This window comes from Lontra canadensis, unplaced genomic scaffold (genome assembly GCF_010015895.1).
Source record: "Lontra canadensis isolate GAN:19392208 unplaced genomic scaffold, GSC_riverotter_1.0 scaffold118, whole genome shotgun sequence".
Classification (NCBI taxonomy): Eukaryota; Metazoa; Chordata; class Mammalia; order Carnivora; family Mustelidae; genus Lontra; species Lontra canadensis.
In genome coordinates this window covers 883,696-1,164,161 of record NW_022631112.1, presented here as the reverse complement: position 1 = coordinate 1,164,161, position 280,466 = coordinate 883,696, and the positions used below count along the sequence as shown (strand labels likewise).

Below are 280,466 nucleotides of genomic sequence, written 5' to 3'. Positions count from 1 at the left end.
CCAGTATTTCACCCGCGGGAACCCCTTCAAGCTGGCACTTATGTTCCCTTAGTTTTTCAGCACTTCCTTACTTTCTGATACAATAAGATGTTCCCAACTCATCTTGTCTTTTCCTGCCCCAGCCATGGAATTGACTGCTTCTCCAAGTAGCCCTTGTTCCTTTTACTTTCCTTGTACATTAATTCTAGGAAGAGTCATCCATATCCACCAGGAGTGACAAATTGGAAACAGAGTCAGTCCAATTGTTTAGTAGGAGACGAGGAGAGAAATCCCTATCTACTTAAACTTTTAAGAGTCCCTGGTTGTAGATGAATCTTCCGGTACTTCTCCAAGAAAACCTCAAGCATGCATACTTTCCTTATTCTCTCATTGGAAAAGTAAATGTGTTGTATGTCGATACAATCCCCTCTATTTCCTGTGACCTAACACTCTGAGAAGGTGCTCTAACATATCACAGGATTCCAGAGAAGTCAAACTCTACTTTTTCTAAGCAGCCAACATCTGACTTTCCAACTGTTACCAAACCTGGTCAGAGCACACTACCGGGTCAGACTACCCCATGCATGTCCCAGATGTTTCACTTTAGAAGGTGAGGACCTATCAGTCTCACCTCTTTATAGTGGTAGGCGGCTCATGTTTGGAGTTTGGTTTAATTCTGAATTAAATGAGAAAAGTGATTAAAAGGTTTTGAGCAGTAGAGTGAAATGGTCTGGCTACATTTTAGCAGGATCACTCTGACAACTGTATAGAGAATAGACTGAAGGGGATATGGTAGCTACTGGAAAACAGTCTCAATGGCTTCCTGTGTAATTGATGGAAGGCCACAGCTGTGTTTTAAGGCCCTGCTTTGCTCTGGCTGTTCTCAGCCAATGACTGAGCATAGCTGGGATACTATGGCAGGTCCCCTCCCAAGAATCACAGGACTCCTCCGACCCGATGACGTTGGTACAAGGACTTCTCTTAACTGCTTAACTCTAAACTCTTAACTCTTAACTGCTTAACTCTAAACGGCCTAAGACTGTTTCCCCAACCCCCAACCTTCCTTCTCGCCGTCTGAATCCAAACTTGCATCACAGTTTGACAGCTTTTTTAGCCTCTCCTAACTCCCTTCTCATTTTCTCCCACAAAGGGTTTCCCATGATAAATTTCTTGTACATTTAATCATGTCTTGTCATCTGTTTCTCAGAGGACAGATGGCAGAAGTCGAAGGCAGAAGTGGGGGGACCAGGGGCGCCTGGGTGGCTCAGTGGGTTAAAGCCTCTGCCTTCGGCTCAGGTCATGATCCCAGGGTCCTGGGATCGAGCCCCGCATCGGGCTCTCTGCTCTGCAGGGAACCTGTTTCTTCCCTTCTCTCTCTCTGCCTGCCTCTCTGCCTACTTGTGATTTCTCTCTCTGTCAAATAAATAAAGTCTTAAAAAAAAAAAAAAAAAAGAAGTGGGGGGACCAGTTAGGAGGCAATCACAGTAATCCAGGTGAGACATGATCGTGGCCTGCAGCAAAGTGGGGCCAGTTGAGGTGGAGGGAAGTGCTCAGATTTTATTTATGTTTTTTGTTTGTTTGTTTGTTTGAAGATGGAATTTACTAGAATTGCTGCTAGGATAGGGGGCAAGAGGAAGAGAGAGGTCAAGGATGACTGAACTGTTTTTGGCCTAAGCAATTGGACAAATGCGGTGGCCATTCTCTGACATGGTAAAGCCTAGGAGAAGACAGAGGTTGCTGAATGAGATCAGAAGCTCTGTTTTGAACATGTTAAGTTTGAGGTACTATTGGATTCCCAAGTGGAAATGTCACAGAGGTTATTGGTTTAATGAGTCTTCATGCAGAATAGAGGCATTGCCTGAATTTGGGAGTTAGCATATAGCTGGTATTGGGAGCTGAATGTGGAGCTGAATGTGATCACCAAAGAAAAGACTGTGATGGAAAAGTTCTAGCAACTGAGGCCTAGAGCATTCTAGATTTGGGCAATAAGGAGTATTCAGTAAAAGAGATAAAGAAGGAATATCACACAACTTCACAATTCTCAAAATGACCTGGTGAAATTAACTGGCAATCACCAATCTGGTCTCCTCCCACGTTGTTTTTCCTTATCCAGAATGTCACCTAAACGTAATCAATCTGTATGTGGTGTTTTGTTTTGTTTTTGTTTTTGTTTTTGTTTTGTATGTGGTCTTTTTGAGTCTGTCTTCTTTCACTAAGCATAATGTATTTGAGATTGAGCCACACTATTCTGTATAAGAGTAGTAGCTCCTTTTAGTTGCCGAATAGCATTTCTTTAATATAGATGCACTACAGTTCCTTTATTAAACACCAGCTGATGGACATTTGGTTTGTTCCCAGTCTTTTGAGATGATGAATAAAGTTACTACAAACATTTGAATGGTTTTTTGGTGAAGACAGTTTTTATTTACCTTGGGGAAAACACTTCTGAGTGGGATTGCTGGATCATATGGTAAGTACGTATATATTTACAAAAGATTGCCAAACTGTTTCAGGAAGTGTCTGTACCATCTTACATTTCCACCAGCAATGTTCCAGCTGCTTTTCATCCTCATCAGCACTGGGTATTATCAGGTGGTGTTGTTTTGCCATTCAGTAGGGTTTGCAGCCACATCCTATCATGGTTTCAATTTGCCTTTCCTTAATGACTAATGAGATGACACATCTTGGGACGCTTGGGTGGCTCAGTCAGTTAAGCACCTGCCTTCAACTCAGGTCTTGATCCCAGGGTCATGGAATCGAGTCCCACATCCGGCTCCTTGCTCGGTGGGAAATCTGCTTCTCCCTTTGCCTCTGCCTGCCACTGCCCCTTGCTTGTGCTGTCTCTCGGACAAATAAATTAAAAAAAAAAAAAAGAAAGAAATAGAGCATCTTTTTGTGCTTTTATTTGCCATCTGTTCATGCTCTTTATCAAGTGGCTGTTCAAATCTTTGGCACACTTTTTAAATTTTGTTTCTTCCTTACTGTTAAGTTTCAAGAGTTCTTTATGTAATCTGGATACAACTCTTCTGTCAGATATGTGATGTAAATATTTTCCTCCAGTTTGTGGCTTGTCTTTTTATTCCCTTAATGGTGTCTTCCAAAAAATAAAATCTTTTTAATTTTGATGAAGTCCAATGTATCAATATTTTCCTCTATGGATTAAATATGCTTTGGGCATCGTACCTAAAAGTTCTTTGCCTGATCCAAAGCAAAAGAAATTCTCCTTTGTTTTTTTCAAAAAGTTTTATAGTTTTATTTAGAAGTCTGTGATCCATTCTGAGTTAATTTTGTGTAAGGTGTAAGGTATGGGTTGAAATTTAGTTTTCTAATACCATATGCCGAAAAGCCTATCCTTTCTCCATCGATTTACCTTTGGTCAAAAATTGTATGAATTTATTTCTGGACCCTGTTTTGTTCCATTTGTTAGTATCAGACTGTCTTAATAAGTCTTAAAAATAGGTACTGTAAGACTTTCACCTTTGTTTTTCTTTTTCCATATAAATTTCAGAATTATCTCATCAATATCCTAAAAAAATCTGCTTATATTTTGATTATAATTGTCTTGAAACTATAGATCAATTTGGGGGTAGTTGACAGCTTCATACTTAATATGTCTAACACTGTCAGTGAGCTTTCTGCTATCACTCCCATAGTTGCATTTTCGTTCTTTCTCTATTTTTTTTTTTTTTTATTTGACAGAAAGAGCACAAGCAGGGGGAGCAGCAGGCAGAGGGAGAAGCAGGTTCCCTGCTGAGCAAGGAGCCCAATGTGGAACTTGATTCCACGACCCTGGGATCATGACCTGAGCCAAAGGCGGATGCTTAACTGACTGTGCCACCCAGGTGCCCTAAGGGATTTATTTTTAAGATTTTACTTTATTGGAGAAAATGTATTGGTATTGGTATTTCATGAACTCAGACTTAATTCATGATCGAGTATCTTACTAAAAAACCCTACACTTCGGCTTGTTGTTGAGTGATACTACAGCAATCGTTATTAACCCAATTTCCACACAGCTGAAGTTCAACAATAGTGTAAGGGAGATGGCTTGTCCTTTCTGATATGCAGATAGGACCGAATTACTTTACCATTACTTACATGACTAAGGTAGCCAAAGGAGAGATAATCACCACTTTTTTTTTCTGCTACTGTTGATTTGCTGTGTTTCAAACAAGTGATTTTTTTCCCATAGGGTATGGGTGTTTGTTTGTTTTTTTTACCTTATTTATTTATTATTTATTTCTTTAAATTAATCTCTACACTCAACATGGGGCTTGAATTCATGACCCCAAACTCACAACCCCAAGAGCAAGAGTTATGTGTTCTACCTACTGAGCCAGGCAGGTGCCCCTCAAACAAATGATTATGGTGTAAAACTAGAATGTTCTGATTTTTAATCTTTTAAAACCCTTTGTTTTCCTCATCTTATTAAGACTCGATTGGCAATGAAAGCAAAAATAAACAAAGGGGACCACATCAAACTGAAAAGCTTTTACACAGCAATGGAAACCATCAGCAAATTGAAAAGGCACCCTACAGAATGAGAAAAGATATTTGAAAATGATATATCTGATAAGGGGTTAATATCCAAAATATATAAAGAACTCATACAACTCAATGGCCAAAAACAAACCATCTGATTTTAAAATGGGCAAAATAGATAAACAAAATAAAATGGGGAGAGGATCCGAACAGACATTTTTCAAAAAAAAGGCATACAGATGGCCAATAGGTACATGAAAAGGTGTCAAACATCACTCATTATTAGGAAAATACAAATCCAAACCACAATGAGATTATCACCTCACAATTGTTAAAATGGTTATTATCAAAAAGACAAGGGGCGCCTGGATGGCCCAGTGGGTTAAAGCCTCTGCCTTCGGCTCAGGTCATGATCTCAGGGCCCTGGGATCGTGCTTCCTCCTCTCTCTCTCTGCCTGCATCTCTGCCTACTTGTGATCTCTGTCTGTCAAATAAATAAATAAAATCTTTAAAAAAAAAAGAGACAAGAAATAATAAGTTTTGGCAAGGATGTGGAGAAAAGGAAAGCTTTGTACATTATTGGTGGAAATGTCAATTAGTATAGCTACACTATGGAAAACAGTATGGAGGGTCCAAAAAGATAAAAAATGGAACTACCATATGATCCAGCAATTCCACTTCTTTATTTGAAGCAAACAAAAACACTAATTTGAAAAGATATCTGCAACCCCATGTACATTGTGGCATTATTTACAATAGCCAAGACATGAAAACAACCTAAGTGTCCAATGATGGATGAATAGATAAAGAAGATGTGATATATGTAAATATAAAAAATAGAATATATAAATGTATATATGTAAATGTAATATATAAATGTTTTATATAAATATATTATAGTATATAAATATGGCTAAATTTTATACATATATAAAATATATTATATATAACATATATTATGTATAATACAAAATATAAAATTTATAACACAAAATATAGATTATATAATATATGTACATATATTATATATTTATTTATTTATTTATTTATTTATTTATTTATAAAATTCAGCCACAAAAAAGAAGGAAATCCCGCCATTTGTGACAACATGAATGGACCGTGATGGCATATACTAAATGAAATAAGTCAGACACAGAGACAAATGCCATATCTCAAGGGTCAGAAGTACAAACATCCAATTACAAAATTTAAAAAGTAATGCTCTATCTGTACATTGACACACAATGAAACACACTTGGGAAATCCCATCATATTAAGATGGGATTGTACACTGTTGGTGGGAATGTAAATTGGTACAGTCACTATGGAAAAGAGTATGGAGGTTCCAAAAAAATTAGAAGTGGAACTACCATATGATGCAACAATTCCACTTCTGGGTATTGTGCAGAATTATATATATATATATGCATATATATATAATATTTATATTCATAGTTTATATATAAATATATAGAAACATTTATATCTTTTGTTGTGCAGAATCCATTGTTCATCTAGATCATTTAGGAATTGTTTGTGCATATATAGGCAGTGCCTTTCTATACAACTACTAAATGTCTGGATGAAAATGATTAACTATTAATCTATTGTCAGTTGGAAAGAATTGTAAACTATTTCTTCAGTTACAGTGGTGTAGTTGCACGAATTATTTTATTCTCTTAACAGGCCCCCTTTTGGACCAAGAAGAGACATTGTCAAGCAGTTGGCTAGGGCTATGGGCACATGCTATGATTAAGGGCACTAGGAAAGACAAATGAACCACATTGGGATTAAAACCATGATCTCATGGACAAGGAGTTCCAACTAACCAGCACAGAGATAATAAATATATACTTCTTGGAACTTTGCTCTTTTTCACAAGTGTTTTCTCTGTAGTCACTGAAGTATGGAGACATTTTATTCTCTCTAAACTTCCAGCAGAACTCTCCGTGCCAGGGATAGCACATTCCATCCTTCTGTGTACTATTACCAGTAAACAATGAAATGACCATCATAGAGTTGAAAGTATGTGTTGCCTCATAAAAGGAATTTAGAAGAGTCCTTGGATGAAAGGCAGAGTATAGTGGTAGTATTGTATTATTGTGCAGAATATTATTTCACCAAAGATTATGAGGCATACATATTTTACTGAGAGTCTTTTGCCAAATTCATGTCCTGAAAACATGGCATTTTAGGTAACATAAATTTATGGAGATTGTGGATTTTTCTCCCAGATAATGAATACATCTTTTATACAATTTTCAGGATTGAGGATAATAATGAAACTATGGAAGTTCTAAAATATTCTTTACTTTTATGCAATATCAAATTGTTTTCAGAGTTGGTAAAATCTCTTTTTAAAAATTATTTCCATTTCAAATGAATTGTTTGGTGAACAAGCTCCCATAAAAGGTGAGGAAACTGAATAAGAAGGGGAAACAGGGGGCCCCTGGGTGGCTCAGTTGGTTGAGTGGCTACCTTTGGCTCAGGTCATGATCCTGGAGTCCCAGGATTGAGTCCCGCATCGGGCTCCCTGCTCGGCAGGGAGTCTGCTTCTCCCTCTGACCCTTCTTATGTTCTTTCTCACAAGTAAATAAATGAAATCTTTAACTGGAAAAAAAAGGGGTGGGGGACAGGACACGAATCGATAATTTACCAAAATGTGGTTGGGTCACACTCTAGGTTACAAAGAACAGAAGTTCGTTCAGTCTTAAGGGAAAAGGGTACTGTAAGGGTATGTATGGTTTAAAATTATAAGTCATTTCATAACCTTGACAGTTCAAGGACTGGTTACACCAGAGTCCACATGGTCTTTCTTTCTCTGCTGGTGTCTCTCTTCGTCCTCCAACCTTTAAAGTAGGGTGCCTGTGATTGGATTACTTAATTCCTCAGTGGAGAGGCTATCTACAGGGTAGATTCTGACTTAGGTGCCCATCCCTGACAAAAGTGTTCAGCTTCTCTTAAAAGGCAATTGGAGGGGTGCCTGGGTGGATCAGTTCCTTGAGTGTTTTCTTCTGTTCAGGTCATGATCCCCGGGGGGGTGGGCGGGGAGGATTCCAGGGTCCTCCCTCTGCCTGCCTTCTCCCTGGTTGTGCTTTCCCTCTCGGTCAAATGAATAAATAAAATCTTTTTTAAAAAAGGCATTAGAGAGTGGGCGCCTGGGTGCCTCAGTGGGTTAAGCCTCTGCCTTCGGCTCAGGTCATGATCTCAGGGTCCTGGGATCGAGTCCCGCATCGGGCTCTCTGCTTGGCAGGGAGCCTGTTTCCTCCTCTCTCTTTCTGCCTGCCTCTCTGCTTACTTGTGATCTCGCTCTGTCAAATAAATAAATAAAATCTTAAAAAAAAAGGCATTAGAGACAGTATGAAGTCTATGCCATATTAGTTAGTATCAGCCCCCACTTTTTTTCTTGAAGGTTTTTATTTTTAAGTAATCTCTACACCCATCGTGGGACTAGAACCCACAACCCCAAGATCAAGAGTCTCAGGTTCTACCCACTGAGCCAGCCAGGAGCTCTTTGACCCCACATTTTTTTTTTTTTTAAGATTTTGTTTATTTATTTGACAGAGAGATAGAGATCACAAGTAGGCAGAGAGGCAGGCAGAGAGAGAGGAAGGGAAACAGGCTCCCTGCTGTGCAGAGAGCCCGATGTGGGGCTCAATCCCAGGACCCTGAGATCATGACCTGAGCCGAAGGCAGAGGCTTTCACCCACTGAGCCACCCAGGCACCCTGACCCCACATTTTTAAAAAACAGAAAAATAGCCTTTTACAGAAATCAAAACTGTATAGATCAAATGTTTTCTACAATGGGAAAAAAGTGTGCATATGATTAAATACAAAAAGGGACAATGTGAAATAAAAACTGTTTTTCAAAGTGGGGAGATTATAATTGGTTTTTTTCCCCCTTCTCGGTTTTTCCAATATTGTCGTTCTAGTTCTTGACTAACTTAGGGAAGTTTTTTCAATATTTAGAACAATGAATATAATTTAACAATGCTCAGATGGTTTTTAACTGATTATCTTTCTCTTTTTTTTTTCCTTTTCCTTTTAAAATCACTTTAAATGCCAACACTAGAGTCAGACTAAATTTAGGAAATGTGTAAGAGCTGTGTTTAATTAACAATTCAAGATGAGTCAATAGTCTTTCCCGTCTTTTTCATTATGTACATAGAGAATTCATTACCTGAAAGTATTATTGATACTTTTAAAAAATAAAATCTCTTATATTTGTGCCCTTCTCACACAAGTCTTTAAACTATTTGCCCGGGGTGCCTGGGTGGCTCAGATATATATATATATTTGGTATAACAAATACTTTTAGTAGACAGAGAAACACTTGCAGTGTTTCCATGAATCCCCCAGGTGGCAGACAAATACAATTTCCACTTGATTAAACTATTTGCCCGGGGTGCCTGGGTGGCTCAGATATATATATATATTTGGTATATAATCCCCCAGGTGGCAGACAAATACAATTTCCACTTGATTAAACTTACTTGGTAAGAATGTTACTTTCTTATTGCAAATCAGTTAGAAATATTAATCAAAATTCTAGAATGCAGGCCAAGTATACTTACCATACAATTATGGAACTAATTTCTTATAACTTACTTTAGAATTTTATCAGGAACATATAGATATCTATATATATACACACCAAATGTTTTATATATATATATAAATATATATATTTGGTATATATACCAAATGTTGTATATGTGTGTATGTGTGTGTATATACACATGCATACATATATATTTAAACACACATATATACACATACATATATGTAATTTTGGCCAATGAGGCAAAACCGAGATTGATTATATATGTATTTTGGATGTAAAGTGATGAAATGTTTCCAAAAGAAAAGAGTAATATGCTTTGTCAAATATTGCTGGTAGATCAAATAAGACTGATCACAGATTTAGGTAATTAGGAGTTCACAGGTGACCAGAAAAAGCTGTTCCGGGATGTTTTATGATTTTTATTGTTATCACGAGTATATTTTATCATTTATAATATTTTTCTAATCCATTACTGATGGAATATAGGGAACTCTTAATTTCTGTAAATTGATCTTCTATTTGACCACCTTACTGGATTTTGTTGTTATTTCTAATACTTTATCAATTGACTTACTTGTATTTTCTAGGTAGAAAAATCATACTGTTTGAAAATATTGACAGATCTCTCTCACTTTTCAACATTCATACTTCATTTGGCATTAACTGGGACCTCCAGTGCAGCCTTAAGCAGAAGTGAAAGTGACCATTGCTATAATTTAAAATGATCTGTTACAGATTTCTGGGAAATAGTCTTTATCAAACAGGGAAGTTTCCTTCTGTTCCTAGTTTTTAGAGATTCCCTTTTCTTTTTTCTTTTCTCTCTCTTTTTTTTTCACTTAAAAAAAGATTTTATTATTTATTTGTCAGAGAGGGGGAGAGAGAGAGATAAGCAAGGGGGGCAGCAGACAGGGAGAAGATTGATCTGAAAGGAAGGCAGACGCTTAACTGACTGAGCCACCCAGATGCCCCCCTTTTCTAACTGCTTTATGAACATCACAATATATAATTAGCATCTTACCATAAAATAAGGTAAATCTCGGGGCACCTGGCTCAGTGGGTTGAAGCCTCTGCCTTCGGTTCGGGTCATGGTCTCAGGGTCCTGGGATCAAGCCCCGCATCGGGCTCTCTGCTCAGTGGGGAGCCTGCTTCCTCCTTTCTCTGCATTTAGTTAGAAGCTGGTCATAGTGGGCCCACAAGAGACATGTAACACAGAAAGGATGACAACAATGGTACATGGAGAACATGCAAGTTTAGGAAGCAGGTGCATCTTCCTATTAACTTCAGGGAAAACATCAGGATTCAAGGCATAAGGCAAAACACAACATGTCGGTCACAGTGAGGAGGGTCAGTGCTGCCTGCCTGCAGACTATGACTGAATTACTTTTCCGTCAGCTTTTCCATCAGTTATCTCACCTCCTCCCCAAACCTTTCCATATTCTCTTCTCTCATCCTTGCAGGCGACTTTCCAAGTCTCTGAATCATGTCCCACCTATACCACAGGATGGGTTGCCTACTCGGAACTGCCTACAATTAACTCTAGGCACACACTATTTACCAGCCTCCCAAGGGAGGGCCAAGGACTCTCCTTTATTAGCAACTTGCTCCTTTTCATCCTTTTTTCCATTTTCCTGGCTGGCAGTTTCCATATTGATGTATTTCTACGGCTTGTTCATCTTTAGATGCCATTGCTTCCACACCTATCCTTGCAGAGTCCTCCTCGGAATTCTGGCTAAGAGTGTTTAGCGGTGACACTTAGCCCCACATACCTGCTCCCCTCCCTCTCTCCTCCTACTCTTTGGAGCCATCCCTGGCCCCCACGCCTTCTGAGACTTCCCTGTTCTTAAATCCTTAATGGTTGTGGAATTTTATCAAATACTTTTTAATAAATATCAAATAATTTTCTTTTTGGTGATTTTGAAAATATAGTCATTAACAGATTACCTAGTGTTAATCTATCCTTATGCCCATATCTAACTATCCTGCATTTGTATTTTCTTTTAAGCTCAGTGCTGTTTTCAACTTGCTAATTTGGACTTCTGATTCTTCCAGTTTTGTTCATGAATAAAATTGGCTTTAGAATTTGTTAGGAAGGGCCAAGCTTGCACAATCTGAGTATCAGAATTATTTTCAGCTCTAAAATGTTGTTAGGAGCCAATGAAAAGAATGAACTAAATAAATTCTAAAAAATGTTGAATAGGAGAGAGTCCAAGATAGTGGAAGAGTAGGAGACCTTAATTTTGTCTGGTTCCAGGGACTCCGCTAGATAGCTATCAAGCCATTCTGAACACCAGCAAACTCAACCAGAGATCGAAGAAAAGAATAGCTGCAGCTCTATGAACAGAAAAGCAACCACTTTCTGTAAGGTAGGAGGTGCAGAGAAGTGAATCCGAGGCAATATTTGGGAAGATAGGCTGTGGGGGGGAGGGATCCTGTCAGCCAGCTCCCACCAAGTGACAGAGCAGCAGAGCACAAAATCAGAACTTTTAGAAGTCTGCTCCGGTGAGGGACATCCCGAACTGAAAGCTGCTCAGGTGGCAAAGTGGGGAAGAATCTTAGGTGGGCTGTGTGGTCTCAGGACCCTTGGGGTCACAGGAAGACTGGGGATGCCTGAGCTGGCAGAGCTCCCAGGTACTGGAGCAGGGAAGCTGGCTGCGAAGAGTGAGCAGAGGAGTGGGCTGTCAGCTCGAGCTGCCATAAACCATGATCCCCAGCACCACCCAGGGACCCAACAAGTTGCAGATCTGGGGCGACTCCTCTTCCTCCCCCAGGAGGAGCGGCAGGGGAGCACACCACAGGAGTCTGCTGGGTTTGGAGACTTCAGAGGGGGCCATGTGCCAGAGATAGAAAGGCTTGGGCACAGGCCCAGTGAGCACACAGTGCAGCCAAAGACTGGCTGGAGACTGGCCGGAGACAAGGGAGACAGGACTGATTGACTGTTTTTCTCTGAGGGCACACTGAGGAGTAGGGCCCTGCTCTCTAGTCTCTGGGGCCAGAGATTGGGAGGCCGCCATTTCCATTCTCATCCACTAGAGTTGTGTGGAAAGCCTTCAGGGACCAAAAGCTACCGAGAGCAAACCTGAGCAGATTACTTAGCCAGGCCCCTGGCAAGGGTGATGCAATTCTGCCTCAGGCAAAGACATTTGAGAATCAAGGCAACAGGACCCTCCCCCAGAAGACCAACAAGAACATCCAGCCAAGGCTAAGTTTACTGATCAATAAGAACTACAAAACTCCAACACTAGGAGAATACAGCACATAGAATTCATGGCTTTTTTCCCCATGATTCTTTAATCTTTCAACTTTAATTTTTTAAATTTTCTTTATTTTTTAAAAATTTTTCTTCTTGGGGCACCTGGGTGGCTCAGTGGGTTGGGCCGCTGCCTTCGGCTCAGGTCATGATCTCAGGATCCTGGGATCGAGCCCCGCATCGGGCTCTCTGCTTGGCGGGGAGCCTGCTTCCTCCTCTCTCTCTGCCTGCCTCTCTGCCTGCTTGTGATCTCTGTCTGTCAAATAAATAAATAAAACCTTTAAAAAAATTTTTTTTCTTCTTTCCTTTCTTGACCAATTTCTTATCTTATCAATTTCTTTTAAAATCTTGAATTTTAATTCCTTTAATTTTCATTTTTACAGTCATATTCTATCCCTTCATTGTATTTATTTTTGTATATACATGAATTTTTCTTTCTTTAAAATTTTGGCATGCAGTTTCTTCCAACAGTTCAAAATGCACCCCAAATCTAGTATATGGCTCTGTTCTATTCACCCGCCTGGTCCCATTCGTCCCTCCCCCAACCCCCCAGTTTCATGTCTCTTCTGATTTGTTTAGTGTATGTTTCTCTGGGGTCGTTGTTATCCTTTTAGTATTTTGTTCTCTTGTTCACCTATTCTTCTCTGGAAAGAATGACAAGATGGAAAAACTTACCTCAAAAAAGAGGACAGGATGCAGTACTGACTGCCAGGGACCTGATCAATATGGATGTTAGTAAGGTGTCAGAAATAAAGTTCAGAATAATAATTATAAAGATACTAGCTGAGCTTGAAAAAAGCATAGAAGACACTAGAGAATCCCTTTCTGGAGAAATAAAAGAACTAAACTCTAACCAAGTCAAAATCAAAAAGACTACTAATGAGCTGCAATAAAAAATGGAGGCTCTAACTGCCAGAATAAATGAGGTAGAAGAGAGAATTCGTGATTTAGAAGACCAAATGATAGAGAAAGAAGCTGAGAAAAAGAGAGATAAACAACTACTGGATCACGAGGGGAGAATCTAAGAGATAAGTGATACCATAAAATGAAACAATATTAGAATAATTGGGATCCCAGAGTAAGAAGAAAAGGGGTTGGGGGCAGAAGGTATATTGGAGCAAATTATAATGGAGAACTCCCTAATTTGTGAAAAGAAACAGACATCAAAATCCAGGAAGCACAGAGAACCCCCCTCAAAATCCATAAAAATAGGTCAATACCCAGACATCTAATAGTAAAACTTAACAAATCTCAGAGACAAAGAGAAAATTCTGAAAGCAGTTCAAGATAAGAGGTCTGTAACCTACAATGGTAGAAACATTAGATCATCAGCAGACCTATCCACAGAGACCTGGCAGGCAAGAAAGGACTGGAATGATATAGTCAAGGTACTAAATTAGAAGAATATGCAGCCAGGAATACTTTACCCAGCGAGGCTGTCATTGAAAATAGAAGGCGAGATAAAAAGCTTCCAGGACAAACAGAAACTAAAAGAATTTGTGATCACCAAACCAGCCTAAGAAGCAATATTCAAACAGGTCCCTAAGCAAAGGGAAAGCCCAAAAGTAACTAGACCAGAAAGGAACAGAGATAATATACAGTAACAGTCACCTTACAGGCAATACAATGGCCCTAAATTCATATATTTCAGTAGTTACCCTGAATGTAAATGGGCTAAATGTCCCAATTAAAAGACACAGGGTATAAGATCAGATTAAAAAAAGCAGGACCCATTGATATGCTGTCTGCAAGAGACTCATTTTAGACCTAAAGACACCTCCAGATTTAAAATTGGGGGTGGAAAACAATTTACCATGCTAATGGACATCAAAAGAAAGTTGGGTGGCAATCTTTATATCACATAAATTAGATTTTAAGCCAAAGACAATAATAAGAGATGAGGAAGGACATTATATCATACTTAAAGAGTCTATCCAACAAGAAGATCTAACAACTATAAATATTTGTGCTCCTAACATGAGAACAGCCAATTAATAACAAAATCAAAGAAATGCATCGGCAATAATACAATAATAGTAGGGGACTTTAACACCCACCTCACTGCAATGGACAGATCATCTGAACAAAAAATCAACAAGGAAATAAGGGCTTTGAATGACACACTGGGCCAGATGGACATCACAGATATATTTAGAACATTCCATCCCAAAGCAAGAATACACATTCTTCTCGAGTGCACATGGGACATTCTCTAAAACAGATCACATCCTGAGTCACAAATCAGGTCTCAACTGGTACCAAAAGATTGGGCTCATTCCCTGCATATTTTCAGACCACTGTGCTTTGATACTGGAATCAGTCATAAGAAGAAAGTTGAAAGAACTCAAATACATGGAGGCTAAAGAGCATCCTACTAAAGAATGAATGGGTCAAACAGGAAATTAAGGAAGGATTTAAAAAGTTTATGGAAACAAATGAAAACGAAAACACAACTGTTCAAAATCTTTGGGATGTAGCAAAGATGGTCCTAAGAGGGAAATATATAGCACTCCAAGCCTTTCTCAAGAAATAAGAAAAGTCTCAAATACACAACCTAACCCTACACCTAAAGGAGCTGGAGAAAGAACAACAAAGAAAGCCTAAACCCAGCTGGAGAAGAGAGATAATAAAGATTAGGGCAGAAATCAATGAAATAGAAACCAAAAGAACATTAGAACAGATCAATGAAACTAGGAGTTTGTTCTTTGAAAGAATTGATAAGATTGATAAACCCCTGGCCAGACTTATCAAAAAGAAAAGAGAAAGGACCCACATAAATAAAATCATGAATGAAAGAGGAGCGATCACAACCAATATCAAAGAAATACAAACAATTATAAGAACATATTATGAGCAACTATAAGCCAACAAATTAGACAATCTGGAAGAAATGGATGCATTCTTAGAGACGTATAAACTACCAAAACTGAACCAGAAAGAAATAGAAAACCTGAACAGGACTTAACCAGTAAGGAAATTGAAGCAGTCATCAAAGATCTCCCAACAAACAAGGGCCCAGGGCCAGATGGCTTTCCAGGGGAATTCTACCAAACGTTTAAAGAAGAAATAATACTTATTCTTCTGAAACTCTCCCAAAAAATAGAAATGGAAAGAAAACTTCCAAACTCTTTTTATGAGGCCAGCATTACCTTGATCCCAAAACCAGAAAAAGATGTCACCAAAAAGAAGAATTACAGCCCAATATCCCTGAAGCACATGGATGCAAAAGTTCTCACCAAAATACTAGTCAATAAGATCTAACAGTACATTAAAAGGGTTATTCACCACGACCAAGTGGGATTTATTCCTGGACTGCAAGGTTGGTTAAACATCTGCAAATCAATCAATTTGATACAATACATTAATAAAAGAAAGGACAAGAACCATATGATACTCTCAATAGATGCTGAAAAAGCATTTGACAAAGTACAGCATCCTTTCTTCATCAAAACTCTTCATAATGTAAGCATAAAGTGTACATACCTCAATACCATCAAAGCCATCTATGAAAAACCCACAGCAAGTATCATTCTCAATGGGAAAAAACTGAGAGATTTCCCCTAAGGTCAGGAACATGGCAGGATGTCCACTATCACCACTGTTGTTCAACATAATACTAGAAGTCCTACTCTCAGCAATCAGACAACAAAAAGAAATAAAAGGCATCTGAATCGGCAAAGAAGTCAAGCTCTCATCTTTGCAGATATGATACTTTATGGGGAAAACCCAAAAGACTCCATTCCAAAACTGCTAGAACTCATGTAGGGATTCAGTAAAATGTCAGGATATAAAAACCAGTGCACAGAAATAAGTTGCCTTTCTGAACACCAACAATGAAACAGAAGAAAGGGAAATTAAAGAGTTGATCCTATTTACAAATGCACCCAAAACCATAAGATACCTAGGAATAAACCTAATGAAAGAGGCAAAGAATCTGTACTCAGAAACTATAGAACTCTTAGAAAGAAATTGAGGAAGATGCAAAGAGATGGAAAAACATTCCATGATAATGGATTGGAAGAATATTGTTAAAATGTCTATGCTACCTAGAGCAATCTACACATTCAATGTAATCCCTATCAAAATATCATAAACTTTTTTCACAGAACCAGAACAAATAATCCTAAAATTTGTATGGAACCAAGAAAGATCCTGAAGGTACTATGTCTTGCTATATGGGAGTGTGTAGAACTTTCGAGATATCCACAAGATTAAAATATATCATAATAATATTTGTCAGCTGTCACTCTCATTCTCTCATGTGTACAGGAGAATTTTCCAGAGGTTTCATGGCATGGGAACATATTGGATACAGAAGAAATATGAGAATCCAGCTGTTTCTATTAGACCGGATATTAAAGAGATTTGTAAAATACCACTATTCTAATTGTTTTTTGTTTGAGGAAATACAGTTGCTTTGTATAAACATAAGTTATATATGTTAACTTGCAATATTATCATTATTTTAAATTTATTTAATAAATAAATATTTTAACATTTTCTCAGTTTTAATTTCTGTATAGTTCTCAACAATGTTTTTGAGTTTACAATGATCTGAATAGGCATTTTCCACAATGAAGACATCCAGATGCTAACAGACAAATAAAAAGATGTTCAACATCACTCAGCATCCGGGAAATACAATTCAAAGACACGATGAGATACCACCTCACACCTGTCAGAATGGCTAATATTAACAACACAAGAAACGACAGATGTTGGCAAGGATGCAGAGAAAGGGGAACTCTCTGGCACTATTGGTGGGAATGCAAACTGGTGTAGCCACTCTGGAGTACAGTTTGGAAGTTCCTCAAAAAGTTAAAAATAGAGCTACCCTATGATCCAGCAATTGCACTATTAGGTATTTACCCAAAGGTTACAAAAGTGAGGTTTGAAGGGGTACATGCACCCTGATATTTGTAGCAGCATTATTAACAATAGTCAAACCATGGAGAGACCTCAACTGTCCATTGACTGATGGGACAGATGAATGGCTAAAGATGTAGTGTATGTATACATGATGGAATGTTACTCCTCCACGAACAAAAATGAAATCTTGCCATTTGTAAAGTCATGGATAGGGCAGAGTGTATTACACCAAGTGAATTAAGTCAGTCAGAGAAAGACAAATACCATAAGATCTTGCTCATATGTGGAATTTAAGTAAGAAAACAGATCAACATATGGGAAGCAGGAAAAGGAAAAAAGGAGAGAGGGAAACAACCATTAAAAGAGTCTTAATGATAGACAACAAACTGAGGGTTGATGGAGGGAGGTAGAGGGGGAGATAGGCTAGATGGGTGATGAGTATTAAAGAGCACACTTGTGATGAGCTCTGGATGTTGTATGTTAAGTGATGAACCACCGAATTCCACTCCAGAAACCAATATTACACTGTATGTTAACTAAAATTTAAATTAAAAAAAGAGTTTATAATGATCTTGAGACCAAAAAGTCTGAGGACCTCTGCTATAAAGAAACCTTAGACTTCCTTCATTAATGTGATTGATGGTAGCAATATTGTTATTAATATTTGGAAATATTCTCCTTATCTTTCTCAAAGATTTTAGTTCCTGTCTTTGTGGTTTCTCCCATCAGCACTACTTTTCATTCTTGTTAATTTCAGTTTACACGTAAACAAACTGTCCAACACCCACATTGTTCAATTTCTTGATTTCACCTCCACTGGTCTTGTCCTCCAACCTACCTCATCTGCTCTCTTCTATGGTCATAACCTTGATTTTGTCACTATCAATAAGTACAGATCCTCTGTGATGTCATTTTTCTACATTCCATTCTCTAATCTCTCCCTCCTATCTTTCCAGCTTATTCCTTCTAAAGATCTTTAATGCCACCATAGGTCCTCAAATCTTTGGTGTCCTCATTTCCCCTCCTTACCCAGTTTCAACTCCATCGTCAGTCATTACAAGTACTCCCATACATTTTGATTCCTGTTTCTCCCTTTTGTTTCTTTATGTTCATTTGACAAAACCACACCTCTGATTAAATGCAGCTGTCTTCCCCTAACCTACATATGTATTTGATTTGTGTGGCTGAACTGTGGCTGGAGCAAAACACAAAAGCTGGCTGGTCCATTTTAAATTCTTGACCAGACAGCTTAGATTTGCCCTATAGGTTGCCAGGCAATCTTACTATACGGCCCTAGTCAAGCCACCCTCACTCCTCCCATGTTACCTTTTCATGCCTTCTCCTTTCTTCTGAACCTCCAAATCCTCTCTTCTAAAACCTATTCTCAGCTGGTGATCATGCTTCCTACTTCACCAGAAAATGGAAGTGATTGCAAGGGAACTTCCCAAAACTCTCACCAACACACCTAACCATGTCTCAACAACCACACTCACATACTCAACTTTTCTATCTGTTGAGTTATTTATGCTTCTTCTATCTCAACACAATCCTTCCATGCACAGCATTCAAATTCCCTTCACCTCTCTTACCCCCACAACGCTCCCTTTTATCTCTTAGGTTTACTTGCTACTGTATCAGTCCCACCACTATACAATTTTGCTGTTAACTCTCCCACTATAACAAAAGATAAATATTACTCTTGGTATAAACTTCCAGTTATAAGATAAACAGCAGGGAAGTAATGTACAGCATGGCAACTACAGTTAACAATATTATATTGTATATTTGAAAGTTGCTAAGAGAGTAAATTTTAAAAGTTCTCATTGCAAGAAAAAAATTTGTAATTATGTGTTGATGGATGTTAACTAGGCTTATCGTGGTAATCATTTCACAATATAATACACGTAGCCATCATTATGTCATACGTCTAAAACTAATAGAATATAATATGTGAATTATATCTCAGTATATTTTTAAAAAAAGAAGCATCTGAAAGAAATATCCTTTTGGAGGGGCTTTAAAAGAAGGGGAAGTGGTTACTAATGGAATGGCAGTGAGGATAAAGAAAATGAAGCGGATAGAAGTAGTGTCTCATGGGGAGGCAGCCTGATGAGACAGCTGACAGAAATTGAGTTTTTAAAAAATTCTTATGGGTTCTTTTCTTCACAAGGCAGATTGTACAAACAAAGCAAGATACAGAGCATGGACCCTTTTCCCCCCAGTAAATTCTGTCTACTTACTAAAAGCTATCCATAGTAAACAAACAGAACAAAGGAAAATTTCTTTCTCGACTGATTGTTCTAGCAGCTACTGTTCTCCCTTCCCTTTCCTTGTTTTATTTTGCAGGAAAATCCCTTCAAAGGCTGCTCAATGATTCCTCTCTTCTGTCTTTCTTAACCTACTTCATCAGGTACTTGCCCCCATAACTCTTTCAAAACTGTTGTGGCCAAGGTCATCAATAATCTCTATATTGCTAAGTCCAGTGGAGAATTCCCAATCTTCATTTTACTTGACTTAGCACCTGGTTCATGGTTGACCACTTCCTTTTTTTTTTTTTTTTTTAAGATTTTATTTATTTGACAGACAGAGATTACAAGCAGGCAGAAAGGGAGGCAGAGAGAGAGGAAGGGAAGCAGGCTCCCTGCAGAGCAGAGAGCCCAATGCGGAGCTCGATCCCAGGACCCTGGGATTGTGACCCGAGCTGAAGTCAGAGGCTTTAACCCACTGAGCCACCCAGGTGCCCCTTTAACCTGCTTTCTAAGTAGGCTCAGTGAATAAGGGAAAACTCTTCATAAGAATGCTAGTAAATATGTAAAACTAATCATATAATTAGAAAATGATAATAAAATAACCTTAAATTAGCAAGTCATAAATTATCAGTTAGTGTAAGAACCATGAGGTGAATAATTGATGAAGAACCTGACATGTATGTGGTTCCAAAGAATTACTTTCTACTTGTAAGAAGACTGTGATAGAAAGAGACTGTCTCCACCTAATCCAGTATAAAGGTTTATGTTATTTAACAGATTTAACCACACCTGCAATGGGAAACTCATGGGATAACTTCATGAGGAAGCAAGGACACAAATGCATAGGTGGAACATGCATTCTAGAAGACAACTAACTGGGGCACCTGGGTGGATGAGTCAGTTGAGTGTCCAGCTCTTGGTTTCAGCTCAGATCATGACCTCATTGTCCTGGGATTTGAGCCTGGCATTGAGCTCCATGCTCAGTGGGAAGTCTACTTGAGGATTCTCTCACTCTCTCCCTTGCTCACAATTGCGCATGCTCTCTTTTAAATAAATAAATAAATCTTAAAAAAAAAAAAAAAAAGACAACTAACTGGCTTAGTCTCTTCAACAAATCAGTATTGTGATAAAAGGAACTGCCCTAAACTAAGAGATATAAGAAACAGAAAAACCAAACATAACATGTTGTCCTAAATAAGCTCTTGTTTTAGGTAAACCAAATGTGAAGAAGGTTTTGGGACAATTAGAAAATCTGAATATGTACTAGATATTAGAGGACATCAAGGAATTATTAATTTAATTAGATGTGGTAGTACTATGTTGGCTAGATAGGAAAATTTCCTTAATTTTTGAAAGATGCAAAACAGAGCATTGAGGGTAAAATATCATATCGCCACTAATTTATTTAAGACTACTCCTTCATTAAAAATTACTTTTTGAAAATGGAATTTGTATCCGGGACAAGATAAGATTGGACTCATGCTGCCTAATGTACACCAGAATAAACTCCAAATGGATCATAAATCTAAATGTAGGGTTGCCAATTAAGATACAGAGTTGCTACATTTGCTCCTTGGTACAGACTTTACAAAAAATTATTTGTTGTTTATATGAAATTCAAATTTAACTGATTGTGCTGTATTTTTATTTGCCAATTCTAGCAACATATCTCAGTGGAAAGAATGAAATCATAGGAATATTATAACCATGAGTGAATTTATTACCTGGGAATGGAGAAATCCCTTCTATCTTGGTCCCCAAATCCAGGACAATAGGATTGATGAATTCCAATACATAACAATTAAACTGATTTTTTTGCATAACAAAAAACCAAAAACAAACCAACAAACAAAAACCCCCACCCAACCTCCTGTCACCCCACCAAAAAAAAATCCTTAAAAGTACAATTAAAAGAAAAACAAGAAATGAAGATGAAATATTTGCAACCTATATAACACTCAAAGAGTGAACCTCTATAACATAGAGAGCACTTATTTGTTTTTTTAAAGATATTCATTTTTTTTTAAGATTTTATTTATTTATTTGACAGAGAAAGATCACACGTAGACAGAGAGGCAGGCAGAGAGAGAGAGAGGGAAGCAGGCTCCCTGCTGAGCAGAGAGCCCGATGCAGGACTCGATCCCAGGACCCTGAGATCATGACCTGAGCCGAAGGCAGAGGCTTAACCCACTGAGCCACCCAGGCGCCCCAAGATATTCATTTTTTTTAAGTTTTTTTTTTTTTTAAGATTTTATTTATTTATTTGTCAGAGAGAGAAGAGCGAGAGTGAGCACAGGCAGACAGAGTGGCAGGCAGAGGCAGAGGGAGAAGCAGGCTCCCTGCCCAGCAAGGAGCCCGATGTGGGACTCGATCCCAGGATACCGGGATCATGACCGGAGCTGAAGGCAGCGCTTTACCAACTGAGCCACCCAGGTGTCCCAGATTTTCATTTATTTATTTGACAGAGAGAGAGCACAAGCAGGGGAGAGGGAAAAGGAGTGGGAGAAGCAGATACCCTGCTGAGCAGAGCCTGGATCCCAGGGCCCTGGGATCATGACCTGAGCTGAAGGCAGATGCTTAACCAACTGAGCCACCCAGGTGCCCCCAGAGAGCATTTTAAAAAACCAAGACAATGAAGACCAAAAATAAAGAGAAAAAAGGGCAAAAACATGAACAGACAGTTCTGAGTAAGAGGAAATGACCCTCACACATATGAAAAGATTATAGTCTCACTTGTTAAGAAAAAAATAAAAAAGGAATGCGAATAAAACTGTACTGAGATAGCACTTCTTACTGATCAGATTGGCTAAAGTCCAAATTTGCAACACACTGTTGAGGAGCTATGGGAAAAATAATACAGGGACCTGGGAAGTGCAAAATGGCACAATTCCCGTGGAAGGGAGTTTGGTAAGATCTAATAAAATTAGATGTCTATTTACCCTTTGACTTAGCAATCTCGTTTTAGGAATGTACCCCTAAGATACATATCCAGAAATGTAAAAAAAAACATATGTACAAGATTATTTGCTGAAGCATTATTTGTAGAGCAAAAGAATGGGAACAACACAGATTTCCATCAATAAGGTTGGGTAAAGTTTATGGTAATCCACACAATGGAGTACTATTCAAATGTTAAATAAACAAAAAAGAATGATGAAAATCTTTACTGGTAAAGTAGGGAGTGAGCTCCACAACACACTAAGTAAAAAAAAGCAAGTGTATACTTGGAGACCTTTTGTATAAGAAAAAAGGCAAAATACATACCTGCTTATGTTTGCAATAAGAAACACTGGAAACTAATAAAAATGATTATCTATAGAGAATGGGAATGGGATTGGGTGGGTAGAGGGTCTAGAGACTGAAGTGAAACTCCTCTGAAAATAACTCTTTACATAGTTTTGATTCTTGAACCATGTGATGGGGTTTTTATACTTAAAAATAAAATTACAGATAAAAAGATCAAACATTAAAATTGAAACCAAATGAAACAGTTGAACCTAACTGTATGTCAAATTGCTCACATAAACTCAGAGAGACAAGAATTATTTCAAGTGACTTTGAAACCTGACCCTGACTGAACATCCTTAATATGACATAATGTAAGGACAAAAAGAATTTTAAAGAAGACTTAAACATCACTCAGAAAATGTATTGATATTGATATTTTAGTATTCGTATTTTAAACTAGAAACTTAATTTTTTGTTTTTTAGTGATCAACAATTTTATATATTACTCAGTGCTCATCAAGATAAGTATACTCTTAATCACCTTCACCTATTTCATCCATCCCACCACCCACCTCCCCTCTTGTAACCATGTGTTTGTTCTCTATAATTAAGAGTCTCTTTTTTAGGTTGTTCCTTTTTTCCTTTGTTCATTTGTTTTCTTTCCTAAATTCCACATATAAGTGAAATCATATGGTATTTGTTTTTCTCTACTGATTCATTTTGCTTAGCATTATGCTCTCTAGATCCATCCATGTTGTTGCAAATGGCCAGGTTTTTGTTCTTTTTTTATGGTTGAATACTATTCCATATTTTGTGTGTGTGTGTGTGTGTGTGTGTGTGTGTGTGTGTGTGTACCACATCTTCTTTATCCATTCATCTATTGAGGAACACTTCAGCTGCTTCCATAATTTGGCCATTGTAAATAATACTGCAATAAACATGAGGGTGTATATATCCTTTAGAATTAGTGTTTTCATAAATACCTAATAGTGGAATTACTAGATCATATCATAATTCTATTTTGAAATTTTTGAGGACCCTCCATACCATTTTCACAGGTGACTAGTTCAGTTTGCATTTCTACCAACAGTGCCTGAGGGTTCCTTTTTCTCTACATCCTTAACATCACTTGTTGTTTCCTGTGTTCTTGATTTTAGCCATTCTGACAGGTGTGAGGTGATATCTCATTGCAGTTTTGATTTCATTTCCTTGATGATAAGGGATGTTGAGCATCTTTTTGTGTGTCTGTTGGACATCTCTGTCTTCTTTGGAGAATTGCCTGTTCATGTCTTCTGCCCATTTTAAAATTGGATTATTTGGTTTTTTGTTGTTGAGTTATATAAGTTCTGTATATATTTTGGATACTAACCCTTTATCAGGAGGTTGTCTTTTAGTTTTATTGATAGTTTCCTTTGCTGTGCAGAAGCTTTTTATTTTGATGTAATCTAAAAACTTTTTAATATATTTTGTAAGGACCAAGAGTAAGAGAAATGAGATATAAATGTAGAATCAACACAGAAAAATTAAATTTGAATTGGAAATCAATAAATGAACTCATAATTTAAAAAATACATTTACTATCTCTGAACTCTGAAAAGGCCTAGAAACAATGGCACCCAGGAGCAAAGAACATCTATGGCTCACATTTTGTTTCTATTACCATTTCCAAAATAAAGGAACCAATGTACCTTGGAAAAATAACTGAGTCTAGGTCTGTGACAGGGAGGGTACAATTCTGTAACAGGGAAGTGAGTCTAAGATATTTTGTGCCAGTAAGTCAGGAAGTTTTCCAAAACTAATGGCAACATGTCAAAAAGACATGGGATCCAGTTACCCAGTATAAAGGGACTAGTACTGGCCCCAAAAGAATAATGATTACAATTGATTGAAATAACTTAAGTTTTAAAAAACTCATAAATCCACAATGATACTCAAAGAGAAAAATCCAGAAAAAAAATTCATTTTCTACTACTTGAAGGAGGTATTAAATCAAAACCTTTGCTTTGAAAATTTGTCATTAAAGGGAAAAAATTAAGCAATTACCCAATTTTTACATATTAATGAGGAAGACTACTTTTTCACAGAACTTTCTATTAATGTAGAAGGAATAATAGAATAAAAAAATTTTATTTAATCACCAAGTATTTCACTATTAATTCAAGAAAGATTTATTAGTAGATGACCAAACCATGGTGAAAATTTGTTGGGGAACAGGAAATTAGCATGTGTTAACACCTTACTCTGCAATTACCTGCTCCTTAACTACAAAGGGTGAAATGTACCTAAAGGAGACAACTGATAGTCACCACCCAAATAAGTGATCAAACTTAGCACCAAATTAGTAGTTTGATGTATCTCCTGACATAATACAAAATGAAGTACATAGCTATACCTGTGACATAGTCTTGACAAAGCAAAAATTTTTAAGATTTTCTTTATTTATTAGAAAGAGAGCACAGAAGAGAGTGAGAAGGAGAAGCAGACTCCCTGCTGAGCAGGGAGCCTGATATGGGACTTGAGGTGGGGCTGGATCGCAGAACGCCTAGATCATGGGGCTGGATCCCAGGACCCTGAGATCATGACCAGAGCCAAAGCAGCCACTTAACTGACTTAGCCACCCAGGTGCCCCTTCTTGCCAGAATGTTTAACCTGAATCTTATCATTCCTTTAGGGCATACTTTGGGATATATCCAGAATATGGGACATTCCTAGAGAAAACCAGTCAGGTCTCATAAAAAGCTCAAAAAATAAATGAGATGAGATGAGAAGACTATTTCTAGAATAAAAGCAACTGAAGAAATATAACTACTAAATGCAATGCTTGAAACTCTATTGGATCGTGATTTGTAAAAAAACCCAAAACCTCCAAAAAGACATTTTTGGGATACTTGGGAAAATTTGACTATAAACTGAATAGTAAATAATGTTAGGAAATAATTATCAATTTTCTTAGGTGTGATAATGATATTGTAGTTAAGAAGAAGAATGTCTCATTCTCAGAAGACATAAACTGACTTATTTTTGGATGAAGTGTCATGATGTTTGTATTTGCTTTCAAATTATTTTGCAAAAAGTGTACTATACATGTAAATACATACATATAAAGCAAACGTCAAAATGTTAGTCACTGGATCAAGGTGTTGGGGATATAGGCATTTATTGGATTATTCTTTGAACTTTTATCTCTTTGAAGTTTTTCATAAAAATATTAGGAAAAAACAGCATTTGAGTCCAACTTTGAAGAATAGAACATAAATGCTATTCTTTTGTGTGTTTGTGAATATTATTCTTAAAGATGTATTCTTGCAGTAATCAATCATAGACAAACTCAGAAAACAGATAAAAAGGAAAATTATGTGACACCTGATCTGGAGATAACTGCTTTTCATCTTTAAATATTTTAAGGTAGTGTGTGTGTGTGTGTGTGTGTGTCTCCTATATAATGTGCACTATTTTTGCATTCTTTTTCAGGTAACAATATCATGGATTATCTGTAATATATTTAATGTCCTCTATTGTTGGGTGGTGCAATAACCATTTACATCTTTGTGTTAACATACATCTATTATTCTTCATGTGTCTGATTACTTGGAAGGGTAAGAATTCAGGCTGTGGAAAGGGTGGTGGAAATACATAAGCAGAAGCAAGGAGACAGAAAAGAATAAGGTATGGGAAAAGTTTAGGTTTACTTTGGCATGTAGGCCACTATCCGAGAGGAGAATGAAAGCAGACACAGTATGACGAACTTTCCCTGGAAATTAGTTTGAGAAGAGACCTGTTCTCACTTAATCTTGGGCTATGCCACACATGCTCTGAGCGCTTTTACGTGCACACCTTATTTAGATTGCGGGTACTACTGTTATTCCTATCTATTGGCAAAGAAACTGCGGCATGGGCAAAGTTAAATTGCCCACGGTTACCGATCAAGTGAGAGACGTAGCCAGGATTCAAATGAATGGAGTCTGGCTTCAGAGTCTGACTGCTTTTACCTCCACTTTGCATACGAAGAATCATGGTGAGATGCTGAGCTTAAAACCCAGGATTTACAGACGTTAAAACCTTAGACACAATAGGAGGTAGTGGCAGTACATATTAATATGAGCTCGAACTGTTCCTCTTATCCCTAAGAAGCATAGAAAGCATTAGCTTATACCATAGAAAACCTCGATATATTCCCTATCTCCAAAATATAAAAGGCATTTAAACTTAGCATTGTCCTAAGACGGCCAGTTTGCCTGAACTAAACAGATTGGCAGTCAGGCTTCAACAGCGAAAAACCAGGTTCCACAGCTTGATAATTAAACTCCAAAAGGCGCGCGAGCCTCCAGGCTAAACAGTTTCCCGCCTCCCAGCCGGTTATAGCCAGCTCAGCAACAGCTCCCCTAGCCCAGGGTCGTGACATCAGCACAGGCTTTGGGCCCGCTGCTGGATTCTCTCTGCATCTGCGCGGCCGAGTAACTGGCGTGTTGCGATCTTAGCTCCGCCCACTGCCCCGGAAGTTAATGCAGAAGCCACACCTCTCTCCTCATCCGGCTGGGGCGCAGCCATTTTAATTCATATCTGAGTGGGCGGTGGCGTTTGGTGTTGGCGGTCTGGCTCCGCTGGGCAGGGGGTAACTTTACTGGTTTGGGGTGGTTTTTAGTTTAATTTCTCTTTTCTAGCTTCGCATCGCGGGCCAGTTCTCCCTTTCTAGTCAACTGAGGCCATGTCAGGAGACGGCGCCCCGGAGCAGGTGAGGAAAGAGAGTGGTGGGGCCTCGTGGCGACCTCTTCTCTTCAAGTCTGTGTTCGTCCGAGTACTCCAGCCATGTTCGCCTGAGGAAGAAATCGGGGTCTAATGGACCGGGAGAACCGGGTATAGGACAATGTGGGAATGGGGAGCAAGGGCTGACTGAGATCTGAAGTTATTTTTTGGCTTCTCTGCCTTAGGCGTTAATACGAACAAATATTTAACCTAGACAATAGCCAGGAAGCTGCTTCGTCCTGTTTAGTTAGGTTCATGGGACTGCTCCTGTGAGATACCTTCCTTTGATACCATTTTGATACTGGGGTGGTTAGGAATTGATTACTTTAACGTGTAGTCGCTGTTTTCGAAAAACTTGACTGTTTCCTCTGCCACCTCTCCGATATACCACGAAATAGGAAACCACTTTGAGAAATAATCGGAGATGAAACTTATCTGGAGAAATAGTCTCTTGCCAGTGCGAATGAAGAAGGAAGCAGTGTAGGAGAAGAGCATGGTTTTGCCGAGATTCAGGAATTGTGTGGCTTGCTTCTGCTTCCTTCTTTTTCTCTGTATTCTGTACGCAGTTCATTTTCGTTTTTAAAGCGACACAAATATTGCAGAATTTGATAAATCGGAAATGAGAAATTGGTTTTGGCCACTGTAAGTAAAAGCGTCTGCTTTAGTACTGGGTGTAAGTGACTTATAAATACTGTAAAAATCAGATATTTAGTAAAGTGATTTGTTTCTTTTGCACTTTGTTCAGAATTTGGGTAAATACTACCTTTTAGTTTGAAAGAGGAAACTGATACCTTATGAGAGATGTCATTCCATTTGTTTTTTCGATTTAAGTCCTGCTATGTTTAGGTAAATAGTTTTTAAAATGGAGGCTAGCTAGACCTGCAGAGCCTCAATTTCCTGAAATTTCCCGTTGCCGTGGTAACGAACTACACTTAGGTTTTTGTTTTTTAAATTCCCAGCTTAGAAGGTAGAGGCTGTTTTGGAGGTTGACAGAGATGAGGCAAAGTTGGAGTTCCTCTTGAATGGTCTGGGTGGCTGTAAATGTCATTATGTCGGGAAGGCTTGCTAAATTAAATTTTGTGTTTGCCTGTTGACTGATTTCAGTACTGAAATCCCGTTTACATTTTACATGCTGTCACAATGCCCCAAAATGCAAAGTCTCAAGTCTCAAAATTATTTTATCAAATCTGTTTATGTATACCTACCGTTTTTCTGAGATGGGCTCATGTTTTGTCACTTGAAAGCTGAGGAGTAGTGATGTCCTAAGATTTTATTGAAAGTTTCCAGAACTTGTTAATTCTTAAATTTATCTAAAATTATAAAGACACTGAAATGTCATCACCTTGAATATTTCAGAACTGTGGTGGTTTAAATGGGAGAGATGGTGGTGAAAATTTACAGGAAGAGAAATTAACCTAAAAGTTTTATCGTGCAAAGTTTAGTACATAGAGAAAAGTTGGAAGTGCAATGAATGCTAGCAATACAGTTCTTCACCTAGAATCAGCAGTTGTTAACCGTTTTTCCCTATCTCTGCTTACATACTTACTTGAAAGTAAGTTGACACATATTTCAGCCCCTTAAATTTCATCATTCTTTTATATAAGGACATTGATGCAGTTATATAACCATACCGTTTTCTCACCTAAGAAAATTAATAGTAATAACATATCATTTCTGAATCCCAGTTTCTGTTCACATTTCCCCAGTTATCCCCAAAATAGGATTCATTGGATTTTCTTTCTTTTTTCTTTATTTTCTTTTACTTTATTAGAATCTAATTTGGGTTTACATGCATCATTTTGTTGTATCTCTTGAACAGTCCCCCCACCCCCCTTTTCTCCTGGGGATATTGTTTGTCTGAAGAATCCTGGACAATTTTCTAGTAAAAACTTCTCATTTTCTGAGTTGATTTGATTTTTGTGTGTGTGGTATCATTTAACTTGTCCCTTTATCTTTTGTTATTTCCTGAAAACTTTGTGGTTGCTTAGGTCTAAACTGAGAGCTCTGATAATATTTGGCTTAAATATTTTGGGGTAGAATGGTATAATGTTACATCAAAAGGCACTTCATGCCAAGTGGTTAGGTTGTGCCACTGTTAGTGATGGTTAAGTTTGATTATTTGGGTAGGATGAGGACTCTGGGTTTCTTCATTGTGAAGGATTATTTTCTCCTTTGCAGTTAGTAATCTGTGGGCTGATTTTGTGTTCCTTTCAATAACCTTTTAACTAGTTATTTGTCAATTAATAATTCTTGAATAAATCAGTTATTACATTGGAGGTGGTGAATGGTGGTGTTCTAATTCTACTCGGTCTTTCTGACTGGCTTGTATTTTTCTGTGAAGAATTTTTTTCTTTCTCTTTTTTAAAAGATTTTATTTATTTTGGATAGAGAGGATTATTTTTCCTTTTGCAGTTAGTATTCTGTAGGTTGATGATGTGTTCCTCAATAACCTTTTAACTAATTGGTGACTGTTTAGGGGAAAGAGCACCTAAAATGAGCTGAAATGATAGACAAAAAGACTAAATACAACTGAAGAATCATTAAATGGGGCGTTCGCTTTGGAAAGATGCCAAAGGATGTTATGGACAAAGAATATGGCAAGATAGTTGTAGATTTCTTTTAGCCTCATAACATTGAAGCTCAAAAAAAAAAAAATTTGGTTGAACAAACCTGCTGGTATCTTTGTTATTCAAAAATACGGATGGTCATTACTTTCTTGGTACCGAATCTATAAATTTGTGCCCTCTGAAATGGGGAAATGATTGTAAACAAGCAGGATGGCTTGCTAAGATTTATTGTAGTTTTTTTTTTTTTTAACTCTTGTGAGGAAGTTCCATTTTTGCATAGAGAGCTATTTAATTTACCTTGGCATTTTTCATTAGTATTTTTTATTACTGTTTTTGTCAGTTCGGTGATGACAAAACTGTGTGCTTGTAGGTTCCTCTCTACTCCCTAATGAAAACACATCTGGTTCGTGTGTGGAATTATGGCTATATTTTTGTCTTGTGTGTGTGTCTCTGGATATATTATCTGTATATACATACACACATATGTTAGTGCTTGGTTCAGCTTTTGATCGTGTACTTTTTTAGCTCCATTTTACCTTGTGCAGTACCCCTACAGCATTTAGCTGTTGTCTGGAGTTCCTCCACTGGGTTTGTCCGTGAGTTGAAAGGACTGCCTAATTTATTCATCCTTGCATCTAGGAATCTAGGAAATTCTGTTTTGATACTTAAAGGTGTTCAGTAACTTAATGGATGAATTTTGCATTTAGGCTGTATGAGATACATTAGAAATTCCCATAGAATTTAATTTTGGGAGGACAGGTGCACAAATAAAAAAATAATTTGGGCATAAGAGTGGGGTTTTTTTTTTTAAAGTTTTGTTAGATAAGAAGAGGGAGAATAATGTGTTCAGCCAGGCCAATTCATATGAACCTTTAAATCCCTAAAATTGTTTCTGCACTCATCTTTTAGAAATAAGACTTCATTTTTTTTTTTAAGATTTTATTTATTTATTTGACAGAGAGAGATCACAAGTAAGCAGATAGGCAGGCAAAGAGAGAGAGGAGGAAGCAGACTCCCCACCAAGGAGAGAGCCCGATGCGGGGCTCGATCCCAGGACCCTGGGATCATGACCTGAGCCGAAGGCAGAGGCTTTAACCCTCTGAGCCACCCAGGTGCCCCTAAGACTTCATTTTTAAAACAACTTATAACCGACCTAGGATTAGGAAGGCCTATATTGTAAACAAAATGATCCTCACTTTGGAAAATTTGCATAACCTGAAGAAGCATAATTACCAGTAGTTCTTAATGAGGGGAACTTGGGGCCATAAATCATTGTTGTCTTTTGGTGAAAGATAAGTTTGGGATAATGTGGAAAATAATGAAAAATGTTCCCTGCTATATACTTACTAAGATGAAAGATGAACACATACAGTGTTGAAACAAAAATCCTGGTTTAAGGTTTTGTTGGGTAACCGTTACTACTTACTAGCAGTTAAAAGATAATGGTATTATCAAAACAGTTTTTTAAAAAATATTTATTTGAGAAAGTGCGTAAGAGAGAGCATGAGAGGGGAGAAGGTCAGAGGGAGAAGCAGACTCCCTGCGGAGCTGGGACACGATCCCAGGATCCCAGGACTCAGGGATCATGACTTGAGCCTAAGGCAGTCCCGTAACTGACTGAGCCACCCGAGCGCCTATCAAAAACAGTTTTAAACGCAAAGTGGAGGGGTCCCTGGGTAGCTCAGTTGGTTAAGTGTCTGCCTTCAGCTCAGTTCACGATCTCCAGGTCCTGCAATAGAGTACCATGTTAGGCTCCCAGCTTGATGAGGAGTCTGCTTCTCCCTCTGCTTTTCCCCCTGCTTGTGCTGCCTCTCTCTTTCTCTCTCAAATGAATAAATAAAATTTTTTTTTTTTTTTAAGATTTTATTTATTTACTTGACAGATCACAAGTAGGCAGAGAGGCGAGGAGGAAGCAGGCTCCCTACGGAGCAGAGAACCTGATGTGGAGCTTGATCCCAGGACCCTGGGATCATGACCTGAGCCGGAGGCTTTAACACTGAGCCACCCAGGGTCCCCTGAATAAATAAAATCTTTAAAAAAAAAAAAAAAGCCAAAGTGGATTGGGTAGGGGGTGGTAAGGGAGAGGGCCAGGTATATATATTAGATGATGTGTTATTTGGGCCCAATTAGTTTTATCAGTTTTTAACAATCTTTCTGTAATAGCCTTTCCTACTTTTCCTCCTCCTGTTGTGATACTCGGTATAACAGTTTGGGGCAGCCAAAATTGAGTTCATCTTTTTTGTTAGTATTTCAACCATGTAGAATACTCTAGTTGGCAATAGTTGTTCCTAAGAGAGACTGATCTGTGTTTATGTAAGTATTGGTTTTCCTTAGAAGTACAGTATAAAGGTGCTGTGTTAAGAGAGATTGCAAATTCCTTCAGCATTAAGAATTTAGGAATTTCAGGAATACAGCTTACATCCCAGATAGACTTTCCAGAATTTCAAAACCTGTGTTGAGGTCTTTGTACCTATTAAGTGGATAATTCCCAAAAACCCTTCATAGTTGTAAGCTTTTCTGCCATTGTCTCTAAATCTTTTCTCTGTAGATAAAGACCTGCCTGTGAATTTGAGTCTTTTTGTTTTGTTTTGCTGGGCAGTTGGTAATGGAGTGAGAATTGATGTAAAAATGGATTTGAGTTAGCAGATTTTTAGATTAATGGATAGTTTATAATCAGTAAATACTGAATAAAGCCGGAGGACAAAACTGTCCTGATGATTTGCTAATGTTTTATTTAGTTTATTTAGTGAATTAATATCTTGGCTACTTTTGGTCTAAAGCCACATTTTTTGAATTCTAAAGATTCAGATTTTTATTTGTAGTTGCAGCTGTTTGTTTCCTAGGGAATTAATAAGCAGATTTAATAAGCACATATGATAAGTATCATTATTTGGGCCAATAATCTTTAGCGTGTTTTTTCTTGAGTTTTGAATTGTTTACATGTTTGTAGATTTTTAGTCTCTGGAAGGGCTGAAGGGATGGTATGCAGAATACATAATCAGATTCATTTACCAAAAAAAAAAAAATGTGGTAGAGTTCTGTTGCACTGGTAAAGGAACACACATAGGACTAAACTGGCATTCAGTCCTGATGTCACTGGTCACGTAAACTGCTTTATTCTCTAGGCATACGAATCGTCTCTGTTACTACTTGCAGATAATCTTGCAAAGTGCCACTCTCGTCTATTTTTAATTTTGAATAAAGGTTAACTACCAAGGGAGACTAAAGACTTCACATAGATAGTGTAATTTATGCAGCTTTATTAATGTTTTAGGGAAAACATGGAATGACTTAGGTCTGATGTTACTTTATTTTTAAAGAAACAACTTATGGAAAATGTATGTAGAGAACAGATTAGTTAGTGTTTGTCCAAATGGAGTCTGTGGCCCATTGTATCATAATCACTTAAGTGTTTTTATACAACTATAGGTGCGTACATCTTAATTTCAGACTTATTATGACAGATTCTGTAGGTGAGACTTGAGAATCTTCATTTGAAACAAGTACCATGGGTAATTTTTATGTAAAATGTGCAAACCACAGAGGTTGAAGATATCTGAACCTTAAAAGTTGTTTTTGAATACATTCTTTATAAAATAAGTGGAGGAAAAACTGCAGATTATTTGAAGATGGTTAGGCTTTTGATAGTATTTTGTGGTTTTCCTTCCTGTAGTATATTTAGTCAGTCATTACCCTTAATAGTGGGAAATATTCATTACAAAACCATGTTAGAGACTCATCCTCTAGTTCTGTTCACCCTGGTCAAGAACTATTTATATAGATTTAAATCTTTTAATTTACCATCTTCTCCCCTATACTTTTGTTTATCCTTTGGATTAAATTTTCACTGATCTTTAATTTAGGTATGACCTCTAGCATCACACCCTCCCCATTTACCACAAAAATAGCTATATTTGGAGGAAAACTACCTTCTTTTTTTTTTTTTTTTTTCTGTGAAAGTTGCACTTCCCTGGTGGGGATGGGAAGAATAAATTTGATTATTTAATTCTTTCAATCATTAATCATTTTTGTCATTTCCCCCCCTCGCACCTGAGTTAACTCACCCCCTAATATTAGTTAAGCTGCCATATAGAAACTGGTATGCTGTTTCAGTAAAGTTTAACTTAGAGTTTTTTGGAGGCTACATGAACTATCCACAATTACATGAAAAGGCTATTAAAAGTGCTTTTCCGGGCGCCTGGGTGGCTCAGTGGGTTAAAGCCTCTACCTTTGGCTCAGGTCATGATCCCAGAGTCCTGGGATTGAGCCCCGCATTGGGCTCTCTGCTCAGCAGGGAGCCTGCTTCCTCCTGTCTCTGCTTCTCTGCCTACTTGTGATCTTTGTCTGTCAAATAAATAAATAAAGTCTTTTTAAAAAAAAGAAATAAAAGTGCTTTTCCTTTCCCATCTACATACATAGTCATATACTTCATAAACCTAGTTATATAGTCATACTTCATCCGTAACAATATACTGCAGTAGATGAAAAAACCGAAGCAGGTAATGTCTTCTATTCAGCCAGACATTTAAGTGTCACAAAAACATAAAACTGCCGTTGTGTTCACTAATTATTTTTTTGCTTTGGAAAATATTTTTAAATAAAGTTATTTTTAAATGAACTAAAATTTTTTTTCTCAATTTTACTATCTCATATGATAATATTAATAGATAAAGCCACATTTTAAAAAATTTTTGTTCGGTTCTTCAGTTTTTAAGACTGTAGAGTGATTCTTTTACAAAAAGTTTGAGAACCATTGAAATGGTGCGTAGTGTATGTGAGGCCCTTGTCAAATTCTGTTTTCTCTGGGCTGGCTTCATGTAACAAACAAAAGATTAATCAAAGAAAGTGAAAAAACCCACCTAATGGGAGGAACTTTTTTTTTTTTTTTTTTTTTTACTTATTTGATGACAGAGATCACAAGTAGGCAGAGAGGCAGGTAGAGGGTGGGGGGAACAGGCTCCCTGCTGAATAGAGAGCCAGAAGCGGGGCTCTATCCCAGGACCTTGAGACCACGACCTGAGCTACCCAGGCGCCCCTGGGAGAAACTTTTTATAAATCTGGTGACAAGGGACTTGTATCTGTAATACAAAAGACTCTTGCAATTCAGCAATGAAAAGATAACCCAATTAAAAATGGGCAAAGAATCTGAAAAGACATTTCTCCAAAGACAAATGGCATATAAGAACATTAAAAAAATGCTGAACTTCATTAACGATCAGAGCAATGTAAATCAAAACCATTTTATACCCAGTAGGATGATCAGAATCATCAAAAGACAAGTGTTGGTGAAGATCTGAAGAAATTGGAACCCTCTTAACACTGTTGCTTAGAATGTAAAATGGTTCAATCACTTTGGGAAACCGTCTGGCAGTTCCTCAGTGTTAAAAATAGAATTACTGGGGTCCTGGGATTGAGCCCCTTATCGGGCTCAGCAGGGAACCTCCTTCCCCCTTTCTCTGTCACTGCCTGCCTCTCTGCCTACTTGTGATCTCTGTCAAATAAATAAATAAAATCTTTAAAAAAAAAAAATCACTATATGACCTATCAGTTTCACCTGTAGGAAGGAGAGAGAGTGTGTGTGTGTGTGTGTGTGTGTGTGTGTGTGTGTAAAAAACACAAAATGAACTCCACTCAAAAACTGGGAAACGGGCGCCTGGGTGGCTCAGTGGGTTAAGCCGCTGCCTTCGGCTCAGGTCATGATCTCAGGGTCCTGGGATCGAGTCCCTCATTGGGCTCTCTGCTCAGCAGGGAGCCTGCTTCCCTCTCTCTCTCTCTGCCTGCCTCTCTGCCGACTTGTGATCTCTCTCTGTCAAATAAATAAAATCTTCAAAAAAAAAAAACAAAACTGGGAAACAATCCAAACGACCATCAGTAGTTAAATAAAATGTAGGATTTGTGGGATTATCCATATAGTGGAATTTTACTTGACATTAGAGAGGAAAATACTGATACATGATGAAACACAAACCTTAGAAACACGCAAAATAAAGCTAGAAACAATAACCTATTGTACGATACCATTTACATGGAATACCTGCACATTATGGAGACTGAAAGTAGTTTGGTGGTTGCCTAGGGCTAGGGCCTTGGGAAAGGTAATGGCTATTAGGATGGTTCTTGTTGGATGATAAGATGTTTTTAAAAAATTTACTGGGAATTGTATACTTTAAATAAGTGGCATGTATATGATTATGCCTTTAAAAAAGCCATTTTTTAAAAAGATTTTTATTTATTTGACAGATCACAAGTAGGCAGAGAGGCAGGCAGAGAGAGAGATTGGAGGAAGCAGGCTCCCCGCTGAGCAGAGAGCCGGACGTGGGGCTCTATCCCAGGACTCTGGGATCATGACCTGAGCTGAAGGCAGAGGCTTTAACCCATTGAGCCACCCAGGTGCCCCCAAAAAAGCCATTATTAAAAGGAAAATTTTAAAAGGTCAGCGTGTAATGGATTTACCCTTCCTTCATACTTTTAGCCAGTTTCACTTGTTACTATTCACAGAGAAAAAAATTAGTTGTCATGTTAGCAGTACCCTACTACTAGAAAAACAATTCATAGAACAGATGCTAGAGATAGGTACTAAGTAACATTGTGTCCCTGTACCCAAAAAAAGTACATCATCAATTCAAAATTTTTCTGGGTTTTGTACCCATTTGAAATAGTGTATATTGGTATGTATCTTTGTATACACCATACAGTTGTGTTATTTTTCTAGGTTTTAAAATTATGCAAATCAAAGACATTCCCAGAGTCCAGCTGATACCATTGGTAACACACGACTTGGGAACTAATCCAGCTTTTGTTCTGGTCATTTGATTTGGAGTTCCAACCTACTCCCCATTAACATTCCCTAAAGAATGATAATGGGATGATAGTTTATTCCAAAGACAAAAGCTGGATTTTTGTAGACTTTCTTCTTGAAATAAGTTTTGGGGATGTGTAACCATGGGACAGCTGTTCTTTGGCTATATATACTAAGCAGAGTTCCGACCTCATTCCATTTCAAATGAGTACTGGAAACTTGTCCTAAATTTTCTTAAACTGATCTATTCCTCTGATCCAGCAGTAGATTCAGGAAATAGTAATATAATTTCATTCCTTTTTTTTTTTTTTTTAAGATTTATTTATTTATTTATTTATTTATTTGACAGAGAGAGAAATCACGAGTAGGCAGAGAGGCAGGCAGAGAGAGACGGGGAAGCAGGCTCCCCGCCAAGCAGAGCCCATTGCGGGCTTCGATCCCAGACCCTGGGACCATGACCCGAGCTGAAGGCAGAGGCTCAACCCACTAGCCATCTAGGCACCCCTACTATTCCATTCTTCATGGAGGTCCAGTCCCCTTGTGGAATACTGGAAAACTGCTCAGATTTCCTTTGCCCTATAGAAATATGCCCAGGCAAGAGAGCAAAAGTGTTAATTAACGTTGTTGGCTACCCAACTGGTTCGTGATGATAAATGACTTTTTGTTGTAGGAATTAAATGTGGCCATAACTACCAGAGTATATTCTGGGCCGTTTTGGTTTGCTTTCTTGTTAATTAATGCACTTGATTGAGAATTATCTATGTAGTTCGTTTTACTAACATTTAACTACATCCTTGCTAAAGGAAAATAATTTAGGAGTGTAACAGATTTTAAAAAGAGCTGACCCATGGTTCTTTCAGATTCTAACTGGATTTTGGGTAGAATTATGTAATTTAATTATATTTCTTATTATGAAATGGGGTTATTATTTAACGAGTGATAAATGCGTTTTTTTAACATCTGCTCTCCAGCATCCTTTGCCTGGGTTCGTAGGTCCATTATAATCCCATCCCCCAGGTGTCTGGTTAGAATTTTAGGGGTTCTGTGAAGTTGGGTGGAGGAAAATATTTTTACTAATCTTTAACTGAAATTGAAACTTTCTATTATGAAAGTAGGCAAGAAACCACACTGGCAGTGTTAGCAATAACTAACTAGACATAAATATTCCAAATATTATTGTCTTCATCACTAGACTCATTATTAGATCCTGTTATTTAATATGTTAAGTATCTATTACTGTGTAAAGTTTTGTTTAAAAATATTTCAGTAATTATATTTCAATATAATTGGTTTCCTTTGAAGTCTCTCACAGTTCATTTTGTGTATTTAAGAACAGTATTCTGAGAGGGATACCTGGCTGGCCCCATCAAGAGCATGTGACTCTTGATCTTGGGATTGTGAGTTCAAGCCCAACATTGGATGTAGAGCCTACTTTAAAAAAAAAAAAAAGAAAGAAAGAAAAAGAAGATTTTTCTGAGAAAGAGCCCATAGGCTTCAGTAGACTATTGGAAAGTTCTGAGGCAAACAAGAAGGGTTAGGAAGCCCTTGGAGAGCTGTGGTTTTCACCTGAGGCTGCACATTAGAACCATCTAGGGAGTTTAAAAATGTATATAGTGATAAAAGAGTAAAAGTAGTGATGGTACACCTTGTTCCTAGAGATTCTCATTTAATTGATTACATAGTGGGGCTTGAGCATCTTTAATATCCCCTTAGCCCCAGGTGATTGTAATGTGCTGCCAGGGTTGACAGTCACTAAAGTAGTGGCATATTTAGCAAGGAGACATGTATACTTCTTGCTGTGATTTTGCTGGTTGAATATTAGACACTATCTTTTGAGTTTTCTCTCTCCTTTTACAGATTGTGGTATACGTTACCTAATTTGGTAGGTTAATTTTCACCAGGTGGATCTTGAGTGTATAAGACCTCACATCAAACTGCTTTGAAACACTAGTTGTTAGCATTGATTAAAGCAATTCAAGCATAGCTTAGCTCTTTTTTAGGTCCTGATTTAAAGTTCCTGTATCACACTTCTTATTTTATCATTAACATTTCATACTTGGTATCTTATAAACTAAGATCCTGGTTTTATTTTAAAATATTTTCTTAAGTTTGTTTTTTTAAGAAGTAAGTAAACTCTGTGAAAGGAGAATACTTTATTTTGTTGTATCCCAAAGTGTCCCTTCAAGAATGTGTGGCACATACTAGGCACTGAGCAAATATTTCTTGGGTGAATAAAAATTAAAACAGTAGAAGAGTATATACATTGTAAAGGGAGTGTTTCCATGAGTCTGTCTCTGTCTCTTCCCAGCTCATCTCCCAGTTTTTTTTTTTTTTTTTTTTACACCCAGTATTACGGAGATAGTTCCATGTTGCTATCTATAGACCTGCCTTGCTCTCTTCTTTTTTGTGACTACAAATTCCTCAGTTTATTTAGTCCGTTCTTTTATATGTGATTATTTTAATTATTTTTAGTTTTATGCAACAGCGAACAGCCGAGTAGTAGTTCTTCAGTATACACCTTTGTGCATGTGTACAGTGGAAGTTGCCAAAGGTGGAATTCAGGGTCAACGTTCATGTTAAATTTTGATCACATTACTATTTGCCCCTGCCAACAGTGTGAGAATGTCTTGCCAGTGTAACATTGATTATAAAACACTTTGGATCTCTGTCTTATGGCTTACATTTCTATTTCTTTTTCTATGAACTCTTCCAGTACATTGCCCATTTTGTGAGTTGCTGATCTTTTATTGACTGTATATGAATAAATTTAGTACTCTGCCAAATATGTTGGCTATTTTTTAGGTTTGTCTTTTGACTTTGATAATTTTTCATGCACAATTTAAACCGAATTAAGTGTACTCTCTTCAAAGGCTTCTGAAAAGCCTTAGATCCACTTCAGTATGTTTTCCTCTAGTTCTTTTTTTATTAGTGTTTAAATCTCTAACCCATGTGAAATTTACTTCAGTAGAAGGGGTTAAATAGGAATTCAACCTTATTTTGATAAAGTTGACTGTAGTTATTCTGATAGATGGTTATACAGTTATACTAACCCTGTGCTTTGAATAAGCCACTATTCTGTTTTGAAATAATCACCTTTATTTGTTCATTTTCCGTATATCATTCTCTTTTTCAACTGTCATGAACCAGTGATTCATGAACCATTACCACACCATTTTGCCATGTCATTTTGTGTTTTAATGTGTGGTTGGGACCAATAGTCCTCCTTTATTAAACTTATCCAGTTTTAGTTTCTTGAGCTAGCCTACTTATAGAGCTCTTATATATTAGTAAAATACGAGTTTCATACAAAAATTACCTTTTTTTAAAAAGATTTATTTATTTATTTGTCTGACAGAGATCACAAGTAGGTGGAGAGGCAGGCAGAGAGGAGGAAGCAGGCTCCCTGCTGAGCAGAGCACCCGATGCGATCCCAGTACGCTGGATCATGACCTGAGCCAAAGGCAGAGGCTTTAACCCACTGAGCCACCCAGGCACTCCTACGTTGGTCTTTTAAAACGTGTTTTTCTTTCTAAATAAAATGTGTACTTACCAGCGGTAGACACTAATTTATTCCAAAGAAGAGTGTACTACTTCCAGGTATATTTTTTTCCCTAAACCCACGACTAAAATTTCTTCCCATCTGGGGTTTTGACATTATTTTTCTTTTTTTCTTTTTTCTTTTTTTTTGGGGGGGGGTTATTTATTGATTTGATAGGGACAGTGAGAGAGGGAACACAGCAGGGGCAGTGGGACAGGGAGAAGCAGGCTTCCCCTGGGCGTGGGGCTTCATCCCAGGACCTGCCCCGCAGGATCATGACCTGAGGGAAAGGCAGACATGTTAACGACTCGGCCACCCAGGTGCCCCTTGACATTATGTTTCTATGAGTTGTTAATTGCCACTGAAAAAAATAAAGCTGTTAGGGGCAGTGTTTCCCTCTCTGCCTCCTCTTAAATATTATTCTGTATTGCCATATAGATTTCAAGAAGTCCTGTAAAAAGACAAAACACAACTTTAAAAATTAACATTTATCTGACTTAGTTGAATGTCACTTTTTTTTTCCTGGCACATAGTGGTATTCTTTTTTTTTTTTTTTTTTAAGATTTTATTTATTTATTTGACAGAGAGACAGCCAGAGAGTGAACACGAGCAAGGGAGTGGGAGAGGGAGAAGCAGGCTTCCCACTGAGCAGGGAGCCTTGTGGGGGAGCTCAATCTCAGGACCCTGGGATCATGACCTAAGCTGAAGACAGATGCTTAATGACTGAGCTACCCAGGTGGTATTCTGAACAACAATTTGAGTAGTACTTATATTTTTGTCTCAGGTGCTGGCTATTTTAGGCATTACTCTTTTTTTAAATTATATTTTTATAATAAAAATGAAACTGTCACCCACATGTGACCACTAAACATTTTAGTATGATCATATAATACTGCAAATTCCTTTTTAATAGTTTTAATGATGCTGTATGTACAATTTGTGAATCATGTTTTGAAAACCTTTACATCAAAATACAATTTCCATGTCATTTCATGCTTTTTCTTTTGTGGCTCAGGATGAATGTTCTATAGCAGTGTTTCTCAAAATTGGTCCAGGGACCTGGGAGGTTCCTAAGACTTTCAGAGGATCTGTGAGTTCATAGTTTCATAATAAATTTTAGATAATTATTTCTGCCCTTTCACTCTTAATCTCTTATGAGAGTTCAGTGGAATTTTTACATGATGTGATATCACAGCAGATTGAATGCAGAAGCAGACAGAAAAATCCAGCTACCTACCTTTAAAAAAAATCAGACACTGAACAGATTTGCAAATATATAAAATAGGATATTCTCACTGAATTTTTAAATTTATTTTGCATAAAAGCATTATGTTAACATGTAAATAATTTTTTATTGTACATGGATAAATATTTAACATTTTTGTCAGTTTTAATTTCTGATGTAGTAAATATTGAAGTAATCAGATAGACAAAAGCTCTTCGGCATACTCAGTAATTTTTAAGAGTATAAAGGGGGTCCTGAGACCACAGTGTTTGAGAATGGCTGCTTTATGTTTATGTAAAAGATGGGTTTGCTTAAATTTAATAATGGCTTTAAAAGTACGTGATCACTGAATTTTGTTTTTATGCAGGTGACTTATGACAGCATAGTATATATAGATTGTAGAAAATGCAGGCCTCTTTTGTAAAAGGACATTTTTATGCTTTGTATTGGGGACTGATAACTGTGCTTGGATTAAATTAGGCATGAAACTTTTAAAACAGTAACATCAGTTCCTTATTTTTCTTTCCTCCAGGCAGCTGAGTATGTCCCAGAGAAGGTGAAGAAAGCGGAAAAGAAATTAGAAGAGAATCCATATGACCTTGACGCTTGGAGCATTCTCATTCGAGAGGCACAGGTTTAGTGATATAGGATTACATTTCCTTCTCTATGGGTCCAATCACACTACTTGGTTCTGCAGTAAATAATATTTTCATAATCTTAACATTGTAAATGCTGTTTATTGGTTTTCAATTTTAGAATCAACCTATAGACAAAGCACGGAAGACTTATGAACGCCTTGTTGCCCAGTTCCCCAGTTCTGGCAGATTCTGGAAACTATACATTGAAGCAGAGGTTAATATTTTATTTTATTTTTTCTTATATAGCATCTGATGGGAATTGCAGCATACACTAGAGTGATAGAAAACAAGTTAGGAACATAGATGGCACAACTAGGACAAGGAGGATTTAAATGTCTCTTGCCTTTATTTTGTAAAATAGGTTTGAAGGAGTAATTAAAATGAATTTTTGAATTTTGGGTCTTTACAAGCTGATGATTGTTGCATTTTGGAATTGCAACAACATTAAAACAGTTTCAATGGTATTGGAGTGCTTTAGCCTTTTATTTACTTGTCATGTGTCAATTTATTGCCTCCTGTGTCATTTATTTAGAACGCATTTCTTTTTATTCCTACTTACAAACTAATATGAATGGTATTATGAGAAAATACAGAAATATTAACTTAGTTTCATAGGGTATATTGAGTGGTCAAATGAAACATGTTAGGTGAAAAATTATCTCAGGTTTTTGTGAAAATGCATGGTTTGTCAATAAATGTAAGCATTTCGGTAATTTGAAGGTAAGGTTTTTTAATAGGATAAAGTTTACATTACTCAGGAATAAGCTAATGTGATTCAAATATGTGTAATCATAATTTACCCAGTGATAACTTCTTTCTTTTTCTTGCTTTCTAACGGTCTTAAAATTTTACATCAGGCATGTTTATTTTAAAGAGTAAGGTCCTCATTCTTGATTATGATTAGAAGGGAAATGTTCATTTTTGACAACTGGAATTAGCAGTCAAGATGATAATAAAGCGTTAATGTATTGATACCAGTGGCACCAAGTAATCATCTTTCAGGTTATAATTTATTGGGATGGAAGGGGTGAGATGGGAGTGGTATCCACATTACAGTGAAAATTCTATCCATTTCTCTTTATAACTTATACTATGAAGTATTCTTATTTTGAATGTTAATTTTGTAATCTAAATTCTCAACATTATCAAATACACTGCAGCCTCATAACATTTTTCCATAATGACTAAAATTTGGTAATATATGGGTCTGTTTTGGACCTATTCAGAGCGTGTTAGTCACCAGTAGTACTAAACAGACTTCGCAACACAGTGCCACCTGTGATGTGCTTCTCATAATGGACCCAACCGACACCCAGTTTAAACTGAGGCTACAGTGTACTTACTCTATTTGTGCTGTAGTTTATAGTGTATTACTTTGGGAGTGGGAGGGAATTATTGGACAATAGCAGGAACATTGTGTGTGTGTGTGTGTGTGTGTGTGTGTTAAATTTTTGTGTGTGTGGTTGTGTATGTGGTGTGTGTGTTTGTATGTGTGAGAGATTGTACCTTACATGGAGTTTGGTTGTGGTTTTGGCCCAAGACCATATCCTTAAGGTTTCATCACTTACCCTTTGGGACCATTTCTTTCCTTAATATATTTAATCATCAGAGTAGACTGGCGTGGAATTCACCAGGTGAGTGAGTAGGCCTGTCTGAAGTATGCTGAACCCAGTGCTGCTTTGTAATACTCATTAAAGCAAGGAACCTGGATCACCTGTACTTGGTCTGCATTCCAGTTTGATTTCACAAACACATTAGCTTATATGCAAACTCATCAGAAATGAACATAATTGATACATAATAGTTTTTGTATAATGAAACAGTCCTTCCTTTAGTTTTAGAAATTTCTCAAATGTTCAGGTATTTATTCATGTATTTTATTATAGCATACGTTAAACTGAAATAGGCAGTTAGATACTCCATTCTGTGAGTATGAACACAGTATGTTTCTCCCATTTCCTAGCTAAAATACCAACTGCATTCTAAAAAATAATCCTAAGACCAGATGTTATTTCAGGGGGCTGAAATTGTCTACATAACAAGCTCATTCCATTTACTGTTTCAGAGCTACTAGCAGTTGCCCAATTTATTTAATTGGTAATATTTGCAGTTATTTCACACACATATACACAAATATGAATGTATGTATAAAACATATTTTTGAGAAAAATGGTGAAGAATATATATTAATGTGTGTTTTGTAAAGTTGACATTTTTGGTTTAGGAATTAAAATGTTAAATTGCTGATTCATAAATGCATATCATGAGCTGTGTTTTTCTCTTTCCTGATTTGCTCTTTATTTTTTTATTTTCACATTTTGTACTTTGTTTAGCCTGTAAGAGGCTAAAATTTTCTTTGGTCATAACACCCATTGTGGCCTTTAATGTTTCTGGAGACACATGACCTATTTATAAAACAGTAAAATCTGAAGTAATAAGAAATGTTTTCACATTAAAGGTAATACTAACAGTGTTTACATAACATCTTTGTATGCACTCTCAAGAAAATAAAGTTTTTTTAATACATTTGTTGTAACTCGGTACTTCGTGGCGGGAAAAATATGTTTCATTTATTTATGGTCAGCCAAACCACTGCATATGAGTCCTAATACATTTAGTTCTTTTCAAATGAAAATACATACATCACTGATAACAAGAGATAATTTTGCTTCTGCAAAGAAATTTGTAAATCTTCAGAACAAAGTAGCAAAAAGTGGTTTTTTGGGTTTTTTGCTTTTAAATTTGAAACCTCAGCATCAGTTGCAAATGAGAGTATAATATAAATAATTTTTAGTGAAGAAGCTAATGACACTAACCTGGTATTTTTCATATTTGCCAGTGTATCAGCTTTTCTCTTCAGTGGCATCTGCAGTACCTAGCTACTTGTGTAAAATTCAAAGGGTAGCTCATTACCTACTTTTAGTTTTTTTGCTAAAGCATAGAAATTGTTGGAGATAAAATTCTCTGTTGTCTAATGAAAGGACATTTAGGACCAACATCTATGTACTTATTATAATTACATAAATTCAGAATTAGGCCAGATTACTTTCGTGTTTCATATGTTAACTGTATAGAAACATCAGATATAAGTGGAATACCCAGTTAGAACATCAATGCTTTTTGGAGTAGTCAGAAGGGTTACTAAATTTCACAAAATTGAGAACATTTATGGTTTTGCCATATTCTTTTTGAAGTTCTTTTTTCCCCTTGTGGTTTCTGTAGCGTTTCATGTAGCTAGGTAATCAGTGTGACAACATGTAAGATACAATATTTTACTGGTAGAAGTAATTTGTTTTGAATTGGGCCACATTCATAAGAAATTTTTCTACAAAAGGGTGATGATTTTTATTCGTAGCTGGAGGAGAAATGAAGAAGGTAATGCTGTTGGTAATAGCAACAATGTATTTTGCTATCTGTGAAAGCTGTAATTCTTTAATAAAAGTATGTAGAGAATTGATTGCTTTTTATTTAAAAGATTTTAAAAACTGAATCCTTATAAAATGGGTTGTAAAGTATACCTTTCAGTTTTTCAAAATAACCTTTCTACTTGGGAAAAAAATGACTCTTAAAAATACCTTTCCTCTTGGAAAATGGAAGTGAACTCAGCATGGAACATGAGTGACCTAAATTGAAATAAACTTCTCCACTGTCAATACTGTTTTAATTCCTCTAAGTAGCAGTTCAAACTACTGTTATAATGTTTTGTATATCCTGAGCAATGTGATTTTTTAAATGCAGATAAAATTATTGCATTATCATATAGATTATAATTTCTTTTCTATACTTGAGCTTGCAATCTCTTTTAAAAAACCTGTACTCTTTTCTTATAGATCTGCTCTTTTCCTGTTTGTAATAAATGTTGGTCCATGTCTGTGTGATTATTCAGATTGTACTCTAAACCACAACGTGATCTTTAACTTTTAGTTTCTCAAATGCATGTATAAATGTAGTGTAGGGGTGTAAAAAAAAACAGGAATGATTTGCAAACACAGAACTGAGTAATCATATATCCGAAAGTGCTTTGAATAATTACATACTATTTTTAAAACAAAGAAGATATTTGTGTGTTTACTATTAAAAGTAGCAAACTTTTATTTCGGGTTTTATTGAACTACCTCGTCCATATTCCCTTCCATTATTGTAGCATAGATGTTTAGGTTTCTCACTGATACTAACTTGATCTATACATTTTTCTTTTCCCCTTGAGGCCTTTTCTCTTTACCCAGGCAGTGTATAATAAAACTACTTTGCAGAAAGATATAGTTAATTTAGATAATATTTCTTTTCTTAAAAATCTTACTTTCTGTTCTTTATCTTCTAGATAGTTTAGTGTCTTATGTGAAATGTAGTGATTTATTTTCAAGTAAAACCTTGTACTAATCAACCTACTTGCTTATATATTTCTATTTCTCCACTTCATAAAGCAAAATTACAATTTTTGCAGTCACTGATAAACATTGAAAATGCAGTGCTCCATCTTTTTTCCTCTGGAAAAGACTCAAATTTTTAACCCAACTTCTTTAGATTTTACTTTATTTTGTGTAATAAGATTTATGGTATATTCTGAAAATGGAAAAGGCATCTCTAACCAGATTTTAATAAAAAGCACACATACTTTAAAATTTATGGAACAAAAAAGGCTATTTGGTCAATGCAGTTGTAGTTTCCCTGTGGATAATGCTCTAGCCTAAATTTCTTGGGCATTTGTGGAATAACAATACTTAATATATAATACCTAATAGTGTTATTTTTTTTCAAGTGTGGGGCATCATACAAGATCTTAGGGGACTATTTTGGTATATGACCCACTTCCCCTATTCCAAGAGGTATTAATTAGAATTATGCTGCATCATGGCATCCATGAATAAACACACATAAGCCCTTTCTAATATTATAGAGTAAAATCTCCATAATTGGAAATAAAACTAATCCAAACAGAAAAGCCTTTTGAGGGTGCTCTGCATTTTTGGTTCTAACATGAGCATAAGGAAACCAGGTGGCAATTAATTGACTTTCTCTTAAAAAACAAGCAAAAAGACCTCTTGAAGTCAAAGGCTCAAATATTTTCTAATGGGTTTATTGTTTTTGTTTAGTTTGTGCTTTCAACTTGCAAACAGCTCTTCCTTTTTGAATGAGTCTGGTTCAAGGCACTTCCAAGAACTGAAGATTTCTAAAATATACTGGTGATGTCTATTAAAAAGCTGTATTTTGAAATGTGGACAAGAATGCATGTATTTGCTTGTAAATAATTAACTTTTTTAACTTTAATTTTTATTACTAAACAGTTGTGCTCTTAGCAACTTTGGAACAGAAAACAGTTGATGTAATGGCATAAATTGAAGTCTGTATAAATTTTTTCCCCCACATAGTCAGAATCCACAGCAATTTCAACAAAATTGTGAATATTTGCTTTGAATACAACTTGTTGAGAAACTAAACGACTTTTCTAAGGCTCAGGGAAGCATAACCTGGGGTAAGTTTTACCAACTTGTATGCTAGGAGACCCATGTAACCCCCTCACCCCACAAGGAAAAATTTTCAGTTTGGTAATACTAAGTGATCTAAATCAAAACAAAAATCTAATGTCAAAGGATTGAAATGTAGTTTTGAAATAATGCTTTGAAATGTATTAAGGCCAATAGAATGGTCCCAAAGCTTTTTTTAAGCTTTCTAATAACTTTTATTTATGTGATATAATGTGTTCAATTATGTCCTTTTTTTTAATATAAAATTTTAGTTTTAGCATATACAGATAATATTATTATTAGTGTTTACATATGTCTATATGGGGAATAGTCATTTTTTCTCTTCCAGTTGTGTGGAGACATAATTGGCATATAATACTGCATAAGTTTAAGGTATGCAACATAAAGGTTCAGTATATACATATATTGTAAAATGGTACCCACAATATTAATACCCATCACCTCACATCATACCAAGGGAAAGAATCTGGTAATGGGAACATTTTCTGTAACTTTTTCATGTTGAATTTTAAGAAAAAGAAAGTATTGACCCTTTTGCGATTATGATTTTCTTGAAAATTTTTTTATTCAACAAACTGAATATGCAAGTATTGGATATTTAAACCCCAAGAGAACATTAAGTTTAAATCCATAATTCATAGCTGGAAGATAAGATGAATTAGTTTAGCCAACTCATATGTGAGTGAAATAAATCAAGATATTATTACTCCTTAGAAGAAAAGTTTAGAAACTACAGTGCTATAAGATCACCTGGGAAACTTTTAAACCCTGCAGGTTTGGCAATTAGCATACCATTAATGCTGACTCAGTCTCCACAGGATGGCCAGGTGGAAACTCAGGTGTTCAGGCATCTAGTTTGGGGAATTGAGGCTTAAAAAGGCAGTAATTGAATCTTATTGCTGTGAGTGTGTTTCATACCTCACAGAATACTACCTGTATTTGAATTATAATGTGATTCATTAGTCTCCTGGCTTGCTCTTTTGACTAGACTGTGATAGATCACTCAATATATAATCAATCTAGAAGTAATCTTAGAAGTGTCTGTTGTGTACTTGGTAGTATTCCCGACAGTATGGGGACTATTTTTTTAGATCTGCAGGCAGGGTTGTGGTTGTTTATTAATGAACTTCGACAGTTTTGTAGTTGCTGACTTCTATTTGTGGGTTTGAAACCCAATTTTCTAACTCTGTAAACCTGTTGATTAAAACAGTATAATCATCTAAGTAAGAAACTCTTGAATCCCATTGTTCAGGGGGGACCACTTTAGTTGGAGAGTATGGCTTAAAATCACTGCAGGTTTTTTTTTGGTTTTTTTTTTTTTGTTTTTTTTTGATAAGTAACCCTTAACCCTTGAGAGTCTTTAAACAAGAACACCATCACATCTTACTATTTTCAGATTATTAGCCAATATCCATGCATTTAATTAGTACGTGACTCTTTATATATACTACTCACTCATTCTTTGGGGGGGTTGGAAAATGGAGTGTTCCAACAAAGAACTGGTCATTATTTCTAGCTATTTTTGTAGTAAGGTTTCTGAATTTTTCACCACACAGAGGAGTGTATTGTTTCTTAACCATTTTTAACTGTTTCCTTATTTAAAAAATTTTTTTTTCCCTCAGTGGCTTTTGGTAGCTTTTAAATCAAGTAAGACTTCTTTAAAAATAGTAATTTTATTCTTTTCAGTCTATAGCTGTCCTTAGGAGAGTTGGCTCTTTTCATCTTAAAATTGAGAATTTTTGCATCAATGATACTTGCAGAAGAGCTGAAGTAATACCTAAATTTCATTAAACTTTAATGTCAAAATCTCATTACCTTAACAAACTATCTCATGAAGTGTTAGACACTCAGGGAGCTTAAAAGTATTTGGGGAAGATTGTCAACAAAAAAAATGTTTCCTGTACTATCTGTACATTTATTTTAACTACTTCTACCATTTTTTAAACTATTATTTAACTCATTTAATAAGTGATTTCTTGGGGTTTTGTCGTTCTCTTAATTAGGATACGTTAGGTGAGAAAATGCATAAACATCACTTTAGATTATCATTTAGAGTGGAAGATTCAAATTGCATGCCAGTCACTGGGGATTTCGTGATTTAATCAGCTTTATTATGGGTTGAATAGTAAGAGCTTTGCTTTTATCGATTGTAAAATGCCATTTTGCTTTTTTAACTTGTTTTTTGAAAATACTTTAAACTTAGAGGAGAGTATAAGGACAATACAAGAACTCTTACACATACTTTGCCCTGATTGACCAGTTTTTAACATATGACATGCTTTATCAATCCTGTTTTTCCCTGAACCATAGGAGGTTGGGTTGCATACATCACAACCTTTAACACTTTAGTGTATTTTCTTTTCTCTCTCTTTTTTTTTTTAAGAGGCAGGAAGGGGCAGACGGAGAGGGAGAGAAAGAATCTCAAGGAGGCTCCATGCTGGGCCTGACATGACCTGAGCCAAAATCAAGAATTGGTTGCTTAACCCACCCAGGTGCCCCATTTTGGTGTATTTTCTAATAACAGATCTTCTCATATAGAAACATTTAAAAATTCTGGAACCCTATCATTAATCAAACTTTAATCTATAGTCCATGTTCTACTTTTATTATTGTTCTAATCATGCCCTTTATAGCAATTTCCTAGTAAGATTAGCATCTTCAAAGTTACTATATATAATTGTCATTCCTCTTTAGTCTCTTTTGATGTTGAACTGTTCTTCAACTTTAGCTTTGGTGTTTCCTCATCAGATTCAGGTTTTATACATTATAGCTGAGAAGCTGTAAATAATTGTGTGTCCTCACTATCTCATCCAGAGGCACATGATGTTCTTACTGGTGATGTCCGTGCTGACCATTTTCTCCATTGTATAGTTACTATTTCTCCTTTTGTCATTAATAAAATACTGGGGATATACTATGACTATAAAACTCCTGTTTCTCATTCAGCAACCACCCACTTCATTTTGAAATTTTAATCAATTTTGTCAGGAATCATTGATGTTCTCCTGACAGATTACCTAGTTTGTGTGTGTGTGTGTGTGTGTGTGTGTGTGTTTATTGTTGAGTGTAAGTAGGTACTCTATTCAATAGACTCAAACTTCGAGTTTATTTGAGAACTATTGGAGAGTACCAGCTTTTCTTTACTTGCTTCCACTTTTTTTTTTTTTTTTTAAATAGTAACTGGTTTTAGTTTTTAAAGATTTTGTTATTTGAGAAAGAGAGACATGAGCTGGGAGAGGGAGAAACAGGCTTCCCGCTAAGCGGGGAGCCTGGCCCTGAGCTGAAGGCAGACGCTTAACCAAGGCTTCCCTCCATGTTTTTTTCTTTTAAACAGTAGTTAGTGAGAAAAATGATGATTTACAGTATTTCAGTGGTTTATGATTGTAGCAAGTTTTCCAAATCTCATATCTCATACTCTATCAGTAATGCCTTTAAATTCTGTCATAAATCACATGGGGAAGATAACATTTGTTCCTCAACTCATAGGTTTATAAAAACTTAACTAGTTTTATGAGAATCACTGTAGGCCACAGAAAATTAGTATCTTACTGATTTATTAGTTAAATGGCAACTTCTTTCAAATAAGAATATATATATATATTTTAAATCATCAGGTCTTTGGCTTTAAAATAGGTTAGGAAGTGAGTTTAAAAAGTCTAGAAAAGAAAAGTTATCTAGATAAGTATTTCATTGTGTTTGCAAATGCTTTATTTTTAAAGTACTTACTTAAATAATTTCTTTGCTGCTTGAGGCACAAATTTGAAAGCTAACACTTTAAAGGAAATAATTTCTCTATTAGCAACTAAAGATTGCTTAAACCATAGAAGTGGTATTTTCCTAAAAGCTGGCTGTTTGATTGTAAATTTGAATTGGTGAGTTCACAGAATAGTGAGATTTACATTTAAAGAACAGATATTCCAAGTCAAAAGAACTTACATATAGGTGTCTGCAACACAGTCCTTTAATTGTGGGGGTGGTTATTTGCTTTGTGTCTCAACTGCAGTAGTACATTTATCCCTGATTATCTATTACTGCAACAGTGGCATTGTCAATTTTTGGTAGTGCAGAAAAGATGTTTGAAGAATTGGTCGTTTCTTGAAAGAAATGTGGGAGATTGTAGGTTATAAAGGGTAGTATGGAGAAATAGAAATGGCACAGAATTTGAAATCTGGTGACCTAGGATTTTGTACTTAAGCTCTTCCATTGTTTATTTATAAGAAGGTTCAGGTTATTTATTTATTTTGAAAGATTTTATTTATTTGACAGACAGAGATCACAAGTACGCTGAGAAGCAGGCAGAGAGCCGGATGCGGGCTCAATCCCAGGACCCTGGGATCATGACCTGAGCTGAAGGCAGAGGCTTTAACCCACTGAGCCATCCAGATGCCCCAGGTTATTTATTTTTAAGTAGGTATATTCCATGCCCAATGTGGGACTCAACCCCATGACTCAAAGATCAAGAGTTGACGGAACCAGCTGGGTATCCTCCCCTTTTCAGATTTTTATTATGAAAATTCTAAAAAAGAAAAACTGAAAGAATAACATGAATATTAAATACCTATAGACCTTCTACCTTGACTGGATGTTATGTTTAGGCATACAGGCTTTATCTTTTTCTGTTTATATAAAAAATATTTTACTGCATAACCACAATACCATTATCATACTGAAAAAGAACAGTAGTGTTCTAATACAAGTTAATATGCAGCTCATGTTTACATTTTTCAGCTGTCCCAGGTCTTGTTTTTTCTAAAATTCCCTGTTTCTGTGATAAGATTATTTGAATTTTCCCCTTACAGTGTTCCAATTTTTAAACTTTCTTTTTTTTTTCTTAAGTGAGAACATGCATGTGAACAGGGGGTGGGGAAACGGAGGGAGAGAGAGAGTCTCAAGCAGGCTCCGTGGTTATTGTGGAGTCAACTTGGGGCTTGTACTCACAACCCTTGAAATCATGACCTGATCTGAAACCAAGAGTCTGTTGCTTAACCGACTGAGCCACCCAGCTTCCCCGATAATGGTCTTTTTTCTCCTGTGCTTTGTGTTTAAGTTAAATTTACCACACAGTTTTTTCATTTCTCAGTTTCATCTCTTCCCTATCTGAATAGGAAAAACTAATGTGAATTCAAGTATTCGTTCCAATAATCTATATAAAAATGGAAAAGTCCCATTAACTCTTCTAGACAAAAGTTTTCTTTAGAAATGTAATGTTAGGAAGGTGGGAGTTTTTTATATTTTTACCAAGAGGCAACTTATTTTCTAAATTTAAATACATTTGCAATAACTTAAAGTTTTTGCGGTTCTTACCTAAAATATGCATGGAATTGAACTGGAGTTCTTAAATGTAAGCAAATGTTTTTTCATTTATATATTTATTGTAGATCTGTAAAACTACTTTTATGGAAAAAATCTGTGGACATTACCTAATGAAGATATTTTTGGAGGTGAAAGATTTTTCTAGAACAGATTTTTAGAAATAAAGAGTTCAAGTTACATTTTAAAAATTCATAGTTGATTTTCAGTTGTATCTTACTGTAGTGATTTTCCTTTATTCTGATTACTGGCCTCAATGGTAATAGCTCAAATTTATTGTTTTAATATATTCTGGCATTGTGTTTAGTACTTTATGTGGGATATTTGATTAACCACAGTTTACCTTTTGAGGTATGTGTGTATTACCCATCCTTTTTTTCCCAGATGACCAGCTTTTCTGAGATTTAGATTATTTAAACAACTTTGTTAGCATCAACAAAACTCATGTTTAAAGTGGGAAAGAGGTTTATAGTCAAGTGTTCTAATTCTTGGGTTTGAGCATCTAGTTCTTTGAAAAATAGATGATGTATAAGCCACTCAACAACCACATACATTTGTTAAAAGTGTCTTAGAAGTTGGCATGGTATAGTAACTTCCATGCAGCTTCATCTTACGGTTTGTAACATATTCTAAAATTCTACTTTGTTACTCTATGTATTTTTACCTTTCACAGTTTTAAAAAAGTTTAACCTTAGGTATTTTGATATAATTTCAGGTAACAAAGGAATTCTGAACACTAACAAATCTTACTAATTCTGGACTTTTAATTTGTAAGGACATGGTCTTTAAAACTGTATTCAACATTAATATGAGAATAGTACTTTTTACTTTCTACTTAATGAGCAGTGAGTTTTATTAGGATGGAATTTTCTTAAATCAAGACCAGAATTTAGGATTTAGTGAAGAATATTAGCTTTTGAGTATCTGCTTACTATACAGTTAACCTTTTCTTTCCATAGAAGTGTGGAAGTCTTGCAAAATAAGTCTTTCTGGTAGGATAGACTATTTTATTTGTGCGTGTGTGTGTGGGTTTTTTTGAAGGGAAAATCTTTAAAGTACTTGAAGTTATGGGGGAAAAAACCTCATGAAAAATTGAAGTCAGAGGGGCACAACATTTAGTGCTCTTTTTAAAAGTTACGAAACTTTTCCTTTTTAACTTTCTTTTTTAAAAAGGTTTTATTTGACAGAGACAGAGGGAACACAAGCAGGGGGAGTAGGAGAGGGAGAAGCAGGCTTCCCGGTGAGCAGGGAGCCGGATGCAGGGCTCAATCCCAGAACCCTGGGATCTTGACCGGAGCCCAAGGCAGATGCTTAATGACTGAGCCATCCACGGACTCCGAGAATCTAAACTTCTGTAGTTAATGGGAAAGTCATAGTTACTGAAACTGGGCCAATATTTCCAGTTATTGGTAACTTATAGTTTCTCTCCAGTCTACGTCACTGAATACTGTAATATCTTGTTTTTCATCTTCCTAATACTGCTCAATTGATCCTAAATAAATCTATGAAATGTAAAAATTCAAATTATTTGCCTATAAAATAATTTTGCAGTTTTAAATTTCTCATAATTGAAGAACGGTAGAAATTCACTTTAGTGTATACAGTGATGTTTATTCTAATCCTTTCTGAATAGGGAGAAAGGTATAACTGTAGCTTAACTTCTAGGAAATGATGTGCAGATTAAAATATGCAGAATTTTATTAGCAAACCCTTTGGCAAGTATTTTTATATGTGGGTTCTTTAAAAGTACCCTGAATCAGTGGACGTTTACTAGAATGAAAACTTAACAGATGTCTGTTGATGTATTTGCCTGGGTTATATTCATAAAAATTTCCCAAAGTCTTATACTCTTTTTCTGTAGTACAATTGACTATTGAATTTACAGATTCTCAGAAAGTCACTGGGCATATTTTCATAGGTTTTTATTCGGCTATCGACAAAATACATGAAAATATGTTACTTCAGGTCCTGCTTTCACTTCATGTATCAGGAGAAGATGGGGGAATTAACTTGCAAGTTAATTCTAGCATAAATAGATGCTAGACACCAAGATGCTATGAACATCTCAGTGAACAAGTTATAGTTTGTTGTAGAGAAACATGGCTGATAGGTGCTAAAATAGAGAAAACAATATGGGAGGTTGGTCCAGGAAATGTAGAACAGCAAGATTTCTAAACAGGCCCGAAATTTGTGAATCCCTGCAAAGGGAACCACTAGTGCTGAGGCCTCAACAGAGGCAAGAAAAAAAGATCATTGTTTTATTTGAGCAGTTGAAACAGCTTGATAGTTGGTAAGCTGAATTTCACTTCTAGTCCTTCCCACTATTTCAAACAGATGACCAGATGACTTACGACTATTACTTGAAGTATTTCTTAGTTACAAAAACATATGAGCTCTATAGTTAATAATTGCACCCAAGCTGTTAGAAAATAGAACTGGAGGAAAAAGCCTGAATATCTAAAACTTTAATGGCTAAAATAGTAAGGTGAATGTAATTTTGCTCTAGGAAAACAGCAAGTTGAGAGAACATAATTCTGGGTTCTTGTTTTAAGTCATGCCTACATAAATTTAGATGTTAACTGAGTGGAAGTTTCCTTTTCACTTTTCAAAGAAAGATACACGTTGGTTAGAAATCCTCTTCTGGTTTCATTAATTTTTACTTGGCATTTCAGACTTAAGAGAATTTAAGAAGCTATGAGACCTTTTATTCCCTGAAATAGTCTTCAGATAGCTTGAGGAAAATGTAACAATTGACCAAATGTTCTTTTGGGGGGAGAAAAAAACCTTTACAAAGGTAGAAACTAGTTATTTTTTTTATAGGTAGATAAAATCTGAGTGGTTGCTTTTTTTTTTTTTTTTTTTAAGATTTTGTTTGACAGACGGAGATCACAAGTAGGCAGAGAAGCAGGCAGAGAGAGGAGGAAGCAGGCTCGCTGCTGAGCAGAAAACCCGATGCGGGGCTCGATCCCAGGACCCTAGGATCATGACCTGAGCCGAAGGCAGAGGCTTTAACCCACTGAGCCACCCAGACACCCCTGAGCGGTTGCTTTAAACAATTTGGTTCCTAGAAAAGTTTTCACCATAAGTAAAAATGTTTTTACTAAATGCCAGTCCTAGGATAGCACATAACAGTGTCTAGCTTATTCAGTAACATAGAGTTTCTAGATTGACTTACGCACAGGAAAAAAGATTGCTCATTCATTTTATGAACTCTATTATGAAAGAAACTTGAGACTTTACTACCTCAGTTTGGTTAAACATGGAGTTTAATGTGCAAGTGTGCACTAAAAGGGACAGTTGAACCAAAGGGACATTTAACCAAGATTTTTAAATGCCACTTACACTTATTGAAACTTATTTTGAGGAAAACCCTGGAACTCATGTCCTGATGTCTTGTGAATATTTTTGGAATACATAGACTGGCTAAAATTAAGAAAAAAGCACAACAGCTGGTTTCCAAACATATTTTTGGTAAAGCTGTGCCAGTTTCTAAGTTTTCAAATTTTCATAAAGTCCAAAAATTATTAGGGTGGGAGTATTGTCTGCTTATAGCAGTATGTTAAGTTAATAAGGAGGGAAGCATTAATAATTATATTGATGTGATAATGATCTATATATATTTTTAAAGATATTATTTATTTATTAGAGAGCGAGAGAGGGAACACAAGTACAGGAAGTGGGAGAGGGAGAGGCAGGCTTCCCGCTAAGCAGGGAGCCCGATGTGGGGCTCAATCCTAGGACCTGGGATCATGACCCGAGCCAAAGGCAGCCGCTTAACAACTGAGCCACCCAGGCGCCCCATTTTAGAATGGTATTACATGAAACAGTGTTTTTATAACTGTAAGAGTAATTGAGGGTTATACTGCAACTTTGATCACTGAATTAGTGAGTTCTGGTTCTTGATTGGGTTTGGCTGCTTTCTAGAACCTTCAAAACCATTACAATAACCAGAGTTCTCTTCCAAGTGGAATTTGGTATAGCAATAATAAAATTCGTACATTTTAACTGAGTTCATATCTGTAAATTTTGTTTAAAACATCAGTTATTAGTCAAATGCAGATAGGTTGATTCGTTTTTAATTAGTCTATATGAGGGATAAATAGTGGGATACCAGATTCAGTATAAAATTTTGTGCTTGATAACTGTATGGTAGATAATTCACGTAGTAAAGTCTCTTCATCAGTCACACTGGCCTCTTTAAATGTTCTAGACATATTCCCAACTCCAGGCTTTTCTTTACAAATTAGCTCTGTTGTCTGCTCTAAAGATATAGCTGCTTAAGTAAATCTTTTGCTTTCTTCAAATCTGCAAGAAAAAGTGTTATCTTCACTGAGAGATATGCTATGGCTACTGAATGAAAACTTGTCACCCCATTCCCAACTCATCAAAACTCAAATCTTTTCTCTTATTTTTTTCACCTATAATACTGTGTTTATAATTTCTCTTTTGTACTCTGTTAGGTTTCAGGAACTGAGAATGATGCTTGACATACAGTGGTACTTTGTTGGATGAAAAATTGCAGTGGGAAGTAAAATTGAGATTATATTGTTTTACAACTTGAATTTCAATATTTTAAAAGATTTTATTTATTAGAGTGAGCACAAGTTTTGGGGGAAGGAGTAGAGAGAGAGGGAGAAGCAGACTCTCCTGAGCAGGGAGCCCAGTGTGGGTCCGATCCCAGGAGTCCGGGATCATGACCTGAGCTAAAGGCAGAGGCTTTAACCCACTGAACCACCCAGGTGTCCCTTGATTTTTAATTTCTAAGAATCAGAGTATGGTATCAATTTATGACAAAATGTATTCTTTTTTATAAAATTAAACATCTAATAGCTTTACTGTTAACAGGTTACAAAAGGTGTTCTTACAGTTTATCTAAGAATGCAAAGGAAATGTTTTTGTCTGATAGCCTGAGATGATTAGGTATCATAGATTAAGCTTTATTGCTATTTAGAATTATCTTGATGTATGACCCAGAAGTGTTTTTAAAGAATTACTCAATTTAAAGGGTATTACTAATTGACCTACCATTTTGAAGTAACTTAAAAAAATTGCTTGTGGTTCTGTAATAGTTGCAGATAAAACTTTAAAACTTGGTATAAAATAAATTCCTGGCAAGTAATAATAAAGTTTTGGCAGTATTATATTGGAGTGAAATTTCTGAGACATTTGTATGTGTATATATATGATTAAAACTTGAGTTTTCACATGTTGATTTATGAGATTTCACAGGTGGTTTTGTCAAATTAGTAAAGCGTAGACATTCTAACTCCCCACCCTCTTTCACAACTTTGACTAATATATATGTACACAATGCCAGCATCTGATTGATGGGTGGGAATTCTTTTTGCAAAAACTAAAATACTATATTAAAATATTAAATATTGAAATACATAAAGGCCTTTTTAATCCATAAACAACTTTATATAGATTTATTTTTAAAGACAAATAAATATAAAAGATTACCCTAGCTTTCATCTTAAAAAAAAAAAAAAAAGCTATAGAATTCTGTGTTAAATACTAGTTATCATTTTACTTTTTGTTCTTGTGATTTTCACCCAAGCTTCACTTACTTGGGCATAGCAAACGTTAAACTCAAATTGCTGGATTCATGAAGTGTTTCAGAGAACTGAATTACACTTAACTTGGGAATTCTGTAATATATGGTTTGTTTAATTCTATATATTTTTTTTAAACTTTGGGATTCAGTGTTTCGGTGAGCATTGGATTTTAAAGTTTTAAGTTACTTTTCAAGATAGTTTGTGTACAATTTTTTTCCGCAAGTTTTTTGAAAGCTAGATAGTATGAAACATATTGAAGATTTGGGTAGTATGGTGAACTTTGTTACTCAGATCAACTCTCACTGAAAGCAACTAGACTGCTGGACTGAATTTGATAAAAGCCTGATGGAAGAACTGGATAGTAAGGATTTGCCAGGCCAAAACTAACTGCAAAACAAACGCAGAAAAACAAAAATAGGAACACTGGGAGATAAGCGGAATACCTCAGTTGTTTTTACCCTGAGAGTCTTTGCCACACTGGGAGAATACAAGCTGCAACTGTTAATGCTTCCAAGGGCTCAGGCAACAAAAATCGGAGCCCAAGTCTGCTCAAGATATTCTTCCCCTTTAAAACTGTGTAGGTAATACTCAGGATGACAGTGAACCAGAAAAAACTCTGGGCTATCAGCCTAAGTTGAGGAGCCTGAGGATACTTACTGTGATCCTGACCAGAGTGGAATGGGGAAGTCCTGATACAGTACAGCAGAGTTGGCCTTTGAATGGATTTGTGGTTAAAATAAACAGTACTTGGGTGGTTCAAAAACAAAACAAAACCCCATTAATGTAGGGTGGACTCAGTCTGAGTTTAGGCTCTTAATAAACCAGGAAGTTTACTCAAACCCTTTCTGGAAGAATGTACTTTCATCACAAAAGCCATAAAAAAAAATCACAAATATTTTTCCAAGGAGAAGGGTTTCAATTATTAAAAACAGCATGTAAGGAAACCACATACAGCAGAAAAAGATCAGCAAAGACTTCAGTTAAATTAAGGTTGACTTGAGTTAAAACAGATTAGGCACATTGAAGAGAGACTTGAAGAAATCCAGATTAGAGTTTAAGAAACCATGAAATTAAAAATATGAAAGAGATTAAGAGCCACCAAGCATAGAGTGAAAATGTGTCTAATTGAAGTTTCAGAAGTAGAAGAGAGATTGGGCAGAAGCACAATTTGAAGAGCTAAATACTAATTTTCCAGAGTTCAGGATGCTCAATGGATCCCAAATAATATTAAAAAAAAGAAAAAATTTCCACATAGATACATGAAAATGCAACCATAGAAAACAAGACCAGAAAAATCACAGCAACAGCTATCTACAAAAAGACAAATGAGCAAAGGATTGGCAGGTTGATCAACAGCTTCCCAACAGCACCAATGCAAGCCAGAAGACATTGGAATTGGCACTTCAATTTGCTGAGAGAAAATAGATGTCAAAGCTCTATATCCAGGAAAAAAAATCTTTATGGAGATGAAAGAAATTCTAGGCAAGATTAATAAAACAACATCAGCATCGTCAAAGATACATACTTTTGGACATTTCCAATCATACAGAGAGTTTCCTCAAGCTTAAAAAAATACATGATAAGGAATTTTAAGTAAGTATCCATGAGGTTACCCTGAATATTTGTTTCCTTAATAAGTTTTCTCCCCCAAATTCATTCTGTTGTAATGAAAGTTCTCTTGAGTGGGCCTTTATTAGAATTGTAGTTAATATTTATTTTTAGTTTATTTTTTAAAAAGAAAGCAATTATGAATTTTATGTTTATCATATAAATTTGGTAAATCTTATTTGATTGCTTTAGTGCCAAAGCTTATAAAGTTTGTGTAGAACAGTGTAAGTGTTGACTTTCAGTCATATTTTTATCCATTTGTAATCATTTAAATAGTAGTTAAGTATTATTAATACCTGATAAAACACTCTAAATAATCTTGAATTATACCAGTATTTTATTTCATTAGTTAATACCATTTTTATGTTTGAAAATTATGAGTTAAATTTTTATGGTAATGCTTCTGTACTTTATCAGCTTGTGATAGATTTCTTTTTAAAATGCTTAAATTCTAATAAGTATTTGGAAGTTGAAAAAGTAATTCTTTGTCTTAAAATATATTGTTAGTTAAATAGTTAAACCGTATTATACATCTAATTTCTGCCTGGCTGGCTCAGTTGGTAGAGCATCCAACTCATGTTCTCAGGGTCATGAGTTCAAGCCCCATGTTGGGTGAAGGGCTTTACTTAATTAAAAATGAGTGAAATAGGGAGACTAATTTCTGTGTGCATAATACATATCCCATGTCTTTTGTACATTTTTAGAGTATTTGGAGGGTTTGTTTAGGGTTTTAAAGTACATCTATTTTGTAAAAATATGGTTCAAAAATCCAAGTTACTAACGAGGCCTACAGTGAAAGGTTTTTCATCTGCCTGTCCTTGAGCCACCCATCTTCTCAGTGAAATACGTTCAGCCTATGTTTTTCTCTTGTACTTTTACATGAATAATTGCCTCTTGTGTTTTGCACTTGCTTTTTTTTTTTAATTACTTAAAATGAATTTTAAAAGTGATTTTTTTTTAACAAGTGCTTTTTTTGCTTAACCCATCTTCTACTGAGGGATATTTAGGTTCTTCCCAGACTTGTTGTAATACGAACATTACTGCATTGAACGTTGAACATCTTTTTTTTTTTTTTTTAAGATTTTATTTATTTGACAGAGAGATCACAAGTAGGCAGTGAAGCAGGCAGAGGGAGAGGGGGAAGCAGGCTTTCTGCTGAGCAGAGGGCCCGATGTGGGGCTCGATCCCAGGACCCTGAGATCATGACCTGAGCCGAAGGCAGAGGCTTTAACCCACTGAGCCACCCAGGCACCCCCGTTGAATGTCTTTCTATATGTCATTTCCATTTGTGTGAATATTTTGTAGATTAAGTTTCTAGATGAGGAGTTGCTGGATCAAAGAGTGTGGGATTTTTTTGAATTTTCTATATCCAAATTCCCTTTCGCAGAGGTGGTAGCAATTTAAAATCCCATTGATAATCCTTGGAAAACTTCACTTCTTCACATCCTCTTAATGCAATATATTACTATACTTTAAAACTTTTGCCAGTATTTATAGGTAAATAATCTCTGTGTGGTTAATAGGCATTTCTCTTATGAATGAGATTGAGCATGTTTGCATGTTTAAAGACTTTGGATTTCTTTTTCTGAGCCCTGATACAATACCCTTACCACGTTTTTCTGTTTTGCTTTTTCTTATTTGCAGAAACATTATATGTTAGGGGAGTTAAGGGATTCTTCACAATTTGCTATTTAAAAGTTAAAGTAATTTTGACATAAAAGTTAAATAGTATATTTTCTTGATTGCTTATGTTTTTCTCAGGGACAAATTGGAAGAAATGATAAATGTGCTCTGAGATGAAAAGCCAATATTTTTCTTTGTTATTTTGGTGTTCTTGACTTGCTCTCAATACTTTTCTTTCAAATACATGTTTTGTGCTTAGCTTTTCATTTAGTTGATCAACCCTGTAATTTCCCATTTAAATCTTATGTTTACAAGTTATTTTTCTCACGTCTTGAGCTTTCTATGTTCTTGCAACTCAACATTAGAAAGACGTGAGAAAACTCAAATACCCGAATGTAATGGTAATAGTTTTAAATAGATTTTTTTTTGTTTTAATTGATTAATTTATTTGACGCAGAGAGAGCGAACATACAAGTAGGCAGAATAGTAGCTAGGGAGTTGAGAAAGGAGTCCGACGAGGGGTTCCATCCCAGGATCCTGAGATCATGACCTGAGCCGAAGGCAGACACTTAATGACTGAGCTACCCAGGTGCCCCTTTAAGAAGATTTTGTAAGAGTATACTTCTTTTGCTAGTTACTTGCTTTTTTCCCTTAAATTGATTTGACTATAAAATATTTGTGAAGAACAGTCTTGATTCACAGTATAAATTTTCTTGAGCTATTAATTAAAAACAAGCATCAAAACCATGAAGGCACTTTTAAGAATTATGGAAATCACTTTGAAGTGAATTTTATATTACATAGATTATATTTGTACTATTTAATGTAAAACTTTTTTAGTTGTTGATTTATTTAATATTAAACATTTTTAAATTAGTTTTCCCAATTGTTGAGGTAACTAAACACTTATAAAGTCTGGGTTTTCAAATGTAGCAATTTGGAAGTCCAACTCTACATTATTTTATGCCTTGTCTGTGTGCATTTTGTTGGATGAGGGCATGGGGGTGGGGCAGGAATGGTCCTGTCCCAGGCTTCTGTCCTCCCTTAGATTTAGGTAATGGTTAGAAAAGGGCTGTCAGCTCAGCTTCTTAGAGACTCTGAGCAGTAGGAAACTTATTTTCCTATTACTTCTTATGTGTCACAAACTTTGATAATCTGACAGCTGCACTAACCTGTCACGGAAAGCCCAGACAAAAACAGACCTGTGTTAGAATCCGCTGGGAAAAATGACCATCTGTTTATTAGATGACAGGAGCCTCCAGACTTCATTTATAAGCTAAAATATTATCTTGATCCAGAACTTCCTATTCAGCTTTTTTCCCCTTTCAGCTTTCTTTACATTTAAGTGAGCACAGTGGGGGTCTATTTTGTATAACAAGAATGCCACTATAATCCTTCTTTCTTGTCCCCTGAAACCTTAATGGCAGCGTTCCATGTAGAACTTGAGCTTAATTCTTTACTTTTGGTGGTATCACTTTGGGAAATGTCCTCACAAACATGTATTTGGAGGAGATAAAATGTAAAATATAAGCCAAACATTTCAAACTATATAAATTGCAGAAAAATAGGGCATACTTCCCTTAAGCCTTTATAGGCCTGCTTTGAGAAAGTCATTTAGGAACTTATGAAGTAAGGAAAAAAGTTTTAAAATTTAAGTACCTATTAGGTTATTTTATAAACATTTTGGAGATAATAAATACTTAAAATTTTAAAGTAGGACTTAACTCATAAAAATAGAAGCAGAATTTGAATTTTGGAACATATCCATCATAGAAGAAGAAGATTCAGGTCTCAATCTTATTTCTTTATAATTGGTTAGTTATGTCTACTTATTTAAACCTCACGTCAGAGCCCCAATTTCTCATCTTTCAGGTGGTTATTTGAAGCAGTGTTACACTGGAAATAAAAACTTTTAAGAGAATAAATGAAAAAATTGATTTGGGTATTTGCATGAAATTGTCTAAGCCATGTGAAAAATCAACTTTCAAAATCCATATTAGCATTTTAGTCAGTCCTTAATCTATTTTATAAAATTGTTATTCTAAATTGACTGACAGTATAATATTCTTTCTAAACCATTTTATGGAGGTTGGGTTTTTCAGATCAAGTTTTTTTTTTTTTTTTTTTTTTTTAGATTTTTATTTATTTATTTGACAGACAGAGATCACAGTAGGCAGAGAGGCAGGCACAGAGAGAGGAGGAAGCAGGCTCCCCGCTGAGCAGAGAGCCTGATGCGGGGCTCGATCCCAGGACCCTGGGACCATGACCTGAGCCGAAGGCAGAGGCTTTAACCCACTGAGCACCCAGGCGCCCCTTTCAGATCAAGTTTTAACAAGTTTTAACAAGAATTATAGAACTCATAGCTTTTTATAAAAGTTACACATTTACCTTTTTACAGTTCCATATTTAAGTTAGTATAATATTAATTCCATAAGTAACTTCAATTTAGCAACTGTTTATTGAATGTTCTATGTTGGGAACTATTCTAGGTGCTGCAAAATAAACTGGTGAAAGTCAGTGCCTTTGTGGGATTTTTTTAATGATGACTCATTTTCATATGAGCCAATGGAATACTGAAAAAATACAGTTCTTATAGCAGGCTTTCGTATACAGTTGTCACAAAAGCTAAATATGTAGGTGAATAAAAATTTTGGAATGAAATGGTTCAATTTTAAAGGTCAAGCATAATGAAGTGGCATCAAATAAATGGAAGTTAAGAGGAAAGAGATGAGAGGAATAGTGAATTTGTCATTATTTAAAAGGGAAAATAAAACATATTTTTCTTTCTTAAAAGGGTAACACAATACATGTTTGTTACAGAAAAGCTAGAAAAGTTTAAAGGGAAAAAATCGTATTGCTACTACCTTACTCCACTGTTGGCTTCTCTATGTGTACCTATGTGTAAAATCTTAAGACTTTTTATAACTTAGATTTTCTACATGTGTTACTTATACCAAATTGCTTTTAAGCCAAAGTAGTCCATTCTAGATAATGTTATGTAACCAGTCCTTTACTGTTGTACATTATATCGTTTTCCGTTTTTTTGCTTTATAAGAAACTTAACAAATACGATTTTGCCTTTACACATCTATTACAATTTCTTCAGATTGACTATTTAGAATTGCTATTTCACTATCAAAAGTTGCTGCCATGATCTTTCAAATGAGCCAGGTAAGGGCCTTTTAAATTGCTTCCAAATTTTAGTAATAATGGCCACTGTATAGTTTGCCCAGGAATAGAGAGGAAAAGATTAGATAAATGTACAAATTTGGTGGAAAAGATGATTGGGAGATTATTTGGTTAGCATATATTTAAATGCAATATAGAATTAGGTCATTTTAATAACTATGCATGTAGGATTGAGAAAGCTAGAATTGAGTCATACAAATGTTGATTTGGGCTTTTTTTTTTTTTAATGAGAAGGATATGAAGGGCAGAGCTGCAGAACTTAATTATAATTTCTGATCTAAAATTAAAAGTATTTGAATAGAAGCACTGATTTAAAAAATGTAATATTTTAGACTGAGGCATGCAGTGTAAGTTTTTTAGAAATGGGATTTTTTTTCTACGTTCATGAATCTGTTGATAAGGAAATTGAAGAGTAGGCAAGTTGCTCCAAAACTAGAGAAATGTAATCCACTAAATTTATTCCACTTTTTTATGGAAGCATAATCTTGTTTTCCAGAAATGATTTTAGGAAAGTCCAGATGATGTATTACCCATGATACTACATATCTAGTATCAACGTTATACTTGATTTAGCAATGTAAAAGCATATATAAAATGAATGGAAAAATGGAAATGAATGGAAAAAATTATGATGTCATTAAAAATTGGCAAACAAAATGGTATACTGTTATGAATTTATCAAAATGGGAAGGGAATTGATTAGTGAAACTAGAATGATTCACAGTAGAGGACTACGGCTTTTGTCCCATGATAATTATTAATTTTTTAAATAGCAATTCTCAATTTGTGAAATTGCATATGTAGTGAGAAATATATTAAGAGAAGAAAGAATTGTAAAGAGTTTTAAGTAAAAAGAGTTTTAAGTAAATGGTTTCCCACTTTTTTTTTCCACTTTTTTTTTTTTCTTTTTTTTTCCACTTTTAGAGGCACCTGACTTGGTCAGAAGAGTATGTGACTTGCTCTTGGGTCCTGAATTTGAGCCCCATGTTGGGTGTAGAGATTATTGGAAAAAAAAAATTCCACTCCACATGTTTTAAAAAAAGTTGTATAACTATACTCATGGAAGATTAACTCAGCAAATAAGTGGAGTAAGATACTTTCTAAGGTGATACATAAAGTTCTTGTAATAATGCTAGAGAAATTATATTACTGAATAGTATTTTTAAGTTAGCCTGGAGGGGTTTTCATTTTATTAAGAGTACAATTCATAAAAGTTGAAAACTAAGGTAGCATAGAAAACAGTATATAAATAGATTGGAAAGAAACTGTTAGACGTTTGAGGGAAGAAAATCAGTACTTCTGCTTAAGCATTACTTAGGGTGCATATTTTGGAATCGATACCGTTTTTGCGATCAGTAGCTTATAAAATTGGTTTATTGACATTCCTACTAGCTGAAAGATCTCAAATGATTGTACGTATTTCTCATTCTCAGTTTTAATGTACTGGGGTTTTGTGGGGGAAGGGTTAGAGCGAGAGTGAGTGGGGGAGGGACCAAGGGAGGGGACCGAGAGACAGAGACAGAGAATCTCAAGCAGGCTCCACACCCAGCATGGAGCGCAGGGCTCCGTCTCACAACCCTGAGATCATGACCTGAGCAGAAATCAAGAGTGGATGCTCAATTGCCTAAGCCACCCAGGTGCCCCTAATGTAAGAATTTCTGTCCCACAAGGCAGATTTGAGAGAATGATGGAGAGGTGGCATAATGGTGCTAGAGTAGCAAAACCAATTGAGCCCATTGATAATAAGTGATTTTTGATACTTAAGACCAAATTACTTTTCTCAAAAAGTAAAATATACTGCTCTATTTTTCTTACTCAAAATTTGAAGGATATTCTTTCAAAAATAATGTTTGGCATAATGTTGACAAAATATTTTTTCCCGGGAGCAAAGATTTTATAGACATTAAGTGAAAACAGGCTGTGTCTATAGATGTCAAGTGAGGATTGTTGACAAATGCCCTGTATTTGGGGCAAAATCAAATTTAGTTGAAGGGCGCCTGGGTGGCTCAGTGGGTTAAAGCCTCTGCCTTCAGCTCAGGTCATGATCCCATGGATCAATGGGATTGAGCCCCTCATCAGGCTCTCTGCTCCACGGGAAGCCTGCTTTCTCTCTCTGCCTCTCTGCCTGCTTGTGATCTCTCTCTGTCAAATAAATAAATAAAATCTTTAAAAAAAAAATTTAGTTGAAAGTTTTAGCTTTGGTGGTTTTGGTTGAAGTCAATTTTGCCTGATTTACCTATCACTTATTCAACTTTTTTAGCTTTGTAGGCCTGGCTAAGAATTTCAGAGCATTTAAAAATGAATCTAGAATAGAGATGTTTATAACCAGAGAAAAATACCAGTACATTACTCAGAAGAATTCACTGCCCCAAATCAACTATGATTTTCTCTCCAACTCTTTACTGCAGTAAAATTGTGTTATAGAAAATGTGTTATGGAAATATGTAACTGAAACAACTCTGAATTCTCCCAGTGATAACTGTGTGCATTTCTCCTTAGCTTATGTTTCTTGCACTCTAGAGTTAGAGGATAAGTAGAGGGTAAACATACCAAATGTGTGTGTATTTTTTAAATTCCACTTTTAAACTAGAATATTGAGGATATTTCTATTTAGTATTATAAATCTACATCATTGCTTTTGAATTTTATGTATATATGTATACCCCATTCCATTGGGTTTTTTTTAAAGATTTTATTTATTTATTTGACAGAGATCACAAGTAGGCAGAGAAGCAGGCAGAGAGAGAGGAGGAAGCAGGCTCCCTGCCGAGCAGAGATCCCGATGCGGGGCTCGATCCCAGAACCCTGGGATCATGACCTGAGCTAAAGGCAGAGGCTTTAACCCACTGAGCCACCCAGGCGCCCCACCCCATTCCATTGTTTAGACAAAGCATAATTTAGTCATTCTGCCTTTGGTCATTTAAGGTTCCAAATTTGTGTATTAGAAGCAGTCTTTTCAGTGAACACCCTCATACATAGATCTTGCTAAAGATCAATATAGAGCGTAGTCGTTAAGTGCTCAGTTGTGCAGTCATGGGCAATTACTGAACCTTCTCAGTTTTCTCATCTTTAAGTAATAAAAATAGTACTTTATTTACTTGAGTGGTATTTTAGGATTAAATGAGTTAATATGTCTATATACTCTTACTAGATTAGTGCTTAACATACATTAAATACCTAATAAATGCTGCTAATGTTAGCAGTATTTTGTATTGATTTCAACTTCCAACAAGTTTAATTCTTTCAACTTTTAATTTTAAATTTGTAATAGATAGGGGCGCCTGGGTGGCTCAGTGGGTTAAGCCACTGCCTTCGGCTCAGGTCATGATCTCAGGGTCCTGGGATCGAGTCCCGCATCGGGCTCTCTGCTCAGCGGGGAGCCTGCTTCCCTCTCTCTCTCTCTCTCTGCCTGCCTCTCTGTCTACCTGTGATCTCTCTCTGTCAAATCAATAAATAAAATATTTAAAAAAAAAATTTGTAATAGATAGCTATACATTTTATCACCACATCCACTGATCTTTTTTACTCCCACATTCCTTTTGACCTGTGGCATATCCTACCATTCACCAGTTCCCCTTCTTACAGTGCTCACTACTTAGATGGGATTTTGTCCTTTTTCTCTTATGTACTCGTTAGGCTTCTGTTCTTTTTCTCTGCTTTAGGGAATATACCTAATGTCTTAGGCATTATACACTCTGGTATATATACGTATGTTCTTTTAAAACAAATGACTAGAATACAAATTCCTTATCCCCAGTCTAATTTGAAAACAAATACCTTATCTCCTGACTAAGTTGTTTCTGGTCAGGTACCTTTGTATGGGCATCTCATATTAAATCTAATAAAAAGTAAACTTTACAACACCCACCATAACATTTTTTATTTTTATTCTCATGAAAAAATACTTCTGTTGCTCTTCCCTCTATATTACTGGTTTTCTCTTCCTGTTTCCCCTCCTCCAAATTCAGCCTACTTAAGGATGACAGCAACAGCCTCTTAGCTATTATTCTGTCAGCTAGTCCCTGCTTGCTTCATCCCATAGCATTAACACCGCCACAGTCTTCCTCACCTGCACCTCCCACCCTACTACTGATGAGCCATTGTTTCTGTTGCTTATTGGTGACATCCAATTTTTTGTGCATCAGATTTAAACTCTGCTTAGGCCTTTTGTAGCGGACCTCTACTACAGTTAGCCATGTTGCTTTCCTAGTACATGTTCTTTCTCCTGTGGATGTCTTCACTGTCCCACAGAAAATTCCACAAACTCGTGTCAATGATTTATACAAACCTTTTTTCTCATTAATGGCCTGGATTTCGCCTGCTTAGTGAAACTTTCCTTGCTAACTCCAATTTGCATAGAACTCATTTTCCTCTGAATTTTATAGGACATGGAACCTATACAAAATAATTTAAAGTTAGTCCTCTATTCTTTCCAGTAATTACTTTTATGTGTCCAAGTAGATTATAAGCTCCTTAATAGAGCTCAGTTTCCTGTTCTCATATCTACTTCATAAATTCTATGCACACACTGGATACTCTTTTTTTTTTTTTTTTTTTTTTTAATTTACTTGAGAGAGAACACGAGCAGGTGAGGGGAGAGGGAGAAGCAGGCTCCCTGCTGATCAGGGAGCCTGACAAAGGCAGGGCTGGAACCCAGGACTCTGGGATCATCACCTGAGTTGAAGGCTGATGCTTAGCCAATTGAGCCACCTAGGCGCCCCGAGGATACTTTTTAGTTCAGAAAAGTGGAAGGTCAATTAATACTTAATTCGGTTAGTATGAAGTATTGAAATGAATGTAAACTTAATCTAGAACTGAAGATAATCATATTTTTGCTTAGCATATTTCTTTTAAAGATTTTATTCATTTATTTGACAGAGCACACACAGCAGAGCTGCAGACAGAGGGAGAGGGAGAAGCAGGCCTGGATACAGGGCTTGATCCCAAAACTCTGGCATCATGACCTGAGCCGAAGGCAGGCGCTTAACTGACTGAGCAACCCAGGTGCCCCTGCTTAGCACATTTTAATTTCAATCCTAATGAGACTATAGCAGTGGTCTATACTTTCCACTCATGTTTAACATATTTCTGCAACACATTTTAAGTGCTTGGAGAACTGAAATTTATGGGACATAAACAGGTTTATCTAAATCTGTATATGTGTATGTTGGCATACATTTGTAACTACATTTAATAGAAAAGTTATGTTACAGAAATAATACCCTATAATATAGGAAACAATAGGAAGTATAGATGAACAAAAATTTAAAACTACCTAGTTTCTTTATTTACCTGGCTCCTTCACTAAAATAGAACTCCACAGGTTATAAAACTTAATCTACCACTCTCTCCAGTGCTAGAAAAGAGCCTGCCTCATAGACATGCCATTATTTGTTAAATAAAAATGAATTTATTTGAAGACAGTCCTTCGCTGATATTGGGACTGGGTGGTGGAAAGGAGAATGTTTTGCAGCTACTCCAACAACTTGAAAACTGTTGGTCTATTTTAAAATGTCATTCTTCAGTATTTCCCACATTCCTTAAAAACTACTTATATTCTGTAATCTTCCAAGACTTTTTCTCAGGATATAAGATTAGAGAGCAGTGGGAAAGAGTGAAGGATTGGAGGATAGGGTTTATAATTAGGATGCCATTTGCTTTCAACTTTAAGGTTTAGAGCCCCAAACTTTGGATAATTAAGACAAGCAGGATGAGGCAAATTCTGTAGCTCAAACTCAGTTTATATTGTCTTAAATTCCACAAAAGTACATGTGCTTTACTTTGGAAAAAGATGTGGGGAACAAATTAGGAATGCAGATTTATAATTAATTCATTTATTCATCCTTTATTATAAGCAACTGCCATGAAAATTCACTTGAGATGAGGCCTACCCCTGCCTCTGCTGGGTAACCCAGTTGTGTCTTAACACAAGCACTGGGGCGCTGGGCTGGCTCAGTTGGTAGAGCACGAGACTCCTGATTTCAGGTTGTAATTTTGAGACCCATGTTGAGTGTAGAGAAAAGTAAAATCTTAAAAAACCAAACCATAAGCACCGACTTTTCTTAATTGGTTACTATGTAAAAACCTAAAAAAAGTATGTAAAGATTTCCTTTTAGATTGTTTTGCTTATTCATAGTTACCCTGTTATTTGGGTTTATTTGTTAGATATGTTTTTGAACCATTTAAAATTAATTTTACAATTATTATTATAATTGACAATTTTGCAAATAATGTTTTTTTAAATATTCTGACGTTATGGGATCTCTTTTCTTTTCCCAAGGTATTAAAAAAAAATTTTATTCGACAAAATAGGTCAAAATGCTGTTGATATATATGGGTTTATTTGATAAGAAAAATGTTAGTTTTATAGGCTTTACACCAAACTTTTTTATAAAATGTTCAGTGAAATATGAAAAATTTTCCAACATCAGCCAGAAAAAACTAATTTAATTTTGAACAGCTAAATATTGGAGCTCCTTTAGATTTCCATATAAAAATGTTCCAGGTAAGGGCATAGTTAATCTAACCTGTTAAAAATGAATGTTACCACAGTTAGTCAAAGGCTTATTAAACTTTTTTCACTTCTGACCCAGTTTATATTTTGCAAAATTAAATAATCTGCTGTAAGTCATCATTGTGTCCAATAATTACCCAGAGAATAGTTTTAGTTCCAAAAGACAACATTCAATGAATGCTTGGGAAATAACTGTGGAAATTAAGAAACGACTGGAAATGGGAAGTGTTCAAAAGTGTCAGAGATAGATCTGTGTTTATTCAGTGTTATACTTGTTTTACCCTGCCCCAAATAACCAGTAACCCCAATAACCCCAAATTCAATTAAATTTAAAGTTTAATTAATCTTGATAGTATTCCACTTATCTCTCTCCCCCCTTTATAAAATAAAAATGACTCCTAGGAAGTTGACACCTAGAAAATTTTTATTCCTGGGACATCTGGGTGGCTCAGTTGGTTAAGTGTCTGCCTTTGGCTGGGGTCATGATCTGAAGGTCCTGGGATGGAATCCCACTTGAGGCTCCTTACTCAGTGGGGAGCCTGCTTCTCCCTTTGCCTGCCACTTTCCCTACCTTAGTGCGCTCTCTTGTCTCTGACCAACAAATAAATAAAATCTTTAAAAAAAAAATTTTTTTACTCGTGTCCCTCCACAGCAACTTTTCATGTATTGGTAAAATTCAAATGATTTATCAAAAAAAGTAATACTGTAATTATATGATAAACAGTAGGTATGTCAGAGGAATATGTATTAGAAATTATCCTTAATTTTTTCTTATAATAATGTTTTAAATTATAAAAATAATATAACCACATTAGAAATTTTGAAAAAAATCATCATTTCATCACACTGACACATAAGTTATTCATATTTTGGTATAAATCCATGCACTGTAAAACATCTTTGCATTAGGCTAACTTGGGATTCCTGTTAAAAAACATAAGTCCACACTTCCTTTTTTTTTTTTTTAAGAATATTTATTCATTTGAGAGAGCAAGAGCCCAAGCAGGGAGGAGGATCAGAGAGAGCGGGAGAAGCAGATTCCCCACTGGACAGGGAGCCCAATGGGGGGCTGGATTCCAGGACCCCGGGATCATGACCTGAATAGAAAGCAGACAACCAACTGAGCCACCCAGGCCCCAGAAGTTCACACTACTCAGGTGATTGCACATTAAAGTTTGAGAGTTGGAGACGAAAGGTAATTTTTTAAGAGCCCCTGTTAGTTTCATTTTAAAATTACATAAAGTTACTTTTATTATTTATTTTTAAGTAAACTTTACCCCCCAATGTGGCGCTCAGACTCATGACCCCAAGATCAAGAGTTCCATGCTCTACCAACTGAGCCAGCCAGGTGCTCCCCATAACATTACTTTTAATAGATAGGAGCAAGTTCTAGTGAGCTTTGTAAAATTATGTGTATGTATATAATGGGCTTATTAAATGGAGGCATTTCCCATTGGTTAATGACAGATGCAAGAGTCTCTGGTGTAAAATTTAAGGCAGTATCTAGAATTTACATTATTTTCTTTTTTCTTTCATTATTTTAAAAATTTAAACCAAGATTCTGTTACGAGGTAGATTCCTGTACAAGCCTATATAACTGCTAAATATTAAGAATATCTAACTTCTAGGTAAGATGTTTTTGTGCAAATACTAGTTCGTAACACCTAGGATAACAATGTTTTAGAGAACAAAAATGGACTAGTAAGCAGGTTGTTCACATGTTCTTGTGCTGGTTTTTCACCAATGTGGAATTTTTTACCAAAATGGAATTTGAATATGATCTGCAGCATAAGCTTTGCTTTTCTCTCAAATGGGGTCAATTATAACAACATTGCTTTTTTGGTTATTTGGTTTATATAGCTCTATTTAAAGAATATGTAATGGAAAGTTTATACCCCTTTAGATCACAGTTTTGTTAATTGGTATGATTTATACATCTGGAATATCTAGATGCTTTCTTTTCAATCCTTGGAAAGTGTCCATAGGACATGTTCTTAATCATTCCTGTTTTATAAGTGGGAACACTGATGCTGTGAGAAATTCAGTATTTGATACAAAGTGATGAAATTCTTTTCATTTTTATCACACTGCTTTACCAAAGCAGGTTGATACTTTTAAAATTTGAATGTTTAATAAGTAAGATTATAGCTGCTATGTATTAACATTATAGCCATCAGTATAGGCTCTAGAGAGGGGCTGTTGAATATTTATTGGTTGAATTAATAAATGATAATGAGCGACCAGGTATTCAAGACCAGAGAATTCTACAGTTTTTCTACAAACATATATTGAATGTAATACCAATTGAAACAATAAATAATGAATCCAAGATAGAGGACCAATTCATGTAGGAAAAAAAAAAAAAACCACCAGATTTTTTGGTTTATATTTCTTACACAAAAATAGATTTAACTTAAGTGCATAAATGAAATCATATATATAGTCTCTTTTTTCTTGTCTCTATTCTTCTTTCTACCCTTAGAACTCTGCCTGCTATAACTATTATCAATTTTGTGTGTATACCATATTATCTCCACGCTCATAAAATCATCTACAAATATAGATATGTACAAGTAGATTTATTTTTGATCATTGTTTTGTAAAAATGAATTCTACATGCATGTTTTAATCATTTTCCATTCTATAAAATCACAGGGAAACTCTCCCAAGTTACCTGTTACATATAGCTTTACTTCATTTTATATGGATATATAATAGTCCATGATATGGATGCACCATAATTTATTAAACCATTTCCCTCCTGTTGGACATTTACTTTGTTAACTGTTTCTGCTCCTGCGAAGTTAGCAGTAAATAACTGTGTATAACACCATTGTATCCTGCGTGCTTTTGTTTCTGTGGGGTGGATCTGAGAACAGAATGGCTAGGTCAAAAGTGTACTTTTTTATTTGAATAGATTTTGGCAAAGGCTTTTCATAAAGGTTATAACAATTCATATTTTCTTGAGCAGTGGATGAACTCCCTTTCCTCATACCACTTCAGTAATGTTAATACCCTTTTTAAGCTTTTACCATACTGATTGGTATAAAGTGATATCTATTATTTTGTTTTTCCCATTTTGGAAGTTTGTATGTATTGCCACATTATTTTTAATCATTTGCATTTTCTCTTCTGGGAATTGCCTATTCATATTCTTTGCCAGTTTTCTCTGTACGTGTTGGTTGTCCTGGCCAGTTGTGAGAACTGTATATAATTTGTCATCTGCATTTGGGAAACTGATCACTTGAACTTAACTTTGCTCCCACTTTGAACTCAGCCTGTTCACCTCCACTGAGTCAAGCAGGGGAATGCAAGGAAACCTCAGGTTTTATGGCAGCCTCAAAGAAGATGGCTGGTGGAGAACTTAGGGCAAAAAGTGAGAAACTGACCCATGAAATTATTTGGAATGCCTCAACTGCCTTTCTACTCCCAGAGGGATGTTGACATCAGCGTGGCTCCAAGAAACCAAAAAGGAGGAAAACCAGCAGGCTGAATCCTCCTCCGCTTGAGCAAAGATGTCTTTTCGGTTCTATGCCCAAGGACTGTGAACAGCCTATTTGCTGTCTACACCTGCTACATAGCTGTCATGGTAGAGAAAGGGTCAGCTACCCAGGTCTGCCAACACTGAGCTTCAGTGAATAGAAAAAAACAGCTACACCTCTAAGGATCCAGCAATAAGAAAGGAGAGCTAACTGAAACTGTTGGGACAGGCCCCTAACAAAGCAGAGGAATGACAATAACTTCAACAAAATACTATGAACACAGCAATATTGAAAGCGTAGTATTTAAAAAAATAAATAAATAAACCAAAACCCCATTATTTTTGAACTACTATAGCAATAAGTCAAATGGAAGAAAACGGTAACATGGAGACCTAAATTATTGGCCTGGAAAATATAGTGGAGGAAATAGTTTTAAACCTGGACCAAAATTCAAAGACAGGGTAAAAATAATAGATTTTGAGAATAGAACAACGAGATCTAGTGCATATAAAAGGAGTTCTAAAAGGAAAAAAAAAAAAAAAAACCCAAATGGAAAAAAGGCAGTAATTTAAAAAAAAAAATTCTGGAGCTGAAAGATACCTGTTTCTGTAACTTGAAAGGGCATGCTGAATTCCAGGCAGAATTTATGCTAATAGAATAATAAATGGCAATTACTATGTCCTCACTTTGCCCGGCAACGTTCTAATGGCTTCACAATAACTCAGAGTCCTTAATAATGGCCTTGCAAAATGGGCGCTATCATCCCCATTATTCAGATAAGGAAAAAAACGTTAAGTGGATAGTCTGTAAACCCACGAGGTCTGACTCCAAAGCCTGACTGAGCTGGCTCAAAGTGCAAAACTTAGGCATATTCTCTTAAAATTTATGAACTCTGAAGATCAAGAGGAAATCTTACAAGTTCTGAAGAGAAAGAGCAAGTCGCCAGCAAAAGAAAAAAAGTAAAATTTTCATCTGCATCACCTTAAGGCAGGAAAGAGAAAAGGACCACAAGCCAAGATGTCTCAAACCAATCAAATTACCCACCTGCCATCTGATGAAAATACTCAGAGAAAGGGATACCTAATAATATTTAACCTTGGTCTTTGCACATGTTACTCCTCCTACCTGGAATAACTCCTCCCTTTCTTTACTAGACTAACCCCTCATCCTTAACATCTTCATCTTTTCCAGGACATTTTTTGCACGTCCCCAAGTCTAAGTTTTATATTCCCCCTAAGTGTACCCATAAGCATCCCGTATTTCCCCCATTTTGGCACTACTTTTCCCCATAAAATTCTAAGTCCTCTGAGGACACAGACACTGTGCATGTTTTGTTCACTGTGGTAGCCACAGTTCCTACCACAGTGCCTAGAATATAGTAGGTTGACTGGGTGACTAAAATGTAATTGTAGTCAAAGTTAGCAAATCTTTTTGCTCCCATACTCAGATTGTCCTAGCTATTCAAGGAAAATAAAGCTGTAAGTAAAGTTTGTCTTTAGTAGATATATGAGGCTTTATTCAAGGATGCCTTGAATATATTTATGTATCTTCCTTGTGACTATAATTTTACAAAATCTGAAATAAAATTTCAACAAATAATTGTATGAAAAGCTGTGTAGACTCAGTTTATATAAGGCATATTTATAATGCATAATTATCCATGTCCTGCTCAAAATTCTCTTATTTGTTATTTTGTAAAGCAGAATTAGTTGGAAAGTGTAGGGATGAAGTTGCAAGATTAGTCAGACTCTGGCATGGTGTTTTAATACACTAGAAACAATAATGTTAATTCTGTATTTTTCTCTATTTCTCTTTAGATAAAAGCTAAAAATTATGACAAGGTTGAAAAGGTGAGTCCTCATAAACATATTTTCAATTTTATGCTGAAGTGTAACTTAGGACTTAACACACATAGGCAAATAAAGTAAAATCGTAACAATTGTTGAATCTAGGTAGTGATTATATAGGACTTCACTGTACTTATTCAACTTTTTTTGTATGCTTGAAAATGTTCATAATAAAAATTTTGGAAAAGAAAATATACTCCACTGGCAAAAGTCATCAGAATGATTTTGATTATCTAAACTGAAAATAGGAGGGATTTGTTAAATTTGCCATTTTTCTGTAAGAAGATAAATTCATGAAAAGAGCTGAATTTATTTTTTTAATATTCCATTTTGCCCATGTACATGTGGAATTTTTTAACAGTGAATTCTGATAATATTTTCTTGTATTTATAGCTATTCCAGAGATGCCTTATGAAGGTTTTGCACATTGATTTATGGAAGTGTTATCTTTCATATGTTCGAGAAACCAAGGGTAAACTGCCAAGTTACAAGTAAGTTAAAAAAAGATCTTAAGAAAACAAGTCCTCTCCAGGCACACAGTCAGTCCCACCTTCTCTTAACTCTGGAGCGACTTCAGAAATTCAGGGTTCTCTGAGAAGTCAGTAAAACTTGGAACAAGTGCTTCAAAGAAAGCCTTATCCTGGAGAATTGAATCACCTAAGCCCTTCTATTTCAAAACACTACATTTGCAACACCAAGTCACTTTGTTGGCAGGCTTGTTGTCAAACTCCACAGAAGGCATGTTACTACTTGTCATAGCACTGCTCTTGGCGGCTTACTGTGCAGTGCGCTGCCTACGTATTCAAAGTGCCTTTGACAGCTCTCTTGTAGCATAACGCCCCATGATGACTCACACCCACCTATCCATCCTCACGAAAACTCAGTAATGGGCTTTCTCAAATAGCTCATCTTCTGTATAACAAACAGGCAAGTTATTTCTGTAACTAGAATTCTATATTTCCTTTTTCTCATTATCTTTTATTATCTTATATTAAAGAGGAAGTTCTTTCTTCCTAAATTTTACTTCAGAGCTAATACATCTTCAGACATAACTTACCTCCTTAATCAGAGAACCAGATATTTCCACATTTGAATCTGCTACATGCAAGATTAGGCAGTTTAAAGGATATAAGGTTAAGTGAAACGTGGGCTTTATCTTTGATAAGCTCACAAACAGTAGGCAAAAGAACGTACATAAATTGGGGCACCTGGGTGGCTCAGTGGGTTAAAGCCTCTGCCTTCGGCTCAGGTCGTGATCTCAGGGTCCTGGGATCGAGCCCCGCATCGGGCTCTCTGCTCAGCAGGGAGACTGCTTCCTCCTCTCTGCCTGCCTCTCTGCCTACTTGTGATCTCTCTCTGTCAAATAAATAAAATCTTTAAAAAAAAAAAAAAGAAAGTACATAAATTAATGACATCGACAGACTAAACATAAAAGAACTGCTTTCTCTATGTACTTGCAAAGATATCTTTATATTTTTGCTTATACAGAGGTCCAAATGCTGTTTTGATCATATGATCAGAAGTTATAATTCTTTTTAAAGTTTTTATTTTTAAGTCATCTCTACATCCAGCATGGGTTTCAAACTCACAACCCCAAGATCAAGAGTCAATACTCTACCAACTGAGCCAGCCAGTCGGTGTTAGATATATTTTTTAGTTGTAGATAAATTTTAGACTTAGTTTTAGTTTTAGTTTTGTTTTAGTTGTAGATATATTTTAGTAACAAATACTTGTTTGTAAAAACACATGTCTTTCTGGGTGCCTGGCTGGCTCAGTCAGTAGAGCATATGACTCTTGATCTTAGGGTTATAAGTTTGAAACCCATGATGGGTGTAGAGATCACTTAAATATAAAATCTTTAAGAGGGTGGCTTGCTGGCTCAGTTGGTAGAGCATGTGACTTTGTTTTTTTTTAAGATTTTATTTATTTGGCAGAAAGAGAGAGAGAGACAGTGAGAGGGGGAATACAAGCAGGGGGAGTGGGAGAGGGAGAAGCAGGCTTCCTGCTGAACAGGGAGTCTGATGTGGGACTGGATCCCAGGATCCTGGGATCATGACCTGAGCCAAAGGCAAATGCTTAAGGACTAAGCCACCCAGGAGCCCCAAGCATGTGACTTTTGATCTTGGGGTCATGAGTTCAAGCTGCACGTTGGATGTAGAGATTGTTTAAAAATAAAATCTTAAAAAAATAACAAAATCTTAAAAATAAACATGTCTTTCACATTTTTTTCAGAGAAAAAATGGCTCAAGCATATGACTTTGCACTAGATAAAATTGGAATGGAAATTATGTCTTATCAGGTAGAGTTAAGTTATTTCCATATTTACACTTAATATACTGAAAATATCAAGAAAGATACTGACATTTTACTTTATTTCTTAGATTTGGGTGGATTACATCAATTTCTTAAAAGGCGTGTAAGTATTTTTATAGGTTTTTTTTTTTCCTTCCATGTGAACAGTTGCTTTAGCTACACTATAATTGTTGGCATTTTTCTATCCAATGCCAGGGAAGCTGTTGGGTCTTATGCAGAAAATCAGAGAATAACAGCTGTCCGAAGAGTTTATCAACGAGGTTGTGTTAATCCAATGATCAACATTGAACAACTCTGGAGAGACTATAACAAGTATGAAGAGGTAAATTAGCCAGAGTAGTTCATTATTATAACTAAGCCATTTTAAATTTTTATGTACTTGGATTTACGGATTCTAGCCTCTCTAGTATAAGGTACCTGGATATTGGTACTACACAGGTCTGTTTTTATATTGATTGTAATCAGAGAACTACTCCTAATGTTTTTGTAAGGTTTTGACAGTCTTCTAATATTACTGAATTATTTTTCAGAGAATACCCTGGGAGAAATTCTAATTCTTGCAAAACCACTTATATTCAATGCTAAACCATATCCACAATGTCATACATATACATTGTCAGTCATCGCTTATGAAATGGGACCTTATTAGAATTGTTTCCAGTAGGCATGTTTAGTTGCATTGCAAGTCTTTGATGTAGTTAAAGTGCTGTGATTTATCGGCTTGCAGTGGAGCTGCAGTCCAAGATCTTTGTCTCACTGGCATATTTTTTTTTTTTAAAGATTTTGTTTATTTATTTATTTGACAGACAGAGATTACAAGCAGGCAGAGAGGCAGGCTGAGAGAGGAGGAAGCAGGCTCCCTGCTGAGCAGAGAGCCCGATGCGGGGCTCGATCCCAAGACCCTGGGATCATGACCTGAGCCGAAGGCAGAGGCTTTAACCCACTGAGCCACCCAGGCGCCCCTCACTGGCATATTTTTAACTAGCTGAGCTAATCAGCTTATATATGGGAACATACATGCCAAATAAGCTGTATCGTTACAAGTTTCTCTCATATCTATTGTGATGAGGAAGAACTATGTAGGGTGTTGAAACTGTTCTCTTGGGGTGCCTGTGTGGCTCAGTCCTTTGGGCATCTGTCTTCAGCTCAGGTCATGATCGTAGGGTTCTGGGATTGAGTCCCGAATCAGCGCTCCCTGCTCAGCGAGCAGTCTACTTCTCCCTCTCCCTCTGCTCCTCCCCCTCACACATGCTCTCTCTCTTCTCTCTCAAATGAATAAGTAAAATCTTAAAAAAAAAAAAAAAAAGTTACACAGACCTAGTTAGAAAAGGGATTTTAAAGCAAAGTGCTGGCTATTCAATCTGATGAATCTGTATAGCATTTTTTTATTAATAGAATTTTATATGAAATAATAGACCCTTTCCAAATCATTCCTTATCTTTAGAAATTCCTGACGCATGGAGACTTACTACACCCTCCTAACAGATATAAGCAGATCCTCCTTGATCTCTGAAGCATGTAATGTGATTAACCTTTATTTTATTAACAAAATGTTTCAAAATATAGAGTTTAAAATGATTTAGTAAATGCACAAATTAACTGTATTGTACTAATTTTAAAACATACTTGATTTTAAAATAATACACATTTCTCTGTTTTCGTAGGGTATCAATATTCATTTAGCTAAAAAGATGATTGAAGATCGGAGTCGAGATTACATGAATGCTAGACGTGTAGCAAAGGTATGGAATTCCAACAGATCACTTCTTTTAATGAGTATGTTGTTTATACAAGAGCTTTCCCTGTTTAATGTTCCTCTTGGCATTTTCAATTATTAGCAGTCTTAACTAATGACAATTTCATCATCTGAGCAGATATATTTGAAATGAAATGCCTCTTTACACACATGTTAAAGGATAAAAATAGAACAAATCACATTTGGAAGAAACTTTTTAAAATACTTGACCAGGACATGGAGACAAGGTTCTACCTGCGATTGACGAAGAGTTCTGTGCTTTCCTCCTATCTGCTCATAAATACTTGAATACTGTACTACTTTGTGGTCTCATAGCTCTTAGGACCAGATTTTTGTCTTTTGTGCATACCTTTCCATTCATTGACACTATTAAGAGGAAGGGAAGATAGCCTAGTAATACAAACTATCGAAATTTTAAAAGACAGTTTCTCCAAAGAAGGCAGTAGTGATGCCACCAGATCATCAGTCATGTTGATCTGTCAACTCCTCTGTCCTGGAGAGTGACCTCCTAGATCACCTGTAGAAGGGGCCCAGAGGTGTTCTGTTCACTCAGGCCTGGGGACCTGTTCTTGGGTATGTCATCCTCTGTTATCTTTCTCTCTGTTCTTTAGTAGTTTTTAGATTATATTAACAAAGTTGTGTTTGGGGAAAATAGGCATTTTGAACAAAGTATTCCAAACTGATCAACTCCAGTCCTTATATCTGAGTTGTTCCGAGGCTCACCACAGAATTCTAAATGCTTGTTATCTAGGAATATGAGACAGTAATGAAAGGTTTGGACCGCAATGCTCCCTCAGTGCCTCCTCAGAATACTCCCCAAGAAGCCCAGCAGGTGGATATGTGGAAGAAATACATACAGTGGGAAAAGAGCAACCCTCTTCGTACAGAAGATCAGACGCTTATCACAAAAAGAGGTAACAGGATTAACCCTCCTAGGACTCTAATTACATATATGTTCAGCCACTGATAATTATCCCATAGGCTATTTTTTGCCTCCAGTCTTTTTTTTCTCTTATGTTCTTCAGATTCAATAAGTTCCATAGATCCTTCTCCATTCATGTTCACTGACCTTTGTTTTATCATATCCAATCTGCTGTTAGATCCATCCAGTGAAGTCTTCATTTCAGATACTATACTTTTCAGTTCTATATATTTCCATTCTAGAAATTTTGGAGAGTGCATGAGTGGCTCAGTAGGTTAAGCATCCAACCTTGATCTCAGCTAAGGTCTTAATCTCAGGGTCATGAGTTCAAACCCCCATTGGGCTCCACACCCAACATGGAGTCTACTTAAAAAAATATATTGCATTTTTTTATAGTTTCTTTTTTATAGTTTCCATTTCTCTGTTGAGATTCTGTGTTTATTAACACCTTTTTCTTTATATCCTTGAACATATTTATAAGAGTAGTTCTGAAGTTCTAGATGTCTGCCATCATGGAATTGGTTCCTTTATCTCTTGACTGTGGGTCACATCTTCCTATTTTTGTCAGAGTCTAGATGTTTAAAATTTTTCTTTTGGACATTATACAGATGTACAAATGATGTACAAGACTGGGTTCTCTCATCTTCCTCTGAAAAATATTGAGTTTTATTTTAGCAGGGAGTTAAATTATTGACAGATCACCTAGACCTTGTTAGGATGGGTCTGTTTTAGTTTTGCCTTTAATTTTATGGTAAATCTCTTTGTCCTGGGACAAAGTCTTTACTCCTTAAACGGAGTGGGAAGTTCAAGGTGTTTGTCCGGAACCTCTAACTTGATGGGACTCAAATTCTAAACTTGATCTCCATTATAGTGGGCAGCTGCTAAGAAACCTATTCAGCTCTTTTAGCCTTCCAGCTTTGCTTTCCACTTGAGCTCTTTGTATTCTTCTGTGTGTAAGTATATTTTAGAGGCCAACTAAGATTTGAGGGCATTTATTCTCAGATGTTCAGGCTCCATTCTCTGTGGCTCTCTCTTTGCTGGGGACTTTCCCCCTTAACTTTCTACCTATTCTCATAGCTCAGAATGCCATGTTACTTCCCTCAAGCCAGTAAGACTTCAGTATTTGACTTGAGATCTAGCTATCCCTGTACACACAGTAATGTGTCCCTGAGGGGAAAAGTCATATTAAATATGGATCTTGCCCTGTGTGGTTCTGATTTTTTAAGGGTTCAATGTTTTTTGGTTTCTGTCTTGGCCATAAGTTTCTTTTGATCAATCTCCCATACCTTGAAATAGTTTTTGGGTTTTGGGTTTGTTTTTTTTTTTTATTTTGGTTTATGATTTTTATTTTCAGGAGAGTTAGTCTGATAGAAACACCTCTGCTACTGTCAGAACTAGAATTTGGAACTTTAAACAACTCCTCAGTCTTGTCTTATTCTTATCTGTAAGCCTTTGCAGATAATTTCCTTTGTCTACACTATGTCCCCTATTCCTTTCTGAGCTCCACTTACTCTCTGATCTGACCAGATTCTTTCCCTTCCTCAGGTTTTGCTTTAGATGTCAGTTCCTTAGGGAAGCCTTTCTTGAGTCCCTAAACTATGCAGAGTTCTGTTGCTTCAGGTTCAAGAGTACACTGTACTTTTCCTCATCATAATAGTTATTATACTTTATAATTGTCTTCATGATATCTTCCCAATACAGGACAGACTTCTTGAGTATAGGAAGCCTTTTTTTTTTTTTTTTTTTTTTTTAAGATTTTATTTATTTGTTTGACAGAGAGAGAGCACAGCAGGGGGAGCAGCAGCCAGAGGGAGAGGAAGAAGCAGGCTCATCCAGCAGGGAGCCCAATACAGGGCTCGATTCCAGGACTCTGGGATCATGACCGGAGCCGAAGGCAGATGCCCAGTGATTGAGCCACCTAGGCACCCCTTGAGTATAAGAAGTCTTTGTCACTGATACATTCAGTATCTCTCACATTCCCTAGCATACAGTTTGTGCTCAATAAGTACTAATTTGATAAATGATGGATGACTGGATGGGGCTTAGGTAGATAATGGTGCCAGAAATCATTACAGCTTTTATTTCTAATTATTCATAATCGAGGGCTGTTTTAGCCTACTAAGTTAGTAATGATGCTTGTACTGATAGTTTCTTAAATAATATTTTTTTAATTAAATGTTGTGAATGTCTTCCCTAGTTATGTTTGCTTATGAACAGTGCCTGCTTGTACTTGGCCATCACCCTGATATTTGGTATGAAGCTGCCCAGTATCTTGAGCAGTCAAGTAAACTGCTTGCAGAAAAGGGGGTACGTATTCCTTTCCCCATCTTTGGCCTTTTCATAGTTTTAATAGAGCAATAATTTGCTAAAAATACAACACTGAATTTTGGTAATGAAGTATAGGTATTGAAAATGTTAACCTTACAATATAAAGCTTAGTGACATTGTTATATGTGGCTACCTTAGTCAGAATTAAAATATAGGAACTGTTTTTAATCTATTAAAATGAGCCATTTAGAATACTTGAATGATTCTTCTGTGTGTTAAGAAGTCTTTGGAATTTTTTTAGAATCCAGAAGTGCATATGTATCCATATGTATATATGTGAGTGTCTGTTTCATTCTCTTTCAGCTCTATGAAAATTACTGAAGAGTGAACTTTCTTTTTTTTTCTCCTAGGATATGAATAATGCCAAATTATTTAGTGATGAAGCTGCTAATATATATGAAAGAGCTATAAGCACTTTATTAAAGAAGAATATGCTTCTTTATTTTGCATATGCAGATTATGAAGAGGTCAGTAACAGTATTTAGAACTTTCTTATAATTGGATTTTTTACTGCAGGACTAAATTTTTTTCTGACTGCTTCTTTGCCAGGTATATTGCTTTTGGTAGAGATGATGCAAAATGAACAGTTATTAGTCCTCAGCTCATTACATATTTATTTCAAAGCAGGTGCCATTGTGGGGTACAGCCTCTAAATTCCTCAGAGCTCGAATCCGGCTTGTTTATGACTGTCTACTTATATCCGCTTCTTCTCTACCACCCTAGAGTCGCATGAAGTATGAGAAAGTTCACAGTATATATAACAGACTTCTGGCAATTGAGGATATTGACCCAACCTTGGTGAGTAACATTATGTCTCTTTACCACCTTTGCAGGCAGCTTTAACAAAAATTTTTACTTTATATACATTAAAACTCACTATTTTTTTGGTATAATTCCATGAATCTAGACCAGTAACATTGAGTCATGGGACCACCATCACAATTAAGATACAAAACACTTATATCACCTCACAGAAATTCCCTCAAGTGACCCCTTTATAGTCAATTACTGATCTCTTCTCTTCTTTCTTTTCTTATTTTCTTTAATTTATTTTTAAAGATTTTATTTATTTATTTGACAGAGAGAGAGAGAGAGAGACAGAGATCACAAATAGGCAGAGAGGCAGGCAGAGAGAGAGGGAAGCAGGCTCCCGGCTGAGCAGAGAGCGCAATGCAGGGCTCTGTCCTAGGATCCTGAGATCATGACCTGAGCCGAAGTCAGAAGAAGCTTAATCCACTGAGGCACTCTTATGTAGACTGCACACCCAGTGTGGGTCTTGGACTCACAGCCCTGAGATCAAGAGTCACATGCTTTACCAACTGAGCCAGCTAAGCACCCCCTCGGGTTTTTTTTTAATGCAGCCGTATGAAGCAGTGGTGCTTTCTCTTAATACCTTCCTCGTGATTATGGTTTAAAGCCATTTATGCCACATAATCGTTGCCTAATAAATATTTCTTTTTAAATAAGTGGAAACAAGAGAAGCCAACATTCTGGGAAGAAATTAGACAGGAACTCACTATATCCTGAATTCTGCTCCATAATAGTGGTTTTCAAAGCCCTGAGTTTCTGTAAGAATGCAATGAAGTTCTTTGATCCAGAGGGCAAGGGCACCGGTGGGTGTGCGCAGCTCTAGAGCCTCTTCCTGAAGTCAGATCTGTTCTGCTTTTTGGTTTATTTGTATTGGGATTCCACTGTTTTGATTGCTTGCATTTATTCATCATTTTAAAATTCATTTAGGGGGGTGCCTGGGTGGCTCAGTGGGTTAAAGCCTCTGCCTTTGGCTCAGGTCATGGTCCCGGGGTTCTGGTATCGAGCTTCGCATAGGTCTCTCTGCTTGGCAGGGAGCCTGCTTCCCCCCGGCCCCCTGTCTACTTGTGATCCCTGTCTCAAATAAATAAATAAAATATTTTTTAAAAAATTCATTTAGGGGAGTCTGGTTGGCTCAGTCATTGTCTTTCTGCCTTTGACTCAGTCATGATCCCAGGGTCCTCGGCTCAAGCCCTGCATCGGGCTCCCTACTCAGTGGGAAGCCTGCTTCTCCCTCATCCACTCCCTCTGCCTGTGTTCTCTCTCTCGCTGTGTCTCTCTCTGCCAAATAAATAAATAAAATTAAAATTAATAAATATAAATAAAATTCATTTAGTGAATTGTTCTGTGCTAGTTCTAAACTAGATTCCAGAAGTACAATGACAAATGAGAGAAAATCCCTCTCCTTAGGGAACTCCTAGTTCATTCATCCATACATACATCTATCATCCATACTCTGTCAAAACTGGGTAACATAGTTTGACATGAAAACTGGGCAAATCAGGACTCTACTCTTAGTCCAGAAACATTTGTTCATTGAACAAATATTATATATTTATCATGTATTGTGCACTCTGTGGTGCTTAGTATAAAATGACTCATTAATAGTTTATCAGTAAAGGTACATTATATGGTCTTTGGAAAAATAGTGTTAGTGGGCTTTTAAAGCAATAAACCAAGAAAATGTAAAGTTAAACATATACTATTAAACTTGCTTGTATTAGATTAAATCTTGAGTTTCTAGGTGTTGGCATTTATTAATGGAATGTTTTCTAATGGTTTTACTTTTATTACCTCCTTATAATTTAATTGCATACTCAGGAATTAGTAGTGATGATTATACAACCTCATGCATATACTAAAAACCATTGTGCACTCTAAAGGGTGCATTTTGTGGTATGTGAATTATGTATCAATTTTTAAAAATTTATTTCCATTAAAAAATTTAATTTGCATGCATCTTTAATACCAGAAAAAAATTGCTTAAAGAGAGCACTATTTATAAGCTTACTTTCTGATATCTTGGGTATTCAATACAGGAAACATACTAGTATAAGAATAAGGTGAGACTGTTTTGGATGCTACAGGGATCACATTCTGCCTAATCTGTAGAAAAGAAATTCCTTTTTTTTTTTTTTTGCATAGGTATATATCCAATATATGAAATTTGCAAGAAGAGCAGAAGGTATCAAATCTGGAAGAATGATATTTAAAAAAGCAAGAGAAGATACCAGAACCCGCCACCACGTCTATGTTACTGCAGCACTCATGGAGTATTACTGTAGTAAGGTAAGTGATGAAATAAAATAGAAAGGTAAAATAGTTTCTTTCCTCTGAGATACATTAAAAAAAAAAAGGTAGTCTTAGTTTCTGTCCTTAAGTTTTAATTGCTCTGTATCGTAAAGGAAGTCTAAGTGTATCTGTAAAATTATATGGAGCATCATCCAAATCCCCACTGTCTGCTAACTGATGCCTTATTAAACACCTTGGCTTTGAACGCAGCAGTTTTTACTTAATATGATTTTAATTTCCATTTTAATACTTTATGTAACTGGCTTAGGTGTCATAGTTTTAATATTGTTTTGAGTATCTTGTCTGACATTTCATAGAAATCAGTACATTCCTTTCTACTTCCAGGACAAATCTGTTGCCTTTAAGATTTTTGAGCTGGGTCTAAAGAAATATGGAGACATTCCAGAATATGTCTTGGCCTATATTGACTATCTTTCCCACCTGAATGGTAAGTCAGTTTTAGATCTATAATGGTTATGTAATTAATACTAAACCCTCAATATCATTCTCTGAAAATATGTTGCTGGGTTTCTTTTTTCTTAAATATATTATAATTCTGTCATCACAATGGAACCGGACACTTACTAGGCACCCAGGAAATATCTGTGGCCTAACAACCATAAATTTGTATTCGAGTAATGGTAGATGCTTTTGACTCTGCAGAATGGTCTTTAATACCTCATCAGTGAAGTCCCATCACTAGTAGGATAAAGCCACAAATTCAGACTTGGGAAAAAGAGTTGTTCATGCTCATCTCTTGTTTCCTGGGTCAGGGGTGGAGGAACAGACAACAAATATTTAGCCACCAAAACTCAAAGATGCCCAAGTAGTAAAGTGAAATGCTTGGAGGCTATTAGAGAAGAGATTTCAAAAAGAAACATTATGTTTATTACCATCTTTATTTCTCTACCCTGTTGTAACATTAAGATCCGACCTTATACCCAGCACAGGGCTGAGGGATTCATATAATGAATACATATGTATGTCTCATTTAGTCTAGTTACCCACAGTCCAGTACATGTAATTTCTTGACTAGAAATGATCTGGCGTAAAAGCTGGTTTAAGAAAGAAATGTACAGGGGCTCCTGGGTGGCTCAGTGGGTTAAAGCCTCTGCTTTCAGCTCGGGTCATGATCCCGAGGTCCTGGGATCAAGCCCTGCATCGGGCTCTCTGCTCAGCAGGGAGCCTGCTTTCCTTCCTCTCTCTCTGCCTGCCTCTCTGCCTACTTGTGATCTCTGTCTGTCAAATAAATTAATAAATAAATAAATAAATAAATAAATAAATAAATAAATAAGAAAAAGAAAGAAATGTATAATTATGTGCCATTTAAATGAGTTAGATATTACCGCTATCAATGCTTTGATATTTTTAAAATATATAGCATTCTTTATACCTATATAGTAAAAAAGAATAAAACTTGAAAACAATTTGGTATTTTAGCTGAGTGATTTTATACTCTGGAAAAGGACTTTAACTCCAAAAAATGAGACAGTGGAGCATTTAATTAAAAAGAAATTTTCTCTTATAGAATTGTTTGTTGGCTGCCTGGGTGACTCAGTAGACTAAGCATCTTCCTTTGGCTCAGGTCATGATCTCAGAGTCCTGGGACTGAGTCCCCCATTGGGCTACCTGCTCAGTGGGAGTTTGCTTCTTCCTCTGTTCCTCACTCTACTCATACTCTCTTTTTCTCTCACAAATAAAACCTTAAAAAAAAGAAAAACAAGATAAAAGGCAAGTGGGATACCTCACACAGATAACAGTTATAAATCGTCTGTCATAAATGCAATACATATAGGGGGGCCATACTACAGGTAAAAAAAGACCTGGCTTCTAGTTCTAGCTGTTACTCAGTAACAGTAAGCCAGATCAACTCAATCGTTTAAGATTTTATTTGTCAGAGTGTGCTCATAAGCATGGGGAGCGGTAGGCAGAGGGAGGCAGAGGCACAGGTTCCCCACTGCGCAAGGAGCCTGAGGCAGGACAGGATCCCAGGACCCTGGGATCATGACCTGAGCCAAAGGCAGCCACTTAATGGACTGAGACACCCAGGCATCTCCAACTCAATTGTTTTGAACCCCAGGTTAATTCATCTACAAAAACTGGGGAAATAGTTACCTTTTTGCAGAGGATTTTGTGAGAATTAAACGAGATGAATCATGTGTAAATACACCGTTGATTGCAAAATGTAATTTTTCAATGTTTAAAATCTTTTTTGTATCCTAGAGGACAATAATACCCGAGTTTTGTTTGAACGAGTCTTAACCTCTGGAAGCCTTCCTCCTGAGAAGTCTGGGTAAGCTGTTGGGAAAACTTGTTGGTTGGGTTCTGATGGCAGTTTTAATGCTTGAATTGTGATCTGTGGATGAATGTTTGTTTAGAAGTTTCAGAAGAAATTTCCCTTCTCTCTTGAAGCTTAATTTACAAATACCTGCCTGTTTTTGTTTTTGTTGTTTTTTTTTTTTTAAATATTTTATTTATTTATTTGACAGAGATCACAAGTAGACAGAGAGGCAGGCAGAGAGAGAGAGAGCGAGAGAGAGAGGGAAGCAGACTCCCTGCTGAGCAGAGAGCCCCATGCGGGACTCGATCCCAGGACCCTGAGATCATGACCTGAGCCGAAGGCAGCGGCTTAACCCACTGAGCCACCCAGGCGCCCTTTTTGTTTTTTTTTTAAAGATTTTATTTATTTATTGGACAGACAGAGATCACAAGTAGGCAGAGAGGCAGGCAGAGAGAGAGGAAGAAGCAGGCTCCCTGCTGAGCAGAGAGCCCGATGCGGGGCTCGATCCCAGAACCCTGGGATCATGACCGGAGCCGAAAGCAGAGGCTTTAACCCACTGAGCCTCCCAGGCGCCCCACAAATACCTGCCTGTTTAAGATATTTTTTAAGTGTTTAAATACTGAGTAGAATTGAGAGATGTGTTGGCCATTTATTATTAAATATTTTAATATTCTTCCTAGTTTACTATGCCCTAGAAATTGATATAAACAAATAAAGTTTCTGAAAATTTTACCTTGGGGCAAAAACTCTTACATATTGAAAGTTTGTTTGATATATTGCATTACCTGATTTATGCTTTTGACTGTCCGTTTTATCAAACAGGAATATGGTATAGTGGTACAGTGGAAATAATAAGGCTTTGGAGTCTTGGGTTCAAATTCCAGCTCAGCCGATGACCCCCTAGATACATTTCATAACCTTTCCAAACCTTAGCTCATCAAATAATAATGTCTGCCAACACGGGCTTTTTATAGTAGTCCCGCTTCTGGTATGCAGTAGGCTTCCGTGTGTTACTTGAGTACAAACGTGTTTAATGATATTTGAGTCTCAGAAAATTAATTCTGGCTGTCAACAACATTTCTGAGGTACAAATATGTCCCAAATAATCCATGTTAATGAGAAAACAAAAAGAAGCATGTTAGATTTTAGAATATATTTTTATTCATACATTGAGTGAAGACGGTATTCCACATAATAATTCATGCCACTAAACACAATGGTGAAGCCACATTACTCAGCAGAAACTGGAAGTCTGTATATGTTCCTTTTTCAGCTCTTCCACCAAGAGTTTACCCTCTTTAAGGTAAATGTGTCTCTTACCACAAGGGGATAGGAAGATGTGCTAAATAAATCTAAAAAAAAAAGCTTAAACACACAAATGTGCAGGATGAAGTGTTATCTATAACTTACTTTCAAGTACTTAAGCAAAAGCAAGGTGAAACCAATATGGCAAAATATTAACAATGATTAAATCTAGGTAATGATGATGGTCTATAGATATTTGGTATACTGTCCTTAAGTTTGGAAATCTTAATTAAAAAAAGAGCTTTTTCTAATTAAGAAAAGGGATGAGGGAACTTCAGGCTTTTTTTTTGTGAATGGACTCCCTATTCCAAACCTAGAATAATTAAGTACTGATTGAATTTATTACAGAGAAATCTGGGCCCGATTTCTAGCTTTTGAAAGTAACATTGGTGATCTAGCTAGCATACTCAAAGTGGAGAAAAGACGGTTTACAGCATTCAAAGAAGAGTATGAAGGCAAAGAAACAGCTTTACTGGTGGATAGATATAAGTTCATGGACTTATATCCTTGCTCGGCAAGTGAACTAAAAGCACTTGGTTATAAGGTATGTACTTGGGATCAAGAGATATGTAGTAGCCCTACTTGCCCCATGTTTTAGAATAGTTTATTTAAAGCAAATTCTGAACTAGAAATTAGTTTTAGAATAGATTTTCAGAAAACAGGGGAAAAGTTCAGGGCTTTTCCTTAAGTTTATGAAACGTTAAGTATCAAAAGTACTGAACAAAATAATAGAGTGAGGTTTAACAATTTCAGCCTTCCCCTGAAATCGCCAGTGCCCTGTATCTTTTGTCTGCTGGGCACATGAAGGTATTGTGGAAGGAAGAAAAAATGTCATTTTAGTTATTGTTTTTTCTAATAGTTCTTAAAATTGACGAACGTGTTTTGACAGATCTTAAGCCAAATGTAGCTTCTGTAGGTATAATGAAGAAACCTCACAACTTGTTAAAAGTCCATAAAGTTCCTGAGGGGATTTTTGTATTTTAACATAGTACTTCAGAGGGTTCTTGGGGAAATTAGCTTATCTGGGAATGGAACTCATCTATATAGACAACAGAATCATGAGAAATCTGACCCCTGAACCTGTTCAGGCTAAGATTAATGTTTATGCAGCTCCAGAAATAGCCCTTGCTGAGAAAAATATTGTTCTATTGTTTCTTGATTTTTCCTGTGTCATGAAAACAAAGACCAAGATGGAAGCCCAAAGGGAAGCTATAGCCACAGATCCTAGATTTGGGTCCCTTTAAGCCAACCAGCATTAGGATACTCTTGACCATCATTCTCCTCAGGAGTCTCTTCTGGCCTGTGTCTTGCTGGTTTGGTGTGTGAACCAGATTTAAATGGGGAAAATGACCCATAATTGAAGCTTCAGACTTTTTCATTGGTGGAAGCCCTAGTTCTGTGCCAGTCCCAGCTTCCTATTCTATAACTACTCTGACTGCTCAGGGATCAGGAAATTTAGCTTCTAGTTTAACTTCTCAATGAAAAGCAAAAGACCTTGAAGACCACCTATTAGCAAGGACTATTTCAACTTTGCCAAGATGAAAATGGAAATTAATAAAAATAGAGCTCTATTTCCAAGTTGAACTACTTCTTAAATATGAATTCTCCATCTTCTATTTCAATTTCAACTCTTTTTATTTGGGGGGAGAATGAAATATATTCCCATGTGTATAAAATGTGAGTGGGAAGAGAAAAAAAGCCATCCGCAATGGGCCTAATTATTGAGATTTGCCACCACGAGGTGGCATATGAGCAGATTCTGAGAAAGTGAGATGTTCTTCTACCTCTGTGATGGCAAAAGGGGCTCTGGACAGGCTGACTGACACCGGCGCCTGCAGCAGAGGAACCGCTCTGTTCCCTCTCAGTTCTCTTCCTGTGGTTTGAACCCACTTATTCTCAGTGTATCCTCAAGACTGTAGAGTTGCACAATTATATTCAAGTCCCTTTTTCAGGTTTAGGATTCTTCTGTTCTGCATTTTCAGGATGTCTCCCGTGCTAAGCTAGCAGCTATCATTCCAGACCCAGTGGTAGCTCCTTCTATAGTGCCTGTTCTGAAAGATGAAGTGGATAGAAAACCAGAATACCCTAAACCAGACACTCAGCAGATGATTCCATTTCAGCCACGACATTTAGCACGTAAGCCATGACTTTTAGACCCAGTACTGAGGCCTCTTTGTGTTGGTTCAGATCCAGAGGTGGGGGGGACTGATGTGACCTTTCCGTTGCAGGTTAATTATTAGACTCGGGGTCACTATGACAAGTGACTTGGCTGTAATCTTTGCCGCAAACTGAGTTAAGAATGTCCTTAAAAACAAAAATACCCTCAACGATTCAGATTCCAGTAACCAGTTTGGGCAGAAATGCTGCTCCCTACAAATTACCCGTACGACTGGACACTCACTCCAGCGATGCTGTCTGGTATTACTTACACTTACTAATGGGTAGTAGCGCCTCTCGATCCTATTTGAACAAGGCCCTTATGATTAAACATGCTGTTGAGTAACCAACTTTAAACGGGATTGCCGCACACATGACTTACGAGGCTTAGAAATTGGTCTTTGACAAAAACTGACCGACGTCCCACCCCTGGATTGTTTGCTTTTCTGCCTCCCAGCGGCTGTGGGGGTGAGAGGGCGCTCTCTCCTCCACTTTAGCTGGTCAGACATGTGAAGCACGAAAGGCAATTTAAAATGTTCAGAACAAAGCAACACAGACCTAGAACTCTCTATATAGATTACTTCTGATTTATTTTAGCCCTGTGTAGAAATCCTTCCATCCTGTGTGATTCCCCCTTCTCCTTGTGTCACAGCACCCGGCTTGCACCCTGTTCCTGGGGGCGTTTTCCCAGTGCCGCCTGCAGCCGTCGTTCTAATGAAACTTCTCCCTCCTCCCATCTGCTTCCAGGTTTGTTGACTATTATTTTCTTGATAACACTTGCTCTGTGGGTTATAATACTTGTGTGCTTTTTCTTGTCTTACGGAAAATGTAAAGTCGTGTGATTTTAACTTGTCAATTATTGGGGCTTAAAATTTATTTGTGTCAAAATAGGGTCCCTTTGTACAAGTGGATGAACTGATGGAGATCTTCCGAAGATGCAAGATCCCAAATAGTAAGTGGTGAAGGCTCCGCTTTAGGGCCGAATTTACTCCGTCTTCTAGGCAGGAGATCGTTATTCTCTGCCCCTGAAGTTTCCAAATCCAGCTAGCCATCTTGCTGTAATCAAACCCTCTTTGGTACAGAGACGCTCCTTCGCTCATCCTGTGATGAGTAAAACATCACAAAAGCGGGTCTTTTCTACTCATGGGAACCCGCACTAGGACACTGGGCTTCTGAAAGTCCTTGTAAGAGCCGCTTTTGTCCTTTCCTCTAATTATGTAGCATCACTACTGCCCTCCCTTGCTCTGCCAGGAGCAGGTTCTGACACCAACCGCAAATGTGTCAGGTGGCGCCTGGAGTCTCTCCCCAGAGCGGACTCTGCAGCGCCCCCAACAGGCCTTTCCGTGTGGTTTGCGCAGCTGTCGAGGAAGCCGTGCGGATCATTACGGGCGGCGCCCCGGAGCTGGCGGTGGAGGGGAACGGCCCCGTGGAGAGCAACGCCGTACTCACCAAAGCGGTCAAGAGGCCCAACGAAGACTCCGACGACGACGAAGAAAAGGGAGCCGTCGTTCCCCCCGTTCATGACATCTACAGAGCACGGCAGCAGAAGCGAATTCGGTGAGGCGGGCTCCAACCAGCCTCTGGAAGAAAACTCCAGGATTCCGTTTTTGCCTCTTAAGTCGTATGTTTAAAAGAGACAATGCTTTGTTACAAGGTTCTTGGAAACAAAGTTGTATTGTCATGGGTGCCTCTATCATATGGTTCTTGAGAAAAAACCAACCAACCTGTGTGAATTTTAGAATATGGAACAGATCTGTGCTCTAAGCAAAACTAGGTTTTCAAAAATGTGAGAACAGCACAAAATGGCAGAACCACATTTTGTTCCCTCTTCAAGGGTGTCTTGTATGTGCCGCTTGAAGATTTGTGAGTTTTCAACAGTTTTATTTTAAAAACTGGATGGCTTATGATTGTAAAGCATTTTATCACATTTTCTGAAAACAGTTCTGTTTGCTTATGTAGAGTCCTGCCTTATTGTTTGTTTTTATTTATGGCAGAATGTATGGAACCGGTTTTGTAGTTTAAAATTTTAAAACAATCCTTTAAAAAAATAAAAGGATCTCAAAAATGTCATGCCTCCTGCTGCTTCCATTCAGAATGTATTTAAAATAGCTACTTATTCAGCCAATACCTTTTAAAAATAAATGCCAGTACAAAGAAAAGTCATCTTGTATTTACTCTATGTACACTTACCTACTTGTCCTCTCCTGGCCTCAGTGCTAACTGTAAACAGAGGGATCTGATTTTAAGAGACAAATTAAACATTTTAGAAATCCTCAAATATGAATGTTCTTTCCCCCAGTCTGAGGCAGATATATTACCTTTCATGTCTCTTAAAAGCAATGTGTGGGAATTCCTTTCAACCACCCACTGTCTTGTTCTCACAAATGTATTTCAGAAGGTACTCCATGCTCAAGAACATGTTCTTCAGGAGCTACGCGCAGATAGCATTAAATTCTAAGTCCCAAGAATTCGGTTTCATGCTTTGTTAGCAACATTACCTCCTCTTGACTCATTTCTAGAAAAACTATTAGACACAGAACTAGTTGAGCCTAAGGGCTGTGATTCAGAATAAAAGCTAAAAGGAAGGGGGAAAAAAGGAAAAGTATTATACTTATAAAGAAACTTACAAATTGGGTATACAATTTAGAATTTGAATTCAAAAGTGATTAAATACATTTTAAAATCAGCTTCAAATACTTCTACAAAACTCTTGCTTTTAATGGAAAAGACGTTATCTTGAATCTTTTTCTTGCATACCTGTAGCCAGGTAATACATAATTCAAAGCATGTGTCTCCTGTATTTTTCCCATTAAGGCTAAAATTTTATCCTATAAACAAAGTCTGCTGGCTCTAATTCAGATTGTATTACCCTCGCAAGTATTGCTTTTAAGCTGTGTAGCTTCTTCTTAATATGGTTGTCATCAAAACAATCTGAAAGGCACAAGTAACTTCCCAGGAGTTAAAATACAGAGGTGCAGACTCTGTGAAGTGCTATCTTTGGGTCGTGATTCTGGGTTTTCTTTGTTTTGTTTCTAATTATTATTAACATATAACGTATTATTTCTTTCGGGGCAGAGGCCTGATTCATCAGTCTTACACAATTCACAGCGCTCACCTTAGCACATACCCTCCCCAGTGTCCGTCGCCCAGCTACTCTGGGCGGCGTTTTAAAGACAAATGGCTTCAAATGCCTGTAGTGTCTGCATGAACGACAAAACAAAGCTCTGTGAATGCCTGAAAAATGTGTTTTTTTTAGCATCGTAATAAAGAGAAAACACATGCGCTCCGACCTTGATGAAAAGTGCCACTGAGCAGCCATTGGGGCATTATGATTGTTCCTACTCCATTTATTTCTAAGATGTTTTTTCCCCTGAATGTCGTTTGATCTATAAACACAAAAAGGATTATTTGTTAGGAGAAACCATTTTCTAACGTTCTGCTATACATATATGAATGTTTGGATTTTAACATGATTCTGTGTATTTGATCATTCCCTTTGTAGACACAGTTGATCAAGCAGCATGGTGTTAGAAATCTGCACTTACTTTTGGAACTCTAACGTGCGGATGCTCGTACAGCCAGTCCCACTTGTCCAGGAACTCTCCTGTGTCCATAGTGCTAGACCCAGAAATTTCCGAAAGATAGCCATATTTTTTCTCCTTATAAAAGCAAAAGCAAGGACATTTTGTAGAGAATTCTAGAACCCAGTAAGATGAAAAGACTCTAAGTCCTTCCTGAGCAAAATCAGTCAAACTCTAGCTGCTAGCACTGAATTTCACATGAGAGGTTTTATCTGTGTTGCCTGCCACTCCTAGTAAAGTAAAAGGTAGTAGCTACTAAGTAAATGTAAAACTCAACAACCAAATTTGTACCATTAGAAAAGAATGAAAAGATATGCTTTTGTCAGCATATTAACCTATAACAATAATTATAAATTTATCTGGTAATTTTATAACCCTCTATTGGCCTGTGCTTAGCATGTAAAACCAAGAGTTCATTTACACGACAGTAAAAGCACAGTTACCATGTTCATAAATTTTTTTACAATATTTCAGTTCCCAAAGCAAACTTCCTTAATGTCGGTAGTCCTCTTACCTGACACTCAGCAAGTGAAGTTCTACTTACTATATTTTTAAGTGAAGTTCTATTTAATAAAAATTTCAGAAGTCCTGACAGATCATTTATATGAAGTAACAAAACTCCGGTACCATGTTCCTGATCTAAGTAAAATCTTACATATTCAACAAAAGGGTCAGCTTACCAAGCTTTGGGAATAAAAGCCAAGAAAAACAATTCATCCATTTTCTAAATTTTCCTCCCTGAACCCTGACCAGAGTTCTGCTTTGAGCACGACGAAGATAGTACTTCAGAAAGCGGAGGCGGCAGGAATGAAAACAATGGAAATGAAGGCGCTTTTTCAGTTTTGGGGTTGCTCTTTAAGTCAGAAGTTACTCTTAAACCATTCTTGGTGTTTAGTTCAGAAAAAAATGTAAAAATGGTGAAATGTGGCTAGTGCTACTAACATCAGACCCATCTGATTTCAAACCTAAACCAGGCCTACACATGAGTCCTAGTTCTTAGGTTCTGAAGGCAATAGAAACAGAAACCCTCAGCGGGGCTGGGAACAACTAAATCCTGCCTGTTTAGGTTCCAGACACTTACTTTCCAGGGCTCTAGCTCTTTCGGAAGGGATCAGTGAGCATTTGACAAATTAAAAGAGCTTATTGTGTTTACAGACTATCTCCTCCTCCATCCCATGAAGTTGTCTTGAGCACTACGAATGAAATAGTTCTAGAATACAAAATCCAATATTAAGACACAATTGCAAACATCATTGTGGTTCTTTATTTAGATTGTGTTTTCAATGAGATAAATGCCTTTAAATAGGAGTTTCACAGCCAATCATCTGCCATCCTTCATTTGTTCACTCATGCAATCGTTTAGTTCAAATAATACACAGGTGAGAGTGGGGAGGAATCGGTGGGTGGCGATGGAAGTAGGGAGAGGAGCAACGGGAAGACCAGCTTTAGAACAGAAGAGATGACGGAAGAAAAGCACAAATCCCAGGACAGAAGGAAACCCTTCTGTCCAGCCTGCAAAATGCACTCACTGAAGGGAAGCGAGACACAGACACAGGTACACCTACGTGGAGAGGGTTATATGCTCTCCTCGGTTGTTAACAAGGCAATTCATAGTCCTTTCCCTGTACAAAGCATTCTAATATCCATTCTCAAATGTAATCCTCACAGGAAGTGTGAGTCGTTTCCCCGTTTTACACATGAAAATACAGGAGCCCGAGGGACAATGACTGGCCCAATATCACACAACTAGTAAGAAGGCAACAGAGGAGGGACTCCAACCCAGACGGTCCCCTCAATCAGGAGCTTTGTGCACGATCCTACTGCAGTGTACTTAATCACTCCCCTGAGACACATCACAGAATGTCAGGACTGGAAAGCGTTTAATGATCAAGTCTATTCCTTTCATTTTACATGTGCTAGAAATAGGTCCTGATTTGCTCTAGTTAGTAGTATGTAACAGAAATGGGGTCAGAATCTGGTTTCCTGGCAGCTCCCAGTCTTTGCACTCTACCACCCGGCCTCAAAATGAAAATTAATGCAAACGTTCTACACAGAAACCAGAGCATGCCAAAAATCCCTGGACATCAAAGAGCAAATACCTCTTTCCTTTTTAACTCAGCAGGAAAGGTGGTCCACCAACACCTCTTGATTCCCGGGAATCATGCTGTTTTAGAGAAATGAACATAAGCATCTCCCCAAAAACAGAACTGCTAAATAACCCATCAATCGTCAGCCAGTATCTGCACGTTACAAGCCTGCTGTGTCAGACTTATTCATAACTTTTCTTCTGAGAAAAAAGCTCTTACACACCTGTTTACTGCGTTCAATCAGTAAGATATCCTTAGCTGAAGTATACTTTCAGTCAGGTTATATGGTTACATAAACAATCGCGTTGTACAGCTTGCTTTAAATGTAATGAGATTTTCAGGGGCGCCTGGGTGGTTCAGTGGGTTAAGCCTCTGCCTTCAGCTCAGGTCATGATTTCAGGGTCCTGGGATCGAGCCCTGCGTCGGGCTCTCTGCTCAGCAGGGAGCCTGCTTCCCCACCCCACACCCCGCCTGCCTCTCTATTTGTGATCTCTGTCAAATAAAATAAATAAATAAATCTTTAAAAAAATAAGTAAAATAAATGTGATGAGATTTTCAAAAAACACCTAGGCTGAGAATCCATTCACCCAACCAAGAGCTGACAAAGTAGCAGTTACTGCTCTAGACGTTCATGCATCCATGAGACCATCAGATCAACTGAACACAGCTGCGATGATGGACCGGACTCTCAAGGTGCTTGGTTCTATCCACAGTAAAGCACTACCGCCAAATAAACCCAGCACTTTCCTAAAACACGCTTGTTTCCATAAACCTGTTAGGTAGAAAATCACGTCAAATCCAATCAAAGTGCATTATATAGAACCAGTTCAATTCTGAAAGATAATTTCTGCTCCAAAGGATACGTATCTTGGAGGGAGAGCTGGGGGGGGGGGGGCATGGATTACAAGGAGATGCTCAACAAACATTTCCTGAGGGACCAAATGAAGTTTCCTGGCCCTTAGTGATAATCCTATGAGATTCCAGGAAGTAGCTCACTTATCTTCAAAGAACAACAAAATTCAATATGAATATTGTGATTCTGAATTTTGCCTCCCTCATTCTTGGCTTTGCCACCTGGAGAACTCTGCCAGTGGACACTGAGGTAGGGGTGGGGGCGTGTGGGGAGAGGAAAGTCTGTGCAGGTTCCTGTAAAATATGCATCAAGATTTCAAATGGTACAAACTTAACTCTGAATTTAGGAACCCATGGTAGGGGGCGGGAAATCTGGTAAAAAGCGAACCCTTAGAAAAGGCAGCAAAAAAAAGAACTGTAAAGATTTAGGAAGAATGACTACAGGAAGTGGTTATCCACCCCTTCACTCAAGGATGAAGGGTAAAGCTCCTCCCCTTCATCCTTGACTGAGGCAGGACAAGACCCCAAACACTCAGAGGCTGAGGCAGGCAAGAGAGTGAAAGAGGGCTAGGGGGGAGGGCTGCAACAGGCTGGAGGCTCAGTCAGTAGAGCATGTGACTCCTGAACCCCGGGTCGTGAGTTCAAGCCCCGTGTTGGGCATGGAGCCTACTTAAAGCGCGCTCGGGCTTCTAAGCCTGGGAGATGGGGGGCCCCCATGACCAATAAGCATGGCTGCCACAGAGCAACCTCAGCTCCAGAAACAATTCCAGAAGCGACCTCATTTGAAGACACACTATAAAAGACGTGATTTTGTCCTTTTAAAGCTCTACTTATTGAACTTCTAGTCACTTCCAATGAAACGAGGCAAGATTTGTCTTTGAGTATAAACTTTATAGGACTTCTGACCACATAACGTAGCATACTTTTCCGACTGCAAGTAGAAAACACTATTAGAACATAGTTTGTAGCACAGATTTGGAGAAATCACAGTCCCCCCGCCCCAGCACAAGCGTACCGTCTCCTGAAGCTCGGTACCACTCGGTAGTCACAAAGCGAACGTTCCTCTGGCGGGAGGCCACCATGCCTGCCTCCGGCCCCATCGCAGCCCCCACCACTTTGAGGGATTCCCTGCATTATTTTTCCTTGTCCTGTTCCCGGACTTGGAGTTCACACCCAACTTCACGGCTCTGCTTCTGATGGAGTGTCCCTGTCTAAAACACGCACGTACACACACTCACACGCACACACACCTTTTACTTTTTATTCTAACACAGTGGTTCACCTGTGAGAGCCCAGCCACCCTTTCAGCCACAGGATAGGTAGGTCAGGAATTCCAGTCACTGAAGTTCCTCAAAAAATACTGCTCCCAAACCAGGGATTTTCTAGGACTTCCTTTATCCCAGAAGTAAGTGAGCTTACACTATACTGTTTTAGCTGAAAACACTTTAAATCTATTTCTGAAATTCAAATCCAATCAATACATCTGTGTATTGTATCAGTGAATTTTTCAGTAAAAACTCCAGTGTCTTTTAAATTACACCAACATATATACGGTTTAAAAAAATATTTCCTCCTTAACTTTCAAAGCTTAAAAGTCAAAGAATTTCCTTTCTCTAGATCCCAGAAGTCATAACTGCTATCATCCAGGCTCAGAAATAATTTTGTATAAAAGAATAAGTTTTTTAAAATCAATTAACTCCCCTCTAGAACAAAAGGGCTCTGGAGCTCTGGCTACGCCAGGCAGGGAGAAAGCAATCAAAGGGGTACAGGGAGGCAATAAGCCTTGGTATAGCCCTTCCAACACAAAACAGCTGGGGGGGGGGGGTGGGGGGAGGGGGGGGGGGTGCCAGGGGGGGGGGGGGGGGAGTGAGGGTCGGTGCCAGGCAGGGGGGAAGAGTGAGGGTCGGTGCCAGGCAGGGGGCAAAGTCTCAACACGGTCATGGCTTGGTCTCTCATTCTCGGTGGCTGGCAGATCCTCTTGGGTGTCTGAAAGGAAAACTACCCAGATGGTGGAAGAGAGGCCCCAGCCCCCCGGGGAAAGACAAGGCAGCTGTAATCAGGACAGAGTCGGGTGCAGACACGCGGCTGTCAACCGTTTAAGAGCGGAGTGCCCCCTCAAACGTAAGAGAACAAGAAGCTTCTTGATTTGTAAACTTGCACTCATAAATACAAACCTTCAAACTGGAATACAGGGCCTTTTTCAACAACCCTTTTCAACAGTGATACACAGTATTCTTCCCTTTGGAATCAGGGCTCTTACACAGAAATGTACTAAATAGCCATTTTCCAAAGCAAGACAAGAGTCGAGAATAGGTATTCTGTATCGAGAGGCTAATACCGCCGCCGCCGGAGAGCGCAGGCGCGTCAGGATCGCACAAGGATCTTACTGAGGATGGCGTCGTAGTAGGGACTGAAGACCATCTTGTTATAGTTGACCAGGCGGACAAATTTAATAGCAACTTCCTCCAGCTCTTTCTGAACTGGACCCAATCCCCCAGGTACCGTGGGCAGTGGCTTCTGATGACCCGAGGCAAGGTAGCTTTCTAAGAAGATCAGGATTCGGGAATCTGTGACAGAAAAGAAGGCAGCTGGTTGCTTCTGGTTCAGGGTGACTTTGCAAACTTCTGATTATGCTTCAGTGTTTAGCTTAGACATCCCTTTTCCGGGGAAGTCCTCCCTGCCCACCCCGTGGACCAGGGGTGGACCAGAGCATGTGCACTTCCAACATTTCCCTTCCTGCTCTAGACCGTTAGGTAGAAGCACGCCCCCCCACCATCCCACACCCCCACACCCCACAGCACAAAGCCTGGCAGGAGACCCGGCCCCAGGAGAAGCTCAAAATCCATTCGGAAAGGAAGAATAAATGTATGAATCAATAAAAGGAGACTGCAGTGTTGACAGGCTGAGGAGAAAGACACCCGGAGACCACCGGGAGCCACTGCTGAAGAGCACCTAAGAAATGGGGCGGGAGGGAGGGGGGAGGTAAAGCAGGAATTACAAGTTCAAAAATGAAAAGAGGAAAAAAAGAAGATTCCAGCATCATGGGTCTGTGAGCTTTTCCCACCAAGCCCACACGTAAGCGGCATGAACTTCCCTCTGTAACGCCTCCAGGGGCAGGCCACGGAGCTGCGGGCATCTGCGAACTTGTACGACTCTGAGGAATGACACAGGCCGATGCTTTGTAAGCCCCTCCTCTCCGGGCCGCTTCTGCCTGTCCTCATCAGCCGAGAGAGCACCAAGCCACACTTCTCGCAGATTTTCTCAGAAAAGCAGCAGGGGCGTCTATATTCATCAGGTTCTTTCAAACCGCACGCCCTCCACTTGCCCTGCGGGACCCTTCCTGCTGCACATGGCCTTCGCCCTTCGGACCCCAGTACACAGTGACAGAGCAACTGCAGACCAGATGGGTCCCCTCACCCCTGTCCCCAAGTTAGTTTGGTTTTCTAAGGTTCTCAGAGCTTGAAGCCTCACGCAGAACTGGAGATGCTCACAGCATCCCGACCCCAGGACTGGTTTTTAGCCCCAGGTCTGCGATCAGCTGTTACTCAAGCCCAGCACGGCAGGACATGGAGCCACGGGTTAGCCCGCGCGCTGCTCACCGCCTTCCGTCCTCTCTACCGCGGTCACTAACACTAATCCTGATGGTCCTTCTCTCTGCAAGAGGCTCCTCCTGAGTGACCCACGGACGACACTGGGAGCGATGTAGGGCTGGGGTGAAGTGATTTGGAAAAAACTGTCGATTCCTGGAACTTCTTCTGTAAAATATTACTTAAGGATAGAAAGGAAGTCACCGAGTTAGGAGGAGACTCAGGTCACTGGTTCAGCCTCTGTCCAACCTGAAATCAGTAACCGCGGGTCATTCAGCTTTACCTTGAAGCCTGCTAACCATTCGCTGTTGCTCTGCTGCACGCCTATTCACTTTCATAAAGTAGCTAAAGAACGACTTCAAATTTAAGTTATACTAAAGAGAAATAGTTCTTAAAATTAGATGAAAAAAATGTTTTAGAGATTTATTTGAGAGAGCGAGTGAGCAAGTGCAAGGGTGGGGAAGGCAGAGGGAGAGGACAGACAGCATCTCAAGCACTCTTCCGTGTTGGGTGCGGGGCCCAACTCGGGGCTCGATCCCACAACCCTGAGATCATGACCTCAGCTGAAATCAAGAGTCTCACACTTAATAGACTGAGCCACCCAGACACCCCTAGATGAAAAAAATTTTTTTTAATTTTTAAGTAATCTCTTTACCCAACGTGGGGCTTGAACTCACAACCCCAAGATCAAGAGTCACATGCTCTGAGCCAGCCAGGCGCCCCCAAATTAGGAACACTGTATTCTTCGATCAACCAGTGAACAGAATTTTCCCTAGTGCTATGGCTGGGATGAGGAAGAGTAACAGCCAGCACAGAAAGCTATTTACCAGCAGCTCCTCTCTAGCGAGTACTTGCGAGGGGCTGGGTTATTCTGGTAAGTGCTTTATGCACCTAATGCCCTGTGGTCCTCCCAGCAACCGCACAGAGCTGTCGGTATCATCTTTTAGAGATGAGGAGCCTCAGGCATCGGGTCACCCGCTTGGGCCACAGCGCCGGTGCTCTTGAGGAAAAGCCCTGCTCTCCTCCCCTCTCACGGCACATCCCGAGCACGTCCGAGCACATCACAGCAGCGTGCCGAGGGCAGGGGCTTCCCCCACCCAGCGACAGTCTGCAACAGCAGCAGAGTGTCCCACTGCTGTACTCCGTTCTGACACAACGTGGAGGGAATGTCACAGCCCAGAGCCCAGGGGCTCAGTCCCAGGAGGCTACACCCCGCCCCCATTTCAGAAGCTAACCAACTGCAAGCAGTAGGTCCCCAGGAACCCCCCAGCTACAAACTGGAGGGTCCCATGACCTCCTCCCCTTTAGATATTGATTATTGGTTAGAACAGCTCACAGCACTCAGCGAAACATCTCTGTTTACTTGCTTATTACACAATAAAGGATTTGGATACACATGAAAACCAGAACAAAAAACACAGAGTCCTGAGGGCAGGCGCTTTTGTGGAGGTGGGGGTACACGGCCCTCCCATTATGTGCAGAACCCAGACGCTCCCCGAACCCTGTACTTCTGAGATGTTTATGGCAGCTTCATCATGGGCATTTCCAGAGCTTTTCTCCTCTCTTGGAGCGGGGTGGAGGAGGCTGAAAATTCCAGGCTTCTAATCCTGGCTTGGTCTTTCAGAGCCCACGCAGAGTTGCCTCATTAAAACAAAAGATACTCCTATCACCCAGGAAATTCCAAAGGATTTAAGAGTTCTATGTCAGGATCCAGGTCAAAGACCAGTCTTAGAACAAAAGATGCTCTTAGTGCTCTTATCACTTAGGAAACTACAAGAATTTTAGGAGCTCTGAGCTAGGAAGGGGGCGGGGGTGTGCAGAGACCAATACTTCTATTTTTTGTTACCTCACGTGCTGGAGCAGGGCTCTGAACAAACCCTGTGATTCCAAAGTCAGAGCCCTCAGAACAATGACAGCAGCCCCGTCACTTGTCCAGAACTCTGGGTTGCCCTCGCCGTGGTGATTACTCACTCCCTCCTCACTCATCAGCACTCATAAGCTACCAAAACCTTCTAGGTTTCTTCAGAGGGGCCGGTCCGCCAGCCCCTCCAAGGGCACATCCCTGCTGCCCGTCTTCCCCCCACAAACGTACCCATGATCCTGCGGATGGGGTCGTCAGGACTGGCGACGGCCTGGATCTGGCCCTTGAGCACGGCCTCCTTTTCCGTGGTGAAGGGGGTGAGCCCGCACAGGGCCAGGCAGCTGCTCACCTCCAGGCAGACCTTCTCCCCGATGGTAGTCAGGGCGTCCTTCAGATGAAAGGAGCTTGAGTACAGAAGAGAAGAGAGAAGGCAGGGAGGAGAGGGCCAGTAAGCAAAGTGCACATCCACCCAGCTCAGGCCAAGTAAGAGCCCGAGCCCTGGTAAGAGTCATGATCTGAGTCAGTGCATGGACTGTCATGTTCAAAGAGAAAGTCGAGGACTCTCTTCCCTGCCCTCAGCCTTCCAGGCTGTGGAAACCTGACTCAGGAGTCCCTCTCTCTCTCTACTAGAAAGAACATTGGGAAGGAAAGGGCTCAGACTATACCAGCGCTAACAACCCCAAACCCAACTTCTTGCTAGCATCTGTGTGCTGAAACAATCCTGCAACTGCCTTACGAGTACCCTGAATCCCGCTGGGGTAACACGCAAGAACCCAGAGTCAGGGAGCTGTGGGACAGAACGGGAAGAGAAACTTTTCATTAGATATCCTTCTGTCCCTTTTGATTTGTGAAATATGGGAAGGTATTAACTACTTTAAAAGAATGAATAACACTGAAATCCCGAAGTTAAAAAAATGAGCACCTTGATTTTCCAGAGCCCTTGGGCTCTCCTGGAGTATCTGTGGGGAGTCCTCCTGCTGGTGGGTTTCCCGTGAGGCCTTTGTTCTGGGCCTAAACCCTCTGTACACCAGGAGTCATGGGCACAAATGAGTGAGCCCGGGGACTCACTGCTGGTACCAGCTCTGAGGGTACCAACCCAAAAGCCAGTGTGGACACCGCAGGGCTGGACCCCTGTATGGAAGCCCCACACAGGGCCCCTCATCGGAAGCTCTAAACAGTAGAGAACCAGGTCTGCTGGGAGGCGGGGAGGGACGGACGATGTGGGGGACAGACCTCAGTGACGTGCCAGGGCCTCAGCTCAGCAAACCCCTCCCGGCCTCAGCCGGCCTGTGCACGCACCCCTGACCACACCCAGCGCGGGCAAGCTCTGCGCGAACTCAGCAGGAAAAGGCCTCCGTTTTGTAAGGATGAGAACATGTGGGGACATCCTCCTCAAGGAATCCTCTGAACCGGGCCTGGCAGAGGCCGTATTTACTTCGAACCAGTAAAACATATCCTGTGGGCCGTGAACCACATGGACCTGACGGGCCATCTGGGCAGGAGCAGAAATTGCTTGTGGCCTGGCAACTTGGGGAGACGTCGCCCACTTCTTAGAGGACCTTTCCCAGGGCTGTGCCACCCAAACTCTTAGGGGGCCGTGAGAGCAATTCAGTGGGTAGCAAGCAGTATTTTTGTTTTTAATGTTATAAGAATTTGTACTAAGCATGGTTCGGGTCAAGTTTCACTTTGTGAAGTTTTTACTCCGGTTACAGTGTACTAGGTCACAGCAGAAAAATGAATTTCTTCTGGTGGGTCTTGCTCCTAAACATGTGAAAGCCACCCTCCTAGAGCCTCGTGGACCCCAGAACTGACACTAACGCTGTTCCTAGGAACCCGAATCAGTTCTGCTGGGGGGAAATAAAGACAGCAAGGTTTCCTCTCCAGTCCCAGAGGGCAGCCCCGGGGACCCCGCCGCCCCCAGCACCGGGAGACACCGCCACCGTCTGCTCTCTGCCACCGCTGCCTCCCAGCCGTCCCACAGGGGCCACTTACGGCAGATGTGTATCTGTTAGCAGAATCTTCACGATCATCTTGAGTTTCTCAGCAAAGTCGGCCTGGCTGGAGATTCCTGGGGCTGCCATGCTGAATGTGACCAGCAACACAGCTCCCAGGATGGTGAGGTGCTCCAGCTGCAGCTGGAGCTCTTGGAAGCGAGCCTGGTCCATCAAAACGGTCTGTAAGGGATGCGACAGAAATCATCCCTGAGCGGGAGATGCAAGCCAGCCAGCAGGGGGCGGTGGGGCCATAGCCCCACACGTGCCTCCACAGGTTCCCTCAGAATTTTCCAGTCCTTTGAGAGCTTAAGGGAGTCAGGCGTGAGTCATCCTTCCCCTCAGAGCTGCTTTCTCCCTAGGAAGGCTGCCCTAGAGCCCACTGAGAACCCGAGGCAGACCACCACTGAAACGCAGGATAACCTCACGCCAGCTTCTTCAGCGGCCTGAGCCCTGCACAGACCAGGGATTCTTGCCTCTCGGGAATGTCCTAAAGATGGAAGGCCATGGATCTAAAGTGGGCTGGCGGAGCCAACACTCAGTAACTAGGAGTTCTATCGTTAGACAGGAAAGAGTAATGAGATACGGGGCTAGGATGACCAACTCACCCTGGTTTGTCCCAGCTTTAAAACTGGAACTCCCAAGTCCTGTGACCTCTCTCCCCGCCAACACCAGTCCAGAGCAAACCAGGCAGTTAGGCACCCCAGCCAGAGCCCCGGAGGGAAGGAGGGGAGAAGCTGCTGGAAGGGAGAGCCTACGTGATTCACCTTGGTGTCCCCCTCACTATATAGCACAAAGGAGGCCCCCTCAGAGTTGGCAAGTGAATGAAGAAAACAAAAAAGAAACCGAAAGTAGAAAAAGGAGGAATGACAGAAAACAAACCAAAGCCACCCAGAAAGCAGTGACTGAGTTTCTCCGACTGCATCCCCCGTGGCAGACATCCATGCGTCCTACCAGGTCAAAGTGCCCTGCGTAGGATAAAGGAAAGAACACACTGGAAAGGCTGACGAGATATCCCTTCCGATGGGAGTTTCTACAGGTAACCCAAATAAATGTGAAGGGCCAGTTTTGCTATAAGAAACAGGCCCACCAAATCAAGACATTAACAATTTAGGGTCTTAGCCTAGAGCTCTTCTCAAGCACTGAAAACCATCTTTAAGATTCAGGATCCTGGGGGCACCCCGGTAGCTCAGTCATTAAGCATCTGCCTTCCTCTCAGGTCATGATTCTGGGGTCCCCCTGCTCAGCGGGGAGCCTGCATCTCCCTCTCCAGCTCCCCAGTGCTTGTGTGTTTGTGTTCCCTCTCTCGCTGTGTCTCTCTCTGTCAAATAAATAAATAAAATTTAAAAATCCTAAAGAGTCCGGATCCTCTGTTAAACAAAGATGCTTGCCCAGACTCAGCCTCTTCCCTGACTTCACCATGTTACACAGCAGCATCTGGCTTTGTGCAGGACTGGGGTTTAGGGTACAAAACATTTCCAATGATCAATCCTGCGGGTAGACATTGGTGTCCAACGAAAACAACATCTTCCCCACAGCAGTATTTTAAAAGAAATGTCAGTCTGCGAACGGCCCTCCAGGTGAGAACATGTCACCGTTCGGAAAGGGGCGTCCCCTACCCTCTCAATACCACACCCTCTTAAAGCCTCCTTTGGCAAGAAACAGGGAACTCAGAGGCAAGAGTGAAGCCGTGGGCGTACAGCGTCTTCAAAGGAAAAATAAGGAACTTAGAGGAGAAAGATTTAGAGAAGTAGCAGTTTCTGAGGCTAGAGATAAAAACCCCAAGTGTCCTCAAAAATGAGGCGGTCTCCACACCAAACCAGCAGGTTACAGACAAAAATGGGAGAAATCCCTTGTTTATCATCTTCTTAGTAAGAAGTACTTATTGTGAAAAACCTTTATGGTTGGTTTGTTTTTATCCTGCACATGGAATGGGAAGTAGTATTTTTTACATAAAACTGAAACGCAACATCACTGTTATGGGTTTAATCAAGTCATGTAAAAACAGGACAGCAGCTCAGCGGCACACACTGGAAGGCCCGTGTACCGCTGGGGGATGGGGAAGTGGTGCAGCTGCTTGGGGTGCAGGGGTGGGGGTAGACAGTTCTTGGGGAAAACTCAGTTCCTCTGAGTGTGAAACTTCAAGTCACCACGTGACCCAGCAATTCTCATCCTAGGTATTCACCCAAGAGTACTGCAAAGACATGCCCCCCTGCTAAAATGTGTACACAAACATTCAGGGCAGCACAGTTCACAGTAGCCAAAAAGTGGAAACGACCCAAACGTCTGTCAACTGATGAATGACTCAACAAAATGTGGGACATACGGTGGAGTGTTGTTCGGACTTAAAAAGAAAACGCTGACCCACACCACAACACGGGTGAAGCCTGAAGACAATCCACTGAGTGAAAGAAGCCAGACACAAAAGGACAAACACTGTAGGATTCCATTCATATGAGGCATCTGGAATTGTCAGATCCAGAGACACGAATTACAATGATGGTTGCCAGGGGCAAGGCGGAGGGAGGCAGGAGGTGTGTTTAAAGGTATTTAAAGAGTTTGAGGGACGCCTGGGTGGCTCAGTGGGTTAAGCCTCTGCCTTCGGCTCAGGTCATGATCCCAGGGTCCTGCGATCGAGTCCTGAATCGGGCTCTCTGCTCAGCTGGGAGCCTGCTTCCCCCCACCTCCCCGCTCTCTCTCTCTGCCTGCCTCTCTGCCTACTTGTGATCTCTGTCTGTCAAATAAATAAATAACATCTAAAAAAAAAAAAAAAAAAAGAGTTTGAATTTGTGAAGACGGGAAAGTTCTGGAGAGGACAGTGAGTAATGGTGGCCCAACCATAAGAACGTCCTTTACGCTCTGAACTGTACACATAATGATGGGAAATCTTGAGGCGCCTGGCTGGCTCAGTTGGTGGAGTGCACAGCCCCTGATCCAAGGGTTGTGAGTTCGAGCCCCACGCTGGGCGCAGAGCTTACTTAAAAAACTAAAAAGAAAAAAAAAAAAGACGGTATATTTTGTATTACGCATATTTTGCGGTTAAAAAATACAACTTCCAATCAAAAAATGAAGCACTCATACATATGACATGGATGAACACCATGCTCAGTCTAAGAAGCCGGACACAAAAGGCCGATAGTGCAGGATCCCATTTATACGAAATGTCCAGAAGCGGCAAATCCATAGAGACAGGAAATAGATTAGTGGTTGCCACTGGGGAGGGGAGTGGGGAAAGGGCACAGGGTCTCTTTTTAGGGTGATGAAAACGCTTTGGTCCTCTAACTGTAAATTGATGAAAACCCACCGAATTGTTCCGTTTAAAAGGGGACATTTTCAGGTAAGAGAACTGTATCATCGCAAAACTTATTTTTTCAAAGTTCTGCCCCACAGAAAGAAACGAGCAGTTAGACCGCTCTGCAGCACCTACTTCCGGGAAAGGTCTCCGCAGGTGGTCCCATCTCAGAAGCTTCAGGTATGCATAATTCTGGACAGCCACAGGATTTGGCGTGGGGCCATCCCCAGAGCCGGCCGCCCCTCCCCCAGCTGGCAGGGCACTTTGATACTTCTGATTCAGAAGGTCCTCTGCAGCTTCTTCCAGCCACTGGGTGACAAAGTCCAGGGAATCTGTGAAAAACAAGGCCACCCACATTACCATGACACTCAGGAGGGACACTTCTTGGAATGGCTTTAGGGAAGATCATCCTGAAGGTGTGGCACAATCATCCTGAAGGTGTGGTATATACAGAGTAATACAGAGTACAGACTTTGGAACCAAACAGAACTCGGTTTAAATCACAATATTGCCATTACCAGCTAAGGATGATCAGATTCCTCCTACAAAGAGATGGACACCACCACCTGGTAGGCAGTTCCGAGGATTAACAAGATAGTGAATACAAAGCACACAGCCAGGCCTGGCCACCTACAGCCGTCCGGAAAACGATGGCCCTCACCCCCACCCCGACCACCGCAGGAGACAAGGCAGAGGCTCTGAGGACTCCAGCTCAGGTAGATGCAAAAATTCTTGCCCAGACACAGGAGGAGACACAGGCGAGAGTCTCCCAGTATAAAGTATCCTCCGCATTGAAAATGAGGCCTTTTCCTTGTCTGGATCTGAGTCTCCCATCAAGCTCGTTTGCCTTCAACCTCATGGGAGGGGAGCCGTGCCGCCCCTAGGACGCGGCTTCTGTGGCATCCGGAGCACCACTGGGAGGATCGCGAGTGTCTTTCATCTGCCCCCGGGTGCTCCCTCCTTTTCTAAGCTGAGAAATGCACCAGGGATTCTGAGGGGGCACAAGAGAAAGACGAGGTTTTTATCCACACGACGGGAGAAGAAAATCCCTCTGACAGCTCCTGGAACACGCAGGAAGCACCGGTGTAAACGCACGAGCAGCGCAGAGGTCCTGGTGGGCAGCCATGCTGTCCCTTTAGCCTTCTGCAGGCGGCACGCTCTGTAGTCCCCCAGCTTGGCCATGTGAGGAGGCAGGGGGCGTCTGACCGGCACAGGGGCCACAGCAGCAGCTCCTCTCTGGGCCTTTGGCTGCTGGCACCGGACTCGCACACTAAGGCTCTTTGGCCTGGAAAACTGGCAGCCTGGATACCTCCTGAGGACAACTCTGGTGAGAAAATCAACCAGGCGGTCAATCCATTCTGGTCAAAAATTTCTCAAAATCGAAGTCCAGGGGCACCTGGGTGGCTCAGTGGGTTAAAGCCTCTGCCTTCAGCTCAGGTCATGATCCCAGGGTCCTGAGATGGAGCCCTGCATCAGGTTCTTTGCTCAGCAGGAAACCTGCTTTCCCTTCTCTCTCTGCCTGCCTCTCTGCCTACTTGTGACCTCGGTCTGTCAAATAAATAAAAGCTCTTAAAAAAAAAATCGATAGGGCACCTGGATGGCTCAGTGCATTAAGCCTCTGCTTTTGGCCCAGGCCATGGTTTCGGGGTCCTAGGATCGAGCCCTGCATCGGGCTCTCTGCTCAGCAGGGAGCCTGCTTCCCTCTGTCTCTGCCTGCCTCTCTGCCTATTGTGATCTCTCTGTGTCAAATAAATAAATAAAACCTTAAAAAAAAAATCGAGGTCCACATCCATAAACTGGAATTTAAAAAATAGTAAAATAGTGGCTCACGGCAGGAGGGTTATGCGAGGTAAGGCCCACGCCCCCAACCCACGCCTTGTGTATGTGCCGGGAACAGCAGCCGCTCTTCTCCCAGTACAGTTTCCTCTGCTCGCCGCTGTCCTGACCCCTTCTGGGCCTGCTCGGCCTTCTCTGTCTGCGTCGGGATGCGCACCTGCTCTGGCCAGCAACACAATCTAGCCAGAGACCACCATTTTCTTTCTTAACCACCCCAGTTAGTGGCTAAATGGAACTCATAATAAATTGGATCCAGGGGCGCTCAGTTGGGTACGCATCTGCCTTCAGCTCAGGTCATGATCTCAGGGTCCTGGGAATTAAGCCCCATGTCCGGCTCCCTGCTCAGCGGGGAGCCTGCTTCTCGCTCTGTTTGCCTCTGCCCCACCCCCCGGCAGTGCTCTCTCTCAAATAAATCTTTTTTTTTTTAAGCTTTTATATATTTATTTGACAGTGACAGAGAGAGAGAGAGCAAGAGTACAAGCAGGGGGAGTGGCAAGCAGAAGGAGAGAGGGATCATCAGGGATCATGACCTGAGCCAAAGGCTGACACTCAACTGACTGAGCCACCCAGGTGACCCTCAAATAAATAAAATCTTAAAATAAATAAATAAATTGGATCCAAAGACTGTAATTAACCAGGACTATCAGCTGTCGATGCAAAGAACCCCCCCAAAACCATCCTAGAAATGCAACACAGCTTTGCATGCTATAGTCCTACTGTACTCCTGCAGTCATCTGAGAGGTTTATGAAAATGAGACTTTTTCTGGGTATAAAACCAGAAAGATTTTCTGCATATAGAACGGAGGCAAAGTAAGATTTCTTCCTGTACCTTTGAGAGAGGGGTAAGTGAATTAAACAGTCACAAGAAGTCTGTCATGTTTTAAAAATTAAGGCCAAGCATACGATTTACCCCAAACTGATGTTTTCATTAAAAACCTAATTTAGGACTTCTTGGTTCTTTTAAATTTCTTTTCTTATATTCTACTTCTGTTTCTCTTGTTTGTCCATTGTCAAGTCCAAAGTCTGGTACTTTTCGATCTTGAAATCAGAACACTCCCATACAAAATTTGAGTTTTATTTGGCAAAGAGTGTCGTTGTGCAACCAGCTATGGCCCTGAAATGGAGAAAGAGTGCAGGAGCCACAAAGCATTGGACATACTTGGCTGCTTCTCCAAAAGCTGTTGAAACTTCTTCCTTTCGTATTCCACGGACTGCTGCATGAGATGCGGCCTAATGCTAGTGATGGCAAAGTTTGCCATGTCCACTTTCATAAGGTCCAGCACGGAAAAAATTGCCCTGAAAGAAAAGGAAGAAAAGCATTTAGAACTGGGCACGTGTCAAGGAAGCACTGTCTTGGAGGAAAGAAGGCAGCAGATTTGAGAGAGGCTTTTCTTCTCAAAAAGGGCAGCAAGTAGATCAAGAAAAACAAATTTAGCGGGGACGCCTGGCTGGCTCAGCCGGTAGAGCATGCGACTTTTGACCCTGGGGTCGTGAATTTGAGCTCCACATGGGGCAAAAAGATTATTTAATAAAAAATAAACATAAGGGGCACCTGGGTGGCTCAGTGGGTTAAGCCGCTGCCTTCGGCTCAGGTCATGATCTCAGGGTGCTGGGATTGAGCCCCGCATCAGACTCTCTGCTCAGCAGGGAGCCTGCTTCCTCCTCTCTCTCTGCCTGCCTCTCTGCCTGCTTGTGATCTCTCTCTGTCAAATAAATAAATAAAATCTTTAAAATAAATAAATAAATAAACAAACATAAAATAAGAAAAATTTAGAAAACACAAAAATTTAAGTAACAGATTAAAAAGACTAAGGTTTTTTTTTAAAGATTTTATTTATTTATTTGACAGACAGAGATCACAAGTAGGCAGAGCAACAGGCAGAGAGAGAGGGGGAAGCAGGCTCCCTGCTGAGCAGGAGAGCCTGATGTGGGGCTCGATCCCAGGACCCTGGGATCATGACCTGAGCCGAAGGCAGAGGCTTAACCCACTGAGCCACCCAGGCGCCCCTAAAAAGACTAAGTTTTTAAGCTGCCTTCTGTCCCCACTCCTCCACAGCCTACCTCCAAGCAAACACAGCTCCCTCACTGCCTGTCTAGGCTGGAACTCGATCCTTGGCACTGGGTCAGCCCTCCTGGAGGCACAGAGGAAGGACAGCCAGGACCCAAGGTCAAGGGCAGACACGGGACCACCCAGTCTTCACTGTCACACAGGCTAATTCACTTTCCCAGCAAAGAAAGAATAAGAACTCTCTCCTCTCTCTCCCCAGGATCTTCGTTTCAAGGCCTGCTTTCCGTTCTAGTTTTGCAGCAGAACTGTGAGCTCGCACTCTGAATGTACCAGATGAGCAGACCTGACCCGACGCTCAGGACGCCTCGAATCCTGCCTGTCAGGTACCATACCTCTCTCTCCAGAGGCTGGGAGCTGCTAAGGGACCTATTTGCTGAAGGTTGGCTGAGAACCCAAGGTACAGGCTTGGGTGTGGCCCCACATGGAAGGAAGAACAGGGTCAAATGTCCTCTGAGTCCCCCTGATGCCCTCTGGGACTGACCTAACACTGTATGATACAATGACCTTATGTGTGGGTGTTTATTATGGAAAAGACACACAGTCTGAGAACGATTTGTGGACTTTCCCCTGCCATCCTGTCCACCTCCCAAGTACATGGGACAGCCCCCTTTCTCCAGGGCACATTCTGCCTCTCCTCTGAGCACTCCTTAGCATTCCCTAAATCAACCTACTGCAGACCAGTGACGGCTGGAAACTGCCCACTGGCAGCCACTGACGAGTAGCCCACGAACTCGTTTGTGCTCCCAATGTGTTTTCAAAGACCTCCATTTCCAGCCTCTCCTGAGAAATGAGAAGATCTGACAACGTGGGCCCACATTCAGCTGCCTCCCTTTCAACAGTGTACGGACTCCCATTTTTGCCGGGCTCCCCGGGCCTTCTCTGTCTCAGTAGGAATTTGAGTTTAGGTTGAGTTTGCTGCAAGTTATTTCCCCAGAGGACTCACTTCCTAGGAACTCCTCACTTGGCCTTATTAGAAGCTCTTTCTGACTATTCTAACATTTAGCACTAGGCCCACTGCTTGAGAGATGTTCAGTAAGAGCTTGTTGCATGAATAAACACATCCATTTTTAGTTTTTTGTTAAGATTTTTTTTAAGAAATATTTTTATTATTTGAGAGAGAGACGGAGAGGTGGGGAGAGAGAGAGAGAGAAAACGAACGGGGTGAGGGGCAGAGGGAAAAGCATACTCCCCGATAAGCAGGAAGCCGGACAGAGCTTGATCCTGGAACCCCAGGACCATGACCTGAGCCAAAGGCAGACGCCCAACCGAGTCACCCAGGAGCCCCAACAAGATTTTTATTTTTAGGGGTGCCTGGGTGGCTCAGTGGGTTAAGCCTCTGCCTTCAGCTCGGGTCATAATCCCAGGGTCCTGGGATCGAGCCCTACATCGGGCTCCCTGCTCAGCAGTGAGCCTGCTTCCCCCTCTCTCTCTGCCTGCCTCTCTGCCTACTTGTGATCTCTGTCTGTCAAATAAATAAATAAAACCTTTAAAAAAAATTTTATTTTTAAGTAATCTCCACACCCAGTGTGGGGCTTGAATTCATGACTCGGAGATTAAGAGTCACACACTCTACGGAATGAACCAGCCAGGTGCCCCTTTTTGGGAGGTGTTTCAATGCTTTCTAAACCCTAAGGTAACTTCACAATGCAGAGCATTTTTATACAAACCACTTATATAAGGATATCAAGAAAGCTGAAAATAAGGGCACCTGGGTGGTTCAGTCGGTTAAGTGTCTGCCTTTAGCTCAGGTGCTGGTCCCAGGGTCCTGGGATCAAGCCCCACATCCAGGCTATCTGCTCAACAGGGAACCTGCTTCTTCCTCTCCCTCTGCCCCTCTCCCCACACCCACACCGCTTATGCTCACGCTCTCTCTCTCAAATAAAATCTTAAAAAAAAAAAAGCTGAAAATAAAAGGAACTTTTGGAAAGCAACTTGGTAACAAGCAGGGAGAATCTTAAAACTGTTCCTATCCTCTGACACAGGAATCCTATTTAAGAACTTAGGGGCGCCTGGGTGGCTCAGTCGGTTAAGCATCTGCCTTTGGCTCAGGTCATGATCCCAGGGTCCTGCTCACAACTGAGCCCTGCATCCGGCTCCCTGCTCAGCGGGGAGTCTGCTTCTCCTTCTCCCTCTGCTGCTCCCCATGCTTGTGCTCTCACACCCTAAAGAACTTATAGTTAGGAAATAATCTAAAATATAGAAAAAAGCTTTATGTGCAAGGATAGGATTAAACAGTAATTATATGTACTCTAATTGTCCATCTTCATAGGGTAATAGTTAGCCATATCTATGCAAATAAATATTTTGCAGCCTTTGCAAATACTTGTGGGAGTTTTAAGACATAATCTACATTGGTTTTACAAAAGGAATCCTGTGGTGTTGGAACTGCCCAGGACCTTGAATGCAGTGGTGGATACACAAACTTACACAGGGATAAAATTATATAAAAATTAATATACAGACACAAACGCATTCAAGTAAAACTGGAAATCTACGTGAGGTCCCTGGATTGTACTCATCTCAACAGTCTAGTTGTGATGCCCTGCAGTTCTGCGGAAGGTCAGCTTCGGGGGACGCTGGATGAAGTGTCCTGTATTATTTCTTACAACTCCACACGAATACACAATTATCTCAATGACACTTTCAATTTAAAAAAAAAGTGAAATAGGATATGTTTGTTTGTCTATTTATCTAAGATTTCATTTATTTATTTGAGAGAGAGAGAGGCAGCAAGAGAGGGAACACAAGCTGGGGGAGTGGGAGAGGAAGAAGCAGGCTTCCCTTGGAAGAAGGAGCCCAGTTTGGGGCTCAATCCCAGGACTCTGGGATCATGACCTGAGCTGAAGGCAGACACTTGACGACTGAGCCACCCAGGCGCCCCTAATTAGGGTGTAAGGTTTATAGAAAAAGTTAGGCCCGCATGCCCACCAGGAGGACTTCTTAGAGTTAGCTGAACATTTGGGCTCACGAGGTCTGGCATCATCTAGGCACTCAGATGGCCAAGAAGGCAGCAGCACGCAGGTTACAGTAACAGCTGAGAGAAGACAGACGTTTGGGGGCTGCCCGGCTAACATATTTATGTATATATTTGTGTTAATAGAGTTTGTAATAATTCTACGGCATGGCTTCTAGTGTCTCCATTAGGGACATGAGCTGTTAAAAAAGCTACTCCCCTAAAGGACTTCCAAAGTGTGGTGTCCCAGTCACTACGTATAGTTCATTATCATTACTTTCCGTCCAGACGCAATGTACCAGAGTCACTTTCCCCACAAGCAACACGGCAGGGTAGCCTTTTGATGCAGAACACCTTTATCTGTTTACAGGAAAAACAGAGCTAAGCAGTTGGCCAAAAGTCAAATTCTCACGCAGCATCATGTCAATTGTTTGTCAATAATAGTATCAGAAAAATTATATAAATCCGGAGTGTCTCAGTTGGTACAGCATGCAACTCTTGATCTCAGGGTCAGGCATAAAAGCTTTAGGTGTGGAGCCTACTTTAAAAAAAATTATATAGGGGCACCTGGGTGGCTCAGTGGGTTAAAGCCTCTCAGGTCATGATCTCAGGGTCCTGGGATCGAGCCCTGTATGGGGCTCTCTGCTCAGCGGGGAGCCTGCTTCCTCCTCTCTCTCTGCCTGCCTCTCTGCCTATTTGTGATCTCTGTCAAATAAATAAATTAAAATCTTTTTAAAAAATTATATAAATTTGATCATGATTATATATATTTAAAAATAAACACCCGAGCATCTGAGAGGCTCAGTTGGTTAAGCGTCTGCCTTCAGCTCAGGTCATGATCCCGGGGTGGTCCTGGGATAGAGTCCCGCATCAGGCTCCCTGCTCAGCAGGGAGCATGCTTCTCCCTCTGCCTCTCTCTGTCTCTCTCATGAATAAAATAAACCAAAAAAAAAAAAAATCTTTAAAAATAAACATCCAAAAAACCAAAGGAAGTTAATATGAATTATATGTCAGTTAATAGAATTATATTCATGTTAAATTTCTTCAATATCTTGGTTTTGTTTTTAAGATTTTTATTTTTTAAGATTTTATTTATTTAGCACAGAGAAAGCGTGCACACGAGCAGGCCGCTTGAGTAGAGAGCCCAATGTGGGGCTCAATCCCAGGACCCTGGGATCCTAACCTGAGCAAAAGGGAGATACTCAACCAACCAAGCCACCAACATGCCCCTTGCTTATGATTTTATTTTTAAGTAATCTCTACACCCAATGTGAGGTTGGAACTCACAACCTAGAGATCAAGAGTCACACACTCTAGTGACTGAACCAGCAAGATGACCCTCTTTTTTAATTATATAGAAGAATGTCCACATTTTTGGGAGACACCTACTCAAAGGTTTAAGGGTAAAATGTCACAACGTCTGGAGGCACCTGGGTGGCTCAGTTGTTTAAGGCATCTGACTTGATTTCCGCTCAGGTCATGATCTCAGTGTCATGACTGAGCCCCACAACAGGCTCCAAGCTATCTCCCCACCACATTCCCTCTCTTTCAAATATGTAAATATTTAAGACAAACAAACAAAAACCCTAGGAGATCTGTGTAAAGGATACATGAGTATTAACCACATGGTTTCTTCTCTCTTTTTTTTTTTTAAACTTTTTTGTACGTTTGGAATTTTTCAAAATAAAGCATTGAGGGAGAAAACAAAAAAAATATCAACATGATTAACAGTGATTTTGCCTCTAGATGGTAAAATTATGGATGATTTTTTTTCTTCTTTCTACTTTTCTATATTTTACAAAATGTTTGTTTTTTAATTTTTTAAAAAATTCACATGTATCGGGGTGCCTGGGTGGCTCAGTGGGTTAAGCCGCTGCCTTCGGCTCAGGTCATGATCTCAGGGTCCTGGGATCGAGTCCCACATCGGGCTCTCTGCTCAGCAGGGAGCCTGCTTCCCTCTCTCTCTCTCTCTGCCTGCCTCTCTGTCTACTTGTGATTTCTCTCTGTCAAATAAATTAAAAAAAAAAAAATTCACATGTATCTACACTTGAATTCTAAATTTGAAAACAGGCTCTGATTGAGCCCTGTGTCCACGCTCAGCATGAAGTCTATTTGAGACTCTCTCCCTCTGCCCCTCCCCCCACTCCAAGATGAATAAATCTAAAAAGAAAAGTAAAAGAGAAAAGGCTCTGTATTTTAAGCACACTGAAGGGGATTAACATGATTCCTATACCTGAAAAGGGGCACTATTTCCTTAATGTCCTTTAGTTTCTTGACTTCCTCATCTCGAGCAGGGGCACAGAGGGTCCCCATCATACCAATAATGAATTCTGCCAGCTTGGAAATGTCTAAGGCCCCATTCTCTGCTTCTTGCTTTATCAGATCCAGATCCAAGACTTCTGTTATCTGGTTTCTCAGTCTAGTGTGACCAGGCAGCAAGAAAGATAAGAGAGTCTACAAAAGAGCACAGCTAAGTTAAATCAAAGTTTCTTAGTCAGACATCATTTTTTATTATATGCAAAGGAACTCACAATGACCCAAATAAGGGCTTATCAGTTGTTACTGTAATACAATTGTTACTGTGATACATATTTTAACCTTTTATTTAATCATGGATAGAAAACATGTTTACAAATCATTTATTTATTTTTAAAATAGGCTCTATGCCCAACATGAGGCTCAAACTCACAAACTTGAGATCAAGAGTTGCGTGCCCTACTGACTGAGCCAGCCGGTGCCCTGTTTGCAAATCATTTAGACTCGTTATTTAATCTTCCATTTAAGGTTTATGTAGCAGTCCCTCAGATAAAAGATAAACTGTTAAAAGTGAGAAAAAACATAATTAATGTGAGCCTCTGAGCCAACATAGATGTCAATTTCCACCAATATATTTCTTTGATACCACTGCTAAAGGTATTTGCAAAAGAATTAACTTCTACATAATGCCTTCTCTATCCCATGGACTGAATCATTTTTTTGGCCATTATAAATTGAACACATCCACACTTATTAATTTTTATTTACAAACCACCTATATTGTAAAATAACTTTTGTTTTCTTTAAATAATTCTTTCTAAAAATATGAACCTTCAGGGGCACCTGGTTTGCTCAGTCAGTTAAGCGTCTAAGTCTTGGTTTCAGCTCAGATCATGAATTCAGGGTCATCGGGTTGTGAGATCGAGCCCCATGTTGGGCTCCTTGCTCAGCGCAGTGTCTGCTCGATTCTGCCCTCCCTCTCACCCTGCTCCCACGTGTGCTCTCTTGCTCTCAATCTTTAAATATTAAAAAAATACATACACACAGACAAATACAACTTCATTTACAAAAGTAAAGCCTTCAAGTTATCATGGCTTGTTTCAAATTTTTAAAAGCACATTGAGCCAAAAATAGTCTTAATCCACATTTCAACAAGTACAAGTTTTAACTTATCCTTCAATTTCTTTCGAGTCTTTTGGTGCAGAAACACAGAGAAGCTGACTACTCCAAACAGACCAAAAAAGCACTTGGCTCTTTGCCTCACCTCTTTGATTTCCCCAACAAGTTTGATGGCATGGTCGTATGTGGGGGGGTCTTCGCTTAGCTGGACACTCAAGCAATCCCAAAAAGCTTTATGTACAATCTCCTTCACTCTCTTCTCCAAACTGGAATCAAATGGGAAAAAAAATAAGCAAATAAAATATTTGAGCCTCAAATCACTTCCAAAAGCACAAATTCTACAAGTTGAGGGTGAGAAATTTTAAAAATTATTTGGATGGGGCGCCTGGGTGGCTCAGTGGGTTAAAGCCTCTGCCTTCGGCTCAGGTCATGATCTCAGAGTCCTGGGATCGAGCCCCACATCGGGCTCTCTGCTCAGCAGGGAGCCTGCTTCCTCCTCTCTCTCTCTGCCTGTCTCTCTGCCTACTTGTGATCTCTGTCTGTCAAATAAATAAATAAAATCTTTAAAAAAAATTATTTGGATGAAGGAAAGATTTCCTGGATATACTTAAACCAAGCACATGCCTTATTTTAAGTTTAGTGATTTATTTCAATAAATAACTCATTGGACAGAATAACTTTCAACTCATTTGACAGATGACATTGGGCCAATTAATAGCACATAACAGTGCCATAGGCTAAAAAGCATATTGAAAAGTTCAGAGCTGTTTTAATTTTCCCGGAAAACACCAAGTTCCTTAAGATATTTATGATTAAGCAGTTTAAGATAACAACTCGGCACATATATAGGCTGAAGTACTTTATTTCCAGAAAATATCCTATTCCTATGTCATCTGTGTGATACTTGCTTAATTAGGTACCGAACTCTTACCACTAACATATAACATCTCATTAAAACCAGTATCTGGCGGCGCCTGGCTGGCTTGTCAGTAGAGCATAATCTCAGGGTTTGGAGTTTGAGCCCCATGTAGGGTGTAGAGATTACTTACAAATAAAATCTTAAAAAAAAACAAAGTCTTTATATTGTGAGAGCAAAACAAGTAGTTCTTCATTATTAATGTGAAAAAGTACTATCTTTGCAGAACACAGAAGAAAGGTCTATAAAGTCATAAAAGGCTCATGTGTGTGACACCATAGCTCGGCAACCCAGCAGCCATTCCTCCTCCAATGTTTATCACGACAATTGTACAGTTAAAATGGGCAATGATTTTTCTTTCTTATGACAATACATTCTAGAAGGTACACTTTACACTCAAGAGTTTTAGATTCAATATGATGTGTGCCAGGTGCTATGGACATAGAAAATAACGTACAGCCCTTGTCTTTGTAGATTACAATCTGGTGAAGAACACAGTAAACCAACAATTATAGTACAATGTGATAGTTTACAAGAAATGAATGAAACAATACAATGAAAACACAAGATAGGACAGCTAAGCCCTATGCAGTAGGGGAAAGCTGACATGAAGGTGTCCACAGATTTCCTAGACCTTTCATTTATGATCAGTGGTCCTGAGATCCATTTCCAAACACTAGTGATTCCAAGCACAGACATACTGAGGGATTTTTTTTTAGCAACAACATACAATAGGAAAAAATACATTTGAATATGCTGACATCAAGCGGAGAAGACCTTTCCAGAACTGGGAAATGGCAGAGTTCCTCTAAACAAGGTAACTCAGTAACCGCCTTACCTGTCTTCTGGTAATTCGACTGGTTTAATCCGAAAGTCTCCATTTACTACAATTTCATGGGCTAGAGCCATGTTAGTGACTCCTTTCGCTGTCTCTAGAAGTTCTTCTACTGTCACAAATCGAGGAGGACTAGCTGTAACAAAACCCAGTGTAAGAGATTTGCTTCTCTAGATTAAAATTTCCATTAAAGTGAGGAGAAGGCAGTGGTTCTGGTACCTGCTAATAATTTTGGTTATGCCTCTATTTATGAAAATACTCTGGCAATTTCAAACAATAGAACTTTACCTGTTTCTTTTTCTTTTTTTTTTTTAACCTAGAAACCTAAAAACAGAGACTACTTCCAACATTGAAAATAGCTGGTTTTTTACTTATGGCTGGTCAGTGAAAATGATTAAATTAAACTGAGACTTAGGTAAGATTTTTAAGTCACAGACTATCAAATTGTCCAAGAAGCAGAGGGGTGTTTTCTAATCTCTTTGCTTTTAGCCTATCCTAAATTTAAGAAAGGAGATCCCAGATCTAGGATTTCCTCATTTGTTCCCATCATAGGTTTACATTTTGTGCCACCACTAATATTGCGCCAGGAGTGAATTCCCCCAAATTAAAATTCAATCAAGTAGTTTAGCACATCAGGTGCTACTCAAAAAACTAAAGCTACTACCCTGTATGTGATACTAAAAATGTTTTGAAACCATAATTTGAAAAGCACTGACCTAGAACATAATTAAGAAGGTATATTAATTTTCTGTAATGGGGATAAGACCTAGGCTTAAAATGAGATAAATAATGTCACTGGTTTTCACAGGGTTTAGCAGTTATAAAGATCTTCTTAGGTTACTCAAAAATTATTTACCTTCCTCTTTTACTTTTTCCTTTTGCTCACCAAAAAAAAGGAACTAAATCTAAGAGCTGGTCATATCCTATCTGGTAAAAATCTTTATTTAGTCACATAAGGGGAAGTTGGGAATACTCAACAAAAAGTCTTTTCAACGTTTCCACAGAATAATAATAAAAATACTAAATAAATAAGTAAATAAATAAATCTTGCTTCATGAATATTAGCGAAGTATAATATCCAAAAATCAAAATCCAAAAATCAAAGCCCAGATAAAAATTTTCAATATTATTAAGATGTCAATTTCTCCCAAATTGATCTATTCATAAAATGCAATCCCAGTAAAAACCCCAGCAAGTTTTTTTGTTGAAAAAGCCAAACTCATTCTAAAATTTACATGGAGGGGCGCCTGGGTGGCTCAGTGGGTTAAAGCCTCTGCCTTCAGCTCAGGTCATGATCTCAGGGTCCTGGGATCGAGCCCCGCATCGGGCTCTCTGCTCAGCAGGAAGCCTGCTTTCTCCTCTCTCTCTCTGTCTACTTGTGATTTCTGTCTGTCAAATAAATAAATAAAATCTAAAAAAAAAAAAAAAATAAAAAATAAAAAAAAAAAATAAAATAAAATAAAATTTACATGGAAATGCACAGGACCTACAGAAATGAAAACTATAGTGGAAAAGAATAAAGTTGGAAGATTTACACTAACTGATCTCAAGAGTTACTTTAAAGCTACAACAATCAAGACAGTGTTTTTGATATGAAGATAAATCTACAGACCCAGTGAAGAGAAGAGAGAACCCAGAAACAGACTGATACACACACACATACATACATATACATGTAGTCAATGAGGCAAGACTAGTTTAGCTAAACAGTGCTGAACACTTGGTTCTCCGTATATACAAAAATGACCCTCAACCTTAACCGCACATGATAAGTAAAAAGGAACTCAAAATGGACCACAGACCTAAATATAAGAGCTAAAACTATAAAACTCCTAGGAGAAAAGATAGGTGAAATCTTTATCTTGAATTAGGTAAAATTTCTTAGAGTAAGATACAAAAAACTCAATATATTAAGAGAAAAAAATTGATAAAGGAATAAAACTTTTATTCTGTGAAAGACTCCTACAAAGAAAAGGAAAAAGCATATCAGGTAGGACAGAATCTATGCAAAACACACATGCGATAAAGGACTTGTATGCAGAATACAGAAAGAACTCTTACAACACAAAAACAGACGACAACCAGTAAAATATAGGCAAAAGATCTGAAGAGACATTGCTCCAAAGGAGATACACAAGTGGCCAGTAGGCCACAAAGAGCTATTCAACATCATTAATCATCAGTGTGAGATAACAGAAAATATGCACGTTGGTCTCTGCCCCTGGTTCCTGGCAGAAGACTCCTAAAATCCTTCTTACTTCCTAAGTGATAAGAACATGAGGAATATCTAGTTTTAATATTTGGTTTTCGACCCCCTCACTAACAGCAGGCTCCTAAAACCCTTGTTAATTCCGAAGCGATAAGCAGAAGGAACAGGTTTTATTCTTTCGAGGTGACTCTGAATGAGCTCGTGGACAGCTTCTGGTTGGGGGCTGGTCACCAGAGAGACCACGCCAGGATCAGAAGGCTGGAATTTTCAGTCCTATTCTCCAAAGAGGTTAGAAAGGCTGGAAATGGAGTTAATAATTAATTAGGCCTATACGAGGAAGCCTCTATAAAGTCCTAATAGCAGGGCGTTCCGAGATCTCCCAGGTTGTCCAACACATCCATACTAGAAAGGGTGATGCTCCCCAACTCCACAGAGACAGAAGCTCCAGCATGGAGGAAACGCCCAGACTTCACCCTAGGTAGCTCTTCATCTAGCTGCTCATCTGTATTTACCTTAATAAACCAGAGAACCGTGTCGCCCTGAGTTCTGTGAGCCACTCTAGCAAATCAACAGAATCCATGGAGGGGTCGGCGAAAGCTCCAAGCGATAGCCCACTGGTCAGAAGCACAGATGACAACCTAGGCTTGTGACTGGTGGCCAAAGAGGGACTGGGGGTGGGGGCAAGTATTCCTGTGGAACTAAGCCCTTCACCTGTAAGATCTGATGGTATCTGTGGGTAAACAGTGTCAGAATTCAGTTGCAGTGCAGGACATCCAGCTGGTGTGAAAATTGCTTGGTGGTGGCAGGGGAGGGGAACCCCACACATTTGATAATATACTCTGTGTGAGTAGTAAAAGAGACACCCAGGAGAAAAACCCAGGAGGAAGGACTGGGTTTTGCCCCAAGCAGGTAGAAAACTGTAGGTTTTTCCTTTTAGATTCAGGGAAATGCAATTTAAAACCACACTGAGATACCACTACACACCTACTGGAATGGCCAAAATGAAAGATGCTGATCACACCAAGTCCCCGACATAGATGTGGAGCATCTGGAACTCTCTCATACATAAACAATGGGAATGAAAAATGGTACCGCCACTTTGGAAAATTGGTTCTTGGTTTCTTATGAAGTAAAGCATACCCTGACCACATGACCCAGCAAACCCACTCCTAGGTCTTCACCCAAGAAAACTGAAAGCATATGGCCATGTGAAGACCTGTACTCAAATGTTAATAGCAGCATTCTTCCTAACAATCACAACCTAGAACTAATCCAAATGTCCATCAACGGCAGAATGGATAAATAGATTGTAACCATACACCAGAATACTACCCTGCGATAACAAAGGAATAAACTAATACATGCAAAGACACAAATGAATCCTAAAAGCATCATCTCAAGTTAACGAGTCAGATACAAAGACTATATACAGTATAATTCCATTTATTTGAAATCATAAAAAGGGCAACATTATAGTGACAGAAAGCAAGTAAGTGGTTGCCAAAGGCTGGAACTCATTATATGAGGCCAGCATTACTCTGACACCAAAACCAGACACTACAGGAAAAGAAAATTACAGGTCAACATCCCTGATGAACATAGATGCAAAGATCCTCGATAAAATATGGCAAACCAAATTCAACAGTACATTAAATGGGTCAAACGCTGTGATCAAATGGTAGGAAAGATTCACTGTCCAGGGACATGGGGATTTGGGGAGGTGATGAAAATGTTCTAGCAGCTCATAATTGTGGCAGCAGTGACACAACTGTAAATACGTTTGTCAAAACTCAAATACATACTTAAAATTCAACTTCATTATATATAAATTATACCTCAATGAAGTCAATTAAAAATTCAAAGGCACTGAGCAGGAATTTGCTGTATGCATACTGATTATTAAATTTATTCAAGCTAATATTTTCTCTTTCCATTTATCAGAAAATGGAACTTCCACTGTGGCATATCAACAGCAAGCATCAGAAATTATTAAATTCCAGGGGCACCTGGGTGGCTCAGTGGGTTAAGCCCCTGCCTTCGGCTGAGGTCATGATCCCAAGGTCCTGGGATTGAGCCCCACATCGGGCTCTCTGCTCAGCGGGGAGCCTGCTTCCGCCCCCGCCCCCCCGCCGCCTATCTCTCTGCCTACTTGTGATCTCTGTCAAATAAAGAAAGATCTTAAAAAAAAAATAAAAGATTTTATTTTTCTTAAGTAACCACTACACCCAATGTGGGGCTTAAACCCACAACCCCAAGATCAAGAGCCACACCAACTTAAAGAGACTCAGGATTGTCACCAAAGCTTCCAAGTTTTGTTTTAGCCCTGGTTTTGCAAAAATCTTCAAATATCTGATCTTAAACTTATAAAAAAAAACAAAACAAAACAGAAACACACCCAGTTTTCACAGTAAATTTGCCATTTTTCAACAATTTGGGGCATTTGGGTGATGAGAAATAGACACTGGTCTCATGGTACCTAGTCATGAAACACAATGGACACAGCATGTCAGGGAGAAATTCAATTCCCTCTAACCAAGACTCTTGAATGTGACCTTGAACAAGTCATTTAAACCTTCCAGGGCCAGAGGCGCCTGGCTGGTTCAGTCAGTTAAGCATCTGACTGTTGGCTTCCGCTCAGGTTGTGATCCCAGGGTCGTGGGGTCAAGCCCTGCAAGGAGGCCCACACTAGGTAGGGAGACCACTTGGGATTCTGTTTTTCCATCTCCCTCTGCTCCTAAATCTTTAAATCTTCCAGGGCCACTATTTACTAATATGCAAAAAAGAAGACAACCGAAGGAATGTTCTATGAAAGAGGAGACTTCCAAATTATAGGTTAGTGTGTTCACAGGGTTTTGGGCATACTTGGGACAAAATCATTTGTACCAAGTGCTGAGAACATCAGACACCAGTTTACAGGCACTGTCCAACTTAGGGACTACTTAAAATCAAACTTATTAATGAAGGGTACCTGATCAAAAGAGATAAGAGCTACAATTCTAAGATATGATCAGGATACGTTACAGATCTATACCCACAGGAATTGTTCACTGCATACTAATTACAGGGTTGACTGTTTTGTGTTTGCAAATTTTCAAATGGCAAATGTCACCTAAACTACTATAGAGTGAGTGCGGTGAAGCAAGGGTAAAGTTTATCCACAGAACTTAGTGCGCTGTGTAGAAATTGCTTGTTACTTTGTCTTCCTCACTAGACAGCAAGCTCCATGAGCAAAGAGACCGTGTGGACCTGCTGGCTCACTGCTGGGTTCCTGATACACAGCATGCACTTAATAAATACTGACTGAACACGGACACACCATAACTCAAAGTCTAGTCATGAGCTTTAAAAAATGTAAGAGGGGAGGGACCGTGGCTGGCTCAGTTGGAAGAGCCTGCAGCTTGATCTTGGGGTTGTGAGTTCGAGCCCCACAATGGGTGTGGAGATTACTGAAATAAACCAAAATGTAAGAATTTAGTACCATCCACTTATCTAAGGATGCCTGGGATACACTAATTAAATTCACAGGGGCTCCTGGCTAGCTCAGTCAGTAGAGCACGCGATTCTCATCTCGGGATTGTAAATTCGAGCCCCATGTTGGATATAGGGATTACTTAAAAATAAAATCTTTAGGAGCATCTGGGTGGCACAGTCAGTTGAGTGTCTGACTCTTGGTTTCAGCTCAGGTCATGATCTCAGGATTGTGAGATCGAGTCCTGACTTGGGCTCTATGCTCAGCATGGGGTCTGCCTAAGACTCTCTCCCTCTCCCTCACCCCATCTGTCCCTTGCCCACATACACTTGTGTGCCTTTTTTCTCTCTCTCCCTCTAAAGATAAATAAATCTTCAAAAAAAATAAAAAAATAAATATTTTTAAAAATATAAGACCTTAGTGTCATCCCTTTATCTAAGGATGCCTGGGATCTACTAATTAAACTCACAAAGACCTGATTTAATAAACCAAAAAGCTAAATGGAAAATATTAACTGGAATAACAATTGATGCTTTTCATCTGAATACAGCATCTTTCACTGGCCAACAGGTGATGAAACACCAGCACAGAAGGTGCTTTGTGAGCAGAGAAGCATATGGAAGTAGAGAATCTCAGAGGGGACATTAAGTTACAGCTGACCGACCCTTCCTCTGAGGAGCTCTGTGTTTAAGGAACACATCATTGTTAGAATCAAATCACCACTTCAGATTAGGGCCAACCAATTCTCACAAGCCAGCCATTTTTTTCTTTTTCAATATTCTCTATCATTACTAAAGGTTCTGCACCCAAATTCCAACATGTGTGCGGGCAAGCAGTTGTCACACACCAGCCAGGGGTCCTACAATTCCATTCAATCCTGACACTATCTACCTGCAGGTAGCATCAGATCCCACAGGTTAGGGGCTGGGTTCTACAAACTGCTCCGGTTCCAAGTCCACAGTGTCACCTGTGCTATTATCAGAGGTTCCAATGACTCCCTCCTCTTGCTCGCTTAATTTGCTACAGCAGCTCACAGAACTGAGAAATGTGTCACTTAGCAGATCCTTGGTTTAGTATAAAAGGCTAGAACTCAGGAGCAGCCAGATGAAGAGATGGGTGGGGCAAGGGGGGAGGAGCGTCCGTGCTCAGAGCACCCCACTCTCCCAGCACCACCACGTGTTCACCAACCCAGAAGCTCCCCCAACACAGTCCTCTGGGGTTTTTAATAGAGGCTTCATTATATAGGCATACATTCAATCACTGGCCACTGGCAGGGCGCTCGGGTGGCTCAGTCGGTTAGTTAAGCGGCCAACTCTTGATTTCAGCTCAGGTCCTGATCTCAGGGTCCTAGGATCAAACCCCGGGTCTGGGTCCCTGTTGTCTCCTTGTCTGGTAGGGAATCTGCTGGAGGATTCTCTCTCCACCCCTCCCGCCACATGCCCAGGCTCCCGCTTTCTTCCTCTCTTAAATCTTTAAAAAAAAAAAAAAAAAAAAAATTGCTGGCCATTGACAACTGATTTAACTTCCAGCCCCTCTCCCCAGTCTGCAGGTTGGGGGATGAGACTGAAAGTTTCAACCCTTGGGACACCTGGGTGGCTCAGCTGGTTAAGCCACTGCCTTGGCTGGGATCATGATCCCAGCCACGTGGGATGGAGCTCCAAAAAAAAAAAAAAATCTTTAGAATTAAAAAAATAAAAAAGAAAAAGAAAGTTTCAACCCTTCAATTAATCATGACTGGGTCCCCCTAGGAACCAGCCCCCATCCTTGGGTGACCTAAATGCTTTCCAGAAGTCACCTCATTAACATAATAAAAGATACCTTTCCTGCGCTCATCACTTAGGAAATTCCAAAGGAGCTCTTTGCCAGGAACTGGCCAAAACCCAGAGTTTTCTTATTTTATAATTCACAATATCACAGTTACCAACAGCAATTCTGCCCTTAAAATACTACTCTATTATAATTTGCAAGGCTAAAGATTATCTTTTGGCTATTTACATTTTAATTTGTAGAATTCCAGAAGTGATTTTACAGTTACTATAAACTCAAATGTCTGCAGTTTCTTTCATATTTTATAAATTCTTATTTATGCTCTAGGTGATGAGTGAGGCTTCCTGATGTGGTCCCCAGACTATAGGGTCTGAGCTTTACACAGAGGCCCACGGCCCTGTGCCTACCTATTATTATAAGAAGAACAAGGAAGCCAGAACAATATTTTAGGGCACTGATTTTATATATCATTTTGGTATAGACTTCTAAACAAATTTAATGAAATCTTCCATGACTTTCTTCCTAAAAAAATGCATATGCACACAAATGTTGATATACTTTTCTGGCTGTTCCTATGACCCCTAAAAATCTTGGTTCCCAAAATAAGTACTCTTGTCTTAAGGACATAACTACATACAGTCTCAGATAATATAGTCTAATGTTGGCTAGACATTAATTTGGAGTCATGCCATTAGACTGACAGGATGCCAAAGCAAGGCCATCAATCAAAGAATGACTAAAGATTCATACCAATGATCCTCCTTTATCAGAAACTGTAGGTGATAAAACCATCATGTCAGCCATATACATCCCAATTACAGCAATCAGTCCTGGTATCTTTAATCGCAACAGATGACATGCCAGTAGTATTAACAATTAATATTTATTGAGCATTTACTAGGTGCCAAGCATTATTCTAAACGCTTTACATGAATTCATTTAATCTTTACAACTATCCTAAGAGATAAGTGTAATTTCCTCATTTTAAAAATTAGAAAACAGGGGCGCCTGGGTGGCTCAGTGGGTTAAGCCTCTCCTTAGCAGGAGCCTGCTCCCCCCACCCTCTCTGCCTGCCTCTCTGCCTACTTGTGATCTCTCTCTGCCAAATAAATAAATAAAATCTTGGGGCGCCTGAGTGGCTCAGTGGGTTACGCCTCTGCCTTCAACTTGGGTCATGATCTCAGGGTCCTGGGATCAAGCCCCACATTGGGCTCTCTGCTCAGAAGGGAGCCTGCTTCTCCCTCTGTCTCTCTGCCTGCCTCTCTACTTGTGATCTCTTTCTGTCAAATAAATAAAATCCTTGGGAGGAAAAAAAATAAATAAAATCTTTAAAAAAAGTTTTTTTTTTTAAATAAAAAAATGAAAATGAGAAAACAGGGATGCCTGGCTGTCTCACGTCAGTAAAGCATGGGACTCTTAATCTCAGGGTTATGAATTCAAACCCCTCATTGCGTATGGAGATTACATAAAAATAAAATCTTAAAAAATAAACAAAAACGAGACAACAGAAGCTTTCTAACTATACATATTAGAGACCAGTATGACCAAGGTCATATTTGCTTACAGTGAGGTCTTTGTACATTTTGGGTGCTAGAAGAACCTGATTTTTTTCTGCAAAAATAATTTTTTTCTGTAAGGTGTAACACATGCATGACAGTCTTATCAACAGCGAGTTTCCCTGAACCTACTGGTATTATCTATCAAAATTTACGTGATACTAAACCACAATAAAATGGGGCCCATAATGTTTGCTAATAAGAATATTATGTTGGGGGCGCCTGGGTGGCTCAGTGGGTTGAGCCGCTGCCTTCGGCTCGGGTCATGATCTCAGGGTCCTGGGATCGAGTCCCACATCGGGCTCTCTGCTCGGCGGGGAGCCTGCTTCCCTCTCTCTCTCTGCCTGCCTCTCTGTCTACTTGTGATCTCTGTCTGTCAAATAAATAAATAAAATCTTAAAAAAAAAAAAAAAAAGAATATTATGTTGAGGGGCACCTGTGTGGTTAAGCATCGGTTAAGCATCTGCCTTCGGCTCAGGTCCTGATCTCAGGGTCCTGGGACTGAGCCCTGTGTTGGGCTCCCTGCCCATCGGGAAGTCTGCTTCTCCCTCTCCCTTGGTAACCTCCCCACCCCTGCTCCATGGGCGCATGCATGCGAGTGCGCACGAGCTCTCTCTCTCTCTCTCAAATAAATAAAATCAAAAAAGGAAAAGAAAAAAAGAATACTTTGTTGAGGGGTGCCTAGCTGGACCAGTCAGTAAAGCATGCCACTCTTGTTCTCCAGGTCGTAAGATCAAGCCCCACACTGGGCATAAACCTTAATTTAAAAAAAGAAAGAAAGAAAAGAGTATTGTGTGGACTAATAAATTACCTGGGAAGGACTTTGATCATTTTAAAAGAAACACACCTGAAACCCCAAAAATGTTCACATTTCTTTCAAATATGAAGAACTACTGATCACCTCCACTTTAAAGAGATAACATCAGCACTGACATTCTTAGACTATGACACTCCCTCTTAAAACTTTTCATTTTTGGACTCACATCAAAAAGCTTAAGTATTCTTAATAAAAGACATGAGTTGGGGCGACTGCTGGGAATACTTGTGGAAATTACCACCTTTTCATCCGTGAGGCCGGCTCCTTGCCAGGGATCTGAAATGACTTCACCGACCATTCAGCAAACTGAATCCCTTCAGCCTCGTGGGAACGAAGCCCCCAGGCAATGAAGTTAGGGTGTGGTGACCTCACTCACATTCAAAACCTATTTCTTTTTTAACCTGCACAAGCACAGTCCTGGCTGGAACCTGCCTCAGGCTTTTCAGACGCTTTTTTAAATTAGAGCTACAATTTGCACTCCACCCTCTTTCTCAGAGCACTTCAGAGAAAGTGGAATGCCACAGACACCACAGGAAGACAGGAATATTCCGGACAGGATCCTAAAATTTTAATTTCTCAAGCAATTGAAAACCCACAAGTGGGGGCGCCTGGGTGGCTCCGTAAAGCATCTGCCTTCCAGCTCAGGTCATGATCTATGGGTCCTGGGATGGGCCCGCAGGGCTCTCTGCTCAGTCTGCTCCACTCTCTCTCTCTCTCTCTCTCTCTTGCTCTTTGCCTCCCCACCGGGCATTTTCTCTAATAAATAAATAAAATTTTTTAAAAAACCAGAAAAAAAGAGGGGCGCCTGGGTGGCTCAGTGGGTTGGGTCGTGGTCTCGGGGTCCTGGGATCGAGTCCCTCATCGGGCTCTCTGCTCAGCAAGGAGCCTGCTTCCCTCTCTCTCTCTGCCTGCCTCTCTGCCTACTTGTGATCTCTCTGTCAAATAAATAAATAAAATCTTAAAAAAAAAAAAAACAGTAAAAAAGAAAACCCACAAGTGACTAGGCTGCCAGTTGAGAAACTTGCTATTCTTAAATATTATAACTTACTAGTTATCTGCAATGTTATATTATTAGAACCCAGGTCAGGGTCACAAGTACAAGGAAGCCAAATCAAAATATCATCTCAAAACAGGATAATAGGGTTTCTACCCAAAGGCAAATTTGCTTACAGTGAGGTCTTTGCACTCTTTGGGTGCTGGGAGAGCCCGACTTTACTGTTTTCTGTAGAGCGGCATCAGAACCTTTCACAGCATCTTCAAGGTCTTGCTCAGAATCATTCGATTTTGATTTTCCTGCTTCATTTATATTGGGCTTGTCAGGGTTTTCGGACATTCTCAATTAAGTTTAATTCACTTTCCTAGGAAAGAAAAAAAAAAAGTGAACCAAATGTTCTGGCTCTGTCACTAGCTAGTAGTACGGCTCTGGGCAAATCATTTATTCTCTTTGGATTTCAATTTTCTCACCTGTGAAAATGAATGGGCTTGTGAAGCTCTTACCCAGCTATCATATTCTACCTCAGTGATTAAATAGACAGCTCTAAAATGACGCTTGTGGTTTACCAAATTTATGGACCTGTACCTCAGATACAGAGTGACAAGTTTGAATATTTTTGTCCCACACTCCTAAGTACCATGTCAAAAGAAAACAGGACAGACTTTACATTGTTGGAAGATAATACTACCAAGCGCCCGCTTCTATTTTAATCAAAGAGTGATTCAATTCGTCACTACTTTCATTCCTGAGAGCTGATATGAAAAGTCTTTGGAAACCATGCTTTAACCTTTGCTTCCATACACTGACTGGGCTGATAAGCCGCTTCCCTGATTCTGTTGTGTGGATGACTAGAGATGACACATAGAAGGTAGAATCTCACAAGGCATGTAAGAATATGCGGGGCAAATATTTTTATTAACTTCTTGTCAGTGAGCAGGAAAAGATCGTAAGGAGGAAGTTGCAAACAACCACAATGTATGGGGTTGGGTGGGGTTTTAATTTTTTAAGTTGCTGGTTAGAACAGCAATAATATTTAGCACAATGGTTTCGGCCAGTTTAAAAAAAAAAAAAAGAAAAAAGAAAGGCCTGAAATCATAACCTCTTTTTACTGTAGAAGTTTTGTCAAGTTTTTCCTTCCCAAGGTTTTTCCCTGGAGTTCTCTCTTCCTAAGGTGTTTCTAATTAAGGGAGAAGACAATGTTTCTGCATTCACAAAACTGCAAATAATTAGAATTTGTACCATCAGCACTTGGAGATCACAAAACATTTTCATAAACACTAATTAGTCTTTATTATACACCTGGATGGTAATCCAAGGATCAAAAGAAATGTTGACTGCTTCCAAAAGGTCTGGCAGACTCTCTTCTGCACATTAAACAGAGAAGAATCACTTGATATAATTATCTGAAATTTCAGATCCCTCCATTAAATAAAATGAAGTTACTGGAATTGACATTTTCAGGCCTGCATTTTTTCCCCCAGGCCTGTATTATTAATATGAAGGTTGCTTAAATGCAGTTCCCCTTACCTTCTAACATCCCACTCCAGACACCCATCTCCTCTGTCCTAAATCCTATTAGGCTCTGGATATGCTCCAAACCAAAAGATAACATTGCCAGCATATTCTATGAGAAAGGACAAACACACACACTTCTAATTTTATCCTCTTCACATGCTGAGAATGAGCTCAGAAAAGATGAAGTAACTCCTACTGAGCAGTGAGGAGGAAGGCATGCTTTTCTCCAACGCTCAGTTTAGTAAACTAACCCCATCCTTTTAAGATTCAGCTCAAGTCCTACTCCTCCCAGGACACTTCCCAGCAATGTCTGCACCTTTCCCTGAACTCCTGTTGGGCTAGTTACTGAACATCTGGCATGCATCCTTGCCTTAAATCCAATTCAAAATATACTTATTTAGGGGCCCCTGGGTGGCTCAGTCGTTAAGCATCTGCCTTCGGCTCAGATCATGATGCCAGGGTCCTGGGATCGAGCCCCAAGTCCAGCTGACTCTGGCTCTGTGCTCGGCAGGAAGCCTGGTGCTCCCTTTCCCACTCCCCCAGCTTGTGTTCCCTCTCTTGCTGTGTCTCTGTCAAATAAATAAATAAAATCTTTTAAAAAATTCTGTATCTTAATCTATATCTATCTATCTATCTATACTTATTTAAATAGGCCTGGAGAGGGAAACATGCTCACTAGGAAACAGGCTGAAGCTTAAGTCTTGGTGGCATGAAGAAATCACTAAGGGAACACAGCAGACGGAGACAAGAATTCTGCCTGGTGGAAGGCTGGGATAACCTTCCCGAAAAAGGTGACATTTGAGCTGTTCTTTTGAAAAGAGAGGATTTCACCCAATTAAAAAATGACTAGAGTGAGAGAGGAGGTGGAGAGGGAGAGCATTTCACTCAGAGGGCAAATGTGAAGGCACAAGAAAATGAGCAGGAGAACTAGTGGCACGTGATGAAGAGGGAAAGATGGGTTGGGGCGAGCCTGTAAAACTGCTAGTTTTATTTAAAACACACACACACACACACACACACACACAACTCTTCACCTAGATTTTTAACTTCTTCGTGCCCAGCACCAACCACATTTCCCAATCCGCTCCATCCGTTGTAAGCCTATCTTCCAAACAGAAGCCCGTTAAGTATTTGTTGACAGCTGTGTCATCTCTGTGATGTCAGCGTGTGTGGGAAGGATGGGCGTTGGTCTCAGACGTACCTGGGTTCCAATTTTGGCTCTTTACTAGCTGGGGAACTTCAGTTTCCTCCTCTGTAAAATGCAGCTACCTACTTCTTCGATTTGGGGGACGATGAGACGACAGAATGTGCATAACAGCAGCTGGCACACCACAGGCTTCCCACAAATGGTAGCTGTAATTACTGGGCTACAGGAAGCACCGACTGCTTACAGCGTGCTCATTCATTCAACAATCACCAACTCCGGCTCCGCCCGAAAAGGGAACCGGGGTAGGAGGCTCCTCGCACTGGCCCGAAAGACCTTCCATCCGAGCTACACGCTCGGCCCAGGGCGCCCCAAGACACTCCCCAGCAGATAGGGTCTCTCCGCAAAGGAAAGGCGCTCTGTCCACCGACGCCGGGACCCGCTCCCTCTGGCCCCCAGTGCCACTCACTCTCGGCGCCCGGATTCCGTTGTAAACAACTGTTCGGGCCGGCGAGGGAGTGGCGGGCCGGCTGCAAGCGAGGGAAGAGGGGCGCGCTAGGAGCATGGCCTCGAGGGGCGGGACAAAGGCCGCTCTACGCCGCACCCCGCCGCCGCCCCTGCTTCTCCCTTGTCTCCACCCGACAGCACGGGACCCGACCGGCGCGAGCGGGGCGAAGAAATGCCCGGGAATGCCACCTGGCGCCTCCCGCGCGGGCCCCGCAGGGCTGCCAGCCTCTGCGTCCCCTTCCCTCACCTGCCGCGGAGTTCTCCTCCCTCCTGCCGCTCGGGCGGGGAATGAGACGGCCGCCGGCGCCGCGGCGGAGGCGCGGAGCGATGCGCGGCGAGCACGGGACGCTTCAGCCTCTGCCCTTCCGAGGCTGCATCCCTCGCCCCGCTGCAGGCGGTCCTCCGAGCCAGGCTCGGTGGGTAGCGGCCAGTGTGGCCGCTCCTCAAGCGTCGGGAAGGAGGAGGCAGCTCTTTCGCCGGGAGGCGCCCGCCCCTCGTAGGGCGGCGCCATGTTTTGGTACGGAAAAGCGGGAGGCGCGGTCGCGTGCGGGCTGAGGGGGCTCGGTGGGCGGGGGCTCGAGCCGGGAGGCGCCATGTTTCCGTACGGAGATGCGAGAGGTAGGCTCCGAGTCGGCCGACGGGGCTCAAGCGGGCGGTGGCTCGGAGACAGGTCGTGCCCGCCCCACGCAGGGCGGCGCCATGTTTTCGTACGGAAAGGTGGGCGCCGCCACTGAGAGTGTGAGGCGGGAGAGGAACACGTGGTAGAACTGGCGCGGAGTCTGCCCAATGAAAGAAAAAGGCCGCTTATTCGCAACCTCTTTCAAAGCCTTCCCTGCCCGGGTTTTCAAACATCAATATTATCCTCATATTTTGTAGCTGCACGTAGATTATTATTCTGCCTCATTTGGGCTGTTTTAAAAAAAAGCCATGCCAACCGCTTGGATAGCCCAGGCTCACTAACGGCACAGATTGATTTTGGTTTGGGGGTCCTCTCATTTATCTAAGTGGTTGCTACACGTTGTCGATAGAGCCAGACTTCAGCCCGAAGAGACGCGAGGCAAGGGGACGGATGGTTCCCATGTGGGTTCAGCTCCGTGTAGGTAACATAAACAACAGTGAGCACTTGGTGCATTTTATGAACTGTTTTCTAGAAAAAAAATATCGTGCTAAGACAAGCCCATTTGGAGCCTCATCTCACTCATCACAGGTAGTGGGGGCCGTGATTATCTGGGCACTGGACTGGAGGCTGCTCAAAAAATAAACAAAACAACAACAACAACAACAAAAAAACCCCCACGTTTTTCTTACCTTTTAGCGGCACGATAGCAAACTACGTGAACAGAGATCGTTTTTGTACCTAAAATTAAAAAATAAAAGCTATGTGATTCTTAACTGTTCATTTGTAAAGATGCTATAAGACTGAGCATAAGTCATGCATGCCTTAATTAAACAAAATGAAGGTAATAATCGAGTCTCCTACCTGTAGCTTATAAAACTTGTTAAATTTAAATATCTAGAAAAGCAAGATGATGTGAAATTAGTGCTTTCAAACACTACTAAATAGATAACATGTGGGCAGTTATTCCTAAAGTATTGAAGGCTGAGGACAGCACACCTTCAAGTCATTCACGAACTAGAACATTAGGTATTTTTTCTTAAATACACATGCACGTTAAAGTCCTCAGATGAGGATTCACTTTAGGAGAGAAAAAACCAAACCCCTTAAGATACTCAACTAACTGGAATAAAGATTCATCAAGAAAACATTAAGCTCTCATTGCAGAGTCCAGACTAATATACCATAGGGTCTCTGGACTAGTGTTCTCCACCCTGACTACTCCCTAAAATAGTCTGGGGTGTGAGCCTTCTCAAAGGATCATCTAAAACTCTGCAGGTGATGCCAGAGGAAAACTGTTAAGCTTTCTAGCTGATTCGAATGTGCAGCCCGGCAAGAACCACCTCCCCAGAGATCCACCCTCCCTCCCCCGCCAACCACATCCACACCCCTAGAGAGAGTCCACTACCTTCCTTGAAGGATTAATATAAACAATTTTCACTTGTGCAGGGGATGTTGTTACAATATCAAAACCATTGATTCGACTTGTGATGGTTACTTGTTATCTTTTGATATATTTGGAATTGTTTCCTTTGAATATGAAAAACATTGACACCTTGTTTGATTTTTTTGGCTGCAAGCACTAGAAACTCAAAACTACTTCAAAATTAAGGAAGCTCACTGCAAGCCTACTTAGGGTTTGGAAGGAGAACGCCAGCAGCTGTTCAAGAGAGCCAGACTGATCATCTCCCTAAGACACACAGGATGGTTCCCATCACACCTCTGCTCCTTGCTGCCACCTCCTGCACTCCTCTGAGTCACAGATTGGTTTCTGTTTTCTTACTTGTTTCTCCCTCCTACTTTGGATTTTTCTACATAGAATTTCCTTGGCCAAGCTGATTTTTGTGCAAAATCAGTCATTTGCCTATAGGCAAGCTGTCCTTGGATCAGTGCTTAGCCCCAGTCTACCCAGCTAAGGTGATGGCAAGGCTCAGTCACTTAGCCATCAGGTGTCTAAGTGGGGCTGGGTCCCCAGTGGGATATCATAGAAGAGTGGATGAGGGCACACAGCAAGCAGCTGGCAGTTCTAGTGATACAGGAGGGGTGCCCCCACCCTTTAAAACTTTGACCATGCTTGCAGTAAACAGGACAAATTTTTCTTAAAACTTTATTCTACCCTTGCTTAGGAAGTTTGAGGTAAACTGTGATCTTGTTAGAATTTTCCATGAAATGATTGTTAGGATGCCACTGCTTCTAGGAACATGAATATAATCACTAGACAGTTCTGCTTCCCCTGAAGAAGTGTTAGTTTTGTTTGCCAAATAGTCATTCAATTATGTGCCAAGTAAAGGTTGCAAGTCAGTGTACACACGGTTGCTCTATATTAATGTATTGTCTCTAGATTATTCTCAACCCTGACTACCTCTTGGAAACTCCAGTGGGGTGGGGTGGACAGGAGGTGTTTTGTTTTGTTTTTAATTTATTTGACAGAGATCACAAGCAGGCAGAGAGGCAGACAAAGAGTGAGAGGGGAATCAGGCTCCCCGCCGAGCAGAGAGCCCAATGTGGGGCTCGATCCCAGGACTCTGGGATCATGACCTGAGCTGAAGGCAGAGGCTTTAACCCACTGAGCCACCCAGGCGCCCCAGGAGTTCTAAAAGGATCATCTGAGACTGTAGGGGTGAAGCCAGGGAAGAACTGTTAAGCTGTCCCCATGATTCGAGTGTGCAGCTGGGCAAGAACCACCTCCCCACTCTGAGTATGGTCTCCCCACACTTTCCGTAGTTTCTGCAAACTTCCTCACACTTAAATCATGAGCCAGCTTATCTTCTCTTTTTCACATAGGAAAGACAGGTGCCTTCCCTTGCCTATAAAAACAAAATGGAAAACAAGAAAACCTGACAGTTATTCCCTGCTTTATTAGGAGAACTGGGACCACAGACACACTGGAGAGTCCTCAACTTTCTCTCATTGGAAGAATAACAGTATCAGATGTTAAAAAATAAAAGACTGACATGCTAGCATTTTGGCGCATCTAAGTTTTCCCTACTTCTCTTTTAGGGTTTTAAGTAAGCTCTACACCCAACGTGAAGCTCGAATTCAGAGCCTGATACCAAGAGTCACACACTTTTAAGGTCTGAGCCAGCCAGGTGCCCCTCCCTACATCTCCTTAAAAGCCTCTGCCTTCGGCTCAGGTCATGATCTCAGGGTCCTGGGATTGAGCCCCGCATCAGGCTCTCTGCTTAGTGGGGAGCCTGCTTTCCCCCCCTCCTCTCTCTGCCTGTCTCCTGCCTACTTGTGATCTGTCAAATAAATAAAATCTTAAAAAAAAAAAAAAAGTCTAAGTAGAGGGTGCTGGTGGCTCAGTGGGTTAAAGCCTCTGCCTTCGGCTCAGGTCATGATCCCAGGGTTTTGGGATCAAGCCCCTCATCAGGGAGCCTGCTTCCTGCCTCTCTCTCTGCCTGTCAAATACATAAATAAAATCTTTAAAAAAAAAAAAAAGTCTAAGTAGAAAAATTCCGTTTCCTTTTGGTCTTTTGATTATAATAGGGATGAATGGTTTCAAATTATATTTCTTGTCTATTTATGAAATATATCTTGATAGTGCAGTTCCAAAATGATCATGACCTTGGATGAAAAGTTGAAGATTGGGACACCTGGGTGGCTCAGTGGGTTAAAGCCTCTGCCTTCGGCTCATGGTCTTGGGGTCATGGGATCGAGCCCTGCATCGGGCTCTCTGCTCAGCAGGGAGCCTGCTTCCCCCTTTCTCTCTGCCTGCCGCTCTGCCTACTTGTGATCTCTGTCTCAAATAAATAAATAAACTATAAAAAAAAAGTTGAAGATTTTCACCAGTTCACAGTAAGTACAGGATATGAGAAGAACATGATAAAAGATAGCATAGGCTTACAATTAGTAAAATCCAGACCGTGGAGAAACTCAAGAACTGACCAGTTTTATTTAATGAGAAAGGCAGAGAGAGAAGAGGAAGAGGAGGAGAAAGGAGGAGTTAAAAGAAGAACATACAAATTAAAAGAGACTTAAGGGCGCGCCTGGGTGGCTCAGTGGGTTAAAGCCTCTGCCTTTGGCTCAGGTCATGATCCCAGGGTCCTGGGATGGAGCCCCGCATCGGGCTCTCTGCTCCGTGGACAGCCTGCTTCTTCCTCTCTCTCTGCCTGCCTCTCTGCCTACTTGTGATCTCTGTCAAATAAATAAATAAAAAATGTTTAAAAAAAATAAAAAAGACTTAAGAAGCACATTAAGCAATTGCAACTTATGGACCTTAATGGATCCCTATTGGAATAAACTGTCAAAATCATTTGAGATCAGAAAATGTGACTACTGACTGCATATTTGATGGTACTAAGGAACTGTGGGTTTGTATGTACATAATGAGGATATTGGGGTTATTTTTTAAATGTCCTTATCTTTTAGCCATGCACTCTGAAATTTAATAGATGAAGTGATAGGATGTCTGAAGTCTGCTAGGGTGGGAGCAAGGAATGCGTGGGGATATAGATGAAATGAGACTGGCCATGAGTTGCCACTTGTTGAAACTGGAAAATGAGTACAAGTTATTCTATTATTCTATTCTCCCTCATTTTTATATATGCTTGAATTTTCCCACAATAAACTTTAAAAGATGTTGAAGTTTTTGAAATCATTAGGACAGTTCAATTTCTGACTTGTCTACTCTTTATGGTAATTAGCAAATTCACTTTATCATAGCTTGAGTCTCTATCTTGCACCTTTAAGGAGTACCTCTCAAGGTAAAAACCACACTCTTATTAACTTGTAATTACAGACTTCCTTACTATTTAATACTTTGTTAAGTAAACACTGCAATATCGTCTCATTAAATTCCTATGATGTTCTATAATAAAGTACTGGGCACAGTACTTACAAATCAGCTCACCTTAAAGAGGTCAATACTTAACAGCAATACACCATCTAATAGTTTCAGACACGGAAGGTTATACAAAACATGTTTTATTAAGTACAATTTCATATTTATAACATTTAAGATTACAAATGTGATTAGATATTTAGGATACATAATTTATTCTTAAAATATATAAGTTATTTACAGACATTAAAAACTCAGTCTCCAAAATACTCAGTAAAGATGTCTGGATGACACTTATAAAACTGACCTAGCAATTTTTTCTTTTCTTTGGCAGACAATTTTGAATCCTCATCAATAGTCTTTAGTAAATTCATTAGTTCATCCTTGGTTGTCTTCTGTGTATGGTCAGAATAATCACTTTGATCAATTCTCTGGCAATATATGTATCCTTTAAGATTAAGAGTAATAAGTTCAGTTAATCTATTCCTCAGATTTAAAAAAAAAAAACAATATTTTTACATTTATATTCTTATTCCCCAGTTTGTAAAATGCATTGAAGATGCTAAACACTGCTGAGTCTCTAACGGTGGTCAACTTACCTTTTTGACATAAGGATGCTCTCTGCTAAGTCTGGATAACTCTGAGGAGTTTCAAAGTCTAGTTGAAGTGCAACTACTTACAACAAAACACTAAACACTAGGAATTTACCTTTGGAAGATCATGAAAATTATATTTCTCAGATTACCTGTGTCTCTATTTGGATCTCTTCCTTTCTGAATGGCCATGAGTTTAACACTAACAATTTTATGTAGAGTTCCTGGAATCTTAACCAAAAAAAAAAAAAAGAGAGAGAGAGAGAGAGAGAGAGAGAGAGGACACAAGAGATTATTCAAATGATTTTAATCCAGTTATCTACTACATAAACTCAATTTAACTACTTTCAGAATTTTACCTTAAAAACATCTTTTTGATGGTCCATTAAAAAGAGTACAAGAAGATCAGTTTTGCCTTTGGATAAATTTTTATTGTCAACAATCGCTTTTGAGAATATCCTTTTCACAGCCATTCGGTTGTCACTCTATAAAAATAAAACCAAACATACCCAACAGAGTATTATTTAAAAGAATGAGTTTAATAGGGGCACCTGGGTGCCTCAGTGGGTTAAGCCTCTGCCTTCAGCTCAGATCTTGATCTCAGGGTCCTGGGATCGCATTGGGCTCTGTGCTCAGCAGGGAGCCTGCTTCCCCTCCACCCCCGCCCCTGCCTACTTGTGATCTCTCTCTCAAATAAATAAATAAATAAATAAAATGAGTTTAATAGAAGAGGCAATGTTGAATATTATTAGACACTACTCATTTCAGCATACTTGATGCCAATGTGAAATAATTTGACATGTGAGTCCTGTAAGTATTAAGACTACTCGAATACAATTCATATTTAGACAAAACACTTACTTCTTTCTGTAATTTAAATTCAGAAGGATGTGCTGCAACAGCCATGAAATACAGTAGTCTTCTAAATTCTTCTCTATTTTGGGAGTCCAGAAGCTTTAAGAAGAGCTGAGTGGCTTCTAATGCTATTTCAGTCTTCCCGTTCACTTCAGCCAAAGGAAAAAACTGCTTTTAATTTTGACCAAATAGGACTATCAAAGGGAACAAAATTCAAGGTAAAGCTGAAGCAAAACACTAAACTAACTCAAAACTATTTTCAAAAGCAAAACCAAATAAAACGACTAGGAATTATAATAAATGACCAATGCCAACCGTCAAGGCAGACTCCTAAATCCTTGAATAATCATTTTAGGATGTTAAATCAAGCTCTTGGCTTTGTAAATAAATCCCCAGCCTGCTTTTCATTAATCCAACACATTTCAAGGGTACACTATGTGTAAAGTAGTGATATATCCAACTCTACCTGAGAAAAATAGAAAGGAGTCTTTGAAACCCCCAATTTGTTTTCAACAAACCATGTGGAAGAGTCTGGCTCATTGGTAGCGGGGTAGAGTGTCTGCAACTTTGAAGACAATGAAGTGGGGGGAGTGGAGGTGGTGGTAGAGCCTTCTAAAGAAGAGAACTGCCACACTAGACCTATTAAACTTCCAGTGAATGAGGGCAGCTTTCTCCTGTGCCAACCAGAAGTTCCTGCATAACTGCAGAGCTTGCTAAAGCCTCCTTCCAAGTGAGCCCTAGAAGTTTTGGAATAAACATACTTTCCATGGATTAATCCAGATCCACTTTGAGCTTGAAGTAGTGCCATTTTGGTTCATTTGGAGGATAATTAACTTTTTCCTGTTTCCTCCAAAAGACAAATTCCAGTATCCAGTAAGATCTTACTTACCTAAGAGTTCTGCAATGCCATTATGAACATCAGATAAGTGATTTAACAGAGGTTCCCTACTACTGTAATGTTTCCCAATGGCATCAAACAGAAGTTCTTTCACTAAGTCTATCCTCTCTGGTTGCTCAGGAAAGTTTCTGCTTATGTCCACCACCATCTGGTCTGGAAGGTACTCTAAGCAGTCAGTTGCCGCAGAGAGCCATTCGTCTTCCCTATGGGGGAGAAGAGAATTATTTTTTAAAAAATTATCTGAATTATTTTAAAAAGCAAAGAATAACAAATATACACACCGTACCTAATGTACTACCTCTTTCAAGTCTGCCATGAGGATAAATTTCCATAGACTTAGATATAGATATGTGTAATTCTTTTTAAAATACAGCTAGATCATGTATCACAGACAAAAAGTTTGGCTTCATAGATCTTCCTTTTTCTTCTTGAAGAGGAAACAGAAGCTATCCACTACAAGACAAACTGAAAAGGATATCAAAATTCAAACTCTACTCTTAAAACGCCACCTGGGTAACCTCAGAAAAGCAGTGCCTTTCAAGAAACAGAATTCTAGAATAACTTCTAGTACTCAACTTGGTAATATGCACTATATATTTATATGTATTTTGTATACGGTTTTAAAAAAGAACAATCATGTGCTCTACTGCTAGCTCTACTGCTAGAATCAGGACAACGAATTCTGCCAGCACCCAGGGGCATTACTTCGGGCAGGTCATGTCAGCTTTCTGCACATCAGCTTCACCAAGGTCATTGTTAAGATGCAGTGAGATGATCTCTAAGGTCACTTCTAGCACAATTTCTAACTCTGTATTTAAAATGTAAGGTAATTATAAAATGTTTTCATATGTTGCTTCAGGTTGTAGAAATATGGGGCGCCTGGCTGGCTCAGTCGGTGGCTCATGCAACTCTTGATCTTGGAGTTGTGAGTTTAAGCCCCTTAACAGGTGTAGAGATTACTTAAAAATAAATCTTTAAAAACACTAGATTATAAAATAGGATTTAAATTATTTCTTTTTTTACAAGAATTATAGGTATGCGGGGCGCCTGGGAGGCTCAGTTAGTTAAGTGTTCTAGACTCTTGATTTCAGCTCAGGTCATGATCTCAGGGTCATGGGACTGAACTCCACCTCTGGCTCCATGCTGAGGGCGGAGCCTGCTTAAGATTCTCTCTGGCTGGGGCGCCTGGGTGGATCAGTGGGTTAAAGCCTCTGCCTTCGGCTCAGATCATGATCCCAGGGTCCTGGGATGGAGCCCCACACAGGGCTCTCTGCTCAGCGGGGAGCCTGCCTCCCCCCACCCAACCCCGCCTGCCTCTCTGCCTACTTGTGATCTCTGTCAAATCAATAAATAAATCTAATTTTAAAAATGAATATTAAAAAATGATGAAAATTACATCTGATTTTGTTCTTCAATTTCCCAAGTCCTGATAATTATCAACTAATGCTTATCTGATGCTGTGGACGGAAGAATGCAAAAGATTATCTGAAAACCACCATCTATGACTTTTCCTACAAACACTCTCAAATTATTGAGACAGATGTATTTCCACATACTGAGAGTCACTGTAAGCCTTGAGGATCCCTCGATCCAGATAGTTACTGCTGTTGACCAAGTCAGGTTGCCTCTTAGGCTGAGGAACTTTAGATACAACCTCTTGCTGTTTGAGTAAGGAGTCAAGAAGTGGAAGGTCTACAAGCTGCAGTAGACGTCCAATTGTTTCTTCTTGCCATACTTCATTAATAACTACACAGGAAAAATGACAAAGTAAAAAGTAACAATATTTACTAAATGCTCACCATGTTATTTGCTCAGGCAAGTCTAAGGTATACATTTGTGGCAAACGAAAAAAAAAAAGAAGAAAAGAGAAAAAGGAAAAAAGAAGAGGAAAAAGAAAGTCAATCTTATTTATGAAGTAGTTTCATAAAACAATTCAAGATTTGTTTAAAGTGTAGGAGAACAGACTTTGGACGACAGGAATTCTTTTCATTCTTTTACTGTAAAACCAATATGGCAGAGATAAGAGATCAAGTCATATAACATGTTAATAAGGACTTTGGAAGAAAGAATGATTCATTATTCCATCTGAAAACTGGTCTGAAACTATTGGCTCCAGATTATTCCACTCAGGGTTTCCACAACTGGGATGGGGGAGGGAAGGTAGAAATCGGTCATTAATCTACATTCCATTGCCACAGACAAGGAAGAACATAAGAGTTCTGTTTATGTTTTAATGTGATTTTCAAAATTTTATTTAACCTAATAAAATGTTAGAGAAAGAAATATCTGAGAGCATATTTTAAATAAATAAAAATCTGCACGCAAAACACTGCAGATTTGAACCTCTGCCAGCTGATAGGACAAAAGTCAGTGTTCAAGAGTTGCAACACTGATCTATTTGTTAAAGATAATAGACCTCTGTTAAAACTTAATATAAACAGCTTTAATACACAGTGTACTCTTTCTTTGTGCTCTGAACATTTAAATTCTAATAAAGGTTAAGACTGAAAAGTTTTAAATAACTTATTTTATCTGAAGTTGGTCTTCTATTTCTTACTTGTATCATCTTTACTTACCTTGTGGAGACAAGGTTGCAGAGATGTTTACAGGAGGGGAGTTAGTAGGCTTTAAACTCAGATTTTCCCACAGATCCTCTAAACTTGCTGATTTGATATCAGATGACTTAAATAATGCATCTGAATACCTAAAATGAATTTATTTTTTAAATTTATTATTAAGCCCAGAGAAATACTTTACTATCAGAGAGTTGTTTCTACAAAGTTCATGCATTTCAGAGCAAAAACACAACAAATGCAAATTCTAAGAGTAGAATACAAAAATATCCACATTCTCTCTCAAGCCTAAATATACATACGCTAAATTTTCCTTTGAATATTCAAATTTAAGTAATTTGATGACTAAAATTTTGATCTCCAATTTTAAAACATAATCTAACTTTAACAGCTTACTGTTTTTAATCACTCGTCTCTATTTTGGGGGCATTTTTTGGTGGATAGGGCTCATCATTTTCCACATATAGGCCTATAATCCTTTATCCACAATTTTGAAACCCCAAAAGCTGTGAGAAATCTAAAGTTTATTCAGAACTCAGATGGTGACAAAACCTCTCCCGCCCGCATAGTCTTTGCTTATCCCAGTTAGTAAGACTATTTTGTTTACCGCAGAAATATTACTGCATTTGGTTACCAGATGCTCTCCCAGATCCATCGAGGAGGGCCATCTAATATATGGTCTATGTACAAAATTATCTTTTTAAAACCTCCAAAGTTCCAAATTTCTAAATGCACGTGCCTCCAATGGTTTCAGATAAAGAATGTGCACCTGCGTTTGGAAAGCAGTGATTTTGCCGTATCTTACCCTCACATTTCCATCCTATATAGAGAGGTAAATGTTATCATCTTTTAAATAGAGTGTTGAAAGTTAAGACATTAAGATATTTGAAACACTAAATACACTAAATTTGATACATGATACACTAAAAATAACTAAAAGTTGGTAACACTAAAACTCTTTGGGTCAGATCTGAATTAGAAGAGCTTCGGTTACATGGTCACCTCTACAAAGTTTTGCTGAAAGAAATAAAAGGGAAACGTTTTATTTCATGACAAATAACCAAGTTAACGTACTTATCACCAACACCCATTTCAAGCACTGGGCTCTACAGGTCTGTCCCCCAGTGTCCCTTGACATGATTCCTTCCCCCCCCAGTGGAGCTCACTGTACCCTCATCTGCAGACGGCAATGCTGCAGTAGTTTCCTAACTGGCTCTCCTCGTTAGGCTGTCCATATGGCTGCCAGGATGACCTTTCTAAGATACACTGTCATTTTCTGTAGTCTCCCCAGCATCTGTATGATTGACTGCAAAGTCCTTATGTCATATGAAATCCTCTGCATTCTGGGTCCCACGTACCTTTCATACTTCACATCTGCCATGTCCTGGATTCCAGTGATAACCCACTTGCCTCCCTTCCTCCCTTCTTCCCTCCCTCCCCTCTTCTGTTGTTCTTTGTGTATAAACCCTCTTACATGTTTTTACACTGTGATTGTGAATTGAAGCAGGAAAAAAAAAAAAAATCAAAATCTGTTGATTATTCTGCTAAATATAAAATATGAACAAGTAGGAATTCCTGGAGATACCAAATAGAAATTCACTGTATCCTGTCAAATATCCCCACATTAGCCCAGTTTACAGTTTCCAAAAGAATATAAAGCCGGTCAGCCTCTCGCTAAAAAGTAAATGAAAGCCTGCCAATATCCCCAGGACAGTCCAACATTTCATACGAACCTGGAAGGTGAATATAGTTTATTCTCGTTGCCCGACTGACTGTCTTGGCTAGGTACAGTTGTGAATCTATAAAGGCTGCAACTACTATCTTCAAATGTAGGTTTCTTGTCTTTGCCAAAGACTTTGGTTGGAACTGCTTCAAATACTTTGTAGTCCATAAGTGCCTGACACACTCTCACCACTTTGGCCCGAGGAATATCCACATCGCCGAAATATTTATTCTGAATTAGGTGAGAGAAAATGACGTCCACAGCCTCTGAACCAACGAAGCAGTCATTGTGTCTTTTTAAATGGTGTCTTCGCCTCTTCACTTCCACCTGTGTTTGCAGAGTGTTTATAATGCTGCTCCACACATAGGTGGCTCCGAACGGTTTCTGGGCCACACTGAAACCTGCAATGGGAAAAATGCAGAGTAGCCTTGTTCATTAATAATCAGGTCCAAGCAATCCTTAAGCAAAAAGTGGCAATTTCCGAAGTTGTTAATGAGGAACAGTTATGAGGTCAGCTTGTTGCCCAACTTTTCATCAGCAGCGCCTACTGTATGGTGAACACTGGTCTATGGGCTAAGATACATCGGTGAGCAAAACAAAGTCCCCCTTCTCACGGACTTCTACTTTGTGGGAAGATACAGACAATATGCGGATGTTGGACGAATGCTGGGGGTGGGGGTGGGGGACAGCAGTGGTAATAAAGCCTGGTGAGGAGGAGAGCACTATTTTGGAGGGGATGTCTGGAAAGATCTGACAAGGTGGTATGTGAGCAGAAGCCGGAGTACAACCAGGAAACAAGCTGTGCAGATATCTGGGGAAAGGGCAGAGGGAGCAGGAAGAACAAAGGCCCGAGAAGCGAGTGCGCTTGGCCAGGAGATGAGGAACAAGGCCAACATGGCCTGAGTGGGTAACCAAGGAGAGAAAAGTAGGAAGTGAGATCAGAGGGGAGTGGAAATGGTCTTTGGGGTGGGGGAGTGCAGATCAAGTAGGTCCTTGCGGCAGTTACGAATCATGTGGAAGGAACTCTATTAAGTGCCTCACATGTAGACCATTAGCAACGCTATGAGGCAGATATAATCTCTATTTGAGAGATGGAAAACAGATGCACAGAGGTTAAGTGTAACTTCCAAACATACCGTAAGAGGTGCTACTGGAATTTCGCTCATGGTCTGTATCATTTTAAAGCATTTATCGGTAAATAGGTAGATGGACAATTATACACACACACAAACACACACACACATACACACATGAGTTGGAATAAACTAATATTTTTAAAGCTTCCTATTATGCAGGCTTAGGAGTTAAGTACTTTGTGCAGGGAAGACTGCTTTCTGCCCAACAGGAGCTCGCAGCCTACCACAAAGAGGAAAAGCACAGAAACTGAGCAAGATTTTAGCAAAACAGAAAAGAAAGAAACCATGCTTTCAAAGAGTTATCACATTTTTCCGCATTGTAATAAATGGATATTTGGCAAAACTACAAAGAAAAGGAGAAACAATTAAGAGGAAAAAAATGAACCTTAGTTTTAATAAGCTGATGGAACAGAGTCTAGCTAATCATCAGCTCGTTGGCCAGCTGGCTGGCTTGCCTCTTTTTTTTTTTTTTTTTTTTTAAAGATTTTTTTTTTTTTTTTAAAGGGGAGATAACAAGTAGGCAGAGAGGCAGGTGGGGGGCGGGGGGGCTTGGGTGGGGGCAGGGAAGCAGGCTCCCTGCTGAGCAGAGAGCTTTCTATGCGGGGCTCTATCCCAGGACCCTGGGATCATGACCTGAGCAGAGGCCTTAACCCACTGAGCCACCTAGGCACCCTGGCTTGCTCTCTTTTTAAATAAACAGAGTATGCCTTTTTTTGTGTTATACCTTTCAGTGACCCTCGGAATACACAGTGGTTCTAATTTTTAAGCCCCCAGTTTTGTTAAGTGTATTACTTCCTATATTTTTAGGATACTCTGACAGAGAAGTTGAAAACTTATTACGTCCCTTAAGGTCATGTAAAAAGGAAAACTATGCATCAGTACAAATATAAGGAATAAGGGGAGCTATAACCAAAGAAACTGAAACTACTTCCTGCCTTTTTAGAGAAAATAGAATGTATGAGATGAAGGTAAAGTTGAGTTCCTGAAAGACATTAAAACTCCATTTAATGTGCTAGGGTCATAAATTTTAAGTAGGTCATTCAGTCTTTTATATTATAATAAAATAATCCCAGTGGGCCATCACACTGTATTCACTTACAGTGTCATTTCGTAGCTACTAGAAATTTTAACATCTTCACCATGAAAATTACTAACATACATGCAGGCATACACATAAAATCCTTTACTATTTGTATACTTCCCGTACCAAAAGTAGATGGATAATTTAACTATCTACCAATTATTATGTTGGTTTAATAATAAGCAAGACTGTTTTTAATATTTTAAAATTCAAGATACTTCATAATCCAGTAACAAAGAAGGCAGTAACTGATGCTAGTTTTCCAAATATCATGTGAACAGTTTTAAGGACTGAATTATGGAGAATCAATTAGATAAACCACACCGGTAAAAGAGATTTACTACCCGCACAGTATTTAATATCTACTGAACAGAGCCAGAATGGAGCATTTGATGAAATCTTAAAACCTGTCCAGCTCATTCCTGGTGTCTAGAACCCAGGAGTAGCTGCACTGTTTCCAGCCACAATAACTAAATAAAAAGAGTGTTCATAGTTAATATTCATTTTTTAAGATTTTATTTATTTGACACAGAGAGAGAGAGATCACAAGTAGGCAGAGAGGCAGGCAGAGAGAGAGAGGGAGAAGCAGGCTCCCCGCTGAGGAGAGAGCCCGATTGCAGGCTCAATCCCAGGACCATGAGATCGTGACCTGAGCCAAAAGCAGAGGCTTTAACCCCCTGAGCCACCCAGGTGCCCTCATAGTTAATATTCTTAACTTCTTAAAATACTAGAGATTATAGCTGAGATTGAAATGAACTTAATGTCTGCTCTTTAGACTTTCCAAATATTCATTGTTATTAATAACAACTCATGTTTGAGTACTTAAATATGACAAGCTCTGCCTTCTCTTATTGAATCCTGATAAACTTTCTCTGAAATAGTTGTTAATAATCTTATTTTGAGGAAATCGAGGCTCATGAGTTAAACCCAGTTTCACAGGTAGTAAATATATACTTTTCTAGTTCTCAAATGTAAATATATTAAATCACCAGAGGGTTTTAGCATCAACTTTTCACTAGGATTAAGTGAAAGAGCTTTAAGTGAGCCAATGAGATTAGAAGAAACAAAAAACTTTAAGATTTGTGAGCCCTCCCCACCTCCAAAAAAAAAAAAAAAAAAAGATTGTAAACCCTTAACAAAGCTATTTAAAACAGCAGCCGTGGGCGTCTGGGTGGCTTAGCTGGTTAAGCACCTGCCTTCGGCTCAGACCATGATCTCAAGGTCCTGGGATCAAGTCCAGCATCAGCCTCCCTTATCAGTGGGGAGTCTGCTTCTCCCTCTCCTTTTGCCCCTCCCCCAACTCATGCTCCCCCCCAATATATAAATAAAACCTTAAAAAAAAATCAGTCATTAAATAAACCAATAAATAAATAAATAAATGCCATAGCTGTTAGTCCTAAAATAAAGTAGGATATCATAAATTCTATAATACATACAAGCCACAGTACACAGGAGTAGGAGAGGAGAGGAAATTAAGATTCAAACTTGTAGAGATCAGAGGGCCTTTTAAGTAGCAGTGAAATAGACTTCTGGCTGGTAATGATATTAAATTTGAAACACCTCAGTCCTAAGAGCTGAGCTACAAGTAGATAAGTATAAAAATCCTAAAAATTAAGGCTGAGTCACTAATTAGAGATCAACAAGACAACAGAAGGGGGTAGGAGGGAGGGGAGACACAGCTTCAGTGACAAAGGCTAATCTTCAGAGGGGAAGTAAAAAGAATAAATTTCCGCATATTAACTTGCTGCTTAAATATGGGAAATCAGGAAGTTCTGCAGGTTGGATAACACAGTATAAAAGATTAAAGAACAGGTTAGAGCAGGATAGTAGGCACCTCTGAGCCACACAATGTTTCCAGAGTCCTCTAGGCAGGATACAATTCAGCCCTTTCAGGTCCCCTCTGTTCTCACTGACCATTAATTCCCAACATTGCATCCTGGGATATTTCCCCTTAAGCATCACCACCCACAGACCCAAAGCAGCTCATGTTCATACAGATACTTTAATACATAACATAACCTGCACTTGACAAGTACATGTGCCAAAACCCACACCAGGATAACCTGTTTTTTTAATGCTGACTTCACCAGTTGAACATAGATCCCCCGCATGCTGGTTTGAAACTTATTCATCATCATCGAAGAGCTGAAGTGAATATGGGTATAGCAGACCACGGCCCAGTGAGACAAATTACTGTGACTCTGAACAGGATTCAAGAGACCAGACGTAGACAAAGAGTGCTTTGTAAGTCTAGCATCAAATTTCAGCTTCAGCCTTGTGCCCAGCCCTCACTTGTATATGAGCTAGACATTTCTTTAAAAGTCATCACTATCTAATTACTAGTGATGCTCACCTTAAACCAGGTGCCCTAGTCGGTTAGGCGTCTGGCTCCGGATTTGGGCTCAGGTCATGAGCTCAGGGTTGAGAGAGGGAGCCCCACATGGGGCTCTGTGCTGGGCATGGAGCCTGCTTGAGATTCTCTCTCACCCTCTGCTCCTGCCCCAACCCACTCTCTCCCCTTTCTCTAAAATAAATAAATTAATAAAATCAGATTCAGCACTATCTGGGTCTTGATGCTTCCTGATTTCCTTTGGTCACAAATGTTCTAAAAGCATCATGATGAAAGGATCAAAGAGTCTAGAGATTAGCTGTGATGACCTTGGATAAGAGAATTAACCTCTATAGGCTGGTTTCTTCATTCACTGATAACAAGAGCTGAACACTGTGGTGTTTTTTTTTTAAAGATTTTATTTAGTTATTTATTTGACAGACAGAGATCACAAGTAGTCAGAGGCAGGCAGAGAGAGAGAGAAGAGGAAGCAGGCTCCCCGCTGAGCAGAGAGCCCGATGTGGGACTCGATCCCAGGACCCTGGGATCATGACCTGAGCCGAAGGCAGAGGCTTTAACCCACTGAGCCACCCAGGTGCCCCTGAACACTGTGTTTAAGGGTGGTTTCAGGTCTAAACATCTGATTATAGGATTTCAGAGACTGAAATTCTACCCATTTCCATTTAGATATGGACATTGAACACCACAGAAAATATGGTAAGAAATGAGGAATAGGAACAAATGTGACCTTATAAAAAGCTTGTTGGAAGGTGACCTAACAAGAGGCTCAGAAATTGTTTTAAATTAGATCTATAACATACTGTGCTCATAAGCCCTATATAAATCTAGGTTAGTTAACATTCATTTTTCAAGCACTCATCTTTATTTGCTTGAAAGCAATACTTATTTTTCAGAACCAAGACCTGTCCTTTGCATGTATTTGAAATCTATCCAAAAAAGTTTACCAACCATAAAAAAGTTAAATTTCTGATACTGAACTCTGATATATATGTGTAATACTAATAATATCTTCCCTTCTACAAATACACACTAAATACTCAAGTTATTGAAATAACTCCTTAAAAGATCAAGTCATAAGGCAGACATGTCAAGAAATTACAGTTATTCAGAAGTTACAAAGGGATAATCAGCTTCAGCTATGATCTGCAGAACACACTTCCCACAGCCCTGCTGGTGAAACCCACCTAAGGACAAAAACAATTCTATAGTCACTTCAAATTAGTAGGATTATTCGCCGGAGAAGATCATACACACATTACAAAAGTGGATCCCAGTGCAAGGTAAACACACAGAGAATTATGAAAAAAAAAAAATGCTACTTCTAAATGAACATGTAACAATCTCCTTTTCCTTCTTGGGCTTTAGAATGCCTCTACCCCACAGGAAAAAAAAATTCAGATAGCTCATGTTAGACAATTTTCACAAAACTTGGACAGCAAGCTAATGCCTTTTTTTTTTTTTTAAGATTTTATTTGTTTATTTGACAGATCACAAGTAGGCAGAGAGGCAGGCAGAGAGAGAGGGGGAAGCAGACTACCTGCTGAGCAGAGAGCCCAATGCGGGACTCGATCCCAGGACTCTGAGACCATGACCTGAGCCGAAGGCAGAGGCTTAACCCACTGAGCCACCCAGGCATCCCTAATGCCTTTTTTTCAAATGTCCTTACAGTTCGCAAAAGTTCAAATGATTTAATTGCCTTACAGACTGCCTATAGATTTGGTTATTCAACACTTGTGAGTGGTAGATGATTGCCAACTACTAAAAATTTTTAAAGGAGAGTTAATGCAGTGGTTCTTAGTGAATGATTCTATAGTCACCTAGATACCTGGCAATGTCTGGAGCCATTCTTGGTTGTCCCATGCTGAGGAAGGGGAAGTGCTGCTACTGGCACTTAGTGAGCAGATGGGCTAGGGACGCTGCTAAACACAGGCCAGCCCCCACAACAGAGAGAATGTCAATAGTGCCCACAGTTCAGAAAGTGTGGGTTAACCGAATAGTATTAGGACATGAAAACTTGTGTTAATGCAGCAGGCACAGCGCTCTTTTCTGTGGATACAAAGAGTAAGACCAAAGCATGAGTTCTGGAGTCCCAGATATCTGAGTTCTATTCTCGGCCCCATCTTTACTAATAATGCAATCCTGGCCAAAAAGCCTAACTTTTCTGTTGCAAAACAAGAGCTAGGTCCACTTCCCTCAGTTACCGTGAGGCTCACAGGAGACAATATACGCTAAGTGGCTACCATCAGTACCCAACAATGAACAGACGTGTAACTCCAAACAGAGCGGGAAACTGTCACAATTTGGAAGAGCCTAAAGACTCAATGTAATAGGATATCCCCACCTTTTTAAAAAGATTTTATTTATTTGACAGAGAGAGAGAGACAGCAAGAGAGGGAACACAGAGGGAGTGGGAGAGGGAGAATCGGGATCCCTGCTCTGCTCTGCAAAGAGCCTGATGTGCGGCTCCATCCCAGACCCTGGGATCATGACCTGAGCCAAAGGCAGATGCTTAACTGACTGAGCCACCCGGGAGCCCCTGTAATGTAATATCCTGAATGGGATCCTGGAACAGAAAAAGAACATTAGGCAAAAATTAATGAAATCTGAGTAAAGTATGGACTTCAGCTCATAAGTATGTGTTAACTTTGGTTCATTAATTGTGACAAATGTACTATACAAAGGTAAGATGTTAATAGTAAGGAAAAAAATGAGTAAAGGGCAGATGGGAACTCTATATACCAACTTCATGACTTTTCTGTAAATCTAAATCTATTCAAAATTCTAAAAGTTTATTTAAAAAGTAAAAAGCAAAGGGAAGGTATCTTACTTCTTCCCTCCTCTGAACTAAGGGGACAGTCTCTACCTTCAGAGTTTATCCTTTAACTATTCGTACCACCTGAGGATGTCAGGCTTTAAACAGAATTCAATACATAAAGGCTGCCAGCAGATTAAGACAAGATGTGTCACATACCAGAGGATTTAACTCTTCATCAGAAAATAATAAATAAATCCTAAGTCATTTAGTCATGAGCGTCTGCTTTCAGCTCCAGTTGTGATCCCAGGGTCCTGAGATAGGCCCCAAGTTGGTCTCCATGCTCAGCAGGAGGCCTGCTTCTCCCATTCCCTGTGCTCCTCCCATTCATGCTTGCTCTCTCACGCACTCTCTCTCATAAATTTTTTTTTTTAAATCCTAAGACATTTAGGATTAAAGACAATTTTTTTTAAAGATTTTATTTATTTGACAGAGATCACAAGTAGGCAGAGATGCAGGCAGAGAGAGAGGAGGAAGCAGGCTCCCCGCTGAGCAGAGAGCCCGATGTGGAGCTCGATCCCAGAACCCTGAGATGAGACCATGACCTGAGCCGAAGGCAGAGGCTTTAACCCACTGAGCCACCCGGCGCCCCTGATTAAAGAGAATTTTAAGATTTTTTTTTTTTTTTCCAAGAGGTTTTAAAACATTACTCACAGAACTGCCAAGACAAAAGAAAAGAACTAATCTACTGGACATTAACCAAAACCTTATGAAAAGAGATAAATGTAGAGAACTGAGAGTTGGGTGTTCAAATAAGCAGCTGTGACTGAGTGGGAAAAACCTGCTAGACACGGATGCCAATATGCAATGCTTTTACTGTATATTGGTTTTGGTAGTCCAAAGTTTGCTTTCCTCTTGTGTGGTATTAGAGATGTCAGGCTAAACCTGAGACTGCCTCTAAAAAGAAGGCTGCAAGTAGGTAAAGGATGTGAAAGAAATCTTTTCTAATAATAACAATTTTAAAACAGGCTAAGAGAAGTATCCACAAAAGTAGGCATTGGCCCCTACTTTAATTGAGACAGATTAATGAGACAGCATATGGGAAGTACTTTGAGCTCCCTGGAAAAGTGATACCAGGTGAATTCAAAGAATTAGGTTACAGTATGAAGGGATAACAGGATAACACACCACTTTCTTGTCTATACTGAAAGGCAAATATCTTCAAAGTATGTGTTCATGGCTAGCTTATAGCATTCATTTCTTCTACATAAATCAGGTTCCCCGGTCACTACAGCCCATTTAGGTGTGGAAAGAGTAACTATTCGGTAGAGAATGAAGAGTACAAAGCCGCTTGCAGCACACAGAGAGCCAGTCGCAAGGAACCAAGAAGCACAGGCTCCTATTACTGTGCTCCCTGGGACTGTGACAGGGAACTAAAGGGTGGAAGAGAGATTAACAAATGCTAACAGGTAGAGTTTCCAACACTAGCAAGCAAAACAAATGAGAAGAGGCAGTGGGCCCTTCTCTGCCCACTGCACCTGCCAGGCAGGAAACTGGTCTTTTCCTTGGGTTTAGATCTGCGTACCAGCACCTCAGCTCTTCCCTCAGAGAGTCACCTACTTAATTTTGAAGATACATACTCCCTTATGCCATCTAAGAACCTGTTCACAAATGCCCAAAGCTCAGAACTGGTATTTCAGCTGTTAGAGAAGACAGGGTGCTACGGTTCTAATCACTTAAAAGTTGGTAATGGCTTTCACTCAGAAAGTAAGCCTAAAGACTTCCCAAGACTGTTTCCAATTTTGAATTCTCAAATGATGAATGAATCCCTTGTCTTCACAATGTAAAACAAAGAGAAATTCTGAATGTAGCCATCATATGCTTATCTGATCCTTTAAATTGGTGGAGAAAAGGTCAATATCATGATTGTTCTTAGAAAAGTAGCTATCACAATTTATTGGCATTTTGAAGATTAAAAGGAGTATTAGTAATTGTAAGTCGACACAAGACTGGAACCATTGAGATGCACCCAAATGACCTGAGTCAAGTCACTGACTACTGTCATCTTGAGGAAGGAGTCAATTTCACTAGCAGGTATTTTCCAAAGGAAACGTTTTTTGCCGGATAGGGAAAGTACACCCCACACAGCAGATACAGAAAAGGGGAAAGTTGTATCTGCTCTAGAAAGAAAGAAAGAAAAAAAAAAAAAAAGTCTGTGTTGTGTGAATATCTTTACTGACTGAGTTGTAATATGCTAGGATCAGAATTTTAGAATTGGTTATCCCTTCCGTTCATTTGTTTGGACATTCAAAGAAAGCAAAAGGCTAAGCAAGCTGTCCCCAAAGATATGATTAAGCTGGTGGCAGAATTCACCAACGTCTCTCCTAATGTCACAAAACCATTAAAAAAAAAAGTTCAAAACTTCCATTCACTAAAATACTCCTTATCCAGAAAATTTAACGAATGAATACTTTTTATGCCAAGTTCCTTCCCATCGAACAAAAACCACTCATCACTCCCAGGAAGTCTGGAGAACAGAGTGGGCAAGAGAGGCGCTCGGTCCCTGGCCATATTGTGCGGCCGAGGTTCGTGCTTGAGACAGAAGGCAAAGAGCCATCGAGGTCCGGAGATACTCGCTAAGCGTAACGGCGTGGAGCCTGTCTGGAGACCGAGTGAGAGCGCCTGGCACGCAGCGGGCCACTGACGAGCGCGCGGCGAAGTTCAAGTTGGGGAACTAAGTAAAAAGCTGGGCTGTGAGGGCGGCGGGGTCTGCCGGCCGAAGCCCACCCGCCGGAGAGGGTTCTAATTCGCCGACACTGAGAGGTACCCGCCCGAGTGGTTACAGCTGCGCCGACCCGCTGGACCCGGCGGGTCCCGGTCCAGCGGGAGAGCCGCAGCCGAGCCCCTCTCCCCCCATCGCCCCCCAACCCGGGCCGGCCCGGGACCCCTTACACGCCCCGGACAGGGGTCCTCAGCACCTACCCGGAGGCCTCTGCGCCGGGCTATGGAGAGCCGACAGGTTCAGCGCCACCGCCTTCTCCCGCACCGTAGCCATGGCCGTGGCTGCCAGGTCGCCAGCACCACCGACTGCGGCACCGTAAAGTGGGCGCCCGCCGCTCCGCCGCCAGTTAACTGGCCCAGGACGGGGCGGGGCTGCCGTCAGGTCCCGCCCCCGCCCCGCCCCAGCCCGCCCAGGGCGCCGCGCGCCACGGGTCACGTGGCCGTTGAAGACGCGTGTAACCTGCCGCCCGAGGGCCAGGAAAAAGCGGCCTCCGCGGTCCTTGACTGCGCTACTCACTTGTGATGTGGGAGATAGCCAAGCAGGGAGCACTTCGGTGTGGGCCCCGTGACTGGCGCCGACACCTACACGACCCGCTTCCCACCGTTGCTCTGCGCCTCCTAAGCGCGGGCAGCAGTTAGCGCCCGGCAGGCCCAGCCCACCTGGGTGCAAACCGTGGCTTAACTGCTCTGGGCCTCAGGGCCCTCACCTGTGACGTGGGGTTTGTTTTGTTTTTTTCTTTTTAAGTGGGCTCCACACCCAGCTTGGACTCCCAGGGGGGCTTGAACTCAGGACTCTGTGATCAAGACCTGAGCTGAAACGGAGTCCTTAGCTTAAACGACTAAGTCTCACACACCCCCCTCCGGCGCCCTTGGAGTGGAGTTTGTTGTTGTTGGGGTTTTTTTGTTGTTGGTTTTTTGTTTTGTTTTGTTTTTTTAAGATTTTATTTGAGAGAGAGCAGGGCTTGGAGCAGAGGGAGATAATGTCGAGCAGATTCTGGGCTGGGTGCAGAGCCCATCCCGGGACCCCAAGTTCATGACCTGAGCAGAAACCAAGAGTCCGAAACTTAACCAGTTGAGCCATTGGGGTACCTCTAGTGTGGAGTTTTTTAAATGAAGATTATACAAGTTAATTCATGCTCAGAATTTTAGTAGCTTTTTCTAAAAGTTAATGCTTAAAATTATATCATCATGACAAATGCACAGAGTTTTTCACGCACCCCTCCCTGTGAAACAACAACAACAACAAATCTTTATCTGGCCCAGGAGAGCAATGTCTAGAGGTCATGGTTAGGAGGGCAGCTGGCTGGCCACAGGGCTGACTGCCAAGGAAATCGGTGCCGCCTCCAAAGTAACTCTGGGTCAGGAGGGTAAGGATAGAGTTTGCTACGCAGAGGGAGTGAAGGCTAGGAAAGACGGGAAGGGAGGGTTGTTAACGGGAATCTGAAGCTAGAGAATCCAGGGGTCTAGTGCTGGGGTACTTCTGAAAGGATAAATGATCTAAGGGACCAATAATTCAACCGCCAGATACTTGCCGAGTTTTTTTTTTTTTTTTTTCAAATTTGGGAATTTTGTAATGATTTTAAACCATTGGTACATATAATGTTTGGTTAAAAGGAGGATGCCCTCGTGATCAGATTGTAAATTAGAATGGCTTTTAGGTGGGAATTAATTAGCTTATTGGAAGAAGCTCCTACATGCGGCTCAAAGAATACAACACTAAAACTACAGACATGGTTGTTTCAAAGAATACAAACTTAAGAAGCTGTGACCCTAGAATCCCAGTTTAGTGTGTGGGACCCAGGCAATTGCTGTTTTAAGATTCAGAAAAGGTTGCCAGCTGGTTAGGCCTTTTTTTATATACTCTCTCCCCCTGGTGGTAGTAAAACCTGGTCTCACTTTGTTCAAGGAATTTCCTCTGTAATTTCTCAGTTGGTTCCTGCTTGCAGAGATAAGAAACAATATAGGACCAGTTTCAGGCATTCAACAGGCCAGTTAACAGTCTGTCCCAGGCTGCGTAACTAAATAAAAACACATGTTCATCCTCACTGCTTGGGAGAGAAAATAACTCATACCAAACTCTAAAAACAAGTCGTTTTTGTATTTTTTTTAAATATTTTATTTATTGAACAGAGATCACAAGTAGGCAGAGAGGCAGGCAGAGGTGGGGGCGGGGAGCAGGCTCCCTGAAGAGCAGAGAGCCCAATGCAGAGATCAATCCCAGAACCCAGGAATCATGACTGGAGCCAAAGCCAGAGGCTTAACCTACTGAGCCACCCAGGTGCCCTGTAAAAACAAGTCTTGACAGACACTAGTATTGGGTCTTTCGAAAAAGACAGGTGACCTTAATGACCATTTTGACAATTTATATAACATTTCAAATAATTTTTACCGCTTGTGCTGTATCTGTTTATCTCACCTGAAATGCTGTATTTCCTCTTTTTTACCTAACCACAGTCTAGGTAGCCTAACTGGAAGCCTAACTCAAAACCCACCTTCTCCGCTGGAGAGGTTGTACTCTGGTATATTCCCTCTCTGACCACCGATGATGCTCACCAAGTGCATTAGTATTTAGTGCACCCCCCCCAGCTTGTACAGATATTACCTAACGCTTTCAGCACACACATGCTGATTGCCTAACAAAACTGGAAAATTGTCCAGGGCAGAGAGCATATTTTAACCTTTGGGATTTCTTTTAGTACCTAATGTTAGGCATATAAAAGATATATTCTTATATTGAAACACAGAGTTAAAAAAAAATAACAGCTTTACAACCTAAGTGTCCATCAATAGATGAATGGATAGAGGAAGTGGTGTATACATATATATGGTATATATGCTTATTTAGAGAGAGAGTAAATATCACAGTCCAAAATAAAATTTTCTACTCATAATGGTTTCTACCGTTATGCATTTTTTGAAAATGCAGACTCCTGCTCCTACCCCACTTTTTGATTTCCTGTTTCTGGGATGATGTCCCTGACAATATCCATCATTTTTTAAATTACGGTAAAAATATACAAATCTTCACTGAATTTTTTAAAAAGATTTTATTTATTTATTTGAGAGAGAGAGCATGAGAGGGGAGAAGGTCAGAGGGAGAGGCAGGCTTCCCTGCTGAGCAGAGAGCCCGATGCGGGATTCCATCCCAGGACCCTGGGATCATGACCCGAGCTGAAGGCAGATGCCCAACCGACTGAGCCAACCAGGTGTCCCAGTGAACCACATTTTGAGAAATACTACTCCAAAATCTTAAAGTTTCCTTTTTCCTGATAGAACTTTGTTTTCATAGAATGTAAGTTCCAAGACCACAGAAATTTTTGTTTTTTCACTACTGTATCCTCAGCATTTAGTTCAGAATCTAGTTTGTAGGTAGCTCTCAACAATTTTTGTGAATGCTTGAAAAAAATTACAGATGCAATAATTACCAAGCAAAAACCCATCCTGAATGTATAATTTTCTCTCTATATAGATACTTGATATAATGGTATAACCTAAGGTTTTCCAAATTTTTATTTATTATTACTTTTTGAAGATTTTATCTTTAAGTAATCTCTACACCAAACATGGGGCTTGAACTCACAACCCTGAGATCAAGAGTCACATACTCTACCCACTGAGCCAGGAAGGTAACCCCTAAGTTTTGTTTTTTTTTAAAGAAGCATAAAATTTTAATGTAAGCTTCTGTACAATTTTACTTGGGTATTTAAATTATAGAAGATTGAGGAATAAATTAGTAGCCCTTCATGTAATTCCAAATACAAGACTTTTTAAGTTTTATTAGTTGAAAGCTATGGATGCTATGAAAGAATTAGAATAAACTATGTTTACCATAAGTATTTTGTAGAAATATTCCAGTTATCCACAGTCCACCTCCTTTGTTCTTTATATAGACCATAAATCAACAATGACCCTTCTCATGGAACAGTGAAATACACTAGACAGTTGTTTTATTCTTTCTGTTCTATACAAGTTTCCATTAATTAAAAGCTAATACATATCACAACTAATATTTAGAACACAATTGTGTTTCTAGCAAAGTCGTGTAACTACTTTCGGCTGGTAAACTACTAAATAGAGATAAACTATGACCATTATTGCCATGATTTTATTACGGCCCCAGAATTTGCCTTAGATCAACCATTTTCTCTCTCACAAATGGTGTTTCTTCTCCCCTCCTCCCTGCAAAATGGATGTAGCTTTATTTTTCTTCTAGCAGTAGAGTCTAAAAAATTACCACTTGGTATTTAAAGCTACAAAACTTTTTAGATTCATAAGCATTTAATTTCTCTATTTAAAAAGGAATTCAAGGGGCACCTGGGTGGTTCAGTCGTTAAGCGTCTACCTTTGGCTCAGGTCATGATCCTGGGATCCTGGGATGGAGGCGTGCATCAGGCTCCCTGCTTGACGGGAAGCCTGCTTCTCCCTCTCCCACTCCCCCTGCTTGTGTTCCCTCTCTTGCTGTGTCTCTCTCTGTCAAATAAATAAATAAAATCTTAAAAAAAAAAAAAAAGGAATTCAAGATACTCTTCATATATTACCTAAGGGTTAACATCATTCTAGAATAGCCTTTGCCCCTCAAACTTCTCTTCAAATGGTCTTTAAAATCCTAACACTAGGGGCACCTGGGTGGCTCAGTGGGTTAAAGCCTCTGACTTTGGCTCAGGTCATGATCCCAGGGTCCTGGGATTGAGCCCCGAATCGGGCTCTCTGATCAGCAGGGAGCCTGCTTCCTCTGTTTCTGACTGCCTCTCTGCCTACTTGTGATCTCCGTCTGTCAAATAGATAAATAAAATCTTTATAAATAAATAAATAAATAAAAATAAAATCCCAACACTAAAATGCTAAGAATAGCCTTTGCCGAGAGCCATAAACACAAAGCTAAGTACACAGAATGTTCCTTCTATCTCACTGGTTGTTATTCCTCTGTCTCCTTTCCTCTGATAGCTCTTCTTCCCCTTGCCTACTAATGTTCGAGTGTCCCAGGCCACTCTATCCTCTTCTCTGTTACTTACTCCCTTGTCCCTTGTCTAGTCTCATGTTCGTAAAAACCTCTTGAAGTCTTCCAAAACTGTATCTCTAAGTATTTCATATTTCCAGCCTCATATCTGCTGCCAGCTCTTCATCTCCTCTTGGATGTCCAGGAGACATCCCGCACTTAACATGTCCAAAACCAAACTCCAGGTCTTCCCCCTCTAAATCTGTTCCACACTGACTTTCTCCAGCTCAGCTAATGGCAGTGCCAACTCTCTAGTAGCTTAGGTCAAAAGTCTTGGAGTCATCCTTGACTTTTCTCTTTCTCTCACCCCCTGCATCTGATTCATGAGAAAACCTGTTGGTTCCATTTTCTAAATATATCCAGAATCTGACCATGTCCCACTATCTTCCTTCCTATTACTCTGGCCTGAATCTCTGTTGTCTCTTGCTTGGACTGCTGAAGTAGCTTCCTCATTGACCTTGCTTTTTTCTCTTTGTCCCCATCCTTCTCAGTCTTTTAACAAGGCTGCTAGAGTAGTCCTTGAACCGTAAATCAGATTATGCCACAGATTAAGCCTCTGCACACTCTACCTTTCCATCTTTCCTTTCCAGACACATTACCTTTCACCTGTTCCACGAACATATTAGGCACATGCCTGCCTTAGGACCTCTGCACAGCCACTCAGTGTGCCTGCTCTGCTCTGTCCCCAAATAAACACACGCTTACTTCTCTCCTGGTTTAAATGTCACTTTCTCAACAAGGACTTCCTTAACTATCCTATTTAAATACAACAGTCACAACGTTTCACGGCATACCTCAGCACTCCAGGTCTTTCTTAATCTGGTCTTTCTCTCTTTTCCATATTTCTTATTTCTTTCTAATACATACTGACTTTTTTTTTTTAAGATTTTATTTATTTTTTTGAGAGTGAACCAGTGAGAGATTGAGAGAGAGAGAGAGAGAGCAAGCCAGGGTGAGAGGCATAGCTGAGGAGGGACCCCAATGCAGGGCTCGATCCCAGGACCCTGGGATCACCATCCAAGCTGAAGGCAGATGCCCAACTCACTGAGCCACGGTGTCCCTCGTGGGTGTAAATTCACACGAACAGGTAGATAACTCAACACCCTGAGAGCTTCTTTCTTGTGTTTGAAGAAATCTCTGTATGAGGGCCAGCTTTCTAACTTTATATTTGGTCCAGTCCCCACTCCATATACATGGTGTGACTGTTCAATGACTTTCCTATTGCAACTTCCTCCTAGTGGGGAGAGACCACACCACCTGCTGGCTTCTGTTTAATATGAAGGTGCTTGCCCTGAGGCTTCCCAACTCCTGTGGCTCTGGAAGGCCTTTTAAATGTGGGGAGGGTGTTTCGATTGAACTGCTCCATTAAAGTCTTGTGACTCATCCTTTCTGCCCCTCTATCTTCCTTTGCATTAGAGGTTGAGAGTTGGAGTTGGCCCAGATCTTTATTTACTCACTGTATCAACATCCTGCTTTGTTTGGAAGAATGGTTGAATGTCATCTCTGGTGTTTTTCCTCAATCTCGTCTCATTCAACACTCTGCTTGAAGAATTTTTTTTTTAAGTTTGGAGCATTTGGATTATATCGACTTGTTGATGAAGATTTTCCCCGTTTTTAAGTTCCTCTGGCCTTTTCAGTTGCAGTTTGTCAAGAGCCAACTATAAATCAGTGCTTGGAAGTCCAGAGAGTATATAATTTAATAATTACCAGTGGGGTGTGTGAGAAATTTTCCATCTCTTTTGCACTTGGAAATAAGCTTGCTAAATGATTTCAGGGGATTTGGGGACTGCTGGAATAGATGACCAGTGAGGCTTCTCTTTAAGATTTAGATAAAAGGCAAAATCTTGTGCTGATTATAAACATACCTGAGAGCCCTTAAGTAGCACCCTCAATTGGTCACCATTTGCCTGCTTTTTTGGTTTCAGTTCCTTTTTTTCCCAAAACCAAAAGGCCGGGACAGCTGGGTTACTCAGTCCGTTGAATACCTGCCTTTGGCTCAGGTCATGATCGCAGGGTCCTGGGATAGAACCTGCTTCCGGCTCCCTGCTCAGTGGGGAGTTTGCTCCTCCTCCTCGTCCTCCCTGCTCATGGTCTTTCTTGCCATCTCTTTCTCTCTCAAATAAATAAAATATAAAAACAAATTAAAAACAAAACAAAACACAAGACCAAAAGGCACTACTCAGAATATCAATATACTAAAGATATCCAATACCATATTTCATTAGATCTTAATTACGGGATCAAATCACTTATCCATTTAAAAATATTTAGTGATAGGCGCGCCTGGGTGGCTCAGCGGGTTGAGCCGCTGGCTTCGGCTCAGGTCATGATCTCAGGGTCTGGGATCGAGCCCCGCATAGGACTCTCTGCTCAGTGGGGAGCCTGCTTCTTCCTCTCTCTCTGCCTGCCTCTCTGCCTACTTGTGATCTCTCTCTGTCAGATAAATAAATAAAATCTTAAAAAAAATAAAAATAAAAAATAAATAAAAATATTTAGTGATTTCTTACCATGTGCCAGCACCAGAGGTGGAAGCAAATTGGCTTGAAACTTATTGCAAATCTGTGGACCTTCTTTAAAAAAAAGGGGGTGGGGAGGAGAAAGAAGAGAAGGAGAAAGAGGGGGAGGAGGAGGAGAAGAATATAAAATTATAAATTCAAAATTAGGTACAGACTTCTGTTTCCAGGAAGATGGACTAGAAGTACATTTCCCTATTCCTCCTAGTAAGTGTAACCCAAACCCCTAGATACGATGTACAAAACAAACCAAGAAGACTCTGAAGGGTGTAGGAAAGGGACTGGCTAGGGTTCTCGGGACCCAAGAATGACATGGCAATGAGTTTTCTTTTTGCCTCAGAAATTCCAGACTTAGAGATGAAGGAGCCAGGATATGCCAATGAGCACAGACAAAAAAGCCCCCTCAGAAGCCTGCTCCCTCTAGCCAGAGAAGACTTGAAGGTAGGAGGACTTGTTTCTAGTCACGGCTTTGCCATTAACACTGTGTCTTGGTAAACACTCTCTCTTGCTTCCATTGTCAGCCAGCAGCTAAGTCCAGCATTTTGATTCCAAGTTGGGAGAGGAAAGGAGGTTTTTTTTTTTTTTTTTTTTAATTAAAGATTTTATTTACTTATTTGACACAGAGAGAGATAGCAAGAGAGCACCAGCAGGGGGAGTAGCAGGCAGAGGGAGAGGGAGAAGCAGGCTCCTTGCTGAGCAAGAAACCCTATCCCAGGACTCGGGGATCATGGTCTGGGCCAAAGACGGATGCTTAACTGACTGAGCCACCCAGGCGCCCTGAGGAGTTGTGTTTTAAGCAAAATTGACTTTTCTCTGCTTAGAATAGAAGTAATTGCACACTCCAGAACATATGCAACTTGAGAAATGTATAAAAGAAAAAACTCATCATCCAAAAGCAATCACTATTAACATTTGAGGCATTTAAAAAAAAATTTTTAACAATGCATATATATATTTGATGTTTTACTGTATATAAAATTTTGTATTTGCATATCTATGAGAAAAATCTGTTTTTAAAAAATACATCTAAAGGGGAGCCTAGGTTGCTCAGTTGGTTAAGCAGTTGACTCTTGGTTTCAGCTCAGGTCATGACTGCAGGGTCTTAGTATCCAGCCCCACCTCAGGTCCATCCTCAGTGGGAAGTCTGCTTATGGATTCGCTCTGCTCGGCCTCCTGCTCTGTTTCTCTCACTTAAATAAATAAGTAAATCTATCAAAACAAAACAAAACAGAGGGTGCCTGGGTGGCTCAGTTGGTTAACCATCTGCTTCGGCACAGGTCATGATCCCAGGGTCCCCCCTGCTTGTGCTCTCTTTCTCTCCCTCTCTAACAAATAAATAAATAAAATCTTTTTTTTTTTAATTAAAAAAAATTTTTTTAAACATTTCTTTTTTTTTTTAAATATTTTATTTATTTATTTGACAGAGAGAGAGAGAGAGAGAGATCACAATAGGCAGAGAGGTAGGCAGAGACAGAGAGGGAAGCAGGCTCCCTGCTGAGCAGAGAGCCTGATTTGGGGCTCAATCCCAGGACCCCAAGACCATGACTTGGGCCGAAGGCAGAGGCTCAACCTACTGAGCCACCCAGGAGTCCCTATAAGTAAAATCTTTAAAAAAAAAAAAAAATCCAGAAAGAGAAAAATGACTCGGTGTGTACTCTTGATCTCAGTGTTATGAATTTGAGCCCCACGTTGGGAGTAGAGATTACTTTTTTAAAAATCTTTAGAGGGATGCCTGGATGGCTCAGTTGGTTAAGGGGCTGCCTTTGGCTCGGGTCATGATCCCAGGGTCCTGGGATCAAGCTCTGCATCAGGCTCCCTGCTTGACGGAAAGTCTGCTTCTCCCTCTCCCACTTCCCCTGCTTGTGTTCCCTCTCTCGCTATGTCTCTCTGTCAAATAAATAAATAAAATCTTAAAAAAAAAATCTTTAAAAATAAAAAAATAAAAGGACCTAAGATGAATGCAAGTATCCAGAAGAAATAACTTCTATTTTCACTACTAGTTAATAAATCTTAGCCTATCTTCATCTTAATTTTTATTGCTGAGATTTTGTAAATCTCAAAAGCAAAGTAACTCATACAGAACGGGTACTTAGTAAATTAGGTAATGAATTATAAATACTGTTTTCCAGTTAGCCAAAAAATAATATTGTTTACAATGAATGGGATTTGAGAGCTAATGTCTTTATAGGCAGTGAATTAATAGTAAATTACACCCATTAAGCTAATCATCTACTTTCTTTAATAAAACACATATACACAGAGCATTTAGGGCAGGGACCATAAAGTAAACAATGAGTGGGATGTCAGGTGGTGACTTCAAAGTTCAGAAAAAGCAGTTCTAAATCCAACGAGGAAATCTTTCTTTTAAAGAACTGGTTACAATGTAGTTAGTAAATCACTCCCCTACAGAAACACTGTATAATAAAAACCCAAGCATGCCAATATTTGGAGTAAAGCTTAATTCCCAATAGAAGGAAGGGGGTTTTGCTGTTCTCTGATTTAGAAAAAACATACCCTGCTTCTATTAAGATTAATATTTATAAATACTACATATAATAATAAAAAAATGGAACATGAAGAGGAAGACTAAGGGACAACAAAAGGTAAAAAAATATATTCCCTAATTTTATACATATAATACTTTCAAAAAACCTAATCTGAATTTTAAAAATCATTTTTATTACATATGTTATATATGTGTATTTATGTATATATATATATATATAATTGTTTTTTAAAGATTTAATTTATTTATTTGACAGAGAGAAAGATCACTAGTAGGCAGAGAGGCAGGCAGAGAGAGGGGGAAGCAGGCTCCCTGCTGAGCAGAGAGCCCAATGTGGGGCTCGATCCCAGGACCCTGAGATCATGACCTGAGCCGAAGGCAGAGGCTCAACCCACTGAGCCACCCAGGTGCCCTACATATATAATGTTTTAAAGATTTTTTAAAAGATTTTATTTTTAGCAATCTCTATACCCAACATAGGGCTTGAACCCACAACACCGGGATCAAGAATCCCATGCTCTACTGACTTAGCCAGCCAGGCACCCCTATTATTTTAAGTATATTACAATTATATGTAATTATTATTTTATCACATGCAAACATGATAGAAAAACTCTTATACCAAATATAGACCTCTGAATTTTTTGCATAATATCATATACTTAAAAAATTTTAACAGCAGAGATTGACATCTGGCATGATAGTATGAGGATTCCATTGACTCATTCACCAATGAAACTGTAAAAATTATTTTCAAAAACAGCCATTTAGAAGCTCCAGGCTGGCCCAGTCAGTGGAACAGGCAATTCTTGATCTCAGGGTTGTAGGTTTGAGTGCCATGTTGGGTACAGAGATTATTTAAAAATAAAATCTTAAAAACAAACAAACATTGAAAGCCTCTAGAAATGGCCCTAAGTATAAACAAAACATGAAGAAATATCTATTTAAGAAAATGTGTGAAAACTGAGGAAGAAAGGCAAGAATCTTTATTATAGAATGAACCAAGACCAACCCCTCATTTTTCCTTAACTCAGCAAGGCAGAGACTGTAGGGTTTCTTATTCCCCCAGCTCCCAGTGGGAGGACTTTTTTTTCTGGGAGGAGCAGAACATCAGTATTCCTCATCCTTCCCCCAACCACTTGTTTTGAGGCTAAGTCCTGGGTGAGAGTATGGTTGAGAGGTAGGGACTCCCTTCTGCCCAGCTCCCACTCATGGAATAGAGGCTCTGCCTTGGGTGTGACATGCTGAGAATACTAAGACCTTATCATCCTTGCCCTGGCTCATAAAGTAATGGGTCCATGCCAAGAGAGGCAAGCCAAGAAGAGCCAGGGCTGCACTGCACGCCCTGCACCCCAACAACAAGCACTTGGTTCCTAGACTGGGCATGTTCTTCAGAGAGAAGTTTGTCTTCCTTGGCTTTAGAACACTTGCTCAGATATTTTGCCTGGTAGGAGAAGCAGATCATAAAAAAGATAACTACTAATCTTTTCCCAAAAAAACTGACGTCATTTGCAACAGAGCATGGAGACACTCAAGTCTAAGGCTACTCACAACCAAAGTACAGGTTACGGCGAAAAGGCAATTGGGAGGAGATCTACAACACAAGCTAAACTATAGGCTGGTTTTCGGAAGAGAAATGGATATGACAGCTGGGGTCAGAACAAAAAATCAAACACTGAATTCAGAAACTCTTCCTACAAGTGGGCCTTGACTGGAGTAATTTATAGACCAATTTATGTCTAGGCACAAATTGTTAAAAATAGAGCAATCAGCTGGAAATTAGTGAAGTTTAACAGCTGGGTGTGGTCTCAAGGAAAGAGAGGAAGACCGCTCTACCAAAACCACTGTCATTTCAGCATAATCATGGGCATACCCAAAACTGCACTTTTTCTGAGGAGCAACACCAGAGGCTTAATACTATGCAAGGGCGTAGTAAAGAGGGGAGACATCACTGAAATAATCCAGCCAGACCCTAAACAAATAAGCACATAACATGTCCTGGAAAGGGGTGAGGACCAATACTCAAGAGTTACCACAAGCTACAAAATATTGTCTGAAACATCCAGTTTCCAACAAAAACTATGATTAATGCAAAGAAACAGAATAGTATGACCATACCCCAGGAAAAAGCAGACAGCAGAACTTGTTTTGGAGAGTGAACAGATACCAGATTTATCAGAAAAAGGCATCAAAGAAGCTAGTATGAACATGTTTACAGAAATAAAGGAAGCCATAATTAAAGAAGTAAAGGTAGATATAATGACAATGTTCCTTTAAATATAAATGAAGATGTAGAAATCATTAAAAAAGTAGAAACTATGAAGTTGAAGAATAAAATGAATGAAATTTTTAAACTCATGAGAGGGGCTCAACAGTACCTTTGAACTGGCAGAAGAAGGAATAAGTAAACTTGAAGATAGGTCAATTAAAATTATACAAACTGAAGAACAAAGAGAACAAAAGGAATTAAGAGAAAGGATCCTCAGAGAAATGTGGGACACATTTCATACCAACATACATATTGGGAGTACCAGAAGAGAGGAGAGAGAAAAGAGCAGAGAAAAATATATGAAGAAATAATTGAGAAAAATTCTCAAATTTACTGAAAAACAACTATCAAAGCTAGACAAAGACATGACAAGAAAAAACATACTGCAGGCTAATATCTCTTGGGAGAATGGATGTGAAAAATCTCCAACAATGCACAAACAAACTGAATCCACTGACCTAAATAAAGAATTACAGGGGCACCGGGTGGCTGAATGGGTTCAGCATCTGACTCTTGATTTCGGCTCAGGTCTTGATCTCAAGGTCATGAGTTCAAGTCCAGCACTGGGCTCCACATTCAGTGTGGAGGATAGTCTTAAAAAAAAAAAAAAAAAAAAGAATCAACCACCATGACAAAGATTTACCTGAGAAATACAGTTGGTTTAATATATGAAAACCAATTAATGTAAGAAATCATAACAGAGTAAAAAAAACAAATCAAATGATCAATCTTAATAGAAGAAGCACTTGGTAAATTCCAAAACTACACTTTCATGATGAAAACCTCTCAACAAGGGGCACCTGGGTGGCTCAGTTGGTTAAGTGGCTGCCTTCAGCTCAGGTCATGGTCCCGGGGTCCTGGGATTGAGCCCCAGTGGTGCTCCCTGCTTAACGAGAACGAGGAGCCTCCTTCTCCTTCTCCTTCCTCTGCCCCCCTGCTTGTGTGCTCACTCTCTCTCATGCTCTCTCTCAAATAAATAAATAAAATCTTAAAACAAAAACAACAACAAAAAAAGAACAGCCTGAACAAGCTAGGAAAAGAAAGGACTTCTCGAGGCGCCTGGGTAGCTCAGTGGGTTAAAGCCTCTGCCTTCGGCTCAGGTCATGATCCCAGAGTCCTGGAATCAAGCCCCGCGTTGGGCTCTCTGCTCCGAGGGGAGCCTGCTTCCTCCCCTTTCTCTCTGCCTGCCTCTCTGCCTACTTGTGATCTGTCAAATAAATAAAAATATCTTTAAGAAAAAAAAAAAAGGACATCTGCAGAAACCCCACTGTTAACATCATACTTCATGGTGAAAAACCGATGCTTTCCGCTGAGATCAGAAACAAGACAAGGAAGTCTGCTTCTTTCCAACATTGTGTTAGGTGTTCTAATCAGAGCAATTGGGCAACAAAATGGAATATAAGCATCTAGATTGTAAAGAAACAAAACTGTCTCCATGCATGACATGATCTTGTGTATAGAAAAATCTCAAGGAACCCACGAAAAAGAAACTATTAGAACCAATAAGAAAGTTCAGCAAGTTTACAGGGTACAAACCAATATACAAAACTGGATTCAAGTTATCAGGTTATCTAGCTCTTGATAGTTTCTGTTCAAGGAATTTGTTCATTTGCTTGAAGTTATCAAATTTATTGGTATGAAGTTATTTATGATAATTACCTTATGATCTTATTTTTTTTAATTTTTAAAAATATTTTATTTATTTATTTGACACAGAGAGAGAAAACACAAGGAGGGGGAGCAGCAGAGGGAGTGGAGAAGTTGAGCAGGGAGCCCGATGTGGGGCTTAATCCTAGGTCATGACCTGAGCTGAAGGCAGACACTCAACCATCTGAGCCACCCAGGTGCCCCAATTTTTAACATTTTTAATTGAACTACAGTTGACATATATTAGTTTCAGGTGTACAACATTACGATTCAATAATTATATACATTATGAAACGCTCACCACAACAAGTGTAGTTACCTTCTCTCATTATACGAAGTTATTACATTACTATGGACTGTATTCCCTATGCTGTTTTATCCCTGATTTTATTTTATAACTGGAAGTTTGTATCTCTTAATCCTCTTCACCTATTTCGTCCATCTTCCCACCTACCTCTGGCTACCACTAGTTTATCTTCTGTATTTATGATTCTCTTTCTCTTTGTTGTTGTTTGCTCGTGGTTTTTAGATTCCACATTCATGTGAAATCATATGGTATTTGTTTTTCTCTGTCTGACTTATTTCACTTAGCATAATACATATTACATCCATCTATGCTATCACAAATGGCAAAATTTCATTTTTTATGGCAAAGTAAAATTTAATTATGTATATATACCACATGTGCTCTATCCATTCTTCTATTTTTTCAAAGATTTTATGTATGTATGTATGTATGTATGTATGTATGTATGTATTTGACAGAGAGAAAGCACAAGTGGGACGAGCAGGAGAGGGAGAAGCAGACTCCCTGCTGAGCAGGGAGCCCAATGTGGAGCTCAATCCTGGGACTCCAGGATCATGACCTGAGCCAAAGGCAGATGCTCAACTGACTGAGCCACCCTGGTGTCCCCATTCATCACCTGATGAACAGCTAGGTCACTTCCGTACCTTGGCTATTATAAATAGTGCTGCAATAAATTTAAGGATACATGTGTCTTTTCAAATTAGTGTGTTTTTTTTTTCCTTTTGGGTAAATATGCAGAAGAATTACTCATTCAGTACCTCTATTTTTAGTTTTTAAAGTAAATTCCATATTGTTTTTCAGAGTGGCTACACCAATTTACTTTCCTATCGACAGTGCACACAATGGATTCTGTTTTCTACAAATCTTCACCAGAGTTGTATTTTCTTGCTTTTTGTGTTCCTGGTTATTTTTGATTTGATGACAATGTGAATTTTACATTGTTGGGTGTTGGATATATTTTTTTAAAGATTTTATTTATTTATTTATTTATTTGACACAGAGAGAGAGAGAGATCACAAGCAGGCAGAGCATCAGTCAGAGAGAGAGGGGGAAGCAGGCTCCCCACTGAGCACAGAGCCCCATGCGGGGGCTTGATCCCAGGACCCTGAGACCATGACCTGAGCCGAAGGCAGAGGCTTAACCCACTGAGTCACCCAGGCACCCCTGGGTGTTGGATTTTTTAAAAGATTCCTCAATATATTTTTGGACTTTGTTCTAGGATTCAATTAAGTGACTTGGAAATAATTTAATCTTTTTCAAGCTAGCTTTAAGCTTTGTTAGATGGGTCCAGAACAGCCTTTAGTCTAGGTTCAATTCTGTTGCGCTAGTGAGCTAATTTTCTGAGAGCTCTGCTGGTGTTGTGTTAGGACGTCTCTCCAATCTGACTGGTGGGAACATGAAGCCTGTCAGTCCTTGTGTGAGCTCAGGGGGTTGTTCTACTGGACTTTCTGGTCCTTTTTTTTTGGCCTTGGTAGTTTCCTCCTACATGTGAGCTGGTCAGTATTAGTCGGAATCAGTACTTGTGGGAAACCTCTGCGTATCTCCAGAGTTCAATCCTCGTCAACTCTCTTCTCTCAGGTCTTCTACACTGCAAATTCCAGCTGCCTAGGCCTCTCCAAAGACTGAAGTTTGCCTCCTTAATTTAAGAAGACCTACAGGCTCCATTTGGATTTACTCTTCCTGCACTATGGCCTAGAAACTCTCTCCAGGCAGTAGCTGGAAGAATTGTAGGGCTCATCTCCCTGTCTCAGGATTACTGTCCTGTGCTATTATTTAATGTTTGAAAACCATTTTCACAATTTTGTTCTCCTTTTTAAGGCAGAAAGTTTCATCTAGTCCTTGTTACTCTACCATGTCTGAAAGTGGAAGTTGTCATTTTGGTCCTTATTCTCTCCCTTCCTTCCTTCCTTTCCTTCTTTCCTTCCTTTTCCCTTTCCTTTTCCTTCCTCCCTCCCTCCCTTCTTTCCTTTTCTTCCTTCCTTTTCCCTTTCCTTTTCCTTCCTCCCTCCCTCCCTTCTTTCCTTTTCTTCCTTCCTTTTCCTTTTTTCCCTTCCTTCCTTCTTTCCTACCTACCTACTTTCCTTCCTTAATTCCAGAATAATTAACATACACTGTCATATTAGTTTCAGGTGTGAATTTTGGTCTTCTAAGAGCAACAGACTGCATTTGAGGGTTTTCAAGGAGGCACATGATCAGTTTTTTTAAAATCACTGACTGCTGTGTGGAGAATGCATGGAAGGAAAAGCAAGACAGGAAGTGGGGAGACAGCAATTCATAGGTTACCGTATCCTGACAGTTGATCGTTTGGACCAAGAAAATGACAGTGAGACACATGGGAAAGATAAGGTTTATTTAGGAACTGACAGTATATTACTGTCTGTGTGAAGTTCAAAGTGGCAAGTCTTTGACCTCTATGATAAGGAAGTTTCATTGTGACCCTCTGAAGAGAGGGGTTGTATATAAACTATGTTCTTGCTTCTGGATTTTAAGCCAATCAGTGATGGCTATTTGTAAGGCAGGCTTTCACCTTGTCATAGCTGACCCGTCTGTTATTGTTATGGACTGAATGCTTTTGTCCCCTGCCCCCAATTCATATGTTGAAGCCCTAACCCTCAATGTGGTGTTATTTGGGACGAAATGTTTGAAAGGTAATTAGGGGTAAATGAGGTCAGAAGTGTGGGGTGCTCATGTTGGGATTACTGCCCTTATAAGACACCAGAGAACTTGCTCTGTCACATGAAGACACAGCAAGAAGGTAGCTATCTGCAAACTGGGAAGAGAGCCCTCACCATGAACTGACTTCTGGATCTTGATCTGGGACTTTTAGCATCCAGAACTGTGGGAAATAAATCTGTGTTGTTTAAACTCCCTAAGTCTATGGTAGCCCAAGAAAGCAAATAGAGTGGTGCTCAGCCACCAGTCAGTGATGACTTCTCCTGTTTCTCATTTGGAGGGCGCAGAGTTTGTTCATGAGCATGGGCATTCTTTAAAACAGCACATTTTCCCCTCGCAATGCTTTATGAATGGTGCTTTAATACATAATCTTTTTGATACTGAATTGTTTGCAAACTCCTGTGATAATGTTAATGCATTTGCATTAGCATCACCTGTAAAAAAAATCTTGACTTCCTGACTTATACTTAAGTCAAATAACCTTATCTCACAATTAGCTCAATGGAGAACTGGCATTGAAAGACCTTCTACGGATTGGCCCATTAACAGTTTTTAAGTCATTGATAAAAGAATAGGTAAACAAAGCTAATTTAAAAAATTCATTCTGAAGCCTAGTTCTTTCAGTTAAGCTGTTGCTAGTGTTTTGAATTCTCTTGCTTCACTGCTTAAAGACAGCTGCTCTCTGATGATAGCCCATTCACTTCCATCGATTAAATGGAAATTAAATATAAGAATTAGGAGAATGGACTTTGGTCTGTTGAGAAGCAAGCGCAGGAAGACCTAAGAGCATGACATGCAAAGGATGGGTATAATGAGATGTTTTGGATTTTATTTTTTAATGTGATCTCTACACCCAAAGCGAGCTCTAACTCACAAATCTGAGATCCAGAGTTGCATGCTCTTCTGACTGAGCCAGCCAGACGACCAAGAGATGTTTTCTTTTGAAGACAGAAAGAGAGAGCAAGGAATGGACCACTGACGATAATGGTTTTGAACTATTGACAGGTCGGTTTGAAAACACTCTAGACTGATTGCAAACGACCACTCATGTATGTATCACCTGTCTGTTAAACACACACCTGGGGGTGCCTGGGTGGCTCGATGGGTTAAGCCTCTGTTTTCAGTGCAGGTCATGATTGAGTCCTGCATCGGGCTCCCTCCTCAGCAGGGAGCCTGCTTCCCTCTCTCTCTCTCTCTGCCTGCCTCTCTGCCTAGTTGTGATCTGTCAAATAAATAAATTCTTTAAACAACAACAACAACACACACCTACTCGGTGCCTATTAGATAAAAGACTTCATGCTGTTGGAGTTAGAAAGATGAAGACGATGTACATATGACCTTAAGCACTCCACAACGGACTGCTGGTAGCAGACATATTTCTTTTCTTTTCTTTTTTTTTTAAGATTTTATTTATTTATTTGACAGAGATCAGAAGTAGGCAGAGAGGCAGGCAGAGAGAGAGGGGGAAGCAGGCTCTCTGCAGAGCAGAGAGCCCGATGCAGGGCTCGATCCCAGGACCCTGAGATCATGACCTGAGCCGAAGGCAGAGGCTTAACCCACTGAGCCACCCAGGAGCCCCAGCAGCAGACATGTTTCTAATTCATCTTTTTTTTTTTTTAAGATTTTATTTATTTATTTGACAGACAGAGATCACAAGTAGGCAGAGAGGCAGGCAGAGAGAGAGGGGGAAGCAGGCTCCCCGCGGAGCAGAGATCCCGATGCGGGGCTCGATCCTAGGACCCTGGGATCATGACCTGAGCCGCAGGCAGAGGCTTTAACCCACTGAGTCACCCAGGCGCCCCGTTTCTAATCAATCTTAACCTACTGTCACAAGGTAAACTAAGTGCAGTGATGGTGCATGTGTGTACAAATTACTAATTATTTTGATCTAAGTCTTGCAAGTTAGTAAAAACTTGGAAACAACGCAGTGAAACCATTCTTCCCCTTCTGCCATAACTCCCTACTACTGAAACAACTTTGCATTTCTCTCTACATTCCAGTCTCCCTGGAAGCAAAGAATATTAATAGCTTTAGAAGACTTTGTTTCTTACCTCACTCTCAGGATGAGAAACTAGATCCAGACTAGGCTTCACGTGACGGGCCTGAGGACAGAGCTAGTTTAGTGGCAAGTAGAAACGATATTCCTGAATACAAACTAAGTATTATGCCTTTTTCTTCATCCAGCTTTGTGTAAAATTCTTCCCAACCTTTGAGACTTGGCTTAATCATTATTACTACGTCAGGAAGCCCTGCCTGACACTCCCCAAGCAGACAAACTCTCCCTCTTCAGAGTATTTCGCTCACAATGAGTACTTTTTTTTTTTTTTATTAACATATAATGTATTATCAGCCCCAGGGGTACAGGTCTGTGAATTGTCACAGCAGCAGTGAGTACTTTTAACAGAAACATTCACTTACTTTTACCAGTACTTTGTTCCCTAATTATCCCAGCTGGAGTCTTGAGCCCAAAGGACAGAGGAATGGGAAATCATGGTCCCTGGGTTCTCTGCAGATGAGGACAAAAATGTGAAAAATCATGGCCACTACATTTCACTTTTTCATAAAATATCAGTAATTTTTCTGTTGTACAAACTCTTGGTGTTGTCACTTTCTTCCCATGCTGCAATTACATATTGCTCAAGTCCTTAACGCATTCATTGCAAAATCCAATGAATACTGTTCTGTTTTTACCTTTTTAATGATCTCTGTGCTTTCCTTACATACCCAGTTATTTGTTAAATATTTAATGAGATCAGATATTGTGCTGGATGCTGGGAATGCAACAGTAAGCAAAACCCACATACGCCCCATCATATAACAGCACTGGAAAGACCACCAAACAAACAACCTTAACAAAGTGTAGTAAACGCTACATTAGAGGAATTATAGGGCACATAATCTGGTTCAGAGGGTTATAAACCTCTTAAGTTAAACAGAAGTGATGTTGAAGTGAAATGTGGAGAATTGAGAGATGAAGGAAGCCTCGTTCAGCACGGGAAACATGAAGGACTGGAGGAAAGAAAAAACACACATTGGAGGAATTTGAAGATGTTCCTTAAGCTTGAGCCACAAATAGGGGAAAAAAAGGGCAGGAGAGTTAAGGAGGGACCGTCTCATTTCATAAAGTGCTTTTTTTTTTCTAAGATTTTATTTATTTATTTGACAGGCAGAGATCACAAGTAGGCAGAGAGGCAGGCAGAGAGAGGAAGGGAAGCAGGCTCCCTGCTGTGCAGAGAGTCTGATGCGGGGCTCGATCCCAGAACCCTGGGATCATGACCTGGGCCGAAGGCAGAGGCTTAACCCACTGAGCCACCCAGGCGCCCCTCATAAAGCGCTTTTAAACTGTGGTAAGAGTCCGGGTTAAAGGCAAAGAAAAGCCATGGTAAGATTGTGAAGAGCGAACAAGAGAAAGCTCATCTCCCTGAAATTTAGGAAAAACATTTCTACCATGTCCATTATTTTTTATTCCATATTTTAAGTGATTTTCACTGTTGCCTTTTCTAAGTATTGTAAAAGGAGCTAAATTAAAAGAAAATCTTTTTTTTTTTTTAAGATTTTATTTATTTATTTGACAGACAGAGATCACAAGTAGGCAGAGAGGCAGGCAGAGAGAGGAGTAAGCAGGCCCCCCGCTGAGCAGAGAGTCTGATGCGGGGCTCGATCCCAGAACCCTGGGATCATGACCTGGGCCGAAGGCAGAGGCTTTAACCCACTGAGCCACCCAGGCGCCCCTTAAAAGAAAATCTTTAGGGGCGTCTGCCTTCTGCCCAGGTGATGATCCCAGCGTCCTGGAATGAGCCCTCTGAGGGCTCCCTGCTGAGTGGGAAGCCTACTTCCCCTCTCCAGCTCCCCCTGCCTGTGTTCCCTCTCTCGCTGTCTCTGTCAAACAAATTAATAAAATCTTTAAAATAAATAAATCTTCATTTGATTTGGGTGAAAATTACCTCTCTATGTGTCACAGGTAAATTATATGTAAAACAGAAGTTATTGTGCAGAGCAATTTCTTGACTCCCGATTAACATCACAAAATAGATAAGGTTTAACAATAGACTAATAGGTAATTGTATCTTCCTTTTATTTGAAACCAGTCAGCTCTAAATTATTCATGAGGTCTTAAGAATAGATATATATATATATATACATAACCTAAAATGATCAATAATCCAGATGGTTTCTATTTCACTCTGGAATGTGACTTTATCTTCATTTAAACACAAGTGTCTCTGAAATCTAGGAATTTACTGAAAGCTGCACCAGATTGCTGGAGGGGAGGTGGGTGATGGGATGGGGTAACTGGGTGAAGGGCATTAAGAAGGGCACCCGGTGTAATGAGCACTGGGTGTTACATGAATCACTGAACTCTACCTCTGAAACTAATGATACACTATGTTAATTGATTGAATCTAAGTAAAATAACATTTTAAAAAAAGCGCCACACCACAGAAAATGGCCCATCCATAATACCTAATTTTATGATCCATCCTGGACTGGGAATTAAAAGCATATTCTACACCGATGTCAAGAGTTAAGAAAGTGGTTTCTACCTTTTTCTTTACACTTTCATATTTTTTGACTTTTTTTTTAACAGTAAGTATGTAGCTTTATTATTTTTCTGGCAATAAAAACATTTCCGTATGGAAAACAAAGAGAAGTATCCTCTTTCACATCTTCCTTGAGAAGTTCAGGTTAAATAATTGATTTTAGAGAGCTTCTCTGAGATACAAAACTCATTTTAAAAAAGAATAATAAAAAGAACCAGAAAGTAACAGGACATTAACAAAGCAGGGTAGAAGTGCTATCATTTAGGTTTGCAATATGGATAATTTTAATGACTCTTTTCTAAGATATTTGAATGACTATTTTCTAAAATGAACAGTTTTAGCAATGGATGGAAAATAAAACAGCAATGTTACAGATTTTTAAAATCTTTTTTGATAGAGATCATTGATTAGATTTAGTTCTGAACAATATAAAGTAAGTCAAGGAATGAAAATGCTTTTATAATAAAAACTAACTGGGGTGCTTGCCCGGCTCAGTTAGTGGAGCATGCAATTCTTGATCTCAGGTTGTAAATTCGAGCCCCATGCTGGGGTGTAGAGATTATGTTATTTATTTATTTTAAAAAAAAGATTTTATTAATTTGAGAGAGAGAGAGAAAGCAAGAGCAGGGGCACAGGCAGAGAGAGAGGGAGAGGAGACTCCCTGCCAAGCAGGGAGCCCGATGTGGGGCTTGATCCCAGGACCCCAGGATCATGACCTGAGCCCAAGGCAGATGCTTAATTTACTGAGCCACCCAGGCACCCTTAGAGATTACTTAAAAAAACTAATCAAAGCACAGCAAATATGCTGAATATATATTTACCTGAAATAAAGGTTTTAAATATCATATGAAGATAAAAGGTAGGATCTTATTATTCTGAAAATTAAGGAATCAGGATACACTGGTTTTTATCTACTCAATAGCTTATATAGACTTGTTCCTAATAACTTTGTTTAGGACTTTATAACACGCTGTTGTGTGAAGAATTTATAATGTGATGATGCTTTTGGATAACAGAATACCTCAGTTTTCAGTTCTTAAAAAAACAAAACAAAACCTCAAAACATTCTGATTTTGTTGTTTAAAAAATTGTTTTCATTTTAATGATCTGAGTTAGTAACAAACAAATATACAAAATTGTCTTTCACATTTCCATACATTGTATTATGGACCACTTAAAACTCTGGGCTACAAATGCAGGTTTCTTTGTATCCTTAACTTCAATTATTGTCACTTATAAATAAAGGTGATTTTCGAAAACATGCATTTGTGAACATAGATGCCAAAGTTGTACATGTAAGTTAATGCACAACCAATAGTGTACATTGTTCATTTGTGCAGTTAAGTGTCAAATGCAGTTGACACAGGTAGAAGCAGTTATCCTGGGACAGTTTACTCTATTTGAAAAGCATTTTAGAGAAGCAGATGGAACTACAGTTTAAAACAAAAGCTGTATTCTACAAATACAGTAAAAATTCACAATTTGCACATCCGAAGCAACTTTTGGGACCCAAAGCTGATTCAATAACATTGCTGCTATATTGGTTTTATATGGGTTTATCTCCAAAATCACACATTGGAAAACAGCTGTTTCAACAAAAATAAATATATATATTAAAAGGAAAGTGAGATTTTTTTTAAAAAGTGAGGAAAGCTCTGAAAAGAGTAATAAGGTATGAGTCACCTGTAATTTTCATTTTTCAGTTTTAGAAATTTAAAGAAATTTAGAAACTTAAGGTTATCTGAACATTTTCTAAGCTGTTTTAAATTAGGATTTTTCCATCTCACCAATGTTTTCTATTTGATAGTATAATAGAAAAATGGACGGTTTCTATTGTTGACTTACCATGATAATTCATAAGTCACGATAAATTTGTGACTTCATTAGAGGATCAAATAAGTGGAAACTGGGTTATCATGAAAATGAGAACAAGGAAGTCCCTTCTATAACTGTTGATCTGAACTAGAAATAAACACCAACACAAAGTGATTTTTTATATTAAATTATTTCCAGGTATTTGTAGGGAGGAAAGTCCAATCTTACATAAAAATGTTTTCCTGGATGGTGGCAATATGTGCTTTACCTCTTTAACTCTATCTACAACCTAAAATTATTTCTAGATATTAAATTTCAAACTCCCTGGCAAGGAATGTGAATACTAATCAGCTAGGTATTTATTCAACTTCATACAAAGAAAGGACTCATGAATGGACATTATAATAAGAGTTCCACTTTTTGCTAAGGTCCAAGATTGATGTCGTTGTCTATAATATATGATCAAATGAGAGAAGATGGTACAAAACAACTAGGTCTCTTGCAGGCAGTTATCAAAGACTTGGCCTCTGATTTTATGAAAACACTTGTTTTACTAAAATGAATACACTGCCAACATTTTGAGGGCAACTGCAGTTGAAAAGGAAATGGATTATTTTCTATAGGAAAGATAAGACCAACTTTAAGGAAATGTTCCCGTTTTCCACGGGCCTTACGAAGGAGACATGGCTAGTGATTTCAAACATGTATTTCAAGTGTTACCTAAATGCACGACGGCTTTTAAAAATGTTTAACCATCAGTGATTCAGGAAAGTAAGCTGGGGGAGTAAAGACATGTACGTATAACACTATATTAGGAGATATAGTTATCTACTCTGCACCTTGGAAATGAAAGAAACCAATTCTGTCCAGAGTCAGTATCAGAAAGAAATATGGCTGCTTCCTACTCTTCTCCACTTGGCGAAATCAATTTTATGATGCTCTCACTGCTGATACATCTCACTTGAGTTAGGCAAAATGGATCTAGGTTACTTTTGTTTTCAAAATAAACTAAACTTTCAGAAACGGAATATTTAACCATTGAAAGAAACTTCTATTATTACCTTGTCTAATGGCAGGTATGAAGATTGTTGGATTAAGGATTATTGCTTTTAAGAAGATAACCATTAGAAATAAATATGTAAGCTTAACTCAAATACTCATTTCCTACCCAATGCTACAATGTCTTATTCTCAAATCAAGTCACATATTATCTTTAATTTTTTGCCAGTTTACCAAGGTTTTAAGTATAAGAAGTTGGCCTGTTAACTCAAAATCAAGACAATAGCAATGTCCACATAAGCATGTCTTATTTGGGCAATGAGCAGGAACACTGCTTTCTTGAAAGGACTTAAGGCACTAAATGGTGGTAAAATAAACAAAAAGTATGATGATTAACAACTTCTTTAGAATCCTAAAAAAGGAGATCGTTTAAGAAGGACACTAGTAAATCTTTTTTTCTCAAACAAATAAGGCATCCTGTTGGCAAACACAAATAAAACAAAAGGTCATGTTGAACCTAATACATTCACTGTCTCAGCTAAACTACTGGAAACACTAGCTATCAAACTAAAGGAAGCTACAACAGCATGTATAAAGGTTGGAAAGGCACCAAAAGGAGAGTTCTACCACTTCCAGTTCTAAGTGTCAGGTAAGCTGTGTTTAACACTGCATGTAGCCTAATTATAAATTTTATTCTTCCAAATGTATAATGGTGGTTAATTTTGATTTTGACAAATTGGTTATTCAAGTACTAGTTTAGTAAGGAATTGATTTCCATGAATTAGAAAATGACTGCAGTGTCTAACACAACTCCACTTATAAAGCTACACTAATTCTAGTACTGAATGCATATTCTGGATAACACTGAAGCAAATCTGTATAAACAAAAATGGTTACCTTAAGATAGAATTCACAATAGAAATTCAATATATAACTAAATAAGATTTACTGAAAATAATGAAAAGTGTAGTACAGATACATCAAACATAATTATAACCACATTTTCCTTGTGAAAAATACAACTATTAGTGAAATAAAATGTACAATTGAAAATTTTTCCAAAGGAAAAAACAGTATAAAGGAAAATACTTTTCTTTGAGATAGGGAAAATAGTATGTCATTGTTTTTTTCATTACAATATAATTTGACACAAAAAGCAGTCCTAGAATTGCACCAATTCCACATCCAGTTTCCTGAACATGTTAAGAGTAAAAGGAGTTCGTAAAGCAGAATGCAGTTTCTGAATTTCATATTTTAAATTGAGGATATTCTCATACAAAATGTCACATCACACCAGATCTGTTTACATAATGTACAATACTTTCTGTTTTGTGGCCAGACATGAATATAAACATAGGCATTTGGTGCCACCTCTCTTTCGTTCTGGTGTTTAGTCAGAGTCAGGAAAAAAATAATCAAGTTACTTAAGTGTTATCTCTCTAGCAATAAAGAAAAAATTATATTTAGTGCATGCTTCATCATTTGTCAAAAAACATTTCTGAAAATAAAACTCAGTTACCCAATGGTTTACAAAATAGAAAAATCATTCATTAGGATAAAAATGTGGTGGGATTTTAGGTCCATTTCCAAAGGACTGACTTCCTGGGCAGCACCACTGTCCTTGAGCAGAGGTCATCAGTAAGTTCTATGAGCAAAGCAGGTGTGCCTGACATTCACTTATTGGGCACCCTACCCCCCCTTGGACCCCCCACCTCTGCCAGTTCATTAGTGCTATAACACAGACGGAACCTTTGTGGAAATGTTAGGAACATTTCTGCTGTACATGATTTAGAAGTTCTCCGAATTTTTCAAATAGGTCTTCCACCCATTTTACATTTTTCATACAAAGTTGAACAATTTCTTCCTGTCCTAAGTCTTCATTTCTTTTCTGCACAGAAGAAATCTAAAATAGAGAGAATTACCACATTAGCTTATACTTCTCACTTTATTAGCTCTTCATAAGGGTTTATGGTTTCTGTATCTTGAATGAAAAGGATTTTATGACTATACCTACAAATACTGATTAAAAAAAAATTTCATCCATGGAGAATGATTATTTTGAATAAATATGGGTGAAGTCTAATCCTGTCATTTCTAGCTGCATAAGGGCAAAGAGGAAGGCTAGAAAAAAAAAATGGTTCAAACTTTCTGAATTCCTTCCAGTTGTGTTAAAAGCTAAGCGATAGATTTTGGGGTCCTGCATTTCAAGGCATTGTAAAAATAGTCATCATATTTTGCACAACCATCTTTATTTTCTCCTTTGCTAGAGGTTAGATTTATGAACATCTTTCCACTGATTATCATCAAATGCTTCAAGTGTAGCCTCAATCCAACTTAACTCTCAGTTAAACAACTGGTAGTGCTGATCAAAAAAGTACAGTCTACAGCTGTTTAAGCTTTGAGGAAATCGATCATTATTTTCCAGTCACAAAATGGTATTGTTGTCATATATAAATCCTGAGCAACTTAAATTATGATACCTACAACTTACAATTAAATTTTAACTATCATTTCTTCCTCCCAACACACAAAAACCCCTTTCTCTCAGCAATGAGGTGGGACAAGGCCATTCCAGTGATAAGGAAGACGCCAGGATATCAAAGCAGTGACTGAAGTGAATTAAAGCAGGATCATTATGTATTATGAGTGAAGAAAATGAAATCAAGTCCCATTTATTATGGCAAAGTAAAGTAAGCAAAACAGCTTAAAAACATTACCATTTACAGCTTCTGTAAGAGCCTCAGATTACATGAGCACAACACATAACAGAGACACTCAGGAGAACATTTTTTATAAGACAATACAGACACATGTGTTTAACAGTTCTCTTTAAGACACTAAAAAGTACTACAGCTATAGTCTCCTTAAAGTTCAGAAAAATATTTCTTTTTTAAATAAATGAAAAAAAAATTACCTCATCTTTACATATCAGATAAACATGATATTTATAATGATGGAGTGAATGATACAAAGAATACAGCTGTATTTTCTCTGGATCAACAGCAAATTCCTATAAAAACAAAAGAGTTTATAGGCATATTTATTTCATGGAATATTTGAGCTCTGAATACTTTTACAAAAATGTTAGACCAGAAGCCTGAATGGAAATTTTAAAAATGAAATGACTGATACTGCTAGATATAGGCTTAAATATGGATAAGAGGCTTATTCAAAATAAGAATTTTTTTTTTTTCAAAATAAGAATTTAAATTGTATTTTAGAATCTTCACTCCTTTTTTCTGAATATAAACACAATATTTCAAAAAATTTAAACACAGAAAAATTTAAACAGTAGACATACAAGAGGACTTATAAAATAAAAGAATCCTATAATCTCTTGCTTCCGAGATAATAGTTTAAAGCATGATATATATCCTTCCATTTTCCCCGCATGTATAACATGTATTAATGACACCAATTTTCTAATAGGAAGGAAATCCTACTACACATATTGTTCTGCAACTTTATTTTTAATAACTTGTTTTTAACCTAACTAAAACTTGTGAATCTTTCTACTTATTACATATAACCCCTACCGCTATCAATTATATGAGGGCAGTGAATTTCCGCCACTTTTCACAGTTCTATTCCTATACTTAGAACAATATTTGGCACACAACAGGCACTCAAAATATTTTACTGAAAGAATGAACGAGGCTCTTTTTAAAAAGTACATAGTATTACATCATCCGGATGGCCCTTTATTTATCCAGTCTCCCACCGGTGGAGCTTAACTGGACTGCTCTTACAATTGCGTGAGCAAAAGCATACGTTTTTATGCATTTGTAAATGTGTTTCTACAGAGGATATTTTTGTTGTGAAATAGATATGCTGCTAAACTGATTTCTAAAAAGGCAATAATTTAGACAATGTTTGAGAATGAGTGAATTCCAATTTCAATAATTTTACAGATATGGAATACTGAATCTTATGAAATATGTGCACATTCACTTATCTGTATGCGTTTGTATCTAATGACAAAAAAAATATACAGAAAATGTAAGTACAGTCTTCAGGTAATTCCTTGCCTATTCATCTATTTTTAAAATCTGCAAGCACTGGGTGCCTGGGTGGCTCAGGTCATGACCCCAGGGACCTGGGATGGGAGTCCTGCATCTGGCTCCCTGCTTTGCAGGGAGTCTGCTTTTCCCTCTGGCCCTCCTCCCACTCATTCTCTCAATCTCTCTCAAATAAAATACATAAAATCTTTAAAAAAAAAAAAAAATCTGGGGCGCCTGGGTGGCTCAGTGGGTTAAGCCTCTGCCTTCAGCTCAGGTCATGGTCTCAGGGTCCTGGGATCGAGCCCCGCATCCGGCTCTCTGCTTAGCAGGGAGCCTGCTTCCCCCTCTCTCTCCGCCTGCCTCTCTGTTGACTTGTGATCTCTCTGTGTCTATCAAATAAATAAGTAAAAATCTGAAAAAAAAAATATATACTTAAAAAAAAAAAATCTGCAAGCACTAACTACATACAGATACTATGCTGGACACTGGAGAAAAACAAAATAAGACCAAGTCTCTGTTCCTTGAGCTAAAGCTGCTCTTTCCTGCCTGAAAAGACTTCGCAGTTAATAATAATATAGTAAAGAGGCGCCTGGGTGGCTCAGTGGGTTAAAGCCTCTGCCTTCGGCTCAGGTCATGATCCCAGGGTCCTGGGATCGAGCTCCGCATTGGAGCCTGCTTCTTCCCCTCCCCTCTCTCTGCCTGCCTCTCTGCCTACTTGTGATCTCTGTCAAATAAATAAATAAAATCTTAAAAAAAAAAAAGGTAACTTCTTAAAAAAAATAAAGTATTTGCTTGTTGCAATATTATATATTATTTTAAAAAAATAAAGTATTTGCTTGTTGCAATATTTTATATTATTTTTAAAAAGATTCTATTTATTTATTTGACAGGGAGAGATACAGCAAGAGAGGGAACACAAGCAGTGGGAATGGGAGAGGGAGAAGCAGGCTTCCTGCTGAGCAGGGAAGCCTGATGCGGGGCTCAATCCCAGGACCCTAGGATGATGACCTGAGCCCGCTTAACGACTGAGCCACCCAGGCGCCCTTTATTTTAAAGAGGAATTATATATATATATATATATATTTTTTTTTTAAATATTTTATTTATTTATTTGACAGAGATAACAGATCACAAGTAGGCAGAGAGGCAGGCAGAGAGAGAGAGGGAAGCAGGTTCTCTGCTGAGCAGAGAGCCTGATGCGGAACTCCATCCCAGGACCCTGGGATCATGACCTGAGCTGAAGGAGAGGCTTTAACCCACTGAGCCACCCAGGCGCCCCTAAAGAGGAATTATATTAACTGGAAAAGGTATAATTGTAACAATCCATACACACTTACTTGTGCAGATTTGGTGGTTGATTTAGAAGTCCTTAGAGTTTTCTTATTATAAGTTTTGCCGTTCATTTTGATTTTAGAGATAGTAGAACCCCCACTCTTTGCTTTAGAGTCTCGAGTAATTATCGTTAGTTCGGGAAAGCTTTCCAAAGCATTCTTTAAAATAAAGAAAAATAACTGACATCAGAAGAAAACTAACTTCCCACTATTCAACTTATTTAAAAAATACAGAAACATATACATACATTCATATATAGTACACACATGTATATAGATGGGGTATGGTAAATATACACAATATAGAAATACACGTGGGTATTAAACAGAGCCATAAATTCTTTGTAGTTCTTCCATCAAAATGTGGAATCTATTTCCTCGTCCCTTTAATCTGGATGAACCTTACCTTATGACCTGCTCTATGCCAATAGCGCATGGCCCTGTAGGGACTCCTTAACAAGCCAGGGAGTTCTAGAAATGCTCTCTGTGGCTTCAAAGTAGGAGAAAGAGGGACACAAGTTTCTTCAAAGCTCTACCAATTCAACCACTGTCAACACCCTGCCTCTTGGCCACACCCTGCTATAAAGAATGCATCTAATCCCAGATGAACGGGATCTCCCTGATGAGAACAGTGAAAATAAGCTGCATTACAATACTTCTCTGGCTTCACTACCTCTCTGATTCTTTTGACCTCAGTTGTATAAAAAGAATCTAAAACAGACTTTGACGTATTTTCTGGCCACAGTGACATGGTAGTTACTCACTGATGACTTAGTGGCCACAAAACCAAACCAATTCTAGGCCACTCTTTAAAAAGTCACTGGCATATTTTGTCCTTATCCATTTGGCAAATCATCTGGACATGGAAAACTACAAATAATAACTGAATGATATTTGTAGCTAAATTTAACTAGTTTAAGTATTGTTTTAAGGGCACCTGGCTGGCTCAACTGGGGACAGAGTTTACCTAAAAAAAAAAAAAAAGTTATTTTAAAAGATTAAACTGCGTTACTACTGTCATTTAATACTTTGACTCTTAAAGGGCTCAAGTGCTCACAGTATATTTATTATTCAGAATGAAGTCTCCATTTGATAAGATACACTGTTTTATAATCAGTTACAACCTTTAGGGCCAACTCTCTTCCAAACTATGAGTTCTCAAGCACCGTTTGTGACAAGACACTAAAGATGACTGGAACCACATGGATTTCAGAGGAAAACAGAACACGATTACCCTCAAAAGGCTTTAGGATTCCTTAAATTACTGAGTTCATGGGTAATGGTATTATTTCTAAAGAACATAAAATCTTTTAATCTTTTATAATCTACTATTGTAATATTTTATTATTTTAAATACTATGCATGTATCTTGGCTTTGAAATACAAATTGCTATAAATGAAAAGAATCAAAATCAATAACTGTAATTTCAAAATTAGAAATTTTTTTCTTTGAAAAGAAGAATATGAAAACTAATTTTTCAGTTTTTCATCATAAACTATTGCATAAGATTTAAATATCTACTGAATCTATTAAATTCCAAATGGGGCTTAATTTTAATACAAGTTATTAGAGAATCAGTTTAACATTTCTAAATGGTTAGTCAATGTGTGCCTGGCTAGCTTTGTCAGTGGAACATGTGACTTTTGGTCTTGGGGTTGTAAATTTGAGCTCCATGTTGGGTGTAGAGATTACTTAAAAATAAACAAAAAACAAAAACAAAAACAGAAAAACACTTTAAAAATAAAATGGGTAGCCAAAACTGGCCATTTTAAAGATTCAGTAAATTTTTAGAAAACACACATACAACAGTATTCTCTTCTCTGCAGAAAATACTGGACTAGGAGTCAGTAGACCAGATTCTTAGAATTGGGTTTCATACTACCTTTTGACTTTTTTTTCTCTGCAAGTGCATGTCAGTGAAGAATCTATTCAGGACTATTAGTAGTCTGGTGCCATCAAACTTTGATTTTTTTTTTTTTTTTTTTAAGTAATCTCTGTGCCCAGTGTGGGGCTCAAACTCACAACCCAAGACCAAGAGTCACATGGTCTATTGACAGAGCCAGCCAGGGCACCTCTGGTGTCATTTAATTTTGAACTTAATCTCAGAGCTTTAATTTCCACCTAGCTAAACTGAAGTCAATTTTTACTTTTATGTGGAGTTCAGATAAAACAGGGAACAAGAACAAGGTATACAAATTCCCCAAATGAGTTGAAAACTTATATCCACATAAAAACCTGCACACAAATGTTTATGTGGTAGCTTCTGATAACTGCCAAGTTAGGAAGCAACCAGGAAGTCCTTCAGTACATGAATTAACTGTGGTATAGTAAGGCCATGGAAGATTATTCACTGATAAAAAGAAATGAGCTGTCAAGCCATAAAAGACATGGTAGAAAAAATTCTTTTTTTTAAACAAGTGATTTTTTAGATCTTTATTTTTTATTGTTAGAAGTAAGCTCTATGCCCAACGTGGGGCTTGACTCACAACACTGAGATCAAGAAACACATGTTCTACTGATTGAGTCAGCCAGGTGCCCCAGAACCTCAAATTCTTGAGAGCTTATTTGCAGGTTCTAGCAGGGGAGCAGCTACTTGTATAGCCTTGATGGAAGAGCAGTCCTCTCCTCTATCGGGGAAGTTCGTCCTCTTTGACAGAGTGCGCAGCTTTGGGAGGGACACACACAGAGCGTTGAGGGGGGAAGGCGACACCGGCCTAGCCAGCCAGATCAGCCAAATCAACCCTGGCCATCAATGGGGTCACAGATGTGGCAGCCAGATCGCCCTCACATCCAGAACCTTAAATTCTTATTAGTATATGAAAGAAGCCAATCTGAAAAGGCTACATATAATATGGTTTTCAACTACAGGACATCCTGGAAAAGATAAAACTACAGCGATAGTAAAAAGATCGGTGGTTGCCAGAGGTTAGGTGGGGACGGAGGGAGGGATGAATAGAGCACAGACGATTTTCAGGGCAGTGAAACTAAAGCAGGACATTTCAATAGTCATTACACTTTTCTCCAGACCAACAGAATGTACAGCACCATGAGCGAGGCATGCAAACTATGGGCTTGAGGTTAGAAGGATGAGTCAATGTAGGTTTATCAGTTATGACAAATGTACCACTCGGTGGGACATGTTGATAATGGGGGCAGCTGTTCATGTGTGGTAGATGGGAACTCTCTGTACTTTCTGTTCAGTTTTGCTGTGAACCTAAAACTGCTATAAAAATAGTCTCTTGGTAAAAATAAAAAGCTATACAAATGTATTAAAAAAACTTCTCCCAAGGTAGATATGATCAAATGATTCCAAACGTTTTATGTTATACTTTCAATAAGAAAAGCTAGGAATTTTTTGACTATGAAGTAGCTTCTGTGATAAATTTTCTGTGTTTAGATTAGCTTCTTGTTGTTCTCTATTTCTGATAACACCAAAACCACTTTAGAGTTCCAATATATATCTGCCATTATGTTAAGATCAGTTTTTCCTCAGATACTGAGTAAGTCAGGCATGTAAGGGAATTTTGATAACTATACAAGGAAAGGCCAATTATAATTGTAGATGAAATATGAAAATTTTGAAAGGTTTAAAAGAAAAATAACTAAAATTTGGTAATTTAAAGGAAGTACTTTTGAAAGCATTTGGAAATTATGTAGAATGAATTCTAGATGAATATAAAGCCTAAAAAATGAATTTAAGCAGAGAAAAGCAAATGATTAACACTAAGAAAGGACTTAATAAAATAAAAAGATAAGCAAACCAGACTCGTAATGAATAAAAATCAAATTTTCATTGGGTGAAAAACTGAACAAAGATGAGAAGCACTTTCATAAATTTCCTGCCTATTACACTTAAGGCTTTGATTGTCAGGGAGTTTGCTAATAAATAATCTGAAGGAAATACCTTGAATGACTGATCCAAATGAAGATTCAAAAGAAGTCTCTTTCGGTTATCATTCAGCATGCTGTCTATTTTTTTCATATGAGGCAAAAGTAGCTCATCTAAAACAGGATAAAAGTTTAACAGGATAAATTACCAACACAAAAACTTGCTGAAAATTCAACTTTTCCTCAAAGTTATGACATCAAATTCACTGCTGTATATAAATATTACTTTTAAAATATTGGACATATAGCTTTCTGAACAAAAGCTAAGTTGAAAAAATAGGTCTGCAGTAGCCAAGCAAAGCAAGAAGCAGCATAGCAGGATGACAGGATCAGAAGCCCTGGGTTTTAGCCCTGTCTCTGCCACTAGAACTGACTGATGACAGCTAAGTGACCAGTAAGCACATTGCCTAATTTCTCTAGACCTCATTTATCATCCAAATAATAATCAGATTATAAAATACAGATTTGTCTGACATTATAAAATTTTATAAAATACTACATATGATATTCTTTTTATATTTTATATTATTTATAAAATATTTATATTTTATATTATATTTTGTTTGATACAGAGAGAGAGAGCTTGAGTGCATAAGCAGGGGGAGCAGCAGAGTGAGAGAGAGAAGCAGGCTCTCCACTGAGCAGGGAGCCCAATAAGGGGCTCAATCCCAGGACCCTGGGATCACGGCCTGAGCTGAAGGCAGACACTTAACCACCTGAGCCGTGCAGGCACACCCCAAATATGAAATTCTTAATTTAATTTTAGTTTGGGCCAAAGAAAAAGTACGGGAAGAAAAATGATCAAAATCCAGTTTCAAAAACACAAGAGCCAAATAGTTATTTCAGAAAAGAGGAGAATAAAAGTATGATAAAGATTCCTAACTAAAACTTTTCACTTTCTTTTTCTAAAGAAACTTTAGAAAAACTTTAAGCTCCTTTAAGAAAAGTATTTTCATCAGACTATTACTTTTGGTGCTGTATTAAATATTTTAGGTTATTCGATTATTTCTTAAATTTATCAGCATAATAATATACTTCATAACACTAATCACCTTTAATAACCTTTCTGAAAATATTCTGAAAATATAACCCTCAGAATCTGGTTACTAATTTTGTAGCTGAATAAAATGGTTTTTTGTATTTGGAATACAAACACAAGCACAGAAAGAACACTTTTAATTGAAGAACAAGTCCTTAGTGAGGAATGAGTTCTAAGATCACTATACCACACCTTGATAGTTACATCTTTCTAGTAGTGATTAAACCTTTTCAAAAACTGTAAGAATTTACATTTCACACAAAAAAGTTTTAAACATTTATGGCTTATTTTAAAAATAGAACAATTAATATCTTTCCCCCTTATAGCAAATGGAGAAAAATAAAAAAAAATGATAAGCAATAGAAAAAAAAATCAATTAAAATACAACTACTCCAGAATCAACAGTACTAAGATATGTATATTCTATGATGCAAGGAGTTTTGATTGAGTGAAAAAAACATTTAATGGCAAAAATGCCGACATGGGGAATTAAGTATTGGGTTTTAATTGTGATTATTCTACCATTAACTTGTTCTATAACTCTATGAAATATATTTAATCTCTTTGAACCTTAGTCTACAAAGTAAATGTTTTAGACTAGGTCATCTCTAACATCTCTTCTAGCTCTACATGATTTTAAAATGATTGACGTACAGATTACTGCCTCTGATTATATGGTCAAAAAAGTGATGGACCAGAAATTAGATCTTGGATTTTAATCATTTCTCGGCTACTTGGAAATTGTGGGCTCTTAAGCAAGTCACTTAACTTCTATGAGCCTCACTGTTGTCATCTACAAAATGGCTATGTGAATTGTTCTGGGATCAAACAGAACAATGTATATCAAAGTATGTGGAAATAATATTATTAGGCATTGTTGTTGAAGTATATTGTTATTGAAATATATTGTTAGTGGTTTTGTTACTATCTTTTGATCATACATGCACACAATTCATTTTGATAGAAGGATAATGGAAACTGGCTCATTAATCATTTCATTCCCTTTTTCCAGTTGTCCTTAGAGAATGCCATAGTAGCTGAGGGGTAAATGTTAAATACACGGGTTACCAGTTTATTTCAGATATTAATTTCATCTCTATTTTACTGTAAGAAAAAGTTACTAAAGGAAGAGTATAAATGAATAATATTAATGAATATAACATAATACATGGATTTCCTATTAATTGATTAGAAAATAATTATTGTGATGTAACTTTTACTAGACACCAATATAAAATTTTAATCCTTCTGCCACTATTATCCAGTTCATCGTTCCAATTCTTAGAAAACAGAATATATTGACATCCGGACCTTGCATGTAAGAGAGACCTGTAGTGAAGACTGGAGAGTAGTTATATAAAGCTGTTCAAGTACTGACAATTCATGAATTATAGAATTACTTTATAGAATCCATATCACCGATTTGTAAGCTGACAATGTACAGGCATCTATTATAAAATCCATATATTAAGTGCACAGCTCATAGACAAGAATAAAGAAGATCCAGGAAGTGCTACCAAGAAGGCACTACTTAGCAGACTGTACCATTGCTCTTCTCTAAGGCTTGCATTGTGTCAGGGTCCAAAGCAATGCTAACAAGCAATTCCATGTAGCTCTTAAAGGTTTCCTTCATTGCTCTTGTATTCAAAAAACGAGTGACAAAGGGAGCTGGAGGATCAAATTCTGGGAGAGTAAAAAAGACAAAATATTAAATACCCTTCCTGATAACTTTAAAAACACTTTTATTTATAACAAGAGCCTATAAACAGAAAAAACGTTGTAGATAAAATTTCTTCGAATTTCCAGTTCTGCCCATTTGGCTTTTAAAAACACCCCGGGGTAGAGATTCCCAAAGCTGGTTTGTACATCATAATCACTAGAGAGCTTTTAAAACCAGACCAAACCAAACCAAACCAGGAACCCAGACTGCTAGACTTAATAAAACAGAATCTTATTTTGGGGGGCGGGGGGATAGGTTGGTAGGGCATGGTAGCAGTAGTAATGAAGCTTAAATATACTTCTAAGGGTTTCCAGGGGACTCTGAAGCCCAAGAACAGCCCAGCATTTGTAAACATCAGCCCCGGAGGGACCGGTTTCTTCTTCCCTGGCCCCACCATAGACATCTGCCATCAGCTTGTGCTATTCGAAAACTCATGGTTTCCCTAGATTAAAGAGACCCTAAGACATCTAACAATTTATCTATAGCCATATTTTCTTTACTTCTACACTTAAATTATGTAGAATTCTGGCCTAGAGCCAAGGCTTACTCAAAATTAAAATAAATAAATAAATAAATAAATAAATAAAGATAGATATATATAAAATGGCCCATGCAGAGAGAAAATTTCACTGAAATTCAATGACAAAAACTGCAAGATTAGAAAAGTGTCAATTTTTACTTTCATTCAAACACATAACTTAAAAAAAAACAAAAAAACCACAGGTCCAAAATGGTGTCACTTAATTAAGGCCCCAAGTCAGTAAACCACCAAGACTTAGTAAACACCTAATCTGACTCTAGTTTTAAGACTCTAAAAATGTAACCTTTAACCAGTCAAGATGGGAATTTTCTGGTCAGCACTAAGAAATTTACTAATAGATCGCTTTCAATCCACTTTAGGAGGGTGACCTTGCCTAAAACAATGGATTCTTTGTTAATTTTTTTCTACTCTCTACTCTTTTTTCTTTTTTAAGATTTTATTTACTTATTTGACAAACAGAGATCACAAGTAGTAGGCAGAGAGAGGAAGGGAAGCAGGCTCCCTGCTGAGCAGAGCGCCCAATGCGGGGGCTCGATCCCAGGACCCTGGGATCATGACCTGAGCCAAAGGCAGAGGCTTTAACCCACTGAGCCACCCAGGTGCCCCTTTACTCTCTACTCTTAAAATTCCTTTTCTGTAGCCTTTTTGACCTCCCCTCTACTTGCTAGATGGGATGCTACCTGATCCATGAATTGAATAATAAAGCCAATTAATCTTTAAAATTTACTCAGTTGCAATTTTTATTATTAACAAACTATTATCATAGCCTTTAGTAGCAGTTCTTATAGTATGGTTTAAGGATCTTTTGGGGTTTCCTCTAAGATCCTGTTTCTGATTTCAAAACTGTTTTCATAAAAGTATAAAATGTTATTTATCTTTTAAACTCTGTTCATATTTCTAAAAATGATGGGTACAACTGCTGGTGCCTTAGTTAGCATGGATCGAGGCAGTGACACCAAACTGTACTAGTAGCCGTATACTCTGCCATCTCACTGCCATGCCTTTAAGGGGAGGGCGGGGAGCGAATTTCACTTAATAGTCCTTGGGGTGCCTGGCTGGCTCATTTGGTGGGGCATGCAACTCTTGAGGTTGAGGTTGTGAGTTTGACCCCATGTTGGGGAGAGATTACTTATAAAAAAAATTTAAAAATTAAAAAAAAAAGGGGGGGGGCTAGTTCTTGGTGAAGCAGTAAAAATTTTTATTTGTATTAAATCAGTACTATTAAGTAAATGTCTTAATATTCTGTGTGATGAAATCAGAGGTACATAAGCACTTCTGTTATGAACTATGATGGTTATCTCTAGGAAGAACATCTATGTAATTGTTTGAGTTACAAGATGAACTAGTCACTTTTCTCCCCATGGGATACCATTTTCATTTGAAAGGACAACTGACACACACACACACACACACACACACACACACACACACACACACTATGCCTATTCAGACTTGGGTATTTAGTAGACATGGTATTCTTTATTTTTCTTTTTAGATTTTATTTATTATTTGACAGAGAGAGGCACACAGTGAGAGAGGGAACACAAGCAGGGGGAATAGGAGAGGGAGAAGTAGGCTTCTCATGGAGCAGGGAGCCCAATGCAGGGCTTGATCCCTGAATCCTGGGATCATGACGCAAGCCGAAGGCAGATGCTTAATGACTGAGCCACCCAGGCACCCCCAGACATGGTATTCTTAAAAATTAATGAAGCAAACCTGTCATTCAACAAAAACAATTGACAGCATTTGCTGCCAATGAGAAAATTTGAGGTTTCAAATGAAAATCAGAATTTTGGAAAACATGTATCTACCACTATGAGGCTGACAACATCCCAATCAATACTTAAGGAGTTTACTGATGAGATCCGTGGTAGTATTAATGAGTGTTATTTTTCTGATGCTGTAAAAATGTATGACCTAAATGTTAGAGTTAAAATCATGAAACTCTTAGAAGAAAATATAGGGGTAAATCTTCATGACCTTGCATTTAGCGATGGATTCTAAATACGACACCAAAAGTCTAAGCAATAGAAGAAAAAAACCAGATAAATTTGGCTTCATTAGAATTTCAAATTTTTGTACACCAGTGGACATTATTAAAAATGAAATGTCAACCTACAGAACAGGATAAAATATAAAGAACTCCCACAACTCAAGAACAAAAGGAGAAATGACCCAATTTAAAAAATGGGCAAAAGATCTCAGATATTTATCCAAAGAAAATAAGGAAATGGCCAATAAGCACTTGAAAAGATGCTCAACATCATTAGTTGTTAGGGAAATACAAATCAAAATTTCAATATAACACTTTACACCTACTAGGATAGCTACAATAAACAACAACAACATACCAAAACCAAAATATAACAAGTATTGGTGAAGATGTGAAGAAATTGGAACCTCCTACATTGCTGGTGAGAATGTAAAACGGTGCAACCGCTTTGGGAAATCATTTGGTGGTTCCTCAAAAAGCTAAACATACAATTATTATATGATTCAGAAATTCTACTCCTAGATGTATTGAAAAAAAGATACAAACAGATATTTGTATGCCAATGTTCACTGCAGCATTATTTACAATAGCCAAAGGTGGAAACAACCCATGTCCATCAATAGATGAAAAGATAAACAAAGTGAACATACAAGGGATAAACTTACAATGTATTCAGCCATAAAAAGTAATAAGTAATAAATGTGAAATGTGAAAATGTGCTGTAACATGGATAAACCTTGAAAACATCATGTTAAGTGAAATAAGACAAGCATATTTATATGAGATATTTAGAGTAGGCAAATTCATGGAAACAGAAAACAGATTAAAGATTACCAGCAACTGGGGAAAAGGGTACGGGGAGTTATTGCTTAATGGTTACAAAGTTTCCATTTGGTGTGATGAAAATGTCCTGGAAATAGAGAGCTGTGATAGTTGCACAACAGTGTGAATATAATTAATGCTACTGAACCATACACTTAAAAATGGCTGTAACAGCAAATTTTATGTTATATATATTTTAGCACAATTTTTTAAAATGTGGGAAAGAGTGAAATAGAATAAGTACATTAATGAGCTAACAGATATTTTCACATGACCAATGGATAATGTTATAAAATCATTCATGGATTAAAGATACATTGAGGGGGTAAGACAAACCAATACATTTTAAAGTGACAAGCATGAAAAGTTGAAAAAGCTACTTCTTGTCAAGTTCATAAAATAAAAAACTTCTGAGTATCAAATAAAAATATCCATAATTGTCTGAAAATTAAAATATTTTAATTAAAATACTCCTCCCTTTCCCAACTACAAATCTACATAAAGCTGGGTTTTCTTCTTTCTTTCCTTCTTTTTTTTTTTTAAGACTTTATTTGTTTGAGATAGAGAATGTGAGAGAACATAAGCAGGGGGAGAGGCAGAGAGAGAGGAAGAAGCAGGCTCTCTGCTGAGCAGGGAGTCCGATGTGGGGCTCCATCCCAGGACCCCAGGATCATGACCTGAGCCAAAGGCAGATGCTTAACTGACTAAGCCACCCAGGTGCCCCAAGGCTGGGTTTTCTTTATATTCTTTACCCGAAATAATATATATGTAGAAGCAATATGAAAATGCTCCTCTTCTAACTAGTGTTATTTTAGGAAAATACAGTTGTTAAAAAATATTAATATGGAATGGGTTTATTTTAAATAAATATTTTACAAAGTTATTTTAATTGATATTTGGTAAACATCAATAGATAAAGCCTAAAAAAAAACCCCACAAGTGTTTTGGAATCTTTTTTTTTTTTTTTTAAAGATTTTATTTATTTATCTGACAGAGAGAGATCACAAGTAGGCAGAGAGGCAGGCAGAGAGAGAGAGAGGGAAGCAGGCTCCCTGCCGAGCAGAGAGCCCGATACGGACCCGATCCCAGGACCCTGAGACCATGACCCGAGCCGAAGGCAGCGGCTCAACCCACTGAGCCACCCAGGCGCCCCAGTGTTTTGGAATCTTCAATAAATCTGAAGACTATAAAAGTCTTGAAACAAACAATTTTGAAAACCACCAGCCTATAAATCTATGTTTATCATCAATATTTGACTTTTTAAACACTAAAAATGCTTACCTTCTACTGACACCTAGTGGCAACAACTCAAGTTACCAATAAAGAAAAACTCTTGAAACAAGTCATCTGAGGAAGCAGTACAGTGGTGTGCACATTCAGAACTCAAACCACTCCATTCTAAACAGTAGGCAGGAATGCTAACTGCAAAGATTACGTATATTGCCTTCTACACATACTCAAAGCACTAAATTTCATCTAGCCTATAGAAATGCTCTTTGGAAAAAAAAAAAAAGAAATGCTCTTTGGTATCTTCTTTATAAATTCTGATGTGCATACTTTCTAAGTAGCTTTTAAAAACAACACATTTCAAGAGGACTGTTGCCCTGAAGAAGACTTTTTGTTACGATTCGATTTCTATTCCAATAAGCTTTGAGATGAGCTCCCAAGCAATGACACTTGTAATGTCAGAGGCCAACCTGGCCATCAACCTCAGTAGCACCCCCAATGCCCAATTCATCATTCACGTCAGTCTGAATTTTTTTTTAAAGATTTTATTTATTTATTTGAAAGACAGAGATAACAAGTAGGGAGAAAGGCAGGCAGAGAGAGAGGGAAGCAGACTCCCTGCTGAGCAGAGAGCCCGACATGGGGCTCGATCCCAGGACCCCGAGATCATGACCTGAGCCGAAGGCAGAGGCTTTAACCCACTGAGCCACCCAGGCACCCCATCAGTCTGCATTTCTTATGCGTCCCCCTCTTCTACTCCTACTGCTACAACTAAGGTTCAGACTTTCAATTATACCTGAACTATGTAAGGTCTTGTAATTCAAATTCCAATTGCTCCCTACTTAAATCCCTCCAAGGGACTTCTGGGCTTGCAGGATCCCAGGCTTTTCAGCTTTAACTTGGCATATGTGGCCTTCCGTCATCCTTTCATCTTTTTCTGCCTACCTCCAACTTTACGCTCCAGAAGAAAAGTCACCAATTTTTTTCTGGAAGGGCCAGGAGCAAACATTCTAGGCTTTAATGGTCATATGCTCTCTGCAGCAATGATTCAAAATCTGCCACCTAGTAGAGAAGAAACTATCTCAACATATGTAAATGAATTCGTGTTTCAGTTAAATCTTTATTTACAAGAATAGAGTATTGGTCAGATTTGGCCCACTGGCCAGTTTGCCAACCTCTGCCCTAGACTGAACTGCTTTATCTTCCTTGCATATATTACACAAGTTTGATGGCTAATGGAATGTGTGCTGGTGTACTCTTGTGTTTTACAACTACCTCAAATTCAGTTTAGTTTTGTTCTTTTTTAAGATTCTATTTATTTATTTGAAAGAGAGCATGAGCAGGGGTAGGAGGAGAAGCAGACTCCCTTGCTAAGCAGGGAGACTGATGTGGGGCTCAATCCCAGGACCCTGGGATCATAACCTGAGCCGAAGGCAGACCTTTGACTGACTGAGCCACCCAGGTGCCCATCAGGTTCAAGTTTCTAATAAAGTAAATACAACTATTATCTACATCTATACCTACCTCTAGCCTACAAAAATGCTCCTTGGTATCTTCAACAGTTTTAAGAGTAAAAAAAGTGCTCTAAGATCAAAAAGTTTGGTAACTGCTAGACTCTTAATCTCACAAAACAAACTGAGGGGTGCTGGGTAGTGGAGTAGGGAGAGGGTGGTGGGGTTATGGACACTGGGGAAGGTATGTGCTATGTTGAGTGCTATGAAGTGTGTAAACCTGGCGATTCACAGACCTGTACCCCTGGGGATAATAATACATTATATGTTAATAAAAAATAAAAAAACTAAAAAAGAAAAAAATTAAAAACAAACAAAATGTTTGGTAACTGCTTATCTATTTCAACCTTTTCATTTTATAAAAGAGAAAACTAAGGCACAGATAGGGTACCTTGCTTAGTCAAGGGCAGCTGGTTGGCTAGGGGCAGATACAGAGCAGTATGCATGATATTATATAATTAGTAAACATATTCCATATATACCTAAGTATATATTATATATATATTTCTATACCCTATTAATTTGTTTCAGAGTAATAACTACATGCCCTATTAATTAATACCCTATTTATTACAGTATTAGAGTACTAGTTTCTTCTAGCATAAACATGGACTCAGAAGTTTAGAACGACAGGGGCGCCTGGGTGGCTCAGTGGGTTGAAGCTCTGCCTTCTGCTCGGGTCATGATCCCAGGGTCCTGGGATCGAGCCCCGTGTTGGGCTCTCTGCTTGGCGGGGAGCCTGCTTCCCCTCCTCTCTGTCTGCCTACTTGTGACCTCTGTCTGTCAAATAAGTAAATAAAATAAGAAGTTTAGAATGACAGGACTTAGTATAAACTAGTGATCGAATAATCCCCACCCCACCCAGAGAGGGGAGGTAACCGGCATTACTGTGGTTAGAACTCACAACAGTCTTTCAGTCCACTGCTTCTTCTACTTTACAAGGTTGTGTGTGTGGGCAAGCCGTGCTTTCAATTAGTGCTCAGGCAATTGTGTTTGTAGGCAGGTATACAGGTATGGATGTATTTATTTTTTGAATTTATTTTTATAAAAGCCTAACCCGAACTCAATTAGGTAGGTAAATCCCCCGAAAAACAGACCAGTTTTGAGTTGTGAGCATCACTGCTTCTCTCTGTTCATGCTGACAGTCTCTAGTTATGGAGGTATTCATTTCACGGAGAACTTACCCTCCTCATCACTACTACTAGAATGGATCTCAGGAGAGGAGTCAGACTGGGATGACGAAAACTCTTCTTTCCATTTCTTCCGTTTCTTTGGTGGTGGCTCAGCCTTTACTTTCAGCTGTTTAACTTTGGGTTTCACGGAAGGGGCTTTTGTAGTTGTAGTTTTTGGTGTTGGAGGATCGCAAGTTTTGTTGCTACTACTTGGTTTAGCCTGAACAGTTCTGCAATGTTACAGACACTTCATTAACACACTGAAATCTTGTCAGATTAAAATAAATGAGACCAAAAATGAGTAACACTAGTGAAGAAAAGTATATTTAATTACTAATACCTCCAAAGTGAAGTCCAAGTCCTATACATCGCCAACGATGACTCCCCCGCCAAATCCTCTTGAAATACATTCTAACCACTGACATTCAATATTCAGTTACTAAGGGACTATTAATTCAACTTCGATTTCTTTCTCTGCACTCCTTCTTTCCCTTTATGAACTCATTTCCCTGTGGACGAGGCCGTATAACCAGTGATCAAAGGCTTTGGGAAGTAATACAGGATACACCCTGGAGAGCCATATCCAGGCCCTGACCATCTGAAACCCTTAGGTGGAACCAGGATGTTTGGATGTGGAGACCCAACTACACTTGTCCTAGAGCCCCTCAAGATTTGCTGTATTAGTTCTGGAGAGTTGAATGGATAAAATCTCATCATAAAAATAAGGTACACTGCTTCCAGTAAGTTGGAATCTTAAGTAAGCCAGACCTTCCTAGCACTAGATTGAGACTGTCTAGGGTCATGACCCTCTTCCCATACAGATCACAGGAATGTGGCTAGGTCATCTGTCTTCCAGATTCATGTTCCAGATAACCCAGAATCACAATAATTAGTATATGATGATAATTCTATTGTATACTTGCTTAGTAGTGTGTAAGTCTTACAATTTTTTTTCTCAAATTTTTCATTTAAAACTGGACACTTCATCATTTTATGGATAAAAAGGGGGGGCTTCAAAAAAGGTTGTGCTACTCTAGATCACAAAGAGCTGGACTCAAATCTTTTGACTCATCCATTTTTTCCCCCACTATATTAGGGTGACACCAAGAGGACTCTGGGAAAGAAAAGAGTGCCCATCCCACCAAAGACAGTCATGAGCTTTATAGCCCCTCTCTCATTACACCAAAAGGAATCACTTATGACAGCAGACACTGAATTTTCAGACTTGTATATGATAAAAAAAATTCAGACTCTTTAATTGATGTAATTCTCTATATAAAACATTGCCAGGGTGCCTGGCTGGCTTGGTCAGAGGAGCGTGGGACTCTTGATCTCCGGGTCATGGGTTCAAGTCCCATACTGGGTATAGAGATTACTAAAAAGAAGATAAACTTAACAAATTACATTGCCAAAAATAAGTCTTCCAATAATTGGTACATAAATATATTACATACAAAAATAAATACCTGATAGTTTGTGAAGGCTTACTTCGTGGCTTTTTGGAACACACTCTGACATATTCCTTTTTGTTTGTGTTTTCAATGAACTTCACATATATCTTTTTGTATTTACTCTTTGCCTCTCCAAAATACCCAAGGTACTAAGGAAAGAAACACTCTGAATTACATACTTAAACATTCTGTACATAAAACTTTGTTGGCTTCACTATTACATTGCTATCCTCTAAGTTTTTCAAATGCAGCTCTGGCCAGGCTACTTTTCACCCTCAATAAAAATGACTTCAGGCTTATTCTTAACTGCAAACCCATACACAGAAGCAATCTCATTTGGCTAATTACCAGATGCTTACTTACTCGATGCTATTAAGTAACTACATTAAGTACATAAGAATCATTTCTGTAAGTCTTCTGGTAAAATCAGGATGTTTGACTGGCAGAATAATCAATATAATAACCTCTGAGTCCATATGAATTCTTCATAGACTAATAATAATTTAAAAAGCCAGGATTTATATACTGATATCAGACTATCAGAGTATCATATACCAAATTTTATGCTATTATCAGAAATGTTCAATATAAATTACATTTAAATTTAAATCATTCTGTATTTTCCCTAGGATCACGATGCTGTCAAAAAAACCAGGAAGACGAATATAAAGAAGCACTCTACTTACACTATTGGTAGCAGCAAATTCTCTTTGTCCATCTCGAATTTCAGGAACAAATTTCTGTAATAAAGCTTTTTGTACTTTCCAAATAGCTGGGGGTTCTTTTCCCGTCTTTAAAGCCTCCTGTAATATGCAGAATTAATTATATTTATATAAACTGACAACAAATTCTAGATTTATAGAATCTTAGAGCTGAAAGGAAAATTAAAAACTTATCTAGCTAAACTTTTGTTTTTTACCTACCTGAACTTTTGTAACAATTCTTACAAGCTTGCTATTCAGTCTCTGCTAAAATTCTTCCAGAAATAGGGAAGACACCAACATGACAGTAGCCAATTACTCTTTTGTGTAACTGTTGGAAAGTTTTCTAATGATAGTCATACATAAATTGACACAATTTTTAGAGTATGTATGTATTCAAAAAGACCAGAAACAAATATGCTAAAATATTAACAGTAGTTAATTGTGAATGGAAGGCATATAGATAATTTGAAGGTTATGTTCCTCATTTATACTTTTTAATGCCATTCCTCTCTGCCCCAATTAAAAAATCAAAAGCAAGCAAACAAAACCCCAAACGCCCCCCAAATAGGTTTCTGAAACCTATTTTTTTTTAATGGCTAAAGTTTTTCAGTATGAAATTTGACATTCTACCTATGATTCTACAATTTGCAATTATGAGAATATATCAATTCTATGTTTACATCATATTTCTCTTATCTTCTTTAAGCTATTAAGTGAAAAATTCATTTTCTCCAAACTCCTAACAATACAATGAGTTGGGAGCCTTGAACAAAATTAACATTTCAAAACGGCTCTAATTACTAGTACCTAAATGCAGTATAGTGACTAGTCAGAAATACCTAACACTCAGATAGAAGTCAAAATTATTTTAAACTGCTTTCTTTTTTAAAATATCTGCTAGTTTGATTTTATTATTTAATAATTATAACTTAGAATAACTATCAAAATATAACTTTTTGCAATTCAAGCTAGATCTTACTACTAAAGTCATTATGAAGGCTTATTACATAAGGACACACCCACTAAACTATGACCTTGAATATAGCTGTGAACATTCAAATCACCTTAAAAGTCTCTATGTCTTCTATCTTCACCACAAATTCATCACGCTCTCTGTACTGGCCTTCCCCTCCACTTTCTGTGTTTTCCTCATCTGTAAAACCTTCTATGGCAACAGTGTCCTGTCCTTTTGCAAACTGGTCTGAAGGAAGACCATCAAGTTTGCAGGGCTTTGGGGGTTCTGTAGAGTTTATATTTTCCAGGGTATTTACTGCAGATGAAGTAGAGCAGGGAGGTTCTTGCTTAACTGCACCCACAGTGGTGGAGGAAGTAGTAGAAGTACCAGTAGTATTGGCAGTCGGGCTAGTAGTTGCCACCCGCAGGGCTTCTGAAACTAGATCAAGCAAATGCAAATCAGTAATACAAATAAACATTCATTTGTTCTGAGTAAAATCTGAACAGTTTAAAAAGAAAGACTGGATTGCTTTTACCATCAAATTGAAACAATGAATACTACAATAAGAAATTAAAGAATGGCTGTTAATTTCCAAGAATCAAAGTGACGGAATTACATCTGGATGACAATCAGACTGAGCCTCCATCAAGCTACACTTTCCCCTAAGTCCATTAAGTAGCACAAAGATATTTTAAGTAGAGACACAAAAGTGATGCAAGATAATTAAGGTCAGCTGACCAAAGCTGTGAAGAATTCATAGAAGAAAAGCCAATCTGATGCAGGAAGGGAAAATAACACCCCAACATACTTTGAAAAAGCCTTAAGAGCTATAGAAATAAAAAGGATTATAAACTAATATGAAAAACTGTATGCTAACAAACAACTTAGATGACATGGACAAATTCCTAGAAAGATGAAAACCACTAAAAAAATCTCCAGAAGAAATAGAACATCTGAATAAACCAATAAGTACAGAGAATAAAAGCAATTAAAAAGTATTCCACAAAGATAAGCACGGGCCCACATGAGTTCATCAGTAGATTCCACCAAGAGTTAAATAAGAATGAATACTAATCCGTCATAAGCTTAAAAAAAATAGGAGTAAGCACTCATTTTATAGGACCAAATATTATTCCAATAGTTAAACCAGACAAAAACACCATGAAAAACCATAGGACCATTATCCTTCATGAATATAAACACAAAAATCTTCAAAAATATAAGCAAATCAAACAATATATAAAGAGAACTACACATCATGACCAAGTGGGTTTTATCCTAGAAATGCATACTTAAACAGCAATCAATCACCACGTTATGAAAAAAGACAAAAATCACAGTATCATCTTACTAGATGAAAAGAAAAAGCATTTGGCAAAATTCAACATCACGAATTTAAACACTTGTGATAAAAACACTCAACAAGCTAAAAACGGAACGGAACTTCTTCAACCTGATAAAGGGCGTCTATAAAAAAAAAACCCCTGACATCATACTTAAAGGTAAAAAACTAGATGTTTTCCCCTCAGAAAGATGTCTGAAGAAATAAAACAATATTTGCAGATGACATGATCTTGTACACAGAAAAGCCTAAGGAATCGCCTAAAAAAAACTACTAGAATTACTAAATTCAACAAGTTTTCAGGATACAAGATCAATATATAAAAATCAATTGTATTTTTTTTTTTTTTAAAGCAAGCTGTACACGCAACCTGGCTTGAACTTACAACGCCAGGATCAAGAGTCGCATGTTCTACCTACTGAGCCAGCCAGATGCCCCCAACTGCATTTCTATATACTTACAATGAACCATCCAGAAATTAATTTAGGGACACAATTCCATTAATAACAGAATCAAAAAGAAGAAAATATCTTAGAAAAGAAGTGCAAAACTTATATTCTGAAAACTACATTGTTGAAAGAGTTCTAGTGTTCAAAAGTCTTATTATCCAGGAGGAGAGTTAAGATTATTAACAGATTTTGAGAAGCAGAAAACACTGCAATTCCTATTATAACCAGGAAAAGAAGAGAAATATTTCATCAAAATAATCAGGAGTTGGGAGAATATATAAAGATAGGAATGAAACAAAACCAACCATGTATCAATGATTATTAAAACTGAGTGATACATAAATTGGTTTAATTATAAGAATCTTTTTGTCCATATTTGAAAATGCTCATAATAAAAAGCTAACCAAATATCTTTTTAAAAAGAATGTCTAACTTTCAAATTAGTAGAGGAAAAATGTATCAATATTGTACAATGACCTTTTCATGAAGCTTTAAAACAAGCCAAACAAAAGTACAGTGTTCAGGTATAGTATAGCATAGTAAAGTATAATATAATGTAGACATAGGGGTATTAAGAGGTATAAATTTCAGTTATAAAATAAGTAACAGAGACAAAAAGTACTGCAGAGGGAATATAGTCAATAATATTTTAACAAAGTCATACGGTGAATGATCAGGAAGTATATATTGTTGAATCAGTAAGTTGCACCCTGGAAACTAACATAACCTTGAATGTCAACTATACTTCAAAAAAAAAGTATAGATAGTGCTTAGGGATGTATATATGGGTGGTAAAATTATAAAAGAAAAGCAACTCAGATATGGTTAGTTCTAGAGGCTTTAAATTGGGTTAATTTAATATTCAACTTATTTTTGTACTTTCTTGTTCTCTAAGGAGTAGCATTTAACACTATAAATTTTCTTCTTTGTTCTACACTTTTGGAGCATCCCATTGGTTTTGAAATGTAAATTTTCCACTGTCCTTTCTAAGTGGCTTATCATTTCAGTTTTGGTTTCCTATTTAGAAGTTTTAAAAATAAAAACTTATTTTTATTTCTTTGTCCTTTTTTTTCTTTAACCTATTATCTTATAAAATTGCTCTGTTTTGGTGGTCAAGATATACAGCTTAAGTAATGTCTGCATTTTCACATTTTACGGGAATTTTATGTCTTTTTCTTACATGTTCTATATTTCTATATATGAGTGATAAGTCACAAGAAAAAAATATTCTGAAAGAAAGCAAGCAGAGATATGGAAAAATACACCAAAACAGTTAATAATAAAATTAGTATGGTAATATTAAAAACAAAAGTGGGAAATTAAATTAGTAAGAAGAGATTTTACAGAAAGGAAATTGAACTTAGTAAAATTTTATGTACCTAATCTTGTGGGTTCATAACATATCAAGTAAACAGTATTAGAAAAACAAACATATTTCGAAACTTTAACACACCTTTTTCAGGATCAACAGATCAAGCAATCTAAAAACAAATAAGGATAGGGAGGATTTTAAAAACTGTTTATTATTAATAATTTCAAATATACATAAAAGTAGAGAATACAAACCCTCAAATACCATAACCCAGCTATAACAACTACAAACATTTGGTATACTTTTATCTGTCCATCAACCCCTTTTATATTTGCTGGGATAGTTTAAGGCAAATTCTAGACCTGTCATTTACCTCCAACATACACATACACATTTTCTTATATAACCTAATGTCATTTATTATATTAAAGAAAAACCAAAGAGATACAAAGGATTTGAACAGCATTACCAAATAAAATCTGTTAGCACTTGGTATTCATGGAATATTTATACAAATTGGCCATTTACCAAAGCACTAAAAATTTTCATAGATTTCCAAAAGAGGCATTATTTAAGCATTCCCTTGACCAAAATACAGTAGGGTCATAAATTAGTAATAAAAGAATACCACTACCACCACCATCAAAACCAGAAACCTACCAGGAAACAGGCAAAACCCTACTTTTTCTTAATAACTCTTGAGTTAAAAAGGAAATCAAAACTGAAATGACAAACCATTTAGAAAGGACAGTAAGAGCATTACAAATTGAAACTAGAGGCATAGATAAAGCCCAGGTACAATGAAGGTAACTTATACTTTAATGCCATTCATTAAAAAGCAAGGATATATAAAAATAAACTTAAGTATTAAACTCAAGAAGCCAGAGAGAAAACATTAAATTGGACCTAGGAAGATAGAGAAAAAGAACTGATTAGAGAAATTAAGAAAAATTGAGTAAAAAAATGAAAATAGGAGTTAAAAAAGAAAAGTACACTGGTCCTTTGAAAAGAACCAAAGGCAAACTTTTCACAGAATGGTAAGGAAAAAGATTCAAACACATTTGGAGCAAGAAAGAGAACATAACTACAGAAAAAGGGGAGACTAAAAACTTAGAATGCTATGTACAACTTTTAACAACAGATTAAAAAATTTAAATGAAAGGGATGATTTTACTAGAAAATATACCTTTTAAAAAATTGATTCAGATAGATTAAACTACCTCAGGAAAAAACTGGAAAGTCCCAGATATATTCTTAGAAAGTTCTACTAAATCCCTATTTTATGTGGTAAACTTTTTCATAGCTTAGACAAATAAAGAAATTTTCCCAATTCAGTGTATAAAACCAGCATATTCCTGAATATAAACAAGATTAAGACAAAACCAAAACCAAAAAAACAACAGCAAAAGATCAAGACAAAAATCACTGTAAGCAATAATTTCATTCATGAATCTAGGTGTAAAAATCCCAAATAAAACAGTAGCAATTTAAATCTTGCAATGGATTAAAATAATTAATCATGACCAAGGAGAGTTCATGGTAGACTTTTCTTAGAAAGGTTCAACATTAAGAAGTCAAATAAAAGACTGGGGTGCCTGGGTGGTTCAATAGCTTAAGAGAGACTCTTGGTTTTGGCTCAGGTCCTTATCTCAGGGTTATGAGATCGTGCCCCTCCACGGACTCTGCGCTCCATGCAGAGTCGCTCCATGCAGAGCCGACTTGAGAGTCTCTCTCTCCCTCTGCCCCTCCCCAGCTTGCATGCAAGCTCTCTTTCTCTAAAATAAATACGTAAATTAAAAAAAAAAAATCAAATAATAGATTAATGTGGAAAAGCAGACTTATCAGAAGCTCAAAAAAGCATCTGACAAAATCCAGTATCCACTTTTGTTTTTAAAGATTTTATTTATTTATTTGACAGATAGAGATCACAAGTAGGCAGAGGCAGGCAGAGAGAGAGGAGGAAGCAGGCTCCCCGCTGAGCAGAGAGCCCGATGCGAGGCTCGATCCCAGGACCCTGGGATCATTACCTGAGCCGAAGGCAGAGGCTTTAACCCACTGAGCCACCCAGGCGCCCCTCCAATATCCACTTTTAATTAAAAAAAGTAAGAACCTCAAAACAGAAGGAAATTTTCTTAAAGATTATACAGTACTAGAAACTGACAACAAATACAGTTCATAGTCAAACACTGCATATTCTGTTTCGTACCAAGGAGGACATCAGGACGCATGCTCTCACTGCTACTATTAAGCAAAGGCTGAGGCGCCTGGGTGGCTCAGTGGGTTAAAGCAGAGGCTGAGCCCAACTAAAATAATCAGAAAAAAATAAGAGAGAGAGAGAGAGAGAGACAGAAAGAGAATGATAGGGTGCCTGGGTGGCTCAGTGGGTTAAGCCGCTGCCTTCGGCTCAGGTCATGATCTCAGGGTCCTGGGATCGAGTCCCGCATCGGGCTCTCTGCTCAGCAGGGAGCCTGCTTCCCTCTCTCTCTCTCTGCCTGCCTCTCTGTCTACTTGTGATCTCTCTCTGTCAAATCAATAAATAAAATCTTAAAAAAAAAAAAAAGAGAATGATAAAACTCCCATTATTTTTTTTTTAAGATTTTTATTGATTTATTTGACAGAGATCACAAATAGGCAGAGAGGCAGGTGGTGGGTGGGGAGCAGGCTCCCCGCTGAGCAGGGAGCCCAATGTGGGGCTCGATCCCAGGACCCTGAGATCATGACCTGAGCCAAAGGCAGAGGCTTAACCCACTGAGCCACCCAGGCCCCCCAAAACTCCCATTATTTTTACAAGCCATAAATGTCTACCTAAAAATGCAAGAAATGCAGGTGGAAACCTGTTAAAATAAAAACCCCCCAAAATGCCAAAACCAAAATGGAGATATAAAAATCAGTAATTGCCATACACCACCATCAGTAATTGCTAAGAAGACAATGTGGGGAAAACTGTAGTTAAAAAACTGCAGAAACGGGCGCCTGGGTGGCTCAGTGGGTTAAGCCGCTGCCTTTGGCTCAGGTCATGATCTCAGGGTCCTGGGATCGAGTCCCGCATCGGGCTCTCTGCTCAGCAGGGAGCCTGCTTCCCTCTCTCTCTCTCTCTGCCTGCCTCTCCATCTACATGTGATCTCTGTCTGTCAAATAAATAAATAAAATCTTTAAAAAAAAAAAAACTGCAGAAACTATAACATCTATGTAGAGAAAAATGATATAATATGAAAATACATAGTATAAGATCTGAATAAGTAAAAAACTAATATATTCTATAAGTGGATGAGAAGACAATCCTGTAAAGATAGATTTTCTCTTAAAATTAATGAATTCAATGTATCACAACAAAAATACCAAAACATTGAAGAGACTCCTACTTGCCCATTACAGGACAATTTGAGCATCAGAAATCACGACAGCAAATTGATAAAACAATGAATTTTTTAAAATTCATGGCTTCTGTGCCAAGCAAGATGAAGTAATAGAGCCTATTATCACCCATGTACTACAAATAAACACTCTGAACAAAATAAAAAATGCAACTACCTAAAGAGTCTGGAAAGTTAATAGAGCAGATAGATTGGAGAGGTAAGCACAAATTTAAATAGCAATCTTTATATGGAGATGTTTCTTCCTTCTTTCCTCTCTTATCACCCTTATCACCTAGTATTGACCAGAGGGTGACCCCTCATTTAGAACTACACAGGGCACAAACAACAAAAAAACTCCAAGAAAATCTGTTTTTCTAGACAGAAGAGTACAGAGAAGAGGCCCATTCAAGGTGAAGAATGTGGGGGGCAAATGCCATTTCTTTCTTCTCTCTTCTCTCTCCAAGACCTACCCCACCAGCAACCCAAGTCACAAAGCTGCAATGCCATGGCGGTGAACCAGACATCTTAAACCCTGACAAAATGCCTGCCTTTTTGGCATTCCAGAGGAACCTGGAAACAGGGCCACTATGGCATGAAGAGTTTATAAATAGTTACATAGTCAATTATATCTCAGTAAAGCTGGGGGAGGATCTCGGGGGACTCCTTATTTTTTTGTCTTCTATGGCTGTATACCTTAAGTCCCACTTGCAAAAATTGTATCAAAGCACCAGAAGCTAAAACTCCAAGAAAAATGCCAGCTTTCTAGCCAAATGCCTAAGGAAAGGGAACCCAGGGAGCTGGGTAGTATGGAAAATTCCCAGGGAGGAAAGAGCTGGAGAGCAGTATCTGCTAATTCTGTATACGAACACATACAAATCTCAGTTTCATGCTTAAACTGCACTTATACAGAGTAGATCCAAACTAGCATAACGAAGGGTTTGAGATCTAAACTTTTAACAAAGTCTACCCATCACCCAAGTTCCAGACTAACTGCTGAGACAGATCCAAAGCAGCAGAGCAAAGGCTTTGAAAACTGAACAATGGAATGACCACTCTAAAATGAGACAGAATTTGTAGTCTGACCGCTTGCTAAAACACCACAAATCAACATTCTCCAGAGGATTTTAATAGAACCCAGAGTCTCACAGTATAGTACTCAAAATGTCCAGGAATCAATTCAAAATTGCTCAATATACAAAGAACCAGAAAAAATGTGACCAATTCTTAAAGGGAAACCGGAGCCACTCTTAACATGACTCCGATGTTGGAATTATCAAGGTCTTGAAGCAGCTGTTGTAAATATGCTCCATGAAGTTGGGTCGACATACTTTTAAAATGAGTGGAAGTATGTAAATTCTCCGTAGAGAAAGAGAAACTAGAAAAAAGAACCAAAGACAAATTCTATAATTGAAAAAATACGTGAAATAAAAAATTCACTGAACAGGACCAATAACAGAACTGAGAAGGTTGAAAACCAATGAACATTAAGGTAAGCCAATAAAAGTTACACAATCTGAAGAACAGAGGGGTAAAGAAGATTGAAAAAAAAATGAACAGAACCTGAGGAACACTATCAAAAAGTTTTACATTTGTGTCACTGGAGTCCCATAAGGAGAGAAAGGTTGGTACAGAAAAAATAATGTCCCCAAACTTCAAACTTGGTAAAAGACATACATTTTACAGATTCAAGAAGCTCAGTGAACTCCAAACAGGATAAACTCTACTGAGATAAACAACTACATTGCTGAAAACCAAAGAAAAAGAAAAGCCTTGGAAAAGGAAAAGTTTTTTGGGCTGATGGGAAATGATACCAGAGGGAAACTTGGAACATCAGGAATAAAGGAACTATAACAGAAATTATAGAAACTTACGTAAATATAATAGGCTTTTTTCCTCCTAAGTTATTTAAAGTATATTTGACTATTGAAAGCAAAATCATTCCTTCTTTAGGGCTTTCAATATATGTAGATATAATATACAGGACAAATATGTTTAACATAAGGGCAAGGGTAAAGGGGCCTGTATGGTTGTTAGGCTTTGGCATTTTACTTGAAATCATAAAAATACTGATTTTAAGTGGATGGTAATCATTAGGTCAATTGCTAGAAGAATACAAAAAGATACAGTCAGAAAAGGTAGAGATAAATTTAAAAATGAAATACCTGAAGTTCAAATAATGTGTTTTAGAAAAATAGGAAAGAAAAGGGGGAAACCAGAAAACAATAAAATGGAAGATCTAGCTATATCAATAACTACACATTAAATGTAATTAAAACCAGCAGAATATATGTTCTTTTAAAGTACACATGGAACATTAATCAAGATCAAGCATATTCTGGGTCATAAAGCTAACCCTAACAAATGTAAGAGAACTGAAATTACACAAAGAAGAAATCAATTAAGGAAAGGTATCTGGAAAATACCCAAATATTTGAAAATATAATAGCTCATGGACCAAAGAGGAAATATCAGAGAGTACTGAAAGAAAATAAAAATAATAAATAATAAAAATAAATTTGTGGGACACAGCTGAGGAAGGGTTTAGAGAGAGCTTTATAACATTAAATGCTTATAGCAGAAAAGGGTCCCAAATTAACAAGTTAGGCTTCTACCACAAGAAACTAGAAAAATAGAGTGTAACAAACCTAAATCAAGCAGGAAAAAGGAAATAATAAGAACAGCAAAAATCAATGAAATTGCCAACAAAGGAGAAAAAGAATCAATAAAATCAACTAACGTCTATCCAGACTGACCACAATAGAGAAGACATAAATTATCAACATGAGGAAATGCTACCAACAACTCTATACCCATAAATTAAACAACTCAGATAAAACAGACCAATTTCTTCAAAGATACAAACTACCAAAACACAGTCAAGAAGAAACAGACAAGGTGAATAGTTCCATTATCAAAGAAACTGAATCCATAGCAAAAAACTTTCTGACAAAGAAAACTCCAGGTCCAGATGGTTTCACCAACAAATCCAATCAAACATCTCTGGGAAGAAATCGTACTACCTAATCTCTTGCAGAAAAGAGAAAAGAAAGGGATAGTCCCCAATTTATTTATGAGGTCAGCAATAACCAGACACCAAAATCTGACAAAGGCATTACAAAAGGAAAGCTACAGACCAATATCCACTGCAAAGATGGATGCAAAAAAATTAAAAAACTGAATTCATCAATGTATTAAAAAAAAAAGACAATATATCACAGCTGTTGCGGTTGATCCTGGGAATGCAAGGCCATGAATATTATTTGAAAATCAGTCAACGTAATTCACCATATTGAAAGACTAAATAAGAAAACTACACAATCATTTCAACAGATGAAGAAAAAGCATTTGGCAAAATTCAACCTCTGTTCATTTTAAAAACTGTAAGCAAACTAGGAAATGTAAAGAATTTCTTTAGTGTGATAAGAAATCTACAAAAAACCTACAGTTAAGATCATACTCAATGGCAAAAGGGTGATTTCTTTCCTCCAAAGATCAAGAACATGTTCAGGAAGTCAGCACTCAACACTTTCATAAACAACTGTATAGGAGTGTTAATTCCTGTGTTTTAAGATAGGAATGAAAAAGATGTAAGATTGGAAAAGAATAAAACTGTCCTTATTTGCAGATGATACAATTTCCTACATTAAAAAATTCTTAGAAATCTAAAAAAAGCCCCCTAGAATAAATGAATTGTACAGATTTGCAAGGTCAACACACCAAACAAACAAACAAAAACAAAACAACAACAAAAAACCAAAACAAAACAAAAACCCACAAACAACAACAACAACTGTGTTTTTATAATCTACCAATAAGTAATGGAATTTGAAAACTTTTAAAAGTGTAATTCACAATAAATAGCACCAAAAATATTTAGGATCTATTTCCCTAACTATAGACCATATGTAGGGTCTATTTGTCCCAAACTATAAAAGACAAAAGAAATCAAATATGTTCATGAATTATTAAAACTCAGTACATTGTGAACATTTCAGTTTTCCTCAAATTGCTACAGATTCAAGGAAATCAAAGTAATAATTCCAGCGGGATTTTTTTTTCTTTTTTGGTAAATACTGACAGCTGATTTGAAAATTTATATGGAAAAGGAAAGGAATTAGAATAGGCAAAACAATTCTGAAAAAGAACAAACTTGGAGGACTCACAACTACCCTGTCGCAAGACATACTGTAAAGCTACAGCAATTAAAAGTGTGGCATTTCTGAAAGCATAAACACAAAGTCCAAGTCTGAGAATCCAGAAACAAATTCATGCAAATATGGCCAACTGATTTTTGACAAAGATGCAAAGACAATAAAAGGAGAAAGGACTCTTTTCAACAAATGGTGCTGGAAAAGCTAGACTTCTACATGCCAAAAAATTAACTTCAACCCATACCTCACCTTACACAAAAATAAAATCAAAAGGGATCAAGAGCATGGGACTATTGATCTTGGGGTTGTGTGTTTGAGCCCCATGTTCGGTGCAGAGCTTACTTTAAAAAAGGGGGGTGGTGGAGATCATAGACCTAAATGTAAAATGCGAAAGTTAAAAACTTCTAGAAAACAACGGAACATTTTTGTAACCATGGGTTAGGCAAAGATTTCTCAGGACATAAACACAAATCAAAAAAGGAAAAATGGATAAATTAGACCTTGTGGCAATTAAAATTTAAATATGCCTTTCAGAGATATTTGAGGGCTGTGTTTAGAGGATATGAGCACCAATTCTGCCTGAGGTAACTTCCACAAAATGACGTTGAAGATGGTCTTCATAGATAACAGGGTCTGCTGGGCTGAAGAAAATTGAGAGGGCATTCTAGCTAGAGAAAAACCTGCCTAAAGACAAGTGTGAAGTCAGGCTTACAGGTCCCAGAAACAATGAGAAATTCAGTTGTTACAGAAGAGGAAAAGTGGAAAGAGTGGAACCAGAAAATAAAAAATGTAAAGGGAGAAGTTTTAAATATCATTTAATGTTTCCCCCCAGAAGCACTGAGTGTGGTGCAAAGGATTCTAACGAGAAGCAAGAGATGAGTTCTTCCACCGAAGGCAGCAGCGGGGATGGCAGCGAGAGAACTTCGAAGACCTAAGAGTAAGAACGGGGTTGACAGTAATGATTTTAACTACAGATGAAGCAGTAACACTTGTTGGGAAGAAAATAGTCTTAGATTCATATTTTAAAACAGAAATTACAAAAGCTTTGTTCTAAAAATAGAAGATTGGAATAGTATTTGCAAAGCGCCCTGCACTGGGGAAAGAGGAGTATAAAACCTTACCAGGATCAGCCACATCCATAACTTACACAAAAGAGCAAGGCAGGAATACAGACTCTACAACCACACAAACCCGAGTGCGGACTCCAGCTCCGTCACTTACTTGCTGTGTGGACCTGCACAGTTCACGTACTCTCGGCTCTCCCATCTATGTATTGGAGATAAAAGTGCATATCTCCTAACATTGCTACTGGGTCATTGCACAGAGGTCATGGCTATTTTACTGTCATAAATCTTTTCCTTTAGAACGTTCCTTAAAAGAGCTGACCTGAGGCAGTGCTTCTTTAAACAGTTCCTCCAAGTGTTCCCTTAACTACAGAGTAAAGTGAAACACGCACCCAAAGATTTGGAGACACAGTCGGGAGCCTACACAAAACTTAAAAATTTTATCTTAATTATACTCATGTGCATGCTATGCATAAGATAACCATGTTTAAAAGTAAAATGCTAATCTTCAGGTAAAACTGACATATCAAGAAAATATGCCAGGGTCCACAATACAATGCCTCACAACCATAAGCCACCATGAGAAGCCTCAGATTAGAGAAGGCTGGGTACGAACTATGTAACTTATGTGTCATGCGGTAGAAAGTAAAAAAAAAAAACAGAAGTTTTCAACCTAACACCTAAAGCTTTCCTATAGGGAAAGAGGATTTAAAAAAAATAAGTACCTGAAACACCCACCTACGCATTTTGTCCTGAAAATCTTACAGACCTGCTTCAAGGTAAGAAGGCTTCAAAACCCAGTCTATTAGCATAAAAACAGTGGAAATCCCTAATTATGAACCTAAAATTTAAAACTTTACCTGTTTTCTTCTTTTTGTCAGAAGTAGCATCCGTAGCTAAGGTAGTAGAGGCGTTTTTATAAATATCATGACTGCATGCTCCAGGATCTTCTTCATCAGAAGAAAAAGAAGATAAATGGTCCAAGTTTTTATGTTCATTATCAACTTTTTCCGATGGACTGTTACCCCCAGTTTCAGACACCAAAGATGTGGGTGTCGTAGAATAAGTCTTTGGAGGCGGTGGGGGACACAGTGTGCGAACAGTCTGGGTCCCTGGTCGCCTAGTCCTGTTGGGCATTCGGACGGCAAGAGTGGAAAACTGCTGCTTGGGCCCAGATTTCAGAAAATCTAAGAAAGAGGCAATGAATCCTGTTTTGACTTCTGGCTGTCTTTCCTCTACTTCTTTGATCTTCTGTCTCATTTTTTCTTGGTGCTGATAACCATCATGACAGCTTTCTGAGGAAGGAGGGGTGTAGGGCAAATACACATCTGTTCCCCTTGGATTTTGGCGTTTGCCCTGGGAGGTTCTTTTCGGCTGTTTCTGATTACTGTTGTCTTCCTCTTTCATTTGCCCCTTTCCGGGTTTTTTCTTCTGCAGGTGAAAATGCATCAAGTCTTGGTTTTCTTCTTCAATCTTGACACCGATGGGCTCCCCAGGTGGGGCTATGGCCAACAGTGCAAGTGCACTTCTGGCTGGGTTCACCGACCCAGCGCTGTCATCACCTGCTACGGTGAGCTCATTCTCTGATGCAGCACTCTCTCCACTTATACTCCTACTAGAAACAAACTCTTGGCTTCTGTTATTAGTTAACGTATTATCGACAGGAACTTCGCTATCCTCTTCGGATTCATGATTGGTAGCAGACTGTTTCTTGAATGAGCCAGAACTTTGCTCCTGGGCTTCATGACTTGGTCCGACCACTGGTGAAATTACCTTAGATGCTTTATTTTGAACAGTCTCAATATGCTGTTGATCGAGAGTCATTTTTGATTGGAGGGTGGGTACCGGTGAAAGGTTTACGGCGACCTGATTTCCATTTAAGGAAATATCATTTATATTCTGTGGCTTTCCTACCGCAGCTGTTACGGAGTTAAAATCCGAAGTCACATGCCCAACATCTAACGACGGCTGAAAATGAGATTTAGAATCACCATCTTCAACTGCTGGAATGGTTTCATTTGAAGTTGACTTGGAAAAATCAGAGGGAGTAACCCTGCAAGCTGCTGCTGTAGCTGCTAAGATATCATCTACATTTGATAAAATATTTCTCTCATCACTGAGAAGCATTGCCTCTGGGAAACATATTGATCCAAGAGAAACAAAATGATTCTTTGAATCATGTTGATTTGTTTCACTAAAATGGCCCTTTGTTGTTAGATGCTGTTGTAATGGTTTTGAAGACTCAGAGAGGTCCATTTTCATGATTTCAGAAGTCTGAGGATGGAGTTGCTGCTGAGAATGATCACCATTGCTCTGAATAATATGACCATCCATCTGAAGGAAAGGATGTACTATCTGTTGAGGACTCTGAACACGCTGTACTTGTAAAGATGCCTTTACTTGCCCTAAACCTGCCTGCAGGATTGACTGCTGAAGAATCTGTAGATCACAGGTAGAATCTAAAAGAACCTGTGTATTGGGAAGAGAAGCCTGATGGCCATGCCCTAAAGAATGATTTGGAATTTGAATCTGAGATGAAGCATTAATTATTTGATCATGTTGCTCCTGGACCTTGGCTTCATGTACCTTGTGTATAAGAGGATGTTGCTGGCTGAGGTCTTTAGCATTCAATCTTATTTGTGGAGTTTGCATTAAATTAGTTGCCTTCTTTATATCAAGGGCTGCTGCACTGACCTGGCCAATTTGTTGGGTAAGCTGTGTCACTGAACCAACCATGCTTTCTTCTTTTTTTGACCCTTGTAGGGCAATCCCAACAACCTGATCCTCAAGACGAGAATTACTTCGGATTACACTCTGAGAATATCTGTCCTCTGCCTTTGACACCTTGTAAGCGGATTCTTGAACATTAATTTCTCCATCAGATAGCCTTTGGGTCGATGACTCAAGAGATACTTGTGGCTGTAATACCTGTAACTCCTGCATTGGAAAATCCTCTTCTTGCTTTGAAGACGTATACACATTTGAGTCAAGTTTTCTTTCGGCATAAGACTTTGGATCAGGGGAAGGTATGTTGTTCTGTAATGTCTGACAGTGAGTGGAGGACGCAAAAGATGATGACTGGACAGCAGGCAAAAACTTTTGGGACTGGGGAGAGGATGACCCTTGAGTCTGAGCATTTTGGGAAGAGTGCATAGAAATATAATTCTGGGTTGGGCTAGAATCTGACAAATTTTGAGTCCGAGAGGTGGAAGAATAAGAAAGAGAAGGGGCTGTTAATGTTAGGGACTGCCCTGAAGCGTAGCTTTCTGAGGGACTAACAACTGACAACACTTGTGACTGAGATGAATAACTAACCTGTGTCTGGCTGACTGGTGACAAACCCTGAGAATGACTAGATGAGTAACTTTGAGACTGACTAACTGAAGATAGATCTCTCGTTTGAGCAGGGTAGTTCTCACTTGTAACTGAAGATAATACTTCCTGTTGATCAGAAGAATAGTTAAGGGTCTGATTTTCCGAAGTTATAGTCTGAGATGATCCAGAAAAAGTCAATGTCTTATATAAGGATGGCAACTTCTCCACTTTGTTGGACCTATAAACCTGTGAATGAACAATAGATGGCACACTGTGTGGCTGTCCTAAACCGTAATTCTGGGACTGACTGACTGATAAAAGGCTTGGTAGCTGTGCTGTAGAATAAATCTGTGCTTGGCCCGATATTACCGAACTCTGATTATGTAAAGGTTTGGAATAGCTTAATGTTTGCACAGGAGGAATTATACTTTGAGGTTTGGGGGTCTTAGTTGATGTTAGTGGTTGTTTTGTAGAACAGCTTTTTCCTTTCGTAGAAGGAGGAAACCCTGATGATGGAATTGCAGATGAGTAAGACTGAGGAAGTTCCACTGACACCTGGGAGGTCTTCTGCTGTAGTCCTCCATTGCTCACCTGAGTAGAATCTCCAATTGGGCTACAGGATAAGGATGACTGTCTGCTTGTTTCCTGAAAATTAACGACACTTGCATTTGATAGATAGCTATGTAAGGAATGCTGTGAACCAGTCAGTTGTGCCTGAATAGACTGGGTACCTGAAGGCCGCTGATGGTGTTTAATAACACTACATTCTCGAAGAAGAGCTCTTTCAATGGCAGCAGTAGAACTAGTAAAGAGAGCTGAGCTGTAGGCTTGAGGAGTTTGCTGGGCTCCCCCAAGTGCTGAAGGCAACAAACTAAATTGAGGTTGTAAAAGATGGGGTGCAGACTCTTGAGCTGAGCGATATGTTGAAGACTGAGGTGGTATGCTGTTACTTAACGCAGAACTGCCCAGGCGCTCAAATGCCAAAGCAGTTGGAACAGTTCCCTGGGAAGTCTTGATTTGTAGCAAAGGGTCATGAGGATTTAAAATTCCATTTGATGTAGTGTTAAAAGATGAATCCTGAAGCACCAAAGGTGAGGTGGTAGCAAAGTTCCTATTGCTGAAGGTGGTAGGATGCTGATAAGCAGAGAGGGCAGAGGGTGGAAGTGTTCCAGTGGTTGGCAAAGATCCAGTAACAAACAGCTCAGTTGCTGCTGAGGAATGCATACCTAGGAAGAGAAGACACAAAAAATTTTATGCAATTATAACACAAATACACACACACACACACACACACAGTCTTCACAGTAGAGACTTACATAATCCATTAAAGATTAGAGATTTTTTTAAAAATTTAATTTAATTTAATTTTTTATAAACATATATTTTTATCCCCAGGGGTACAGGTCTGTGAATCGCCAGGTTTACACACTTCACAGCACTCACCATAGCACATACCCTCCCCAATGTCCATAACCCCACCCCCCTCTCCCAACCCCCCCCAGCAACCCTCAGTTTGTTTTGTGAGATTAAGAGTCACTTATGGTTTGTCTCCCTCCCAATCCCATCTTGTTTCATTTACTCTTCTCCTACCACCTTAACCCCCCATGTTGCAAAAGATTAGAGATTTTAACACATTAAAATCTCTAAGACTATCTCTCTCTGTCAAATAAATAAATAAAATCTTTAAAAAAAATCTCTAAGACTGAAAACCCTGACAAATTAGTTCTGCATGTATATCTCAAATATTTTATTTCAAAAACAGCTAGTTTTCTATTTTTATTTTTATTTTTGAGAGAGAGAGAGAGAGTGTGTGTGTGTGTGTGCGCGCGCGTGAGAGAGAGAGAGGGGCGCACGGGGAGAGAATCTCTCTTTTTTTTTTTTAAGATTTATTTATTTTAGAGGCGCCTGGGTGGCTCAGTCATTAAGCATCTGCCTTAATGACTCAGGTCATGGTCCCAGGGTCCTGGGAACAACAAGCCCTGCTTCCAGCTCCCTGTTTCTCCCTCTCCCACTCCTCCTGCTTGAGTTCCCTCTCTTGCTCTCTCTCTCTCTCTCTCTCTCTCTGTCAAATAAATAAATAAATAAAACCTTAAAAAAAAAAAAAGGATTTATTTATTTGAGAGAGAGAAACCATGCAAGTGCAGGGGTGGGGGGCCAGAGGGAGAGAGCCCCAAACAGACTCTATCATAAGCATGGAATACAACGTGGGACTCAATCTCATGACCCTGAAATCATAACCTGAGCAGAAACCAAGAGTTGGTTGCTTAACTGACTGAGCCACCCACTTTGCTCAAAACAGGTAGCTTTCTTAAAGCAAAAACAAAATTACAAAGGTATTAGCAATTCCTATCTATAGTTGTGCTATAAATGAGTTTATATGTTAGATAAGGTCATCTGAAAATTAAGAAAACAATAAAAATGTACATAATCTCTAATGATTAATTTACCTTAAAATCTCAATGCAATAGCAATAGACAAGCTGAAATGTCCCTAATATTAAAATTAAAACCCAAACTGCTTGGGGCGCCTGGGTGGCTCAGTGGGTTAAGCCTCTGCCTTTGGCTCAGGTCATGATCTCAAAGGTCCTGGGATTGAGCCCTACATCGGGCTCCCTGCTCAGCGGGAAGCCTGCTTCCCCCTCCCTACATGTGATCTCTTTATGTCAAATAAATAAATAAAATCTTGAAAAAAAAACCCAACATCAAACAAACCCAAACTGCTTACATTTAACATGATAAATAAATCTAAAAATTAAGTGAGGTGAACACTGTGAAATTTCTTTTATCAAAATATATACATTTTGGGGGCCCCAGGTGGCTCAGTTGGTTAGGCGTCCAACTTGATTTTGGCTCAGGTTGTGATCTCGGGGTCGTGGAACTGAGCCTTGCGACGGGCTCCTTGATCAGAAGTAAGTCTGCTGGATATTCTCCCTTGCCCGCTTTCTCTGCCTCCCTCCTCGACTCCATACACTCTCTCTCTAATAAATAAAACTCTTAAATACACACACACACAGACACACACACACAAACTTAAAAATATCTTGGATTTCAAGTTTTGACTTCCTAGGAACAAAGTCCAATGATAACAGATGTACGCTTATCATAAAAGGCTGATCAGAAATTAGTTTTGTCAAGAAGAGATTTATTAACATTTCAGGAAAGCATTTTAGCCACATGTAGCAAAAGTTAACATTTACCCTTATGATCTAAAAGTTCTACTTCTAGAAATTTATTCTGTGGAAATAAGTGGACACAAAGATATTTGTACACACAAATACTCGTTATAGTTATTGTGTGTGCTAATATGTAGAAACCCATATGTCCATCAGCACAAGACTGATCAAATCAGGCATAACTGATTAATACTATTGCTACAAATACTGATTAAGTGGATATGTATATTTTAATATACAAAGATATCAAAGAAGAATAAATACCAACTGCTAACTCTTCTCTACAAAAGTGGAACTATTATAAGGAACTATCACCTTCCCTTTCGTAGGCCTTTTTATTGTTTACATGTTTTTTTAGTGAACTGTCATTAAAATCTTTTTATTTAGAAAAATAGGGGGAAAAAAGATTCTCTGGCCCTTTCAAAAAACTTCTTCTCTCACTTCTTCCCATTAAATGTCAAAAAAGTATTAGTACTATGATGACAGAAAATAATATAGTTAAGCTTCAAAGAATGAATAACATTTAAAATATATGTTTAAAATAATATTATCAGGGGGACACCTGGGTGGCTCAGTTGGTTAAGCGGTTGCCTTCAGCTCAGGTCATGATCCCAGCGTCCTGGGATGAGTCCCACATTGGGCTCCTTGCTCAGCAGGGAGCCTGCTTCTCCCTCTGCCTCTGCCTGCCATTCTGTCTGCCTGTGCTCACTCTCTCTCTGACAAATAAATAAAATCTTAAAAAAAAAATAATAATAATATTATCAGGACGCCTGGGTGGCTCAGTGGGTTAAAGCCTCTGCCTTCAGCTCAGGTCATGATCTCAGGATCCCGGGATCGAGCCCTGCATTGGGAATCTCTGCTCAGCGGGGAGCCTGCTTCCTCCTCTCTCTCTCTGCCTGCCTCTCTGCCTGCTTGTAATCTTGGTCTGTCAAATAAATAAAATCTTTAAAATAAAATAAAATGAAATAAAATAATATTATCATAGAAATTGGAGTAGAAAATCTAACTAAATATATATAATGTGCAATTATTCCAGGAAGCAAAAAATGAAACTACTTTGTTTTATAATATTCTCTTTTATGTCACACTAAAACATTAATGATCTCCTTGGAAGCAGGAAAAAACATTGCTAAAGCATACCAAAAAGCTCTATTAATGGAATTTATAACAATGATAAAGTATTATTTCCTCTCACTAAAACTTTAAAATAGATCCTCAAATATGCTATGATATTTCTCATTCTTTGAAAAAAGTAAAAACATATACAAATAATTTTTGGGGAGAAATATTTGAAAAATGGAATGTATATATAAACAGGGAAAATACATTAATATCGGCCTATAATGGCCTTTACTAAATAGTGACATTATCCGTTCAATTCTGGATAACTTTATGTAACTTTAATGATGAAATCAGTCCCAAGATTGTTTTTTACTATACTTCCTACTCAGCCTGAAGTCACAAAGATAAATGAATTTGTTCACCAAAAAACCAAAAAAGATGAACATGTGAGGTGATCGGTGTGTTCATTCAGATGGAGGCGGATTTCTTTCACAATGTAATGCATAGCAAATCACCACACTGCACACTTTAAACATCTTACAATTTTCTATGTCAATTAGACCTCAATAGAGCTGAAATGGAATAACAAAAGAAACTGAATGCTTGCTTCTAGTAAGTAGTCAAGTAACCACTTAAATGACCAGATAAGAACTTCATATCTAGGGTTTATATTTAATTATTACCTTCTTCAACTTGTTAGTTTTCATCAAGTGATAAACTGGAATTCTGTCCAATGTAAAACTGTGACAAATTCTAGGTTTTGAAGTTCACTTCTCAGCCACTATACAGTGACAAGGCCATCAGAAGTGTATTTTTATCAGTATTTCTTCTGGATTTAAAAATTCTGAAAACAAAGAATTACCTGTCTGCCAGGATGGAGCCCTGAATTGTGGTAAAAGAGTAGTTCCTGAAGAAGCAGCCTGAGCAGTTCGGGATTCAACAGCAGAGAGAAAATTCATCACTGAAGATTCTTTAGTGTTAGTGCTGGCACTGTTCACACTAGTATCAAATATTCCAGAAAGACCTACATTTGAAGATAAAACATATCATCAAGTAAAAATATATATTAATATCAAATTATTATTTATTTTAAAAAGAACTGCAGAAATCTGAGGCCAAAAGCTCCTTAACCCTAAACTGTTTTGAAATAGCAAACAGATACTAGTTTGACCAAGTACAGTCATAATTTAAAATCCACAGAGATCTATGAAAAAAGATCTCCCCACCAATTATATAGATACTCTCTATCAGTAAAAGACAAAGCTTTTGATTTCATTTTCATTTTCATTTTTCCCACGGCTCCATTATGTCCTGCTCACATTCCTAACCCAATATGTGAAAACTGATTTTTCTTCTTAATCACTAAAGGTAGCCAGATTCATTTTAGGAGAGCATTTTTACCAGTTGGCTGAGGTGTGGTAGCATATCCAGGAAGCTGATGAGGGGCCGCAAAAGTCTGTCTCTGAAGGAGATCTGCTTCAGAGTGTGAGGGATGTCCTTCTTCATAGCTTAAACTAAAGGATAACAAAAAATAAGTGACTGAAAACGCAGAGCTCGAACAACAGTATCAAAACATCTGTAGGAGAGCAATTATCAAAAGTAGTGGAAGACTTTGACTAAATTCCTGACCTACACATCAATAGAGCAAACAGAGTCTGACAACACTGTCAAAATGAGGAAAATATACTGACATATACTAGGAAGAGAAATGATGCATAGTATTTTCCTCAATTCAACTTTACTTCCTTTAACTGGGAGAGCAGTGACAGGGTATAGTGTGAAGAGCAGTATCGTGGAAAACAGGATAGCTGAGTTCATTGTCAGAGCTCTACCACAGGCTTCCGGTGTGATTTCAGTAAGAGATTTAATTAATGACAGACTAAATTTCTTATCTGTGTGAATGAAGGACAAGACAAGATAATCTCTTAAGTCCCTCTAATTCTAACATTCTATGGAGTATCAGATAACTTGAATTAATTGATAATTAAAATAACTCACCTAGAAAATTCAAAGTTGGACATTTTGAGAGTAATTTAAAACAAGATATTTTTTCTGCCCTTGATATTTACTTTGAATATTTTAAACCCAGAGAAAAATTGAAATAGTCTTACATCCATTACTTAAGTCTCAATAATCTTTTTTTTTTTTTAAGATTTTATTTATTTATTCGACAGACATAGATCACAAGTAGGCAGAGAGGCAGACAGAGAGAGAGGGAGGAAGCAGGCTCCCTGCCGAGCAGAGAGCCCGATGCGGGGCTCGATCCCAGGGCCTTGAGACCATGACCTGAGCCGAAGGCAGAGGCTTTAACCACTGAGCCACCCAGGCGCCCCAAGTCTCAATAATCTTAATTAACATTGTGTTATCTGTGTTTTATTTTTCTTTATAAACAGATATAAACACACACTTCTTTTTTATTAAACCACTTGAAAATAACTTGCAGATATGACACTGCATCTTTAAATACTTCAGCTATATCTCCTAGGAATTAAGCATTCTTCTATATAGCCAATAATCATTAATAGACATGAGGTCATATTCCAATTTCCTAATTGTTGCCAAAATGTGTGGGATTTTAAAGCTCCTTCTATGCAGAATCCAATAAAAATTCAAGAACTGCACTTGGTTATGTCTCTAAATTGAGAACAGTGCCTCTATTCCCAGGTCCCTTTTGTCTTGATTTCATGGCACAGACTTGTTGTTGTTGTTGAAGAATCCAAGTTAGTTGGATGTAGACTATCCCAAATTCTGGGTCTGTCTGACTGATTCTTCATTACAAGTACATGAGTGAGATTTTATACGTCTCATTGCACCCACCATGTGAGGATGCACACATCTGTCTGTCTCATGACTGGTGATGCTAAACTTGAAGGGGATAAGGCACATCTGTCAGATCGCTCCATGCTGTTATTCTTTATCCTTTGAAATGCAATTGTGAGGTGTTACTTTAAGACTGTAAATATCTTATGCCCAACAGCCAAAGGTTTCAGACATCATCTACTAATTATCACACTGGAGACTGGAAATGGTAGCTTTCTAATTACATCATTCTTTTAATATTTAAAAGGTAGTCTTCGTCTATAAAATAAGAATGAGCTTTCTCCCTCTTATCCCTCTCATATACATGATACATACACATACATTTTCATATTTTTCAAAAATGCATAGATCTTACACTTCATAAATATACCACTGTAGACTTGAAAACTGACATAGAGTTGACATATTAGTTTCAAGTATACAACACAATGTTTCAACAATTAAACACATTATGAAATGCCTACCATGACACATGTAGTTACCTTCTGTCACCATACAATGTTATTACAGTATTATTGACTATATTCCTTGCTAGGAACATTTATATACAAGTCTTCCATGGACGTATGTTTTCATTTATCTTAAGTTAAATATCTAGAAGTGGAATTACAGGGTCATAAAATAGGTGCATGTACCATTTTACATTACCATCAATAATGAATCAACATTTCATTTTTGCTTTACATCCTTCTTGTGACAAGTTTTCAGTCTTCCTTTTTAAAGAAGATTTATTCATTTATTTGAAAGAGAGAAAGAGATACTGAGTAGGAGGGCAGAGAGAGGGAGAATCTCAAGCTGACTCTGCGCTCAGCATGGGGCCCGACACAGGGTTCAATCCCACGACCCTGAGATCACGATCTGAGCCAACACCAAGAGTCAGCCACTTAACTGACTGCGCCACCCAGGTGCCCCATCAGTCTTTAATTTTAGTGATTCTTGGTAGATATAGTGGTATCTCATCGTGGTTTAATTTGCATGTTTTTATCTGCCAACAGGCTATTCTTTCAGCTCCTCTGGTGAAGTTTGCCAATTTTTTGCCTTAAAAAAAAAGCAGGTTTAGTTAGCTCTCCTATTGGATTGTAAGAGTTTTTCTTATATTCTGGATCCACATTTTTTGTCAGATATATGTACTGTGAATGTTTCCTTCCAATCTAGTGGGTTGCTTTTTTGTTTTTTAGTGTCTTCAAATAAAAAGCTTTCATCATCAAAAATAAAAAGCTTTTGGGGTGCCTGGGTGGCTCAGTGGATTGAGCCACTGCCTTTGGCTCAGGTCGTGGTCTTGGGGTCCTGGGATCGAGCCCCGCATCTGCCTCAGCATCCCTGCTGAGCAGAGAGCCTGCTTCCCCCTCTCTCTCTGCCTAACTCTCTGCCTACTTGTGATCTCTCTCTCTGTCAAATAAATAAATACAATCTTAAAAAAAAAAAGTTTTTATTGTGGTAAGAGCATTTAAGATGAGATCTCTCCACTTAACAAAGCATGGGATACATTACTGTGTCACAGGCAAGATGTCCTATAGCCTATCTCTAGAGCTTATTCATGTTAAATAACTGAAACTTTGTATCCTTTGAGCAATTCCCCATCTCCCCCTTCCCCTAGCCTCTGGACCACCATCCCGCTCTCTGCTTCTGAGTTTGACTAACAAGGTTTTAATTTTTGATCAACCTGATTATATTTTTTCCTATAAAGTCAGTACTTTTATTTATTTATTTATTTATTTATTTTTTAAAAAGATTTTATTTATTTATTTGACAGAGATCACAAGTAGGCAGAGAGGTGGGCCTAGAGAGAAGGAAGCAGGCTCCCAGCTGAGCAGAGAGCCTGATGTGGGGCTCGATCCCAGGACCCTGGGATCATGACCTGAGCTGAAGGCATAGGATTTAACCTACTGAGCCACCCAGGCACGCAAGATTCATTTTTTAAACTTCAAAAATTAAGGCATAATTTGTATACAATAAAATTCACTGTCTCTAGTTTGGCCAAGTATATAAACACTGCAAAAACTAAGGGAGAGAACAGTCCCATCATTACAAAAGATTCCCCCCATGCCCCTCGGTAGTGAACTCTTCCTACCATCTCCCAAGAATCTATTCTCTGTCCTTACAGTTTTGCCTTTTCCAAAATGTCAAATGAATATAATCATTTAATATGTAGCCTTTTGTGTTTGGCTACTTTCAATTAGCTTAATGTCTGAGATTCATCCATTTTTTATTTATATCAGTAATTTATTACATTTTATAGCTGAGCAGCATTCTGTTATATGGACGCATCAGAGGTTAGTGCTTGTTTTAAATCCATTAACAGTTTAAGGGTCTTTGGGTTCTTTCCTGTTTTTTAACAATTATGAATAAAGGTGCCATACACTTGTGCATAAGTTTCTGTATGAACACAAGGTTTCATTTCACTTGACTAAATATATGGGGGGATGGCTGAGTTACTTGGTAATGTTGAACTTTAGAGAAACTGCCTATTTTCCAAAGGGGCTATCCCTTTTGCATTCACCCAGTAATGCATGTGTGGTCTAGTGACTGCATCCTTACTGGCACTAAGTATTTCCAATTTGTAAGTTCTTTCTTTCCTTTTTAAAATTTTTAACCACTCTAATTAGTGTGCAGTGGTATCTCATTGTGTTTTTTTCCAACATTTATTTGAGGGGGGGGCAGAGACAGAGAGAGAGAGAATCCTAGGTAGACTCCATGCTGAATGCAGGGCTCCATGGCTCAATCTCACAACCCTGATATCATGATCTGAGCCAAAATCAAGAGTCAGCTGCTCAACGGGCTGTGCCCCCCAGGTGCCTCCTTCACTGTGGTTTTAATCTGGATTTCCTTAAGAAATAACAATGACGAGCATCGTTTGCTTATCTACCATGCAGAAATCTTCTTTGGTAACATACTCAAATCTTTTGCCTATTTTTTTGGGGGGGGGGGTATTAGTTTCCTTATTATTGAGTTTTAGGTTTTGCCTATATATTCTAGAATCAAATCTGTGTGAAATGTATGTTTTGCAAATATTTTCTCCCACTCTGTGGCTTTTATCCTTATAACAATGTAGTTAGGGGCACCTGGGTGGCTCAGTGGGTTAAAGCCTCTGCCTTTGGCTCAGGTCATGATCTCAGGGTCCTGGGATCGAGCCCCGCATTGGGCTCTCTGCTCAGTGGGGAGCCTGCTTCCCTTCCTCTCTCTCTGCCTACATGTGATCTCTGTCTGTTAAATAAATAAATAAAATCTTAAAAAAAAAAGTAGTTAGAAGAACAGAACCATTGTTTAAAAGATTTTATTTTTAAGTAACCTCTACACCTAACCCGGGACTCCAAGTTACAATCCCAAAATCAAAAGTCGCATGCTCCACTGACTGAGCCAGCCAGGCACCCCTATGAATTGTATTTTTGCTGTTGTTGGTGAGAGATCTTTGCCTACTCTAATAGCTCAAAGATTTTTCTCTTCCGATTCCTTCTGGAAGTTTTAGAGTATTACTTTTTCCATTTAGGTCTATGATTCATTTGGAATTAATTTTTTGTACATGGTGTCTGGTAAGGCTTGGGATTCATTTTTAAAAATCTGGGTATGCAATTGTCCCAGTACTATATTTTGAAAAAACGATTTTTTACCTATAAAATTGCCATGGCATCTTTTAAAAAAATCAACTAGCCATGTATTTGTGGTTCTCTTAACTACTTTGCTACATTAATATGTGTGTTCTTAGGCCAGTAACACACAGCCTGATAAATGACTCAATCAGGTTGTACAAAACTTCCAATTTTGTTCTTCAAAATTATTTTGGCTATGCTAACATTGCACTGAATCTATACATCAATTTAGGGAAAACTACCACTTTTAAAGTACTGAGTGTTCTAAATCCATGAGTATGTCTATTTATTTAGGTCTTTAATTTCTCTCAGCAGTCTTTGGTAAAGTTTAGTGCATTATTCTTGCTACTATTTTGTTAAATTTATCCCTAAGTTTCTCATTTTTCTTATTTTGTTCTAAATGTTATTTTAATTATAGCTTTATTGATATGTAATTCACATACCTTAAAGGTCATCCTTTTAAAGTGTACAGATCAGTGCATTTTTAGAATAGTCAGAGTTATGCAACCAGAACCATAACTTAATTTTAGAACATTCTCACTGCCTCAAAAATAAAACTGTACCCATTAATATCACTCTGCATAGCCCCCTCCATCCAGCCCCAGGCAATCACTAATCTACTTTCTGTCTCTGTATTTGCTGACTCAAAATATTTCACAAAAATTGAATCATATTATGTGGGCCTTTTGTGACTTTGTTCACTTAGTTTAACATTTGCAAGGTTCATCCATGTTACAAAATGGATATAACAGTACTTCATTCCATCTTATGGCTGCACAATATCCCACTGTATAGATATACATACATTTTGTTTAGCCATTTATAAGTTGATGGACATTTGGGTTGTTTCCACTGTTTGGTTATTACAAATTATGCCTCGAGAACATAAGTTAACAAGTTTTTCTGTGGATGTATGTTGTCTCTTGGGTAGATACCTAGGAGTGTAATTCTTTATCATATGACAACTCAAACTTGTTCAAAAATTTTAAGAATGGTCAACAAAATGTACCATTTTACATTCCCACAAGCAATGGTTAAGGGTTTCAATTTCCCAACAACTTTACTCATACTTCTTACAGCCTGTGTTTTCATTACAAACAGCCATCCTAGTAGGTATGAAATGGTACCTCATTTTGGCTTTGATTTGCATTTACCTAATGATGTTGAACATCTTTTTATTTTTTTAAGATTTATTTGTTTGTGGGGGTGCCTGGGTGGTTTAGTTGGTTAAGAATCTATCTTTGGCTCAGATCATGATCCCAAGGTCCTGCTATCATGTCCCCCATCAGCCTTCCTGCTCAGCAGGGAGCCTGCTTCTCCTCTCTGTCTGCCTGCCACTCCCTGCTTATATACTCTCTCTGTCAAATAAATACAATCTTAAAAAAAAAAAAAGATTTATTTAATTGAGAGAGAGAGAACATGCAAGGGACAGGAGGAGAAAATCCTCAAGCAGACCCCTGCCAAATAGGGAGCCCAATGGAGGGCTCAATACCATGACCCCGAGATCATGACCTGAGCGAAATAAACAGTTGGGACACCTGAACTGACTGAGTCACCCAGACACCCCCATTTTGAATTAATTGTACATAGTGTAAGGAAGGAGTCTAACTTTATTCTTTTGCTACTCATTTTGAATATAATTTGAAATTCTTTAATAAAAAACCAAATACCCAGATGTTGCTTTTAAAATATTCCTATCAGGCTCTCTGCTCAGCAGGAAGCCTGCTTCCTCCTCTCTCTCTGCTTGCTTCTCTACTTGTGATCTCTGTCTGTCAAAAAAAATAAATAAAATCTTTAAAAATATATATATTCCTACCATTTTATCTACTTTTCAAATAATCATAGCAATCATGCTTTATATTAAAACATTTTAGGGGTGCCTGTGTGGCTCAGGTGGGTTAAGCATCTGCCTTTGGCTCAGGTTGTGATCCAGGGGTCCTGGGATAGAGCCCTGTGTTGGGCTTTGGGCTCAGCAGGTAGTCTGCCTCTCCCTCTGCCCCTCCCCATTTGTGTGCTCTTTCTCTGAAACAAATAAAATCTTTTTAAAAGTTTAAAAAGTAAAACAATCCACACACATATATTTCCCTGTTCTGTCAGCTGACAGACCTTGAAATGAAGACTCTCCAGATGCCAAGAGCATACTTCTTTCCCAGATAAGGATTCCTAATACCATACTTCAAGAAAAAGGAAGCAGTGCTTCTTGAAGAAATAGGTCATTCTAGTACTGGGACAAGAAATATAGAAGAAATGAATCTGGAGCATCCTATAGTACCAGAAAGTAAGGAAGTGCTCAGGGGCGGCGGGGAGGGGGAAAGACAGACAGATGGGGGAAAACCCCTACATTTACAAGGACATGTCAAGGAGTAAAAAATAAATAAAGAAAGACATAAAAACAACAATGGCACGTCAAGGGGACAGAGAAGCCAACTGGAAGGGCTCCTAATGGCCAAAGCTGGAAAATTTTAACCCTTATAAAAATCTGATAGTCACTGGTTTGTTGACATTATAAAAAAAAATTTTTTTTAAAGTTAACTTTATGGTTTTGGGGGGTTTTGTTTGTTTGTTTGTTTGTTTAATACTAATCTCTATACCCAATATGGGGCCTAGAACTCACGACCACAAGATTAAGAGTCACTTGCTTGGGTGCCTGAGTAGCTCAGTCGGTTGAGTGTCCAAGTCCTGATTTTGGCTCAAGTCATGGCCTCAGGGTCCAGGATTGAGCCCAGTGGTGTACTCTGTGCCTTGGCAGGGAGTCGGCTTGTGGAGTCTCTCCCTTTGCCCCTCCCCCACTCATGTTCACACTCTCTCTCTCTCAAAAATGAATAATCTTAAAAAAAAAAAAATCACACACTCTTCCAACTGAGCCAGCCAGGTGCCATGACATTGTTTATGTTTTTAAACAAAAGCCAAATTTTTAAAGTTTATTTATTTTTTTAAAAAGATCTTATTTATTTATTTATTTGACAGAGAGAGAGCGAGACAGGGAGAAAGGGAACACAAGCAGGGGGAGTGGAAGAGGGAGAAGCAGGTGCCTCGCTGAGCAGGGAGCCTGACGCGGGGCTCAATCCCAGGAAGCCAGGACCATGACCTGAGCCAAAGGCAGAGCTCAATGACTGAGCCACCCAGGCACCCCAGATTTTTTAAGTTTAAAAAATTTTTTTTGAGATTTTTAAAGTAATCTCTATGCCTACTGTGGGGCTTGAATTCACGACTCCAATTCCAAGATCAAGAGTCACATGCTCTACTGACTCAACCAGCCAGAGCCCCACAAAAGCCAACTTAAAAAAAAAAGAAAAAAAAAATCATTCTGGAAAAAAAAAAATCAAAACATGGTCAACAAATTCCCATATTTGGGCCAATGTAAGATCTCCTTTGAATAAATGTTCATTTATTTAATATAGGACCTACCCTGCTCTAATCTATCCTAGCCCCCAAAGTCCTGGATGGGTGGTAGGGAGAAGGACAGAGAACTTATACTATCCCCATAACATACCCCAAAAATTACAGGAGCTAAAGGCCTAGAGAAGAGGAAGGAGCCAAGAGATAAGAGTCACAATTGTTTTAATCTTCATATTCCCAGCCTAGCATAAAACTGTAATCCTCTATCCCCTCTCCACACACTCAAAGTAGCGTAGATTCTATACTGAAGATAAGAAGGATCAGGATTTTGCAGGGGGTAGTATTATCTTCCTTCAGTTGCTGTCACTTAAATGCCAAATTAAAAAACGGATATTTTCCTAAAAATTAAAATGAACCAAAAGAATAATTATTCAGTTACTACCCTCTACCTTAAGTCTGAACATTTCCTCCCTAAGCTTCTTAATTTAATTTTTAATTTTTGTTTATTTTTTTTAAAGGGGGAGAGAGACAGAGAGAGGAGGGGGGGAAGAGGTAGAGGGAGAGACAATCTCAAGTAGGCTCCAGTCCCACGCAGGCCTCCATCTCATGACCCTGAGACCATGACCCAAGCCAAAATCAGGAGTCAGACGCTTAACTGACTAAGCCACCATGTGCCCCTACACTTCTTAATTTTAATCTAATATGTTTAGCAAAGAAAATTAAGGGTTTTTTTTTAAATTTTTTTAAATATTTTTATTTATTTATTTGACAGACAAAGATCAGAAGTAGGCAGAGAGGCAGGCAGAGAGAGAGGAGGAAGCAGGCTCCCCGCGAGCAGGGAGCCCGATGCGGAGCTCAATCCCAGGACCCCGGGATCATGACCTGAGCTGAAGGCAGAGGCCTTACTCCACTGAGCCACCCAGGTGCCCCAGAAAATTAAGTTTTAAGGCAAATGAGAAACCGGAGACAAAAAAATCTCACCGAAATTAGTTTGTGCAGTGATGGTATATGATCATAAGAAAAAAATTGTTTTTGAATATATTACTGAGAATAAGCTATCTTATGGTTTATATCCTGATAGTCATAACATACAAATCTACTCCTTGGGTAGCATACTCTATGTCCATGGTAGTTAAGAAACACATTCCAAGTTTTAAAATCAATTAGCAAAAGTTCCATGAAATATGTTAAATCCCAGGGAGACAAGCCAGTACTTGCATATAAGCAATAAGTTACTTAAGCACTGAATGAATGGTTTTGCCTTATGTAGTCCTATTTATTTTTTAAAGATTTATTTATTTACTTTAGAGAGAGGAGCATGGTGGGGAGGGGCAGAGGAAGAGGTGGAGAGTCTGCACTGAGCAGGGAGCCCAACACAGGACTCAATCCCAGGACCCTGAGATCAGCAGCTGAGCCAAACCAAGAGTCAGATGCTCAATGGACTGTACCACCAGGCACCCCCACCTTAAGTAGTCTTATTACTCTCTTATCTGTGTTAAAAGAATGTGGCCACTGAAGATAGAGAAATGCTGGTATAATAAAAAGAAAATTCTCTTTAAGCTTTAAAAATATGGTTTTAAACTTTTCATAGTTGAGAAACATAAAAACCCTGGATTGGAAGTTAGGAGGCCCCAATTTCAATTCTGATTCTGCAAACAACATTAGAAGACTTTCAGTAAAACATGTAATCTTGCAGAGTCTGCATTTTCCTATTTAGGAAGTGTAGTGTTCTTTGTATTAATTTATATTCTGAGTCAAGTTAAATATTTTTACCTCATCTATCATACAGTGTTCTTCAGCATAAAATCTGTTTTCAAAATTGAGTACAGAGATAAATCACATGGAGTTCATATAATTAACTTTGTCTGTGGAACTCTAGCACTCCTGTCCCACTCATATCTAATGTCAAGTATTTTATAAATACTTTATTTTAGCTAATCATAGTCTGAGAATTCAAAACAAAATCATGAAGCACAAGAATAATCAGCCCCTGAGTGGCTCAGTCGGTTAGGCATCTGACTCTTGATCTCAGCTCAGGTCTTGTCTTTTCTTTGAAAGAGAGAGAGAGCACGCATATGCGTGCAGAGGGGGTGGACAAGGATGTGGAGAAACTAGAACCCTCATATGTTGCTGGTGGGAATGTAAAATGGTGCTGCCACTTTGGAAAACAATTTAGCAGTTCTTCAAAATGTTAAACACAGAATTACCATAAAGACTCCACAATTCCACTACTAGGTATCTGCCCAAGGAAAATGAAACATATGTTCAAATACCTTTATGCAAATGTTCACAGCAGCATTATCTGCAAAAGCCAAAAAGTGAAAACAACCAAATATATACCAACTAGTGAATGGATAAACAATACGAGTCCATCTGTGCAGAGGAATATTACTCCGCTACAAGCACTTACAGCACTGATACACGCTACAACATGGATGATTCTCTGAAACATCATGCTTAGTCACAAAATCCAAACACAAAAGAACAGGCATTCTATTACTCCACTTAGATTAGATGGTGAGGATACTGTGGTGACGTAAATGTACTAAAAATCACTGTACACGATACAGGAGAATTTTATGGTGTGTAAATTAAATCTCAATAAAGCAGTTAATTTAAAAAAAAAGAGCTGGAAGAATCAAAGGCTCATCTCTAAGGAAGCCTTGGGCAACGCATAGCTTCTCTGAAACTTCATTTGCTCATCTGTAAATGAGCACAGGTAACTGCTACTCACTGTGTCACGCAGGCTCTTTAGGTCCACTAGAAGTGGGTTTTGCAGAACATCAGAAGGCAGAAGAGCCCAAGTATTATTTGTCCAATCTCTCCATCACACCATGATTCCAGCCAAGCCTCATCCCTCTACAGCCATAGCTTCTTCTGGGCTCCAATAACTTGGAAGCCCTACCCCTTCTCGGACCTGGATGTGGCTTCACACAGCTACGACTCATTTGAAGTCTCGTCATCCTTTTTTGGTTCCCTTAACCCTGCCCGCAGCTATAAAACTAAGCCTCTCGTTAAAATGAATCAAGTGAGTCGAAGGAACGAAATTGTGTTTCGAGCAGAGCCCTTAACTTATAATTAGTGTAAAGGAAGTACAATTGGTACTTTATACCAACAAGTTATTGTTAAAACAAGTATGACTTCTTGAGATAAGTAAATTTGTTTTAACTGTTCCATATGGCTTTAATGATCTTTACCAAAACAATCCTATTTTATACAAATGATAGACTAAATTTGGTTAAACAGGTGTTTTTCTTTTCACCAAGAAGATGAAATGAAGACTAGTATGGTATTTCCTGCCCAGTGGTGTGCTAGAGCATATTCAAAATCAGTCTATCAGTTCCAAACATTATTCACACAAAAAGAGACAGATTTTGGCATTTGTAACAGATGCCCAAGAAAAACGATGCCAAAGTCAAGGCTATGAAGAGTTTCCGTCTGTTGTTCTGTCAGGAAATAAATGAAATGTGATGGTGATGTGGCATATGCTTGGCTATGTTCATAACAAGAGACACCAAGGCCTGGGTTGGACACGATTCCAAAATTCCATTTCATCATTTTCCTTTTTTATTTCTGTCATCACCTGCATTACTGACCTTTCCTTTGAACAAAGACAAAATTTTCAGATCCAACTTTTCCCATCTCCAGTATTTTCCTGAAACATTTTTCTTTTAGAAGAAATACATCTGTATAGCTAGATGCAAAAGAATGAAACTGGACCACTTTCTTAGGTATTTTCTTACATAAAAATAAACTCAAATATATTAACAACCTAAATATTAAGACACGAAACAATAAAACTCCTGAAAGAAAACAAAGGCAGTAAACTTCTGGACATCAGCCTTAGCAATATTTTTCTGGATCTGTCTCCTTAGGTAATGGAAACAAAAGCAAAAATAAACAACTGGGACTATATCAAACTAGTAAGCTTTTGCACAGCAAAGGAAATGATCGACAAAACCAAAAGGCAACTTACTGACTTATAAGATACCGGCAAATGACATATCCAATAAGGGGTTAATACCCAAAACATATAAAGAACTCATAAACTCAACACCAAAACAAAACAAAACAAAACAAAACAGAGAACCTGAATAGACACTTTCCCAAAGAAGACATATTAATGGCCAACAGACATATGAAAAGATGTTCCACATCACTAATCATCAGGGAAATGCATACCAAAATCACAATGAGATTGTCACCTCACACCAGTCAAGGTGGCTAGAATTAAAAAGATAAGAAATAACCAATGCTGGCAAGGACGTGGAGAAAAGGGAACCCTCATGCACAGTATAGCCACTGTGGAAAACAGTACGGAGTTTCCTCAAGAAGTTAAAAATATTATACAATCTAGTAATGACAGATTCTAGTCTAATCTTGTAATGGCTATCTATGACAAGAAATATCATACAATATAGTAATTCTACTTCTGGGTATTTACCCAAAGAAAACTAAAACACTAATTCAAAGAGATATGCACCCCTATGTTTATTGCAGCGTTATTTACAAAAGTCAAGATATGGAAGTAACCTAAATGTCTATCCACAGATAAATGGAAAAAGATGTGGTATGTATATTTACACAAAATATTCAGCCATAAAAATGATATCTTCCCATTTGCAACAACATGGGTGGACCAAGAGGATATTATGCTAAGTGAAATAAGAGAAAGACAAATACCGTATTTTACTTATATGTGACATCTAAAAACAAACCAATCAAAAAACAGAAATAGGCCATAGAGAACTGGTAGCTGTCGATGGAGAGGGGGGGTTGGCAAAGGGGCAAAATAGGTGAAGGGGATTAAGAAGCACAAACTTCCACAGGCACTGAGTGGCTCAGCTGGTGAGACATTGGACTCTTGATGTGGGCTCAGGTCATGGTCTCAGGGTCCTGGGACTGAGCTCCGGAATGTGCTTGCGCTGGGTGTGGAGCCTGCTTGGGATTCTCTCTCCCACTCCCTCTGACCTGCCCCTCAAACACACACTCCTTCTCTCTCAAAAAATAAAATATATAAAACAAATAACTAAGTCTCAGGGATGACTGGAATAGCATAGGGAATATAGTCAGTAATACTGCAATAACTTTGTATAGGGACAGATGGTAACTACACTTGTCATGGTGAACATTTCATAAGGTACGTAAATGTCTAATCACTATGCTGTGCACCTGAAACACATATAATACTGTATGTCAAATACACTGGAATTAAACAATTTTTAAAAAGAAAACCAGGTGGAAAAAACCCCAAATACATCTGTCAAACCAAATTACTTTGTATTTCAAATTGTTGCAAGGTATTAACTATCTCTAATGTCCAGACATTAACATATTCATTTAAGAGGTAGACAAAAATGGTCATGTTGGGCCCTGAATGATTATATCTCATTTCAGGTTCTGAAGAAATTCTTAGAAATGAACAAGTAGACAGCTGATTATTTCTTACAACACACAGCACAGTTCAAATTTCTAGGATTTGAATGTATAGGTGCCATGAAATGTTTTTATTTTAGCTTCTTCATTATATCTTATTGTTTGTGGCCTAGTTCCCTTACCAAATTAAATTTCTTCCTTTTATGAGAAACTAGTACAGCTGAATTTTTACTGTATCACAATTTTGTTCACTATTAACATGGTCTAGGATTTCTGGCATTGGGTAAGTCAAGTCTGTCTAAAGATACACATTTATCAAAACAATTCACATTTTTTTTTGATGGACACTAAAGTAAGGTTTATTGTGTGATAGCAAAGTGATAGTACAAAGCTCCCAAGGAGGAAGGGGACCCGAAGGGGTTGCCCAACAATTCACATTTATGCACTAGGTTGCTACGCAAAAATTTATATACCTTTGATTTAATAGAAGAACCTAGTAACATTTTATAGAGTAGAGAAAAAGATTTTCAGTTGAGTCCAATTCCAAAGTTATAATATTCAGTTTGATATGCAATATACGGTTTTTTTCTTTCTCTACAAATTTTAATAAAAATTAACCAGAAATTTTCTAAAAGCTCAAAAGGTTTGTTATTTCTGTTTTCTTAAGGATATTTCCAGAAATTTGTAAGCCAACTAATCAAAGACTTATAAAACCACTACTATTTTATATCACTGTAATTGCATTATATTATTTATACTATCATAAAACTGACTTAAGATACCAAAGAAGGTAGAATGCTTAGCCTGCCTTAAAATATCCTACATATTATAGTTACGTTAAAAAAATTTTAAGTATATATATCTTTCAGAGACGTACTATGGTTGAAAGAGACACATAGTCTGAAATTTGCTTTGAAATACCACAAAATAAATACAAAGTAAGAAGAGAAAGTAGGTAGGGGTATATATGAAACAAGATTGACCATGTGTTGAAGTTTTTAAAGTTGGCTAATGAATATGTAGGGATCATTGTATCATTCTCTCTAAATGTGTTTGGTTGGAAATTTTCCTTAATAAAAATGTTATTGTCTGTAGTAGAGAAAATAAATTTCCAAGTGGCTAATTCACCTTCTGGATTTCTGGTTCACAAAAACGATTAATGCAAAGGAAGAAATTATAATAAACATTAAAGGAAAGGCATATACCATATTTTGAAACAACAGGTAAAAACAATTTTATAATTAACAAGCTTACTATCTTTTTTTTTTTTTTTTTTTTAAAGATTTTATTTTTTGGGTGCCTGGGTGGCTCAGTTGGTTAAACAACAGCCTTCGGTTCAGGTCATGATCCTGGAGTCCTGGGATCGAGTCCCACATCAGGCTCTGGACTGATCTCTCCCTTCTCATGCTCTCTCTCTCTTTCTCTCAAATAAATAAAATCTTAAAAAAAAAAAAAAGATTTTATTTATTTACTTATTTGACAGAGAAAGAGAGGAGGGAACATAAGCAGGAAGAGTGGGAGAGGGAGAAGCAGGCTTCCCGCTGAGCAGGGAGGCTGATGTAGGGCTGGATCCCAGGACCCTGGGATCATGGCCTAAGCCCAAGGCAAACACTCAATGATGGGGCCACCCAGGTACCCCCAAACTTATTATCTTAAAAATTTTTATAAACATGTCTATTAAGTGTGAATAATATTCATACTCACTTCAAAACACACTTTATGAGGATGATGCTAAGATGACCAGAAGGTGCACAACAAGTCAAGGTTAATTAGCTGATATACCAGATTAGCCTTTAATAGCACATTTCAAACCATCATCTCCTATGTATATTAAAACACAATTTATAAGTCTTAGAAGCAATTCATCATTAGCATGTTATAAAGGGTCAGACTGAACCCAAACTTGCTCTAGTTAAAAAAAAAAAAAAGGAATACAGAGATATTAACCAATGACAAAAGACACCATCTCTAGTTTTGTTTTTTGTATAGCCACAGTTCTACTTATACCCTATCCTTCCAAATTGTTCACACTTTTATTTTTGGCATTATTCTACTAGACCCTTTGTGGCTTTGGGCAAATCAAAGTTTGACTCAGTCTAATGTCTATTTATGTGAGAATACTATTAGTTGCTTTACCAGAGTAATAGTCATTTTCCAGTTTGCTCAGTATGAGAAATGTTTTAAAATGTTAAGCCATCTAATTTAAGCAGATCCACGCAAAAGTATTTTAGCTTATCCACATTTTTGTGTTTGTCATGCTTCACTGGGTTGGACAAATCGGGTCTCAAGTTATTTAAATAGGATCAGTGATCACACAGTAATGAGAATGATGAAGTCATATGAAAATTTCATTATTTTATGCTTAGTTATACCCTATAAATGCCTACAGGCCTATCAACATAGGACAAGCTACATGGTCTAAACCCCCAAGGAACCTTTAAACTTAAGAAGGCCAAATTTAGACTCTGAATATGAGATAACAAGTCAAAGCAGGATATATGCCAGCATTAAATATATTCTTTTTTAAAAAGATTAATTTATTTTAGAGAGAGGGAAACTGCATGTGCACAAGCTGGGGGAGGGACAGAGGGAGAGAATCTCAAGCAGACTCTCTGCTGAGCGCAAAGCTCAAAGCAGGACCAGATCTCACTACCCATGAGATCATGACCTGAGCCGAGATTTCATGAAGTACCCTGCTTCTTGCTATAAAATATCTCTTTTCCTTTCAAAAGATTACCGACTTCCAAGAGTTGGGTGTTTAACTGACTGAGGCACCCAGGTGCCCCAGAATTAAATAGTCTTTAGTAAATTATTATTTACATTAGTTATTATATGATGGATACATGGCAGAAAAAACCCAACTGCTCAAGGTAGACTGTCAAGAAACACCCAAGTTAGTGAAGATGGACCCACAATAAACAAGCACAGAGAAATATTTAGTATCAAGGACTGATGAGTGCTATGAAGAAACTTCAAGCAGGATATGAGGCTACAGTGATGGGGGAGGGCATATACCCTTTCCATTGAGGGTACTAAGGACAGACCTTTTTTTTTTTTTAATAATTTTTTAAAAAGATTTTATTTATTTATTTGACAGACAAGACCACAGGCAGGCAGAGAGAGAGAGGGGAGGCAGGCAGAGTGGGGGGCGAGGGGAAGCAGGCTCTCTGCTCCACCCCAGGACCCTGAGATCATGACATGAGCCAAAGGCAGAGGCTTAAACCACTGAGCCACCCAGGCACCCCTTAAGGACAGACCTTTCTAACAATGTGACATTTTGAACTGAATGAAATGACAGGAGAAAGCCATGCAGATTATCAGAGGGATTATCAGCTCCTAGCTGAGGAAACAGCCCAAAGACCCCAAGATAAGAGTGTTCCTACTGTAGCTGTCTAAGGAACAATGAAAAATGCGTGTTTCATTCAGAGATAAAAAACTCAGGGCAAGGGGGCATCTGTGGTCATGTTCTACAAAAAATGAAAGGAAAACAAGCCCATGTCCTCCCATTTACCTCTTCATATTATGCAATATGTCCACACATACTAGCATACGGCTAGCACACTGGTGAACAAACGCTTACTACTGACCAAGCGAAAAGCGTACTGATTGCAATTACAAAGGCCTAGACTGGAAAGGCCCACCTAGACGGGCCTGAGGAAAAGTTAGGAAGCTGATCGCAGCAGCCAGTCACATGAAGTTATCTAGCACACTGCTAAAATTGAAAACAGCAGTAGCAGCAACAAAGGATAAATATGGAACAAAGAATTAAGAGTTTTTTTTTGTAAGCAAGTTTAGCAAAGGAGTAGGCAATTTTTAAAAAACAAAACTGTAGTCTCATTTGAATTGGTGGCCCAAAAGCAAAACAAAAACACCCTTACTGAAGTACCCTGCTTCTCACTGTAAAATATTTCTTTTCAGAAGATTACCGCCTTCAAGTCCTTGTTCACATATCACTAGTTCAATTAGCCTGCCCCCTCAACCCACCTTCCATTCCTCCTTACCTTGTTTTCTTTTTCCCCTATCACCTCTAAATATACTAGATAATTTATAGTTATATTTACTACTTATCATCTGTCTCATTCCACATACCCCAGTGAAATTACAGGACAGGGATTTTGGTTTTATTCACTGATGTATCCAAAACTCCCGCGTATTTAATATATGAGAGATGCCTGGTAAACAAACATCTTGAAAATTCCCTTACCTTACCGTAACCATTCAATCTGATATAAACTCATATATCCAAACTTCTTCAAAAACTTCATGAAAGAATGTTGTAGGAAAATAATTCTAATTTTTGAAGTAATGAGAAAGTATAACCTAACATACATGTTAATTCCCAACCAAGAAACTCAACATTCTTCTTAAAAGTCTCCCATCACTAATGGCTCTGATTTCTTTTCATTTGTCAACTCTACTCAATTTTAAACTCCCACCCTTCTCAAAAGTTTTCCCTGAGAGCCGAATACCTCGTGATTAAGAGCACGTCTCTGAAGTCATACTTCATGGTTTAAATCCTGCCTCTGCCACTGACTAGCTGTGTGAACTTGAACAAGTTAACTGCTCTTTGCTTTAGTTTCTGTAAAATGGGCTAACAACAGTACCTATCTCACAGACTTGAGAATTAAACGAGGTAACCTAAGTATCAGAACATTGCCTGGCACATGGTACGTATTCAATAAATGCTAGTTATCACCAATAGCTAACTTCAGTTAGCTGAAGAGGTACTGTTAGCTATCTACTCTTCCTCCTCAGAAACCTTAATCTCTGAGATTCTACTATTGTCTTCTATACAAATATCTATTCAGACTCCCATATTCACCTTTCTGGTCTTGTCAAATGAGGATAAATACTTTATTTTTAAGCAGAGATAAGAATGTCAAGAAGGCAAGGATGATAAGATAACAGCATTAGCATCATATAGAAATGAAAATTACAGGCCTTTACCCCAAACCTTCTAATTCAGAAATTCTGGGTGTAGGCCCAGCAACCTATGTTTCAACAAGCCTTACAGGTGATCTGAAGGACTCTTAAATTGGACAACACTGATCTAGGGTAAGATCATGTCAGGGAAGGGAATTACCAGACCTGTTTCTGCCTTAGGACATTTGTACATGCTCTTTACTCAGATCTTAGGGAAATGCTAATTCCATAAGCAGAAACTTTTCTTATTTGCTTGCCTGATCTCCTATCCTACCCCAAGAATGTACACTGTACAAGAACAGACTTTGTCTTTTTTTTTTTTTAAGATTTTTTATTTATTTACTTGTCAGAGAGAGAGAGCATGCGCAGGCAGACAGAGTGGCAGGCAGAGGGAGAAGCAGGCTCCCTGCTGAGCAGGAAGCCTCGATGTGGGACTCAATCGCAGGATGCTGGGATCATGACCTGAGCCCAAGGGAGCCGCTTAACCCACTGAGCCACCCAGGCATTCCAGACTTTGTCTTTTTGTAAAAAAAGATTTATTTATTTGAGAGAGAGAGAGACAGAGATAATAACAAAGATATCGAGAGACAGCAAAAGTGGGGAGAAAAGGGAAAAGCAATCTCCCCACTGAGCAGGGAGCCCGATGCGGAGCTCAATACCAGAACCCTGGGATCATAACCTGAGCCGAAGGCAGAAGCTTAACCGACTGAGCCACCCAGGCGCTCCTAGATTTTGTCCTAATTGCCATTGAACTGCCAATGCCTAGAAGAAGTACATGGCATATCTGTTGACCAAAATGAATTAACATTTCTACTTTTCTTTACTGTACCATTCTTTTTCCAGTCCCCAGAATAAGGTCAATATTTCCCTTTTTCTTACCTTTTAACATGTACCCTTTCAACAATCTCAGCCAATTTTATCTTTAAGGTTTCTTACACCCATTTCACCCTTTCTATGCCAATATTACTACCAATCCCCTATTTCCTCTGTGAGGGTTAATCTTATGGTCAACTGGACTGGCCATAGGGTACCCAAATTAAACATTATTTCGGGTGTGCCTGTAAGACTATTTCAGGGTGAGATTAGCATTTGAATCAACGGACTCAGTAAAAGCAGAAGACCCTTCCCAAGGGTTGTTGGGTCACTCAACCACCAATGGCAAGGTAGACATGATTATTGCAATGGACAGCAGAGAAAAGCAGAAATCAGAACAGTATGAATCACACAGTCCTTAATGTTGATTACGGTGTTCCCTAAAAGTGAAATAGATAGGAAGCCTACCAAATTCTTAATCTGTATAAGCATAAAGTTTCTAGGTCAAGTGAACATAAGCCTAATTCAAATAATAAAAACAGCACTTAAGTCAATTCCCAGACTTGGGACAGAATACAGACTCAGAGCCCTTTGAATAAAGGGGAAGCCAGGTCCCCTTCACGGAGGACCACAGTACATTACTGAAAACGTACAGTGTTAATCTTTCTCCTTTCTCCCAGCCTTCCCCAAAGGGACCTATGTATGTATGGCCTTTTACCAGGGTAACTGTACATCAGAGAAAAGGAAACAATATCAGACCTTTCAGGAATTAATGGATATGGGCTATAACCTGACACTAATTTCAGGAGACCCAAAACATCACTGTAGCCCACCAGTCAAGGGTTGGGGCTTATGGACGTCAGGCTCAAGTCCATCTCGCAGTGGGTCTAGTGGGTCCGTGAACCTGTTCTCTAGTTATTTCCCTAGTTTGGGAATGCATAATTGGAATGACAAACTTAACAGATCAAAGAATCCCTACACTGATTCCCTGACCTGTAGAGTGAGGGTTATTATGGAGGGTAAGGCCAAGTGGATGCCATTAGAACTCCCTTTACTTCAAAAAATATTAAACCCCAAACAATACCAAATTCTTAGAAGGACTGCAGAGATTGGTGCCACCATCAAGGACTTGAAGGATGCAGGGGTGGTGCTTTCCACCATAGCCTCATTCATCTCTATTTGGCCTATGCAGGAGATGGGTTGGTCTCAGAAAATGACAGCAAATTACCATATATTTAACCGAGTAGTGAATCCGATTGTAGCTTCTGTAGCCAGGTATGGTTTCATTGCTTGAACAAACTATAACACAGTCCCCAGTACCTGGTATGCAGCTATGGATCTGGCAAATTCCTTTTTCTCCATACCCGCCCATAAGCAATTTGCTTTCAGCTGGCAAAGCCACCAATACACCTTTACTGTCTTACCTCAGCGTCATGTCAACTCTCCACGCCTAAGTCATAATTTAGTTCACAAAGATCTTGATCACCCTTCCCTTCCACAAGATATTACACAGGCCTATTACACTGATAAATATTAATGCTGATTGGACATTACGAGCAAGAACTAGCAACTACTCTAGACTTGGTAGAACATTTGCATATCACAGAGTGGGAAATAAATCAGACTAAAATTTAGGGGCATTCTACTTCAGTGAAATTCTAGGGGTCCAGTGGTATAGGATATGTTGAGCTATCCTTACTAAGGGGAAGGATAGATAAGTTGTTGTCTCTGGCCTTTGTACAACCAAGAAAGACACACGAGATGCACCTAGCGGGACTTTTTGGGGTTTGGAGACAACATATTCCCCACTTGGGTATGTTACTCTGACCTACATACCAAATAACCCAAAAAACTGTTAGTTCTGGGTGACAACAAAGGCTGTATAATACGTCCAGGCTGCTGTGCCAGCTTTTCTGCCACTGGGGCCATACGGTCCAAAGATCCACCAGTCCTTAAAGTGTCAATAACAGATAGGGATGATGTTTAACTACTCTCTTTTTGAAAAACCCACCCTGGGCCTCAATAGAAACTGAATGTTTAACCATGGGCCCCCAAGTTACCACGGGACTCAAGATACCCATCATCAACTGGCTGTTATCTGATCCAACAAGCTACAAAGATGGGCATGCACAGTAATACTCCATCATCAAACGGGAGTGGCATATACATGATGGGGCCCAACCAGGCCCTGAAGGCACAAGTTACATTAAGATATGGCCCAGGGGCACCTGGCTAGCTCAGTCCAAACAGCATGCTACTCTTGATCTCAGAGTTGTAGACTCAAGCCCCACGTTGTGTGCAGAGATCACTTAAAACTAAAATCTTAAAAAAAAAAAAAAAAAAAAAAAAAGTGGCCCAAATGCCTATGGTCCCCATTCCTGCTTCACTGCCTTTTTTCTCCCAACCTGTACCCTTACAAGTACCTTACAAGTACCCTTACAACCAGTTGAGAGAGGAAGAAAAGACTGGGACCTGGTTTACAAGTAGTCACGAAAGATCTGTAAGGACCACCTAACGTAGATAGCTGTAGCCCCAAAACCCCTTCCTGGGATATCTCCAAAGGACAGTGGTAAAGAGAAACCCTCCCAGTGAGCAGGACATCAAGCAGTGGACCTGGATGTCCATTTTGCTTAAAAAGACAAATGGCCAGAAGAGCAATTATATACTGATTCATGTGCCACAGCCAATGGTTTGGCTGGATGGCTGGGGGTCTGGTAGGAACATAACTGGAAAGTTGGTGACAAAGAAAGGTATGTGGATACATGTCTGAATGGGCCAAAAAACCGAAGATATTTGTTTTCAATGTGAATGCTTACCAAAGAGTGACCTCAGCAGAGGATGGATAGAATGGCCTGGTCTGTGGACAACAGAGAGCCTCCTTCCCCAGCTGCCCCTGGGCTAATGAACGAAGTGGCCGTGGTGGCAGAAATGGATGTCGTGCAGGGGCTCTGCAACATGCACTTTCCCACCCTAAGGCTGACTTGCTTATGGCCACTGCTGAGTACCCAATCTGCCAGCCACAGATACCAACACTGAGCCCCTGACTAGGGCACCATTTCCCGGGGTGATCAGACGGCTACCTGGTGATAGGCTGACTACACTGAACAGCTTCCCTGATGGAGGGAGCAACACTTTGTTCCTACTTGGGATAGTCTGGATATGGACTTCCCTGTTTTCAGTGATTCGGCCAAAACTATCATCTGTGGGCCAGCACCTGATCCACCATTATGGTATTCCAACGCAGCACTGCTTCTGGTCAAGGAATTCACTTCGCAGCAATAGAAGTGTAATAGCAGGCCCATTCTTATGGAATTCATTCGTCTTACCATGTTCCCCAACAACCTGAAGCAGCGGCTTGACAGAATGGTGGGATGGCCTTTTGAAGACTTTTTTTTTAGTACCAGGTAGGTGGCAATACCTTGAGGGCTAGGACAAGGTTCTCCAGAAGGTTGTATATGCTCTGAAGCAGCATCCGGTTGCCTGGGACGGTTTCTCTTATACCTAGGCTTCATGGGCCTGGGAATCAAGGGGTAGATTGGGACTGTCACCACTCATTAATATCCCTTATGAACCACTAGCCAAATTTTTACTTCCTGTTCCAGCGACTTTATGGTCTGCTGGCCTAGAAGTCTAAGGTCCAACAGGAGGACTGCTTCATTAGGAGACCAATAATGATTCTATTGGACTAGAAGTTAAGACTGCTATCTGGCTACTTTGAGCTCCTTATGCCACTGAACCAACAGGCAAAGAAGGATGTTACAGTGCTGGATTGGGTGAATGATCCCGACTATAGGGGGAAACTGAAATACTCCACAATAGAAATGAGGGTGAGTATGTCTGGAATACAGGGCATCCCTTAAGGTGACTCTCCAGTGTTACCATGCCCTGTCATTAAAGTCAACGGAAAACTACAACTAAATCCAAGCAGGACTAGTAATGGCACAGACCCTTCAGAAGTGAAGGTTGGGTCACACTAACGGGTAAAGAACCACAACCAGCTGTGATACTTGCTGAAGGCCCACAGAATGGGTAATGGAAGAGGCAGTTATAGTACCAGCTAAGAGCACGAAACCAGTTAAAGAAACAAGGACTGTAATTATCTTGAGTAATTCCTCCTTATTTTGCTTATTTTTTTGTATATCTGTGTTATGCAGACATCTGTATATATACAGATATATATTTGTTTTCTTTTCTCTTATTTCCTTATTATGTGACATAAGAGGTACCGATTTTCTAACACAGTACTTAAAGTATTGCTAATTTTACATCCCAATATTTAAGTTACGGAGTATCAAGGAGAAGAGTAAACATCACAGGACTTAATCCCCTCTCCTGGGGAAAGGATTGACATGTTCTCAGTTGTACACAGTTGTATCAGGTTAGAAGAAATTATGATCTTGTTATCTTTCTTTGGAGATTAAGTACAGTTTAAAGAGATGCCTATAGGTATAGGGGAACCTGGGTAGCGCAGTCAGTTGAGCATCCGACTCTTGGTTTCAGCTCAGGTCATGGTATTAGGGTTGTGAGATCGAGCCCCATGTGGGGTTCCATGCTCAGCAGAGTCTGCTTAAGAGTCTCTCTCCCTCTGGGGCACCTGGGTGGCTCAGATGGTTAGGCATCTGCCTTTGGCTCAGGTTGTGATCCCATGGTCCTAGGATCGAGCCCCACATCTGGCTCCCTGCTCGGGCAGGGAGTCTGCTTCTCCCTCTCTCTCCCCACTGTCCCCCCTGCTAGTGCTCTCTCGATCTCTCTGTCAGATAAATAAATAAAATCTTCAAAAAAAAAAAAAGAGTCTCTCTTCCTTTGCCCTCTCCCTAAAGTAAATAAATCTTCAAAAAAAAAAAAAGAAAAAAAAAAAGAGATGTCTATAGGTGTAAAGTTGATAATGGGTGGATGTCTCATGATTCATTTTATTGTCGCCTTCACTGGCCTCAGGATACCCAAATTAAGCACTATTTCTGCCTCCTTTTCCCCAAAAGGAATCCACCCCCTGTTCCCTACCTCACTGTTTGAGCTGGGACATCTCATTTTCTCCTGCCCTCTAATTTACATCATGGGCTTCCCTTGTTCTCAAGCTTTAGGACTCGGACTGAATTACACAACAGGCTTTCCTGGTCTCCAGACTGCAAAGAAACAGAGCATGGAACTTCTCAGCCTCCATAACTGTGCGAGCCAATTCCTCATAATAAATCATAGATAAATAGATAGATATCATAGTTATCATATATATATCTCCATCCATCCCCATAAAAAATCATGTATTTCTCTGGAGAACCTTGACTAATACAACCTCCCTTCTGTCTCATCTGATGAATTGCCTCTCATTTGGTGTCCTGTTCTTCCCTCTGCCAACTCTAATGCATTATGTACTTAACTGCCAAAATAATCTTAACACTTTTTTTTTTTTTTTTTTTGCTCATATCATCATCATTATCCTTCCCAAAAACCTTTCAAAGTTTCCTATTGAGATGCAGAGGCTACACTCTACCGCCTGTCATCAAAGTCCTCTAAAATCTAGCATTAAGACACCGTTGTAGAGTGTTACCCTGATGACCTCCCCAGTGAAACACACCTTTGTACAGTCTCTCCCCCATAACTCTGCACCGGGCCCAGGACTGCTCTGACCAGTACACTGTGGCAAAAGTGAGTCTATGCCAGTTCAAAAATCAGCCCTTAACTGGTCTAGCAGATTCCATTTCCTCCCTCTTTGTAACACCTGCTCTTGGAAGCTCCCTCTTCATGCTATTCCCTTATTCCACTCCTGCAGCACGGACAGTAATTCAGATCAGTTGTGTACAGTATTCCTGGCAAATGCTTCCATGAACTCCTTGAATTTTGTATAATTTTTTCTTCTAAGTTTCCAAAGCATTTTTGTAACTCTTAAAAAGAAACATAGTAGTACATTTAATTCATTTGCTGAATGTTTAACAGGCTCTTACAATGTGCCAGACATTGTTCTAAGTGCTGACAACAAAGCTAATATTCTATATGCTAGTCTCTATACTACAGAACATGGATACCATTCTAAACACTTTTCTGAACTATCTCATTTAATCCTCAAGAATTCTAAAAAGTATCCTCATTTAATACAAGGAACCTCAGGCACAGAGAGAATAAGAAACTTATTTAAGATCATACTGCAAGTGGAATCGAAATATAATCCCCAAAATTCTGACTTCAGAGTTTACACTATCAACCCCTACTCTACACTGCCTTCTACAGATGTGAACAAGACAGACAGGATCCCAGTTCTCATGGAACATGCATTCTATCGTGGCAGTGGGATGCGGAAAGAGTAGTGATAAAGAATACATATAAATCTACAAAATTACTTCAGAAAGTGATAATGCTATCAAGAAAATAATGCTTTATGATATGATGCACTGATGAGAAGTTACTATAGATAGGGCAGTCAGAGAAGGTTTTTGTAAGGCAGTAATATCTGGGAAAAGACCTGGAGGTCCACAAGAAGTGGCAAAGCAAAGGCCTGTGAAGACAATACCAAATAAAGAGAAGAGCCAGTGCAAAAGTCTTAGGACACAAATAATCTCAATCTTAGCATGTTTTAGGAACACACATAAAGTCTGTGTGGCTGAGGGATGGTAGGAGTGGAATGATGAGGTTGGAGAATAAGCTGAGGTTCAGATCACGTAAGGCCTTGTAGGCCATGATAAAGATTTTGGATTTTCCTCTGAGTAACACTGGAATGTTTTAAGCAGGGTAACGATATTACCTGATTTATATTTTGCAATGTTGACTGGCTGTCGCATATTTAATAAACTCCAGAAAGGCTAAAATAGAAGCAAGGAAAGCAAAAGGAGGCAACTGCAACAGTCCATGTGGGGAATTATGGATAGGGAGCTCAAACCAGCAGGATTTACTGAGGGGATGAATACTGGACAAAAGAAATGATCACAGATGGATGGTGCCAATCTTTGGGACTGCCCTACTAAGCAAATGGTGGTATTATTTACTGAGGTCAGGAAGGTTAAAGGTGGACCAGGTTGGGGAGATTAAGGTGATAATGTTTTGAACATATTATGTTTGAAATATCTAATATCCAACTGGAGATGAGAGGGAGGCAGCTAGGCAGATATAAATGTAAAGAGATCAATTTGAAAGTTGTTCATATAAATGGCAACTTCAGCTAGGATGGGTGAGGAGAGAAGGAAAAACCAAGAACTCCAAGCCCCTGGGCACTCCCACATTTAGAAGCAGAGAAGCAGTAAGCATTTACCCTGTCACCCCTCTGGATCACAAGTTCTTTGAAAGGCAGGATGGTGTCTTTTTCATTCTTTCAATCATCACTATGATGATTTCCACAGAATTTAGCTCAGGAACAGAAACTCAAAGATGCTCGGTACGTGCTAATGAACAACCGCACGTCATTTGGTTTCTCAAGCTTTCACTACAGAAATATAATACTTGAGGATAAAGGCAACCGTGTCTCACATATTATGGGCACTCAAATATTTGTTTAATGAATGGGGAAAAAAAAAAGGGGACAGGTTTTGCAGGATACATTTTTGTATTCATTGTTCCAGAGAGCACAGCAAGGAAAGGTAGAAAGCAAGCAGCAGCCTACATCTTCAAACCATTTTTTTTTTTTTTAAGATTTTGTTTATTTGAGAGACAGTGAGCGAGCCAGAGAGCACAAGTTGGAGGAGGGGCAGACAGAGTGGAAGAGGGAGAAGCAGGCTTCCCGCTGAGCAGAGAACCCAATGCGGGGCTTGATCCCAGGATCCTGGGATTATGACCTGAGCCAAAAGCAGACCCTTAACCGACTGAGCCACACAGGAGACCCATCTTCACATTTCTAATATCCATACCACTGCATAAAACAATGCGGGGCAGAGGGTTTACCTAGGTGGAGGTTAACAGCATGAATGAAAGTTTTAAGGTAGGAAGGGACTTAGAACAGCCCAACTATGGGAAGAATTAATTGAGGGAAGGAAAGGAAAGGTTCAAGATTATTTAGTTTGGAGCCTACTGCAGTGAAAAACCATGGTGGCTTGGGTCAGGGTGGAGCAGTAGAAACAAAGGAGTAGACAATTTCAAGATACACTTAAGAGATAAAAAAAAGCAGTAGGGCCTGGAGACTGAGCGAGCACACACAACTCCCAAGTTCTGACCTGAGCAACGAGATGGACAGAAGTGTGACTTACTGAGGCAGGCTTCCCTAGACAAGCAGAGGTGGAGCAGGTGTGGAGAGCATGAGCTCATCACTAAATGGCCGTTATATTCCCAAGTAAAATCTCAGAGAGGTTATGTAATTAGGTGATCAAAACATGTTCAGGCCTTAGACATATACATAGGCATCTCCAGAGATGATATTTAAAATCATAGGCATGGATGTAATTTTCCTTAGGAGAAAGCACAAGAAATTCTATCAATTCAAATCACTGGAAAAAATGAAAATATGTAGAGATCAGAAGAGTAAGAACTATTGAAGAACAGGGAAAAGCAGTGAGCCAGGAAGGTACAAGGAAAACCAGCAAAGTACACTGCTATGGAAGTGAAAGAAAGCACATTTCCATAGGGAAAAAATAGTCAAAGTCACAAGAATATTGAAATAAGGATACTGATGACACCTGGTCAGCCATAAAAGCTCATTGAACCTATAACATAGATTGTATTTTCAGACTATTTTACTATGAAATAGTGCAGTGCAGTAATTAAATATGCAGGCTCCAGATCCACAACATCCAGGTTTAAACCCTGGTTCCACTACTTACTAGCTAAATGGCTGTAAGTATACTAACTTGATTATACTTGTAATTAGTATATACTTAATGTCTCTGTGCCTTAGTTTCCTCATTCATAAAAGGCAAGCAAAAATAATACCTACCTCAAAGAATTGTTAACATTAAGTGTGTGTGCGTGTGCATATACTCATCAATTAAAATAGTGGCTAGCACAAATTAGTCCAGTAAACGATAGCTTTTATTACTCACAACACCGCTTCTATGGGAAGATATTTTCTGAACAAAAGAAGTTTGTTTGAAATAACTTTTCACTAATTTGAGACTGTCTCTATTCCCCATAAATTGTGATCTTACAAGGTCTTTTTCCAAAAGCCTTGAGGGAAACTAGACTTAAAACTCACTCAAAAAGGCCTTAATGTAGTAGCTGACCAGTTTGTTTTTGTTTTTCTAAGAGAGAGAACAAACCTGGGTTGGGGGCGATAGGCGGAGGGAGAGAATCTTAAACAGGCTACTCGCCCAGTTCGAGCCCGACTCAGGGCTCCATCTCATGATTCTGAGTTCATGACCTGAGCTGAAATCAGGAGTTGGAGGCTTAACTGACTGAGTCACCCAGGTGACCCAGTAGTTGACCAGTTTTAGAGAAGCTACTAATTTTTTTGTTGTTTTTTGGAGGGGTATCTACCCCACTCATTACACATTCATACTATGATCAGAAAGAACTTATCTATTAGAAAATTTGAAAAACTGGCATGGAAAAAATGGACTATTTCAAGTGACAAAGTTATAAAAACAGATAAAAATCTACTTCAAATAAAGTATTATTTAGTCACTTTTTGGTGCATAGTCAAATACAAACACATCTATCATCACTATGATGAAACAGCCTCTCGATGTTCTTTGCAAGATATAAATAACAGGTAGAGAAAAGGAAGATCTGCAGCTTCCTGACGATCATCTTATTTCCAAAAGTATGCAAAGGTATTAATAGTATCTCAGCCCCATCAAAAGTATTTCCAACTGCATGGTGATAGGCAAAGATATGCCCATTCAGTCCCTAAAATTAACTGAGAAGAACACAAATAAATGGAGATTTATGAGACCAATTTTTATCCCTGAATTTCCTGTTGATTTAACGAGTACTATTTCAGAAATATTCAGAAAACTCTATACGCCCTATGGTAAGATGCTGGGAGTTTCCCCTTAGCTCTTAATTTTTTAATTGTTAATACAACAGAAATACCTAATACCTGATGGAACTCTTATACCAAAAAAGTATTAATTTCAAAGTAATGAGAAATTGTTTGCCATGTTCTTTCCCCATCAACTAATGAAAATACTCCATTTCAGGACCAAGCAAAGACACAAAGTAGGGACATGTCAGTAACAACAGAATGTCATTACCATCTGTTAGCTTCTGAATAGGTTACTGGAAACAAGGTGACAGACAGGCTAATTCTTTATGGATAAGTATCCATATCACATCATCACAACTAGTACTCATTTGCACCTTCAAGAAGAAACTGCCACAAAGGGGAACAAAAACATTCAACTGATATATGAATTATGAAAAAGCTTTCTAAAATGTTATAAAAATATGAACGGGCTTCTAAAAATGCAGAATACTTAAAGATTTACAGGCCATATTTCAGATTCAGTATTTTCTATACAACTGAAATGAAAGAGGACATTTCACAATTTGAAGAATAAAATGAGGTACAGTTAAGAAGTGTGTGTAGCCCTGTACAGATGGCCTGATCCTAACACAAGATGTTAACAAAGCAAGTTGGTGGGGGAGGGGGAAAGCCTGCATTTTTGATGCTAAAATTTAGTTAACTCCACCCCCAAAATACATATTTTTTAAGGGGGGGGGGCTTAGCATTTAAGAATCAATAGCTTTCAAAAAACAGAAAATAAACCTCTTTTAGATTACGTGTTCCAAATGAATCTACTTACTGTTTTCAAATGTGTTTGGGAAGTCATTCTTTGTTACTTTGATAAATAACATTTGGAAAATATGACAAGCAGATTTTAGTTTCTTGCCTCAGAAGTATTCTGCTAAAAGAAATAACAAAAATAACTAAGTAGAATTTGTTCCATTTACCTAATAAAATACTTTTTATTTAAAACATTGAAAGTGCTGCACAAATACCTATCATTATCGTTCACTAAAGAGAAAGCAATTTTAATTTGTAAATTACCGCACTCAATGCAAAAGCTACTTGAAAAACAAATCAGCACCAAAAAAAAAATTAATAATGGGAAAAGTGCCAAACATCTTTCATAAAACTCCTTAAAATGTCTTAAGAGTATATAATACAAAGTTATGGCTATTTCTGAAAAGTTTCAGCAATTATTTAGCTCCAAATTGGCACATCGCATTCTTCTTTTTTTTTAACCACAGCTCTTTTAAACAAAGGATCTAAAATTTTCTGAGAAAGCTTATTTTCCTTTTCTTGAATCAATTTTTTCTCATTCTCTCTCAATCATCCCAAGGTATTAAGACAAAGACCAACTACTCTTCACACATTATTTTCCAAATCATAAAGGTGGAACTTTCACAAAAACAAAGAAGATAACCTAGAACACTGTAATGTATAAAGTTAAAAAAAAAAAAAAAGTTCACTTCTGTCGTGACAATAGTGAAGAAATCTGATGAGATCATAAAGCCACGAAGCTTCCTGTTGGTAGCTGAGGATGAAGTCATTAGCAACCCAGGATTCCCTGGTCCTTGTAATCAGAAGCTGCACCTACCAGATTCTGCATTGTTCGGCAGAGGTGGCTTTAAAACACCCCGCTCCCGAATCGTCCAAAGCAGACCACGCCTTCCAGTTATCATTCAAATGGACCATTTCACAGTGTGGCACTACTACACATTTCCCGCGAGCTTAAATATCTTGTAAGAGTCAACATTTTAGATTCCCTTGGTCATGATGGAGCAAAGATGAACTCTTGAACCCCGCGCTACATAATGAACCAGGGTTTCAGAAGCCGAGATGGAGAAGCATGCTTCTGTTCTTCAACCTTTACGGCCTTCACTGACCAACCCCCTCCAATATCTTCCCAATTCTTAGTCACCCCAAGACACAGAAGGCAAAAAAAGATTCCTTACTTCCTGCTGTTGTTAAAAGGGGAGGAAACCCAAGAGTAACTTTGAACGCGTGGAAGAGAAATAGCTTAATCTTGGCCACCACTGCAAACATATGTCACCCAGCTCCGTCGCAGCTTTCGCGCCCCTCCAGGCCCCCTCCCGGGCCCCACGCCCCAGGGGTTCTCCCGCAGCCCAGCCCTCCCGGGTCCCCCCCAATGCCAGGGACGCGGCTCGGCGCCTCTTCCTCTCGCGCCTCCCCCACCCTCACATTGCCGGGGTCCCCAAGACCACATTGTCCGTTCTAGTACAATGGAATGTCACTGCCCGGAACTCCTCAGGGGCCCCCCGTTCCCCCCCGAAGCCAATCCCCGGTCTCCCTGGTCACCCAGTTCAGGCACGAACCCAAACTTCACCATGTGAGAGAGCCCAAGACCCGCGAGGTGACGGAGACCCACGACTCCCGCCTAGCCCTCTCTTTTACTCACAGTCCCCTACCAGCCCTAAGCGCCAATCCTGCACTGGGCGCCCCCACCCACCCTAAGACCACCTCCTAGGAGTCATCATCCGCCTCTCCCAGCGCGGGCAAGGGCGAGAAGAGTGGAGGGCTCCCCGCCCGGCCCGGACCCCTGGGCGGCGCTGCACAGGGGCGAAGGCCCCAAACGCATCCCCGGCCTTTCCTGGCCCACGACGACCCCGCCGCCCACCCTCCCTACCTGGCCTTGAGGCTGGGGCTGCTGCCGCTGCTGCAGCTGCTGCTGGCGGCGGCGGTGGCCGCCGCGGCTCGGGGTTCGTAGGCCCAGGCGGGGGCGGGGGGTGGTGCGGCGGCGCTGGCGGTGGCGGGGGCGGCGGGGGGCGCGGGCGGCGGCGGCGGGTCCGCGAAGCCGGAGGTCGCGTAGTTCCTGTCCATCGTGGGGGTTGCGTAGGGAGGGCGGGCTGCAGTGGGGGCTCCTCTAGGGCCCTGTGTATGGGGGGCGGGAGGGGAGGGAGGGGGCGGGGGGAGGAAGAGGAGGAGGAGGCGGCGGCGGAGGGAGCTGCCCCCTCACATGGCCCCGGCGGGCGGACGGGCGGAGGGCGCGCTGGCCGGTCTCTGCCGGGGGAACCCAGGCCGCGGCGCGCGGCGAGGCCCCAGCCGGACGTCAGGGAAGCGGCGGCATCCGCGGCCGGGACTCACGGCGGCGGCGGCGGCCGCTTCGCCCCATGTTGGTGGATTTCCCAGGATGCACCTCCCGCCCCCCTCCGCCCCGCGGCCTCGCCCCGCCTCCCCTCGGCGCCCCGCGCTCGCGGCTCGCGGGCCAAGCGAGCGGCCCGCGAGGCCTCCGCAGCCGCCGGCCGCCCCTCTCAGGCCAGCGGGGCGGAGAAGGCTCGAGGCCTGCCCGTCCAGCCGGCTCCGGGAGTCCTGAGCGGCGCCCGCCGGCGGTAGCCAACGGGCCGCGGACTTCCCGCCCTCGGCTGCTCCAAGGGGAGCTGTCCACGCTCGCCGCGCCCCGCGTGGGAAGGGGCCGCGCCTGCAGTCCGCCCTGCGCGCGGGAGGGGACATTGAGCGGAAACCCAGCCTAGGTGCTGCAAAGGGGGAGGTTTGTCAGCGCTTTGCCTGGAGTTCGTTATTTGACCCTTCGAGTTATTTTGAGTGTCTCAAATACTCAGTTCCCACATCGCGATTTCTTTCTCTGAGCCCAGTCCCAAACCAGAAACAGCTGAGCGGGCTGTTTCACAGTTCCCTTTACTCCCTTCCTGCACAAAGCTTGCTGTGCTAGAGGACCCTTTTCCTGTTGTTAGGGGAGATTTATATTCAAAGATATTCAAATTCAAACGTATTATTTTCCAATCCTCGTTGAAAGGACCTTTCCCAGGAGCTTTTATTAACTGTCCCCACCCCCACCTTGGGAATTTTCTCATTCTGGATTTCAGAATCTACTATCCGAAGGTAAATACTGCCTCTTCATTGATTAATCCAGCTACCATCTGGATGACTTTAATTACAAGACATTTAAACTCACTATGCACACTTTGTGTTGGAGTTTTTCGTTTGAGACTTGGGACTTAAGCAGGACTTTACCCAAACATTTCCCGTGTGACCTCCACGCAGTTTGGCGGGGGTTAATTTAGTAATTATTTTGAGGATCTTCTGTTGTCTATCAGAGCTGCGTTTCTTCTATAGTCATGAGTAGCGAAACTTAGGGTTCATGGAAATCATCGTTTGGTCCGTAAGGCATAAAGTAAAAGTTAAACAGTAAAGTTTATATTTACTGACCATCCCCCTTAAAAAAATCAATACTGGTTTAACAGCTATTATGTGCTTAGCACAGAAATCTGCCCCTCAAGATAAGCTTAAAAAGGTTTAAACAAACCAGACAGGCATAGTAGAAGACCTAATAAATTTGATACACTATCCCTGATCACCATTTTAAAAGCCAGTTTAAATTTCGGTAATACCTGATACTGAATCTGCTATTCCGTACGAGATTATTTTTGTTCTGGGAGATTGTTTTCCTCCTGGCGCCAACATCCTTTTGTTCCTATTCCTTCCTTTTTGTAAGTCTTTCGGCACCTGTGATGCTTAAGAGTCTGGTCCCGGGGTGGGGAAGCGAGGAAGTAAGTAGTCGTTATTTACAAATGAATTCAAAAGTGTAGACACAAGTGATCTTGCCAATTTTATGCTAATTTCAGTATGCATTTACCCTGGATATCTTTGAAAAGTAGTTTTCCTTGGGGAAGGAATTTGCCAGATAATTTGAGATCCTGCAGAGAGAAGTAACGTAAATCTCCCTTGCAAACTTTATTTTTCTTACGGCAGACTGGAAATCTGTAATCTAAATAAAAGAAAGAAGTTTTCACTACTAACTATTACACTTGTGAGTATTTTAGTGAGTACTAAAGTTTGGTCTTTACAGAAAGTGTAGAAAGTGGAGTGTCAGGCTATAAATGTTTTATGGCCCTTGGTTGGAGTTACCCACAACTGGTACTCAGAGTGAGTTATGCAGGCAATACCAAACAAGTGGCAATAAAGCCTTTATAGTCCCTCACACCATAATGTAGTTTATTTATGTCACATAAATCAGAAAAGATATTAAGGGAAATTTTGGGTATTTAAAAAATAATATTACTCTGTCACCATGTGCGATGTTCCTTTGCCTGCTATTTCTCTCTCAGTTCTAAAATTGGGGACAAGTTTTTGAAAATCGATGACATCAAAGGCAGTTTGATTGCAAGATGAATTGAAATCTTACACTTTAAGAAGGAGTCTTTCCTTGTCCCCACCTCCATCACTTCCTTCTGAGTTTATTACCCAGGAGTTAGTAATGCCTCAGAATATATCCATGAACCGTCTCCGCACATTACCCGGCTTTCCTCCCATCCCATTAGAAAATCACCAAGTATTTCAACTGGTAGGAAGCTTGGAGTTAGCTGAGTAGTTCATCACCCTTATTTTGTTGAGGAAATGGAAGCCCAGTGTTCAGCAACTTGCTTTAAGGTGATGGAGTCTATCAGTTGGAGGAGGAATCGGTGGAACCCCATCTCCACTGAGGCAACCTTATTTGTTTGTTGGGAATGGCAGAATTTGGGCTTGCCTGACTGGAAATGTAGTCAGTAAGTTCATATACTCCAGTGTTACAAAGAGACCAGCTATTAATTGGAAAGATTCAAGAAGGTCAAATTTGGGGGGATGTTGGGTTTTTAAAAATTATTTATTTATTTATTTATTTGAGAGAGAGAGAGAGAGAGAGAGAGAGCATGCAAGCACATGGGGCAGAGGCAGAGAGAGAGGAAGCAGACTCCCTGCTAAGTAGACACAGGGCTCTATCCCAGGACCCTGGGATCATGACCTGAGCTTAAGCCAGACACCTAAATGACTGAGCCACCCAAGTGACCCCAAGTTTGTGGTTTTACTGAGAATATCAGGACTATGTTTGTGGGAAGTGGGTTGAGGAGGGGAGGGGGCTTAGTTAGTTTTCCATGTTTCCTTTTTCTTCTGGCATTGAGGAGAACTATAAGCCCCGTCTTTGCCAGGGCAGCCCTGATTTCAGTCCCTCAAGTCAGCATCAGAAATTAAAACATCAGAAATGCAGTTAAGTCCCACTATGATTTTTCTCTGTCTCAGGGGCTTGACCCTATCACAGTCATCTTTTACCAGTCCCTGTTGCCTGTCATTCCACCCAGGGAAATAGCTATGGAGTCAGAAGAGCCTGCTTCTTTGGAAGCCACAGCCTCACTCAGGTGTCACTGAAAGACGGTGATGAGGCACATTCCTCCCAGTGAGCAGAACTTCAAGAAGCATACTTGATCATCAAATTTTGTATGTGTAGAAAGTGGTCTGAGCTATGGATGTGGATGGACTCAGGTTCTGGTGAATGACTTAGCTGATCAGGAGTCTGGAAGAAAGAAGGTTGAATGATTGGAGACCAGGAGTTCTGGAGATGAAGAAAGATAGTGGTGCATCCTGATTATGAAGTCTTTCATTGAGTGTATCTTTTATCTCCTTGAATAGATTACGGGAAATTTAAACCTCCTTCTGCAGATGATAGCTTTCTCATCAGAGTAACCAATAAATAGGGACACCTGCCTGGCTGAGTCGGTAGAGCATGCGACTCTTGATTTCAGGGTTGTGAGTTTGAGCCCCACACTGGGTATAGAGATTAGTTAAAAATAAAATCTTAGGGGTGCCTGGGTGGCTCAGTTGGTTAAGCTAAAGGTAGCTTTAGCTCAGGTCATGATCTCAGGGTCTTAGGATCGAGCCCCACATCATCTGGCTCTCTGATCATCCAGGAGTTGGCTTCTCCCTCTCACTCTGCCGTACCCCACCCCCGGCTCATTCTCTCTCTCTCCCTCTCTCAAATAAATAAATAGAATTAAAAATTTTTTTTTTAAATCTTTAGAAAAAAGAATAACCAATAAATATCGAATATATATGTCCTAGGTTCTGTGCTTTGGGCTTTCCATGGATTGTCTCATTTAATCCTCAAAATATCCTTAACATGCAGATAATGGCTTTTATTATTTCCATTTTATAGGAAATTGAGGTGTAGTGAAGTTAAGTCCCCAAAGCATGCAAGCCCCTACAAATTGATGATGGTGCAAGAGAAGACCAGCTGTGTTTGACTCCAAAACTCAATAAGGTTGGTTAAAGAGCTCCTACCAGGTTTCTCCACTGAAGAGTTAACTCTATTTTCCTTTATAATTAATGCATATTTTGTGGGTACTTTAAGACCATGTAAATTCCTGAGGCATCATTTTTTCACCACTGATTTTAGCATCTGTATTAGTTTCCTGTGGCTGCTGCAACAAATTACCGCAAACTAAGTGGCTTAAAACAACAGAAATTCATTGCCTCACAATTAGAAATCAGAAATCAAGATATCTACAGGGCTGTGTGCTCCTTGGAAAGCCTCCAGCTTCTGGCCGTTTTCCTTGATTTGTGGTCACAGCACTCTAATCTCTGCCTCAGTCTTTAGAAGGCCTTCACTGTACATCTGTCTTCTTTTAGGTTTTTGGGTTTTGTTTTTTTGGCTTTTTTTTTTTTTTTAAGTAATCACTACATCCAGTGTGGGGCTTGAAGTGTGCCCTGGAGAGCAAGAGTCTCATGCTTTTCTGATTGAGCTAGCCAGGCACCATTTCTCTTATGTCTTTTATAAAAGCACCTGTCGTTGGATTGGTGGCCCGGTTGGGTAATCCAGGATGATGTCATCTCAAGATCCTTAATTATATCTATAAAGATGCTTTTATCAAATAAGGTCACATTCACTGGTTCTGAGGATTAGGACATGGACACATTTTTGAGAGGCCACCCATCAACTCACTGAGGCATCCACTAATTATTCTTGTTTGAAACAACTGTTATTATGGTTACCAAATAATTTTCCTAACTCCATAATTCATTCCTTTTCTTTTTTTAAAGATTTTATTTATCTATTTGACAGACAGAAATCACAAGTAGGTAGAGAGGCAGGCAGAGAGAGAGAGGGGGAAGCAAGCTCCCCGCTGAGCAGAGAGCCCGACGTGGGGCTTGATCCCAGAACCCTGAGATCATGACCTGAGCTGAAGGCAGAGGCTCTAACCCACTGAGCCACCGAGGCGCCCCTCCATAATTCATTCCTTAATCATTAGTTTCTATTCTTCTACTGGAAGGAATTTTCCCCCTATCTATCTATCTATCTATCTATCTATCTATCTATCTATCTATTTCAGTACAGACTCATGATTTCTTACTTTAGTCAGTGGATTTGTGCAGTAAAGGATTAACAAAGCAGGTCCATGCTGTCCAAACACTGTACAGAGCAAAGAAAGATTTGGCCTTTGCCAGGCTCCAGAGCAATAACTTTTAAGCACTTGGAAAATCCTCCTAAGATTATCTTTGTTTAGGGACGTGTAGGTGGCTCAGTTGAGTTAAGTGGCTGCCTTTGGCTCAGGTCATGATCTCAGGGTTCTGGGATCTAGTCACACAGCGGGCTTCTTGCTCCATGGGGAGCCTGCTTCTTCCTCTGTCTGCTGCCTCTGCTTGTGCTTTCTCTTTCTCTCTCTGACAAATAAATAAAATCTTAAAAAAATAAAAAGTATCTTCATTTACCTGAGGCCTTGGGCTGTATAAGATATGCTAATGATGTGACTTACAGTGGGGTCTTCAGACCACACAGTATTAGTTTGACCTCTGGAGGGACTGGAAAATTAAGGTCAGCCACCAGGGCAGTCAGCCATGCTTATGTGACCTGCTCTCAATAAAAACCCTGTACACCAAGGCTCAGATGAGCTTCCCTGGTTGGCAATACTTTACTGATTAATGCGCACAGGACTCCACTGGGCAGGACACTGCAAACTTGTACCTGGTCTCCCTTATACCCTGCACTAGGTGTCTTTTGCCATTGCTGATTTTAATCTGTATCCCTTCACTATAATAAACTCTAACCATAAGTATAACAACTTCCCTAACTTCTGAGTTCTTGTAATAAATCATTGAACATGAGGGTGCTCTTGGTGAAGTCATAACCTGTTACCATATTTATTTATTTATTTATTATTTTTTAAAGTGTTTCAGTGTCTTTTTTTAAAATTTTTTATCTTTTTATTAACATATAATGTATTATTAGCCCCAGGGGTACAGGTCTGTGAATCATCAGGTTTACACACCTCACAGCTCTCACCATAGCACATACCTTTCCCAGGGTCTGTAACCCAACCACCCTATCCCTATCCCTCTACCCCCGCAACCCTCAGTTTGTTTTGTGAGATTAAGATGTTACCATATTTATTTAAAACACAGGATTTGTAATCTCTTTCCATACTTATTTATTTTTCATATGAAGATGGTCTTGGGGGTCCTTGAACACATGATTAGAATCTATTACCATATTTATTTTTATAGTCAAGTAATCACATATTTGGCGCAATACCCAAACATTTAATTACCTTAGTATACTTCCTCACATTAAGGACCCATGAGAACATTTTAAGCTGGGAATGACATGATCAAAACCATGCAAAACACTCACTTTCCCTTCCTAATGTCCCACTCTGGTCTACATCTTCAGGCTAGATGGGACACTGGTGTACCAACACAAGAAGCACAGTCCCTTCACAGATTTACATGCAAACACACACCCGCTACCACCACCACCACCACCACCAACAACAACAACAAGAAAAGAAAAAACATTTCACTACTTAGGACCATCCCACTATCCTCCTTATTGTCCTAGTTGTTTGCAAATACAATTTGAGGCACCTACTTTCCAGGGGTTTTGCTGCTGAAGGACTGAATTTCAACCAACAGTGGTAGAGCATGTATTCTCAAGTCTCCAGATTCTTCAGCTAGAGCCTAAGCATGAAACACTAAAACACACTCTGCCTGAGCAGAAAACCACCTGCAAAACTGCTTTATACACTCTCTCTTCTCTTGTTACTTCTCTGTTCCTTTTGTCCCAAAGCCCTAGATATAGTGGTGGTAAAGGAAGCTTATTGGGAGTGGTTTAGACGTCACCAAATCATCATGCCTGTTAATGTTAGTATATAGATACTAACCACTAGCCGTTCATTACTTGGTATCAGGTTTAATTTTGTCATATGGAATTTTTCAGTTACTTAAAATTCAGATATGGTAGGCTCATATATCTTGTGGAAGTCCAAAGCCTCTCCCAAATTTCTGCGAATTCTGAGGAAACTTACAATCTCTTGCTCAACATGTCTTCAAGTTTCTTCTGCTTCCACTGACTGACTGCTCTGTTCAAGGTAAAAACTGAAAAAGTCTCTTCATGGTTACACTAGCACGTATGTGCACACACATGAATCCACTCATGGGAACATTTATGAAAGAAACAAAGTAAGAACTGGATTATTCATGATACCAATTTTACATTTCTGTTATTTATGTGTATGTACTCATTTTTCCACTGCTCACGTAATATGGCTGCTTGCTTACAACTTCAAAAACTCAGAGGAAGCATTGCTTATGACATGTTGTAGCAGACCCCTCTGGTGCCCACGTTGCATGTCCTGGTTCACTTCTGAGACAATTCTGACCTACCTAATGATCACAGCATCCTATCCCAAGACTACGTCATGTGTCTTTCTGAATTCTGCTTTGTATGACACCACTGGAGCTCTCTGGAGTGTAGAGAAGTTTGCACCTCCCCATTAGGAGAAACCCTTACTCAATAAAGAACGGAAGCCAATGGATAAGTCAACCTCCTGGCTTCCAGGTGGGCTCCATGGGAGGCATTTTGTGCCCTTCTCAGTGGTCTCATGGAAGGGAAGTTCTTGTTAACTAGTAACAGCAACTTTGATAATAAGGCCCTTTGGCTTGTTCTTCAGTCCAGTCTCTCTCTCTGCTCTGTCATTCTTCCTGCCTTCCGATTAACTACCTGCATTCAAATCATTGTCTCAGGTTCTGCTTTTGGGGAAACATGTCTTATACTACTATTTGATATAACTACTTAATGTTAGTGCTTTCAATTTTGATGTATGTCTTTTCATAAGTATCTGTCCCCAAGTCAAAGTAGTTATTGAATCTTCTCCTGTCAGGCTTGGGGACAAGGCAGAGTGAAGGAGTGTTGCAAAAAGTGCTAAAAGCTACATTCTAAAAGCATCTTCAGGTCAGAACTGGGACAAATAATCCCAAAGAGGTTATCAATATAAAGTTTGAAACAAGTGAGCTTAGGTCCTTTTTAAAAAACACTATAGTTCTTCCAGACAAAAGCTTATATGCCCCCTTTGTATATATTACTGATAAAAGTGGAATCCTGAGTCTTGCTGGCCCTCTATCTTGTTCCCCATGCCCAACTACCAACACATCTTATGAAACTCAGAGGACTCTAGGAAGATGGTTTCAAAACTCTGGGGCTAGACAAGTAGCTAGAGCCCAAGGAGAAAGCAAAAAAAGGACCCAAAAATAAGAGTTGCTGATATTGAAGAAATGGGAAGGTGGCCGTTAACTCTTGGCGCTAAAATTTTATCTGTAATAGTTTTCTCATTTTGTTCAAATTCCAATACTACATCATAGTCTACTATATTGAAATGCCATAATTCAACCAAGTCTTCGTCTGTTGTTGGACATTCATTTCCAATTTTTTAGTTTTAACACTACAATGAACAACTTCTAAAAATATGTAATCCCTTTGATGCTTTAAGGGACATTCCTAGAAGTGGACTTTCTTTGTTATGGTACACAAATGCTCCTCAATGCTCTTTCATGTCCTTCATGAATATTGTCAAATTATTTTCCAGAAAAAGTGTATCGATTTGTCTTCCACCCACAGTCCATGAGAACACTATGTTGTGTGTATCCACATCAGCATAAATTGATGGATCCCTTTAGACTCACCTTGTGAAAATAAGGTCACAGCAGCCACACTCGTGTGAATTGGTTTATAGTATTGAGGAGTTTCAAATCGCAACTGGGCCCTTTTCTCTTTACAGTTAGTTTTAGACCTAAGTCCCTTTGCCCCAAGCTCTACCTGAGGCTTCTTTGTGACCTTGGCATCCTCACCTTCTCTGCCATCTTGATTTAGAGATGCCTACCAACTACCAAATATTGCCTACCAATTTTTTCAGACACTTATCTATCAAAGTCAATAAAGTTCAATGGGTCTTCTCCAGCTGTCCTAATTTATAATGAATAAACAAAACAAAAACCTGAGATTAAGAGGAATTGTGGTTAAGAAACTTAACCTAATAGAAATAAAATAAGTGAGAGGGGCTGACATTATGAGAGTACCTATGAATGTCCTTGTAAACAAAAAAAAAACTAAAGAGGTACTCTTTGGAGAGACAGAACAGCATGGAGGTTAAGAGCTAGGCTTCTTTGATTCGAATACTGCTTCTGCTGCTTACTGTGTGACCTTGGATAAGCTACTTAACCTTTCTGGTTCTCAGTTCCCTCTTTATAAAACTGGATAATAATAGCTGCTTCACAGAAGTGTTGAGAAAATGAAATAATTTCATATATACTTAGAACAGTGCTAGGCACATAGTTTTGGGGTTTTCTTTAAACTTTTTTTTTTTTTTTTTTACATAAAGAAGGTCAAAGCCACCTGGTTGGCTCAGTGGGTTAAGCCTCTGCCTTCAGCTCAGGTCATGATCTCAGGGTCCTGGGATTGATCCCCACATTGGTCTCTCTGCTCAGCAGGGAGCCTGCTTACCCCCTTCCCCTCTCTCTCTCTGCCTGTCTCTCTGCCTGCTTGTGATCTATGTCTGTCAAATAAATAAATAAAAGCTTTAAAAAATTTTTTTAAAAAAGGTCAAAGTATGAAGAATACCTTTATATCATGCATTAACATTTCATAAATGTTGACATTTGCCACATTTTCTTTCACTCTCTCTTTTCTTGCACACCATTTTATCTAAACTTGCACTAGAGGTTTAGCTGGTGCAATAAGGTGAGGAAAATATAAAAAAGTAAGATTCTCTTTGTTTGGGAATGTCATGATTACATCATAGAAAATCCTATGGAATTTTCTGTAAAAAATATATAATTGAATTTGGCAAGATCACAAGATACAAGGTCAACAAATTTAAAAATTATATATCTATATAGTAACAATAAACAATTAGAAAATGAGATTTTTAAAAATTGAAACATAATTCACAACCATAGAATTCACCATTTTAAAGTATACAATTCGGTGGACTTTAGTATACTCATAAGATTGTGCAGCCATCACCACTATCTCATTCTAGAACATTTACAACCCTCCCCCCAAATCCCTCATATCCATCAGCACATATTCCCCAGTTCTTCTTTCCTCTAAATCCTGACAGCCAGTAATCTTCTCTCTGTCTCTATGGATTTGCCTATTCTGGACATTTCACATAAATGAAATCATATACTATGTGTGGCCTTTTTTTTGTTTAAAGTTTTTATTCATATTCTAGTTAGTTAACGTATAGGGTAATATTGGTTTCAGGAGGAGAATTTAGTGATTCATCACTAAATAACACCAGTGTTCATCAAAACAAGTGCCCTCCTTAGTGCCCATTACCCATTAGCCCATCTTCCGTCCACCTCCTTCCATCAACTCTGTTTGTTCTCTATAGTTAAGAGAACCTTATAGTTTGATTCCCTCTCTTTTTCCCCTTCCCCTATGTTTATCTATTTTATTTCTTAAATTCCACACAAGAGTGAAATCATATAGTATTTGTCTTTCTCTGAATGACTTATTTCACTTAGCATATTGCACTGTAGCTCCATCCATGTCTTTGCAAATGGCAAGATTTCATTCTTTTGATGGCTGAGTAATATTCCATTGTGTACCTATACCACATCTTCTTTATCCATTCATCAGTCAATGGACATTTGGACTCGTTCCATAATTTGGCTATTGTTAATAATGTTGCTATAAACATTGGGGTGCATGTGCCTCTTTGAGAACCAGTATCTTTGTATCCTTTGGATAAGTTCCTGGTAGTGCAATTGCTGGGTCATAGGGTAGTTCTATATTTGATTTTTTGAGGAACCTCCATACTGTTTCGAGAGTGGCTACACCTGCTATGGGTGGCCTTATTGTGTCTAACTTCTTCTACTTACCATAGCGTTTTCAAGGTTCATCCATGTTGCAGTATATATCCATATTTTGTGCCTTTTTGCCACTGAATAATATTCCACGCATGGACACACCAAATTTGTGTATTCACTCATAGGTTGATGGACATTTGGGTGTTTCCATTTTTTGATTATTATGAATAATGCTGCTATGAATATTTGTACACAATTTTTGTGTGAGTGTATATTTTTAATTCTCTTGTGTATATACCAAGGAATTGGAAATTAAATTTTTAAAATAACAGTTGGAATAGTATAAAAATACATGAACTACTTAAAGATGAATTTAACAAAATATATGCAACACTTATATACTGGGACCTATGAGCACTAAGAGAAATTTAAAAGGCTTCAGTATCTTGAAAAATATATTATGGACTGGAGGACTCACCATTGTTAAGAGGTCGATTCTCTTTAAACTTTTCTATCAATTAAATACAATCCCGTAAAATTCCTAGAAGATTTTGATTTAGAAGTTGACAAGCTGATTCTAAAATATATATGGAAATGTAAAGTACCTTGATTAGCCCAGATTATTCAGGGAAAGAATAAAGTTGGAGGACTTATACTACTTATTTTTAAGACTTACTACAAAGCTACATTGAACAAAACAGTATGGTATTGGCATTAGGATAGACAGAGACCAAAGGAACAGAACAGAGAACCCCAAATGCATCATCAATTGATTTTCAACAAAGTCTCCAAGATAATTTAGATTATTTGGTGGGGAAAAAGAAAGATAACCTTTTAAATAAATCCTGCTAAAATAACTGCATAATTCAATGCGGGGAGAAAAGGAATCTTGATCCTAATTTCATATATAAACAAAAATTAGACTTACATGTAAAAGCTGAAACTATAAAATGTCTACAAGAAAATACAGCAGGAAATCTTTACAATGGTGGGGCAGATAACAATTTCTTGGCAAGATACACACACACACACGCACACATGCATAACGAACATTAAAAGAAAAGCTATAATTGGACTCTTCTGCTCTTTGAAAGACACTGTTAAGAAAAATGAAAAGGCAAGCAATGACCTAGAAGAAAATATTTGTTACGCACATACCTGATAAAGGACTTACATCTGGTATATATAACGAACCCTTTAACTCAAAAGTAAGAAGATAAGCCAATTTAAAAAATGGCCAGAGATTTGAACAAATATTTAATAAAAGAAGTTACATGAATGGCTAATAAGCATATAACAAGTTACTCAATATCATCAGTCTTTAGGGAAAAGCAAATTAAAACTACAATGAAATACCACTACACACCCAACAGAGTGCGTGAAATTAAAGAACTGGTAATAGCAAGCATTAGAAAGGACATGGAGCCATTGGAACCATTCCATTGGTTTACACTCCTGCAGGGAGTATAAAATAGTTCCACCACTTTGATAAACAATTGGCAGTTTCTCATAAAGTTGAACACCCACCTGCCTATTACCAGCAATTCTACTCCTAGCTATTTACCTGAAAGAACTGAAAGTTTAAGGCTGCACCAAGACTCATATATGCATGTTCATAGTAGTTTTATTCACAAAGGCTTATCAGCAAGTGAATAAATAAATACAATGCAATGAAATACTATCCAGTAATAAATAGAAACAAACTACTAATATATGCAAAGATATTCTGCTGAATGAAAGAAATCGGACCCTAGAGAACACATGTCATATGATTTGATTTATGTAAAATTCTAGTATAGGTGAAACTGATCTTTAGTAACAGAAAGTAGATCAGAGGTAGCCTGTGGCTGGAGAGTTGGTAAAGGGACAGATGGGAAATTTCTGCAGTTGGGATGATTGTTGTGTTGGTGTCCACATTTGTTAAAATTTGTGGAACAGTTCACTGAAGATGGCTTCATTTTATGGCATGTAAATTATACACCAGTAAAGTTGTTATAAATGTAAAAAAAAAAAACAGAATAAAAGGACACTCTTAGAAACTGAAAACATGATGATCAAAAAAATTGGAACTTGGGGTGTCTGGCTGGCTCAGTCAGTAGAAAATGTGACTCGATCTCAGGGTCATGAGTTTGAGACCCACATTGGGAATAGAGGTTACATAGAAAAATAAAATCTTAAAAAAGTTAAGTGCGTTTGGGTGGTGCAGTCAGTTAAGTATCCAACTCTTGGCTTCAGCCAAGGTCCTGATCTCAGGGTTGTCGGATTGAGCTCCTTGTGGGGTTCCATGCTCAGCTGGAGTCTGTTTGAGATTCTCTTTCCCTTTCCCTCTGTCTGCCCTGCCCCACTCATTCTTTCTCAAATAAATAAATGTCTTAAAAAAAAAACTTTAAAAAGTTAAATTTAAGAGTTAAAAATTAAAGTATAGGGATATATGCAGAACGTAGAATAAATGGAGAAATAAATGGGAAAAAGTGGATCAATTCAGGAAGTCCAATATTCAACCATTAGGAATCACATAACAAGTAGAAGGAACAAGTAGAAGAAAGTCACCAAAAATTATACATGGAGATTTTCTGGATTTAGGGAGTGGGGGTGGGATACAGATCTCTATGTTGAAAGGAGGCATTAGATGCCATGAACAATGAATAAAAACTTACATCAAGCCTCAGAATTGTGAATTGGAGATCACCAGGGGTAAAAAAGGTTGAAAAGGCTCCAGAGGATGGAAACTAGACTTTAGGAGACAAGAACAAAAACAGGGACAAGAACAAAAAGAGGGATACCAATGTTATGGGCTGGATTGTATCCTCCCAAAAATTAGACGTTGAAGCCCTAACCCTCACTACCTAAGAATATGACTAGATTTGAAGATATGGTCTTAAAGAGGTAGTTAAGGAAACATGAGGGCAGGGTGGGCCTAATCTAATATGACTGGTGTCCTTCTAAGAAGAGGAGATTAGGACCCAGATATGAAGGGAAGGCCATACAAAAATGTGGAGAGAAGAGGGCCATCTACAAGTAGAGACGGAGGCCTCAGAAGAAATCAACTTGCTGATCTTGTTCTCAAGGCTTCTATCCTCCAGAATTGTAGGAAAACAAATTTTCATTGTTTAAGGGGAAAAAGAAGGTTCTATTGGAAATAAAAGGTCATATGCAAAAGAATTGAATCAGAATGCTATTAGAATTCCTTTTTCTTTCTTTCTTTTTTTTTTTTTTAAGATTTTATTTATTTATTTGACAGAGAGAGAGAGAGAGAGATCACTAGTAGGCAGAGAGGCAGGCAGAGAGGAGGAAGCAGGCTCCCCGCCGAGCAGAAAGCCGGATGCGGGGCTCAATCCCAGGACCCTGAGATCATGACCTGAGCCGAAGGCAGAGGCTTTAACCCACTGAGCCACCCAGGCGCCCCTCTTTTTCTTTTTTTTAGATTTTATTTTTAAGTTTTCTCTACACCCAATGTGGGGCTCAAACACATAACCCCGAGATCAAGAGTTCCATGCTCCATGGACTGAGCCAGCCAGACAGGCCAAGAAGGCTGGTAGAATTCTTAATGGCAATCAGATGCTGGAAGATATTAGAGCAAAATCTGCAATCTGCCAAGGAAAATGATTTTTAACCTAGAACACTACACACAGCCAAATTATAAATCAAATGTGAAAGGAAAGAAGACATTCAGAGGCATGCAAGGACTAGGGTTTGACCTACTCTTTTGAAGTTCCTTTTCCTTTGGGTATGCCTTGGTAGCTGAGGAATAGGACCAATTTCCTGAAATTATTCTCAATGTTATTATCTTTGATATAACCATTTTAACCTGTTCAAGACTAATTAATGCTAGGAATTATAGGAAAATGAACAAGATGAATGAAAATGGTAAATAATGAGACATTACAAAGTTTTCAAGAAACAATAACAATATTACTATTAGGTGTTAACCCACATTTATGTAACACTTTATAGTTGAAAGGCTTTTTTTTTTTTTTTAAGATAGTTGAAAGGCTTTTTAACATGCTCATATGAACTGAAAGATCGTAGCGAAAGTATTTGGCCTAGAAACTGGCGCATGATAGATGTTAATAGTACACAGACCCTAAGGTGATCCGCAACGATCCCTCACTTCTGGTAGTCACACTTTTGTAACTCTCCTCTCCCCTTGTGTGCTGGTGGAAATTGTGACTTTGTTCTAACCGATAGAAAGTAGCACAGGAAATGGGATATCACTGTTGGGTTGTGTTGCATGATGTAAAGCTTCGTTTTGCTAGCAGGCGCACACCAGAGATGTCTTTGCTGGCTTGATGAAGTGGCCGTGTTGATGAATCCTATGTACAGGGAGCTTCAGGCAGCTTCTAGAAACTGCAGGTAGCCTCTGGAGCTGAGGTTGGCCTTTTGCTTCTAGCTTATAAGGGCCTTCGGTCCTACAGAGGCAAGGAAATGAGTTCTGCCAACAACCTGAGTGAGCCTGAAAGTGGATTCTTCCACACTAAAGCCTGCAGAAGAGAACACAGCCTGCTCAATGCCCTGACTGCCATCTTGTCAGACCCAGAGAAGAGGACCTTGGTAAACTGTGCCTACACTCTTGAGTTACTGTGGGATAATAAATGTGTGTAGCTTGAAAGCACTAAATTCATGGCAATTTGTTATACAGCAAAAGAAAACTACTACAGCGTTCAACAAGTGTTAATGGGCTTGGAATGTAAATGAGGTTAAGGCTACTGTCTAATAGCCTTCTTTCTGACTGTCCTCTTGGTTCTGGACTTTTTAGCCCCTGCCCCACCTCCTCTGGTTTGGTGTAAGAAGTTCTGATTGGTCTTGCTTCTTGTCTTAGAATGATTTTCAATGTGTGATGTAGAGATCTGCTGATTTTCTTGCTCAACATCTATTGCCCTGGTATAGTAAGAGCATCAGTGTCTTTTGGGGAACTGTCTCTCCCTAACTTCCAGTCGTAATATGCTGCACTCTGGATCCAAGATGGGCACATGAATCAGGCCTGCTCATGAATTGGACCAGGAGAGGCCCTATGACCCACACTTGGCCGGTTAGAATCTGGGTTTTAATATGTGGGCTTTGGGTGACAGAGGATCTCTTCTCTGCAGTCATGGAGCAGGTATGATGTAAGCCTGTGGCTGTACCCTTCCCTTGATATGGAGAAAGTCTGTGTGCAGTAGCAAAGTGTTAACACAGACAAGCTTAGTTTAGAAGAACTTGAGATATCAAGTCCCTGAGCACTCTTCCTAGCCCCCCCCCCAGACTTCCCAGTTCTATAGGCCAAATTGAATCAAGTTTTTGTGACTTTCTTTTTTCTTCTTTTAAGTAAGTCAATGCCCAACGTAGGGCTCAAACTCACAACCTCATGATCAAGAGACTACATGCTACTAAGTCAGCCAGGTGCCCCAAATTTTTGTGACTTTCAACTAGAGGTCAGGCTTCTATCTTTTTTTTTTTTTTTTTAAGATTTTATTTATTTTTTTTGTCAGAGAGAGAGAGAGAGAGCGTGAGAGTGAGCACAGGCAGATAGAGTGGCAGGCAGAGGCAGAGCGAGAAGCAGGCTCCCTGCTGAGCAAGGAGCCCGTGTGGGACTCGATCCCAGGACTCTGGGATCATGACCTGAGCCGAAGGCAGCCGCTTAACCAACTGAGCCACCCAGGCGTCCCAGGCTTCTATCTTTTTAAAGACTTCATTTATTTGTGAGAAATAGAGAGAGAGAGTACAAGCGGAGTGGGGGCAGAGACAGACGGAGAGGGACAAGCAGACTCCCTACAGAACAGGGAGCCTGACAGGGCTCGAACTCAGGACCCTGGATCATGACCTGAGCCAAGGTCAGATACTTAACGAGCTAAGCCACCCAGGCGCCCCAGGCTTCTATCTTTTACACCTTCCTCCTAACCACTTTAACAGGAACCCCTACATCATTTCTTCCAGTCCCTGAGTGAGAAAAATACACATAGAGTCAGCAACGTAAGGTAGATAATACAGCACTAACTTTGTAAATGTGTCTCTAATCAACCTCACCTCCTAAACCTTTATGGTTTTAGTCCTCAAACTTCTTCTCCAGATTAGTGTCTCTGTTGGAAACCTAGTCACTGCACTGTTAGGACAGGTCCTTCCTTTGAATGATGCGGCTGCTCCAAGTGGTTTTTAAAATTTGTATCTGGGTTTCTTTCACAATCTTTTCACAGTAATCAAAATCTATGATATTTTTTCAAACCCCTTGAAATTTCACTTACAGGCTTTGCCTAGTAAAATATTACACAAAAATAACTACTAAACCAATTCTTTCCCTCCCCAAACCATTCATTTTTCGAGAGCATATAAAGAAGTATTTAAAAAAACTTTTATTTTTTTTTCTATTAATAAACTTTACTTTTTAGAGCAGTTTCATGTTCAGAGCAAAATCAATTGGAAAATAGAGAGAGTTCCCAATATCCTGTGTCCCCCTCCCATGAACGACATCCCCTACAACATCCCACACCACAGTGGTACATTTATTTTAATAGATGAACCTACACTGGCACATCATTATCACCCAAAGTCCATAGTTTACCTTACAGTTCACTCTTGGTGTCCAATTTATGGATGTGGACAAACATGCAATGAAATGTATCCATTAGAGTATCATACAGAGTAGTTTCACTGTCCTAAAAATGCCCTCTGCTCCAAATATTCACCCCCCATCCCTGACAACCACTGATCTTTTTACTATTCCTGTAGTCTTGCCTTTCCAGAATGTCATATAATTGGAATCGACAGCATGTAGACTTTTCAGATTGGCTTCTTTCCCTTAGTAACATGCATTGAAAGTTGGTAGTTCATTGCTTTTTTTAGCATTGAATAATATTCCATTATCTTAATGTACCATGGTTTATTCGCCTACTGAAGTACATCTTTGTTGCTTCCAAGTTTTGAAAGTTATAACTAAATCTGTCGTAAACATCTATGTGCAGGTTTTTTTTTTTTTTTTTAGATTTTATTTATTTGACACAGAGAGCAAGATCACAAGTAGGCAGAGAGGCAGGCAGAGAGAAAGAGCGGAGGAAGCAGGCTCCCCGCAGAGCAGAGAGCACAACGTGGGACTCGATCCCAGAACTCTGGGATCATGACCTGAGCCAAAGGCAGAGGCTTTAACCCACTGAGCCACCCAAGCGCCCCCTATGTGCAGGTTTTTGTGTGGATATAAGTTTTCAGCTCAATTGGGAATAGAATGACAGGATCAAATGGTAAGAATATTTAGTTTTGAAGAAACTGCCAACTGTTGGGGTGCCTGGGTGGTTCAGTGGGTTAAGCCTCTGCCTTCCCCGCTGGGGTCATGATCTCAGGGTCCTCGGATCGAGCCCCTCATCGGGCTCTCTGCTCAGCAGGGAGCCTGCTTCTCCCCACCACCCCCACCCTCTGCCTGCCCTCTGCCTACTTGTCATCTCTGTCTGTCAAATAAACAAATAAAATCTTTAAAAAAAAAAAAAAGATGGGGCGCCAGGTTGGCTCAGTGGGTTAAAGCCTCTGCCTTCGGCTCAGGTCATGATCTCAGGGTCCTGGCATCGAGTCCCGCAAGGCGCTCTCTGCTCAGCAGGGAGCCTGCCTCCTCCTCCTGTCTCTCTCTGCCTGCCTCTCTGCCTACCTGTGATCTGTCTGTCAAATTAAAAAAAAAAAAAATCTTAAAAAAAAAAAAAAGAAACTGCCAACTGTCTTTGAAAGTGTACCATCTTGTATTTCAACCAGCAATGAATGAAAGTTCCTGCTGCTCCACATCCACACCAACATTTAGTATTTGTGCTGTAGATTTTGACCATTCTAGCAGATGTGTAGGGGTAACTCGCTATTGACTTAATTTCCAGTTCTCTAATGACATATGATCTTGATCTCTTTATGTGTCCTCTATACATCTTCTTTGGTAAGGTATCTCTTTGAGTCTTTTGCCCATTTAGAAAATCTGATTGTTAGTCTGCTTATTGTTGAGTTTTAAGAGTTCTTTGTATAATTTGGACAAGTCTTTTTTTTTTCTTAAGGTTTTATTTATTTGAGAGAGAGATAGAGAGGGAGAGAGGGAGTGGGGCAAGGAGCAGAGGGAGACAGACAAGCAGACTCCACATTGAGTGAGGAGCCTAACCCAGGGCTGGATCCCATGACTCTGAGATCATGTCTTGAGCCAAAATCAAGAGTCACACATTTAACTGACTGAGCCAGCCAGAGGGCCCCTGGACAACAGTCCTTTATCAGATGTATCTTTTGCAAATATTTTCTCTTAGTAACTAGCTTGTTTTCTCATTCCCCTGATTAAAGTAATTTTAAGGAGTATAAATATTAACGCTTGTGTATAACTCAATTCAGTCCAAAACAACGTAAGGAGGTTTAAATGTTTAACATGAAGTGATATTTAATAATAACCAGAGTTTATTTATGTGTATGTTACTTAGAATTACTTTTTAAAAAGATTTTATTTTACTATTTTAAAAGGTTTTATTCATTTCTTTGTCAGAGAGAGAGAGAAAGAGAGTGAGTGAGTGAGCACAAGCAGGGGAGCAATGGGCAGAGAAGCAGGCTCCCTGCTGAACAAAGAGCCCAATAAGGGGACTTGATCTCAGGACCTTGTATGTATGTAAAAAGAATGTTTAATTGAAACAAGCAGGAGAGGGGCGCCTGGGTGGCTCAGTGAGTTAAGAGTCTGCCTTTAGCTCAGGTCGTGATCCCAGCATCCCGGGATTGAGCCCTACGTCAGGCTCCCTGCTCAATGGGGAGCCTGCTTCTCCCCCTCCTTCTACCTTTTCCCCCATTGGAACTCTTTCTCTCAAATAAATAAATAAATAAATAACATCTTTAATAAAAAAAAAAAGAAATAAGCAACAGATAGTTATTTAGTATAAACTTTATTCACATGTATAAAAGTATCTGTAATAAGAAATCCATTAAAACCAAAATATAATCAAGGCTGTAGGAAAATGTGCATTCAGAAAAATGGATTGCTTTTCCCAGATAATGAAAATACTGGAAATAGAAACCAAAAAAACAATAGAGCAAATCAATGAAACTAGGAGCTGGTTCTTTGAAAGAATTAATAAGATTGATAAACCCCTGGCCAGACTATCAAAAAGAAAAGAGAAAGGACCCAAATAAAATCATGAATGAAAGAGGAGAGATCACAACTAACACCAAAGAAATACAAACAATTATAAGAACATACTATGAGCAGCTCTATGCCAACAAATTTGACAATCTGGAAGAAATGGAAGCATTCCTAGAGACGTATAAACTACCACAACTGAACCAGGAAGAAATAGAAAACCTGAACAGACCCATAACCAGTAAGGAGATTGAAACAGTCATCAAAAATCTCCAAACAAACAAAAGCCCAGGGCCAGACGGCTTCCCGGGGGAATTCTACCAAACATTTAAAGAAGAACTAATTCCTATTCTCCTGAGACTGTTCCAAAAAATAGAAATGGAAGGAAAACTTCCAAACTCATTTTATGAGGCCAGCATCACCTTGATCCCCAAACCAGACAAGGATCCCATCAAAAAAGAGAACTACAGACCAATATCCTTGATGAACACAGATGCAAAAATTCTCACCAAAATACTAGCCAATAGGATTCAACAGTACATTAAAAGGATTATTCACCACGACCAAGTGGGATTTATTCCAGGGCTGCAAGGTTGGTTCAACAACCGCAAATCAATCAATGTGATACAATACATTAATAAAAGAAAGAACAAGAACCATATGATACTCTCAATAGATGCTGAAAAAGCATTTGACAAAGTACAGCATCCCTTCCTGATCAAAACTCTTCAAAGTGTAGGGATAGAGGGCACATACCTCAATATCATCAAAGCCATCTATGAAAAACCCACCGCAAATATCATTCTCAATGGAGAAAAACTGAAAGCTTTTCCGCTAAGGTCAGGAACACGGCAGGGATGTCCGTTATCACCACTGCTATTCAACATAGTACTAGAAGTCCTAGCCTCAGCAATCAGACAACAAAAAGAAATTAAAGGCATCCAAATCGGCAAAGAAGAAGTCAAACTATCACTCTTCGCAGATGATATGATACTATATGTGGAAAACCCAAAAGACTCCACTCCAAAACTGCTAGAACTTGTACAGGAATTCAGTAATGTGTCAGGATATAAAATCAATGCACAGAAATCAGTCGCATTTCTCTACACCAACAATAAGACAGAAGAAAGAGAAATTAAGGAGTCCATCCCATTTACAATTGCACCCAAAACTATAAGATACCTAGGAATAAACCTAACCAAAGAGACTAAGAATCTATACACAGAAAACTATAAAGTACTCATGAAAGAAATTGAGGAAGACACAAAGAAATGGAAAAATGTTCCATGCTCCTGGATTGGAAGAATAAATATTGTGAAAATGTCTATGCTACCTAAAGCAATCTACACATTTAATGCAATTCCTATCAAAGTACCATCCATTTTTTTCAAAGAAATGGAACAAATAATCCTAAAATTTATATGGAACCAGAAAAGACCTCAAATAGCCAAAGGAATATTGAAAAAGAAAGCCAAAGTTGGTGGCATCACAATCCCGGACTTCAAGCTCTATTACAAAGCTGTCATCATCAAGACAGCATGGTACTGGCACAAAAACAGACACATAGATCAATGGAACAGAATAGAGAGCCACTGAGCCACCCAGGTGCCCTGGTAAACATTTTTAAACAACAAAAAAACTGTTTGTGGAAACACATGGTACAGAAGATTGAAGTCATCAATATATGTCATACATGATCGTAAATTCCACATAGGCATGATCTACAAAAGACTCTAGTTTTTAAAAATTACAGAAATTCTGGACACTCCTCTAATAGTATATGTGCCATTCATAATATTTCAAAGCAAGCTAATAACTAATAAAAATGTAATTCACATTCAATTAGAACAAAAACAATGTGAATAATATAAATTGAACTTTTGAGCAACACTAACAAAACTTTTCTTATCAAGAAATTCTCTTGTACATAGAGGAAAAGTATACACACACATAAATTATCCAAGAAATAGAAAAAATTGGTTAGAATTTGACAGGTCAATGGGAAACCGAAGATAACAGAGAACACTCTTGCTGCAAGAGTTTTAATGGTTCTAAGAGTTTTTACCCCACCCTGTATTCACTCAGAAAGCACATTATTAACAGATCCAAAACTTTTTTTTTTTTATAAACATATAATGTATTATTAGCCCCAGGGGTACAGGTCTCTGAATCGCCAGGTTTACACACTTCACAGCACTCACCATAGCCCATACCCTCCCCAATGTCCATAATCCCACCACCCTCTCCCTACCCACCTCCCCCTGACAACCCTCAGTTTGTTTTGTGAGATTAAGAGTCTCTCTCTTTTTTTTTAAGATTTTATTTATTTATTTGAAACAGAGAGATCACAAGTATGCAGAGAGGCAGGCATAGAGAGAGAGAGGAGAAAGCAGGCTCCTTGCTGAGCGGAGAGCCCGATGCGGGCCTCGATCCCAGGACCCTGAGATCATGACCCAAGCCGAAGGCAGAGGCTTAACCCACTGAGCCACCCAGGCGCCCAGATTAAGAGTCTCTTATGGTTTGTCTCCCTCCCTTCCTACCCCCAAAACCCCCCACGTTGCATCTCCACTTTCTCATATCAGGGAGATCATATGATGGTTGTCTTTCTCCGATTGACTTATTTAGCTAAGCATAATACCTCTAGTTCCATCCATCTTCGCAAATGGCAAGATTTCAGGTTTTTTGATGGCTGCATAGTATTCTATTGTGTATATATATATATGTGT

At 39.0% G+C, this 280,466-nt stretch overlaps 4 protein-coding genes and 1 long non-coding RNA gene across 14 annotated transcripts; 2 read left to right on the top strand and 3 right to left on the bottom strand.

The window, feature by feature from the left end:
* The first annotated feature begins 27,145 nt into the window (after positions 1 to 27,145).
* Positions 27,146 to 94,977, top strand: CSTF3 (cleavage stimulation factor subunit 3). Of its 2 annotated transcripts, XM_032841002.1 has the most exons (21): positions 27,146 to 27,351; positions 42,024 to 42,125; positions 42,248 to 42,343; positions 76,717 to 76,749; positions 77,140 to 77,237; positions 78,979 to 79,045; positions 79,128 to 79,162; positions 79,255 to 79,381; positions 80,724 to 80,801; positions 81,567 to 81,729; positions 83,935 to 84,044; positions 84,416 to 84,532; positions 84,789 to 84,863; positions 87,018 to 87,161; positions 87,510 to 87,612; positions 89,388 to 89,457; positions 91,099 to 91,294; positions 92,733 to 92,886; positions 93,560 to 93,654; positions 93,799 to 93,859; positions 94,266 to 94,977. In XM_032841002.1, the coding sequence occupies exons 1-21, from the start codon at positions 27,325 to 27,327 to the stop codon at positions 94,466 to 94,468; spliced, it is 2,154 nt and encodes a 717-aa protein (XP_032696893.1). In that variant the 5' UTR covers positions 27,146 to 27,324; the 3' UTR covers positions 94,469 to 94,977. The 2 variants fall into 2 exon arrangements, with proteins under 2 accessions (XP_032696893.1, XP_032696894.1); XM_032841003.1 differs by lacking the exons at positions 27,146 to 27,351; positions 42,024 to 42,125; positions 42,248 to 42,343 and adding an exon at positions 64,850 to 64,885.
* Positions 94,978 to 101,510: 6,533 nt separating this feature from the next.
* Positions 101,511 to 136,545, bottom strand: TCP11L1 (t-complex 11 like 1). Of its 6 annotated transcripts, XM_032841008.1 has the most exons (11): positions 135,503 to 135,615; positions 134,481 to 134,577; positions 133,130 to 133,317; positions 122,145 to 122,277; positions 120,536 to 120,656; positions 119,249 to 119,469; positions 113,154 to 113,290; positions 110,294 to 110,490; positions 106,868 to 107,049; positions 105,107 to 105,279; positions 101,792 to 101,994 (listed from the first exon to the last, which is right to left on the bottom strand). In XM_032841008.1, the coding sequence occupies exons 3-11, from the start codon at positions 133,290 to 133,292 to the stop codon at positions 101,792 to 101,794; spliced, it is 1,530 nt and encodes a 509-aa protein (XP_032696899.1). In that variant the 5' UTR covers positions 133,293 to 133,317; positions 134,481 to 134,577; positions 135,503 to 135,615. The 6 variants fall into 6 exon arrangements, with proteins under 6 accessions (XP_032696900.1, XP_032696901.1, XP_032696899.1 ...); XM_032841004.1 differs by lacking the exons at positions 134,481 to 134,577; positions 135,503 to 135,615 and adding an exon at positions 136,367 to 136,545; XM_032841006.1 differs by lacking the exons at positions 134,481 to 134,577; positions 135,503 to 135,615 and adding an exon at positions 135,670 to 135,788.
* Positions 136,546 to 141,656: 5,111 nt separating this feature from the next.
* DEPDC7 (DEP domain containing 7) lies at positions 141,657 to 158,567 on the bottom strand. The gene is made up of 9 exons (XM_032841013.1): positions 158,462 to 158,567; positions 148,171 to 148,561; positions 146,441 to 146,568; positions 145,421 to 145,610; positions 143,856 to 144,067; positions 142,973 to 143,115; positions 142,471 to 142,596; positions 142,264 to 142,342; positions 141,657 to 141,966 (listed from the first exon to the last, which is right to left on the bottom strand). The coding sequence occupies exons 1-9, from the start codon at positions 158,532 to 158,534 to the stop codon at positions 141,773 to 141,775; spliced, it is 1,536 nt and encodes a 511-aa protein (XP_032696904.1). The 5' UTR covers positions 158,535 to 158,567; the 3' UTR covers positions 141,657 to 141,772.
* Positions 158,568 to 180,780: 22,213 nt separating this feature from the next.
* On the bottom strand, positions 180,781 to 257,726 carry QSER1 (glutamine and serine rich 1). Of its 4 annotated transcripts, none has more exons than XM_032841032.1 (14): positions 257,470 to 257,557; positions 255,622 to 255,723; positions 225,507 to 225,619; positions 224,968 to 225,129; positions 217,417 to 221,097; positions 204,992 to 205,320; positions 203,910 to 204,026; positions 203,239 to 203,372; positions 201,785 to 202,002; positions 194,332 to 194,469; positions 191,764 to 191,861; positions 187,865 to 188,017; positions 185,441 to 185,536; positions 180,781 to 184,429 (listed from the first exon to the last, which is right to left on the bottom strand). In XM_032841032.1, the coding sequence occupies exons 4-14, from the start codon at positions 225,062 to 225,064 to the stop codon at positions 184,289 to 184,291; spliced, it is 5,202 nt and encodes a 1,733-aa protein (XP_032696923.1). In that variant the 5' UTR covers positions 225,065 to 225,129; positions 225,507 to 225,619; positions 255,622 to 255,723; positions 257,470 to 257,557; the 3' UTR covers positions 180,781 to 184,288. The 4 variants fall into 4 exon arrangements, with proteins under 4 accessions (XP_032696923.1, XP_032696925.1, XP_032696924.1 ...); XM_032841034.1 differs by having other exon boundaries at positions 255,622 to 255,720; positions 257,470 to 257,489; XM_032841033.1 differs by lacking the exon at positions 257,470 to 257,557 and adding an exon at positions 256,778 to 257,021.
* On the top strand, positions 257,314 to 261,007 carry LOC116857140. The gene is made up of 3 exons (XR_004380701.1): positions 257,314 to 257,546; positions 260,738 to 260,822; positions 260,915 to 261,007. It is a non-coding gene; the product is annotated as an uncharacterized LOC116857140 (long non-coding RNA).
* The last annotated feature ends 19,459 nt before the right edge of the window (positions 261,008 to 280,466 follow it).

Excerpts from the sequence above, each read along its gene's own strand:
- QSER1 (XM_032841031.1), bottom strand. The coding sequence starts at position 257,663 with ATGGACAGGAACTACGCGACCTCCGGCTTCGCGGACCCGCCGCCGCCG. Across the intron at positions 202,003-203,238 it reads AAGCCTTCACAAACTATCAG|AACTGTTCAGGCTAAACCAA; the intron begins GTATTTATTTTT and ends GTAACATTGCAG. Across the intron at positions 184,430-185,440 it reads ATCTGATATGTAAAGATGAG|ATTTCTTCTGTGCAGAAAAG; the intron begins GTAATTTTTTTT and ends TCTCTATTTTAG.
- TCP11L1 (XM_032841004.1), bottom strand. The coding sequence starts at position 133,292 with ATGTCCGAAAACCCTGACAAGCCCAATATAAATGAAGCAGGAAAATCA. Across the intron at positions 122,278-133,129 it reads AAGAGTGCAAAGACCTCACT|CTAGTCCTCCTCGATTTGTG; the intron begins GTAAGCAAATTT and ends GTTTTGTTACAG. Across the intron at positions 120,657-122,144 it reads GTCGAATTACCAGAAGACAG|TTTGGAGAAGAGAGTGAAGG; the intron begins GTAAGGCGGTTA and ends ATTTGATTCCAG.
- CSTF3 (XM_032841002.1), top strand. The coding sequence starts at position 27,325 with ATGTCAGGAGACGGCGCCCCGGAGCAG. Across the intron at positions 79,382-80,723 it reads ACTATAACAAGTATGAAGAG|GGTATCAATATTCATTTAGC; the intron begins GTAAATTAGCCA and ends CTGTTTTCGTAG. Across the intron at positions 81,730-83,934 it reads GACGCTTATCACAAAAAGAG|TTATGTTTGCTTATGAACAG; the intron begins GTAACAGGATTA and ends TGTCTTCCCTAG.
- DEPDC7 (XM_032841013.1), bottom strand. The coding sequence starts at position 158,534 with ATGGCTACGGTGCGGGAGAAGGCGGTGGCGCTGAACCTGTCGGCTCTC. Across the intron at positions 146,569-148,170 it reads AAACTATATTCACCTTCCAG|GTATTCAGATGCATTATTTA; the intron begins GTTCGTATGAAA and ends AATTCATTTTAG. Across the intron at positions 142,343-142,470 it reads ATCAAAAAGATGTTTTTAAG|ATTCCAGGAACTCTACATAA; the intron begins GTAAAATTCTGA and ends TTTTTGGTTAAG.